This window comes from Onychostoma macrolepis, chromosome 15 (assembly GCF_012432095.1).
Source record: "Onychostoma macrolepis isolate SWU-2019 chromosome 15, ASM1243209v1, whole genome shotgun sequence".
NCBI lineage: Eukaryota > Metazoa > Chordata > Actinopteri > Cypriniformes > Cyprinidae > Onychostoma > Onychostoma macrolepis.
In genome coordinates this window covers 9355867-9611273 of record NC_081169.1, presented here as the reverse complement: position 1 = coordinate 9611273, position 255407 = coordinate 9355867, and the positions used below count along the sequence as shown (strand labels likewise).

Sequence of the window (255407 nt, the reverse complement as noted above, 5' to 3'; positions counted from 1 at the left end):
ATTTTAGATTTATTTAATATATTTTTAAAGTGTGGCTTAGGATAGTTCACCCAAAAATGTAACCAAACAGTTAACTTGCATAGCATTTTTTCCATACTGTGGAATATTCACCAACAACTGTTTGTTACCCACACACGCAAAAAGGACGAGTATAAATAATAATGAGGGTGAGTATAAATGATGACAGAATTTTCATTTTAGGGTCATTGTGAAATATTTCTGCTGGTGCGATTTGAGCTAAAGAAACACAATTTACGAAACACTCTATAGCCATCAATTTGTTAAAATGTAAAATAGTTTGAATTTCCATGTGCTGGTGATTCCCCTATTTGAGTAGCCTACATAGGAGCTGTTCTTGTATGTCTATTGCCTTCAAACGGCTTACCACGATGGCCACCAATTTGACTACCTTGACCTACATGGATACTGGCTGAAAACTGGCATACTGCTTGTACTATTTCGGCAGAGTAGTGTGCTTATCCAGAATCAGCCTTTGCTTCATCCCTGACCTGAAAAAAAAAATACCTGGCTTGCTGGTTTGCCAAGAAATACATTTGCAGAGCATCAAAAATGACAATATCTCATTGTTAGTAGAAATCTGGTCCTCACTTCTGTAATCAAATATGCTGAAGATTGAGGTCTCTGCATGGAGCCAGAGTCAGATTATCTTTAATAAACAAAAGCCCTCATTTTTTTAAACACTTTTTTTTCAGCATGGTGCTTTATGGGAAGAGCTTTCATGTTAATAAGAGCAGTCCACACTCTATAAACAGTGTTAGCGCACTCATCAGGGGTCCCTTTTTGGAAAGCTAAGGGTGTGCTTATATAAGGTTCATCTTTTCTGTACTGGACCGTGTGAACCGTATTTCACAGAAGCACGACATTCCACAGATATTGTGAGCTGGTCTGAGGGAGAGATTTGAGTGCCAGAGATCCATACGGTGAGAGAGGATGATGTGCGGATTGTTCGAAGCAGGGGGCCTCTCTTCTCAAAACAGAGCGTTCGCTCTCTCCTGTGTGTGTCACTCATGCCACGACCTCGATGCCTTTGAATAAACACCACTGCCCTGCCTGGCTCCATATAATGACCTCCAACACAAAACCTGTTCCACCTGGGACTTATTATACTACAGTAGATCAGAGCTCAATTCCTCAATATTTCACTTCCAGCAAACATGGAATGTTCCTTTAAAACATTTTTTTAAACATTTCGAGAACATTCAGAAATAATGCTAAATGTTCTTAGAATATGTTTTTCTTAACTTGACACTACAATACTGAAGGTGGTGAAGGCTTTTTGAGTCATTTTACAACTGCAGTGTCATTTTCATCGAATTTGCTTATTTTTTACATTTCAGAACTAGTGGGAACTATAAATATGAATCTGCATTAGCAGCTGTCATACATCTGCAGTTTATTCAGCAACTTAAATCAATGATTAATTATGTAATTTGTTGCATATTTTTGTAAAATAAGTTTAATGTAATACTTGCAGTCTTTTTTTAAGAGTAAAACTTTTTAATGAGGAAGAAATTAGCACATCTTAAAAATGAAATCTTAAAAAAAGGAATATTAAATAGTATTTTATTAATTTAACTTTTAATTTGATCATTTATTAAATTTATTTGTTTTCTATATGTTAAAAAATATGCTATAATTTAAAACATTTTTGCTGCTTAGTTTTTGTTTTTTTTAACTATAGAAAAACTTATAGCCAAATAATAATGAAGTGATGTTTTCATGTTTCATATATATATATATATATATTATTAAATTAAATTAATTGTAAATATTAATAATAAGACAATTTATCCATTTCAAAAATTCAGTTTTGTCTATTGTTTGACTGCAGTGAAGTTTTTGTCAAAATGACTGATAGAATCTGCTATCACATAACTTATAACCAGTATTAATACATTTCTGTTACTACATTTTCATCTGTTCAAAAGTGCATGGTAAAAACACAAAGTATTATGCATTAATGCATGTCAGTTGGTCGTTCTTTTCCTGCCTCAGTGCTGTTACAGTAAGTGCAGTGCTGGCAAAACAAAGCGAACAAGGTAAAATGACCTGAGAGTCACATGACCTTTAACAACAGGGAAAGGGAGAAAGCTTGATACAATGCCGTAGGTTTTCATGTCATGGGAAAGCAAGCCCAGGCACAGAGATTGTGAGTTAAAGCACCAGAATGGCATCAGCAGAGAAACCAGATACTGCATGTCTATCTCACAAACCTGGCACCCTTCTTTTGGTTCTCTTCAGCCTCTGTATTACGTTCACACAGAGACTGTATTGTTCAGAAAAGCACACGATAGCAAGAAAACAACAGTCCAGGAAGAGGGTTACATGCTGTTATATACGAATATGTGACCCTGGACCACAAAACCAGTTTTAAGTGTCAATTTTTTGAAATTGAGATTTATACATCATCTGAAAGCTGAATAAAAAAAATTTCCATTGATGTATGGTTTGTTAGGATCGGACAATATTTGGCCGAGAGACAACTATTTGAAAATCTGGAATCTGAGGGTGCAAAAAAATCTAAATATTGAGAAAATCGCCTTTAAAGTTGTCCAAATGAAGTTTTTAGGAATGCATATTACTAAACAAAAAAAGTTTTTATACATTTACGGTAAGAAATTTACTAAATATCTTCATGGAACATGATCTTTACTTAATATCCTAATGATTTTTGGCATAAAAGAAAAATTTATAATTTTGACCCATACTATGTATTTTTGGCTATTGCTACAAATATACCCCAGCGACTTAAGACTGGTTTTGTGGTCCAGGGTCACATATGTGTAGTGACATGTTCCCTGGACAGCATGTGGTGAATGTGGTTGCCAGGTCTATGTGTTTGACATTCCCAATTCCCAAACGGCACGTGATTATAAATAGAAAGTTGTTCTGAACTGAAATTTGGCATGGTGGTATTTGGTATTTGGTATTTGAACATACTGTAGCTTTGGATAGAGGCATCTTGGATAATTTTAAATGTAAACTGTAATATAGTTTTAAATGTAAATCCTCTGTGTGGAGCTCCTCTAAGGGCAGTGTAAAATGCTGAGTCACCCTTACTGAGCTCAATCAATGGATATCCGAGCTATTATATTTAATCGTCTGCATTGAAATGATGGAATGCAGCTTATTACAGAATAAAGGTTCCTTCAAAACTCAGTTTAGGTGTTGGAAATGTTCTTGTCAGGTCACGCTACAGATCCATTCAGCTATGCTTTTCTTCCTTGGAGAAAGTCCAGACTGCAGAAACAGACATGTGGTCAGATTTAATGCCACACATATGAATAAAACTGCTGAATCATGATATGTAAGACTTGCTTCTGCCCTCCTTTATGGACTTGGGACTATTAGTCAGGTTGATTTTATCTGTCTAGCACTTTTCACAATGCACATTGTCTCAGAGCTGCTTTACAGAAAATCTCAATGATAATGCTTATCATATCTTCATGCCTTAGTTGCATTTACCACATTACATCTGGCTGATAATATAGTTTACAGTCTGTGACGATATAAACAATTTATTATTATTATTACATATTGGGGCAATTTAATAAAATCTAAACATAATAAATGATTCATGAATAAATAATTTAGATCAGTTTTGAATCAATTTTCCCAAGTCTTTTTGACCAGAATACAACCAGTTAATTTAGATTTGACCATTGTTTTCAGTGTATGTCCAATTCTACAACATCATCATGAAAACATAATACCATAAACCCTAAAACGTGTGTAAAAATTATTATTTAAATCTTTAGAAATACCAATATGGTGCTCTCATGTATAATTGGGAGAAAGTGAAATGAGCAATATAAATATGTCCCGCCTTATATATAAAAGAGCCAATGGCTAATTCACTCTTCGCCAGGAGTTTGATTGACAGGTGAGCTGACCATAATGCCAAATCAGCCATATTGTCCGACAAACAGACAGGAGAGTTAGTAGATTAACATAACACGTCAATGGCTGCATTCCAGGCCATTTTAACTGCCCTCCATCTCGTTTACTCAGATGTGCGTCATTGTATACGTTGCATGAGTGCCCAGTACTGGCAGAACCACTAAAATGGGTTGAATTAGAACGTCCTAAGCTCTTGAACACTTGTTGTTTGTTTATCGTTTACATTGTTCCCCTTACAAATTTGTTTGGTGCAGCATTCTATATATATACAGTATATGCTTGTGCTGTTATACGTGTAAAAAATAATTTATATATTATATAGTTGTTTGGGGGGGGGGGGGTAAACGCAATCTGTGATGACGTCACAATCATGTTGCAGTGTGGTCTATATAACGGCCTGAACATGAAGCAGACTCGCTCCCTCACTCAAAATCGAGCAGTCAAGGGTCTGTCCATAAACTTCCCTTGTCCACTTCACGAAGTGGAACACACTTCAAAATGTCATGCGGGGATTCCCCTGAGGAGAAGTCTTGCATGCCCAAAATAACTGCCTGGAGGCCTTGCAAATATGGCTGCAGGTGAAGGGACGTTTTTGAAAGTGACTTTGATACATTATATTGCAGCAGGTGGGCCACTTTTATGATACTTTTATGATGCCTTTGCATACTTTGCATGAAAAAGAGTGAACCGTACATTATTCAAAACTTCAATGAAAAAAGAGAAAAGGTCAAACAGGTTTCAAAAATATTTTTTTGTTTTGTTGTGAACTAATCATATAATGGTTGTTGGCAGGCTCTTATACACCGTTGTGAAATCTATTAACGTAGTCAAATGCAATGCTGTTTGATTTCTGACACATGTCTGAAGGGCAGCTTCTCTTGGGAAATTACCCACATGCTACAGTCCACTAAATCCGGTTTAATCTCGCCTGAGCCACACTTGCACAGCACGCCTACCTAATGGCCGACAAATTTACACGCTGTAACCTGACTCCCTCCCTTCCCAGTCTGCCTGAGTATGTTCTTTGCTTCTACATTACACCAGCTGAATATGTGTCTAAAATTAAAACTGTATTTTTAATGAAATGGTACTATTGCATAATACAGAGTTAAAGGAACAGTTCAGCAGTTCTTTCTTCAGTGGAGCACAAAAAGAGATGTTTAGCAAAATGTTCATGCTGTTTTTTTGCATACAATGACCGTGAATGGTAACCAAGGACTATCGAGTTACAAAAATAGCTTAAAAAGCATACTAAAAGTGGTCCATAGGACTTGTGCACTGTAGTCATTTCAAGCCATTTTATGAGGAAAAACCCTGCAGGGAGGGAGGGAGGAAAAAAATAGAACCCATGTAAGGTTTGTTTCAGGTTGTTTTCCTTTTCTGTCTTCTCCTGTAGTGCTTTAATGCCTATCGCATGTCTCCGGTCCTTTATAGACCATCTGCTAATGTCACAGTTAGGCGGCCTGCATGTGCCAAAGGTTATAACAAATCTGTTTACGTGTGGGTTTGTTTTTTCTGTTTTCGTCTGGTTCATGCTTCTTAACTTTTGAAAAGCTGACATATACAGATAAGCAACTGCCAAATCTTAATATGGTGACTCTTTTATTAATAAACAGATAAAATTACATCCTTGTTGTTGTTCTGCTAGTTTTTTATTAGGGACCAAAGTATAAAGTCTATTATAAATTCACATGTTTAAGAAACATTGTAACTTTTGACTGTTTGGCAGGCTTATAAGTAATAATGCATTTTAAATATAATATAATAAATAAATAAATAAATAAAATATAATACAGTAAATTAAGTACAATTATACAAATAAAGAAAATATTCATAAAAAATGTATGGCCTATATATTAAAGCATTTTGATATGCTGCATAAGAGCTCAAAAACCTCTGATAAGATATGTTGATTAGTTTAAGGCCCATCGTTATCCCACACAGACGCCACTGTCTCACCCTACTGCTGATAAAAATAGCAGTAGCAGTAACCGTATGTTTTACACCCCTACTTATCTCCTTCTTCTTTCAGCTTTCTAGTTTTACTGCTGGCTGTCAGGATAAATGACCTGATGAAGGACACACATTTCTCACACATTCAGAAATCTTCTGTCAAACCCGAAGCGTTCCGGCACTTGTGGTGGAGAGCAGTGGTTCTCGGGAGAGTCACAATCCAAAAAAAGCCTCACAGGTCTGTTCTGAAGGGGGCGGGAAGGATTATAACAATTTTAAATGAAAATAATAATAGCATGCAACTTATAATTTAATCATGCATATTTGGGATAGTAGAATAAATAGGCTTATTGTACCTTTAAAAGAAAGGAGAAAATGTTTCTGATGTCTTTTTTTAAAGTGTATTTTGGTGCAAATTTACTTGGTAAAATAGTAATAGTGAGACACAAAATGTAAAGTCTGAGTATATACCAAAGCCACTTGAGAACCACCAGTGTAGAGAGTGTGTGTGTGTGTGTGTGTGTGTACATGCAAAAGCAAAACCTCCATCTAAACAGGGTTAATCAATATCAGGCACAGGAAATCATATACAATCCACAACATATATGCTGTTCATATTTTTCTTATTTAGTAAATATTATCCACACTCATATAAGACTTTGATAATGCACAAACACTTAAATATCCATTTCTGTGCACCATTAGAGGTTGCACAGGTCAAATTATGTGGGATTATTTAAAATTCCTTGCATCTGTGCTAAACATGCATGAAGGAATGTTGTTGATATAGTAAAAAGTGGTTACAAAAGTCATTTGCATGAATTTCATTTCAAAATATCAAACCAAGTGTCATATGCAAACAGATTTTTCACAGAACTAATGTCACCACATGGTCATGTTCCAGCGACATTCATCATTATTAAGTGTATTTGAAACATTTAATATACATAATGCACAATTATCTCTTTCTCTCATACAGAGGAAGATCTTGACTCTAAGTGTCTCTCATAACCCCAGAGAGATGCCAGACAAGATGGAAGTCCGCAAATGCCAGAAAGCTCTTTTGAGTACATACAGTTTTGTGAAAAGCATTTGCAGGGAACACAATCTTCCCAGAGGAAGTTACGAAAGAACATACAGTTGTTATTCTGTGTTAATGGGTGACAAAAAGAGCCATATGATGATTGGCTGAGAAAAAAACACCCACCTTTTCATGCCCCAGCATTCCTCTCTCAGTAATATGAGTTCATATTTCAATATACTTGTGTAGAATGGCTTTGAATTTTTGCTCTTTTATTCCTGAAAACGCTCCAGCTGGACTCAACAAATGAATGCGAAGAATCCAAAACCAGAATCTGATGACTTGGAGAAAGATATTGCATTACTTTGACTAAATTACAATTATGTGACTTCCTTTAGGGCACTATAAATAGATGAGTACAGATGATGGTTATAATAAAGCAAGAAATGGGTTCCATCCCTGTTTATGCACTATAATACGTAGAGTTTATTGACAAACACAACAGTGAGATTTATTTAAATGAATAGTTTGTGAATTATTTATTGACCTTAACATTGTCCCCAGCCATATGACTTGTCTTGAATTCCAACGTGAAACACAAAAGAAGCTTTGAATAATATTCATGCAGATCTTTTTCATACAATAAATACAGACAAGTTTTGTTCCAAATAAAACATCATATCATATGAAGTTATATGTTACTGAAATTTAAATTGACTAAAACATATCTGCTGCACTATCAATTCTCAATAACAAATCAACATATTCAAAATTGATTTTTAGACACATAGCAACCATTTATATTATGTTGAGTAGTCATTTTGCATTCTTGGGTCAACTATTCATTTTAAATTGCTAAGCCCACCTTAATAAATTCATAGGATGTGTTTTAAGTTTAATAAAGGACATTTCACATCGCACCAACAGACTAAAACCAACGCAGACAGACGAACGAGCAAAGTACATAACTTCTCTAACATTCCAAGATCCGACAAACACCTATTCAACATGTTCAAATGGCGAAAACGTGCCAACCAATGGGGTAACACACCAATCAGACAAAACCAAACGAATGTGTCTGTTGCCGTTTGTGAATTGTGAATTGGCCTTAAAACACTATTTTATGTAACATTTCAATATGATACACTCCATTATATTAGACAAACTCAATTCAAAGGTTAATTTAACTATGAAGTACAAAAAAAAAAAAAGAGTCTATACAAGTTTTAGGCTGTTTAATTTGAGTAATTTAACATTTCAAACAGAACAAACAAAGAACTCACAATTGTAAGTCTGGTCATGTGCGGACAAGATGGGAAGAAACAAAAAATGTACCCAAAAGTTGATCTGCAACCATCAACACCCTACAATTAAAAGATTTTTGAGTTAAGCCAACACGGATTTGTTATAATACAAAGCACAGTTATCTACACAGGACATACTGAACTTGTACCACACCTTTTGACCTGTTGTCTGAACTTACGTCAAAACAAGTTTGTTTGAATTAGATGGTGTTTTCAAAAATTCATCTATACAAAAAGGTTGTATCATGCTACCAAAACATTTTGAGTTCAGTCATCTTGAACCGTTTTATACTGTATGATGGCAAAATATAACTTATTTTTTTTTTGCTAGTGATATGATCTTATATCTATTGCAAATAATAACAACATTTTCAGTGTAGAAAACTGAAGTATATAACCAGGCCCGTAGCCAGCTATGAGGTCACCGAGGTCCGAACCTCGGTAAATTTTTCATGTTCAAAAATAAAATTTGTTCTCTGAATGACCAATTTGCTATTAAACTCCTCATATGTCTGTATGTATAATTCAGTTTAGACAGTTTGCAAGAATGTTTAGCGTCCGTGGTATGAAAATGATCGCTGCGGGACGCTGGCGGAGTGAACGAGGCTTGAGAGAGTTGCGAGTGAGGACGCGAGCGCAGTCTCCGTGTTGCCAAATCCAGCTAATATGCACGTTTTTGACTTGTCTTTCCCACTTAATTTGACACTTTAGAAAGTTAATAATGTAGGACCTTGCGGTTTAGGGTCAGCGATATCTTTATCTTATCTTATTTGCAAAAGATTTGTAATATATTCAGTTTATTTTTATTTACTGATGGGCTTTTGCTCATCTTAATAGCAATATCTGGCAACACTGCATCGCCGTAATCACCAGTAATCAAAAAAGCCCATTTCTGACATTCGATAAGGGAAACGCAAAAAAAAAAAAAAAAAAAATTCATATTATCTGTCAGAAACGTTATCAACGCTGTCAAAACAGTAGCATTTAACACTAGTGCAGAGATCTGTAGAAAAAGTAGGTTACAGAATAAAATGAAATATGCAAACACTATGAAGAAGTATATGCCAAGTCATTCATAGTAGTTAAATTTTCACAAATCATGCTATAAACATTTATAAGAGCACTAGACAAAGTTATCAGCTACACCGCAATGGTTATAAATAAAAACTATAACAGTATTGTTGCATGTATAATAAACAACTGATAAAATTATCCACCCCATAACTATAGAAATGTATTAACAAATTTTGATGCAATAAATAGGGTATGATTTAAAAATTAAAATCCCTCCAAAACAGAGAAAACTTCTTTCTTTCACAAAAATTTCTGTCTATTTTAAAGTGTTAATAGTGTATAATGAGTTGTATATATATAGGGGTTATTATAGCACAATTCTATAATAAGAGGTTATTATAGCATCCAATCTCCCCCCAACCATCCCCCCATCCGGACCTCACTAATTTTCAAAGCCTGGCTACGGCCATGTATATAACTGCTTTGAACGCCATGTTGACAGCATGAAGTCATGTGTGCAGTTATTACTACCTCAGCTGACTGCAGACCAGCTGCATGACATACACAGAACACATAAAAAGAAACACGCATTGCTCATTTAGTTTCTGTCATGTGCACTTCTAAACACTCGGCCATCAATCACAGTATCCTACATCTGTCTGTCTTTGTCACCTTATGGTAGTTTGTGCAACCTATTGTCACGAGACAGTGAATGAAAATAACCTGTAACTTCTACATGACCATCTCTCATAAGGGGTATGACTGAGTCTGCTGTGATTACTGTATGTATATTGTGACAACTGAACTTTTTAATAATAGTCTCTTAGTAAGAACAGATGTAGTAGGTTGACTGTTTTAAATGTTTCCATGTTTTATGGGGTCTTTATATAGACATAATGTTTTTCATACTGTACAAACATTTCCAGAATACCACAATTTTATGTTCTAATCAAATATCTACCCACCCTGAAACACTGTAAAATTGTGCACTGACTTGTTGTCTTGAAGGTTGTGTTGATGTTTATGCAAGTGCAACAATCGCCAGCACCAGGAGAATATTGTCATCACATGTGACCCTGGACCACAAAACCAGTCGCTGGGGTATATTTGTAACAATAGCCAAAAATACATTGCATGGGTCAAAATTATTGATTTTTATTTATTTATTTATGCCAAAAATCATTAGGATATTAAGTAAAGATCATGTTCCATGAAGATATTTAGTAAATTTCCTACTGTAAATATATCACAACTTTTGATCAGTAATATGCATTGCTAAGAACTTCATTTGGACAACTTTAAAGGCGATTTTCTCAATATTTTGATTTTTTTTGCACCCTCAGATTCCAGATTTTTAAATAGTTGTATCTCGGCCAAATATTGTCTGATATTGTCTAATATTTATTCAGCTTTCAGATGATGTATAAATCTCAGTTTCGAAAAATTGATCCTTATGACTGATTTTGTGGTCCAGGGTCACATATACTGTCTGCTTGCTGACAGGCACATCCACACCAAAGCAACATTCAGACAGTAAATGTAGTGCATGTGGGATAAATCAACATATTATTCTGTCTTGTATTAATTTGCAGAAAGAAAGAGAGAGAAAGAAATCAGTTCCCAGATGGGATGTGCAGCTTACAGCTAAATTTGGTTGACAATTCACATTTTAGTGCACACACAGTTCAGTATGGGAGTGACAACCGAATTGACCACGAAAATCCAGGTAGTGACAACGGCCTTTACAGAAATTACATGCGGTGTGTAAAAAACCGAAGTCAACAACGAATTCAAAGGTGTATCAGAATTGTGGTGCAAGAAATCACAGGGAACATGGTAGGTTTTGACACGGTGTTGCCAGATTTTACTATAAAAACGGCAAATAAGATCCAAACATGTTATCTTGGAAATAAGCCACATACCAAAATATCATGACCTGCACCTGCCTAATTAATCATCTCCATAAAATGGACTGATTTATGACAACAATAAGCCCAACGATGCTTAATAAGTGTTGCTTATAATAAGTGGACATGGCAACCCTTCTAGAGCAAGTTCTGCAAAGTAGCCTTCCAAACCGTAAACACGATCGCTCTGTCGACAGTGGTTTAATTCAAATCGCCAAATACAGTATATCAAGCGTTCGGTTGCTGTAATATTACTTTTGGCAAAATAGCGGAGATCGACCAAATGCACAAGACGGCAAAATGTTGCAATTGTTACAACGGTGTCAGCAGTTGCAATTTCAAGAGCAAATTCTTTTCCTATTCACACAAAACTGTGATTAAGGGGATTCACTCCAGAATTTAAATGCAGTTGTCACTCCTGAAACTTTACAGTGTGTACGTGGCCCCTGTTAGCATTAATCATAAGATCCTCCAAAAGTATTATATACCCAGACTCAACATTCCACTAGACTCAAGATTCCATTCCTTTCCATGTTTATAGATTCCTGAACATTCATTGTTCTTCCCTCCCCCTCTTTTCATCACAGAAGATATGCTTTACTGCTTCCTTCATCTCACTCCGCTTAGACCACTGAACAGAAACAACAGATCAATAACGTGACACTGAATGACCTTTAGCTTCAATTGTTTTGCTGCATCCATATAATGGGTATATATATACATTAAATGTATATAATACATTTAATAATCCATTACAAAACGTCTTACATTATAATTTCTTGTTTCTATTAGAGCATTAGGACTATATTTCCATCAAGGGCAAACTTCTACTGTAATAGTCTCTCATTTTGGTCCAAGACTCGAATCAATTGAATCAATAGAATGGTTAAGTTTATCTATTTTATTTGATATAAAACTCAAAACAGTCCATGCACTGTTAGTTATTCTGCTGTGATCTGCATCAAGTCGAGCTCTCGTGGTTAGGCCTCTTCAATCGCATCCCCCGTGCAGAGTCAGGTTACTATAACTACAGGTTGTCACCATAGTGACCTGTTTCCAAGTTGCCCCTGTAGTTCTGAAGTCACCCTAGTGCAAGTCAGCATAAACTGCCTATCTAGACAGTGTTTGGAATAAAAGTACACTATGCTTATTACTATATGGAAAATAAACAATCCACTGAAACATCTGGGGACATTAATCTAAGATATGTTACAAATTAATATAATTAAGAAAACCAGAAGACTACATATTAACAAACAATTACTGAAGTTCATGTTACTCATTTATTTAATCCAGTCCATCTGTTATTTAGTTATTTACACTGTACCGTGGACATTGGCTAAGTTTAAAATAGCACAATATCATTCTATGCCTACGATTTCTGTGAAAAGTCAATTTACTTCATTAACTTGTATCTTTATATATATGTAAAATGTGTATCAAAGCTTTGGAAGATCAAATCAATCAAAATGTGTTAAGTAGTTAAAAATCTAAATAATTAAAAAAAAAATAAACATATCATTTAAATAATAATAATAACAATAATTAATATTTTGACATGTACACTGCAACATAATGAAATGCATATTTTCCCAAGCATTCTAGTTTCTGAAAAAAGAAAATAATTATATATATATATACACACACACACACACACACACACACACACACACACATGGTATAAAATACCAATAAACACAAAAAAAAAAGTACTGAATAAAACTTATGAAGAACATGTACTTTTGTAACTTAATAAGACACTTAATAAAAGTAAGTAAGAACATTAATTTCTGTAACTGTGTGTTAATATGTAATTTTTGGTTGTTGTTTTTTATTTTAATGTGTAATATATTTGACATGCACACTGCTATCTAAAATGTTACTAATTTCCCAAACATTTCAGTTACTGGAATTAAGAAAATTATTAGTAAAAACAATTATGTAAATTACAAACAATTACATAAATGTGCTCAATAAAAGTAGCGAAGAGCATGAACTTCTGTAGTGTCTGTTAATATTTATAAATGTTCCCACACATTCTAGTTTCTGTCTAGCTTTGTGGCTTGATTTCTGGCTGCACTAAACCTGAGCTTTAAGGCCATGGAAATATATGAAATACCTTTTGTATTAAGGTACAGTAATGTGTATAATGCGACTAATAAAGTCAAAAGCTAATGAAAACATTATCTCAGATAGACGCTCTGGTTTCATTTGTTGTGTATCTTTTGTAGCCCTGCGGACATGCAGAGAAAAGAAGAGCTGGCCTGCTTGCGTTCCCAAGAAATCCACAGGTGGTCTACAGAGACAATCGTCTGGCTTTTGAGTCTTTATTGAGTTTGTAAAGCAAGTGAAATAGCGGCAGGAGCACTGTGAAGGCCATCAACACAACAATTTAGTTTGAGCGAACACCTCCTGCTGCTTTGATTAAATTCCCAAAGAGCAGCTCGATTACTGACCTTTCTGTTGACTGATGTTCACGACTTTGACACCGCTGGACTTTGGGTCCTTTAAACTTTGTGGCATTTGTAAATGATTTGGCACGTTTTAAATGTTTGCTCAGGCCACTAGCTTAACAGGCATTGCCAGCTAACGTCAGGCTGATCTGCCATTGACTGTTATTGTTGTTCTAATCTGACTGTAGATCAAGATCTTTACGTGGCTCATGGAAACCACGGCACTGAGATTTGTAAGAATAACAATCCAAGTGCTAGAAGCTAACTGTGTAAACCCTGATAAGCTTTTGATAGCTTTATTGAAGCCACCCCGGAAAACAACAACGCAGATATAATTTAGGAATGTGTGATAGTATTGTTTTCTCTCTCTCTGGCTTGGTCCTAGAATCACATGGCATCTTAATCGCATTACTCAAGGTGGCGGGTCGAATGTGACTGCTACTGTTCTACACTAGCAAGTGGCCCAGTTTATAGCACTAATCCTGCTCTAATACTAGCACAGCTGATGTACTGTAACCTCTCACACACATAAACTCCATCAACCGTTGTAGTACTGTTGGCCCTTCATTCAGAACTCCATTGAAGGATACCTTTTTATCCCAAAGTTAGTTACAGCATGTCACTTTAAGTGATCAAAATCTGCAAATCTTGTGTCAGGCGATTGAAAACGGTAGGGTTAAATGGCAAATGACAGTGTCCGCATCAAAAAACAAAAACAAAACTCTTCGTAATATCTTCTTATGTGTTCAACAGAAGAAAAGAAGCTCGTACAAGTTTCGAACAACTTGAGGGGGTGTAAATTATCACTGAATTTTCTTTTTTTTGGTGAACTATCCTAACATGTGACTAACATGTAACAAGTTCTTATATTCTCTTTGGATCCATGCTGGTTTTATATGGGTTTTTTTCCCCTTACACAATGAATACATGTGCACATACTTATCATTTTAAAATAAAATAAAATAAAAATATAAAATACTGTAAGGTAAAAAAGTTTTTATTAATTATCAGAAGTATACCGGGGCATCAGTTTACTGTCCGCATTCACTGTAGATAGTATATATAATGGGTTCTATACTGTTGTCTTTTGTCGAGTTGCACCGCGCAGCACTCACGTCTGAGGAAGACACGGAAGCACCGGGGCAGCGCCGCGGGTTTTTCCCGGGGATGAACCCGAGAGAGTGGAAGAGCTCTGGAGAACATCTGCACTGTGTGTCGATGCACCTTACGAGAGAATAAGACCAGGAAGCAAGGTAAAAATATATGTACGTTTGTCTGTGTGTTTGTGTTAGATTTTTGCACACCAGTTTAACCCATAGTAACATTTACTCGTCAACATGGCGGTTACAGAACTTTACTATGGTAAACTGCGCTGTCGTTTCAAACGACTTTTGTCATCTTATTGAATTAAGTTACCGAATTAAAATTGTTTTTTTAATGAGCAACGCTTATCTTATATTAACATTAGGTTGACTAATGTGAAGTTCAGGTGTTAGCAGTTATTGGCCAGTAGCCCATTGAGAAAATAAAAGCGTATGTTAGCTAGGTTAAACTAGTTTTATGGCTAGCTGCCTTTACTAGTTTTAGAATTAGTTTGTTATAGTTTTTAATGGAATTTAAGATTTACTGCATTTTTTGTATTTGTGTTTTAAAGGCAACTGCAATGAAGCATCAAGAAAGACATGAACATGCCAGCCACCCTGAGACTGATAATTTATGGTAAGAGAACATGTTTTTGAGAGGTTTGTGTATTCTATATGAGGTTTGCCTTTTAAAAGTGTGCTATTTCTACTTCTTGTTTTTCAGAGAAGACATTTCTGTCACTAACAAAGTGGATGGTGAGCAAAGATGGTGGCCACGTTTTGGAGCAGCACCTGGGTTTTGCAGATAGCTATGTATTCTTTGGCTGCTTGTCTTTTTCCCCCCATTATGTTTCTGTTGCCTAAGATTCTTTGTGAGGATAAGTCCACAGGATACAACATAATGCACTGCAAAACATCGTAAAACAGGAGAAATGGTGAAGATGCACTGTTTCAGCATTGGAAGTCTGTATTTTTAAGTGTTATACATGCAATGTTTTAAATAAAGAATTTGATATTTTTTGTAGTTATTGTGTTTGTTTTAATTGAATGCCAGTAGTACCTATGTAGAGTAAAAATAAAATGAATTCTATATAAAAATAATAAAATCCAATTAAATCTATCTTAAAATGAACAAATTACAGTAGTATACTGATGAATTGGATTTTATTTACAGTAATTTACTGTAAAACAGTACAATTTTCAACTGTAAATCAAATACAGTTTGCTACTGTAAATCTTAATTACAGTAACTTACTGGCAACAGTTACTGTAAAAACCCTTTGAAATGTCTAACAGTGTAGACACATGGCATCATGGATTCTATCAAATACCAACAGATAAAAAAATCAATAAGTGACTGACTTAGAAATCTTACAATGGGCCATGTTTGGATCTTCCAGCCGTACAATAATCCAAACACAAACCTCAAAAACAACACAAAAATGGGTCACTGAGCACAAAACCAAGCTTCTGCTATGGCCATTCCAGTCCTCTGACCTGAACCCTGTAGAAAATGAGTGGGCGAACTGAAGAGAAGAAGCACCAACATGGAGCTGTGAATCTGAAGGGTCTGGAGTGATTCTGGATGAAGGAATGGTCTCTGATCTCTTGTCAGGTGTTCTCTAACCTCATCAGGCATTATAGGAGAAATTTAGAGAAATTTTGAAACGGAGGTTTCAAAAAGTATTGAATAAAAGGGTGCCGTTAATTGCAGCCAATGTGTATTAGAGAAAAACATTTATTTCATACTGATATTTCCCCCCATTTAAAATTCTTATTATCCAATGAAAGGTTAGATTTTTGTGAATTTTTTAAATAAAATATCAAAAGGATTAACAATGCAGATTTATTTTCTAACATATTTACCAAGGGTACCAACAATTCTGACCACGTGTGTAATTGTGTACTTAAATTTAACAGCTGACAGCTATTCAACCTAATTCCTTACCCTTTATCTGACATTATCTAGATGAATTTGTTCTGACACAGTTTAACTCTGAGTGCTTGTCATATTTTATTACCATTTTCAAAACTATAGTGAATAAACTGTGATAATTTGAGAAATTTTGAAGGTATAAATTTTGGTTTGACTGTATATTAAAAACGTAAACATGTTCATCATATAAAGTCATTGTATGTGAAGGTGAAATGTATCCTGCAAAGTGTGGCTTATTAGTAGGAAAAGCAATGGGTCAAAAGTGCCCTCAGTTATTTAGATTAACATTACTGCATGTGGCAGACACTTTGTGTACAGCATCTGACCAGTATAAAAGAACAATGTCATGTTTTTTTATTATGTGTGAAACTGAGTGGGAAAATGGGTAATGACTAGATGGTTTATTTCTAAGATGTAGGAAGAGAAAGGAGCAGTGGAATGTTAGCATGTAGGAAGCGTAACAGTCAGAGGGTCACAGCGGGGGTCAGTCTGTCTGAGCCTCCAATGTGAGAGTCTCTGGGGGGAAGCTGCTTAACTGCTCCGTCCCATAAGAACATGCACTGAGGGAACCTTCCATAAAAACCCACTAAGCCCTTGTTTTTATGTGGATAGTTCTTTGTAGTTTAAAAGCTCAGACAATAAAGACCCCCAAGTGTTGTCTATAAGAAATAAGTGATGTTAAATTAAAGGGATAGTTCGCCCGAAAATGAAAATTCTGTCATTACTTACTCACCCTCATGTCGTTCATCTTCGGAACACAAATTAAGACATTTTCGATGAAATCCGAGAGCTTTCTTACCTTGCATAGACAGCAACGCAACTGATACGTTCGAGGCCCAGAAAGATAGTAAGGACATCATTAAAATAGTCCAAGTCCTTGAAGGAGAAGAATTGTTGAATAAAGTTGTTATTTTCTCGTAGCTTCATGAAATTTTGGTTAAACCACTGATGTCACATGGGCTATTGTAATGATGACTTTACTACGTTTCTGGGTCTGGGAATATTTCAGTTGCGTTGCTGTCTAAGAAGGGTCAGAAAGCTCTTAGATTTCATCAAAAATATCTTCATTTGTGTTCTGAAGATGAATGAAGGTCTTACGGGTTTGAAACAACATGAGGGTGAGTCATTAATGACAGAATTTTCATTTTTGGGTGAACAAAAAAAAAAAAAAAAAACTAGGTTCACACATAAAGTCAAGGTTTGCCAATAGCCCCTGCTGGCAGTAGCCATGTATTCTGATTAAATAAAAGCAAATAAACACAAATATTTCATTGTTTTGTAGTAAATGTCTTACCAGTGCCAGATTCTTTTTGAAGACCTTTTACAAGTATTAATATTCTTCCATCTGCTGAATTTAACGTTGCATCTCAGGATCATCACAAAGGTCTTGAGACTCTATACTTTCTTGAGGTGCCATCAGACAAACAGTATTGTCTGATTTTCTTCTGGCTCCAGAGTGGAATATACTTCACAACTTTGCACAGATTTTTGCCATGATTCACAGTGCAGATGAGTCGACTGTAGTTTCCAAAAGTCAGAGCCAGTCTGCAGATTTTGGTCAGTTGGAGCTGCCAGATTTCACAGAAAATCGCGTTTTTGATGAGCAGTTTTTTCTATTTTTTTAGCTTTAGATGTTTCTGTCCAGTCAAATTGAGAAAATCAAACATGACTAATATTTTGAGCTGATTTTAGAAGACATAGCGTTTTCATTTGTTACACGTCATGTTTCTGCGTGATTTTGTTTTGTTCTGAACAAAGCTTGGTTATGATTCTCATTCATTTAACGCACATGATTTGCTCTGTAACTATTTACAAAGTCTGCAAGTGTATGCTACCTAGTTTTTTAAAAACTGTTCAGATTTTAAAAGTCATGTAGTGTATTTAACATAGAATTTAACATGGTAACTTAAGTTAGGAAATAGAACTTCTTATGTTCCAATTACCTCAGAAGTCGGATGCCAGAGTTGGGAACGACGTCACACCTGACTTCAATGTGTTCCAGTACACAAGTTATAACAAAAACAAGATGGACACATCCATTGTTAGCAATCCCAGACAATAAAAACATTAAAAAGCAGCACTTTGCATGGATAACACTGAATATCATGTCCACATATAGAGATAGTACTGTGTGCACCATTAAGTTTATTGAGACAAAGACAAACAGAAGTGCCAATAAACAATACATTACAACTTTTTCATGAATGTTGATGTGCTGAGCAGCCATATTGGTTTCTGAAGTCGGGTTGTCGTGGTTCCTCTGCGTTTCCGAGTCAGAAATCCGTCTTTAAGGGGTGTTCCAGTTAAAAGTCCCTTCTGGGAACTGGCCATTGAATTCAATATCTTAAATCAAAATAATTAAGAAGTTTTGTAATACAGCCAGACAGTTGGTTTAAAAAAATCTGTATCCTGGACTAAGTGGTCATGAGCAAAGACGCCAGATTTCAGATAGCATATTTTTGGGGGATACTGCCGAGAAACCATTTTTGACAAGAATGGAAATACTGACAGACAGCTTTCTCCACATTTTATAGATCTCGGTTTCAACCTGTCAAATGGAGCAATAAAACACACCTACGCCTACTCACCATATGTCAAGCCATGTTCATAACAATATGCAGATGTGGGGACTAGTGCACAACAGAGGTGTCCATTAGATTTTAGTTGGACTTAACATGAAAACTGTGTCCATATGGGTCAGTTTAGGCTCATGCCGCGCTGGGTATGTGAACGTGTTGACTACAGGTTAAACAGATGTCCACTGCCCACATTATTGCCAAGATGATCTTCCACTCTTCCACTTCACACAACAGCAGCTTGAGGATATTTGGAAAATGATTGGGCTTGAAATAAACCTTGCAAACTGAGCCTTATTCGCTATTCAAGCCAAGTAGACACGGAGGATGAACTGCTGTGGAGAGCCAGACTTACGGATTAGGACTCATAAATAATTTTACATAATTAATCTTACCAAAATATTTAAATAGATTTAATGGTTTTAGCCAGATTTCCTAGAATCTCACAGAGCCTTAATCCAAATAAAACAAGCTGTGAGTGTCTTTCTCTTTCAGTCAAAAGTGAGTGAATAGTTCACACAAAAATTCTGTCCGTTTACTCACTCTCGTGTTGTTCCAAACCTGCAATACTTACTGATGTATTACTTCTGCAGAGCACAAAAAAAAAAATTAAATAATGTTGTTAACCAAACTTTTTTGGTGGATATTGACTTCCATTGTATGGACAATAAATCATAAGATAAATCTCAAAATATCTTCTTTTATTTTTCACCTATGAAAATATGGTCATATACAGTAGAATTGGAATGGCACATAAAGAGGTATTTAATAATAGATAGATAGATAGATAGATAGATAGATAGATCCAACCATACCACAAAAATTAAATAAATATATTTTTAATAGTATTTGTTATTTTTAATAATAAATATATTTTAACTGACTTTAATGACGATCAGCTAATGAACTGCATGCCTTCCTTAACAATAAAAAAAAAAAAAATAGTTACTAAATAGTTAAATACAATTACAAATATTTTAAAATTACATTGCCTGGAGTTATATAACTTTAATCGAGTTTAATGATTAACGTTGTATTGTAATCTATCTAATTTCCGAATGGCTTTCATGCATCAAATACCCATGAAATTGATTATTTTTAAGGAGCTGACATTTTGCACAGATCAGTATGAATGGAATTTGGAATCTACTTTATAGGACTTTGCTGTAGGGTGTTTAACAAACGCCGTGCATTTCCTCAATAAAATCAGCAATGCAGTCAAGTAAAACCAGAAGCATTCACAGCATTCTGAAAAAATGAACCGAGAGAAGAGGACAGTCGACGCTGTAAGTGGAGCCTGCAGTCAAATGCCTTGCTCAGTGACACAATAGTGATTGCTCAACAGTGATGCCAAACACAGGCATAGTTAAACAGTTTAACAGCTTTTCATATTCACACCCTCTTAGTTTAACCAAAACACAGACAAACTAACTGTTAGTAAAACCTGAGAAAAGAAATCACAATCCATGGATGCTTTTAAAGGGCCTTCAATTGAGCTAACAGAATTATGCTTGCCAGACAAACCTTAACCTGTCAGCTTTTTTTCAGGCTCAAGTACAGGGTAAAATCATACAAATTAAAAATTTTTAATTAAATCAAATTTAAAAACAAATATAAGCTTGACAATCAGAATGCATAATTTTCATACAAAGAAATACACTCTATGTAAGATCTTTCTAAATGTAGATAAAAGTTTCCCTCTTCATCTGTTGGTCAGTGATTGTGAACAGCAGTAATCATTCTCTGCATCACTCTGCCCTCTGCTGCACGATCTGGTCATTGCATTTTGGATTTGACTTTTTTGTGCTACACCAATCCAGTGCACACTGTAATTGGAAAACTGGGTTTGGTCTGGTCTGGTCTGGTCTCTTCTCTAGATAGTTATTGCATGTTTCAGGTACAGTTAAGGTACTGAAATAAACTACATTACTCACAAGTTTTAGTACACCAGATTTATGTCACAGTAGATAATAGAGCTTTCATAAAAACTTGACAATGAAAACATATTACTATGCATTGTGCAAACTATAATGATCACAAACATTAAAAAAAAAGGTCTAGACATTTTTGAGACCCTTGTAATTACCTCCTTTTCCATGGCTGACAATTATTTAATGTTTTCCCAGCTTCCTTTGCTTTAATTTGATGTGCCATTTGTCCCACATGAAATATCTATTATCATATGTATTATTTAATTTATTTCACTTGCTCTTGTAGTGCTTTTAATCATTGTTTAATCCTATGATTGTGTGGTTTTATGAGATATTTGTCTTAATGAGTGAGAGATAAAAGAATGTCTCCATTTCGGGGTTTTTATTGTCACCGGAGGTTTTTGTGAAGCATTAATTTCCATTGCTTTTGCTTTGGTATACATTTGCATTTACATTTAGTCATTTAGCAGAAGCTTTTATCCAAAGTGACCTACAAATGAGGACAATGGAAGCAATCAAAATCAACAAGAGCAATGATATGCAAGTGCTATAACAAGTCTCAATTAGCTTAATGCAGTATACGTAGCAAGGTTTATATATATATATATATATATATATATATAGAAAAAGAATAGAGCAAGCTAGTGTTAGAGGCCTTTTTTTTTTTTGCTTTTGTTAATTGTATAATAAAACAAAAGAAAACAAATAGATTAGAAACGCTAGTGATAGTTTTTTTTTTTTTTTTAAAGAAAAGCTAGAGTTAGAGGGTCAAATAAAGATGGAAGAGATGTGTTTTTAGCTGATTCTTGAAGATGGCTAAGGACTTAGCTGCTGGGATTGAGTTGGGCAGGTCATTTCACCAGGAGGGAACATTTAATTGAAAAGTCTGTGAAAGTGATTTTGTGCCTCTTTGGGATGGCACAATAAAGTGACGTTCATTTGCAGAATGCAAGCTTCTAGAGGGTACATAAGTCTGAAGTAATGAGTTTAGGTAAAGGGGTGCAGAGCCAGTGGTGGTTTTGTAGGCAAAGATTAATGCTTTGAATTTTGTGCGAGCAGCTGGTAGCCAGTGCAAATTGATAAACATAGGTGTGACATGCATTAATTTCGGCTCATTAAAAATTAATCTTGCTGCCACGTTCTGGATTAATTGTAAAGGTTTGATAGAACCGGCTGGAAGACCTGCCAAGAGAGCATCGCAATAGTCCAGCCTCGACAGAACAAGAGCTTGAACAAGGAGTTGTGAAGCATGTTCTGAAAGAAAGGGCCTGATCTTCTTGATGTTGAATAAAGCAAATCTGCAGGACCGGGCAGTTTTGGCAACGTGGTCTGAGAAAGTCAGCTGATCATCAATCATAACTCCAAGATTTTTGGCTGTTTTTTTTTTTTAATCATCAACTTATTATTGTTTTTTTTTTTTACACACAACAAACATCCATTCATGACAAAACAAAATCAACAACAACAGACATCCTCTATATAATCCAGTACTTTAGAAAAAGATCACTGACAAACATCAACAGCACCCGGCTCGGCCACATCAATTTGTGCCGCTGTACATTGGTGAGACATAAACTTGGCTTAACCATATAATCAATTTGTAATAACGAGGATAAAACAAAGTTCACATGTGTCCATAGATTATTAACAGAATAGGACACACTCCCCAAACATATGAAAAGTACCTGCTGACGCAGTATTACAGAAATGGCATTTGTAATTTGGTTATAGTTTCATTTTGAATCTTTTGCAAGGAGTTATTATACGTGCTCTATGAATAACTTTGAAATGTATAAGACAATAAGCCAAGCTTCTAGAGGTTAAACTGAGGTTAGACCAAGTCTCCCAAGTCGACAGATAAATTAAGGTTAGATAATTCCCGATTCCAAACAGATTTGACAGAAAAAGGCATTGTAATGCGATCAACAATTCCATCACACACCAAGGAAACAAATGGTCAACCAAAAGATGGCGCAGTCCAATCCCGCACAGGATGAGATCTCCTTAAAGTAACTCTATATGCCAAACCACCCGAGTGCGCAATGAATTAAAAATCGAATGAAATAAAATATGTCCTGCCATCTCAGCACACAAAAGATAAGAGTACGCGACCACTCTGAATGACTTTTTCTTCCATCATAGACCGGAAGCTCAATCTCAATATCGCGGCCTTTCAGTGCAGGAATCCACTTGGAAAGATTAGCTCCGAGGAAGCCGGCTGCATCGGAGCCCTCTGCCCCCTCCGGCAACCCCACCAGTCGTACGTTATTTCTCCTGCTCCTGTCTTCCACGTTCGTCACTTTATCGGTTGTTTTAGCTGCTTTCTCAGGTTCGTGACTGTCCTCCTCTCCTCAGGTGCAGCTGCTTGAACGGAATCGACCCGTCCCGTGTCTGTTTCGCTGCGATGTCTAGGTTTTTAACTTCTGCTTTTAGCTCTTTTACAGAATTGTTGGTCGCTTGTATGTCCATGTATAGGTCACGCAATGCCGGGGTCAATACAGAGTCTATGGCATCTCTTACTGTCGAGGCCACAACCGAATCCAAAGTACTTTGCTGCTCTTTTAGTGCTAGCTTGATACCATTAGCAATGGCGCTGTCGAGATCCTCTTTGGTGATGGTGGAATCTTTGAATCACTCTTTTCCGACTGTCCTTGACCGTTGAAGTATTCATGATGGAACAGATAGAGAGTGGTTCGAAATTTACTATCAGGATTGTAGAATATTTGACAGAGTGAGCAGAGCAAAGCACTGTGTGTGTGCTGCTGTCGAACGGTCATGTGATCTCCAGATTTTTGGCTGTTTTTGAAGGAGTTATGGTTGATGTGCCTAACTGGATGGTGAAATTGTGAAGAAACGATGGGTTTGATGGAACCACAAGCAGTTCTGTATTGTCAAGGTTGAGTTGAAGGTGATGGCCCTTCATCCAGCAAGAAATGTCTGTTAGACAAGCTGAGATGAAAGCAGCTTTCGTCGGATCATCAGGATGGAATGAGAGGTAGAGTTGAGTGTCATCAGCAGTGATATGAAAAGCCATGTTTCTGAATGACAGAACCTAGTGATGCCATTTAGACAGAGAAGAGAAGTGGTCCAAGAACTGAGCCCTGAGGCACTCCAGTAGTTAGATGCTGCGACTTGGACACCTCACCTCTCCAAGATACCTTGAAGGACCTATCTGAGAGGTAAGACTCAAACCACTGGAGTGCGGTTCCTGAGATGCCCTTTGCCAATAGGGTTGACAGGAGGATCTGGTGGTTAACTATGGTTAACAAAAGCAGCGGACAGATCCAGCAAGATAAGTATTGAAGATTTGGAATCCGCTCTTGCTATTTTTAGGGCTTCAACAACTTGACATTCAACAACTTGATTTCAACAAACTCGGTTGAGTGTCCACTTCTGAAACCAGACTGGTTGCTGTCGAGGAGGTTGTTCTGTGTGAGAAAGGCAGAGACTTGATTGAACACAGTTCGTTCAAGTGTTTTTGCAATGAAAGGAAAAAGAGAAACCGGTCTATAGTTCTCTGAAAGAGATGGGTTAAGAGTGGGTTTCTTAAGTAGTTATACAAGCTTGTCTAAATGCTGAGGGAAAAACACCAGTCTGAAGGGATGTATGAATGATGTGAGTGAGTGCAGGTACAACTGCAGAAGAAATGGCTTGAAGGAGATGAGATGGAATACAGTGGGGGGAAAAAATTATTTGATCCCCTGCTGATTTGCCCACTGACAAAGAAATGATCGGCCTATAATTTTAATGGTAGGTTTATTTTAACAGTGAGAGACAGAATAACAACAAAAAAATCCAGAAAAACACATTTCAAAAAAGTTATAAATTGATATGCATTTTAATGAATCAAATAAGTATTTGACCCCTTCGCAAAACATGACTTAGTACTTGGTGGCAAAACCCTTGTTGGCAATCACAGAGGCCAGACGTTTCTTGTAGTTGGCCACCAGGTTTGCAAACATCTCAGGAGGGATTTTGTCCCACTCCTCTTTGCAGATCCTCTCTAAGTCATTAAGGCTGACGTTTGGCAACTCGAACCTTCAGCTCCCTCCACATATTTTCTATGGGATTAAGGTCTGGAGACTGGCTAGGCCACTCCAGGATCTTAATGTGCTTCTTCTTGAGCCACTCCTTTGTTGCCTTGGCCATGTGTTTTGGGTAATTGTCATGCTGGAATACCCATCCACGACCCATTTTCAATGCCCTGGCTGGCTTCAATACCCTGGCCCTGACAGTACATGGCCCTGTTCATCGTCCCTTTGATGCGGTGCAGTTGTCCTGTCACCTTAGCAGAAAAACACCCCCAAAGCATAATGTTTCCACCTCCATGTTTGATGGTGGGGATAGTGTTCTTGGGGTCATAGGCAGCATTCCTCCTCCTCCAAACACGACGAGTTGAGTTGATGCCAAAGAGCTCAATTTTGGTCTCATCTGACCACAACACTTTCACCCAGTTCTCCTCTAAATCATTGGCAAACTTCAGACGGGCCTGTACATGTGCTTTCTTGAGCAGGGGGACCTTGCGGGCGCTGCAGGATTTCAGTCTTTCATGGTGTAGTGTGTTACCAATTGTTTTCTTGGTGAATATGGTCCCAGCTGCCTTGAGATCATTGACAAGATCCTCCCGTGTAGTTCTGGGCTGATCATTGAAACTCCACAAGGTGAGATCTTGCATGGGATCAAATACTTATTTGACTCATTAAAATGCAAATCAATTTATAACTTTTTTGAAATGCATTTTCCTGTTGCTGGTAAGATGTGCTTGACAGATTGTGGTGTGGAAAATTGTGCACTGATGATTTAAATTTTATTAATGAAGAACTTGGCAAAGTCGTCAGCTGTTAGAGTAGATGAAGGAGGGGAGGAGGAGGATAAAGGAGGGAGGAAGATGTTTTAAAGAGCATGCGAGAGTTAGACAAATTGTTAAATTTTATGATGATAGTATGTCCTTTTAGCAGTGGAGACATTAGCAGAGAAGGAAGAGAGGAGTGACTGATACACATTAAGGTCAGTAGGGTTAATACACATTAATTACAACTGATACACATTAAGGTCAGTAGGGTATAATAACACTTGGAATGTTTTGGTTAGAAGTAATTCCTGCTGTTCAATTTTGTTATCACTTTACTTTCTGCAATTTCCCAGCTTCCTCTGTCAACCTCTCAGGTTTATTGAAAACTATTAGTTAATACAGGTTTATATCAGACAAGGATTGCTCTTCACTGGTCTTTGTGAAGGAAGGGCAGATTTCAGACAGCAGGGGTCCAGTTAAGTGAAGGGGTCCGTCAGCAGCACACACTCATGTCTCTCTGGTCTGGGGTCTGTTGCAGTGGCTCATCTTCCCTGGCCTCACCACGCGCCACCAGAAAACACTAAAGTTTATGTACACAATGAAGTGTATAAACTATGTAAAATCACATCTATACAAGTCAACATTTGAACCACATTATCTATATATTGCACATATTCCATGCAGGGGTGTGAAATACTTGAATAATTTTCCTTGCTTTCTGTACTGTTTTGGGGGATTTGTACTTCATTTAAGTACAATTTAAGGTGACTACCTGTATTTTTACTTGATTACATTTCTAAAGAAAAAAAACAGTACTTTTTACTCCTTACAATCTTATTTCAACTTGAAAAGTATTTGTTACATTTTTGCATTTTTATTTTATCTTACACACATTAAATATGGTACATGGAAGCTCAAACGTGCACTCCAATGAGGTTTGTTTTCATGTATCAAGCATCCAATTCAGCTTCAGTTATAACTTTCATGAGCATATTCTTAAGCACATTAAGGTAGCTAAGTTTATTCACTATTTATTCATTGTTTTTCTCCGTTTTGATGTAGCCATTAGCTGTCTGTGAATTATTTTGGCTGAATGCACAACACTGAGTCCAAATACAATCAGTGATAATTTAAATACAATTCATGTTTTAGTGGCCATGATTACTTTTTAAATTAAATATGTTACAAGATATGTTCAATACGATGAAACAAGAATCTCTTTAATACTTGAGTACAATTTAAAGTCATACTTTTTTACTTTTACTCAAGTAGCCTATGTTTTTATTTTTAAATGAGCAAAAAAATCGATTCTTTCACTTAAAGGGGTCGTATGATACGATTTTAAGTTTTCCTTTCTCTTTGAAGTGTTACAAGCTGTTTGTGCATAGATAAGATCCCTAAAGTTGCAAAGACTAAAGTTTCAAACCCAAAGAGATATTCTTAATAGAAGTTAAGACTCGTCCATGCCCTCCTAAAGCGCCTCATTTAAACACGCCCCCACGTCTACGTCACTGTGTGGGAAGATTCGCATAACACCGCCCAAATGTATACGCAAAGAAAGAGGGTGTATGATTTTTATTCTCCATGTCCTGGAGATGCTGTGTTTCGCATAAAAAGACAGCATAAGTCATTATAATCAGTAATTATGTCCCCACTGGATGCAACAAATGCCTCGTTTATAATGGGTTTTATTGTTTTTTGTGTCATCGCACCGGGACACGGCATCACAATACGATAAGGGGCATAACATTTCCGTCACACGCATGAGGTATTCGGCCAATCACAACGCACTGGATAGCTGGCCAATCAGAGCACACCTCGCTTCTAAGAACAATGAGCTTTGTAAAAATCTACGTGTTTCAGAAAGGTGGGGCATAGAGGAGCAACAATAATGTACAGTATGTGGAATATAATGTGTCTTTTGTACCTTAAACAGCATAAACACGTTGCATTACACCAAATACACAAAATAATGTTCTTTTTAGCAACATCATATGACTCCTTTAAGTATAATTTTTAGTTGGTCAAGATAGTTGGTCAAGATGGCGCCGCTGATGGCTGCCTCAGTGGCATGCTCCACAGTTGTTTTTATGTTTTTGTTAGTTTGTCCTGTCTTTAGTTACAGTCATGGCCAAAAATATCGGCACCCTTGGTAAATATGATCAAAGAAGGCTGTGAAAATTAATCTGCATTGTTAATCCTTTTGATTTTTTATTTAAAAAAAATTCACAAAAATCTAACCTTTCACTGGATAAGAAGAATTTAAAATGGGGGGAAATATCATTATGAAATAAATGTTTTTCTCAAATACACGTTGGACACAATTATTGGCACCCCTAGAAATTCTTATGAGTAAAATGTCTCTGAAGTATATTCACATTCATATTCACAATTTTGAGCACTCCAGGGTGATTATGAACATGAAATGATCCAGCCATGGCTTCCTGTTTCACAGAAATATAAATAGGAGGAAAACAAAGCCCAAATTCCCTTAATCATCCATCACAATGAGAAAAACCAAAGAATATATTTCTGATGTGCAGCAAAAGATAATTGAGCTTCACAAATTAGTGAAGTGGCTTTAAGAAAAGAGCTAGAGCAGTGAAAATTCCCCATTTCCACCATCAGGGCAATTATTAAGAATTTCCAATCAACATAAAATGTTACAAAACTGCCTGGAAGAGGATGCGTGTCTATATCGTCCTAATGCATGGTGAGAGGGAGAGTTTGAGTGGCTAAAGACTCTCCAATGACCACAGCTGGAGAATTACAGAAAATAGTTGAGTCTCGGGGTCAGAAAACCTTTAAAAAATGGTCAAACAGCACCTACATCAGCACATATTGTTTGGGAGGGTTTCAAGAAAAATTATCCTAGCTCATCTAAAAACAAACTCCAGCATATTCAGTTATCAGACATGACTGGAACCTCAAATGGGACTGGCTTCTATGGTCAGATGAAACTAAAAAATGAGCTTTTTAGCAGCAAACACTCAAGATGGGTTTGGTGAACACAGGGATAAAAAGTACCCCATGTGTACAATGAAATATACTGTTGTATTTTTGATGTTGTGGGCCTATATTTCTGCTGGAGGTCCTGGACATCTTGTTAAGACACATGGCATCATGGATTCTATCAAATACCAACAGATTAAAAAAATCAATAAGTGACTGACTCTGTTAGAAATCTTATAATATCTTCCAACCGTACAATAATCCAAACACAAACCTCAAAAACAACACAAAAATGGGTCACTGAGCACAAAACCAAGCTTCTGCTATGGCCATTCCAGTCCTCTGACCTGAACCCTATTGAAAATTTGTGGGGTGAACTGAAGAGAAGAAGCACCAACATGGAGCTGTGAATCTGAAGGGTCTGGAGTGATTATGGATGAAGGAATGGTCTCTGATCTCTTGTCAGGTGTTCTCTAACCTCATCAGGCATTATAGGGTGTTGTTAATTGTGGCCAATGTGTATTAGAGAAAAACATTTATTTCATAATGATATTTCCCCCCCATTTTAAATTCTTATTATCCAATGAAAGGTTAGATTTTTGTGTTTTTTTTCAAAAGGATTAACAATGCAGATTAATTCTCAGTCTTCTTTGATCATATTTACCAAGGGTGCCGATATTTTTGGCCACTGACCGTATATCCCTGCAATCGGTTTCACCAGAACGAATTGCTGGACATTCAGCAGTACACATCACCCGATATTTCACCGGTTTTAGACAATTCTGATGTTTTGCTGGACATTGTAGTTGGCGGAACAGAAATGTCCAAAAATGTATGAGGAAATTTTCAATTATAAAACTTAAGGAATTTACCCATTTGACATAAAAAAAAATTACAAAAATATGTAATTCGCAGATGTTACAGCCTATAACAATTTGAAGGCTCGTTAATTAACACCTGATGTGAATTTCAAGACGCCTCCATTTAATTCATTTACGAAGTTCAACTCAAACATTCAGAAAATAATGCACAACAATTCACAAAGAATATTTATAAACAATCTAATGGATAATAACAAAGAATAATCAACTCACGGGTAGGAAAGCTAAGAAAACAGACTCCCAACTACACCTGTTCTCGGAATAAAGTTCTTACCTGACTCCCGAAATAAAAATAAAAACGGGTGAGTCTTCCGGACACCTGATTCCCTCGCTCAGCTCTTAAATAAACAAAACGTAAACTAATATATAAATACACTACCCGCTACTGATAAGTAAGAAAGAATATCACATATCAAAACACAAATTTATAAGTTAAACCCAAGAGTAAAGAAAAACAAAAATAGCCTCAAAGAGGCGATGAGAGAGACGCTTGCGAGAACAATAGGAAGCGGAGCAATAGAGAGAGAGCCCGCCATTGTCGCCTCAGAGCCTATTTATCCGAAATCCTTGATGACGTCACGCGACTCCCACGGAATAGAAATCCCCCACAACACCACCTATGGACCTTCAGAACATCTTTGATAGTTGTTTTATTATTATTATTATAGATTTTGCTAACAATAATGCCGTTTTAATAGATGGCTAACTTTACCACATTTCCTTAAAAAACAATGTGGAGTTGAGAAGAAAAGTGGGTGTTGGGCAAAAAAACCTAATCTTTTTAGAATTCCATGCCACCCCTATGGAGCACACTGCGGAACAGAAAAGACAAAGCTTGCCATTTTTAGATGAAGATTTTACTGGCCTGGAATGGGGGTGGACATTGATAAATGGGCAAATATAAAATTATTCCTTTCAACTTTGCCATGAGATAAAAATGGATTATGTTTTCGATTGCATTTCTCATGTGCTTCTTTCTGAATATCAGGTTTTGCAGTGTGCCCAGTGCCAGTTTAGCACGCCGTCCATCAAACAGGAGCCCAAGTACATCCCAATATGTGTATGTAAGCTTGTTCACAGGCATTCAATGAGAATGTGTCACAAAATATGGTCACTGATTTTAAATGTATTTGTTGTGCTCTTTTAATTTAACCCTCTGGGGTCGACAAACGCATATGCGTTTTGAGGCAGATTTTCCTGATAAGGCCGAAATGAGCTTGAATTACTCTGCCATTTTTGATCGTACAGCTAAGAGCAATACACCATTCGAATCTGTAAGGGGTATACTTTTATTTGTATACACTCATAATAACAACTAAACTTTGTGCTTTTGAAGAATAAAGAAAACAATCAGGGTGTGCTCTCTGTCTTCTCCGTCTCCGCGAACTGCTTTTTGAAACACGTCACTAAAATGAACTGTAACTCAGCGAATACTCAACACAGAGACATGAGAATATATTGCCGGTAAAGTCTTACCGAAAACAAATATTCTGTGATAAAGTAATCCGTATGAAACCAAGGACATGTCCAGTTTTTCTGTCTGGTCTTCTCTTTCCAGAAGGCCAACGATTCACTAAAAATGTTTTTTTTTTTTATTGGTTATGAAGTATTCTAATTTGTTGAGATAGTGAATTGGTGGGTTTTTGTTAAATGTGAGCCAAAATCATCACAATTAAAAGAACCAAAGACTTAAACTACTTCAGTCTGTGTGCACTGAATTTATTTAATACACGAGTTTCACAATTTGAGTTGAATTACTGAAATAAATGAACTTTTCCACGAAACTTGGGACCAAAAATTATTCAGACACTTTGACCTGACCATGTTTTGCTTAAGTGTTTTTTCTTTAATTGCTAATGTGATTTTACACACAAAGCGTGGTGTTGCTTTTTACACCATAGACTGAACAAAATTAAGCATTGCTTGGTAATTGATTGACCTAAATTGGTATTATCTAATTGTGTACTTAAATTTAACAGCTGAATAGTTTTTGGTTGATTGTAATCCATTACATACCTTTCTATCAAAACGTTATCTGACATTATCAAGATGAACTTGTTCTAACACAGTTTAACTCTGAGTTCTTGTCATATTTTATTACCATTTTCTAAACTATAGCAAATAAACTCTGATAATGTGAGAAATGTTGAAGGTGTCTGAATAAATTAGTTTGACTAACTGCAAGCAGCAATAATGGGCCCAAGCCATCAGCACAAAAGCCACCCTGATTCACCAATAATTATGTTCAAAAGTTTACACAACCTGACTGTTAAAGCCCTTTTTTTTTTTTTTTTGTGAAAGGTGGATCTCAAAAATGTACTGTCATTGTTTGAAAAGGGTCAAATATGCAGAAATACTGTACAAATCTTTCTGAAGAACAAAGTTGCAATTTGGTTTCAGCCCATGTCCTTTCTACATAATCATAAAAATGGCACACTGTTTTATATTAGTATGGTTTAGTTAGTGACAAAACTTAGTTTCAGTATGTATTATTCAAACCAGTGAGATCGTTGACATTTTGCATAGATAATGAGCTTTTTTCGAGTCCTCATGCCAGGCAACCCAGAATCACGCTAAAGCGCGTAACAGACATGCTGGTCCACTCGAGGATGCGTGTAAGTCATATGAAGGTGGAGTACCAGCAGGGGCAATCATTTCCTCAATGACTATGTGGGGATGATAACTGGAGAAGTACTAGAATGTTTTTAGTATTATCGGCTACACCACCCCAAACCTATTCCCAGGGAAACACCCTTACCATTAAAGTTTGTTTACTGCAGAGTCAGATACAAATCATAAATTTATCAAACATAAATTGGGTCATGAGATGAAAAATTTGACCACAGCACACCACACCTGTTAGTGAACATGGCATTCAAGCAAATATCCCACCACCATGTCATGAAGTGATGCCAATCCTCTGCCGCTGGCTGCCCCAGCTCTGAAGCAAGAAAACAAAATGCAAAAGAAACACAGACAAACACACACTTAACAAATTGTTTAAAACACATTAGTCAGGGCACCTCACACAACAGTTTTGCTGTCTCTTTTTTTGGTTCATCATGGCATATTTTTAAAACTCAATCAAATTTTCAATTCAATTCAAGTTTATTTGTATAGCGCTTTTTACGATTCAATCATTGCAAAGCAGCTTTACAGGAAATTAAGTTTCTACTATATATATATATATACATACACATACGCACACATGCACATATATATATATACATACATATACACATACACACAGCAGAAACCCAATATATTTAAGTTATGACAGACTTAACTTGGTAATTCTGTATGTTGTCTGAGGGTTGGCATCCTCCGTGGTCCTCTGAGGTGTTGCCATCATCTCTTCTCAGGTGTTTGGTCATCCCGGATCTTTTTAAGGGTTGGATCCAGACTGACGCTTCAGTAATTCCTAGTTATCACGGGATGTTAATCCCGTGGCAGAATCAGAGAAACAGATAGAGACATAATTAGCGTAGCAGCTGTTCTATTCAAGCAAAAATTATTTGTTCAACCCACGCTAAAGAATTATAATGTACATTTGATCAGATATAAATGCAGTACAAGATTATAAGATGCATTGTGTGAATGCTTGGCTAAAGAGATGTGTCTTTAATCTAGATTTAAACAGAGAGAGTGTGTCTGAACCCCAAATGTTATCAGGAAGGCTATTCCAGAGTTTGGGTGCCAAATGTGAAAAAGCTCTACCTCCTTTAGTGGACTTTGCTATCCTAGGTACTACCAAAAGTCCAGAGTTTTGCGACCTTAGGGAGCGGGTTGGATTGTAGCGTGGTAGAAGACTAGTTAGGTACGCAGGAGATAAACCATTTAGTGCCTTATAGGCAAGTAATAATATTTTGTAATTGATCCGGAACTTAATAGGTAGCCAGTGCAGAGACTGTAAAATTGGAGTAATATGATCATATTTTCTTGACCTGGTAAGGACTCTAGCCGCTGCATTTTGGACTATCTGTAGCTTGTTTATTGAAGATGCAGGACAACCACCAAACAGTGCATTACAATAGTCCAGTCTAGAGGTCATGAATGCATGAACTAGTTTTTTTGAAACAGGTAGCATGTTTCGAAGCTTGGCAATGTTTCTAAGATGGAAGAACGCTGTTTTTGTAACATGGGAAATATGATTTTCAAAGGACAAGTTGCTGTCTAATATAACACCCAGATTTTTGACTTTAGAGGACGTAACAGTACATCCGTCTAGTTGCAAATTGTAATCCAAGAGATTCTGAGTACTGTTTTTTGGTCCAATAAGTAATATCTCTGTCATATCCGAATTTAATAGGAGGAAATTATTGGTCATCCAATCTTTTACATTTTTAACACAATCTATTAGCTTAGATAGTTCAGAAGTTTCATCTGGTCTTGTTGAGATATATAGTTGAGTATCATCAGCATAACAATGGTAACTAATCCCATATTTTCTAATAATATCACCAAGGGGCAACATGTATATTGAAAATAGCAGAGGACCTAGGACAGATCCTTGTGGTACTCCATACTTTACTGGTGATAATTGAGATGACTCCCCGTTTAAATAAACAAAGTGGTAGCGATCGGATAGGTAGGATCTAAACCATCTTAAAGCCTGCCCTTGAATACCTGTATAGTTTTGTAATCGATCTATGAGTATGTCATGGTCTATAGTGTCGAACGCAGCACTAAGATCAAGTAAAACTAGCAATGAGGTGCAGCCTTGGTCTGACGCAAGAAGCAAGTCATTTGTAATTTTAACAAGTGCAGTTTCTGTGCTTTGGTGAGGCCTGAAACCTGACTGAAATTCTTCATAGAGATCTTTTTTTTGCAAGAAGAAGCACAATTGAGCAGACACAACTTTTTCTAAAATTTTAGACATAAACGGCAGATTTGAAATGGGTCTGTAATTTGCCAGTTCAATAGGATCTAGTTGTGGTTTCTTAATAAGAGGCTTAATAACCACCAGCTTGAATGGTTTTGGGACGTGACCTAAAGATAACGATGAGTTAATAATATTGAGAAGCGGTTCTTCTACTACAGGTAACAACTCTTTCAGTAGTTTAGTGGGTACAGGATCTAATAAACATGTTGTTGGTTTAGATGCAGTGATAAGTTTATTTAGTTCTTCCTGTCCTATAGTTGTAAAGCACTGCAGTTTTCTTTGGGAGCGGTGAATGAAACTGAAGTACTAGACGGTGTAGAACCTACATTTGTTATTGTATTTCTAATGTTATCTATTTTATCAGTGAAGAAATTCATAAAGTCATTACTATTAAACTGTGAGGGAATATTTAGATTGGGTGGCATCTGTTTATTTGTTAATCTAGCCACTGTGCTAAATAAAAACCTTGGATTGTTTTGGTTATTATCTATGAGTTTGTGGATATGCTCTGCCCTGGCAGCTTTTAGAGCCTGTCTATAGCTGGACATACTGTTTTTCCACGCAATTCTAAAAACTTCCAAGTTAGTTTTTCTCCATTTGCGCTCAAGATTACGAGTTTCTTTCTTGAGAGAATGGGTATAACTGTTGTACGTTTTTTTCTAACCTTTTTCAAATTGAGGGGGGCAACAACTTCTAATGTATTAGAGAAGATAGTGCCCATGTTGTTAGTCATTTCGTCTAGTTCATATGTATTTATGGGTACACAGAGCAGTTGAGATAAATCAGGCAGGTTATTTGTGAATCTGTCTTTGGTGGCTGGAACAATAGTTCTGCCCAGGCGATAACGCGGAGCCATATAGTTAATATCGGTAATATGCAGCATGCACGATACAAGGAAATGATCAGTAACATCATCACTTTGAGGTACGATATCTATATCAGTAAGATCAATTCCATGCGATATAATTAAATCTAGCGTATGATTAAAACTATGAGTGGGCCCGGTGACGTTTTGCTTGACTCCAAAAGAGTTTATTAGGTCAGTAAACGCAAGTCCTAACGCATCATTTGTATTATCAACGTGAATGTTAAAATCTCCAACAATTAGCGCTTTATCAACATTAACTAATAGATCTGAGAGGAAATCTGCAAATTCTTTTAGGAATTCTGTATATGGCCCTGGCGGTCTATACACAGTAGCCAGAGCAAGAGATAGGATAGATTTCTTTTGCATATCTGACAGTGTAACATTAAGCAGCAGTATTTCGAATGAGTTAAACCTGTATCCTGTTTTCTGAGTAACATTGAGTATATCACTATATATTGTAGCGACACCGCCGCCACGACCAATCTGACGAGACTCATGTTTATAAAAGTAGCTTGGTGGAGTAGACTCATTTAGACCAAAATATTAATTTGGTTTAAGCCAGGTTTCAGTCAAACAAAGTACATCCAAACTATTATCTGAGATCATTTCATTTACAATAACTGATTTGGGTGCCAGTGATCTAATGTTTAGGAGCCCAAACTTTAGAAATTGTTTTTGTTCATTTATTTTGCATTTTTCAGGTTTAATCACGATCAGATTTTTTCTAGATCCTGCATTAAATTTATATGTTGACCTCACTATTCGGGGAACAGACACAGTCTGTATAGATTGCACAACGCAAGTAATTCTATTATTTAAGAGGGAAGAACAAAAGCCATCATAGCAGTTATTTGAGAATTGGCTTACTAGTCAGATAGAGCGTAGCGTCCTGGAGATGTTGTCCGACAGGAGTTCCCCTCCGACTCTGCTGGGGTGCAGGCCATCAGCACGGAAAAGCTCCCAGAAAAGATTCCAATTATTAAAAAAGAGCAGTGGCAATAACCATTCGTTTAAAGCAAAAAGTCTACTGAACCTTTCGTGTCCTTGTCGATATGTGGGAAGCGGTCCTGACACGATGATCGTCGTCGCGGGCGATGTGCTGCGTACCGTCTCGATCAGGCTCGATCAAGGGAATGTCATGGGATTTGAATTTGGCCATCATGTGCATTTACGGAGAAGACCAAATGCTACAAAGGCAAACATTTCCAATGGTACTGTATGTCTGTGTTGGCCTGAGCACCTTAACTGAACATTACTGCAATTACATTTTGCATAGCATTTGATGTTTCTTCAAATTTGGCTTGCATACTCCACAGCCCCATCAGTAAAACCCCCAACAAAGTGTCATGTTGAAGTAGTAATAATTCATACAATTTACCAAGTCAGCAAATTCATATGATATTGTACAAGCGCACTCGTACAAAGTTCTACGACTTTTACTCCTCCTGCTGCCATTGGCCAACTCTCATGCAGATTGTGCCCGTTTTAAACAGTCGGAGTGTTTATATCCTAAAGTTTATATTGAGTCCATTGTATTCTTTATTAACCTTTACAAACTGGCGCCGTCTCTTCCCGTTCTAACAGTACATGACATCTGTCCACATCTCATAGTCGGCCTATCTTTCCATGTTGATTTTCATTGAACACATCTGTCTAAGAAGCAAGAGTCTGCAAAAATGATAGTTGAACTCATCGTGTGTCAAATCACATCTTCAATTAAACTGGCCAAATCAGGTCACTTAAAGCTGCTCACACCAAGCACAATAACTATAAAGATAAATATTTTAGCATCCACACCAACTGACAATAACATTCTGTTTACTGTTATACACATTGCAGTTATGTTGTTGTCTACCATTTGTTGTTGTCAATGTTTTTATTGTTTGTCATATGATAAATTCTCTTTCTTCCTGCCTTGCAGGATTTCTCACAGATTACTCCATCAGCTCTCCGCAATATCAAACCCAATGGCCAGAACCAGCCCTTCCAAAAACATCCACATCTCCCTCTCTCTTGCGTGGCACACCTGCTCTCAGTGCTTTACTGCCAACTTTCACTCTTAGCATGACTACTTTCTCGTCTAATTTGTACTTCTATTAATTTGTACTTCAACGGTCATATGTTGCATTGTGTGTTTGTCAACTATTTCATTGCCTTGTACTCCCACATGTGCAGGTACCCATATGAACCTCAGGACTATACCTATTTTCTGTATTCTAAGCAGAAGTATAATAATCTATTACTAAATGCCTAACTTAATGCACCAAACTGAATTAAATTAAATATACAGTATACTGTAGTAATGCACGTGTTGTTTGACAGACTATTTACTGCACTAATTGCAATGATTGCCCAGCATGATTAATATTTAAAGTGTGTATGATCCTAATTAAAGGGATAGTTCACCCAAAAATGAAAATCATTTAATCCCCCTCATGTTGTCCACATGTGACAAATTTGTTTTGATTACCAGCATTCTTCAAAGTATCTTATTTTGAGCTCTACAGAAAAGCAAAAGTCTTTTCTGTTTTTGGGAAAAAACAAAGTGGAAATTATGTAATAATGTAAATGACAGAATTCTGGGTGAGCCACATTCAGCAGATCCATAGATTCCGATTATGATTCCCCCCAGTTCTTGCATAAAAATTACATGGTATAATGGTCAGTGCAGACATTTACTTGAATTGGCTCTAACTGCTCTTGTTAGTTCAGTCAGAGAACTATAATAAAGATGATGTGTCTGAGGAGTAATGTCTGCCATTTCATCAGCAAAGACACTTCTCTTGGTTACTACAAAACAGAAAAATATTGAAAGCATTTTGTGGCATGTTAAGAAAAATAGTCAGTTACATGCTGAGTGAAGAAGCAATTAAAGTAGCAACAAAAGTCATAAATTGTGATGCTGTGTTTGTGTTGTCATTTACATGTGTTTTGGCAGAGGTGAGCATCTGTACATGTACAGTCTGCTTACATTTACTAACTGTTAGCAGGACAGAGCTATTGCAGATGATCTCAGACTGTAACAGGGCTGACGAGACGTGAGACGTGCGGATCCAAGTGCAAGCTTTTATTTACAGACATGGTCATAACAGGGTCGAGCAATGGCAAACAGGTATGGCAGGGACAAGACAAAGAGTAAAAAAAGACAAGCCTGGGTCGACGATCGGCGATACGATTGGAACAGTATCCAAAGGGGCTAGACAAGAGTGGTAATCCAAAACGTAAGCGATAGTCCAGACACTCCTAGACAATCCAGGAGGGTGGCGGAGCAGACGGAACAGGTGGAGCAGAAGATCACCAGAGCGGAGCAGATAGAGCAGGAGCATACCATGACGGATCAGGAACCCACAGCAGAGACTGGGACCTAAGGGAAACTGAGACACAAGGAGGAGACAGAACATGCACAGACACAAGGACTGAGGTAGGGAACATGGGAAGTCTATTAACGTTTTCCCTGGTGGCAACTGAGCAGGCAGGTAGTTCACAACCATCCACCATGGCTGGTTCAGAACGGGGCAAATGTTCAAAGATGGCCTCCTCGGCCGGTTCAAAGCAGGGCCAATGTTCAAAAGCGGCCTCCGTGTCCGTGACAGGACAGCACGTGAGTTCAGGGGCAGCCCCTCTGGCTGTGACAGGCCATGCAGAGGATTCACAGGCGGCCTCCAGAGCCGTGACAGGGCAGGGCGAGAGTTCATTGACGGCCTCCATAGCCGTGACAGGACAGGGCGAGAGTTCACAGACGGATACCGCTGACACCTCTGGAGGTTCTGCAGCAGTTGCCGCCACCTCTGGAGGTTCTACAGCGGTAAACTCAGGACACAGGGAGAGTTTAGTAACGGTCTCTTCAACCGCAACACAACAGGTTGAGAGTACATTTTTGGGCGCCACCACCATACAAGGGGCTGAGGTGAACCCCGCCGCATCTGGAGGTTCTGCAGCATGTGCCACCACCTCTGGAGAGGCTGCGGCAGCTGCCGCCACTTCAGACAGTTCTGCGGTGGTGTACGCAGCCCAAACACAACATAAAGCGATTCCCATCAGGGGAAGTGCTTCGGACAGGGGAATAGGAACAAGAAATGGGAGGGTTACAGTGAGCTGGTTTAGGGATACCAGCCGTGCGTGCAGACACCAGCGGTACATCCCTCACATTAGACATCAAACTGGGATAATGGGCGACTGACCTTGATGATCTGGGTGTGTCAGCCCGGAAGTGACGTGACTCTGGGAGATCAGCGCAGACGTGCCGTGACTCTGGGAGATCAGCGCAGACGTGCCGTGACTCTGGGAGATCAGCGCAGACGTGCCGTGACTCTGGGAGATCAGCGCAGACGTGCCGTGACTCTGGGAGATCAGTTGAGACGTGACTCGATTGATGACGACCAACTGTGACTTGGCTTGACTCTCTGACATCAACTGTGACTTGACTTGGTTCTTTGACATTAACTGTGACTTGTCAAAGCTGATCTTCATGAGCTAAGTCATGTCTTGACTCGTGAAAATCAGCTTTGACTTGGCTTGATTCGTGACGATCAACGGTGACTTGATTTAGCTCATGAAGATCAGCTGTGACTTGGCTTGACTCGTGAAGATCAGCTGTGACTTGGCTTGACTCACGAAGAGAAGCTGTGACCTGGCTTGATTCGTGAAGATCAGCGGTGACTTGACCTGATTCGTGAAGATCAACGGTGACTTGACTTGGCTCATGAATGGCAGCAATGACATGAAGGAGTGATTTTGTGGCCGCCATTTTGTGAGCGTTCTCTAGCGTAGCTGCCATTACATGAGCGAGTGCAGTGTCGCATTCCTCCGCAACACCCACAGTGAACACTGAACCAACAGTCAATAAGGCATAGTTCATAAAATCACTCAGACACGAACGGGGACCTTCAAGGGTTAATCGTGATTTGAGCGGCTGGTTAATGCCCTCACAAAAAAAAGTCAATGAGTAAACAGTCAGGTAAATCAGAATCATTAGCGATCTCCAAGTATTCTAGAATGTAGCTCTCGAGAGATCTGCGTCCATACCTGGCCAGTGTCCATCTAAAAAACTGCTGGATCCTTTTGTGGCCGAGTATTCTGTAACAGGGCTGATGAGACATGAGACGTGCGGATCCAAGTGCAAGCTTTTATTTAGGGGAAAATACAATCCGACAGAGGCAAGGCTAGACTAGACTAGACTAGACTAGACTAGGGAAACTAACAGGGGCTCTGTAGGGCAGCGATAAATGCATACAATACTCGGCAGTGAGGGAAAGAAAGTTCAGGGTTTAAATAAGGCATGTAATCAGTGCAATGTGTAATCTGTGACAGCTGTGTGTGATCAATGCCATGAGCTGTGTGCAGGTGATCAGGTGAGCGTGTGATTAGTGAGATGGCTGATGGGAAATGCAGTCCATTGTGATGTGTGGTGTGAAAGTCAATATGATGGCAGGGCGACCTCTTGTGGCAGTCGGACAGAAGGGCAGGCCCAGGATTCGTAACACAGACATACTGATGCATATTAATTTGATTACTGTACATTCTCAAACTGAATGAAATTAAATATATACTGTAGTAATGCAAAATGAACCCATGCATCCTCGTCTCTTGGTAAATACTCCATTGTGATGCACAGCAGATAGATTTACATGGCCGCACCACTGTATGAAATCTATGAACTGGCTTAACTTCCTCCACCCACTGAATAGCCAACAAGATTGCTATCAGCTTTGTTGTAAAAATGGATGCATGGTTGTCCTTTTCTGTATGTTGACTTGGAATCTCTGAATATATACAGCTGCAGCTGTATGCCCTGAGGAGGAGTATGTTTGATCCAAATACTGCTGAACAACAACCTCCTTAGGTATAGATTTTTCATTCTTAATCTTATATTGTAGATAAAAATGAATTTGAGGCGTAGAGGAGGAATATTTTGGATTACGACGGAAGGACTAACTGGAATTTTAGTATTACCCAGAATCATAGCATCTTATTTACTATCCAACCAAAATTTTTGATACTATCATTTCCATATTCCCAGCACTCTTTTAGTTTTTTCTTGACTGGATGAGTCTCTGAATGCCCTTTAATATTAATTCAATAATTCATTGTTAATTTCAATTTGCCTATACTCCAAGGCAATTCTCCTACCTCTACTTATAACGCTGATATAGGAGAGGATCTAAAAGCCCCACAACATATTCTTAATGATTGTGCCTGAACGGTTTCAACTTTCTTAATCCAGGATTTCGATGCAGGTCCATAAATAATATATCCATAGTTGATTACTGACCTAATCAATACACAATATATTTGTTGTAAAGAATTTCAAATAGCTTCCCATTCTGAGACATTCTAATGTTTCCTGCCCAGCATTTAAATACTCCTGCACTAATCTTGCCAATTGCTGAACCAACTGAAGAAGGAAAGCCTAACCCACACTGCTACATAAAGGTGATACAATGATTACTGAGCCTGTTGTGTTTTCATTTTGAAACAACAACCAATGCGAATGAAACAAAAAGTCGCTTATAGCCTATTAATTATTAGCTGAAACAGAATTAAATATGATAGCCTAGCAAATTCCCTTTAAAGTGAAACCAGTAAAATAAACCAGATCAAGTTAAATTCCCATAGGTCTAAGTGCTCAAAAATAGTGTTAATTCCAAAACTGTGGAATTAAGAAATGATTAACCTATATTATATGTAGGGTACTATTATTATTATATTGCACAAGATGTCATCAAGACAGCATTGGAACAAAGTTTGTTATTATAAATAAATGTTAAGAGAATAGGCTACGTAAGAACATACAATAAACTAGGCCTACAAGAAAACATTTTTATTGTTCCCACTGTCACGATCAAGTTCAGATAAAAAAGGTTTAAACAGGTTTCCAGAAACAAAAGTTTTTTTTTTTTTTAAATAACAAAATCAGGTATTCCAAATACAAGGCGGCAACATAACAGCACATGTCCACACACAAATAATACCTGACAGCAACTGAATGAAAAGGAGGAACTTAAATACACAGGGTGAAGTGAACTCAAATGATGAACAGGTGATGACTCATTCAGAAACCATAGTAACAAACAAGCAGCGGGAAACTGGAACTGAAGGAAGCTGGAAGGAAAACAGGCCATAGAAACAAATGAAAACAAAACCAAAAGAGGTTAATTTCCTTAATTTCCTTTTCAATTCGTATTTCTCTTTATCTACATATTTAACGTTCTATATAATTATGCCACTAATGTTTTGACTTTATAATTGTATTTATGCCAGTGTTGATAAATGAGCATGTTGTGATTTTTTTTTTAATAAATGCTTAATTCAACCTTTAAAGTGAACTTGCAGTAAAAATTCATATACAAAAGTCATATAGCATAATCAAAGCTGTCCGCCATTTACAGTATCAGAACATTAAGTAAAGAGAAATGAAGGTAAAATAAAGCAAATATAACAATGAATATAAAACTGTAACCAATAATAATAATAATAAGTTCAAATATTATGGAAAAAAAAGGTGGCCAATTAATGGACTTATGTGGGATGGATGAAATGTTTTATTCTAGGCCTATTTTATTTTATGTAACATTTATTCATGATAAACTTAATTTGAATGCTGTTACTGCACACAATACAGTCCGGTAGCCTATAGGTTAATATAATAATTTCTACAATAATTAATATAATAATTTCTTAATTCAAAATAAGATATTAATTGATCCATTTCTGATAATCCCAGGTTGCTAAACTCACGCAGGTTTGTTTAAGCATTAATCTCATGGCCACGAGAAAAATGTGTCATTCCCACAACATAAGTCGTCATGGAACATAAGTCGTCATTGTTCCCTCAACATAGGATTGTGGACTTCACATCTCGTGGCCACGACATAAGGATGTTGTTACCTCGATAAAATGATCTTGTGGCCATGACATTTTATCACATTCCCACAAGTTAATATGACGTTCCCACAAATGAATATCTCGTGGCCACAACATATCTTAAATCTTAAATGCAGTCTATATTGTGATTGACTGAAGTATACTGACTGGTTATACTTAAACATTTGACATAAACAACAGAAACCTTTAATAAGGTAATTATATTAAGTGATATTATTATTAAAATTGCCCTCACAAAAGGTAAAAAAAAAAATGCTCCTGGAAATCTATTCCAGGGGCAAATATTGCCCCACAATGAAAAAGCTAATTTCTGACCCAGGCAGAGAGTGAGAGACAGACAGAGAGACAGAGAGAGAGTGGTTTGAATATGACCTGGGTCATTCTGGCCATTCATTCAGGGCTGTTCTGGGCTTTAAATATTAGGCTATAGAGGTATAGTCTCTTGGAAATGCAGAGAATAGTCCACTGAAAGGCTTTCTTCAGTTTTCCTTGAGGCTTGCGTTGTCCTGTTTGCAACTGGCCAAAAAGGAAGAAAAATATAATCAGTCCACAATTTGATTAGAAGCTATCAAATCCTTATAATCTAGTGATGATAAACCTACTCTTTGTAGACCAGTAGTGAAATAGTGAAGTCTGACATGTCTTGTCAAAGTGCTCACTGCACATATTAACACAATTTAGTTGTTTAGTTTAGTGTTGTTTAGCCCCAATATTACTTCATAAAGTGGTACATTCCTCAACCTGTTGACTGGCTTCAATATAAGCTGTTTTTAAACTAACAAGGAAGTTTTGAGTTCTGAAGCTTACAGGATGTTTTTATAGTACAATGACCTCTTATATGTCAAAAGATGTGAAGTTTGATTTCTTAGTTCATGACCACTGTAATATGTATTAATCTGTACTCTATAAAAAAAACATTGTAAATATTTTGGTGTCCAGCTGTCAGATTTGTTGAGCTGGTCAATCTATTTTGCAAACCTCAAATTATAAATACATTTATTTTATTTTTTTACAATTTCATTACTAAAGATCAAGTAATTCAAGGCCTCAGTCCAAAATGTTAAAAATGTTTAAACTTTTTTCCACAGAGAAAAGGTAACATAATGGACATGTAAATCAGAAATTACTTTTGAGTTCTGTCAGGACCACTATTGTCAAAGATGACTTACAAATTAGCATACAGTTTGGATTGGCGGTATGGTTCTGTTCTGGACAAGAACTCCCTATGCATCCATGCAGCCTAGCATAGATAAGAGCAGGCCCGCCATTAGGGAGCAGTGCCCCCCCCCCCCCTCCCTCGGGTGACTCGACGTGCCCCCCTGTTTACATGATCACGAGTGAACTTAATATTAAGAACAAAAAACGTTTATTTTACTGATCTAGTCTATGAATATTGCAGGGAAAAAATCATGTATTCAGCAGCATTTAGCTCAAAGAACCACTGATCTCTACAACGGTAACTTATTAGGAAGCTAATAACACAGTGGCATAGCGGACGGGCACGCAGTGCGGGGCGTGCAAATAGATTCACACAGATGGATTCACACAGTCACCTCACGCACCTGCAGCGCTTCTGTGTAGGGAGAAAAACATAATAAAACAACATAGGCCTATATAAAAGGAATAAAATAAATAGTCCTGTACTAAATGTATTTCACTTAAATAATTAACATATAAAAAAAATTATTTAAAAAAAAACTGCGACATGTCTACACTGAGTTTCGTTTTATTTTTGGGACCGCGCAAGTTCAAGGAAACCGAGAGGACTGTAAGCTCACCTTATTTGTTTTATTTATTTTACAAAAGTACAATGTTTTGTTTTTATTGTGAGTGTAGGCTTACACAAAAAAAAGTGAATCCAAGCAATCGCGCCGCTCGTGGGAAACATTTGTATTTGTGCCGAATTCAGTTTCTCTTTAAATACATTCGTTTTGGCAAGACTTTTATATGTTCTTTATAATGAATGCCATTAGGCTATAATTTGTGTGTTTTATTTTATGATTTGTATATATAAATTTATACTATAATTTTATAGCTGCTTAGACTCTATTTTCAGATTTTTATGTTCCTTTGTTCTGAATACCATAATATTTAAATGATTTGTTGACAACTTCTGTTTTTTCTCTCTATGTAATTTTGTCTGATATGAGTCTAGGCTATAGCATTTTTATTTATTTTTTTAATCCATGCAGCAAATGTTTTAAAAATGGCTCGAAAAAAAAAAAAGCAAATTAGGCCTACTTTATTACATTACAGGTGCTTTTAAAGAACTTTTCACTATTAACTTGTATAAAAAATGCAAAATGTATAAAACATTGTCATAAATTCGCTGTATTCCCATTTTAAAATACAAATTCACTGTTATAAGCCTACAGATAGCAAAAAAAAAAAAAAATAAAAATAATAATTGTTGTAGCGTAACATATAGTGTAGCATGATGTAGCCTACATAGATGTAGGCTATAGATAAATCATATAAGATAGTGTCTTAACTTTAAAACATAGTCTAAAACCCTTAAATCCCTTAAAAAAAATATCCCTTTACTCAGCGGCATATGCGATTTGTTGAATCAAATTTTATATTGTTATTGTTTTATTATTATTGTGTTGTTGGAAATTTAAAAAAAAAAGCTTTAATTGCGAGTCATGTCCTTAATGCATAGACTATTTTTGACAGTTTTGTCCGATCCATTGATATGGTTATTACATAGGCTATTGCAATTTCGAGAGTAGGCTAAATCTTTCATTTGTGGATGTTACTCCGTATAGGCAACTTTAGAGTGTATGTGGCATTTGGTTCTCTTAGCAGCATGATAAACAAAACTTATATTCAAATTCTGAATGGATAATATATGACAGAAAGCTCCCTTTATAACAATTAAAAAGCTGTCACCCATCTAGTTCATTATGACAATCTAACACAGTTAAGTTATAATCAAAGAATCTCTCTCTACACTGCGCAGTGAATCTCTATTTACATAGTGTTATAAAGAGAAGATTCGCGAGGGTGCAGAACTAAACTCTGGCGATTTGAGCGTGATTCTAACATAGCCTACATAAAAATCATAATATAACATAACACAAAAGTCAACAGATTATCGACAGCTGTCAAATAGAACTTGATCAATTTAAGTAATAATACAGGTTGTTATTGTTTTGTTGAATGTCTGTTTCTGAGATCATAAAAAAGTGTGCCCCCCTATGAAAACGAAATGACCCCCCACTGAAGATTTTCTGGCGACGGCCCTGGATAAGAGCAGCAATAACCCTCCAAAACAAAACCATACATATGTTCGATCGGTGAACAATATCCGGCAAGGCAGGGCAGAGAGATAAGACAGATACACAAGCAATAGTCCAAGTGAGGTGCAAACAGAGGCCGAATGGCAAGGCAAAGGGCTAATCCAAAAAGGGCTGTATCTGTGTTGTGATGCGCTCGGAAACTAATAGATATTAGTGCCACTGAAACTGAAACTAATTCAAATATTAAGAAAAATTATTATGGGTACATTCAGGATTTAGATATTCCACCCTGCAGTTTTTGTACCTTAGTAATAAACAGCAATATGTAATTCCATCAAGTTAGCATTTTTAAACATTCGCTCACTAAAAAATAAATCATTTCTGATCAATGATTTAATAACAATAAACAACCTGGATTTTATGTTTCTAAATGAAACATGGCTAGAAGACAGCTGCAGTGCAACAGTCCTCAATGAAACAGCCCCTCCTAACTTTTAAAACCTAATTGTTTAAGTGTCTGCAGGACTGTTAAGACAGGTGGAGGTGTAGCTGCTCTATTTAAAGATGTTTATCAATGCAAGCAATCGTGGACACACTCTAGATTTACTCATCAGTAGAGGTCTAAACATTTCATCAATTGTTATTAAGGATGTAGCACTATCTGATCACTTCTGTATTTTCTTTGATATAATGATCTCTGTTACCACTGAATCTAGATCCGTCTCTGTCAGAAAGAAATGCATTAACGAGAACACTAGTGCGCTATTTATGGAGGCTATATCTTTAACACCAAGTATTTCTGCAGACTCTGTTGATCTCTTTGATTCCTTTAACTCAAAAGTTAAGAATGTTATTGACGATATTGCTGCTGAAAAAGTCAGCAAGAAGACTGGCAGACAGAAATCACCTTGGAGAAATTCAACAGCAGTTCAGAGTATGAAAAGACAATGCAGAAAAGCTGAGAGGATGTGGCGGAAGATGAAACTTGAAATTCACTATAGCATCTATAAAGACAGCCTCATTCTTTCAATGTGGAACTAGCCACAGCTAGACAGACCTTCTTCTTAACTTAAAAAAAACTCACACTCTTTTTGCTACTGTTGAGAGACTAACAACCCCAAGATTCGACCACAATTTCAAAAAGAAGTGACTACATCTGTTTTTGAAGCAACTGATAGCAAAATTTTTGAAAGAAATAGTACAGCACCTTAAATCGTCAACATGCTATCTTGACACAGTTCCCACATCTTTTTTCAAAAATGTGCTTAACTGTTTAGAAGCAGATCTCTTAGAAGTGAACGCCTCACTTCTTTCTGGGACTTTTCCAAACTCCCTGAAAACTGCAGTTGTTAAACCCCTTCTGAAAAAGCAAAATCTTGATAACACCATATTGAGCAACTATAGACCAATACCAAATCTTCCTTTCATAGGTAAGATTATTGAAAAGGTAGTTTTTAAATCAGCTGAACAACTACTTAAACTCAAATGGATACCTGGACAATTTTCAATCTGGTTTCCGAGCGCATCACAACACAGAGACAGCACTCATTAAGATAATAAATTATATTCGCTTTAATCATGATTCTGGCAAAATATCAGTGCTGGTACTACTAGATCTTAGTGCTGCGTTTGACACTGTCGATCATAACATACTTCTAGAGAGACTGGAAAACTGGGTTGGGCTTTCTGGGATGGTACTCAAATGGTCCAGGTCATACTTAGAAGGGAGAGGTTATTATGTGAGTATAGGAGAGCATAAGTCTAAATGGACGTCCATGACATGTGGAGTCCCACAAGGCTCAATTCTTGCACCACTTTTTTTTAGCCTGTATATGCTCCCACTAATAAAATAATGAGAAAGAACCAAATTGTCAATCACAGCTATGCTGATGATACCCAGATTTACCTAGCCTCATCTCCAAATGACTATAGCCCCATTGACTCCCTCTGCCAATGCACTGATGAAATGAACAGTTGGATGTGCCAGAACTTTCTTCAGTTAAAGAAGGAGAAAACTGAAGTCATTGCATTTGGAAACAAAGATGAAGTTCTCAAGGTGAATGCATACTTTGACTCTAGGGGTCAAACAACTACAAACAACAATCAAGTCAAAAATCTTGGGGTGATTCTGGAGACAGACCTTAGTTTTAGTAGTCATGTCAAAGCAGTAACTAAATCAGCATAATATAATCTCAGAAACATTGCAAGAATTAGATGTTTTGTTTCCAGTCAAGACTTGGAGAAACTTGTTCATGCCTTTATCACAAGCAGGGTGGATTATTATAGTCCTCATCGGCCTTCCAAAGAAGACCATTAGTCAGCTGCAGCACACTGCTGCCAGGATTCTGACTAGAACCAGAAAATCTGAGCATATCACACCAGTCCTTACACTGGCTTCCACTAGGATTGATTTTTAAGTACTTTTACTCATTTATAAATCACTCAATGGCCTAGGACCTAAATACAGTACATTGCAGATTTCACCCGAGTGCAACACAATTACATTTTTAAAAATAATTTTCCAGGACAACTACAAGATTTTCCAGGACATTTGATCTAATTTTACATGTGTTTTCCAGGACTGGAATATTAGTCATCAATTTTCCAGGTTTTCCAGGACGTGTGGGAACCCTGTGACAAGATGATTGACAGGCCAGTTTACAGTGACAGGATGCATATAAGTTGGCCTGACAGAGCAGTCCGTTAAAGACAACATGATAGTATGTCCTAAAGCTTGCCTACTCTTCTACCACACACTCAAAGGTTTGTGCTTTTTCTTCACCAAAAGAATACATACTTTAAGGGAGTAGTATAAGTAGGCAAATTGGGATGCAGCATAACTGTCTATTCTTAGGTTTTCTTCTCTGGTTTAAACGTTTCGCTGTGATGAGTGGAGCCACTTAATCACACTGGTTGCCTAATATGTAATTTCTATGGAAACCCATACAAGCCACGCAAGAAAGAAATTCATGCCTTAAAAAGTCAAAATTATGATACTTAATTCGTAATTACGAGGTAAAACAGTCAAAAATATTACTTAAAGTCGAATGACAACTCTTTCTGTCATGACAACTCTCGGAGGGATTGGCATAGTAATGTACATGACAATGTTAATGTTAGGTCTTGGCGGAATAGATCTGCTACGCTGCTGCTGCAGAGCAAGTACCGAGACGTGCTACTGCCAATACATCCACGACAAGCTGCTGTGAGCATGTAAGAAATACTACTGCTGCAAATATAACATACATGAAATAACCCCCCACAAAGCAGGAGACATAGAAGGGACAATACAAGCCCAAACAAGAACAAAACACCCCCCAACAAGCAGATCTATCACCAAGTAGGGCTGGGCGATATATCGACCACAATTGTCATGCGCATCTCGTCAGTAAAGCCGTTCCGTGATTAGCGGTAAATCTCCATCACCTGCTTTCAAATGGAGCGGCATTTAATACACAGAGCCATAGATCACTGACAAGCTACACACTATCGCGTTCATTATTTGCAGATGAATCGTCTTCGATAATGAACGTGATAGTGTCAGTGAAATGCCGCTCCATTTGAAAGCAGGTGATTTACCGCTAATCATGGAACCGGCTTTACTGATGAGATGCGCATGAGAAAAAATAAATAAATAATCGCCCAGCCCTATCGCCAAGACATATGTACTGCTGCTGCTCCGAAGAGCCATGTGAACCACATGCATTACTATCTATGTGTGCCTGGGCTACCACGCTGACTGGCTTAACGCTAGTGTCCTATGGCTATGTGTGCCTGGGCTACCATGCCGACCGGCTTAACACTATTTAGACGTGGACTATGTGTAATGTTAATTAACAGAATAGATATACATTGCAGTCCGATAGATAAGACCCCAGCACCCACCTGAGCAAGTATCATAATTTAGTCATTTGATAACTGCTGTTACTTTCTCCACTTCATCAGTCCCAGCGGCAGCAAAACAGCTCAATAATTCATGTATGTGCAATGATGAGATGGACAAAGTTAGACGATGCATGCCATTTTACTCTCTCATGCAAATAAAAGTTGTCAGAGTTGCAGTGCACAAAACTCCTGGGTGGACTGACCTGAATGAGCTGAAATAAAAGCTGAATGTTGTTTCTCCGTTTTCTGAACTACTCAGCACAGCGAGAACACACGTTACACGAACAACTTTTCTCCGAACTACACTATCCATAATGAATTTCACTGGGGACTACAACAGCCGTAGATAGTGATCTTCAGTGATAACTCTTATTTCCCTTCTCCGGCAACACTAGGTGCGTTTACATGTACACTTTTTTGTCATTCCGATTAAAATCATTCCGATTGAAAGATTCGATGAACTGTTTACATGAGACGTTATCTAATCCGATATGGTGTTTACATGTGCCTGTGCTTTCGATTTTAGGATATGCTAATAGCCTACAGTGACAACAAAAACAAGTCACCAGAGGAAAAAACGCCCATATTTACGTTAATATTTTTAATATCTGTTTGCACTTGCTTAGAATAAACGGTTAATATTTGAATCCCTTGCGTTCATTCGAGCGCTCAGTCATATGGCCAGAACGCGATCATAGAAATCATACGCCCCTCTGTAATGCAGCTGAGATTAATTGTACTCTGATACTACAAAGTTGTACTGTACTTAAATGGAACAAATACACGATTTCTTACCAAGAGTTGCTGAACAATGAATCAAAGGAGCATTGCTTTATCACAATCGTGTTTGGTACAACATTCATGGCGTGAGCAAGTATAAATTCAAGCAGATCGGAAATTATGAATCTGTCATCTATACAAATACAAAGGCAACTTTTGGTCAAGTTGTTTATTTTCATTGAGCTACTTTCACTATCATCACTGTGTTGTTTCTAAGCTGAAAAGCAGAAAATTGCGCTTCATTTCAGATCTGTTTTTCACTCCGGACATGAGAGCAGATAGTCCGTCACACAGCAAGCGTTCTCCTTTCTAATGTGTTTTTAACTGTATAATGGAAATTTTAACTTCATACCTCCACTATTACCCAGTCTCTACTGTTGTGTCGGTGTCCCCAAATCACAGAATGTACCGTTGCCGACATCATCACGTTCACGTTCTGACGACCCGACCTCTGGACGTGATGACGTAGACGCAAAGTAATCGGTTTAAAGTGTTTACATGGCAGGATTTTAATTTTGTTCGGTTTATAGAAAGGTTTATCCCACCCCTCTCAAACCGATTACAATTTCATTCGGTTTTGGCATTTTTATTCCGATTGAGGTGTTTATATGGAGCATTTTCATTCGGATTGGACTTTTAAACCGATTACAGTGCTCCATGTAAACGCACCTACTGTCATTGATATAACCGCGATAGAGCTTGGCAACCGACGTCACTGCGCAGTGCATTCTGGGACGTAAACAAGAGGGCGCCGCCATATTGTGAGGCCACATCGGGCGAGACTTAAAACGAAAAACAATGTTGAAAAGTCGATTAAAAGAACGAAATGTACTATACAGAGACAAACTTCTACCGGACGCAAGAAAACGGTACCTGGAAAAGATGGCCAACCACCCGCACCTATATTTTTGCCTGATTTAGATATAACGGCACCCGATCGTCACATTCAGGGTTCATATACGGTCATGAAAAACCTGGAAAAGTCATGGAATTTTAAAACCGCAATTTCCAGGCCTGGAAAGTTTTGGAAAAATAAATAAACCCAGAAAGTTTTGGAAAAGTCATGTTTCACAATTCTGTGTACAGTAGAATTATGTTTAATCAGGTCCTGAATTTCGGTCTGGGATTGCGCATATATTCCCGCAGCTTTCGACTTTAAAATGAGGGAAATTCCTGCAAAACATTTATTCAATATAGCGTGTAGGTTAGATGAGTAAATAAATTCACACAACCAGTCATTTGAAAACAGCGTGAGTGATTCAGCTGAACCTCGTCGTCTCTCTTTGACCTTCTCTTCACATCTGCTGCACGCTGCGATACAAGACTTTAGCTCGCCTTTCGGTACAGCTGACAGAATTGTCAATTGCCTAATCGGTCATTGTTGCATTGTCACAGAAATGTATTATTTGCACGTCTTAAGTCTTTCGGTACTCGTGCGCTCCAGAGGCGCTTTTCTGTGCGCTGCAGTCACATCCAAAGCGCTGTGAACAAACAAACACAGCTTGTTGCGCTTATGGCCAAATACACACAAAATAACGTCAAAATGGTCGTAAGCATTGTCGGGTTTGTCTTAAGTTGCGAACGCATATATGTATAAGTATTGGATCCGTGAAAAATTAATGTTAATCAAACAAAAGACAGAAGAAATCCCTCACTGCTCTTGACTAAATAATGTTTTGTGGAATAACTTTAATATGTTGATTTACAGTTTATTCAATTTCTGTATCCTATTTAAAACATTCATATTACAACTTCCTCGGCGCGTCGCGCAACAAGTGGCCTCACAAAATGGCGATTTTTCCCATCAGCCACCGCGGCGCTAGAGCAGTGACGTCACGCCCCCATCCCCTATAAGCGCGTGCTTCGAACACTGCGCACAGCTGAAATCAACCACACTCTCATCACAATGAAAACATCGACCTTAGAAATAACGAACGTGAACATTAAGATAACGCTGGGGTATATGGCGAACCCCCTTTAAAATGCATACACAAGAATGCTTATTTCATTTAACCCATTTCAGGTCCGTTACTATCGGCGTGTCTTCAGCGATTACATATGCTCTAAACTGCGTTTTGCGCATGATTTAGCATTTAGCTGCTAATTACATTTAGATGCTGCTAATATCTTAATATTTTGCTCCTGCATACAATACAAACTACTAACATGACACTTAGTTTAAACTTGATTATGGTTGCTCATTTTTTGATTCAATTCGGCAGACCACACATTGATATGGATTAGAAGAGCATTCACTTATCTTAGACCAGGGTTCCTCAAATCTTTCCCTGCAGGGCCAATCTACTGCAGAGTTTAACTCCAACCCTGATCAAACTCACCTACCTGTGATTTTCGAATGATCTTGCAGACTCTGATTAGCATGCTCAGGTGTGTTTGATTAGGGTTAGAGCTAAACTCTGCAGGAGTGGGCCAGATTTGAGGATGCCTGTATTGATTTCGCTGTTCTGAAGCACACTGCGAACTGGTACAGAAAGCACTAGTCATATATTTGAAAGCTGAGCAGAGAGCTCATTGGCTACTGATACAGGAGAGAACCAATCAGCTGTGCCATGTGATAATGATGTCATTAGGTCAGATGAGTTGAGTTATCTAGAGTTTCATGCCAGAATTCTGTATTTGTATTTGCTTTCTTATTCACTGCTGTTTATTTAAGGCCTTAACAATTTATTATTTTAAGTCTGGGCTTCAATTACTTTCAGTAATAATTAGGAACAGCACAAGGGAATAATATGAACATTAATTAATATTTTAACATACTATAACCCCTGGCAAAAATTATGGAATGACCACACTTAGATGATGTTCACCCAATTTTTTTTACTTCACAACAAATAAACAAATCACAGATTTTTCACGAAACCATTTTTGTTTAATAATTCAATATTGTGGTTATGTGAAACATGTCTCAAACAAATGAGATTAAGTTAAGTTAAGTCGTGACGTATTGTCAAGTATGGTGACCCATACTCGAAATTGGTGCTCTGCATTTAACCCATCCAAGTGCACACACACAGCAGTGAGTAGTGAACAAATGCACACACACACACACACAGAGCAGTGGGCAGCTATTGCTCCAGCGCCCGGGGAGCAATTAGGGGTTCGGTGCCTTGCTCAAGGGCACCTTAGTCATGGTATTGAAGGTGGAGAGAGTGCTGTTCATTCACAATTCCCACCGGCGCGAAAATCGAACCTGCAACCCTCAGGTTACAAGCCCAACTCCCTAACCATTAGGCCATGACTACCCCGACTACTAAACTGCTTTAATTAATGTAAAATTGTTTTCCATATCAAGTAGGGGAACAAATTATGGAATCATTCAATGCTGAGGGGGAAAAAAATATGGAATAATCAACCAAAAAACACAATTAGTACTTTCTTGCTCCTCCTCTGGTTTTTATGACGGCCTGAATTATTTAATTTATTATTATGGACTTCACTAATGAAAAACAATATTTATTCTGTTTAGGTGTTAATGCTGATTTTCATTTGGCTTTTCTATATGTAAATCTCATTTCATTCAGCTGGTTTCTTACTGTTCTCTCACATACATTGACTCCTGTTTCCGCCAATTTGTTTTGTTGAGCATTTTCTATTTTTTTTTAAGGCAAATTGCTTTCAGTTTTCTATCCTGACCCTTTGATGTCTTCCTTGGTCTGCCTGTATGTTTTCATTTTATAACCTTTCCATTGTTTATACTTGCACCTAATTTAAGAAACAGCTGACTGTGAACACCCTACTTCTTTTGCAACATTCCATATTGGATTTCCTTCTTGAAGTGGTTTTATAATCCTTTCCGTCATTTCAACTGACAGCTCTCTTGTTGGAGACATGTTTTTAAATTAGCCAAGACCAACAGCTCATTAAGGTTTGTAAGCACTCTCTTTTAACTGCAAACTAATTAGCAGTTTAGATATGTGCTGGTGTTTGTTTCAGAAATGCAAATTACAAGCTGATTCCATATTTTTTTCCTCAACATTGAATGATTCCATATTTTTTTTCCTCTACTTGATATGGAAAATAATTTTAAATTAATTAAAAGTTTAATTTCATTTGTTTGAAGTATGATTCACATAACCAGAGTGTTGAATTATTAAACAAAAATTGGTTTGTGTTATATCTGTGATTTATTTCTTATAAAGTAAAATATTTTGGGGGACATCATCAAAATTCCATCATTTTTGCTAGAGGTTGTAAAACAGAAATCGTGCATATTTATGTGTGCATATAATGTGCACCATGAACAAACCTCCATTCTCATTTAATCTTCTGTCTTTGGTCTTAAAGTGCTAGGTTTTAATTTTACTATAAAGTGAGATTGGTATTGCATATACAGGTGCTGGTCATATAATTAGAATATCATCAAAAAGTTGATTTATTTCACTAATTCCATTCAAAAAGTGAAACTTGTATATTATATTCATTCATTACACACAGACTGATATATTTCAAATGTTTATTTATTTTAATTTTGATGATTAGAGCTTACAGCTCATGAAAGTCAAAAATCAGTATCTCAAAATATTAGAATATTTACATTTGAGTTTGAATAAATGACCATCCCTACAGTATAAATTCTGGGTATCTCTTGTTCTTTGAAACCACAATAATGGGGAAGACTGCTGACTTGGCAATGATCCAGAAGACGAACATTGACGCCCTCCACAAAGAGGGTAAGTCACAGAAGGTCATTACTGAAAGGTGTGGCTGTTTACAGAGTGCTGTATCAAAGCATATTAAATGCAAAGTTGACTGGGAGGAAGAATTTGGGTAGGAAAAGGTGCACAAGCAACAGGGATGACCGCAAGCTTGAGAATACAGTCAAGCAAAGCCGATTCAAACACTTGGGAGAGCTTCACAAGGAGAGAACTGAAGCTGGAGTCAGTGCATCAAGAGTCACCACGCTCAGACGTCTTCAGGAAAAGGGCTACCAAGCCACTTCTGAACCAGAGACAACGTCAGAAGCATCTTACCTGGGCTGTGGAGAAAAAGAACTGGACTGTTGCTCAGTGGTCCAAAGTCCTCTTTTCAGATGAAAGTAAATTTTACATTTCATTTGGAAATCAAGGTCCCAGAGTCTGAAGGAAGAGTGGAGGCACAGAATCCATGTTGCTTGAAGTCCAGTGTGAAGTTTCCACAGTCAGTGATGATTTGGCCTGCCATGTCATCTGCTGGTGTTGGTTCACTGTGTTTTCTGAAGTCCACAGTCAACGCACCCATCTACCAGGAAATTTTAGAGCACTTCATGCTTCCTTCTGTTGACAAGCTTTATGGAGATGCTGATTTCATTTTCCAGCAGGACTTGGCACCTGCCCACACTGCCAAAGGTACCAAAAGCTGGTTCAATGACCATAGTGTTACTGTGCTTGATTGGCCAGCAAACTCACCTGACCTGAACCCCATAGAGAATCTATGGGGTATTGTCAAGAGGAAGATGAGAGACACCAGACCCAACAATGCAGATGACCTGAAGGCCACTATCAGAGCAACCCGGGCTCTCATAACACCTGAGCAGTCCCACAGACTGATCGACTCCATGCCACGCCGCATTGCTGCAGTAATTCAGGCAAAAGGAGCCCCAACTAAGTATTGAGTGCTGCACATGCTCATACTTTTCATTTTCATACTTTTCGGTTGGCCAAGATTTCTAAAAATCCTTTCTTTGTATTGGTCTTAAGTAATATTCTAATATTTTGAGATACTGATTTTTGACTTTCATGAGCTGTAAGCTCTAATCATCAAAATTAAAAGAAATAAACATTTGAAATATATCAGTCTGTGTGTAATCAATGAATATAATATACAAGTTTCACTTTTTGAATGGAATTAGTGAAATAAATCAACTTTTTGATGATATTCTAATTATATGACCAGCACCTGTATTACAGTGGCGTTGAAATCTGTGTAACTGCTTTACATTTAGGATGATAAACTATATATTCCATAGTAAAGGGGTTAAAGGTATACTACTACATAGAAAGGTTTCTAAGCAATTTGTTAATAAATTGTTAACATTGTCTTAGGCTATACTTTGAACCTGTTTTTTTTTTTTCTCTTTACATTTATCAGTTGGCCCCATTTACTTACATTACAATGTAACCTAGATTTTTTGAACTGGAGTGTTGTCTTTTAATTGCTGTGATAATCTTGAAAAGGGGAAAAATGGAGTGTTTTGCTCTGAGACAACTGTGTTGTCAAGGAGTTGCTCACATTTGGTATTAAAATACAGACAACTGACACTAAATCAGTCCAATTTAAATAGCTGCAGTGTACAACAAAAAGGAAAGAAAAAAGAAAAAAAACATACAAGAAACTTTCTTTATAAACAAGAAAATCAATTGCAACAAAAACAGCAAATATTTACAGTAAATTTACATTTAATACAACATAGAAAATGTACTGTGACGTAATAAAGTGTCAGTGTTTCTAAAAGTTCTGTTAAGGTTTTTTTTTTTTTAATGCAAAATGTCAATAAAATAATGCAGTTTCAAATCATAATGAATTCTTTGGCTTTATGCTTTTATACAAACAGACTAAAATTTGGACAATAAAAGTACAACACACAAAAGTCCAAAAATACTGTACAAAAATATTTAGCCCAACACCAGATGCAAATGTAAAACAGCTAACAGAGAATCAGCATGCACACAAGAGCTGAATGGAAAGGAAGCTGACCAAACAAGAATCCCTCTGAACAGAGATTTTCCCAGATCCAAGACTTTATTTGCAGTTTTTTTCTCCCATCCCAAATGTTTGGCAACTGCTTCAAAGTCTGTGAGGTGGCACTAGTATCAGCCACTAAAAGTCATTGTCAGTGCGAGGAGACATTAGCACTGTCAATCAAAAAGGGTGAGAAAAGGCACTGGACAGTTACAGACCAATCAAAGAAAAAGAAAAAAAAGTCTCTGACTTAACAGCATAACTGTAATTTGCAGCATGAATAACCTTCTCATATTGAGAAAATTGAATTAAAGCACCGTGTGTCAGCTAAATAAATATTTGAAACGTCATAGAGAGTAAAACGAATATTTCTTTTGAAGCGGTTTAATCAGCAGATACCTTTCTGAACGACTGGACATCAGTAAATCGGTGCATCCCTAGAATTCTACACACAAAACGCACACCACAGAGGGAATTATGGGTAAAAATGCAATGTGTATTGCTCAAAATAATTTTTATCAAGCAATGACAGCAACATGCTACAAAAATAAATAGACAAAATAAACCAATTCGACAAAGGAAGAACCGCCTGTTCCAATAATGCAGTGTACATCTTTATGCACACATAATAATCACTAATTCTCTCCTTCACGTTTTACCTGAATAACAGGCAATTCATCTGGTAAATAATAATAGCCACATGTTGTAATGCTGCTTAAAAGGTGCTCCGGACCTACAGTAACACAAAGGACATTGTCTTGAACATCAATAGCAGCTCTCGGTTTGGACGTTTCAGTTGTTGTAAGTCACATACAGCGGTAAAAAGTGAGCACATAATGCCATCCGTAACAGGGTATTTCAAGTGTTTTCTCAAGGGTCACTGCTCTCCTCTGCTCTGAAATTAATACCGTTGCTCAAGAAAGCCTCTTTCTCAGATGTGGCTGGTTCGTTTGCCATTGTCGGTTTGAAGGTGTTGATGTCTTCTGTGTCGTTACTGGCCAAGGCCGCCTCTGTGCTGTGCCAGATCCCATAGCCAAAATAAATAACAAAACCTAGAAAGAAAAAGAAGGGTCAAGGACAGCAGAAGACCTTGTACTTGTTTTCTATCTGTAATCAAAGTTTATTTTGAATATTATCAATGGCCACGTACACACTGCAAGTTTCAGGAGTGACAACCGCATTTAAATGTGGGAGCGAGTCCCGTAAAATTATTGTTCCATGTGTGTACGGAACAGCAGTCACTCCTGCATTTGTAACCATAGCAAAGTTTTGGCTTCTTGCAGGAGTGAAGTAGAATTTAGCTGTTTGTTATGTGCCATTTTTTGGCTAAAGACTCTTTTTCTCCATCGATTTTAACTGAACTACCGCTGATAGACGTGCTGTGTTTTGTTTCTGCTCGGGAGGCTGCTTTAGAAAGCGCTGTCTTGCAGTGTTGCCATGTCCTCATAATTACAAACGCTTTTAGGCATGTTGTTTGGTCTTATCTCACAAAGCTAAGCACTTTATGGAGTTAGTAAAGTGGTCTGTTGCAGATTTTTTTTTTGGTGTTATAAAACAAAGCATTTGGGTGTTTTAGTGTTTTTGTGCTTGACCTTGTTTGTTGTTTTTCTTTCTGTGAAGGTCTGGCAACACTGACACTTTACCGCAGGGCTCGTGAGCGCAACTAGCCCCGGCCGTGTCAAAATGTGCTAAGGTTAAAGGTGCTGTATGTAGGATTTTGACTCTACTAAAGCATAAAAATACCATAATATGTTTGCAGATATTTAAGAAACATGCTAAGTTAACATACTTGTTTATCTGAAAAGCAATTCTACAGTCAGTTATTCTCCTTTGAAAATGTGCATTCCAGCCTGGAATGTCTGTGTTTGTTATGGTTTCTGAAACCCGCCCACTGCCAGTTTACCCAATTGTATTTCGGCACCCCGGGTTCCCAGTTGGCGGAAAACACAACGTATTTAATTGTATTCATTGTCATGTGCGCTCGTTTCGGTTGGTGTCGATAATCTGGCAACCTGCGTGTGTCAAGTCTGAGGAGGAGGGACCGGGTGAAAAAAAACAGTCTCCAATATTTTGAATTTGGACTGCAATACCTAGTTCAACCGCTAGGTGTCAATCCTACATACAGCACCTTTAAGACTTCTTTCACTGTTATTTTCTTGCACCTCACATACAGACGTAGACACATTTCTGATGCACGTTCAAATACGTCATTAACAACTAGTTGTTCGGTTCAGTTCCGTACACACTGCATAGAATTTCTGTAAATGCGGTTGTCACTACCTGTATTTTTCAGGAGTTAATGCAGTTGTGACTCCCGTATTTTAGTGATTTATGTGTGTACAGAACTCGATTAAGGAGTAAAAGGTGAACTGACAACCGAATTTAGCTGTAGTGTGTACGTGGCCAATGACTACCCATTTATTGTCTTTTATCATGTAGGTGTGATTAGCCATTCAAGGCTGTGCATTTCACTGTCGTAACTAGACGTGATGCTATACGCGACACATTTCAACTTAAGTTTTAGCGTAGTGCACTTATCAAATCATAAAAGGCTACAACTGAATTGAGTGTTTAATCTGTTTTGCTGTTTCAACATGAAGTGCAGTACGGTGTTCATTTATATGCGAGAAGCTCATGATCCAGTGTTTTCAGCATCTCGGTTCACAGTAAATACAGTGCTGTGAGTTTAACATGCGTTTGGGAATTTGAGAATTTATTTTGGCAGTTAATTTCTACTACTTTTGTGGAGAGTAGTTTACAGCATTTCACTAGATTTTGTAAACCTGTTGTCACAAAATATTAACTCTTGCAAGTGAAGATTTTAAGATTTTTATATTTTTTAAAAGACTCTTATGCTCAAACAAGGCTGCATTTATTTATTTACAGTAAAACATTTTAAATTGTAATTTTTCACAATATTACTAAGTTTTCCATTTAATTATATATTAAAAGGCAATTTATTTCTGTGATGCAAAGCTGAATTTTCAGCAGTCATAACAGTCTTTAGTGTCATGTGATCCTTCAGAAATCAATTTATTGGTACTCAATTATTAATAATGTTTCTTTATTGTTATTAACAGTTTTTGTTATTTATCATTCAAATATAAAATAAAGTTCAGCATTTCTTTCAAATAAATGAAATATAAAATCACAGTATCATTATAAATCTGCCACTTTTAATCAATTGTATATGTCCTTCTGGAATAAAAGTGTTTATTTTAATAATTTTACTTATCCCCAAACCTTTGTATGGTAGTCTATCACAGTTTCCACAAAACATTGATAAGAAATGTTTCATGCTTCGCCATAAAATGAATAAATTACATTTTAAAAAATATATTATAATTAAAAAGTTATTTAAAATTGTAATAATCTCACCATTTCTGTTACTATACTATATTTTACGGTTTATTATTTTTGATCAAATAAATGACCATAAGATACTTCTTTCAAAAATGCTAAAAACATTAATAATCATAATTAATATAATCATTAAATTATTATTTATATTCATTTTGCAGTGCAGCCATATTACAATAGCAATACATTTATGTCTAGTTATAAATAATGATAATAATACACAGCATGTAAATGTAAAGTTTTTTTTTTTTTTTTACTTCTGGTAACAGAAAATAGGTTTGAGTTCTTAATTTTGCTCTCAAAATGCACTAGATGCATTTTACTTTTCATTTTCTTACAGGGGACCATGGCCATGGACCCCCCTAGAAGATCCTAAGTTCACCCACTAAAGTCCTGTATGAAATACTGGATTCCTGGATTTTGTTGCATGTGGTTTGGAGTCTTGGACACCATGTTACAGTGAATTTCCCATGTTTAAAGACTCTGATGACATATTATTGACTTACCTATGGCCATCCAAATTGCAAAGCGCATCCAGGTGCCTGCGCCCAGCTGCATCATCAGGTACACGTTAATGAACATGCTAAGGACAGGAAGGAACGGCAGCAGAGGAACCTGGGTACACACAAACACATCCGCCCATCTTTACAAACTGCTATAAACACAGATTATAAAACTCCCACTTGTGTGCATGCAGGTATTTGTTTACCTTAAAAGACAGTTTTGTCTTGCTCTCAGGCTGCCGCCATATTAACATGGTGATGAAGAAACAAACCACAGCCAGACCGGCAAGAACCGCAAAGGCCCAGATCTGAAATCCACCCTGAACCGCCACGACACAGAACACACACACCAGAACACCTGCACATGGAGGAAGGGAAGCCGTGTGACTCACACTGTGAAGTCAATTCATTGCTAATCTAATTAGAACTCAAGGCTGATAAATTGAATACATTCATTATTTTAAAATGTGCTTCCGCACGTGTCTAACCTAATACACTGGTGCAGATGTTGACGGTGAAGCCAGAGAGACGAGAGGGCTCCTCGTTTTTGGGGGACAGAATGTTGCCGAGGGTGCAGAGATCTTGAGATCCAGGCAGGAAACCAGCACTGCTCTCGTTGATGGAGTCGGCCTCGGTTTCCTCCTGACAGCTGGCTCTCTGATACTGGACATTCACACTGGGCTGCTCTGGCTGGTACCTGAGAGAGAGAAAAATAATAGTCTAACCATCAATTATGGTTATTATTGTTTACTAAAATTATAACCATTTCTATCATGACAACTCCTGAAAGATTTTGGCATGGTAATGGATATGACAATGTTAATGTATTTGGTCTTGGTGGAATAGATCTGCTACACTGCTGAATTGCTGCTGCTGTTGGTTATTGCTGTAGTTGTAGATTATTGCTGCTGCTGCTGCAAAGCAAGTACAGGAACTTGCTACTGCCAATACATACACTGATACACTGCTGTGAGTATCAAGACATACTGCTGCAGCAAAAATAGCATATATAATAACCCAGTGCAGATCTATACAGGTGGAGCTGGGGAAGGTGGATGGTTTCAGAGGAAGTCTGTTTACCTTAAAATACAGTTTTGTGTGTGTATGTGTGTATTAGAGGTCGACCGATTCATCGGTTTTGCCGATTAATCGGCACCGATTGTTGATTTGCAGAACAATCGGTTATCGGCAAAAATCCATGCCGATAGTTTTCGGTGTTGGTTTTTTATTTTTTATTTATTTAATTTTTTTCTTCGTGTGGCGTCTGTTGCTGGAGTGGTTGAGAATGGTCTGCTATCATTATACAGTATGAGAGCGGCCTCTAGAGGCGGAAATCACTGACAGCACGTGTTGTTTGTTTTGGCATGTGACACTGCGCGCTGTACAGAGAGGGAAACTTCAAACGCGCATTTAAATGCAGCCAACAGAAAATCCTGCCGCGGAACAGAGCGCCATTCACATAGTTTCCCATTAAATAACATTATAGCCTATTTGTCCCAAATCATTGTTAATGTATATAATGACTTCACCCTAGGCTATAAATTATGTATTGTGCATTTTTCAGCAAAACGTTTGTCTTTCCGTGGCTCTAATACAGTCTGTATGCTTCATATAGAGAGCTGTAATACAGATCGCGCTTTCTCTTTCCGTTTGCTCTGTTATTTAAACACCGAACTTCAAACTCATTTATGACACATAATTCATTCTTGAAGCAAACTTATGTCCGTTTGGTGATTAAATAAACAGTTTTAGACCGCTGCTTAAATTGAACGTGACGCGTCTGGTGTGTGTGTGTGATACCCGTGACTTCTCCAAGGCAGCGCTGTACTCTTGCACAGTGTGTCACTCACTTGCATATTTGTTTATATTTTAATTAGATAATCATGCAGTGTTCTAAAATAGCAACAAATAAAGAGTGCACATACAATATCAATAACCTGTGCATGTAATTTTAATATGGCCTTTTGTAGGTATTTCAAGATGACCATCTTTAAGCATGACTGTTGAAATGAAATGGTAATACTTAATAAGAGTCCATTTGTAACATTAACGAAAGCTGTAGAAGTATTGTTCCTTGTTAGAGTGTGTTCATTTCATTTCAACATTTACTAATAGGCTTCATTTTTAAATTTTAAAGTTTCTTCTTTTAACATTTGTAAACTATGAAATAACTTTAATAATCAATATAGTAATAAATATTAATAATACATTTTTATTCATTTATAAAGTATAGTTCATTACTGTTACTGTTTTTTTTTTTTAATAGTAAAGCTCTATTTAGTTTTCATTCAGTATCCATTTTAAAAACTATCGGTTGATTAATCGGTATCGGCCAGGGTGGTCCAACCTAGCTATCGGTAAAACCCACTATCGGTCGACCTCTAGTGTGTATATATATCTCTCTCTATATCTATATATCTATATCTATATCTATATATACATATATACACACACACACACACATACATACGCATACTAAAACACAACAAAATGACTAAAGATGTAACATTAAAAAGAAAAACAATATAAACAATGTACAATTTAAATAATATTAAACATTTTAAATTTAATACTAAAAAAAAAAAAAAAAAAAAAAAATATATATATATATTCAGTATAAGATATATACAAAAACTAATTTGATATGAATACATTGAAAGCAGGGCTGTTACTTTAAAATGAATTCAGTGTAATTAAGAAGAAAATAAGGCAAAATGATTAACAACAAAACAGTACTTGCAACATCAGGCTGCAAAAATATCAAACTCTTGTTTTATGATAAACAGTCTTTGAAAAACTTACTTCCAAAATGTTCATAGCAGAAATCTGAAGCCATACCTCAAGACTAAGACACAGGCCGCAACTAGTGTGTAAGCCAGCAGAGTGCCAATAGACATGAGATCAACCAGATCTTTCAGATCAAACAGGAACGCCATCACCGCTGTGGAGAGAAGAGGAGTGAGTTACTGCAGGACAATGATTCAGCTGTATTAACTAGGGCTGTCGCGATTCGTCGATTTTAGTCGACTAGTCAATTTTTTAAAAATCATCGACTTGCATTGACTAACCGGCAAAATACCGGAAGTGCCGCATTTCACGGACGAGAATCCATAAAACACATTATTAGACTATTTTCAAAGGCTGCATGATATATTAAACCTATTTAAAAATCATAATTATGAATTCACAAACGCTATGATTTAATTAAATGATTATATGCGATGCAGTTCTAGGTTACGTGATGTTGAACGCATGTTGTTATGAGTTTGGGTTTATTAACGTTCATCTGGGAACGCAACGTGCGCCATTTCAGATTTGTAAGGTAAATCATTTATAAATCCACACAAACACAGGAGAATACATCGCGATCTCAAAATAAAAGCTCAAACCCATACTCTCAGTTTACAGGTTTTGATGTCCACATATTCATTTAATTACAGTGGCTATAGCATTTCTGTACTAAAGAAATGGCCAAATATTAAAGATTAAGTGGACATTTGAATTAAATGGTTCTTGGTCAATATTAAACACATAATACATTATGTATTTTAACAGTTTTGTTCAATAAAACCATATGATTTCTTGATTTTGATACTTTATTTGAACTAATTATTATTGCATCATTGCTATTATATATGTATTTTAAGAGCTATTGTTCACTTACATCTATTTTTATTTCCACAAAAAAAAACAATTATAGGGCCCTATGAAATCCGTTTTATTTCCAAATTCATTTTTTTCCATTTTCATTTTTCTATACTCTGTTTTAATGGTTAAATTAAATTTTATTAATCAAAAAGCCTGTCTAATTAATTGAGTTTTACAGTTTTATCTATACCAAATTCTGTTTTGCATTATTTTCTGGATTCCATTTTAATGGTTCCATTAAATTTTAATAATCAAAAGCATCTCAAATTAATTGATTTTATATTAAAAAAAGTATTTTTTTAATTTTTTTTTTGTTTTTTTCCAGAAATACTGCACATTTACATTTTTCCCCTAAATAAATTCTGGTAAATAATATTTCTGGTAAATACTCCTTTAAAAAGTGTTTTTTGATTATAATTTTATTAGTAGTAGACTAGAACACGTGGATATGTTGTCATTCTGACACTACAATACTGAACTTTGATTTCAGTGATTTGGACTGAGATGGACACATGCTTCTTGCACTCTATGTTGCACTTTACTTTTGCTTTAAAAAAGGATTCCATAGACATTTGGATTTCATTTGGTTTAATAAAATATTCTTAAGTAAAATTGATATTAATCGTTTAATCGATAAATTAGTCGATAGATTAATCGAAATAAAAATAGTCGTTAGTGGCAGCCCTAGTATTAACTGTAATATCTATAACAAGTTCATGAATACTAATTCTGTTGTGTTAATATTGTCATCAGAATAAATATTAATACACTACCACTCAAACTTTTGGAGTCCGTAGGTTTAATCAAATAAATACAGTTTTGGTGAGCATAAGATATCCCTTCCCCCCAGCCCAACCATTCCTTAATTTTACACAGCCATTATTACAGTCATCTATTTCACATGATCGTTCAGAAATCATTCTAATATGCTGATTTGTTGCTCAAGTAACATTTCTCATTATCAATGTTGCAATTTTACAGTTGATCTTTTGCAACAATGTAAGTCTTTAAAGTCACTTTTGATCAATATTATGCATCCTTGTTGAAGAAAACTAAATTTCTTAAAAAAATAAAATAAAATAAACCTTACTGACCAACTGACAAACTTTTGATCAGTAGTGTTATTTCAGTGTTAACATTAATAGAGAATATTAAACATTCTTGTGGCATATAAAATTTAACAACCACCAACAAGTCGGCGGTAAAAACAGAAAATTTGTTACACCCTGTCAAAACATTAAGAAATGGTTAATGATGTGTCGTATTTAAAGAGAAAACAAACAACACTTCACTCATTTAGATTCAGTATGGCCCATGTAATGACACCTAACATTGCATATCCTCTCTCAGCATTGCCACATATCCTGTTAACAGTAACAGTCCTCTACTTATAAAAATACATCTATCACTATCTGTAATACAGAAATATAAGTCTTATTAACAATGAGTGTATTTGCATTTAAAGGGGTGGTTTACTGGTTTTTTTCTAGGATTGATTGTGTTTATGGGGTGCAGTCTAACATGTGTTCATGCTTCATTTTTTTTAAAAACGCATTATTTTTCATATAATTTACCTTTATTCCACACCGCTCTGTCCCTTCTCTGACAAACACTTCGATTACTTCCTGTTTTTATGAAGCCCCTCCCTCAGAAATACGTGATGGGCTCTGATTGGTTAGCTGGCTGACCAGCTTTTGTGATTCACTAAATCGCCGAGCGTGCGTCTAAATGTCCCACCCCTCAGCTCAGCGGCATGTGCTCCGGTTGTATATTAAACAATGGCGTTGTCTAAATTGCTTATCAATTTGAACCAGATTGAGACGCAGAGGATATTAGTGAAGAGGATCCGCAGAACCTGTGCAAACATGGCTCTTAATGGTATGTTTGTTTGTTGTCTCGTACGTTTAGATATGCTGTTATTATGCTACTGCTTATGTTAGCTTTTAATATACGGTTTTATTCTGATTAAATCTTTAATACAGTACGACAACCGCACACGCGTCCATGTATAACGCTTCTCATTGCTATGTGAAAATGTATAATTGGAACGGTTTGTTGGAGCTGATCTGACGATCTGAATGAGAGAGAGAGAGAGAGAGAGATGCAGAGCAGGGCGAGGAACAGTATTAAGAACGGCTGTTTTAGAACATTGATTTTGAAACTTGTGAATCCATTAGAATCGTTAGAAGACAGAATCGCGATTCATATATGAATAGATTTTTACGTGCACACCTAGTTTTCTCTTCCTCTTCTCTAAAGCAGCACAGCATGGCCTCGCCCCCTTCCTTACATGTTCCTGAGGGCGGGGTTTATCTGGGTCAGTGACGTATCAGACCCAGGAAGTAGTTCGTTGTAGTCCCTTACCAGCCGTTTTTGTAGGCATTAAACTTCCAGAATTTTAAAAGACGATATCTCTGTTTGCATTGAACTTTCAGCACTGCAACTTTGCAGATGTTGTTTATGCTCAAACAGCAACATTACACACTAACTAACGTTAAAAAAGTGAAATTGCAATCAACCACCCCTTTAATTCTTAACATGCAATTAAAAGGTTTAAAGTGTGATATAAAGTACACACTGAAGTACATTTAAACTATAATTTCTGAATATATTACATTATAAATGACACTGAACTGCTTTTTTCACACGGGTGTGATCATAAATCTATTTAAGGAAAAAGTGATACATTAATCCTGCCAAAAACTAAGGGTTAATCCGTTTCTCCTCTATGCTTACCGGACAGAAGCCCGGCCGCCATGGTGGCGATGATGGGCGTCTTCCTCTCACTGATGCGAGACAGGAAGCTGAAGATGAGACCATCATGTGCCATGGCAAAGATAATGCGTGGCAGTGGGAACATGGAGCCCAGCAGACTAAACAAGCAGGGGAGGGAGGATGAGTGGATGTATGGTCTGAATCTGAACATAAACATGAGCCTAGTTCAGACAATCGCAGATGCCTCTAGCCTCACCACTAAAGCTGAATATAAAGGAGAGCAAAAGCTCAATATACCCCTTATAGTTCAGCTCCTCAAACAGTTTAATGTTACTGCTGCAATTCTCTGAACATAAAGGCTTAAATAAAGCCTATTGTTGGCATAAAAAGCAGTGCTGCAGCGGTTATGGGTCATTTTTTTGGCTTTGCTGGAGTTTAGTGGATAAGTTTAGTCCGTATTTAGTCATGGCGCAGTTTGAGAGGTTGTGGGCCGGATCGCTGTGAGATCTGTAAAGGAGCGAGTCTGTTAGTAGTTTGAATGAGCGTCCTCACCTGCCACTATGCCCGAGGTTACAGTGGCCATTATGGGCGTTTTGGATTTTTCATTGATGTTGGCCAAGAACTTGAAGAGCAGCCCGTCTTCAGCCATGGCCCATATTACACGGGGCATTGGGAACATGGAGCCCAACAGACTAGTTGAGGGGAGAGAAACAGATTCAAGCCATGCAGTGCAGTTAGCTTGTGCATTTAACATCTACTGAAGCTAATTTGCTTTACAAATATGCCTTTAAAATGTCATGAAAAAGAAAAAAAAAAACATTTTTTGGAGATCCTAAAAATATACTACCATTCAAAAATTTGAGGTATATATATATATATATTTTTTTTAGAAAATAATGCTTTTATTTAACAAGAATGCCAGTACAGACATGAAATAGAATTTTTTTGTAACATCATACAAGTAAATGCTGTTCTTTCAAAAAAATTAAATCTTACTAACCCCAAACTTTTGAAAAAAATGGTACGTTTGCACATGATACAAGACATGTTACACCTGAATAATGTTTGAAACCACTGAACAGATCAAAGAGTTTATACAGCTTGTAACCAATCAGAGACTGTCTGGGCTAAGCCCCGCCCACTTCAGGTTCCCATTCCATGAAAATAATAATTCTATTCATTCTATTTCTATACTCATTAATTATAGCTTGTGAGACTTGACTGAAATATTTGTGCAACGTTTGATTGTATAATCATTTGTAAAAGTTTTTCGTGACACTTTAAAACATATGAAACAATATGTAAATCATATTAAAATAAAACATTACAATTACTTCAGAACACTACAGCTGAATTAACTTGGTAGTAATTCATGTATTAAATTCCACACATCTTTATGCCTTGTAGTTCAGGTGTTAAAAAGGTCATATCAGGGAGAGCAAAACAGTGTTGCCAGACGTACGATAATTTTGACCTCTGTACGATGTACGAATGAATAATGAAAAAAAAAAAAAAATCCCATAACGTACGATAATTTCAGAATTTTGTGATATTTCAAATGATGCTCGTTGTAATCATAGGGCTTCTATACTCATTGATTTAGCTGTGGATCTATACGTTTACCATTCCCTGCTTTTAAGATAACGAGCACTATCTTGCGGTCCTTTACGGCATCGAATCTGTACCACAAAAGGAACCCCTCAACATCTGGCAACACGCAGGCTTCTGATGATAGCGACTCAGAGGTGGAGTTTAGACCTTTATACTAAAGTACACCTATTATTTATCTATTTTGGTAATTTGCAGGTCGTGTCAAAAAGTTGCTGGTCTAGAAGATGAATAGCTTTATTCTGTACGTTTGACTCGTGTACGATAATTTTCGTCCAAATACGATAATTTTGAGCTTCTAGTACGATACTTGGACATTTCCAATCTGGCAACACTGAAGCTAAAAAATAAATTTCAAAAATACCATACCCATTTTAAATAATTTCAATAAGCATTTTGTGCATGTGTATTTTTATAGACATTTATTTTTTCTGAAGACGTCTGGTGCCAAAATGGCACAGAACTGACATACTGCAGCTTTAAAAAGAACAATGCTATGCAAATACACAAACACACCCCAAAACGGACATAACTTGTAAACCACATGTGTAGCTCTTACCTGGTGGACAAAGCACAAAGGGAACCAACGGCTACTGCATACGTCGCCCCTTCCCAGCCCACGTATTTGAAGGCCACTGGAAGTGGGCTGTTCTTATCCAGCATGTAGTACGGCATCATCATCGTGAGGGCGGCTGATACGCCGAAGTAAGCGACGAAACAGATGAGAAGAGATGCTACAATGCCAATGGGTATCGCCCTCTGAGGATTCTTCACCTCCTCACCTGAATCACAAACAGAGGAGAAGGCCTTTATTTACACAGGAAGCCAAAAAAAAAGTTTAAAAAAAAACAAAGGTTTTGGAATACATCTCAGTTAGATCACTTAAAATAGACTCAAAAGCTAAATTGTATTGTTATAGAAAATTAAGAACTCACCTGTTGTGGCGATACAGTCAAACCCAACAAAAGCATAGAAACAGGTAGCAGCACCAGACAGAACTCCAGAGAAACCGAACGGCATGAAACCACCAACACCCAAACTCTCTTCAGACGGCAACAGCTCTGACATACTGCAAATACAAACAAGTACTGAGCTATAGTATCTCCCTCAGACAAAGACAACAATATAAACCATTTCTAGGAGCATTAAAATTTTCATTTTTCACATTATGATTTAGATTATCATTAAGACTTTCCTTGTCAAATTTAATTAGATTTTAGTGCTATCAAACGATTAATCGCATCCAAAACAAGTTTGTGTTTACATAATATGTGTGTGTGTACGGTGTATATTTATTATGTCTATATAAACACACGCATTCATGTATATATTTAAGAAAAATGTTATAGTTGTATATTAAATATATTTATATATAATATAAATTATATAAATATATGCATGTAAATATTTTCAAAATATATACTGTATGAGTGTGTATTTACATATACACAATATACACATTACACACACATATATTACAAACAACAACTTTTATTTTGGATGCAATTAATTGCTTGACAGCACTAATTTTTATTACTGGAGTAGTATAATTTTAAAATTTAAATTACTGTATCTTTATGATATGCAAAAATTGAAGGCAGTGCAACAAATGCTACAATTTAAATATATTTATTTTTAAGGGGAATTTTTGGTTACAAAAACAGGCTTCATTTTCTTGTAAGTTCTGTTTTCTAAATGCATGTTATTGATCTTACTATAAATGGTTCATTCACGCAAATATTGAAATTCTTCATTTTGTGACCCTGTAATGTTTAATCCGGTCATATTTCAATCTTCTGGTGAAAATGACAGACGTCTTTCTGGTGGAGCAATTACTACTGTTTTGAATTAGCTTTAATTTGTTATACATATTTTCAGTTTTTTTTTATATTTCTGTTTAACTTTAATTTGTTTTTATTTCAGTTTTAGTAATTTTGGTTAGTTACCTAATATTTTCAGCTTTATTTCAATTAAAACAAATGATTTAAATTTTTTGTTTTAGTATACAATAACAACGCTGTGACCACATCTCAAAATCCAATCAACATCCGATCTTTCACGATAATTTGTTGATGCATACATGCATATACTCAGATGCATGTAAAAATATGGAAGAAAAGATCTGTTGCAACATAATTGTGGAAATTAAAAAAAAAAACAACAAAAAAAGTATTTACTTCTCATAGGATGTTTGGTTGAGGATTTCCTTAGGATCCAGGCTCCAGTTTTTGAGGGTTCCTTTGATCAGGCCCGACACGACCACAAACATCAGGACCAGAACATTAACACAGGTGAACACTTTATTGACCATAGCGGACTCCTTCACCCCAAACGCCAACAAAGCTGCAGAACAAACACGACATATTCATTTGTTGCATTCCTGAACATACACAAACTGAGGTATTTTTTTTTTACTTGACTCTCAGTGGCTTACCTGTCAGTGTGAGGATGATGAGCACAGCAAACATGTCAGGATACTCTGCTAACACTCCAGGGGCCTTTATACTCATGTGTAACCTGCAGAAATTCTCGATATGTTTGCCAATGAGCTCATCAAAGGTTGCACTCCAGGCCCGAGCAACACTGGATGTTCCTGCGAAAGGGAACATAAGTGCGGTTAGCCAATATGGGTTATAACTATTGATATTTGGCATTTTTAGGCCTGACTACTTGAAGCATTCTTCTCACCTATGATATAAGACAGGATGAGGTTCCAGCCGGTGATGAAGGCCCAAAGCTCGCCCACCGTCACGTAGCTGTACAGATACGCAGAGCCCGTCCTGGGTACACGTGCTCCAAACTCAGCGTAACACAGTCCAGCCATCACTGAGGCTAACGCTGCAATCAGAAATGAGAGGACGATAGCCGGACCAGCATTTTGCCGCGCCACGGCCCCGGCCAGCACATAGACGCCAGCACCCAATGTGCTGCCCACTCCCAGTGCCACCAGGTCAAAGGTGTTGAGGCATCGGGAAAGACGAGACTCTTCAGTGCTGCAGTCGACCACCTTCACTCGCAGAAGCTGCTTTCCAAAGCCTTTTAGGTGGGCAAGGACCATGTTGATTTCTTTAAGCAGTCAGACACACACACACACACACACACACACACACACACACACACACACACACACACACACACACACACAAGCTCTTCACTGTAGGGCCAATGACCTGGAAAAACAAAAGAAAGGGCATATAAACATGATACAAAGTCCATTAATGTTTGCTTCAAGTCAAGGTTATTAACAAAGACAGCAATAGACAGCAATGTAATAAACACAATCAACATCCAGAAACGTAGCAAGGAGATCGGTAAAATAATCCACGTGACATCAAGGGATCAACTGTAATTTACGAAGCTACGAGAATACATTTGTATGCAAAGAAAACAAAAATAACGACTTTATTCAACAGTTTGTCAGCGTAGCTCCATTTTGGAGAATAATTGCTGGACGTAAACTGCGTACGCTCTTATGTGTCAGCCGTAGGCATGGGCCGGTATGAGATTCTGACGGTATGATAACCTTAGATAAAAATATCACAGTTTCACGGTATTGCGATTACAGCTCTAAAATATGTTATTTTTAAATGTCTGGGTAAAAAACAACAACGTTTTTTCCACTGAACACAATATATTTTATTTTTAAGAAACATATAGAACATTTTGGAACAGTAAACATGTCAGGCTAAATAATTAAAATAAATAATTTAATTATTGTTAATTAAATGCAGTCACTTAAGTGAGCCTAAACCTGCAGCTCAACAATAATCAGAACATAAATAAATTATTTTCTGTAAAAAAAAAAAAAAAAAATAAAATGCAGTCACCTACTATAATCAAAAACATAAAACAATTTCGTAAAAAAAAAAAAAAAAAATGCAGTCACCTACTATAATCAAAAACATAAAACAATTTCGGTAAAAAAAAAAAAAAAAAATGCAGTCATTAAACCTGCAGCTCAACAAGGTTTCTGGAGACATGCTCACTTTCTACACATTCATCTTTCAGTCCAAGTTATGAGCGGTGAGGTACAATGATGTGTGCACATACACATAAGGAGAGCGCGCGAGTGTGTCTCTCTCACTTTCCGTCTTTGACGACACGTAAAAAAAACTGTGCATACGGTATAACGGAAAATTATAGTGGTTTTGAAACTGTGAATTTTCCAAACCGCGGTATACCTTGAAACCGGTTATCATCCCATGCCTAGTCAGCCGCACAGCACGGATACGTCTTCTACGTATATTTACGCTTTGATTTGAACGAAAACATACGCAGTTTGCGTCCAGCGAATATTCTCCAAAAAATGGAGCTACGCTGACGTAGAGGAGACAAACTGTTGAATAAAATCGTTATTTTTGTTTTCTTTGCATGCAAAAAGTATTCTCGTAGCTTTGTAAAATTGCAGCTGAACCCTTGATGTCACATGGATTATTTTACCGATCTCCTTGCTACGTTTCTGGATGTTGATCGTATTTATTACATTGCTGTCTATGGGAGGGTCAGAGAACTCTCAGAATGCATAAAAAATATCTTAATTTGTGTTCCGAAGACAAACGAAGCTTTTACGGGTTTGGAATGACATGGGGGTAAGTGATTAATGACAAAATTTTCATTTTGGGGTGGAGTAACCCTTTAATCACGATTAATTGTTTGACAGCAGTGCAGCACTAGTTTTTATATAGGCTAGCCTATAGTTTAGTAATCAATTTAGCAAATACTTTACTTTGGTAACAATTACTTAACATTCATTATTTAACAGTTATGACAAATCAGTTGTCAATGTTAAAATGCTCCACTATTTTGTCTAAATAAATTACATATGTAAGGAATAATTGACGATGGGCCGTTGGATTATTAGAAAAATAATGCACACCCGAGGTGGTAATGCGGTCACGACGCGAAGCGGAGTCAATTATTCCACTTATACTACGGTTGCCACACCTCAAGACATCGATCAGATGATATATTTCAAGGCATTCGTCCGGTATTTCTACTTAAATCGCTATTGTGAGTAGGATTATTTCTTCCGCATTTCATCCAGCGCCTCCGTTGCTAATTCCTAAACGTCATTTTAAACCGTAACGGAGGCTTGAGCCGTTAATAACAGACTAATGCAGTTAATAACTAAGTTATGAGAGAGAGAGAGAGAGAGAGAGAGAGAGAGAGAATTACCTCTGTGCGTCTCTCAATAGTGTTCGGCAGCAATGTCTCTAGTTATAGTGAAACTTAGTTCCTTTTGTTCACGAACAGCGCCGTTGTTGTTCCCTCGCTTGTGAGAAGTCATGAAGTTTTTAAGTTGTTTACTGATAAAATCGTCAGAGTAGCGCTAACAACATTAGCGCGGTGTATGCTAGTGTGTGCAAACTGTAACTGTAACGTATGTGCGGTCTGTGAGGGAGAGAGAGCGGGAGAGATAGAGTATGTGATTTCCGCACATAATAAAGTGTAATTTTGTGGCAAAAACATGGACATGATCTGTCGTTTTTATCATATTGTTTACTATATTTATTTATTTGGCCAGTGTCGTTGTGGGTCTTGGTTATTTTGCTGTTGTAAGACCTTTGAAATAACAGAAATCATTTGGCGAAGTGATATGGTCATGTAATGCGGTCAAGAGCTGCCTGGAACTACGTTCGCCGTGCGTTTCCCTGAAAATAATTGCACACCTTAGAACGTTCGGCAGCCAATCAGATTCAAGCATTCAACGGCCCGTAGTATAAATATAAATATAAATATATATATATATATATATATATATATATATATATATATATATATATAAAAGAAAAATAAAAATATTATTATATGCTACAAGTGAATTTAGGCATCACAAAGTACAGTATGAAAAATGGATATTAGTTTTAGATATTAGATAAAGATTACTTTTAACAGTGTTTTTATATTTACTTACATTTATTATTAGTGTTTTCACAGATTAATTTAAGTGAGCATAGATGACAGCAAAGGTAATCTAAATGATAAGGATATAAGCATGTACAACTGAATAACCAATATTATGTTGACAATCAGTGCACTTCTTGTTTATTTTCAGTACAAAGTCACCGACTTGCATTATTGAGTGTTTAAATGTGCAATCTTACAATGTGTACATTAAAGTATGAAAATTACCCACCCACCTAAAAATGTTGTTAAAATGCCCTAAACAGCGTTTGAAAATCTGATTTTTCTTTGCATGTACAAATGAGGAAAATGGAAGCAATCAAAATCAACAAAAGAGCAATGATATGCAAGTACTATAACTTTGGATAAAAGCGTCTGCTGAATGACTAAATGTAAATATAATGTTCTTAAATAGCATAGTGTTAGTTTATGACAAATATATATAAAAAAACATTCAATTAAAGTGTGAAACCAGTCTTTTTAAACATCTAAATTCTTAAGTTACTAAATAATGATTCAAGAAGTGCGATCCTGACATAAGCTGGGAGAGTCACAAGAGTGATGATATTTGAGCCTGGCTCTACCTCCACAACCAGCGTGATTTCTCTTACTCATGGTTACTGTAATAGCTGTAAGCCAAAAGCAGACTGGACGTAAGCCGAGGTATCGCTTGAACTTTACAGTAGGATCTTTTTATAAACACACAAGTGCAAAGCTAACGTCACTGATCATATTTAGAGAGAATAAGACACACATGTAATAAATACACTGTACGCTAATAAACAGAATGACATGTGCGCTAACGGGTGTTATTCCCATTTACAGTTTACAGTAACAGGAACCCTTATTTCATCAGCTCCTATAAGGAAGATGAAAAGCTCCTGATATTTGGGTCATTCTAGGTCTAATTTCAAAGCTAAGTATGTATATATATATATTATATTCAACACAAAGAAACTGAATATGACATTAACGTGTTCTTGACATGTATTACATTCATTCTTATACATCACTTTTAAAACAAAGACTAATTTACAATATTCCATTCATGTTTGATTACACAAAGGAAATATATCAGAAGATAATTTAGTCTGAAATACACATATTAAGTTTGAGTCTCCCAGAAGGCCACTGATAAACCCTAAAGCAAATAAAATAAATGAATTCCATTGCATCATTTTGTGAGCAAAACCAATAACGGGTTTCATGGGAAACTCAAATAACATAAACAGCAAGACATCAAACCCACAGAGGCCGCTAATCAGAGCACTCTGAAGTTTCAGATCTTTTTCTTACCAACTTGAAATATCAAAGCAAGGAAATCCTCAAAATAAAAATAAAGTCCAGTGATTCTTTTCTCTGAGCTCTGGCTTTAGTTCAGCACCTCCTCCAGGTATCAAACACAATGAGGATTTGTAAAATAAAACCTTTGATGATGCCTTTTCTCTCTGAACACGTAATAAATACAAGCAAGGGGAGGCGTTCAAACCGGTGTCTGCCTGTAGCACGAGTCCAATGCCTTTGTGGCAACTAACTCATTCAAAGCCTGGGCCACAAATAGCACACGGTGAGGTCACGTGAAGACTAGCAGCTGTGGTGGTCACTGAAGCCTCTAAGATTCTGGTTTCTGCCTGTCTCTGCCTTCTGTCACGAAACACCTCTGACGCTTAAAGCGAGATAACATAAAAGTTGATCTCGATATTTCAGCCCTTGAATGATATTTCATATGCTTTGAAATAATGTGGTGCTAATTATTTACTCATGTCATTTCAAACTCGCATGACGTTTTTTCTGTGGTATACAAAAAAGATGTTTAGAAGAATGTTCACATTGAAGGGAGTCACATGACGTGCTCATGAACCAAGTCGCACTTGAGTAGACCTCAGTATCGTTTGGCCCCTTTTTGCATTTTTATTTCGTTTTATTTTAAGTTTTATTCATTAATAATACTTTTCCTGATTGCATACAATCTGAAACGGCAGGAGTTGTCTCAGTCAGCTTCTCAGATTAAGAAGAAATCCAAGCAACCGACCGCGAGTGATATGATGGACAAGATGGTGAATACTGTTACACACTTTGAAGACATTCTAAGAACCAAGTTGACGGCGATGCGGAACGAGTTTGCTTCTCACATGTCAGTTGTTCAGTCGCTATGCTCTAAATTTGATCTTCTTACAGGGGAGATGACAGAACAAAAGAAAGTTGTCGCAGATCACGATAGGCGAGTGCTGAGCGAGTGTATCTGAACTGCGAGTGCTGAGCAACAGGTTGTGGACTAACAGGATCGCAATAGGCACAGCAATCTACCGACGTGGCTCCCGTCTCTTGGACGGGCAAAGAGATTGAAGTGGAGCGAGCGCATCGCGTGTACACAAGGCTCTCCTCAGATTGCGCTGAACCACGGGTTTTCATCTTTAAACTGTTACGGTACATGGACAGAGAGCTCATTCTGCAGGCCGCTAGACTTCACGCCCCGGTGTAAACATCCGACGGAGCAATGCTGTCTTTCTTTCCAGATTTTTCTCCGATCACCGCAAAAAGAAGAAGTGCATTTGCGCCAATTAGGAAGGAAATGAGAGAATCTGGCATCCAGAATTTTCTTCTTTATCCTGCAACGCTGAAGGTGATTCTCAATCAAGGTGAACCTAAAATGCTATACTCCCCAGAAGCAGCAAGAGTTTTTCTCAGGTCACATTCATCCACCAACTCTCAGTGAGCTTCAGCTGGACATTTGCTGTCTAATCGGAGAAGAGATGCTCTAAATGGTTGGGTGACTGTGTCTTTCACTGTTCACTTTAATGTTCTTAATTCATAGTTACTAGAAGCTTTCATTGTGCATACAGTATCGCTTACTGATTATGATGTTATTTTATTTATGTTTCTAGTTGTATTCCTTCTCTCTCTCTCCTTTTTTATTTATTTATTTTTTAATAGGGATACTACCTAGTCAATATGTGACTATGGAGCTAATGTTGTTACTTCAGTAATATGCAGGTTTTTGTTGAAGCTACGGATCATATTAAGGGGTGCTGGCAGATCAAGGTTTGTTCTTGGTTTGATATGCCGTAGTTCATGGGAATGCGTTTATGCAGATACGGATTCTGTAATAATCGCATATCCTAGATAGATCTGGACCCAAAGGAATCACACTCTCAAGCTTTTTTTTTTTTCTGAATATGAATCTGTCGTCTTCTCCTACGTGTAATCTCTGTTCGCAAGGATCTTTAGGCACGTTTTCAAATTGTTTTTTTTTTTTTGGGAGTGCCCCTCTCTCTCACAGGACCTGTTATATTTGTTCACAATTTTTTCATGAATGACTTCTATGACTTCACCTTGTCCATCCAACAAAGATGTTTACTATTAGTTGCTCTTACAGCACCAAAAAATTGCCAGTCAACCGTTGGAGTCAACACAATGGACAGACGAACCTGGTCTGTGTATTTGTTGGACATTGTCTCGATGGAACTCTCAACTTCTCGTGTGCATGGATCTAGAGTGGAAACTGTAAGCTTGTGGCATTCAGCTTCTGATGTTGTGTCATCTTTTCTGGAATCCTTGTGAAAATGATTTTATTGTGGGTTGAGGTGGGTTCTGAATTTGCACAGTTGCTTTTTGTTTGTTACTGCTGTTTCAGGAAGAAAATTTAATAAAAAGTTGCTAAAAAAAATAAATAAAAAGAATGTTCACACTGCTCTGATGTGAAGATGGTGCTCATAAAGCACAGGAGTATTGAAGGTTGAGTTATTTTTGCCGCATTTTAGGCTTTGAATACAGAATATACACACAAACGTAAAAAAAAGTATGTTTGTAGAGTAATTTACAACAGCTTCAAACATGGCTCAACCAATCAACCTTTATAAGCACCGTTTTTTTGCACGTGATTATTTTATACAATGTATGCAGCATTTCTTATTTATTTGTTCTACTGAAGTTTTTGTCTTATTGCTTGTAAATACTTTATTTAATCGCTGACTGTTTACTTGTCTTCAGTGAGCTTGTTTTTTTAACTGAGGCTAGTATTAGCTTTGTGATATTGACACTGGTGACAAGAATTATGAAATTTCTATTATGAAAGACCTTATTTAAAGCAAAAATAACTAGATTGTGACATATATCGTTACCGTGAAATAAAATTACTCATATCATGATGATTTTGGTCGTATCATCCATCCCTAGTCAATGCTTTTGTATTTGCTTGAAAAAGTCCTTTTGAACAAATAAAAATTAAATTGTGTTACTCTGGGAAACATTGCATTCACTAACAAAAGCATTGAAATACAGGTTTTTTTTTCTCCCACTTTTGTAACCTGTTACGTTCAGAGTGTGCAGGCCTTGCTCACTTTTTGTTTTAACGGTATGCAAGTTCCTCAAAATATCTCCTTTTGTGTCACATGGAAGAAAGCAAGCCATACAGGTTTGGAACAACATGACAGAGTAAACGATGACAACATTTTCATTTTTGGAAAAAAAAACTATTCCTTTAAAAGTATTTCAATCTAGTTCAAAACCCAACCAAACAGCATAGAACCTATACATTAGTCTAAACCAGTGGTTCTCAACCTTTTTGATTCCAAGACCCAGCATTTTGATGAACTGTCCAGGTCTAGAAATCACACTTTTGAAATAAGGTTTATTCATATCAAGTCTTTTCCAAAGACGGCAGCATTTTTGACTTATTTCAAATCTTTTAAGTCATCTTAAGGCTCCCATGAATGTTTCCTGAGGCCCCTATAGGCCCCTGGTTAAGAATCACTGGTCTAAACTAAGCAAAACAACTACTTATTAGGAATAAAAGCAGGTTCTTCTAAACACATTCTCAGTGGGATGCCTGTCGATGTTAACATTCATGTTCTGGGGGCTGTTTGTTTGGAGGAAGGGCAATGGAACAATGCCTACGTAGTATACAGCCTAATGCTGCGTGGCAACACATGATTGCGCAAGGCATACTGGAACATCTGCCACTCACAGCCTTGAAGAGTAATAAGCACATCCATATCTAATTTAAACGTCCATAGCAACGCACGCATGGAAACTCGTGCTTCCGTCAAGTATAAATCCAGTAAGTGGGCTGGGAGAGGGCCTTGCCCCATTTTCCACCAATCACGGAGCACCGGCAGAAATGGGAGGCATCTGAACGCATCAGCCGGTCACATTGTGTTCACACATACACACACCTCTTCAATCAGGTCACGATGCCCAGGTCAGTTGACTGACTTTTTGTTGAGATGAAGGTCAACATCTGATGTGATCAAAGTTGTACTGAGGAATTTGAGGCATGCACTCGAAGTACATCTAGTACAACTACTATATAATGGTTGCGAGAAGCACATGTACAGCATGTGAAACATGCTATGTCTTCATCACGTAAATGCATAATACCTGGTTGCAATAATTTACAAAACAGCTCGGTCTCCTCATTTAAATAAACTGCAGAGGAAGACAGTTGAGAGAGATGGCAGCTTTTCCGCGAGTGGGCATGGTTTCAGCGCTGCCAGCGTTTGAGAGAAGAGAATACGATTTTTTCAAGATTTTGATAGCTTATTTTATTCACTTGGCGTTTTTTTTTTAGCATTCAAATTTGGCTGGGTGGTTAATAACACATTTTTCTGTGGTGTGATAATCTCAGTACACACATTTAATATTGAATATACACGGACTTTAAAGTTTCTTATGCTTTCCAAGGCTGCATTTATTTGATCAAAAATACAGTAAAAAATACAATAAAATATTCAAATAACAGTAAAAAATGACTATATATATATATATATATATATATATATATACACATTAATTTTTTTAATTATTCCTGTGATGCAATGCTGAATTACCTGCATCATTACTCCAGTCTTCATTGACACATGATCCTTCAGAAATAATTCTAACATATAATTTGCTGCTTAAAAATAATTTCTATTATATTGAAAACAGTTGTGCTGCTTAATTTGTGTTAACTGAAAGTTCAAAAGAAGTGCATTTATTTGAAATATAAACATTTTGTAACATTATGAATGCACTTACTGTCACTGTTGCTTGATTTAATGTATCCTTGCAAAAAATTAAGAATTTCTATATATATAAAATAATAATAATAATCTTCCTGACCCTCAAACATTTTAACAGTAGTGTATAATTTTATAGCTCTCACACTGCAAGTATGAGACATATACCAAATATTAATATGTACCAAAACTATTAATTCAAACTTCAGTAGCAACATTTTTAAAGTTAATAAGTTAGATTTTTTTTTCATGTATTAGTGAAATTATTTAATTCATTTTTTTTTAAAGTTCAAAACTTCAGTGATTTCTAGTAACATCATTCAAAAAATGTCAAATATTCATACATCACATCTTTCAAAGTATAAAAACATTTTTTTTTTAAAAGTAGTAAAAATCTAGGTACATTTTACTTATGTTTGTTACTGTGTATTGGTGTTTTTGAACTAGATTTTACTGTATTTTTTTTACAAATTGGTATACAATATATTATGTAGACAAAATACTTCCAAGGCACTCACGTGGTAAGATAAAAAGCCTTTAATGTGCTGGGCTTAAACCATTACAAATAGTTAAAAGTATTTGTAATGATTTAAGCCCAGCACATTAAAGGCTTTTTATCTTACCACGTGAGTGCCTTGGAAGTATTTCGTCTACATAATTTGATCTTTACCTCCACCATACCCAATGAGCACCCATGTAGCACTCTCTGCTTCCGTTTCCTGGTATACAATATATAACAACTAGGTCTGTGAAACACCTTTATGGACAGTTCAATCAAACAGCAGAGGCCTGCCAACACCCACACTGATTAAACCAGCCTAATACTGTGCACGTTTGTATGTCATCATGCCAATACTAAATTTGTCTCCTGAAATCTGAAGGGTATTAATAATGAAAAACAAAACCACCATGAAAAGGTGATGTGAAACCACAGACATCCTCAAAACAAAACAGTGATGACAGGTGACTTATTGAAGCAACCCAAGGGGATTTCTGGGGTTATATAGGCTTACTCATGCCACTCATGGAATCTGTCCGCTTTACTGTCCAAACAAAAACTCTGTCAGGACAAAGTCATGACATTTTAACTCGACGTGCCCTGAAAAGCAAACACAGTCTGCCGCCCTTCAACTCCACAGCAACACCTTCACTGTCAATGTACTGTCAATCTGTCAATATGAACCTAACCACATATTAAACAAATACAACAGCTTGAATCAAAACCTAATCAGGGATGGTCACATACAACAAATTTGCATTTTTACAGTTGCAACAGCCCATAACATACACACACATACAATTCAAATAAAGCTTTTGTATAACTTACGTTATCACTCAATACATTGAAACCGACAGAAATTTTGGCTCTACATATTTTACCACACAGGCATTTAAAAGCATTACGTGGATTTTTGCAGAATTTATTCACTTCTTGACGATACAAATTCTCCTGAAATCAATATAGCTTGCACCTTCCTCAAACACAATATTCACTATGTGATAAACTAGGTCAAAGTCACCTTGACCTTTATATATGCAGTTTGTTCATGGCTGTGTTTCAAGATACAGAGAAAACTATCAAACAACGTTACATTTGATTATTTTCTCTGAATCAGTACAAATAGCATTTTAAAATCCTTTTAAACTCTGATTCAATGATCTGTTGAATCATCACTCAAAAATGTTTAGATCACATGTTTCATTTTGCCATTTTTTTTTTTTTTACTACGCATTACAATGTGCTGCATGATTCAATGTAATTCTTGTTTAGAAATGTGCATTATTTTTATCTAGAGTTCTACTCTATTTATTTTTTATATCTTGAATCTAATTCATTTCGATTTTGAATCAAACACAGGCATAAAAACCAAAATGTGACCCTGGACCACAAAACCAGTCATAAGGGTTATTTTTTAAATAGAGATCATCTGAAAGCTGAATAAATAAGCCAATATTTGGCTTAAATACAACTATTTGAAAATCTGGAATCTGAGGGTGCAAAAAATAAAAATATTTTGACAAAATCACCTTTAAATTTGTCCAAATGAAGTTCTTTGGAATGCATAGTACTAATCAAAAATTATGTTTTGATATATTTACGGTAGGAAATTTACAAAATATCTCCATGGAACATGATCTTTACTTAATATCCTAATGATTTTTGGCATAAAAGAAAAATCTAGAATTTTGACCCATACAATGTATTTTTGGCTATTGCTACAAATATACCCCAGCGACTTAAGACTGGTTTTGTGGTCCAGGGTCACAAATGGTTAAACGTTTTGACAATTTAAAGTATAACATACAGCACTCACTATGATTCCTTAGTCAAATAAAATTTAAGGAAATTGAAAATGTAAAATAGGCCTAATAGCAGAAGCTGTTTTTTTTCACAAAGAGCATGAATGACAAAAATGTAATTGAAAACAAAAGAACTACCTCTCTTTCTGATATATATATGACGCTTTGTAAACAAACCCAGCATCACTGTATTCAGAATAGAATAACTTTAACCAATAAATCATTACTACATGTTATAAAATGCACACAACAGATGTGTTGAAGATGTTCAATATTTCAACATGAGGCTTAAAATGGAAACAAAGTTAACTTTTTTTTTAGTGTACACTAGCAAACATTATATAATGCTTAACATGCCATGGTTAATGTAATTAAAGGCAGAGCTAATGTCACGCTGCATGCGCAGTGATCAGTAAATAGTTTGTTGCTTTTTATTAGCATAATGTTGTTCTTTGTAAATTATATTCTCTTTTACACTGTCTGTGTGTTAGACATCAATACATGGATATGAGTAAATGTGAATCCTGCCTTTGTTAACCTCCGTGAAGTTGCCCCCAATACTCCAAATGGTCTTGTTTGTTTGTGCTGGTTTGTGTCAGTAAAAGTTTTGTTTGTGCCGCTTTGGTTTTTAAAATATTAGACATTGAATTATAGGCGATAACGTCACTCAGCCCCCCAACATGCTCCAAATTCACCCAAAACAGGCTCAATCGTTTGTGCTGGTTTATGTCGTAAAAATTGCTTCAGTTTTTTAGATATTAAAATAATATTTAATGATCATTCTGAGGTCACTCAGCCCCCCACATGCTCCAAATTTACCCCAATAGTCTCGTTTGTTTGTGCCGGTAGTATTTTTGTTTTTACTACTGTCTTTTTTAACAATACAGTTGAAGTAATAAGGCAAAATTCAAATGGCAAACCAAATCACATGAAATAGTCACAGTCACTTAATTGTTAGTAGCTGTATTCATTCAATTAGGCCAATTAAACAAGAAAAAAAATTAACAAAACCAAAAAATAAATAAATAATTAAAATTAAGACTTGATATACATAGGCCTATTTTCGTTTCTGCACACAAATAAAACATGCAACAGCCTACTGGCCTATACTTTGCTTCATTTGTTTTTCCTTTTTTAAACATGAGGGGAAAAAAAAAAAAAAAAAGAGCGGTTGTTGTATTTTTAAATGCCATCCTGAAAACCAAATTTGAAATTAGAACCTTACACAGAAAATGCTGCCTGAAAAAGTAAAAATGTTGATTTATTCATTTTTTTTAGATTTTTGTTTATGACTTTTTGCACCTTTAGTAAACGTTTGAAAAAAAATGCACGAATTAATCTAGAAAAATTTTGATTTTAACAAGTTTTCTTTGGCCAAATTAGAAGTAGGCTAATGCTTCTCCCACACGTTCAGTTTAGAACTATATCTCTGTGCTAGATCATTGATGGGGAGCTGGGCTATTAATAGTAAATATTCTTATTTTATTTTATTAGTATTATTATTTGGGCTGAGTGACCTCAGAATGACCTATACATATTATTTTAATATCTAAAAAACCAAAGCAGCACAAACGAAACTTTTTACAGCACAAACTATTTTGGCAAAGTTTTGCGTTGGGTGGGGGACCAACTTCACGGAGGTCCTGTTGGGATCATATCACCTCTATATTTTGCTTCCGAGTAAACTATTCCATATTTATGTTCATTGTCTCTATGAAACAAAACGTAAACAACACTTACTGGAAAAAGCTCGTTTTCTTCGCATCTGCACGATTCCAAAATGAATTACGACTTTATTCTTTTTCAGAAAGGCGATTATCGCAAAAAGAGGACGAATTTGCAGATATACAAAACAGTAAACAAATTTCCCGCATTTTTTAAACGTCATAATAAAGCGCAGCCACACGCCCCAAACAGACACAAAGCAGATGGTCGGCGGCGTGGAGTTCGAGTCATTTAGTGAATCGATTAGTTCAGACGGTTCATTTCAATGAAAAAAAAAGAAAAGAAAAAAAAAAAGAAAAACATCCTGCTTACTAAATTTGTATTTACACAGATACCGTCGGATTTTTATTTTTTAACTGTGTTTCTTTACAATTTTACTCCAACACACAGTTGTAAAGTCGAGGATTCGAGAAAGGTTTCAGGCGTTTTGCGAATCGGTTCCTTCACAAAAAGAATCACTTCAATACAATGCTTCGTGCGCGAATCTGAAAGATGGTACAAATACCAGTTTAAATCCACGAGAACAGGCAAAAGTAAGCACTAAATGCCACAAATCGTCTTTGTGGGCTTGCGTTTCTTGGGTTTTGTTTGAGATTTGGTTATTCATTTCCGCTCGCATCCGGCTACAGTGCAATGAATTACAAACACACTACTATACAAACACATGCGAACGCCGCTGGCTGTTCCTACTACCCCCTAATTCTGGAATAAACAGTTAATAATCACAATAAATGTGCTTAAACGACGCGAACTGATTCCCATAACAATAATAAAGCAGGCAGGTAAACTTATAAATTGAATTCATGCGATATCTCGTCATCTTTTAAAAGTGAGGTGTTGCATCAGCCTTTAAATGGAGAGCAGCACCATGTGCATCGCAGACATGAGAGGACGCAGGAAGCAGGTTTTCAAAAAGTACACGTAGAAGAGGATTAATGCACAATATAAATCAATTGTTTAAACGCACGTGCCTCATTCTTACCTGGTAACCAAAGGATCCCAAAATTCACTCTGCGACCTCAGAACTGACAGCTTCGCGCTAGACGAAAAATAAACAAAAAGCCGGCGGACAGCTGGCAGTTGACTTTCTATTCTTACTTCTTTTTTAGGGTTTATTCTATTCTCACTAGAACTACTTTACAATAAAATACTACCCCTTCAACCTTGAGTAAATCCCACCCATGAGGCTATCATTGGCGGATCGTCTGCCTCTAACATCCTTCCGTGTGCCAACACCCAAACGCGCGAGCATCACCGACCCGTGTTTTACTGAGAACCAAGCGCTACTGATTTGCGTAGTCAGGTTTATTGATATTCAAACGAGCTACTTTTCTTGTTCATTTGTTCGCGTCGTTTCTGCTCATGCAAGTTACAGGCTACTGTTAATCCCTCATAAAGCTTACTGGATCTTGTTTGACTATAGCCTACACAAAGGCCTCTAAATTATCAACTAGATCAAAATTTGCTGGAAAACTGGTTTTACAGAATCTATGGCCTGCCCTTCTGTCTTCTGATTTATACTTTACACTTTTAGCAAGTAAATGACCTCTTAGTAACCTATACTTGTAAAAATGTCCCCCTTGAGGTTGTGGTTCATGTGCTTTTGCTGTTAAATCATTACTGATTTTAATAAATTAAACATCCAGCATTCAAGATTGAACATTTAGGCCTACTAGACTGAATTAACTAAATTTACCCGATTATCCATATCATTTTTTAAAGAAGAAAAAAAAAAAAGTTAAAATGCATCAAGTTTTTGAGAATGTTTATTTGTTCATCTCTGAATCACCTTTTATTGCATTGCTTGCATTATATGTTTTGGCCGCATAGGCTAATAAAGACTAAATAATTTGATCATAAAACAAAGCATTAATATCCACCTATTAAGACATATTATTAGATATAGAGACAACTGATATTTATATGCATTTTATGTAGTAGTCTGTTATATCCTACTGTTATAAAGATCTTATTAATTTATATTACAAGCTGCCAGAATTCTCTCTATGGCCATATAAATATCAGAAATTGCATCAAATATCATGTTTTTGCTAAGTTTGGGCCTCTGAATGAAATTTAGGAGCTTCATATTTTTCTATATCATACTATATGACCGCAAAAAAAAGACAAAAAAAAAAAGAAAAGAAAGAAGCAATGCAAACTTAAACTTTCTCATCCACGGTACCTCTCACTTGTAGCAACTACATACATAATTAGCATTTTGGCTGTACATAATACTGTATAGTGTATTATATTTATTTATGTTGGTGAAAAGATTTTCCCATGCAGATTTCGCAAAGTTAATTCGATGTGTTGTCCAACAGAAATTTGCTTGATTTGAAAGTGAAGAGCGAAGGCATGAAATACACTTGCAACAAAATATATTCACATAGAATATGTGTATAAAGTAAGTCAGCTAGAGCTGTATACATTTTTCACTGCAGCAATCATCTTGCTGCTCGCTTTTTCTCGCCAGTTTGTTCAAAGAAACCTTTGATAGTTTGATTTACAGTTGAGTCTGATGATGGAAAAAGGCTCCCCAAAACATGCACCTTATCCAAACTCAAAAACATCTGTAGGCTGACTCACTAATAACACAGGGTTCCTTTGTTGAAAGCAACTGTGGACTTTCCCAGAAGTCTGTTCTGAGAGAGATTCTAGTGAGTGTACAGAGAAATAAACAACTTTGAAAAAAAACAGAACATCTTAAAACAGAACTGAGCTACAGAGCTGAAATAGCATGCATTACTGGTGGGGATTTTTCAGTAACTCTTTCTTCAAGCTACATCGTTAACACTGGGCCTGTCCCAACACTCACACCTGCAGTCTTGGCTGTTTGAGAGTGAATTAATTATCTAATTAATTCACTCTCAAACAGCCAATAAAATGTACAAAACATTATATTTTACTACCAAACGATACATCGTTTGGTAGTAAAACATAATGTTTTATACATTTTATTGGTGCAGAGATAAGTATTTTTTTTAAATGTTTGCAAATGCTTTTTAACACTTAAGTATCGCAATTACTAAATTGTGGCATTATAGGGACGATTGAAAGGAATAGTTCAGCCGAAAAAGAAAATCTGCTTAAAATGTACTCACCCTTAGGCCATCCTAGATGTAGATGACTTTATTTTTTCATCAGAACAGATTTGGAGAAATTGAGCATTACACTTGCTCACCAACGGATCCTCTGCAGTGAATGGGTGCCGTCAGAATGAGAGTCCAAACAGCTGATAAAAACAACAAACATTGGTGTGCAAGTGATGTAATGCTAAATTTCTCTAATTCTGCTCCGATTACGAAAAAAAAAAAAAAAAACCTCAACTACATCTTGGATGGCCTGAGGGTGAGTAAATTTTAATTTTGGGATGAACAATTCCTTTAATTCATAGGGACTGAACAGACATTTAGTTTATCTGTAAATAAAGCTCTGTTAAAATGTTACTTGCATTTTTACAACACTATGTTTTAATTGTGTCCCATCAGGTTTATCAAAAGTTAAACACACTTGCAGTCTTCATGTCCACTTGAACACTTAGTCCAAATACAGATAAGTGAAAGTGACGTTGCATGTAAGCCAAGTATGGTAACTCCTCAGAATTTCTGCTCTGCCTTTAACCCATCCAAATGCAGTGCATTTAACACACACCCGGAGACGTGGCCAGCCAACTAGAGGTTCTATGCCTTGCTCAAGGGCACCTCAGTTATGGGTATTGAAGGTGGAAGAGAGTGCTGTAAGTAAACAAATGGTCAAGTGCAAAGGATGCAAATGTGGTCATGGGACAGGTCCGTTGACGCATTCAAGAACACAAGTTGTGCAATAGCAAACCAGTTTCAAGTCACAAACCTTTTTGTCATGAAGTGTCAATTTAAATTATAACTGTGCAACAGCAATTTCTTGCCCTCTGATGCTACTTCATACTGTGCTTGCCAAACTTATTGTATATCAGTTTGGTTATCTAATAGCCTACACTTTTGTTAACATTTAACAAAAATTTAAGACTAATAACCACACTTGTACTTGACTAGTTATGAGCTTGTATACAATTTTAAGGCTTTGATAAGGCCCCTTTATTTGCGTTTTGTTTACGTTATTTAATAGATTAAAAATTGAATTTTGTTATGCAATTAAAATGGGTAAACCTAAATATAGGCAAAATATTTTAATGAATTTTGAAGTAATCATTCAAGGTCTCATCTTTGTTGTTTGTTCTCATCATTTAATGTCAAAAACAATAAACTGAATTCTTTCAACTGTAATATTTAATGTCGTAATTTCTCATTAAATAAAAGGTATCAGTATTTTACTTTAAACTCAGAGGTATTTGTGGCTTATAATGCAATGACAAATATTTTTGTTACACATAAACAAATTCCTTCTTTAGAATAGGGAATATGTTGAATAATATGTTGCTTTTGTGTAGCAGCAAGCTTTTCAGATCACGTGAAGGCCTGCTTCGAAATTCATATTTTTTATTTATTTTACATTTATAAGTTGCACAATCAAACAGTGCAAAGAGAACCTATACAGGATGTTTTTAAAACCGGAGCAAAGCAATTAAAAATCATAAACACAGAATTGACGAAAAATCACAACAAGAGGTCAGAATAATCATGTATTATCCATATATATATATATATATATATATATATATATATATATATATGTATTACATACACGGCATTGTCATTCAATGAGTGTTATTATTTAACAAGTGCATTCTTGAATATAGCACAAACATGTGAAAAAAATGAAACTTAACAATATAACTGTCACAGTTACGGACTTTTGTGTTTTCATTCCCCCTGTGCTCTGTGTGACCTAGTTTCTGCCATTGTCTAATTATTAATCACCTTCATTGTGTTCACCTGTCTGCCCCTCGTTATCTGCCCTATATTAGTTGCCGTCCTTTGAGTTCTTGTTTGTCGGTTATTGTTGATGTTACCGTGTGTGTGAACCTCCTCATCTCAAGTCACATTTTCATCTTCACCTTTGTCTTCGCGTGACTTGTGTGTGCACTGCACAGAACCGTGACAGAATAACCGACCAAACGAAAGTAAAGTATAGCAGCGAGTTTCCCCTCATTTTGTTTTCCGTTTTTATTTTCTGTTTTGTCATGAATGACCCTGCCTGCCTCCTCCTCATGCTGGAGCAGAGGAGCCTTTCCCTCGAGGACCCTACAAGACTATTCGTGGAAATCTCCAACTATACCCACTACCCGGACTACTGCCTCTGCACATTCTACCAAACGAGCCTGAACGACGAGTGCAGAGCGTGGTTGTCCGGAGATGGTCCTCGGGGAGATTTTGCCACCTTTGTGGAGTGGGTGCTGGTGTCCTGTGGATCCCCACTGACCGTGGACTTCGAGGACGATGACACCAGCCCCACTCCTGACCCAGAGCCCAGCCCACCATCACCCCGAGCCGCAGAGCGTCAGCCCGAGCCCACTGCGGACGGAGAGCCAGAGCCCATGGCAACCCACGAGCCATCGCAAGAAGGAGCGACTGAGCTGGAGATTGCCCCGGAGCCAGAGCCTCATGGACCGTCCGATCAGGTGCGAGAGCCGGCTACATCGCACGCGACAGTGGAAGTTACAGTGGAGCATGAGGGTGCTGAAGAAAGCCCCGCCCACTGCACCGCCGCTGAGGGTGAGCAGTCGCAGGACTCTGGGGACTTGATAGATTGGGAAACTTATGCAGACATGCCTTCTCTGCTTCTGCCTTCATCTGAAGTCTCTAACTACCCTGAATGGCCTACCTACCTGGATTTCCCACCCACCCTCCCTCTCCTGCCTCCTATCATCCCTGCCACTTCAACCCTGCCACCGCTGCATCCTGGCAGCCCCTCTGCTCACCCTCAGCCTACCATCTGTGTGGTGGGATCGCCGCGGGTCTGCCTGTCTCCATCGGCGTCGTGGCTGGGGGATCCCTTGTCTCCGCCTCCAGCCTCTTAGTCCTGGACTCCACCTCGGCCCTCCGACCCAGCGGCTCCACCTCGGCTCCTAGCTCCCTCATCTCCACCGTCGCCCATCGGCCCACCAGCTCCACCGGGCTCCTTCGTCCCTCTGGCTCCGCCTTGGTCGGTCGTCATCCCGCCATCGCCTCAGGACTCCACTCCTCCGGCTGTGCCTCGTTGCTCCGCCCCACCGGCTCCGTTGGGCTCCTCCCTCCCTCCAGCTCCACCTGGGTCCTCAGTTGCTCCGGCTCCACCTTGGCCCTCCGGATCCTCGGCTTCGCCCGGGCTCATCTGCGCTCCAGCTCCGGCTCGGGCTCCTCCACCTGCTCTGCCGCCGTCGGTCGGCCCCTTGGAGTCGGCGGCCATTCCTCCTCCATGGCTCCTCCCTCTGTCGGCTCCACCCTGGGCCGTCATCATGGCTGTGGCCTGGGTCCTGCCGGGCTCCTCCTGCTCCAAGTCCCTCCGGCCTCCATCCTGGCTCCTCCCTCCGTCTGATCCGCCCTGGGTCCTTCTCTTCTCTCCTTGGCTCCTTCCTCCGTCACCACCCTGGACACTGCGGATCGTCCTCCTCCCGGTCATCCGGCCACCTCCTGAACCTCCTCCTGCCTGTTTGTACCAACCCTTCGACATCCCTCCGTCTCCTTCCCTTTCTACGGCGCGGGGTCGCGCCTTCCGGGAGGGGGGCGAACTGTCACAGTTATGGACTTTTGTGTTTTCATTCCCCATGTGCTCACTATAGTAAATGTAATATACATTTACTATAGTAATACCATTGTTAATTTTCGTAAGGGATCGTGTATATAATAATACGAAATAAATGTTTTAATATGACATTTACATCACAAAATATCAGGGAGTGACATTTATTTGATGTGAAGGAGGGTTGCTGTAAAGCCCCAGCAGAACTGGGTTGCGGTGCAGGGGGACGGGACTAATGACAGCTCATTGCAGGGTAAGTAGTCTAGTCTAGTGCATATAAATATGAATATTAAGCTTGCTATGTTTCATACGTTGTATATCCATAATAACTGCTGTCGGAGTTCTACCTCCGTCTGTTTATTCAGTATATAAATATTCAGATCGGGTTTTTATTTTTATTTTTTACTTATTAGAGGTACAGAACGCCACACAGCAACTTTTCAGCATTGCACCAAGCAAAAATCAATCGAAATCATAACAAAAAGTAAAGATCAAGCGTCTAACAAGGTCTCCGTACATTAATTTGAACGGTTTATTTTCCCCCAAGGCTTAAACGGATATGACCTTTTTGTGGGCGTTCCCAGCAATGCCGACCAAGTCAATGGAGATGGTCCAACATGAAAGCGAAGACGAGAACATCCCATATAGGGGATGGGGGCGTGACGTCACTGCTCTAGCGCCACGGTGGCTGATGGAAAAAAAAAAAATCGCCATTTTGTGAGGCCACTTGTTGCGACGCGCCGAGGAAGTTGTAATATGAACCTGTTTAAAATAGGATACAGAAATTGAATAAAGTGTAAATCAACATATTAAAGTTATTCAACAAAACATTTAGTCAAGAGCAGTGAGGGATTTCTTCTGTCTTTTGTTGTTTGATTAACATTAATGACAGACGGCACACTTTATTAGGCTTCTGTCACAAGACCTGTTTCACGGATCCAATACTTATACATATGCGTTTTCTTTCGCAACTTAAGACAAAACTGACAATGCTTATGAGGATACTCGCCAGGACGACCATTTTGACATTATTTTGTGTGTATTTGGCCACTTAAGCGTAACAAGCTGTGTTTGTTTGTTCGCAGCGCGCGCTTTGGATGCGACTGCAGAGCACAGAAAAGCGCCCCTGGAGCGCACGAGTACCGAAAGACTTAAAAAGACGTGCAAATAATACATTTCTGTGACGATGCAACAATGACCGATTAGGTAATTGACAATTCTGTCAACTGTACCGAAACGCGAGCTAAAGTCTTGTATCGCAGCGTGCAGCAGCACTAGATGCGCCGATGTGAAGAGAAGACGCCGGTGCAGCTGAATCACTCACGCTGTTTTCAAATGACTGGTTGTGTGAATTTATTTACGCATCTAACCTACACGCTATATTGAATAAATGTTTTGCAGGAATTTCCCTCATTTTAAAGTCGAAAGCTGCGGGAATATATGCGCAATATCCCACACCGAAATTCAGGACCTGATTAAGCATAATTCTACTGTACATAGAATTGTGAAACATGACTTTTCCAAAACTTTCTGGCTTTATTTATTTTTCCAAAAGTTTACAGGCCTGGAAATTGCTGTTTTAAAATTCCATGACTTTTCCAGGTTTTTCATGACCGTATATGAACCCTGAATGTGACGATCGGGTGCGGTTATCTAAATCAAAATCAGGCAAAAATATAGGTGCGGGTGGTTGGCCATCTTTTCCAGGTACCGTTTTCTTGCGTCCGTTAGAAGTTTGTCTCTGTATAGTACATTTTGTTCTTTTAATCGACTTTTCAACATTGTTTTTCGTGTGGTTGTTTTAAGTCTTGCCCGATGTGGCCTCACAATATGGCGGCGTCCTCTTGTTTACGTCCCAGAATGCACTGCGCAGTGACGTCGGTTGCCAAGCCCTATTCAAACTTTTCCTTCCTCACATTTGTTGCCATGACATCCAGTGAGTTTATGACATTTCACGCTAATATGAGTAATTATTATTTTTTTTGTCACTTATATGGCCATTTGACTTATAGCAGTGTCCAAATGTTTCCCATGAATTGAGTTATTTGTGGCTGAGCCCGTCACTATATCAAAACTGACCGGCACAAATAGCTAGATTTTCCAAAAGGCTTATACTTCGTTGACACGTGAGCATTGCACGTTTCAAAATAAAAACGCGGCGCAGGGGTTTTTATATGAATGTATCTTTGAAAAGAACCGACCATTTTCAGAAAAGCTCGATGTCGTTTTCATTTCGTCTTTCCTGTAATATAGCGTTTGTGAGCGCAGTGCTTATTTGATTACAGCTGTTACCAGGGAAACCATTATATCTGCGCTCCAACAGCGCCTCCTGCTGGCAGAGAATCAATGTGTATGTGCAAGTCTGTGGGAAACACTGCTGTCTGACAGCAAACATAAACAAAAAGCTTCAGAACTGTTTTTAGAAGGTACTGAGCTATGCATTATTACGATGAATTAGGCTACTACTACTACTACTACTACCATCTTGTGCCCTGCAATACACAATTACTCTACTCTCTTTTATGAGATGAAGGAGGGAAAAAAGAAAATAGGCCAAATATATCAGCCAAAAAAAAAAAACGGCACTATATATTGGCCATCTATCGCTAGAAAAACCCATATCAGTTGACCTCTGATACTTAAATTAATTGTTTTGCCACTTTTGCACTTGTTATTAATGTATTTTGAATACAAAGGACACTTTATTTATTTTTAAATTAGTGTTGATTTGTTATGCGTATTATGTATATCTTCACTAAAAACGAGTTTTGTAATAACCAGTTGTTCAGGTCCAGACCTTTGAATGTAGACTTTGAGAACCCCTGGTCTAAAAGAATATTGCTTGTTCCAATGCCAGACGCATTTTAAGCATGTTAATACTTTTTAACTGAATAAATGTAATTGTATTCTCATTTAACAGATTTGTGCTGTTTTTTAAAGCAATTTAGATACATGCATTTTGGAAAAAATAATAATCAAATCAAATAAATGCAAATAGTTAATAATATGCTATATGCCATTTTTATTAAGCATAGAAATCTTATGTTATACTAATCCAAATGGGTGGAAATTTCACATACAATTCAAAATGTATAAATCCTAAATGTAGGCCTAGTCTGTATTAAATCTTTCTTCGTTTATTGAGTGTATACAAAATCGGTATGTCTTAAAATATGTTCTTACAGCAAGTTACCTGAATAAAATCACAAAATTGTTAAATAGGCACAGCATAAAATTATAGACTAGTAATTCCACCTAAATAGCATACATCCAAATTTCTATTTTGGACCTACTTTATATTACATGTCTTTGATAAATAGTTAAAGACACCTAAAAGAGGGATCATGATTTCAAAGAAGACCATCTAAAATACCTTCTAGACCCAGGGCGCTGATATATTCCTTCCACTAGATGGAAGCATTACTCCACAAACTCTTGAGTATAACGCCAGTTAGCAGTGGCAGAACTGTGTATTATTCACTGTTACCTTCATGAATATGAGGACAAACCACAGCCAGTGTCTCTCATGGAACCTTTAAGATTGGCCTGTAACATCTGAACAACACTTAATCCCTTTGCAACCAAGAGCTCTGCCAAAACCCAAGTGAAATTTCATTAGTACTGCCGCTGGCTCATCAGTGAGATAACGCAAGTTTATCCGACCCATGAGGGAAACGCAAGATAGATTGCAAGGTGAACATTCTCCAGTACTACATTAAAGGCCAAACATACATCATGAAAGTGTCAATGCAAGAGGATGATTTACATGGTGCATCAGTAAGTGGAGACGGAGGAGCAGATGAAGCAGAGCAAAAAAGAGGGAAGAATAATAAGCATAAAAAGAAGCCATTGTCCACATATCCATGACCTTGAGGGGGAGTCTGAGGTCACAGCTTTCTTCAGTCGCTCTTGATTTCCACGCAGTCACAGAGGTGATTAATGACGAACAGCAGACTTGATTAGCTAAAAAGACGGGGCGAAACAAAGCGGTCCCAGCGCTCCTGTTGACTCCCCCCGTTTAGATTAACACATTCAATTCAAGAACTCTAATGAAAATGCCATTGGTCAGGATGAAAGGTACGATTAAGCACAACGTCCTCCTTCAAATTCACAATGGTCCTTGTGGAAGAGGCAGATATTTATGCAAAGTGGCCCTCTCAAAGCTTTTAGCATTACAGCAAGTGATTTTAAGCCCTTTTGGTGTTACATAAAGGTAAATGAGGTGTTCAGAACTTGCATTGAACTGATGGGTGTGGAATATGAATGTTTTCTAGTGCTCCGCCAACAAAATATAAAACTGACCATATGGTTGAGCAGTTAACATAAGGCCCTTTGCAAACGGAAAGTGATCAAACGGCTTTACTGCTAGTATTGGAAACCCATTCCTGCCTCTAAGTAAAAAAAGGTTATTGCAACTGTATATTACACAATTGAGAGTTTGTTTCTTGTAGTTTGTCAGTATGACTTTGATTTGCAATGTGACTTTGTCATATTTGCATTTTGTTTTGTATTTCGCTTCTCGTAATTAAGACTTAACTCTGAGTGTGACCTTATATCTCACAATGCGACTATATTTTGCAAATTGCTACTTTGTTTCTCATATTTGCATTTTTATATCTCATTTTGTGATTTTTTCTCGTAATTGAGTCTTGATCTCTCAGCGTGGCTCTAAATGTGACTATTTTGCTATTGCGCCTTTGTTTCTCATATTTGTGATTTTATCTCATAATTGACACTGTTTCTCATTATTTGCTTTTTATCTCACATTGCAATTTTGATTCTTGTAATTGAAAATTCATATCTCTCAATGATTTTAGTGGATCTCACCATGTGATTATATTTCGTAATTGCGTCTTTGTTTCTCAGATTTGTGCTTTTTGAGACTTTTATCGTTCAGTGTGACTTTATTTCTTGCAATTTGACTCTGATTCTCATTTTTATCTCACAGTTGAACCTTTCGCTCCGTGTGTATACCTCACAATGAAACTTTATATTTCACAATTGTGACGCTTTTAATTTTTAAGTTTGTATATCACGATTGAGACTTTATCTCATTGTGTGGCTCTATGTCTCTGAACGTGACTTTATATTTTGCAAATGTTTTTTGCAAAATGATCTACTTTGTTTCTCATATTTGTTTCTTGTGAGAATTATCTCTCAGTTTGACTTTATATTCCACAATTGTGACTTTGTTTCTCATAATTGCATTTTTATATCTCACAATTGAGACATTTTATCTCAAAATGTGACTTTATATTTTGCAGTCTCTTTTTTTTCTCTCGTATTTGCATTTTTATATCTAATTTTGTGACTGTTTCTTGTAATTGAGTCTTGATCTCAGTGTGACTTGATCTCGCAGTGTGGCTTTATATCTCAAATTATTTTGCTATTGCGCATTTGTTTCTCAGATTTGTGATTTTTATCTCATAATTGATACTTTGTTTCTCATTATTTGCTTTTTATCTCACATTGCAATTTTGTTTCTTGTAATTGAGAATTTGTATCTCTCACTGATTTTACAGTGAATCTCACCATGTGACTATATTTCACAATTGCATTTGTGATTTTATCTCATAATTGACACTGTTTCTCATTATTTGCTTTTTATCTCATTGCAATTTTGTTTCTTGTAATTGAGAATTTATATCTCTCACTGTATCTCAACGTGTGTCTATTTCTCAGATTTGTTTTGTATCTCACAATCGAGACATTTTATCACTCAATGAAACTTTGTTTCTCATTTTTATCTCACAGTTGAATCTTTCGGTCAGTGTGACTTTATATCTCACAGTGCAACTTTATCTTTCATTTTTTTGCATTTTTATATCACGATTGATACTTTATTTCTCGTAATTGAGAATTTTATCTCATTGTGTGGCTCTCTCTGAATGTGACTTCATATTTTACAAATATTATTGAAAAATTGTTATCTACTTTGTTTCTCATATTTGTTTCTTCTCTGTTTGACTTTATATTCCATAATCATGACTTTGTTTCTCATAGCTGCATTTCTTTTACATTGAGACTTTTTATCTCGCAGTGTGGCCTTATATCTATTATGTGACTATACTGTATATTTCATAATTTAGACTTAAGTGTGACTTTATATCTCACAGTTATGAATTTGTCACAATGTGATTTTTTTTATTTTGCTTGCAATGTCGCTATATCTCACATTTGCCATTGGGGCCTAATATCAATCATTGTGACAGTATTTTGCAACACTGCAACTTTATACTTCACAACTGCAACATTTTTATTTCTCATAATTAGGACTTTAAATCTCACAATGTGTCATTTTATATATTGTAATTTGTGACCATTTCTTCCAACTGCAACTTTTTTTCTAACCTTTTCTCACAACTCCTTTTTTATTTTTCACTCAGAGGTAGAAACAGGTTTCTAGTTACATAACACTTTAATGGAGTAAGCTATCAAGGACCTTGAATAAGTATATCAGTGTGTGAGGATGTGGTTTGTTGTTTGTTTTCGAGCACTTTAGAGACTTGATCTGTTAATCTCAGTGATAAAGATGTCACTGTCACTGACAAAGCCTTTTTAAACATCTCTATATACAATCACTGCATTAAACCCGACAAGCTCTCAGTGCAAATTTGCCTGTGATCAATGGTCGTGAAAGCACATACATCCTGACTAACAGGAAAATATCTACCTTAGAAGCACTGCGAGTTGCATACATCTTAAGAGAGTACGAAAATGCAAGATTTTTAGTATGAAAATACACATGAAGGTCCATCCCTAAACATAATTGTCACTGGAGTGCAAGCAGATAAATAAAATCAATGAGATATATGCATGTATCTTAATCTTCAGTTAAGAATTTTAAACCAAACCAACCAGCTTCAAGAGACAAATCCCAGTTGATTCAAAGCAAGAACAAAATTGCTGTAACTAAATCAACAATAATGGTACAATATAAATCTATACTTGACTAGTGTATCGTAAAGGGAGACTGACTCGATTAAGTCATATGGGTGGTTCATTTTTCAGCTTGTTTTCATGGTAAAAGCAAGCTAAAATGCTAAAAAAATGAAACATGAATGCAATTTTACTTTGAAAACTGTTTGGTTCCAGAAGAGCAAAGAACAAGCGCAGTCTTTCTTTCAGCAGTGCTTTATTTCAGTTTAGTATGGCTTTCACCCACAAATAGCACAGTGTTTAACATTGCACACAAATATTTGTTGACCATCACAAGGACCCTCCAAACTTTTGAATTGGATTTTTTTGTAATGCAGTTTTATTTGTTTTCATAAACAAAACCTCATTAGCTGCTATATTTTCATAATAACAAAAATAAGCAGTGATGATGAACCTTCATTCAAGATGCTTTCTGGAAATCGGTTTCTCAGTATGACAGATTATACTACCAATTATTGTACATCTATGTGAGCATCAAATTCATTGAGGGCAAATTTAGATTTCTTCGAACCAGACCACAAAACAAGATGTCATCCAATGACACCTTGAGCAGAGCAGCTTTAGCATTATAATAATAATTTGCATATATTTTCACACACAGACTTACTTCTGGATCTCAATCAGGGCTACAAAAAGCTGTTGTCATTGAAGAGAAAAAAAATTAAATATATTATAAAAGATGTTTACATGCATGTTGGGCAGTGAATTAGCACATTCTCTGAGCTACACGACTGTCTAAAACTTAATTTTAGTATTTATTATTAGCACAAGCTATATTATCTCAGATGTTATATTATAAATGAATGCAAAAAAAAAAAAAAATCAAATATTCATCAAAACCTGGTTATGACTGAAAAGTTTTAAAGGCACTGAAGAAACAGCCTGTCAGAAAAAATAGAACTTTGATTTTATGACTTTACAAAGAGCTCAGCACTGAACTGACATGTAATTAATACGTCATTCTCAAATGATTTTTATTAAATTTTTTGAACTTGGATGAATTAATACTTTGTGCACATAAATATTTATAGAGAAATTAATATCACTGACACAGAATGTCAAAAAGTGCTTGTGTCAAATTAAATAGCAGACAAATCAAACTCATGTAAATGAATTAAATTTACTTTTCACAATTACAGTATTATAAATACAGTGCTGACTAATATTGCTTATAATACTGACCACAGTCAAAGTGATTATTTACTACAACATTATTCACTGTTGAATAGCAATTTCAGTAGTAATTCAGACCTGGCAATTCGACTTTAGCTCAGTTGGGCAGTGGGATATTGAGAAACTAATTCTTGATAATCAATAATCTGTGAACAATGACTTGAACAGAAATGGGATAGAAGGTATTCATAACATCTTGTACTCAATTTACGGGAAAATGTGGGCTTTCTAAAGGATGATGGCAAACACGCTGTGAATGGAGGTAGGTTGAGTCAGAGAAGTGTGCTGGGTTTCCATCTCGCGGTGAATCGCTGATTGTGTTTCAGTAGCAGTAATCGATTTCCTCGTTGGCCAGAACAATAGCGGTTCTGCAGGGAATGTAAACCTGAGAGAGTGGAATAGCCAAAGACAGAAAGAGATCAAAGGGACTCGGCATTTGTTTGAGGCAGTGTAGCACATTTTGAAACAATGCATAACATGAAAAAGTGTAAATGTCTAAAGTACTGTGGAATGTGAAAAAAGTTTCAAGTGAAAGTTAGACCACAGTTATTATTTTCATATTCATGAATTCAAAGAAATGTGAAGAATGTCAGTAAATAAACTGGTTTAAAAAAAAAAAAAAAAGTATATGGAGACACAATGTGCAATTTCTGTGTATATGAATAAAAATAAACAATACATTTATTATTAATTAAAAAATTAAAGCAGGAAGAACAAACTGAGAAAGCGAAAAAACTATTTTAAATATCACCAAAGACAAAAATAAGCCCTCACTACAATTGAGCTGTACATTAAAAATGAAAATGTTTTAAATTTATTTTAAGAATAAGAGTTTTCTACTTTCGTAAAATGCTGCTCTTGTGTCAGCATGCAGCAGATATATGTGAAAAGTTTAAATGCATTAAATGATTTTAACACTAAATGGGGTAATGATAGTCTAAAAAAAGAAAAACTAAATGAAAAATCCCTTAAAAATCTAGTTAAAAACATGGTGTAACCTAGTAAAATATATATATATATATATATTATTATTTCTTTTTAATTTGTGTTCATTTTTTTTTTTTTTTTATTATTTGCTTTTTTTTTTTGTACAAATATTACAAATTAATAATACCATGATATAAATTTTTGGGGAGTCACATCACATGACATTTTAAGTAATCTTGCCTTTTCATAAAAATAATCAAATTATTTGATATATTTCAAAGATTTAAACACCTTGACACAGTCATAATGGTTTCCAGTGGTCCTCTCTATGATATCATTTCCTTTTTTATTTTGCCTGCATGTTTTTGTTTGCTGGTTTCACATAACTTCAATTTGGAGGACAAACGTTTGAGAAAATATTAATAATGTTTGAATAATAACAAAATAGACTCTCTTACCTTTCCAAAAAAATAGCAAATGTTTATTCTTTTCTAAAATATCAGTCCACTTTTATAAAATCAGATTGTATCACATTGACATTTTTGACTTTATGCCTTCCAAACTATTCAATTAAACACACATTCATAACAGAATGGCCACTATTAGCATGAACTGCGTTGTTAATGTATTTTTGAATAAATAAATAGATCCTGATTAAAAAAATACTTAATTTTACTCAAATATTTTACTAAAATACTAAAGTGATATTTCATGAAATGCACTGTAAATTAATGTTGCAATGTAAATGTTGCACTGATTTGCATAAATTGCATTGTAAGTATTTTTGAATCCTGATAAAAATAATACTAAATTTGTTAGAAAACATTGTCAGAAAAAATAAAATAAAATAAATATACATGAAATTTTTAAGTAGGCTATAAAAAATGACTGTGAATTTAACGGTAAAATACAGTAAAAACCTGTTAAATGGTTAACGGCAAGTTCCCCTACTATATATGGTGAAAAACTGTATTGGACATTACATGTAATTTTACAGCAGTATACCATTTTTGGAAGTGAAAAAGAATGTATAATTTACAGTGAATAACTGTAAAGTGACATTACCAGAATTCCCTGCGTTACATTTCAAATGTTTTTTTTGTTGTTGTTGTTGAAATAAGCAAATAACTGTTTCTTCCTAGTTTTTTCTTATCGGTTTTGTACATTAGGATTATATATTACATCTAATGTTGTTAAAGGTGCAGTATGTGAGATTGGCAGCTAGCGGTTGAAATGGGTACTGCAAAAACAAAGGCATTCCGCCCCAGAACGCACATTTCAGAGTAGAATTACAGAGAAACAGCTATGTAAACATAACATGATTCCATGACAGCAATATGCTGTGTTTTCCGACAACTTAAAGTGGGCAGGATCATACAGATTAAAGGTGCAGCATGTAATATTGCCAGCTAGCGGTTGAAATGGGTACTGCAATTCTGGCCCGGAACCTGCCCGAAACACACATTTCAGAGTAGAATTACTGGCTATAGCATTATTTTTCAGAGAAACAGCTATGTAAACATAACATTTTTCCTAAATATCTACAAACATATTGGGCCCTATTTTAACGATCTAAGAACATGGTCTAAAGCGCACGGCGCAAGTGCACTCAGGGTGTTTCTGAATCCACTTTTGCTAGTTTAATGACAGGAAAACGGTCGGCGCTCCCAGCGCATGGTCTAAATGGGTTGTCTCTATTCTCTTAATAAGCAATGGGTGTTTTTTGGGCGTAACATGCAATAAACCAATCAGAGTCTCATCTCCCATTCCCTTTAAGAGCGAGTTGTGCTCGCGCCATGGCAGATTCGCTATTTAAATGGCGGAATTTTAAGGCGCACAGACTGAACGCGTCTCCAGAGAGCAAACGGATCTGCTCATGCGCGAGCAAATAAGTAGCCTAATTCTGATAAACGCAATGACCATCCATTATGACATGTATGACATTTTTATATTTATGTAGCCTACACAATAATATTCTTTTACACTGTAATCCTTTAACTTTTAATATTTGGCATGTTTGTGTGCTGCTGCGCGTCCCTGTGTGTAATAAGCAAAGTGATTGCGCATTGTGAACCTGCCCAGAGGCGCATTTTCTACTAATGCGCACTTTAAATAACAAAAAAAAAATTAAATATTGCGCCACTGACTTTAGACCAGGTTTGAGTTGGTCTATGGCGCAGTCTATTTTCAGTTCCTCAAAATAGCAACGCGCCAACATTGCACTTGAACACACTTCTTTTTTAGACCAGCAAGCCCATGGGCGCACAAATGAGCGCAAATGCATTTGCTATTTAAAAAACGCGGCGCAGGAAAGGAAAATGAGAACTGCGTCGGGCTGAAACTAGCAAAAAACACTTGTGGCGCGCCTTGCGCCGGGTGTATCATAGGGCCCATTATGTTATTTTTTGGCTTTAGAAGAGTCAAAAACTTACATCACCATTAAAGTAATGTTTATTGCATTATCATGTGTTACCATGATGGTGTTTAGTGTTTGTTTGAATGACACTGTGCACCTTCTATATATGTTAATATTTAAAAGCTGCTTGAGATAGTCACATGATGAACCAAAGCCTCTCTCATCACCACAACAGGTGGGTCCAACATGATCTAACCTTTCCAACCCCATCCATTCTATTTCACAGAAACATGTTTCCCCAGCACTAAACCTCTACAGGAATGCAGGATATGCGTGTTCACACACTGCAGTTGTGGATCCCTGACCCATGTCTGCTGCTCATCGAGTGTCGTTCCTCTGGAAGGAAGCCTCCCTCAGGACTCGCATCTCAATATTTCCTCCCTCACCCAATGAGAACACCTCAGAACATGTTTGCTCGCGCTGTGAATTCCTCCACCGGCACAGCGCCACGGGAGTCAACGACTCGCCGCCGCAACACTGACAACCGACATCGGTGACTAATTAAACACACTCGGCAGGGAGAGACAGAACCGCAGCGCACCGCTGCCGAGAGACAGAGCGAGAGTGAATCACCGCACCTGCCGAGACAAAAACTACCGCCGTGTGTCAACAACATTTACTTTCCCGAGCCGCTTAAAACAATGGTGACAAATAGCGGATTAATCGGCTAACAAAGAACAGCAGAGGTCTCTAATGTCATTATTACAGCACGCCACACACATGCTGATTATTGCAACCAATGCAATATGATGCTCATTAATAAAATGTGATCATTTCAAATTAGATTCTGGCTTTTGAATATAGATGTGTTTGATTAAACGTGCAGTCAAGAATGTGCAATGAGGATCAAAGGTTTGGACTCAAACTTAATCGAGATACAATTGGTATTAATTGCACTTGGATTAAAACTAGGATGCATACTGTTGGGTCAGTGACATGATGCTTAACTATTCATTTATTCAGAAATTAAAAATTCAACTCATACATGCAAGCACTTCAAGCATATTCTGTTTTATGATTTATTTTGATATTTGTTGAAGGCATAGAGACACAAATGTTAAGGCAATTCAACTGCCCTGATATTATAAAGAAGGAAAACAACTCATTAAGTCAATGATAAATTAAAGTATTTTAAATTATATGTATTTATATATGTGTATAGTTATATAGTCCTTGGAGAGTCTTTAGCCACTCAAACTCTCCTTCTCACTGTGCATTAGGAGGATATAGACACATGTCCTCTTCCAGGCAGTTTCGTAACATTGTATGTTGATTGGAACTTCTTAATTATTGCCCTGATGGTGGAAATGGAAATTTTCACTGCTCTAGCTCTTTTCTTAAAGCCACTTCACTAATTTGTGAAGCTCAATTATCTTTTGCTGCACATCAGAAATATATTATTTGGTTTTTCTCATTGTGATGGATGATTAAGGGAATTTGGGCTTTGTTTTTGTTTTATTTATATTTCTGTGAAACAGGAATAATTTCATGTTCATAATCACCCTGGAGTGCTCAAAATTGTGAATATGATCCAACGTGTATTTGAGAAAAAAACATGATATTTCCCCCCATTTTCAATTCTTATTATCCAATGAAAGGTTAGATTTTTGTGAATTTTTTAAAATAAAACATCAAAAGGATTAACAATGCAGATTAATTTTCACAGCCGCCTTTGATCATATTTACCAAGGGTGCCGATATTTTTGGCCATGACTGTACATCTGCGGTTACTCTCTGATGCCCTTAAATTTATATTTTGTTACATAAGGTGAAGACATTTAAGTGTCAAATCACAATTTGGTGCCACTTTATTCCAAACCGACTGTAAAATATTCAAAAAACACTTTTTGAAAATTACAGCATTTCAAGGCTTATTGTAAGAGCTGTGGAAAGGCTGGCAAGAGCCATATAGCAGGTGTCTGAAGGCCTTGACGGAACATGTGGTTTATTGTTCTTATTGTGCCGAGCCGCTTTCTGCTTCAAGGACAGCAAATCATTAGAACTTCTCTTTGTGATCAGCATGAAAGAGAATTTGGAAAGTGAACGAAAGGTACGGGGCCGTCGTTTGATGCATAAACAAATTGAAGATGTACGAGAAAGTGGAGTTCTGCCTTGAACAGTATCTTGTGCAATCGCAAATCACTTTCCCGCAGTGGGTTTGTGAGGTCCAGACTTTCAAGGAAGAATCAGAAGAGCCTTTGGGCACGACGCTCCAGCGGGCTGACGTTCTGGCGAGTCGGATCAGTGAACATCATGCGCAAAACAAGCTCGGTTCACGTGCCTCTGGGAGATGTCGGGAGTCTTATGATGACCTTCTGAAGACGGGCATGTTGTGTAACCTTAAAACAAGAACACTCCAAAACAATCCACTGCCTCTTTCTCCTCCTCAAATCCATGTTCACGGGTCTCTGGCGAATACGCTCGCCGACTAAACTCTCACACACACCTGTCTCTTATCTCGTCCCTGCTTTTCAAGTGCTTCTCGACTGAAGCAGAGCAAGAAACTTCAGCTGGATACTGATTTATGGTGCGTGGACACCGAGATTGAGGGCAAAAAATAACATGGTTTAGATGATACACTTTACACATCCAGCAGTATGTAATTAAATCCATCAGTTTGAAATAAAAAGGCAACTAGTAGGGGAATGTTTGGAAGGCAGTGAACGGTGTCTTTTAAAATGAAAAGAATTTAGTATGAGATGTTGGTAAATGATTGACATGCAGGTGATGCTGAACTCTTAATGACTGTTCATCAAAGCATAAGAGGAAACGAACAATGTATGTGAAATCAATAATTGATCGAGTCACTCAATCTGCAAAACTGCAAAATATCTGCATTGTATCAAAGCATGTAAATAAACATTAGATTATATTCCTGTATATATATCTGCTTTGTATATTAATTTTTAATATCTATCATTTCATCCATCATTTTAGCTTTTAATATTACTATCATTTTGAGCTATTGCAAAGCACTAAAATTGTACATTTATATATTTTTAAATAAAATATATAAAATAATATGTAAATATAAAATATAAATATATATAATATAAATAATGAATTATTAAAGCTGTATTTAAAATATTTTATTTAAAAAGTAAAATGTATATATATATATATATATATATATATATATATATATATACACACACATCAAAATATATTATATAAATATATTATTACTTAAGTATATTATATATTATTACTTTAAATAAAATATTTTACATACATTTTTAATAATGAATAATATTTTATATAATAATGTATAAATATTCCATATTAACTATATAATAAATACTTAATAAATAATATACTTTTAAAATACTTTTTACAAAAATCTGATTAGAAAAATGTCAATGCTGGCCAGTTTTCTTCAGCGTGTAATGGAAAAGAGATTACATCATCTCTATATAAATTCTGTTGTTTGTATGTAAATACAAATGTTTGTCAATCTGAACAGAACATGAACAACCATTTATTCAAATCAAAATGTTTATGCTGAATTTTTTGCGTCAAATAAATGTCTCAGTGTGAACAGTCCTTTACTTAAAATATGCCAACAAAGACTGTCCTTAAAGTAATAGTTCAACCAAAAATCAATATTCTGTCATTTAGCAACCTCGCTTGACTTTCTTCACTCGTTTGACTTTCTTTCTTTGAACACAAAAAGAGACATTCACAGTTGAATGTCCAAACTGCTCAATTCCACACAATGAAAGTGAATGGCCTCGGCATTTGCAAGGCAAGATTTTCAAGGGATACCAACCTAAATTCAGTCTGTTCCTCTTACAAAGCTTTCAAAATCTGGAATATTAGCACACAAGTCATATATTTATGATGGTTTATGTTGCTTTTTAATCCTTTTTCGAATTTGACAGGACATTTCCCATCCAGCTTCATTGTATGGAAAATAACAGCTGGGATATTCTACTTAACTTTTTTTTTTTTTTTTGTTCTCTATGAAAGAAACAACATAATTAAATCATAATATTAAATGATGAAATAATTTTCATAAAATCTCATAGGCATACTGTACCTTCAAATAGGACTGCAAGAGGTATTTAAAGATTTGGCGTGGACCATCACTCACATTTCCTTTAGAAAATGTAACATAGTTCACTACTGAAATCTCATTTCAAATAAAACACTTTACAATAAGGTTGTATTAGTTAACGTTAGTTAATGCATTAGTTAATATGAACTAACAATGAACAACTCGAATGTTCAGGATTACTTAATGTTTTGCTAATTTTTACTTACACATTTACGAATGCATCTCTTTACATTAACAGATTAACTAGTTAACGTTGTGATTAATGCATTAGATGAAATGAACTACAAATTAACAACACATCTGCTCAACATTTCTTAATCTTTGCTAATGTTGACATTCATATACTAGTGCTTCTCTTCACATTAACAACTTAATTAGTTAATGCTGATTAATATATTAGTTAACATGAACTAAAAATTAACGTATCTGTTCAGAATTACTTAATCTTTGATCATGTTAATTTATTCATATACTAATGCATTAGTTAACATGAACTAACAATGAACTATGCCTGTAAATAGCTTTATTTAATAAGCTTTATTTAATTATACTACATACAGTCAGTGTTGGGCACATTACTTTAAAAAAGTAATTAGTTATAGTTACTAGTTACTTCTCACAAATAGTAACTGAGTTACATCATTATAAAAGTAACTAATTACCAGGGAAAGTAACTATTGCGTTACTTTAAAAAAAAAAATGTTCAAATGTCAAATAGCTTTGGATGCCCCCAATATTAAATACCGGTATGTTAAATTAATGAAATGGACACTAAAAAGAATAAATTATTATTATAAAACGTACATTAATCTACACTATTTATCTACTGACACTTAGTATCAGTCAGTCAAGCATTATAATATAATATTATGATAATTTAATAGTATATGATGATAGAACTTTAGTAATTAGAATAACCAAGTATGAATGCATATTTGTCATCAATATAAAACGCACTAAGGATTAATGAGCTGCTGGGTTCATGAATATTAATCATGCTGTCTGCGTTCGCTCGAATTGATTTGCTGAAATCAAAACAGTGATGATAATAGGTGAGCGCCAGCCAATGAGATTGTCGTTTGCGCATTAGCTCCGCCCACTACCAGAGAACCCGGCAGTTCTTAAAAGCTGAAGAATTCCAAAGGAACTCCGTTATTTTGACAGGAAAATACAACAAAGAATATCGTTTACATGTAGCGCGTCACTTCTGCATGATATGAAAGACTCTCGTGCTCTGTATCTTTCTTTGCGTGCGTGTATGTGAGAGAAAGCGACGGCGAGTCGTGCGCTTCACACTAGAGTTTACGGTACGTCAAATACAGCTACACTGCGCATCCATTCAGATTAACTGAAAAATTTAATTCTAATAATATAATATAGTAACGCCACATTTTATTGTCAGTAACGGTAACGGCGTTGTAATGGGGGAAACAGTAATTCGTTTGATTACTCGTTACTGGAAAAAAAATAACGCCGTTAGTAACGCCGTTTATTTATAACGCCGTTATTCCCATCACTGCATACAGTACATACACTAAGTTATTTGTACACTTTACAATAAGGTTCAAATTCCCTTAATAAATGCTTTGTTAGTGGTAGTCATGTTAATAAACAGCCTACAAACATGAGCAAACACCCTAAAAAATACGTCTTGCAGATGTAAATGCAGACATCAAATAGACGTCTCCGAGATGTACGTGTGCTATCAGGGACACGTACATCTCGGAGACGTCTATTTGACGTTGGCATTTACATCTGCAAGACGTATTTTTTAGGATGTTTGCTCATCTGAATACGTCTATACCCAGATAGCACACGTACGTCTGCAAGATGTCTGTTTAAGATCTCTTGATCTGGAAAGCATCTGCTGTCTATAAACGTCTGACAGACGTCTGTAAGATGTCAGTTTTACATACATTCTAAATCATAAACATCTTAAAGACATCTAATAGACGTCTATTTGACATCTAAAAGGAGACGTCCTATAGACGTATTGCAGATGAGCAAACACCCTAAAAAATACGTCTTGCCGATGTAAATGCAGACGTCAAATAGACATCTCCTAGATGTACGTGTGCTATCAGGGTAGGACGTCTCCTTTTAGATGTCAAATAGACGTCTATTAGATGTCTTTAAGATGTTTATGATTTAGAATGTATGTAAAACTGACATCTTACAGACGTCTGTCAGATGTTTATTGACAGCAGATGCTTTCCAGATCAAGAGATCTTTAACAGACATCTTGCAGACGTACGTGTGCTATCTGGGTTAGTATATGAATAAGTTAACATGAACAAAGATTAAGTAATGCTGAACAGTTGCGTTGTTCACTGTTAGTTCATGTTAACTAATGCATTAACTGACGTTAACTAATACAGCCTTATTGTAAAGTGTTACCAAAAAAATTAAATCTGTCTGGAGATCGTAGGAGTTTTCTTCAAAGACAAACTCTAAGAGTGAAAAACTTTTTAGGGTTCATTTAAAATATACCAAATAATACAAAACTGCAAATTATACAATCTCTATTAGACGCTCAGAGATGTGCTGAACAACCAGCAAGTTCACTGCCGGACATTATTCATATTCTAATTTACTGAATTTCATGTTTCTGACGGAGGAGAGCTAAGCAGTCTTGTTAGCTCCGGAAAACCTCAAAAGGGGGCGAGTCGCAGGCATTTCGTAATTAGCGCCTCATGAATATCATTGGAATTCAAACAATCCATTTCATATGCAAAACCTTAGGAAACAGACGTAAAAGTGCAGATGACGTTCGCACCAAATTGATGCCGGGGGCAAGAAATTCATATTTGTTCATCATTGCAAAGTGAAAGGGTAGAATTTTTCACTCGCTCGGCGCCTCCGCAGTCTGACTCCGCATACCTGATTCTGCCGAATGCGTCGCTTTAAGAGCGTGCCGCGTGTCAGCCTGCGCAACGCCTTCAGACGGCAAATGAGAGTTTATTGTCACTCATTGAAATGGAGGCGGTGAGCTGATGGACCAGTTAAAGAGAAGAAACAGGGAAGAGGGAGGAAAAGTTTATGCACACTCGCGCCGACTTTGAAGCTGCGGCCCTTAAATAAATCATGGAGAAAAATTGCACAGAAAGGGACCTTACCGTGGCACCTGCCAACGATCACGATGATTAATTTCTATCTCATGCAGGTGTGTCAGCTCTGAGCTGCGGAAAAGACAAATATCAGAGAGAAATCGTCGCCAAATACCGCTCTGTTGTCTGTGCAAGTCTTGCTTTATTCCCTGCTGGGAATGCTACTGGTCGCACACTTGTTAAAATAAACTTTGCGTTTGGCAGAAAGTGGGTGGGAAGCGATATAGTGCTTTCTGAATTAATAAAGTGCTGCAAAGAAAGAAAAAAGAGAATGTGTAATTTTGGGGGTTTAATTGATGAAGGCTGTCTTAATGCAGCTGGGGCTTCCAGAGGAGATAAAAGAGGAGGTTTTGCACAGGGAGCAGAGAGTCTTGCGCAGAACCCGATGTACTTTACATGAGGGTGAAAGTACAGTTAAAAATATAAGCTATAGGGATGTGCTGCAAACTATGTACTATAAAAATTGAACAACTACTAATCAGAAGCCCTGTATCATTAGGATCCACAAGACCCAAGACGCAGTGTTGTGTTTAGAAATAGCTACTGCGTGCTACCGAATGAAACTGAATGCATTTAAAAAAAAAAATGTTATTGAAGGCAGTGAAATTGTCCAAATGCTGCTTTGATAACTGGATGAATTTAAATATGAATTTAAGAAGTTTAAACATGAAAACTCTCTCTATAAATTATTTCAGCCACTTTAAAAGCACTACATCTAATGCATTAGCGATATTTTATTATTTATATACTATTATAGTATTTAGTTGTATTTTGAATATTTTCTTTTTTTTATTTCATTTTCAATTTAATTTTAGTTTAAGTTGTAGTAATTTAGTAATGGGCTTTTGCCATTTTTATAATTTTTTTTTTAAATATTTCTATTTAGATTTTATTTTTATTTATTTATTTTGAGTTTTAGTACTTTAAGTTAAACTAAATTTCAGTTTGTTGCCAGGACAACATTTTCATTTAAGTTTCTTAAAGTTCATGTATGTTCATGCAACATTTTTAATTTTATTGCATTTTATTTTTTAATCGTTTTTTTTTACAACACTGTAAAGTATTTATTTATTTTTTTAATGTGGAAAATAAATGAATAAATAACAACAACATTTAAAAAACAAACTCTAGTCGACTTCACAAAATGATTTGGTTGTTAGATGTCCTAAATGGATTTAACCAAAGAAAGCATATACAATATATCTAATATATAAACAACAAAATATGACAATTGAAATGCTTTTATCTTTGACATCATAAAATGATGGCTATTCTGTATTCTGTTATTGCTGTATCTTGCCGTTTAAGACCATAAAATGCTGATTCTTTGGAGAGATTTGGATGTGCATTAAATGGATCAATATAACTTCAGACTTATATATCACTATCAATTTCACAGAGTGAGAGTCATGTCAATTCAACTTCAGAACCACAACATAAACCTGTCTACTAGTTAGCAATCATATTCATATGCAGTGAGAAGACTAAATCTCAATACAATACTTTACCACAACTATATTTTCTGCATGACGTAAGCAGCAGATTTAATAAGTAAATCTCCAGCACTTACTGTATCCTTGACACTATGAATATCAATTCATAAAAAAATTAAACCATCACAAAGTCAATTTTTCTGAATTATGCATTTAGCTCAGGGTTTCTCTGCTATTTTCTGTCAAAGGCCTTGAGATCTCTTCAACCCCTGAGGTCTTCCAGAGTAAGTTCTGCAAGTTTAATAGTATGAAAATAATACAGTTTGTAAATAATGCAGCTTTAATAGATGCCTGTTACAGAATCGGAGCACCTGCTACTGTATCAGATAGAACATGACGACTGAGAGCATAAGTAATTCAAGACTCGCATGTGGCTTGTGCAGGAGCATTTCATTGTTTGGACCTATTGAACAAACCCACCCTTTCACTCAACGAGTCAGTGTTTAGAAATTGAATAAGACTTGGACCAGCACAAGACCTACATAGAGAATTCAGTAGACTCAGTCAATAAAACAGTAGAGTAAATGATTCAATGACTCACTCATTACCAGTGTTTTATATATATATATATATATATATATATATATATATATATATATATATATATATATATATATATATATATATATATATATATAAAGTAAAGATCATGTTCCATGAAGATATTTTGTAAATTTCTTACCGTAAATATGTCAAAACTTCATTTTTGATTAGTAATATGCATTGCTAAGAACTTAATTTGAACAACTTTAAAGGTGATTTTCTCAATATTTAGATTTTTTTGCACCCTCAGATTCCAGATTTTCAAATAGTTGTCTCTCGGCCAAATATTGTCTGATCCTAACAAACCATACATCAATGGAAAGCTTAATTATTCAGCTTTCAGGTGATGTATAAATCTCAATTTCAAAAAATTGACACTTAAGACTGGTTTTGTGGTCCAGGGTCACATATCATGAATTATAAGTTTTGGTATATTTATTTTTTTTTTTTTATTTTTAATGTTTAGATAATTTTACACATTTTATTTCAGTTTTAATTTTATTACCTACTGACTGATGTAACCTGCAGTAAGAGTCACTCAACAAATCAGGACAATTCTGAATAAAATAAAACAAACAACGGACATTAAATAAATAAATAAATACAATAATTATTTATTTTTGTGAACTAGTATAAAGATTTGAGTCTCCGAAATCAATCAAAATAACCATTCCTAGTGTGTAAGCACCTATATAATTTTGGGTGTCTATATGATCTTTGTATTCATTGTAGGGAAAAGAGCAGCATGAACATTCTTCAAAATATCTTCTTTTGTTCTCAACAACAAATATCTTCTTTTGTGCTCAAGTCAACAACATGAGGGTGGATATATTGTATTCATGAATTCAGTCCATTAATTTGGTCCCAAGCAGTCATGCAACTAAGCAAACCTAAGAAAACAAACATCAGTTATGCAAATTTTTATTTTGCCACCTTTTACCTACAAGCTCAAGATTGGTCCACACGCTCTGCTTAACAATTACTAAATTATGTTGACAACAGGACAAGTCAGCAAAACGGAAAGTTTGCTTTTGAATTTTTATGGATCTTATTAAATCGTCAGCAGGCCCTTAGGTAAGGAGATGAGGGGGATGACAAAGAAAATATGAGAAAAATAGGGGAGTGTTCAGAAGCGAAGGAGGAATGAAGACTTGCATCACGAGCTACGGCCTGAAATGGGGGTTTTAAATTTCACGCTATGCATTTAATTTCAATAAGGCCTCTGGAAAGAAAATACACAATATGACAGCTGGAACCCAAGAGATAGAAGAACTTATCTGATGGAGACACGTGACTCGCAAGATTAATTGAACTATGACTACTACAGATAGTGTTGCACTTGACTCCCATTTATAACTGCTCTGATAAAGAGCCTAATGCATAAAAGGAGCCCAAAAGGAACATTATATGGCGACTGCATGGTTTGAAATGTGTACATGCATTACTTGAGTAATGCATGCTTTAAAATGTTGTACATTGCTCCAGTTCAATCACAAAGTCTTGCCTTGAGCTTCAGTAAAAGCTCTTTCAGTTTTCTTTCGTTTTGTATGCTAATGCAGGAAACTAAAACAACACAAAGGAGAAAAACTCTCTCAGGATGCACTGTGGCACAAAGCTTTCCAGGTTTAGAAATCACACTTAAAGGAATAATTCACCCCAAAAATGAAAATTTTATAAAAATGTATTCCCCCTCAGACTATCTAAGATGTAGATGAGTTTGTTTCTTCATCGGAACAGATTGGGAGACATTTAGCATTACTTCAATGGATCTTCAGCAGTGAATGGGTGCCGTCAGAATGAAAGTCCGAACAGCTAATAAAAACACCACAATAATGCACAAGTAATCCACACATCTCCAGTCCATCAATTAACGCTTTGTGAAGCGAAAAGCTGCATGTTTGTAAGAAACAAATCCATCATTAAAACGTTTTAAACTGTTGCTTTCAGCTAAAATACTAGCCCTCTATCCATAATATTGCTTTCTCCAGTGAAAAAGTCATCTCGTCTGAAAGAGAGCAATATGCACCGAAACAGTCCAAAACAGTTTTGGCCAGAAGGGATCATTTAAAGTTAAAATGTCTTAATAATGAATTTGCTCTAACAAACATGCAGCTTTTTGTTTGACAAGATGTTAACTGATGGACTGGAGCCATTTGGATGATATTTTTATCAGCTGTTAGGGACTCTCATTCTGACGGCACCCATTCACTGCAGAGGATCCATTCGTGAGCAAGATATATAATGTTACATTTCTCCAAATCTGTTCCGATGAAAAAAAACACTTTACATCTAGGCCTGAGGATAAGTAAGTTTTGAGCAAATTTTAATTTTTGGGTGATCTATCGCTTTAAAAATCTCATATACACAGTTTTTTTTCAAGACAGATGTGGGTTGATTTATAATAATAACTATCTTGATTTTTAGTTGTTTTGGCTAAAATTTTTAAGTCATCTTAAGGCTCCCTTAGAACTTTGCTGAGGCCCCCTAGTGGGCCCCTGGCTTCTAGTTAAGAACCACTGGTGTAAATGTCTATTATGTCATTAATATTAATCAAACAACTGTATTGAGAATAAGAAAAAAGAAACTGTACATATTTAAATTATAGACTTGCTTTTTAGTCAAACTCCAACAGCATCGATATTAATTTATTTGATCTAATAATCATGTAGTGGAGAATACGTCACTTATTTAAGTAGGGTTGTTTTACATTGAATTTCTGATACAGTACTGCTGTTATATACCTGAACACCACTGTTTACTTCATTTGCATCTTTGTTCTGTTGTTTAATTTGATCCAGTTCTTGTGATGTGATTCTTGAATCTTTATTTGATTACTGAATGTCTACTTGAGTAATTAAATGAGAATTTGTTTACTTGTTTTTAATTACTTGGGCAATGTTTACTTAATTAGAAATGCTTAAAGGCTACGTTCCATTACTTTAATTTAATTTGCATGTATTTATATTAATATAATTAAAGTGTGAGTTTAATATCATAATAGTTTTTGCTGTGGTATTAAAATTGCTACTGAGAAATTTAAGTGGTAATGTTTTCAATGTGCTCTAATAGCACTCTGAGCTCCATTAAACAAATATTTTCACATATTTTCCACCACAATCAGCACAGACAAAGAAAAACAGACTCAGTTGGCGTATGAATGTTGTATATGTTGCTATACGTTTATGGTGACAAATAGTCTAGTTTGCTTACCAACATAGAGTTGGGCAGATTGTTGAATTCCATTGGTTCAGAGAAGAACTCTGTGTTGTGGTCCAGTCTGCCATGACCTCCATACTGGATTTCATCCGAGTCCAGTTTGATCTTATATCTGGAGCAGAGTGTGGTTAAGGAACCCAAAGAGATACTGGAGACAAAACTTATGAGAAGGAGAAGATAAATCAGTCACAGTAAACTATACTCTTTTCTTTCTTTACATGCATGTGATGGACAAAGTATCAACTGAGGGATCAAATAAACACACAGATCCATCTATTCATCAAAACGCTTGGATATGATGCTCTTAAAGTTACTTTCTGTTATTAATTACTCAAAACAAGCCACCATCTTCATGGTGTCCACTGGATGTGAACTGACGTTCTTCAGCTCGTCAGAATGCAGAGCTGCACTGCAAGTCAACAGCACTGATTGCTTTGAGCTCCTCCGAGACAATGACACACATTTGTCCCATATAAACACACGAGCCAAAACCGATGAGCCACCACATCAACAATTCCAGGCAGAATTATTTATCCATTTCAAAATATTAATAATGTATTCCATCAAAAAATGTTTCAAACAACACCAAACGTGCACTCACACAATTTCACTCTGTCTGTGCTACGCTGACTAAATTAAATATTAAAAAAAGTAATTGCCTAGACTCATGACCGGAATAAGAAATATCTTTGACAGAGAGCATAAAAGAATAATGAAGACACATTTAGTGAAAACTGGAAATCTATTTCATGCTTTTGTGTTTTAAGTTAAGTTATACACCCCACCCCCACCCCAAAAATGGACAGATGCCTTGAAGATTTAAGGTGCTGAGATTGCTGAACATCTGGACTGCCTCACAGATTTCCATTATAAGTGCATTAATGCTGAAATTATTATCTGTGCTAACTGACAGAATGTCACAGATGCTGTTGAGAGAGCTAAAGTTAAATCGAACAATTATTTAAAGACAACATAAAAAAATTTAACTTCCATAAAGTGTCGTTTTTTCCAAGTGAAACAATATTAAGTGGAAAATAATAGGATTATACCGGTTCATTTTACTTTCCTTTGCCAATGTGTAAAAGAAAGGCCATCACAAAAGAAAGGCTGTAAAAGACAGAGAAAGTTACTGCATTTAATTAAAACCGATGAGTTGTGCACAGTAAGATCAGGGATATTTATTAAGATGAATAATAAAAATAAAAAAAAATAGATCAGGGACATTCATTAAGATTTTTTTAACATTGCCTGCTGCACAACAATTTTGTGTTATTAAAAAGTATTTTCTTCTCCCTTTTTTACTTTTGCTACTGTTGGATCGCCATAATGTTGTATCATATGTGTCTACAAATCTACAGAAAACAAAATACTAAACGTTTTAGTTATGTGACTTTTGCCATTTAATTGCCATGTAAATATACAGTTTTCACATTCGAAGTGTAAGTAAACAAGTGTATTCCTGTGGCACAAGGAAGGAAAAGACAGAGAATCTCTCCACTCCTGCTCTCTCTCTCTATCTCTGTTTACCTTGGCCTCTCGGGGGTTTAAACAGTTGTGAGTTGTAACAAACATGCAGACAGGCGTCTAATTGGCTGCTTGAATAATCACCTCCTATCCCCATGGGCTAGCGGTGGGTCTTCGTGTTATCCTCAAACGCTCTCTTACTCTGCCCCGGAGCTGGAGCACACTTGGCTTTTACTGCCAGCTTGCCGGCTTTGATAGCGATGATTAAAAAGAAGTGTTGCTTGGCGTATTGTTCCTGCTGAGGATGACGACAGATGCCCCCTCCTGACCCTACTCCCCCATACTCCTATTTGCATTGAATTCTCTCTCTGATAGAACAAACTTCCTTTGTTATGGATATTTCGGAGATGTTATCGGGAAGAGAATGAGAAAAACAAAATGATCTGATGCCTTCTTTTTTCTCAGAGAGAATTAATGGGGGATTCATATAAGTTGCTTACTGTCAGGATTTATATAAAAAGTAGTGCATGCAAGTTCTCCTTAAAGTGCAGGAAACACCTTACATTTATGAATTAAACAGCCAATTTTGTTCATTTGCAATTCAAACATGCTAATAATAAATATCTTACACTTTAGAACTGTGCCTCTAGCTACATTTATGCAAAAATGTACCTATACATACAATTCACTGCAGTTTCCAGGTAAAATTACCACAAGTGGTAGTAAAACAGCAAAAACATTTGTTCCTTTTCACACATTATGATTACAGTGGCAGATTATTAATAAAGACTTATTCCATGTACAGTACGAAACACTTTTTACCATAGTGCATGATTTGTACACTAAAACATTTTAACGTTTGCATCACATAACCAGCTCCATATATGTGGGTTATCTGAAGTAAACTTGCTCGGTAGCTCACCCGGTACAGCACTGGGTTACACTTTACGCAGTGTAATTATACATTTAAGTACTGAGTAATATTAACTACATGCACTTACTATATGGTTTGGGTTAGGGTTACTTGCATGTAATTATGCATAATTAAGTGCTATTATTAGTACATGTAACGTGTAAAAAGGACACCTTAAAATACAGTGTTATCCAGCACCGTACTCACGATAACAAGCACTCAAGTACGAGTCCTGTGAAAAGGTGTATTTTTATGTTATGTTTGTTTTTGCTCACACTATCAGTTTAGAGTTTAACACCACTCATGGGACATTTATGAATTGTCGTGATATGTACAGCTAACGTAATAAAATGTTAGAGTCACATCTGTTTTGGATAGAACTGAATGCTTTTAGTGCCACTCACTGGACATTTCACTTTGAAAGTGACACAAAATGTACAAGAAAAATCATAATACAATTTTGTAGAAGTGTCGCCACAGGCACATTTTTCTAATGAGACTTGGTTGGACTTTTAGCACGTAGGCTGGATCACTGAATTAAATAAAACATGACTGAACATCTTTTAACTTGTAACTACGACTGAAATATAGATATCAGTAGCTGCATTTTGTAAAGAGATAAGCAGTAGATTTGAAGGCTAACATTATTTAACATTTAGCTTCATCTATGTTATAAAATAAAGACAAATATGGTATAATATGAAGGCAAATAATTACACAAATCTATTAATGATTTAATAAATATTTTGTGTGTAGAGCAGAAAAAAATAGGACTCAGCAAAACACAGGGGTTAAAGGGAAACCAAAAATGCATATATGCATATATATATATATATATATATATATATATATATATATATATATATATATATATATATATATATATATATATATATATATATATATATATATATATATATATATTTTGGACGAACATTTTTCCTCGGCCAAACCCCATTCCACAGCCATACCTGTCACACACACAGTTTAAGAGCACTTTTTTTCTTTTTGTAATTAGGAGCGCTTGTCCTCCCAATTTAAAAAAAATAAATAAATAAATTAGGAGCACCTTCTAATCAATAATAAAAAACTCTGATAAAAAATTTGCCTTCCTAATACGAGGTGACATTTGACTCCTTAAAGTGACTTACAGGGGTATTTTCTTTTTACATTTTTAATGGCATCATTTTCATCTGTAAAATTAAAAAATGTATGTTTAAGCTTTTCAAAATTTCTATTTAATACAATATAAGAAGAAGAAGAAGTAGAATAAGACAAATAAGTTACCGATCATATGAAATTAGTATTAATAAAAAAATTATTTATACTACAGAGGTGGCACAGAAGAACACAAAAGTGGCTTGTAGGTACATTTTCAGACATTTAATGGGGTTCAGAGGTGGCATGAGTGCAATTAAATTCATAAATTAATGTGGAGATTAAAATTTTGAATCATAAATATTAAATTATTTAAATAACTGAAATTATAAGCTAAAAATGAAACTAAATCCGCCAGCTGGTGGCGGCAAGTCACTGATTTTATCACTGAATCATTCATTCAAATGATTCGTTCGAACAGCTGATTCATTCAGGAATGAAGCAAGTGACTGTCTTTGTGAATGGGTAATCGTGAATCACTGACTCACTAGATTTGTTCAAACACGCACATTCATTCATGAATGAAACACCGCTGGTTTTGCTTTTAGAGTTGCACAGCGGCTCACCTGTTACTTTATTTGGAACTATTTTCCTTGATGAAATAGAGCAACATCTGAGTACAGTTTCACTAAATTAAATGTATTTTTGTGGACTAGTCTTCACTTCTACAGCTCAATTACAGTGTCATCATTAGCATCTAGCAGGCTAATTTCATCCAAAGGTCCTTTCATATGACTTACGCTAGTATTCCACATTGCACTGAACTCTACAAAGTGCAGTGTCATGTTGCACACAGATCAAGGGCTATAACACAATGTTCAGAGTTCAAACAGCTTCAAATCTGACCCTGTTTGCCTGCTGTCCTTTCAAAGAACAGCCATTGACTAGTGGACAATTTGCATGATGTATCATTATCATTAGCAGAAAAGCTGACAGATGGAAGGCATGAAAGGCATATTGTGACAATCTCCCTGCTGAAATAAACCACTTAAAGAGGTCATATGATGTTGCTAAAAATAACATTATTTTGTGTTTTTGGTGTAATGCAATGTGTTTACGCGGTTCGAGGTTCAAAAAACACATTATTTTCCACATACTGTACATTATTGTTGCTCCTCTATGCTCCGCCTTTCTGAAACGCGTCGATTTTTACAAAGTTCATCGTTCTGCTTTCTGACCCTGCATAGACTGCAAGAGAACTACCATGGTTAAGGCACATAAAGGTAGTGAGGACATTGTTAAAATAGTCCACGCGACTATTATAGTGTAGGTGTGGTTTACTGGTTTTTGAGGGGTTTGGGCACTTTAAGACATCTTGGTCAGCCAGGGAGTCCATCTTAAACCTGGGTTAGGCTGGTCTTTTGCAAAATAATAAGGTGCATATGCATGCCTACCATTGGAAATGTATTTCCAAGCTGTTCCAAAACCAGTAACGCCATTATCAATGCCAACATTTGATGTTGCCGCTCTAGAGGAAGAGCACCAGAAGCAAGATGCAAGCAAGAAGTGCTGCGTTGCAGAATATCAGTTCCTGCCACATGTGAATTCACACAGACGGCACGTCTGAGATCCATAAAAAGACGTCTTCGGGGAGATGGAGAGAGAAAGAGCATAAATAAGGCTCAGGGATCCTTTATAAAGAGGAAGTCTACCTTAAGCATTCATGCATTGATTAATACCACCCATTCCCATTAGACAAGCATGAATGTCACCCAGGACCAAAGTCTACGTGACAGTACAGCGAGTGTGTACGTGCAGGAAGAATACTAAAAGTATGTGTATGTGTGTAGATGAGTGCGACTACACAAGACCCAGAATGGCTAATTCAATGTTCCCTGGCAAGCGTGCCAGTGTAACAGCAGTGGCTCTCCAGCTGAAATTGGCAGTTGGAGGCTTTTAGCAATTATGTTTTTGTTAGCGCTTACAGATGCTTGTCTCGGAGGCCAGGCAGTGCTGGCGGTGAAGCACTGTAATCAACCAAGCCTTGCTGAACAAAGGGGAGGGCCTGAGATCAAAGTCAATTTGCTCACAGGAGGAAAAAGAGCGGACGAGAGGGTGACAGGGCTAAGGACCGCTGGACTCTGATGACCTGAAGAAAACGTGTGCATGATCGTGATTGGGAAGAGGGTCGTGATATCGTGCTTCTCTCGTGTTAGCGAAGGCAGTAATGGCGGTCTGTCCTTTGAGGTGCAAACGGGTCTTGGCACTGGAAAGCATTCTGGAACTAAATTTCAAAATGAAGCCGTAGTGAAGTGCATCATCTCAGCTGTATTTTGTAACTTTTTCTTGTAGCAAACATTAGGCAAATTCTACTGGCGTGTTCAGTGAATAGGCTGAAGTAGGGCCTGAAACTTTTCAGAGGTGTTTTCATAACTTCATAAAATTTTGATCGTCAAAGGTTTTGAGAGCTCTTTTGCAACCTGGTTGCCAAAGCGTGGGACCTTTAAATATGGTTTAAAATACGTGATTTGTGTGATTTTGTACATTTCTAGTAACACATATCAGCACTACAATTTGTGTAAAATCTAAGGAAAAAAAATTAAAAATAAAAACCCTACTGAAAACCATACCTTTTTTTAAATCAAGTTACATTATTTAAAAAAAATATATATATAATTTAAGAATTATGTGATACAACAATGGCATCTATCTCAACAGCAAAATGTTTTATTTATTTAATTATTTTTTTTTATAATTTTACATATGTTAACAATGAACAATAATTTGTTACTGCATTTATTATGCTGGTTAATGCCAGTTTGTATATTAAATATCAACAACTATTACTATATATTAACTTAACTGATGTTCATGTCAAAATATATTGACACACTACCATTTCAAAAGTTTGGGTTAAGTAAGATTTTTTAAAATAATAATAATAATAATAATACATTTAAAGGGATAGTTCATTAAAAATGAAAATTACGTTATCATATACTCACTCTCCACTTATTCCAAACCTGTATGAGTTTCTTTCTTAAACCTTAACCCTAACTTTTCTTTCCAACCCTAACACGAAAGAAGATATTTTGAAGAATGTTGGTAACCAGTTGACAGTAGCCATTGAGATATACAGTATATATATATATATATATATATATATATATATATATATATATATATATATATATATATATATGTGGAGTCAATGATGACAGAATTTTCATTTTTGGGTGAACTGTCCCTTTAAATTAATATTTTTATTAAGCAAAAACACATTAATTTTAGTGACAGGGAAGACAATGTTTCCATTTCAAATAAATGCTGTTCAGTTATACTTTCTATTAATCAAAGAACCCTGAATAAATGTATCACAGTTTCCACAAAATAAAATATTAATCAACACAGCTGTTTTCAACATTGATAATGATAAGAAATGAGCAGCAAATCAGCATATCAGAATGATTTCTGAAGGATCATGTGCCACTGAAGACTGGAGTAATGATGCAGAAAATTCAGCTTTGCCATTGCAAAGATAAAATACATTAAAATAATTGAATTATTTAATGCAAAAATTAAAATACAAACCTCTGAACGGTAGTGTGTAAGTATACAAGTACTAAATAAATAAACAGAGTAAATCCTACAATTTTAATGGTTCACAATGATTCTACAATGATTTTAAGTGTGATCTGCTCAATGCAAATATAGTAGGAACTTATAGTATAGAAGTAGAAATATAGTAGGCCAAATTATAACCAATACATGCCTGTATGACACACTGACCCTCCTTACAACACTTTCATATTCATCAGCAGAAATCATCCCCACGAGATCCCCTGTGCTCTGCCTCACACATAATATGCATTTCCCTCCTTTATTACAATCATTACGCAATTTTTTTTTTTTTTGTATAAAGTCATCAAGCATCTTTGAGCTATAAAGCGTGCTGCTGTTTTGCCCGAGGACAAGCCTGTTACAGATTCAAGGAGGAATGCTGATATGCTTGAATTATTTAGAATGGCGTTCAGGTAAATGCCCCTGACAGATAATAGGAGAATGATGACCTGACACAATCACAGACGCCTGTTGGCACGCAGCGTATCAAAGACACATCAGGCCTGACAGGATGTGCTTTCATGATGATACCCAACAGGGATTTACAATACTCCATCCTTCTGAATGGAGAGAAGCACCTGAAGAACGCGCCCATTGAGAGTAGAGAACCAAAGATTGAGAGGAAAAAAAACCAAAGCAAAGCATCGAAGGTTTGAGCTCCTGTCAAAAGCTGATGTCGACAGAATTTTAATGGCTGATGTTTGTGGTGGAGTGCTTAACTCAGGGGAAACTTTGTCTTCTTTTTTTGCAAAGAGAGAAACAGTCTGAGGAACAAAACTGCTGCTCTTCTTGCTGAAAGGACACGGGAGAGACTTTTTAAGGCGTTCAAGTGCTTTGTCTCTCTCTCCAGAATCCAAATTCATGACCATGTCCGCCTCCGTGAAGCTTTTTTTTGTTTTGGGTTTTACCTGTAGTAAAGTTTCAGTTTGCAACTCCACTTGTTTACAGAAATATGGCTTCTGCAGCTGTCATTTGATTAGGCGGGAACTCACGCCAAAGTGTATTTTAATGTGTAAACAGTCAAAAAACCTAGTTTTGGCCCATTTTACACGTGGTATTGAATATAAGCGTAAACAGGCTGCAAAGTGTTTTGTGCTCCAGTGTTTCAGGGACACATTTGGCCTCATCGGCGCTGTAAACACAAATGCATCCTAATGTGCTCTAGAAAAAAACAAACAAAAAAAAAAACACCTACTCATCTGTCATGTGAACTATTCAGCTTTAAAAGGAAAAAAGTAGAAGAAAAAAAAAAAAAACATCCAAGCTGAACATCTGTTAAAGTACAGTACCTTCTCAAATTCACCTAATATCGCAAAGCAATGACAAAGATTAAGTGCCACAAATGCAATGGGAGTTGACTGAAATTATGAAATATTATGGTTGTGGTAAGATTACAATTGGCAAATCAAATTATGATGATCAACAAGTGAAATGATTCATGGTCACATGAGCAGACATTAAAACAAGAGAAAGTAAACTATTTATAATAATATAATAAATCATGATTGTCTTTTTATTTAATAAATATTTGAATGAATGCATGAATGAATGAATGAATGAATACTGGGACTTAATATTTGGAGATAAATAAAATATTAAAAAGGACATTAAAAAGGCGAAAAATAAAAAATAATATCATCATCATAACAACAACAATTAATTATTGTTATTATATATTATCACTAATAATAATAATAATAATACATTATTATTAGTAGTCGTAGTAGCAGCAGCAGTAGTAGTAGTAATAATAATAATAATAATAATGTTATTGCAGCAAATAAACGGAATACTACTACTACTAATAATAATGAATTATTATTACTATTATTATTATTATTAGTAGTAGTAGTAGTAGTAGTATTCCGTTTATTTGCTGCAATAATGAGGCATATTTGTGAACTAAAATAGATTATTTTTGCAACAGTAAAATGTCCAGTGAAATATTTTGGTTTGCAATGAGATCTTGTGGTCACAAAGATCATGTGACACACCATCCAATAGCAATTCAACTAAAATGTTAAAATGTTATATTTGCAGTGAGATTAAAATTTTCAAATATAATATTAAGGAGCAATATAGTGGTCTATTGGTGGCACAATTCAAAACTGTATAATAAATGAACTGAACTATATATAAAAACCAGAGACACAATCACAAGGACACATTTGAGATGTAAAACAGTCCACTGAGGCTTCCTGAACACACCAAAAACACACAAGCCCATTTCACTCTCACACATCTAAAGATATAATGCTATGACTTTACCCGACCGATCTGATACCGCCTAACAGACGACTGTGAGATAACAGAGAGAAATATGGATGCATACGTACAGATATATGCGTGTAAGATGGTTGGGGTTTAATGAAAAAGCACTCTGGACTCGTTGGGTCATACTTGTTTACCTCTTCTGACACAGAGTGGCACTTTCATCTGTCTTCTGCTCTAATTGGACGGTCTGCTTTGACTCTCATCTTTCGAGCATGGTTACCTTACAGACAAACGCACGCACATGCACACACACACATACACACAGTAACGCGTGTTTACCTCCCGTGCTCATAATGAGAACCATTTCTGCGGCTTCTCAGCTGTCTGCATCTGAAAGCTGGGTTCTCCGTCAGTTCCCTGCTGAAAACACTTCCTGCAGCTTCACAGCGACACGGACGCAACTAAACCTGTTGTACACAATCACACTCTTTAATGAATATTCTGTCATCATTTGCTCACCCGCATGCTGTTGCAAACAAAACTTCAGTTGCTTGTTACACAAAAGCTATTGTACGTCTTCAGAAGACTTGCCATAAGTCATACGGACCAATTTTATGGCGTTTTTGCAACCAGTATAATATTCAAAAATATTAAATAAAAATCGAGTTCCACTGAACATCATATGGGTTTGGAATGAGGGATGAGGGTTGTGATATATAGATAGATAGAAAGAACGATAGAATGAAAAAAATGAATAAATATTGATGATGATAACAGCATTATTATTATTATTATATTTAAATTCTTATTATTATTTAAGGTCTTAGCTGCAATATAGTGGTGTAATAATAATAATAATAAAAATAGGAAATGATTACATTAAAAACAACAACAACAACAACAACAACAATAATAATAATACACATTGCAAATAATTGCATTAATATTATTATTATTATTATTATTACATGTTGATTATTATTACATGATGATTATTATTACAGTTATTTATTATTATTATTATTATTATTATTATTATTATTATTCTGGGTATTTGCTGCAATACAGTGGTGTAATTAAAAATGAAAATATAATAATAATAATAATAAATATTGGGAATGAATACATTATTATTATTATTACAACATGATTATTATTACAGTTATTTATTATTATCATAATTATTATTTAGGGTATTAGCTGCAACATTGCAGTGTATTTCTGGCCCAAATCTGCTTATTTTTGTAACAGTAAAATATCCATTGAAATAATATTTTTTGGTTTGCCTTCTTAGCATGCAATAACAAAGATCATGTGAATCACTTTTTGAATAATTTGAATCAAAGTGAATAATACAATCAGAAATGTGGAAGAATGTTACCATACAGTTTTTTTACAACTCATGTTTTGTTATTGTTTATGTTTTGTTATAGTATGCATTCATATTTTGGTTTTATTTTTATATTTCAGTATTTTTTTAAAAGTTTTTAAGTTTTAGTAATTTAGGCATGTACTTTGTCATTTTTATTATTTTTTACATTTCTATTTATTTTTATTTACGTTTTAGCAATTTTAGTACTTCAATTTAAACTTAAAAAATAGACAAAAATAGAAATGTTGCCTTGGTAACCAACTGAAATAACTTTTTCATCTAATATTTCTTATTTTATTTTTATTTGATTTATTTCAGCTTTATTTCAATTAAAGCAAACAATTTTAATAGTTTTAGAATTTGTTATAGTTAATAACAACACTGCTTTTCTCAATCTTTGAGAGCAGTATTATGAAGTTGCCATCAGACGGAGCATCTAAAGAGGTGAAGGATACTTCCCCGGCGGCCCTACTGCCACTCTGTAGTTGCTGTAGCTGTTGGTTGGGTGGAAGTTGAAGATGAAGATGACGTTGGCCCTCTCGAAGATGATCACCTTGTCTCCCTCGTGTTTGGCGCTGATGTAAGCCTACAGAGAGAGACGGAGATCAAAGATTGAGCACAGTGGGACTGCATGAGATTTGTGTGCTTTTAATCACACATGTTCTGTATCTCAGCCTTTGCATGTTTGATCTTTAGCAGTAACGCTGTGGTTCCCATCTGTACAGATATTGTTGAAAATCCCACAACTTTTTGTGCCCTATGCATGAACTCATTGCTAATCATCCCGACATTATTAAATCTCTGTTCTGTAAGATGGATTTTGAGAAACATCTAACAAGAAGTTTCTCACTGCACTGAAGTTTCATAGTATGCAAGAAGTTTCATTTGGAAAAAAAAAAAAAGATTAAATGTAAAAAATAATAAAAATAAAATGAGAGACAATAAAGAAAGAAAAAAAGAAACTAATCAAATGTATTCCACAATAAAATATTTTAATCAATATTAAATATAATAAACAAAATAAATGATGATTATTAGTTAAACAGTGCAAAATAAATGTAGTAATAAATTACTACATTCTTAAAAGCAAAAAAGAACACATAAATAATTTTATGTAACACACATAAATAAATAAATACATATTTTTATTTGAAATAATCTAGATTCATAATTAAATAAAAGTCTTAAAGGAAGTCTCTCACTGCGATAAAGGTTCATATTATGCAAGACGTTTCATTTGGCTCAAATATGAATAAAAATATAAATATATTTTAAAAATAAAAATATAAATAAAAGCTAAAAGACAATTAAGGAAGAGACAATAAAAATTGGAGAAATAATAAATACAATTATTATTATTACACAAACACTTTATTCATCATGTATGTATTTCTTGTACATAGTTAAAAATAAATAAGCTTAATAAATTTTAATAAATAATTAAAATTAGTGCCAAATAAACTAAACGACTGTCGAAAAAGAGTTATGATTTACATATATATATATATTACACAATCTAAATAAATAAATATACAAATACATTAATAAAATTAGTGCAAATTTAATTAAAAAATAAAATAAAAATAAAACATCGGGATCGACTATACTCTTAAAAATAAATTATAAGAAAAAGTAAAAATAACCATTAAAGTATTTCACTATTGTGATTAATTATATATATATTTTTTTAATATTATTATTATTATTTTTTTTCCCATCTATGGTTTAGATGCAGTGTATTTGAGAATTGGTGGCCAGCTTATTTTTTGAAACTGTAAAATTTCAAATGAAATAAATATCAAGAAGCAAGAAGAATATTTTCAAAGGATCCATCCACTGAAGATCTTTCTCCCTACAAAACACAGACCCTTCAAACTACTCAAACTCCAACTTTTGAAATGTGGGATTTTTTTTTTTTTTATCTAACTGAAATCCAGAGATGACACTCTTGGGGCAAAACTGCAGCTCGCTGTCAGCAGCAGATGACTGCCAATGATGTAGCTGGTTTCCAGCAGAAAGACGAGTCTGTAACATGCCATTACCAGAGATTATCAATGTCACTCTGCCCCACTATTTTTAGTGGTCCAGACCCTCAACCAATTTGGGAACTGAATACGAAAGAGAGATAAGAAGCGCTCTCACTGAACAGATAAGACATCCAGATGAAGGAGACAGAATTCAGGATTCATCTGAAGAGTTCTTTTCTGTAGCTCTTATACTTAGCAGGGTTAGAAATTAACTTTTCTATTAAGGGCAATAATTGCTCCCTTGAATTAATTTTGAGGGGGCATATTACCATTGTAAGAGCAAAAATATTCTTAATTGTAAAGTTCAGTTCTTATTCTGCTGGATCTATCAGCTGCTTTTGACACTGTCAATCATCAGATCCTCCTGTCCACCCTCTCATCACAGGGATTCCACTTCGCTGGTTTGAATCCTATCTCACTGGTAGATCATTCAGGGTGGCCTGGGGGGGAGGGGGATGTATTAAAAGCACATATACTGGTCACTGGGGTTCCTCAGGGATCGGTTCTTGGACCCCTCCTCTTCACCACATACACTACATCACTGGGTCCCATCATACAGGCACATGGCTTCTCCTACCATTGCTATGCTGATGACACACAGCTCTATCTCTCATTTCAACCAGATGATCCAACTGTAGCTGCACGGATCTCAGGCTGTCTGGCGGACATCTAAGCATAGATGAAAGAACGTCACCTACAGCTCAACCTGGCAAATACTGAGCTTCTTGTCTTCCTTGCCACTCCAACTCTACAGCATGATTTCACCGTCTAGGTTCTTCTACAATTACCCCATCAACTTCGGTCAGAAATATTGGTGTAATCTTTGATGACCAGCTGACTACATGCTCGATCTTGCAGGTTTGCACTGCACAACATCAGAAATATCAGGCCCTTTCTAACGGAGCATGCTGCACAACTTCTTGTCCAGGCTCTTGTCATTTCTAGGCTGGACTACTGCAATGCTCTTCTGGCTGGACTTCCATCAAGCACAATCAAACCTCTACAAATGATTCAGAATGCAGCAGCAGCACGACTGGTCTTCAATGAGGCCAAAAGGGCCCATGTTACACCTCTCTTTGTTTCCCTGCACTGACTCCCGGGTTGCGGCTCGCATAAAGTTCAAGACATTGATGCTTGCATATACAACAGCCACAGGCTCAGCACCCGCCTACTTACACTCACTATTATGAATCTACATCCCCTCCAGAAGTCTGAGATCCACTAGTGAGAGACGCCTCATGGTACCATCACAGAGAGGCTCAAAATCACTTTCCAGAACATTCTTGTTCACCATCCTGGCTGGTGGAATGATCTTCCCACCCCTATCCGGAATGCTAAATCCCTGACAATTTTCAAGCGACAGCTGAAAACTAATCTCTTTCGACGCTTCTTGACTTCATCCTAAATTAAAGAAAAAAAAAAAACAACAACTTTGTCTTTCTCTTTATTTATTCCTTCCCTTTCTAGCTTGTACTTGTTTGAGCAATGCATGAAACTTGGTATTACAAGCACTTCCTGTGTCTGTTTGCCTCTTTAAGAAGAATCACTTATTCCCCAATTGCAAGTCGCTTTGGATAAAAGCGTCTGCAAAATGGCTAAATGTAAATATATTGCAATATTATGACAACAATTATTACACTACTGTCGATTGTGGCTCTTGATATTGTAATAATGACTATTAATGTTGATTAATATACTACATAAAATGTTTTTGTGTTTGAGGAAACAGCTCCTCATATTCTAGCTACACAGACAAAAAAAAAAAAACTAATAAAAAAAAAAAACTAAGGCATTTATGAATTAGTTTTATGCTTTTTATGCTTTAGAAAATCAAGACTTTACATTGGTTATTTTAAAATTGCTAATTCGCAGCATGAAAAAAAAGGGTAATTCAAATATAAATTATATACAGAAAGCAAGAAAAGATTATTAAAGCATCAATGACCTCACCTCAGTATAGCGCGAATAGCACTACCAAAAAATCCTGTTAGTGGCTGCTCACACAGAACGCATTTGTCTACTTCACTGCGCTACTTTTCCATTGCTATTCTATGTAAACAAATAAACGCCACGGACGGACGTGTTTGACCGTTGCAATCGCGTCTTATGCAGCGTCTTGTGCGAGTTCAGGTTAAAAGAAGTTCAAGCCTTAAGACCTTTTTCCCCGTTCCACTGCCCACATCTCGCATTTTTCAAAGCAAAAACACGGTTAGCGTGAACTGGTCCCCATACTCACAGAAGCTTTCTACACTGAAAAATTTGTCTCTTACTACTATCTGGACTTGTTGTTCATGATGAGAGAACTCACGAGAGTGCAGTACAGTCAGAGTTACTAGTTTTTCACAACAAATCCCACCCAATTGCCATTCAAAACTAGCCAAAAGCTAGTCCAATCTCATTTCGAGGGGGGTCCCCCAGTAAAAATTTGCATACCAGGGGTTAAATATCACGTTACTGGGGTCGCTTCCAGTAACGTGATGAAACCACAGTCAACATATAGAGTATGAAGACTAGACATGTTTCAAAGGTCATAGATGCTTTTCAAAGAACTTGTTCATGTCTATTAGACACATGAAAAAAAACCCACATAAGATAAAGACAATATCTGTGCTGTGATTTCAGCTATACTTGCATGTAAAATTAGAGAAGCAACATAATATCTGTGTTTAACTGAAAGCGCTGCTCCTCTCCGCCGCTCGCTGATATATGTATATATATGTGTGTATATATATGTGTGTATGTATGTATGTATGTGCAGGGGCATTTTTTGCCCTTTTACCTTAAATTTGAGGGGCATTTTTGTCGCTTTGGTAGCATTTTTGCCCCCAAGCCCAGTTACTTCCCACTATAGTAAAACCGTAGCAACCATGTATTGATTACCATTTGTGTAACCACAGTTTTACTACAAATACCATGGTTTAACTATGGTCAGTGTAGCAAAACCATGGTTTACTTACCAATGGTTTAACTATAGCAGAGATAGGCAACGTTAGGCCTGGAGTGTCGATATCCTGCAGAGTTTACCTCCAAACCTAATTAAACACACCTGAACAAGCTAATCAAGGTCTTCAGGATCACTAGGGCTAAGGCAGGTGAGGGTTTTTTTTTCAGAGTTGGAACTAACTCTGCAGGACATCGACACTCCAGGACCGTTGCCTATCCCTGAACTATAGTAACCATTTTGTTTTTTAATTTTAATTAAACCATGAGTGATTTTCTTAAAGGTTTCAACCCAAATTAAGATCCATTTGAGCAGGCTGTAAAGAATGTTTGTTACTAGCTAGGAAACTGCAACCTTTAAAAGGTGCCATAGAATGGAAAACTGTATTTACCTTGGCATAGTTGAATAATAAGAGTTCTGTACATGGAAACAACATACCGTGAGCCTCAAACACCATTGTTTCCTCCTCCTTTTGTAAATCTCGTGCATGAAAAAGACCACTGAAAAAGAGGCTAATCCCAACATAACACTGACTGTGATGTTACAGTCGGGATTGTTAATGTTTACACCCCCAACATTTGCATAATGTATACCAGCCCATGTTCTAGGCCAGAAGGACCTGCACAGCCGAATCATCGATACAGTGTTGCCAGATATTGCTATTAAAATAAACAAAAAACGATAACCAATAAATAAATAAAATTGCTGACCCTAAAAGACAAGTCCAAAAATGCTTATAACAGCTGGATCTGGCAACACAGAGGCTGCGTCCGTGGCCACACCCTCACTCACAACTCTCTCTCAAGCCTCGTTCACTCCGCAGCGTCTCACTAAACATTGTTGCAAAATCTCTCAAAATCCGTATCTTCGTTTCATACAGGCTCAAACATATAAGGTTGGATGCCTAATCTCGTCATCGTTCACGCCGGACAGTAGAGATCTGTTTGCTGTGTGAGCTACTGAAATGAGCCGCGCTGTGAAACAGCCAATCAGAGCATAGCTCAACATTATTATTCATGACCCTTCCAAATAAGGTAATAACAGACCATTTAATTCTAGGGACAAATCCTAGGGTTGTAAAAGGACATGTAAAACCGTTTCTGGAGATTTTTTGCCCTTACCTAAGCCACATACCTTCTATGTACCGTATTGACCTGAATACAAGACAATGTTTTTTTCTTGGAAATACATCTGAAAAAACGCGGTCGTCTTATATTCAGGGTCTAGACTTTGACATGTCAATAATACACCCACAACAATAGGTGGCGCCAAATACATGTAAAACGAGTGTGCCATGAAATATGTAATGTACTGTGTTGTAAAGATCGCGAGTGAAAACAAAAGAAAAAGAAAAGCTTACAGCGGCATGAATCGTGACTGTCATGTTAGCCTGATGGGAACAAACTTCCTCTGTAAGTGATTTTAAAATTTAAGACAGTACCCAGATTTGAAGACTACAATACGATTTCACTTCAACTGTTAATAACATTTTGGTAGGCTATGATGAGATGGAAAAACAATGTTATATAATTCAGATGGGCTACCTGTTGTTTTTATGGTATATCAAAAAGTGTATATTTTTTCAAATGTGATTGTTGGTACCTTTTACCAGTATTTATCATGCTTTCAAAACAAAAATTAAAATTGGAAAAATATGCAATATGAAAATAATTTAAGAAATAATGTTTTTTGTTTTTTTTTTCTCAGGAAAACACAAGATTTGTTTTTTCAAAAAGCCTTTTTCCAAAAGGTACATCTGGAAAAAGGGGGGGTCGTCTTATATTCAGGCCAATACGGTAGATATCAGAGAACAATTTAAAATATTGTATCAATGCATTCTATGGCACCTTTAAATGTCTGTCTTTATCTGTGCCAATGTCTTCATTTGCTTTTAAAATGTGCTGCAAGCAACAGCCACAACTATGCGTTAGTCCAGTCTCATATTTTTATTCCCTCATTCATCATAACAGTCATAAGTACTGGTCAGTCCTAAAAACCAGTTGGTTTTCAGTCCTAAAACCAGTCAGTTGATTCAAGCACATAAATCTAGCCCAAAATATTCTTCTAGCACTTTCCTTCACTTTAAATGCTAATATTTGGTATATTTAATATATTTAAGAACACAAATCCCCTGTTAGTCATTTGTAAAGTACAAGGATCGAAGGAAGGAATACATTCCATTCCAGCAGCCGTTCGTCCTTTTTTTTAACAGTAACATGAGTCTTGCATTTTGGAGGAATTTACTGTAAATAGTCTAGATCTGAGGGGTTACATTTTCATCGACATGGCTGGTGCAAAAGCAGATCCATTGAAGTAGACACATAAGTGAGGAGGTGAGGCAATGCTCTTCATTGTCATGATATACTGGCGCCAAACTGCCGTACAGGAGATAATGTGTGTTATGGAGTGCTGGAACTATATCCCTTAGTGCACACACAAACAGTTTAGTGTTTTAATAGAGATTACCATCATGCCTGGTTTCAATTCATAGCTAAAAGTAGGGATCTATTTGAGGGCCATGAGTGTCCTAAAAAGATTATGAATCACGGGGCAGGAAGTTTGCATATTCTATGAAAATGGTTAGGAAAGGTTTATACATGTTTATGAAACAGTAATGCTTTAGTTGTTTTAAGCAATATAATTTTAAGATATTTACGTAAGAAAATATTGACCAAACAGCATCCAGGACTAGAACTATCTGTCTTATAATTAATTATAATAAATAATCTATCACAACTATTCCTTGATAAGGATCTGTATAAAAAAACAAACAAATAGTAAGGCCATCCATCTAAAGAAAGAAACTTTGTTGCTATATATTAACTATATTTAATTAATTAATACTGTATTTTATGTGCCATTGTGGAAATTTTTTTATCACTTAGAATTCTTTTATTTACCCTAAATTCTTAAAAATGAAGCCACACATCAATACATAATCAATAACAGTTTTCTTAAAAACGCTGTGCACATTTAGTGGATGTGCAGCATAATTAAAATTTGCAGAGCACTGTGTTTATTGTTTTCCATTTTAGTACTGAATTTAAATTAGGGGGATATGTACACTACCATTTAAATGTCGTTTTTTAATATTCTTTTATATCATCATTCATAATAATAATAATAATACATGTTTTTTGGCCAGCAAATCAGCATATTAGAAAGATTTCTGAAGGATCATGCGACGCTGAAGACTGGAGTAATGAAGATGAAAATTCAGCTCTGCATCACAAAAATATATTACATTTTAAAATACCGTATTGAGCCGAATATAAGACGATGTTTTTTTTCTTGGAAATACATCTGAAAAAACGTGGTCGTCTTATATTCAGGGTCTAGACTTTGACATGTCAATAATACACCCACAACAATAGGTGGCACCAAAAACGCATAAAACAAGTGTGTCATGAAATATGTAATGTACTGTGTTGTAAAGATCGCGAGTGAAAACAAAAGAAAAAGAAAAGCTTACAGCGGAAAACTTATGAGTCGTGACTGTCATGTTAGCCTGATGGGACCAAACTTCCTCTGTGAGTGATTTTAAAACATAAGACTGTACCCAGATTTGAAGACTACAATAAGATTTCACTTCTACCGATAATACAATTTTGGTAGGCTACTTTGAGATGGATAGACTAAATGTTATATAATTCAGATGGGCTACCTGTTATTTTTATGGTATATCAAAAAGTGTATTTTTTCCCCCCAATGTCATTGTTGGTACATTTTACCAGTACTTACCATACTTTCAAAACAAAAATACATTTTTTTAAAAGTTTTACAGAGAGAAAAAAAAAAAACAAGATTTGGTTTTCAAAAAGCCTTTTTCCAAAAGGTACATCTGGAAAAAGGGGGGTCGTCTTATAATCAGGGTCGTCTTATATTCGGGTCAATACGGTATATTAAAACAGAAAACTTGTAAGTCACAATATCATAATACTGACTAGGACAGTGTTTATGCAAATATTTAGTTATTTAAACTGCCTTGAGTTAAAACACAATATAGCAAATTATTAGTCATACACAACTCCTGATTTTAGGGGATTTCACAGGATGCAGAAGCAACTTGTTGCCACAAGGGCACAGACCCCGCTGGCCCTCTCCAACTGCCCTCAACATTTCAATGACCTTCAGGATGTCTGCGGGGTTTTATTGCATTCTGTGTTCTATTAAATTAGCCAGTGTTTTGACTTCCACAGTTACTCATTTATGACTAAGCACTGATTTGCTCAGGGCTCAAATGTAGAAACTTATCTGACAGACCTTTGGAAACCCATGACGCCATACTGAGGATCTGGATGAATTACTTTACACAAAAAGAAACATATTTTCTTAAGACAGAAAGAGTTATGATAATTATGAAGAGCTATGATAAACACGAGTACTGTAAGCCTTTCATCCTGAAAGGAGAAGTTCACCCAAAATGTAAATTTGCTGAAAATGTGCTCACTCCCAGGCCATCCAAGATGCACATGAGTTTGTTTCTTCTTTGGAAATGATTTGGAGAAATTTATCATTACATCACTTGCTCACCAATGGATCCTCAGCAGTGAATGGGTGCCGTCAGAATGAGAGTCCAAAAACATCACAATAGTCCTTAAGTAATCCACATGACTCCAGTCCATCAATTAATGTATTATAATGACAGTCCATAATCCACAATAACGCTTCCTCCAGTGAAAAGAAATCATCAAAATCCACCGATATTGTTTAGATCTGTTTTGGACTGTTTGCACTTGCTTGATCTGTGCATATTTCTCCCCTGAATCAGACAAGATTACTTTTTCACTGGAATAAGTGATATTATGGACTTGCATTTCCCCTGCAAAGTTTTTAAGTTCAAAATGTCTTAATGATTGATTTGTTTCTTATAAACAAGGAGCTTTTCACATCACAAGACATGAACTGATGGACTGGAGAGGTGTGGATTACTTGTGGATTATTGTGATGTTTTTAATCATCTGTTTGGACTCTCATTCTGACGGCACCCATTCACTGCAGAGGATCCACTGGTGAGCAAGTGATGTAATGCAAAATTTCTCCAAATCTGTTTTGATGAAGAAACAAACTCGTCTACATCACGGATGATCTAAGGAGTTATTAAACTTTCAGCAAATTTTCATTTTGGGGTGAACCACTCCTTGAGATGAATACTTTATGGGAAGCATCCTTATTTTCAAGTCAAGTAAATTGGGTCAATGCTGATTTCACATCGACTCTAAAGCACAAAAACTGATGTAAACAAACTATTTCTGAAAATCTGTGAAACTAGAGCACTTGAGCTGCACGTGTCTAGACATATCGTATGTGTCCTGCTGTGTGCAGTAGTGGACAGACTGTAAATAATATATGACTGGCCCTCAGCACAGAAAGACAGGAATAGAGAAACAGAGAAATAGACAGAAGCAGGGATGAGTTACTGAACAGCAGTCCTGTTTGCAGCACAGCAGGCGTTCTGTATGATTGTTGCTGCACGTAAACAGCGCTCGGCTAAAATCACAGCTTTAGTCTTTAGAAGCCTGCTGAGCAACTGTTTCAAATTAGCGGGCGGCCCATGCAACCGGCTTTTCAACTGAAGTCCCCTGCAGGGCTGGAGGATATATTGAAAACTGATGATATAGTACTTGTGATTTCTGCTGGAGATATCAAATGTGATGGAGCTTATAAAGCCACGCAGCAATGGTTTTAATTGAGCTTTCCAAAGATTATCTTATTAGACTAGCTTTGTGATGGTTCCTTGTCTCGCATGCAACTTCAGGGTCTGAGAGCCTTAAACGTCAAGATTTTCTTTGGGAATAGCACATAAAATGTGCCTATACCTGTATTGTGAGAAAACACATTCCAGCAAAGAAGAACTTGAAGGTTGGCTTACACTTTTGTTTTTTAGCCAATCTCTTCCTGTCAATAAATTCATCATTAGTAGTTTGCTGACATTTCTTGAAACAGCTTGACATCTGTTACAGCACATTGTCTCATTTAGATTCAAGCTGATTCATGATATTTTTATGAATCAAAGTGAGTCATTTCATTGAATTGATCAAGTTGAAGTACATGCAAATAAGAAATGTTTCTGAAATAAAATATATTCTTATTATTATCAAGGTTGAAAACAATTGTGCTGCTTAATAATTTTGCCAAAGCACTTTATTTCAAATAGAATTCTTTTGAAACACTACAAACAAGGGCATTCTAGTTTATCGTCCATCCTATTCCACCCTCTGTCCCACCCCAGTCTCCATCTAAGTACTGCAAAACCGCGAAGGGAATTAAGAATTCAGTTCACGCACACACATGCTCTTCTCGCTGGAGCGATACTTTGTTAGCACTCTGTCAGCGCTGTGGAGAGAGAGTTGGGTGTCTGAGTGGGTGCCAAGGTTTTTACTGTCGATTATCTACCCTGGGAAAAGACAAGGATGATACACAGCAATTACAAACGCTCAGACACCCAAGACGTGCTCAAAGCTCAACTCATCTTTTCTAAAAGCCTCTCATTAGAGTCGTCGGAGCTCGTTTGCTCTCCCAAACTACAGGAAATACAGGTTACAGGTGAATATTTTTAAAAAGAACTGATTGTGGTATCAATATGATGAATTGCATTATAATCAGAACAGATTTCAGTAAATGTTTCCTATTCCAGTACCAATTATTTTATTGGTAAACTCAGTTTATAAACAGTTTTTATTTTATAACTGCCAACATTTCTAATTTTCATTTATTTTAACTATATATATATATATATATATATATATATATATATATATATATATATATATATATATATATATACATACATATACATATACACATATATACACACACACACACACACATATACATACACATATATATACACACACACACACATATACATATACATATACACATATATATACACATATACATATACATATATATATATATATATATATATATATATATATATATATATATATATATATATATATATATAGATATAGATATAGATATAGATATATATATATAGATAGACACACTGATTATAAAGTTTGATCTGAATGGACTTTATTTTATAAATACTACTACTACTACTACTAATAATAATAATAAATGAATAAATGACAAAAACTAAACAAAACATTAAAATAATAAAAAGAAATCAGAACAAATAAAAATAATCTATTCAAAATGTTAACAGAAACTATAATAGTATCTGAATGATACTAAAATAGCACTGGCAACATATATCAAATATAAAATAATACTTAAATAATATTTAGATAGATTACTATTATGATTTTGCTTTTTTTTTTTTGTACAAACAATGTATTTCACTATTGTTCCATTATATACAGCACAGATAAAAGTTGTACTGACTGTATTTGTCATTTTATAATTTAAGATCTACAGTACATACAGTATAACCAAGCGTGTAGAGGTATTATAACAGGTTCAGTTCCTTAAATTTCATTTACATCCTCTCATTCAGATCTGCCACATACACGTAAGAATCAACGAGGTTTGTGCGCAATTTCTTCTCTTTCTTTTCCTTCTCGTGTGGTGTTGAGGCCCAAGACGTTCTCGCGTATCATTAAAGCACCAGATTTGGGTGGAATGAGGATTTTTTTATTGAACTACAGACTTAAACTACAGTCTCTTTCCTCACACAAAGCTATCGTATGACTTCAGAAGATTTGAAAAACAGTGCACAAGTTTTATATGGATTACTGCTATGATACTTTTATGTGACTTGACAGTTATACACATCCTCTCATCCCTCATTCTTGTGTTCCACGGATGAAACAAAACTTATATGGCTTTCAAAAAGGGTGAGAACATAATGACAGTTTTCTATTAATTTAGCATTGCTTTTTATACATTCATTTATTTTTTGGATATTTTAAAAGCTGTTTTCTATCTTTTAAATGCTTTAGGCATTTGTACACCACAGAAAGTGAAATTTGATTTGAGCTTTGAAAAAAAAAAGTCATTTTCTTTCAAACTATTCTTTCAAACATGATCACAGTCCTCATTTAAAACAATGTGGCAAGGTCAAAATGAGACAAGGTGATGCAGGTGTAAAATGGGCTGCAGATCACAGAAGGAAGTGAATCATATTCAGTGAATCATTTACACAGTCTGCCATCTAATCCCTGCCAATTCCCTTCATTTGCACAATCACCTTGCTGCAGGTCAGACTGACACAAGCACACCTGAGAAGAACAGACGATGGAACTCTATAGGGAAGGACACCAGTGTTGTCTTTAACTATAACTAAGACTGTTAGGAATCATTTTTGTTAATTAAATAATAGCACGTAAATATACTACATAGTAAATAATTAAATATACATAGATTACTAGACGAACATTATAAAAAAAATGAACAAAATTTAGAAATGAAGCCAGTCTGCAAATATGAGTTCACAGATTTAATAGAAAATCACGTAGTGTACGATGGGAACAAACCCAGATTTTATAGCTTCAGACTATGATTCTAAACAGTCAGAGGAGATCAAACATGATTGATATTTTTCGGCCGATTTCAGAACATGTAATGTTTGTTTATATATTAGTGCTGTCAAAAATAAACAAATTTTGTTTACATAATACGTGTGTGTGTGTACTGTGTATATTTATTATGTAATATAAATACACACACATGCATGTATATATTTCAGAAAATTGTTGTGTTTATATATTAAATATATTTATATAGAATATAAATATATACATGCAAATACATACATATTTAAGTAAATATTTTCAAAATATATACTGTATGTGTATGTATTTAAACATTAATAAATATACACAGTACACACATATGTAAACAAAAACATATATATAATTTGTAGTTTTTATTAATGTTTTATATATTTTATATATTATAGTTTTATATATACAGTGAGGAAAATAAGTATTTGAACACCCTGCTATTTTGCAAGTTCTCCCACTTAGAAATCATGGAGGGTCTGAAATTGTCATCGAGGTGCATGTCCACTGTGAGAGACATAATCTAAAAAAAAAATCCAGAAATCACAATGTATGATTTTTAACTATTTATTTGTATGATAGAGCTGCAAATAAGTATTTGAACACCTGAGAAAATCAATGTTAATATTTGGTACAGTAGCCTTTGTTTGCAATTACAGAGGTCAAACGTTTCCTGTAGTTTTCACCAGGTTTGCACACACTGCAGGAGGGATTTTGGCCCACCTCCACACAGATCTTCTCTAGATCAGTCAGGTTTCTGGCCTGTCGCTGAGAAACACGGAGTTTGAGCTCCTCCAAAGATTCTCTATTGGGTTTAGGTCTGGAGACTGGCTAGGCCACGCCAGAACCTTGATATGCTTCTTACAGAGCCACTCCTTGGTTATCCTGGCTGTGTGCTTCGGGTCATTGTCATGTTGGAAGACCCAGCCTCGACCCATCTTCAATGCTCTAACTGAGGGAAGGAGGTTGTTCCCCAAAATCTCGCAATACATGGCCCCGGTCATCCTCTCCTTAATACAGTGCAGTCGCCCTGTCCCATGTGCAGAAAAACACCCCAAAGCATGATGCTACCACCCCATGCTTCACAGTAGGGATGGTGTTCTTGGGATGGTACTCATCATTCTTCTTCCTCCAAACACGTTTAGTGGAATTATGACCAAAAGTTCTATTTTGGTCTCATCTGACCACATGACTTTCTCCCATGACTCCTCTGGATCATCCAAATGGTCATTGGCAAACTTAAGTCGGGCCTGGACATGTGCTGGTTTAAGCAGGGGAACCTTCCGTGCCATGCATGATTTCAAACCATGACGCCTTAGTGTATTACCAACAGTAACCTTGGAAACGGTGGTCCCAGCTCTTTTCAGGTCATTGACCAGCTCCTCCCGTGTAGTTCTGGGCTGATTTCTCACCTTTCTTAGGATCATTGAGACCCCACGAGGTGAGATCTTGCATGGAGCCCCAGTCCGAGGGAGATTGACAGTCATGTTTAGCTTCTTCCATTTTCTAATGATTGCTCCAACAGTGGACCTTTTTCACCAAGCTGCTTGGCAATTTCCCGTAGCCCTTTCCAGCCTTGTGGAGGTGTACAATTTTGTCTCTAGTGTCTTTGGACAGCTCTTTGGTCTTGGCCATGTTAGTAGTTGGATTCTTACTGATTGTATGGGGTGGACAGGTGTCTTTATGCAGCTAACGACCTCAAACAGGTGCATCTAATTTAGGATAATAAATGGAGTGGAGGTGGACATTTTAAAGGCAGACTAACAGGTCTTTGAGGGTCAGAATTCTAGCTGATAGACAGGTGTTCAAATACTTATTTGCAGCTGTATCATACAAATAAATAGTTAAAAATCATACATTGTGATTTATGGATTTTTTTTAGATTATGTCTCTCACAGTGGACATGCACCTCGATGACAATTTCAGACCCCTCCATGATTTCTAAGTGGGAGAACTTGCAAAATAGCAGGGTGTTCAAATACTTATTTTCCTCACTGTATATATAAAATAATAGTTCTACTAATAAGTATACTAAAATACTAATAATTACTATTTACACCGTTAAAGATTGTAAAAATATGGCACAATGTACTGTGTTAATATGAAGGAATTTTCCAGATTTATTTTCCATATTTTATTTTTAACTATCCGATTGGTCCCAGTTGATCATACTGTATAAAATAAAATAGAAATGACTAACTAACTAACTAACTAAATAAATAAACAAACAAAAATTAAAATGAAAACTGAAAATATAAAAATAAAAGCTAATTCAAAATATGAATACATACTACAATAGTATGTAAATAATACTTAAAAAATAAATAAATAAAACAACTGCAAGATACTGAAACGGGATACAAATCAAAATGCGCACTGTTTCGCAAGTACAGCCATGTCATGTCCACGTAAACGCAGTAAACAGTTGTAAACGTTTTATGTACAAGGCCTCCAGAAAGAAATGAGATTGAATCATTCAGAGAAACTCCATCCACTTGAAATCACATTGCATTCATCCATCAAGTAAAGCAGATCTACTTCAAAAGGATTATTTAGACTTCAATCTCTAATAACAAACATTTTGTACAGAATAATACAAGCTTCGCTTTTCTGCGAAATCCCCTGAATGCCTTGTCCAACTGTAAGTGCATTACCGTAAAACTTTCGGTTCGTTTTTTTCTGAACTGAGAAATTATTTTCTGTCCTTCGTGACTCAGATCCTGTCAATACAGTCTGTTGTATTTATCTGGAACATTCTTTAAAGACAAGCTGCCACAGCCTTCCATCTTTCACTCCTTTACGGCCGACAGCAGTAAATCAGTCCGTTCATAACTTTGAATCACATCGACGAGTTCGGATTGTTTTCCTCAGCTAATAATTCATATACGGATCTTCCATATGGCAGAGTGAAAATTTGTTTAAAAAGTGCCTGAGTAATGAGATTGCAGTTAGGGACTGATAGCCGTTTTAGTGAAACAGCAGATGTTCTGGTTAAGGAAAAAAAAGCTTTTATGCTGCACATAAAGACAGTTAGATACAATGAGAGAGAGACGGTGGATTGAGAACATGGAAGATGATAAAAAGCAAGCCAAACTCTGGTGATGTACTGATAAAGGAAGAACAGAAAGTAACATTTACTGGAACCGGGAAGAAAGACAAGGTATTTTTCTCACCGGGGGAGCAGCCAACCAGCCGTACTTGTCCTCCGTGCGGTTCATGTCTCGGTCGAAAGTGTACAGCTGCCGGTAACGCAGGTGATCCACATCCAAGAGGTTGAACTGCCGGCGGGCGTAATGATAACTCTCATTGTTGCCGGCTCGGGGAAAATCCAGCCATTCCGGATGGCCAAACTCATTGCCTGCAATTAAACACAATAGAGAAGTTTCTTACAGACTTCAAAAGCTAGTTATTGTTGACCAAGTTGATTTGAGTGTCTGACAGCAATACAGTATTTGCCACAGCCACTTTGAACATTTTGTTGTGCCGGTAAATCGAAAGTTCAACTTTTTAGGGGTCACTGGATGCTAAATTCACTTTTACATGTCGTTTGAACATAAATGTTTGTTGGCAGTGTGTGCACACATCTACCCTATAATGATAAAAATCCACCCAGTGGTTTTTATTTAATCCCTAAAAATAATATCCCCTTTTTCAAATCAGGCCGTTCTCAGCTTCTTATCTGTGGGACGTCACATGGACGAAGGCCGCTCCCACGATAGCTGATTAACACTGGCATTTTACCTTAGACCCGCCCTGAGTGAGCTGCAACAGTCCGACCGCCATTGTTTTGTCACCAGAGCAGATGTAGACAAGACTCCTAAGCGATTGAGGTGTTTTGTTGTTGGATGTAATAATGAACATAGTAGTCGTCATTTACTCCCAACTACTGAGCCGCCTCCAGCTTCACCTACACAAGAAGTGAGTATTAGGGTTTTTTTTTTAATGAATCTTTGCAATCACCTTTCCTAATAACGTGCTAGTTAGCAAGTTTTGTGGCCAAATGCAGCTAAAGTAAACAGTCTCTCAGAGCATGGCTCCTCACCTCACAGAAGAGAGGGGCGGGGTCAGCAGAGCTCATTAGCATTTAAAGCAACATGCAACAAAACGGGTTGATGTCTGCAGAGCTGATTTTAACAAGGTAAAAAAGGGTGTTGTTTTACATGACCATTGAGAAATTTTAACTAAGGTATGTTATAGACTTTTCACTAAGACCCTAAAGAATCATATCAACTTGTGGAAAATGAGCATACGATGACCCCTTTAAATAATTTTTGACATTCAGTCTTGTTGGGTTGGGGTACTGTGATTAAGTATTGATAACTGGTAAATTAGTAAGTTCAGTAAAAGTATGTTTTTTATGTATTAAAAGTTTTTTATAGCAAAATCAAATAACTCCACAGTGTTTTTTTGGCAAAAGCAGATAACTCCACATTTCATGTTTCATGAGTTAAACAAAAAACACTTGTTTAATCTTTGTAATCTCCTCAGCTGACAATGTAAATGCCTGACAAATGTTGTTGTTGTGATTACAAGGAATACAGGAAGCTTTTCCTTAACCATTGTAACGTGCTACTTTTGCAAGGTTCCGTGAAAAGTTTCAGCTTTTATTTTCCTATTAAGCCCCAAAGAAGATGCCAAAATGCGGGTTCATCAAGTTCATCAAAATGATCCATCCTTGATCACTTTTAATCAGCTTTGACTAAACTCCTCTCAGCTAGCGCGTCTTTTCGAAATGACTAGCATGCAGCCTTGTCACCTGACTTGAATACAGCGTGCTGATTCATGACTACACAGGCTTTTTTGACCAAATGTGTTTAGGGTTCAGATAATGCACAGCAGTCAGTTCATTTCTTTAAAGATGGAGTTTTTCAGGTTTTGCAAATGAACTCTTCATATGACTTTCTTCTTTTAGACAAATATGATCGGATTTATATAAAAAAAAAAAAAATGTCCTGGCTCTTCTAAGCTTTATAATGACAGTGAATGGCGGTTGAGACTTTAAAGCAAAATAAAGTTCAGAAATCCATCATAAAAATACTCCACATGGCTCCAGGGGTTAATAAAGGCCTTCTGAATCAAATCAATACATTTGTGTAAGAAAAATATCCATATTTAATACTTTACAAACCGTAATAGTTTCCGCTAACTGTCATATGTGCGTTCACGAGAGAGTGGTGTTCCAGCGGATGACGTAGGATGTAAGCGTAGCATAAACTCCGGTAAGATCATACCAGTCTCACTAGAACCAAGTTTTCTTTACAGCAAAGGCAAAGTCTCCTCTTGGCTTATATCGAAATCCTCTGACATTTTTTTTGACAAATTCTCGTTTTGTACAAATCAGTGTTTTGTTTTGCCCTCTCATCTTTGCTTCCGTGTTCATCACTTCCTCTGGAGCTTAAGCTATGCCTGCGTCCTATGTCATCCGCTGAAATGCCACTCTCTGGTGAATGTGCATACAACAGTTACCGAAAGCTAGAGATTATGGTTAATAGAGATTGAAATATGGATATTATGCTTCCACAAATGCATAAATTCACTTCAGAAGTCCTTTATTAACCCCCGGAGCCACGTGGAGCACTTTTTATGATGGATGGATGGACTTTATTGAACTTCAAAATCTCAACACCCATTCACTGCCATTATAAAGCTTGGAACATTTTAGAACATTTTTTAATATAATAACTCTGATTGGAGTCGTCTGAAAGAAGAAAGTCATATATACCTATGATGGCTTGAGGCTGAGTAAATCATGGGATAATTTTAATGTTTGGGTGAACTATCTCTTTAAAAATGTAAAAAAAAAAAAAAAAAAAAATCAGGATTCCTCTGATTCGCAGGATTTCTGAAGGATCATGTGACACTGAAGAGTGGAGTAATGATGCTGAAAATTCAGCTTTGCATCACAATAATGTGTTACATTTTTGATTAAAATGGCTTTGGTGAGCAAGAGAGACAAATAAAAACTGTATAGAATGGTGACATTCCACAGGCATAATGGTTTTTATATTATACAAACTGTATTTTCTATCCTCTAGATTTTCATAGACATTTAGACTTCATTCTGTATGATTTATAATTTTGTTCCTATAACGTAGTGTATACTAGTGGTCGATCGATATGGGTTTTTTGACAGCCAATGCCGATATCTTGGAAAGCAGAGTGGCCGATATGAAGCCGATATAATTGTATTTATTTTAATTAATATTTAAGAAATTGTAAATAATTTGAAAATTGATTAAAAAATAAGCACTCAGTATTCTGGGACGTTTGTGTTAATTGGGAATCATATTTTTTCAAATAAAGCCAAGGTAACACTCATTTTACATACAGCACAGTGAAAGTGACATGAATATGACAGTGAGCAAATGCATAAAGCGCAGCACATTTTGAAATCACAAATTTAATGTTCAATTCGCACTGAAAGTCACGCAGAGAACACGTGATCATGCAGGATACACATGCACACTTCACAAGATCTCACAACTAGATTCGACTAAGTTTGCAAGGTTTGTGAAATTAAATGTGCATTAGCCATTCAAAGATTTGTTTAAATTATATAAATGCATATTTGCATATGACGGCAAACGAGAAAGGCAAACATTATAATACTTTCTATTACTAATAATATAAAAGCAATCTTTATAATACTTCTTGTATAGGGTACAATGGGGCTAAAGGCCCCCCTTAAGAAAAAATGTGCCATTCACTGTGCCTAAAATGTATAATTGCAGAAAAAATATATACGTTGTATTGAACATTAATGGAGCAACAGATTTTGTGTGAAAATAAATCATTCAAGTTGTTGATTTTGTTTAAAAATCTTATAAATGTATGAGGTGGCAAGGGGGGAATTTTACCCCACACACAGGGTAAAAGGCCCACAGTATTAATACAAATACTTCAGCTAAAATAATAATGTTTTTTTTTAAATAATGTCCAAGTTAATAATTGTTCAAAACAATCACTTTAGCAAAGTTTGTACTGTTTTCTGCTTATTTTGAAAAATAAAAATGTTTGTTCAATAAATATACTGTCATATAAATGTGTTAATATAAAAAATATATATATTTTAAAATACAGAAACAAAATCTTTAGTAAAGAAACAAAATAAGTAAAGATTCTGAAAGCATTGAAGGAGATCCAATAATAATTGAATATATTTTTTTATGGTAGTAACAACAAATGTTTTTAAATATGATGGTTTCATTCTAAACATGGTGATTATCTCTAATATGGTCACCCAACATAATATATGATATTTACCATCTGAATCCAACCATGTCAACAAATGGAAAAGTCAGCCGTCTATTAATTATCATGTTAATTACTGTGCGCCTTTAACCCCAACAGCAGGGGTGCTTTTTACCCCAAAAGCCATACTTTTACATATTCTTTCGTTATTTAAAAACTGTTGCTTTAATTATCTTAAAACTGAAAATCATAAAGACCTTTGTCTCAAAATAAATGCATTAATTTTAGTGATTCTCATTTGCTACTTAAATCTATAATATTTAAAAAACATAAAATATTAGATCAAGTAAGCACAGAATCAACTTTGCGCTGCTGCACGCGATCGTGTCAAAGATCAGACAGATATGCACGTGCATCTTGAAAAGCGAATGTTTTGGAAAGTGCTAAGGCATGTTTTTGTGCCATCTAGTGGTTTAGATGAAAATAATATCAATGGCGCCTTTTACCCCAGGGCGACTTTAGCCCCATTGTACCCTACATTTTAATCCCTTTGTTTAACAGTTCTATCTGATTATTAGACAGATGACTTCTAGCCGTCTTAGACAGAACTGTTCACGACGGCGGCGTCGGCGAACAAGAGGGAGAATGTGAGTACTGTGTGCTCAGGCGCTGCGGTTATTAGCATCGTCAAAATAAAAGTCCCGCCTCGAATGCAAAAATGCCAAATATCGGCTTAGCGATATATCGGTCGATCACTAGTCTATACCTGAACCACACACACATACACACAGCAGTATTATGCACTTTCTACTCCAAAAATAACTTTTCCTCCAAAAACTCTTGTTAGTTTGACAGTGTTAAGATGGCCTTTTCTTCCTAATATCCGCGTTCAACGTTTAATTGAAAATTCTGATGTTTCAAAAGGTCACCTCTGAAAAAGTACCAAATTTGAGTTTAAAATCCTCTCTGAACGATGACTGTGAGCAAAGAGTCGTCCAAGTAACCTGCCTTCACCCTGAACGAACCTTTCCCTCTCAGAGCACCTCCTGCAGCGAATGTACACTTCAAACCAGCTGCCATTATCAAACCAAGACAAGATAAGTGTACAGCTTCAAGATCTATTCCCAGAGCGTGTTTTTTTTTTTAGTTCATTTTCTAACAAACGAATGAATGCTAAATTAATCCGCATACCCTTTATTCAGAACATTTCTGAAAGAACAGAGAGAAACACCACAAACACACAAGCATAATGAACTGGGAGACGAAAAGATAGGACTGAATAATGCATTATGAAACGAAAAATGACCTTGTCTGAGGGTTAAGTAACAGGAATAGAAAGGATTGCCTTTTGATGTACCACTTTTTATGTCTCTCAAAGCACTATAAACTATGATAAATTGCCAAGATTTTAGTAAAGGTCTATATTATACCTTATATAACCATCTCTAAGGTCAAAAATAAACTTTTATTTAGCTGTCAACGACAAGCAATAAAATTGTTATATAACATATATTTAAAATATACTATATAATAAATATTATTATATTTTTTAACATTTTCTTTTAAATATATTTTAACCCATATTCTTTAATTTAATGTGATTTAATTAATGCGTTTAATGCGAGTAATATTCCATTTATTTAATTTATTTGGAAGCCTGGTAAATTTTTAAAAATCCTATAAATAATTTATATATATATGTTTTTTTAGCCATTTTATAAATATAAACATTAGATGAAAAACTCAAATTGTAGCAAAAACTAGAAGTGGTAAAAAATAAACATATATAAAACTTTATAAAACGTATAAAGATTACGATCTTAAAAAAAAAAAAGTAATATTGCTAAACACAAAAAACAAGCAAACAAACAAAAACACACACACACTCTCTCTCTCTCTCTCTCTCTCTATATATATATAGAGAGAGTATAATATTTATTTCATTTATTTGGAAGCCTGGTTGGAATTTTATTTGGAATTTTTAAAAATGTTATCAATAATTTAAATACATATTTTTAACCATTTTATAAATATAAACATTAGATGAAAAACTCAAATTGTATCAAATAATAGAAATGTTAAAAACCTTATACTATATTATATAAATAACAAAAGCTAATTAAAAATATCATATTAACAACACATACAATATATATATATATATATATATATATATATATATATATATATATATATATATTTTGTATATATACACACACACACATATATATATTTGGTGTGATTCTTTTTTTATATATACCGTTTGTCTGTCCCTTTTTCCTGCCATTTTTCAGAACCTGGGAGAGGTTGACAGTCCCAACATTAGTGACTAACAGCAAAAAATATCCTAAACCAAAGTGCATGTGATCAGAGCTGCATTTAACAACACAAACACAACAGACTACCGTATTCTGCCGCTGTGTGCATAAATATTTAGTCATATCAGACGCTAACTGGCCTTTGCTGCAAAACACAATGGAGTCTTTGACAGGATCACAACGGCGGGGTTTCAGTGTTTTCCAGCAGTCTGAGGGCACGATGAGCTCAGCCACGGAGCAGATGGCAGTGGAGATCACAGGCAGGACTGGAGACGAGAGCGAGCGAACACATTTGCAGGCCGAGCGTGAGCAGTGGAATAAAAGGCAAAGAGAGCGTTGTGACAGTCTTGTCAAGCGGAGTGATGAGATAATGAATCCGTCATCAGCTGACAAGACAACATCATAAAACAACAGTTGGGTAATTGAATTCCGAGGAGGCGCTTTGACAAGCAAGGGAACAGAGGCACAACAGTGAAGATGAGGTAAGTTGTTTATTCAAAGCGAAAAGGAAGGAGACAAGAAGATGGAAATAAAAATGGATGCCTGGATGAGGTGGAACGGACGAGGAATGACATAGCTTTCTAATGAAATAAATTACGCATCAGTAAAAGAAGTGTCAAAGCATAAGCAAACAGGGAGGAAGAACATGTGCTGTGACGATGAGGATGGCCTGAGGTCAGGATCAGAGATGTTCACCGATCCAATGATGTATATGCTCACAAAACTTTCAACCAAGCTTTTAATAGTAAAAAAAAAAAAAGAAAAAAGACTATACATGTAGCTATTTGTTGTTATTTACTGAATATTTAATGTATTTTAATATTTTACAAGTGGAATATTACTAAATATACCACTGATAATATTATTCTAATTTAAATAATATGATATAATACAATACAATAATTATAGAATATAATAAATATAGAATAGAATAGAATAGAATAGAATAGAATAGAATAGAATAGAATAGAATAGAATAGAATAGATGTTGTTTTTTGGGGGATGTAAAAATGTAGCCAAGACCAGCAGCATTTTTTTTTTTTTTTTTTCAGGGTTCCTGCGGGTCCTTAAAAAGTCTTAAATTGTACAAGAAAGTCTTAAAGGGATAGTTCACCCAAAAATGAAAATTCTGTCATCATTTACTCCCCCTCAAGTACAGGTGCTGGTCATATAATTAGAATATCATCAAAAAGTTGATTTATTTCACTAATTCCATTCAAAAAGTGAAACTTGCATATTATATTCATTCATTACACACAGACTGATATATTTCAAATGTTTATTTCTTTTAATTTTGATGATTAGAGCTTACAGCTCATGGAAGTCAAAAATCAGTATCTCAAAATATTAGAATATTTACATTTGAGTTTAAATAAATTACCATCCCTACAGTATAAATGCTGGGTATCTCTTGTTCTTTGAAACCACAATAATGGAGAAGACTGCTGACTTGGCAATGATCCAGAAGACGAACATTGACGCCCTCCACAAAGAGGGTAAGTCACAGAAGGTCATTACTGAAAGGTGTGGCTGTTTACAGAGTGCTGTATCAAAGCATATTAAATGCAAAGTTGATTGGAAGGAAGAATTTGGGTAGGAAAAGGTGCACAAGCAACAGGGATGACCGCAAGCTTGAGAATACAGTCAAGCAAAGCCGATTCAAACACTTCGGAGAGCTTCACAAGGAGAGAACTGAAGCTGGAGTCAGTGCATCAAGAGTCACCACGCTCAGACGTCTTCAGGAAAAGGGCTACCAAGCCACTTCTGAACCAGAGACAACGCCAGAAGCATCTTACCTGGGCTGTGGAGAAAAGAACTGGACTGTTGCTCAGTGGTCCAAAGTCCTCTTTTCAGATGAAAGTAAATTTTACATTTCATTTGGAAATCAAGGTCCCAGAGTCTGAAGGAAGAGTGGAGAGGCACAGAATCCATGTTGCTTGAAGTCCAGTGTGAAGTTACCACAGTCAGTGATGATTTGGGCTGCCATGTCATCTGCTGGTGTTGGTCCACTGTGTTTTCTGAAGTCCACAGTCAACGCAGCCATCTACCAGGAAATTTTAGAGCACTTCATGCTTCCTTCTGTTGACAAGCTTTATGGAGATGCTGATTTCATTTTCCAGCAGGACTTGGCACCTGCCCACACTGCCAAAGGTACCAAAAGTTGGTTCAATGACCATAGTTACTTAATATGTTTAAGTACCAGAATTACTACAACTGAAATAAAAATAAAGATGAATATAAATATTTTTAAAACCTAAAAAAGAGACAAAATCACATATAAAAATTACTAAAACTGAAAGTAAAATGGCAACATTTTACACCCCTAAAATTGAAAAATCTAATATTATGTTTTATATTATATTATATGTTTATAATATTAATATTCTACCACTTTAAATATATTAAATATTCAGTATTATACATTACATTAACACGTAGTCATTTAGCTGATGCTTTTAATAAATAAATAATAAATTAATTAAAAGAGAGAAAATAGGTATAATAGAGAACGCTAGTGTTTGAGGGTCTTTTTTTAATAAATAAAAAATAAAACTAATATATAAAATAGAAACAGAATGGAGCGTGCTAGTATCAGAGGGTCAAGTGTAGATGGAAGAGATATATAATATAATATAATAAAAAAACAGGGTTGCTGCAGGATTTTAAGCTCAAATGTAAGACTTTTTAAGACCTGCACACATAAAATGAATACCATATGAGCAGGGTAGGGCAATGTCTATGGTAAACTATTAGCCTGTAAAATGACTGTAAAAAGCATGATTTACAGTTCAAATAGAAGTTTTCACAGAAACAAAAAGTTTTATAAAATGATACACTTTTATTTAATGGAGTATGATGTGATATTGTATGTGTTGTATGTATTGTATTGTATTGTATTGTATTGTTTTGATTGAACTTGGTAATTTTGTAACAACATCCTGCCCAGGGACTGCAGATGCAAATTAGCTTTATAGCTAACTCTGGCACAACAGTTTTGTTGTGCATTGTCCCTGTATAAAAATAAAAGAAATAATAAATAATAAATACACTTCATATTTCAGCCTTTAAATCATTTTTTAAGAAAATGGATGAGTCAGAAGTATTAATTATTATACTATTTTAAACAATTATTATCAATAAATTATTATATTAATTAAATAACATACAAACACATTTTACTGTTTAGATTTTTATAATGAATTATCTTCCTATAAATCCACCAGTTCACATGTACAGCTCTGCGTGTTTAGTGATTTTGTGCCTCTTTGGGATGGCACAATAAAGCGACATTCACTTGCAGAACGTAAGCTTCTAGAGGCACATAAGTCTGAAGTAATGAATTTAGGTAAAGGGGTGCAGAGCCAGTGGTGGTTTTGTAGGCAAACATTAATGCCTTGAATTTTATGCGAGCAGCTATTGGTAGTCAGTGCAAATTGATAAACAGAGGTGTGACGTTCTTCGTTCTTTCTTGCATTCTTTTTGGCTCATTAAAAATTTATCTAGCTGCCGCGTTCTGGATTAATTGTAAAGGTTTGATAGAACTGGCTGGAAGACCTTACATAATACATACATACAAAAAATATATATGAATAAAATAAAATAATAAACAAACTAACAAACAAAAACAAAACAAAAAAAAAGCCTATAGGGTCCTAGAAATCCAGTTCTGAAACTACAGGAATACTATTGCAGGAATACCCTGCTCACAACAACAGTCTTACACTGAAACAAATTATTCATTGAATTTACTCAAATTTAAGGTAAGGGGTTGCAATCAATTTATGTTAGCTACATTTTAAATAAACAAATTTAGTTGACAAAATTTCAACAAAATTTGTTTATATAAATGTAGCTAAAATAAATGGATTGCAACCACTTACCTTAAAAAATAAATACAAATTTGTATAATTTTTTTTTCAGTGTATTGAAAATGCACATACATTTTCTGCCAGCAGGAGGCGCTTTCGGAACTGTTTACGCAGTAACGGCAGAACACAAAGCAGCACAGCACCAGACTTTGAAACGTGCAGCGCTCATATTTATTTATAGCCTTTTGAAGTTTAATCGTCACATTAAGCTATATCCATTCTGATCTGTACCCAAATTTAAGACCTCTTGAAATCATAATTAAAGGGATAGTTCACCCAAAAATGAAAATTCCGTCATCATTTACTCACCCTCAAGTAGTTCCAAACCTGTATGAATGTCTTTGTTCTGCTGAACACAAAGGAAGATATTCTGAAGAATGTGGGAAACATAGCAGTTCTGGGGCACCATTGACTTCCATAGTATTTTTTTTCCTACTATGGAAGTCAGTGGTGCCCCAAAACAGCTTGGTTACAAACATTCTTCAAAATATCTTCCTTTGTGTTTGGCAGAACGAAGAAATTCATACAGGTTTGGAACTACAGGTGCTGGTCATATAATTACAATATCATCAAAAAGTTGATTTATTTCACTAATTCCATTCAAAAAGTGAAACTTGTATATTATATTCATTCATCACACACAGACTGATATATTTCAAATGTTTATTTCTTTTAATTTTGATGATTAGAGCTTACAGCTCATGAAAGTCAAAAATCAGTATCTCAAAATATTAGAATATTACTTAAGACCAATACAAAGAAAGGATTTTTAGAAATCTTGGCCAACTGAAAAGTATGAAAATGAAAAGCATGAGCATGTACAGCACTCGATACTTAGTTGAGGCTCCTTTTGCCTGAATTACTGAAGCAATGCGGCGTGGCATGGAGTCGATCAGTCTGTGGCACTGCTCAGGTGTTATGAGAGCCCAGGTTGCTCTGATAGTGGCCTTCAGCTCATCTGCATTGTTGGGGCTGGTGTCTCTCATCTTCCTCTTGACAATACCCCACAGATTCTCTATGGGGTTCAGGTCAGGCGAGCTTGCTGGCCAATCAAGCACAGTAACACTATGGTCATTGAACCAGCTTTTGGTACCTTTGGCAGTGTGGGCAGGTGCCAAGTCCTGCTGGAAAATGAAATCAGCATCTCCATAAAGCTTGTCAACAGAAGGAAGCATGAAGTGCTCTAAAATTTCCTGGTAGATGGCTGCGTTGACTGTGGACATCAGAAAACACAGTGGACCAACACCAGCAGATGACATGGCAGCCCAAATCATCACTGACTGTGGAAACTTCACACTGGACTTAAAGCAACATGGATTCTGTGCCTCTCCACTCTTCCTTCAGACTCTGGGACCTTGATTTCCAAATGAAATGTAAAATTTACTTTCATCTGAAAAGAGGACTTTGGACCACTGAGCAACAGTCCAGTTCTTTTTCTCCACAGCCCAGTTAAGATGCTTCTGACGTTGTCTCTGGTTCAGAAGTGGCTTGGTAGCCCTTTTCCTGAAGACGTCTGAGCATGGTAACTCTTGATGCACTGACTCCAGCTTCAGTTCTCTCCTTGTGAAGCTCTCCCAAGTGTTTGAATCGGCATTTCTTGACTGTATTCTCAAGCTTGCGGTCATCCCTGTTGCTTGTGCACCTTTTCCTACCCAAATTCTTCCTTCCAGTCAACTTTGCATTTAATATGCTTTGATACAGCACTCTGTAAACAGCCACACCTTTCAGTAATTACCTTCTGACTTACCCTCTTTGTGGAGGGTATCAATGTTTGTCTTCTGGATCATTGCCAAGTCAGCAGTCTTCCCCATTATTGTGGTTTCAAAGCTGTACATGTGAACTGGTGGATTTATAGGAAGATAATTCATTATAAAAATCTAAACAGTAAAATGTGTTTGTATGTTATTTAATTAATATAATAATTTATTGATAATAATTGTTTAAAATAGTATAATAATTAATACTTCTGACTCATCCATTTTCTTAAAAAAATGATTTAAAGGCTGAAATATGAAGTGTATTTATTATTTATTATTTATTTTATTTTTATACAGGGACAATGCACAACACAACTGTTGTGCCAGAGTTAGCTATAAAGCTAATTTGCATCTGCAGTCCCTGGGCAGGATGTTGTTACAAAATTACCAAGTTCAATCAAAACAATACAATACAATACAATACAATACATACAACACATACAATATCACATCATACTCCATTAAATAAAAGTGTATCATTTTATAAAACTTTTTGTTTCTGTGAAAACTTCTATTTGAACTGTAAATCATGCTTTTTACAGTCATTTTACAGGCTAATAGTTTACCATAGACATTGCCCTACCCTGCTCATATGGTATTCATTTTATGTGTGCAGGTCTTAAAAAGTCTTACATTTGAGCTTAAAATCCTGCAGCAACCCTGTTTTTTTTTTATATTATATTATATTATATTATATTATATTATATTATATATCTCTTCCATCTACACTTGACCCTCTGATACTAGCACTCTCCATTCTATTTCTATTTTATATATTAGTTTTATTTTTTATTTATTAAAAAAAGACCCTCTAACACTAGCGTTCTCTATTATACCTATTTTCTTTCTATTAATTAATTAATTATTTATTTATTAAAAGCATCAACTAAATGACTACGTGTTAATGTAATGTATAATTCTGAATATTTAATATATTTAAAGTGGTAGAATATTAATATTATAAACATATAATATAATATAATATAATATAAAACATAATATTAGATTTTTCAATTTTAGGGGTGTAAAAATGTTGCCATTTTACTTTCAGTTTTAGTAATTTTTATATGTAATTTTCTTTTTTTTTAGGTTTTAAAAATATTTATATTCATCTTTATTTTTAGTTCAGTTGTAGTAATTCTGGTACTTAAACATATTAAGTTGTACTAAACTAATTAAGTTCATTGCCAAGGCAGCATTTTGTTTAAATTGAAGTTTTAAAAGCTCAAGTTTTCATTTAATATACACATTTTATTCGAACTTTGTTTCAATTACCAAAATTTATCAACAATATCAATCCTGACCGGAAAAATAAATAAATAAATCCTCATTGTCTAACCGTGCATAGTAAGAGTGCTGATGATCACAAATGTTGTCTAATCCCAGGATACAGCCATGACTCAAAATCTGAAAATATGGAAATGGGGAAAATAACCAGGGAATTAGAACAATAACAATCACAGCAGGTGAAATATTCTCCCAGTTTCCCCAAAGAAACATACACATGATGACGGCAGTCTGCAAACTTCACAAAGCAGAAAGTCAACTTCATCTGAAGAATCCGGTCTGTTTGCTGCATGGCTTTACCGGAGGATTTGGACTAGTTTCTCTCATGGATGTAAATCTGGAGTTTATTCAGTACAACAGGAATCATACAGCAGATGTGTAGAGAGGTGTACTTCACATTCTTCATTATGAAGCCAGATGTTCCTTCTCTTAATGATGCTAAATCTCACTAAAACTGTCACGAACATGTCCACATCATATTTCATCAACAATTCTAAATAATTTATTATTTTAAATGCCATTACGCTTTTTGGTGTTGACATATATGACAGTTAAGCACATTTAAACCCCCTTCCCAACTGTCAGTAGCCTGATAAAATGCAAATAAGAGACAGACTATAACATTTCATTGGTGTAATAAAAGAAAAAAGAAAAAAATTGTAAACATGATTTTAAGAAAACAAATTAAAAAAAAAAAAAAAAATCTACAAAATTAAATATATATATTTTCTTTCTTTTTCATTCTGTTGTTGGACAGAATTATTTTCTTTACTGTATTAAATTAATAAGTAAAAATCAATAAGTAAACCTTTTTTCTTGTATAACAGTAATGAGAGTCAAATGTGCTTGGAAAAAATAAATATATATATATATATACACACACACACACACACACACACACACACACACACACACACTGTGTATATATATATATATAATATTTTAAAAGAAAGTAGGAGAATATTAATACTATATTATATTATACTTATCTAATCTAATATTTTAAAATCTTGTTAATTACTTATAAAGCCCTGAATGGTTTAGCTCCTCAGTACTTGAGCGAGCTCTTATCGCATTATAGTCCTCTATGTCCACTACGCTCTCAAAACTCTGGCCATTTGACAATAGAATATCAAAATCAACTGCGGGCGGCAGATCCTTTTCCTATTTAGCACCAAAACACTGGAACAATCTACCTAACACTGTTCGGGAGGCAGACACACTCTGTCAGTTTAAATCTAGATTAAAGACCCATCTCTTTAACCTGGCTTACACATAATACACTAATACGCTTCTAATATTCAAATCCATTAAAGGATTGTTAGGCTGCATTAATTAGGTCAACTAGAACCGGGAACACTTCCCATAACACCCGATGTACTTGTTACATCGTAAGAAGAATGGCATCTACGCTAATATTAGTCTGTTTCTTTCTTATTCCGAGATCACCGTAGCCATCCGTTCCAGTCCGTATCCAGATCAGATGGTTGATCAGCACCTAGAGACTATCTCTACAGCCCTGAACGTCAACGGAGATCAGGACACCTAGATGAAGCCCAGAGACAGATCCCCAGTGAGGACCTCGTCACCTAGAAAGCCATCGGGACAAGACCACGGGAAGCAAATGAGTCCTCTGCACAATCTGACTTTGCTGCAGTTGGAACAAACTGCTGTTTCGTCTGGCCAGAGGAGAACTGGCCCCCCGACTGAGCCTGGTTTCTCCCAAGGTTTTTTCTCCATTCTGTCACCAATGGAGTTTTGGTTCCTTCCTTAAAAGTTTAATCTTGTCATTTTACATTATTGACACTATTTTCCTATTTTGATATTGGAAAGTTGCTTTGACACAATCTGTATTGTTAAAAGCGCTATATAAATAAAGGTGACTTGACTTGACTAATCTAATCGAAAAGTTCTATATATAAATTTTAAAATTAAGTATTTTTAAATTTATTTTCTTACTTTGTTCCGAGATTCTTTTCCATGTCAGAGAATAAAAAAACAAACAAAAAAAGAGCATGTATTAAATTGTTAATCGGGACTTAAAATCTCACAATGTAGATTAACTTTGGGGCAAGGTTTAATTTTTAATATTAAATATTATTATCATTAAAAAAAAAACAACAACAAAAAAAAAAAAAAACTTTTTATTTGAATATTTTAAAACTTAATTTATTGCTGTGATGGCAGTGTAATTTTCAGCCTTACATATTTTCTTATTATTTATATCAATGCTGAAAACAGTTGTGCTGCTTAATGTTTTTGGAATTTTTTTTTTTTTTTTACAGAACTTAAAAAAAAAAAAAAAACACTCATGACTTGCTCATTTCCTGTTAGCTATCTAGTATAGACTTTTGCAGCCTTACAGTAAGAAAAACAAATCTTGAGCCATATAGACAAGACGGTGGAATATGAAACCACCATTAGCTCATTTAAAGGTGGTCAGACGTGAACAGCGGCCCTTCAAAGCGTCTGATACCTTGAAGCCACAAAGCCGTGGGAGCCGGGGAGCTGTATTGTGGCGCAGGCCTCATGCTGGCAGCTGAGATTCCCAATTGACACACACAGAGAAATTCAATGCCAGGGAAAAGAGTGTGTAATACAGTTAGAAGTGAAGCAGAAGGTGTAGTCAAAGCTTAGTGTTTGCTTCGTCATGGTGAAGTGCTTCAAAGTCAGCGTTTGATTAAAAGTTGGATATAGAGCTGAAAAAACACTCCATGGTGCAAAGTTATACAGCCGCTCAATTCAGAGCTGATTTAATAGAAACAGACAGGGAAGTACATAACTATACTAAATTCAGCCACAGCAAATCAAATTATGAACATAAGTCTATGGAGGTTAGATTACATGCATTGAGCCTTGCTGCTTTTTAAAAAAATGCTTTTTCAGCATTTTTGTGTATTTGAACCCTTTCCAACAATGACTGTATGATTTTGAGATCCATTTTTCACACTAAGGACAACTGAGGGACTCATATGCAACCATTACTGAAGGTTCAAATGCTCACTGATGCTCCAGAAGGAAAAAAAATGCATTAAGAGCCGGGGGTGAAAACTTTTGAATTTGAAGGTCGGGGTAAATTTAACTTATTTTGACTTCTGTGAAGCATGTAACTATCTTCTGTAGCTTCTGAAGGGTACTAAATGTACTAAATGAAAAGAACAAAAAAAAAAAAAAAGTGATATTTAGGCAAAATAAGAAAAATGTACACATCTCCATTCTGTTCAAACGTTTTCACCCCCCCGGCTCTTAATGCATCGTTTTTCCTTCTGAAACATCAGTGAGTGTTTGAACCTTCTGTAATAGTTTCATATGAGTCAGTACAAAATAAAAAAAAAAAAAAAAAAAATAACATGCATTTTGTATGATCCATTATTTTGGTAAAATAATTAACATTTTACAGATTCTGCAAGGTGTATGTAAACTTTTGAACTGTATCTGTAGATATGATATTTCTCATCATCTGTGCAAAATACTGCTTTTCATGTGTTTTTATTGACAGGTATTGGCAACAATGGACACATCCATCTTGGTTTTCCAACGTCCGGTGTGATGTCCATCTAACTTTCAATGTAAATGGAATCCAATATATTGTTTCATCAAAATAAATATCAATTAAAACTGAGAAAATAATATTGAAAACCCAGTCCTAGCTGACATCCCTGCTGAAAAAAAACAATAGAACCCTGCCCAAAACACAATATAAAATGTAATGGTTTTAATGGTTATAATGGGAATTGTATTGGTTTTAATGGAAACTATAATTGTGTCTACTGATATGTGTCTATTGTCTATTGGTGGGATGTTAAATCCTATTGGAAAAATGCCCAAAACACACTACAAAAAGGAATTTTGTAATGGTTTTACTGGAAAAAGCTAATGGTTTATAATGGTATTTTAAATGGAAACCATTAGAATTTCTGTGATGGTTTCTATTGGGCTTCTATTGTTTTTTTTTAGCAGCGATGTTTACTTGAAGCTTATCCACACTGTGTGTATGAAACAGACAATGACAAAGTCAAAATGCACCACTGGAGAAGCGCTAATTATGCGTCACCAATTTGGTCAATGATTTTGGTCATCCAAAATTACTTTATGCATTTTCAGTTGCCAAAATTTCATCATGACTAATTACTAAAAACTTCGTATTCAGGTTTAGTTGTGTTTGGATTTAAGCACAGAATAGAGTCTCATAACTTTAGCATATTTTAGTGAAGCAGACAACTTCTTATGAAGTGGAGACAACTTCTTCCTTTTCAAATGAAAACAGTCTTTCAGGTCTTTCAATGTAAAGCACTAGCCATAGTCGAGAGCTGCCCTTGAAACAAGGTTGTCTGGAAAACACGGGCAGCCATTAGCATACGCAAACACTGAGCTAGATGAGATGATCCTTTTAAAATGTGATTTTGGATTAATCCCGATGACCTATAGTTAAATCACATACAACCCCGTTTTTAGAGACCAATCAGTTTAGTTTATCCTCCCCTTCATCTTACACAAACACAACACACATTTAGAGCTGAAAGCAAGTCCACTCTTTACGTTAAATAAACCTATAATGAAAATGCAGTTGCTTGGGCCTTTATCATGACAAATATCAAAACAGGCCAACAGCCATTTGTTTAGGAAATGACTTTGGACTTCATGACTACAGCAAGCTCCCAGTCAATTACGCTCATTTCCTCGATCTCACACTCAATTTTTCAGGTTTGAACACTCTTTGCCTGTCTCTTTTATTTATTCTCCTCTCTTTATTCAGCTCTGTCAAGGAGAAACAGAGGTAATATATTAATTATCTGAAAACCTAGATCTATATTTTTTTCATTTTTCTGGGTTGTGTGTTAAGGTGTGTTCACATTAGCAATCTTTAAGTTAAATTTCCTGTGAATTGTCTATTGTCAATAGGGGTGTGCGATAATGGAGAAAAAAAAAAAAAAGATCTCTCAATATTTTCTGGAATTTTGTCGATAATGATAATTAAACAATATTTTGCTGAGTGTGTTATTGTGCTGGTATCTTGGCAGGATATGCTGGTAACAAGGCTAATTATTTTTTTTAATTTATGCATTATCCTCTGTATCTTGGCAGGACTACTGTGGGCTGCTGAACCCCAAAGCTTTTGATATTCTTCATATTCTGAGCCATGGTTAGTTTGCAGCAGTAACAGAATTGACCTTTTCCAAGTTTAAATTGATTTTTTACCAATTTTTTTAAACTAACCTTTATAAGGCCATTTTTCTAACCTAATTAAATTTATGCATTATCTTTTGTGTCAAATTCTTACATTTAATCAATTTCAATCAAATGCTTTGCAATGCAGTGGTGGCACAGAAGTGTCATTTAGACACATTTACACAGACTGTTTAATGCAGGACATGAATGCATTTAATTGAACATATAAATAAACAATGTTCATGACAACTCTCAGAGAGTTTAGCATGGTAACATACATGGCAATGTTAATGTGTTCGGTTTTGGCGGAATAGATCTGCTGCTGCAGCAGCAGAGCAAGTACCGAGATTTGCTACTGCCAATACATCCACAACATGCTGCTGTGAGCATATAGGAAATACTGCTGCTGCACATATAACATATGTGAAATAACCCCTGTGTATAACATACATGAAATCACCGTTTAACAGATCGATACAGGTGGAGCTGGGGGAGGTGGAGGGCTTCTGAAGTGCGCTGCAACTGCTACAGCAAACACTAGCCAAGTATTTGAATGATAAGCAGCAAGCTCATTGGCTGCTGAAACCAATCAGCTATGTGAATAATCATGTGATTATATCAGATAGAGTTAGAACCTATCAGCCTGTGCCATCTAGAGTTTCTAGTAATTTCATTATAGTATATTAAGCTGAACTTTCTAGTGCTTTTTGACCCACTTAAGTGAAACTTCTTTATATGCAACCTCATAGTTTCATTTTGTGACCCTGGACCACAAAACCAGTCTTAAGTCGCTGGGGTATATTTGTAGCAATAGCCAAAAATACATTGTATGGGTCAAAATTATAGATTTTTCTTTTATGCCAAAAATCATTAGGATATTAAATAAAGATCATGTTCCATGAAGATATTTTGTAAATTTCTTACTGTAAATGTATCAAAACTTAATTTTTTATTAGTAATATGCATTTCTAAGAATTTCATTTGGACAACTTTAAAGGCGATTTTCTCAATATTTTGATTTTTTTGCACCCTCAGATTCCAGATTTTCCAATAGTTGTCTCTCAGCCAAATATTGTCAGATCATAACACACCATACATCAATGGAAAGCTTATTTATTCAGCTTTCAGATGATGTATAAATCGATTTAAAAAAAATGACACTTAAGACTGGTTTTTGTCGTCCAGTTTTTTTATGGTTTAAGAGTACTGCTGAATGTAATGACAAGCATTTATGTTAAAATAAAATATACTCTAATGTCATTTATATTGAAACCTGTTTCATGTATTAAACATTTTCATTGCACATTTGTAATGAAGAAGTTGCAATTTAGTACACTTTAAATATATTAAAAGGTTTAAGTGGCCTTTCCTACTTTAATTGTATATTATCTGTAAGTACAGGTTTTTAAAGAGATTTGAAAAAAGATCTGAAGTGCACTACAAGTGCACATTAAATACAATTAATCACACTTCTTTTTCACAAGGGTTCATTCAATGCTTTTTTCAAATAGTACATTTGGGCAGGTCGTTTTATCTTATTAATTTAGCTGAATTCTGCAGCAGTTGTGACTAATCAAAAGAGTAGTCTAAATACATTCAGTCGCTGCTCTGTGCTACTGAAGGTGATCCAGAAGTTTTTCTCCATCTCTGAAAGTCAAGCGTACATTCATCTCACTCTCCACCTGCTGATTTAATGATGGAACCACTGAGCCGTTTCATTGCCGCCTCACGAGTGTGTTATAATGTCGAGTCTCTGCCTCACAGCGCTCATCTTCTTTCTGGCATTGCAAACATGGCCGTCATCTCTTTGTGGCGTTTTAGTTTGCAAGCATCTTCTGCCACTAGAGAATAAATAGATGGGCTTCGTCGAGTTGAGGGTGGCTCAAATTGATTTGCTTGCTCAAACAATTTGTTCTTGCTTTACACTGGCTAAATGACTTCACAGCCATTGATCCACTGACATGACACGTCGTCCTGTATTTACCACTTTTTTTTTTTAATCTTCTCGCTTTGGCTTTATTTATTTATTTAACTTAAAAAAATGAACAGACAATAAGTGAAACAGAAAACTAAAACCCCCATTTGATGATTAATTTGAACCTTTTTATTAATTATTTTGTAAGATGTTTCATGTCATTTATTTCAGGAATAAGCATGTCAGAAATTTGGATAATGCATAGTACTTAATCCCTGTTGCAATAAAAGTTTAATTGGGAGGAATATTTCAAGTCCAGATAAATTTTAATGATCCTGGGTCCCCACAATTCATTGTGTCCTCTATAGAGGGCATTCGCTTTTACATGTCACTGTTTTACATCCTGTACTAAATTAAATTAAATTAAATTAAATTAAATTAAATTAAATTAAATTAAATTAAATTAAATTAAATTAAATTAAATTAAAAATTTTAATTTGACATCTCTTTGGCATAAAACAGTGCAAAAAATAAATAACAAACTAGTAAAGAGATGACAAAACATACAATAATTAAACAAATAAATGAAATAAAGTCATATTTTGTCATGTTTTTGATATCTGTTTTGACATAAACATCATAAAAATATAATAAACAAACATCTCTCAGTATGACAGCTGCATGTCACATCTGAAGATCTGTTAGAGAGCTGAACCAAGTATGTTTTCTTGCGAGCAAACTTACCTGCTGTCTCTTTACATTCCTTCTAGCCTTTGGCTTTCAGAGGCTTAACCGACTGAAAAATATATATATTCAGCGGGGGCACAGCACTATTAGGAGAGTAATTTCAGTCAGCAGACAAAAGCTTTTTACAGATATACTACAAGTGAAGAGTAGAAAGTGTCTACATCAGGCAGTCCACATCTGTAGCTGTCATTACTGTTAGTGGTATTGGCAGAAGAAGAACAGCAGTAAACAATAACAGCACTCCTGTGTGCATCATGGATGAGTATGCCCATATGCTCACAAACACAAGCTAATCTGTGGGGTTTAGGTCGTGTGTGTGATATGAATATAGCCTTGGCTGGGGAAAAGACTGTCTTTTTTAAACAGAACCTGTGAGTTAATTTATGTAATGTGGCAGTACAGTGTCAAAACCTGGTCAGCAGGTGGGGCTAGTACACTGTTTGGGCTGATTATTGACCAAGCTGACGGTCAACCACTTACAGTTGCACTTCACACTTTACACTTCATAAATATTACAAATAGCTGTAAGAATCAACTGATGATGTGTCAAGCCAAAATGGAGCTATTAATGATAGACAATAGTGATTGGATTGTGAGAAGGCGGAATTAAATACCAGAATGGAGCAAGATCTGAATGTGAGCTTGCTAAAACAATTCCTAAAAAAGGCTAATCCAGCTGGTTAACATTTCCCGATAGCCCATTCAGCCTAAGCAACATCAATGCACAATGTAATGTGTATATATTACAATGTACTATGTAAACATGATGTAGGTTTCAGAATTGAAGGCATGTGTGACAAAAAAACAACACACAAAAAACAAAATAAAACAAAAAATACAACAAATTTAAAACAAAGCAAAGCAAAAACACACATAAAACAAAACGAAAAAGTAACAACAAAAAAAAACAAAGCAAAGCAAAACAAAATCAAGAAGTAAAACAAAACAAAAACATGAAATAAAATCAAAAAGCAAAAGCAATCAGCAAAAAAAGTAAATAATAATAATAAAAACAAGCTGCAAAAATGGCAGTAACAGGTTTGTATATTTGGACAAAACTAGGGCTAGCAAGGTTGGGAAAAAATAGTTTATAGTTATTCATGACTATTAAAAATAATAACTATTTGAGTTATTATTATATCAAATGATATTGTAATATTTTAATTACTGAGTAAAATCAAGAAGGTCAATACCTCTGATGTGGGACAGGTCAAAATGATCATTTTAAGGGGGAATACAGATATTTTCTCTGTTCATAACTAGTTTAATGATACTTTTATGGTAGACAACAGTTAATCTAACATATCTAATACTTATAACAACAACAACAACAAAAACATGATATGTAACTAGGCACACTGAATTCAAGCAACAAAACGAAACAAAAAAAACTAACTAAAATAAAATAAAACAAAACAAACAACAAAAACAAAGCAAAGCAAAAACAAACAAAACAGAACAAAAACAAAAAACTAAAACAAAACAAAAGACAAACAACAATAAAGACAAAAGGTCAAAGTATTTTTTTTTTATGCAAGGAACCTTGACTAATGTTATCAAAGCATCTTTGGTTCTTTTGTTATGACTAAGTTTTTTTTTTTTTTTTTTTTTGATACATTGTGCAAAGATAATCCACCAATGTCCAAATGTGGACCAGTTTTTTAAAAAATGAATGCAAAGACTCACCCATGAAGTTTAGGTAGCCCTCTCCCCCCAGGCTGTGGGTAAGCAGTCGTATCATCTTGTGGAGCTGGATGCCCCGATCAATAACGGAGTTCATGGGAATCAAATCGCTCATGTTGGTGTACATATCCTTGTCCATCAGCCAGAAGGCCAGAGTTTTGTCTCCCACCAGGGCCTGACAGAACGGCAGATCAACAACATGAGCACATGATTCACATTAGGTGAAATGTTTGCTGGTTGATGAATAGCTTTTGATTGGTTGCACTTGTTAATGGGGAAAAACGGGGGAACAACTACCATTTGTCCGGTTCTACACAAAGACATCACGGGACACTAAAAAACAAGACTGAATACTGGCCTAATTTTAATGATGCAAAACTGCATGTTACATCTGAAGGTGTGATTGTAGAGTAAATTGATTGGCTTCGAAAAACCCATAATCCAAAGTATGAGCAATAGTAAAGGTCTTTGCACACTGAGTCAGAAATTTTTGCATGAAAACCTCACGTTGCGTCAATCACGTTTACACACTGCCTCCGAAACTTTCATCTGTCGTAAAAAAAATAAATAATAATAAATAAAAATCGGACCAGGTTTGATTTTCTGCTTTTTTTGCATCCGTACCAAGCATTCTGATTGGAAAGGATGACGAATACGAAACTCCCCCCCCTTAAAAAAAACACATTTTGCATCTCGTGTGCAAGGACCATAATAGTGATGTTTGACTTAACAAACAGCATCCAATAATAATTTGACCTTTTTGTCACACTTTTATGGATTGATAGTATGATAAACAGGACAGAAATGAAGTAATAAAGTTAGACAAAGTAAATAGGTAAATGTTGCAGACAGTATTTGAATAAAAAAATAAAAAAAAAAGTTCAATTTGCAATAAATAAATAAATAAAAAGAAAAATAAATAAATAAACAAACAAACAAAGACATATTTCCTGAATATATACTTAAAAAAAAAAAAAAAAAAAAAACCTCCTATATAAACACCACAGCTTAGTATGTTGCAACCACTAAACCAAGGTCCTGACGTCCATTAATATTGTAACACATCCTACGCAGTTTCCCATAGGATCTGCCATTCTGATGGAAACTTTATTGCAATGATAAACAGTTGGTCTATTGATGAAGTAAAGTTTTACTAGTTTTAACACGTTTCAACTCAGACTCACTCAAGTGTCTCATATTGAGTAGCACAAATCATTATCCCCAGACCTTGGAAACACTACACAGAGGAAAAAACAAAGAGAAGAAAAGAAGACAGGAAAAAACAACAACAATCGGCTCTAGCCATGGTGTTACAATGTGTACAAAGAGGATGGATGTGTTAATTTCTCATTTCACCCTCGTCCCTAGAGGACTACAACCTGTTGTGACACCAATTTCCATTCCCAATGACACATTGATTACTTTTCCTTTACTCTACACCGGAGGAATGGAGGTTTCCGGGCGGCAGTACCTGGTCGTGGCTTTCGGCGTAAGCAATGCATTTCTCGCCATGTCGCCTGTTGGTCATCGTGAACACGATGTTTCCCATGTTCCAGTCTTCGTCCTTGAACTCCTTAAGGATCTGAGAATGGAAGAGAAGGACTAAATAAATAAATGGGAAACGAGTGAACGCGCAGAAACAATTGTCTCAGTACTTTATGAACAAGTCTTTCATTCTTTCTTGTTTATTCTTATTCTCTCGTCATTTGTTCACTATTTTGACATAAACATCCACTGGTGTCTGCCTGGTTTGTCTGTCTAGCCGAAAGCCAGATTTAATTTTCTTTCTACAAGCTCGGGCGTCATTTCTACAGTATATGAGTCCATCATACTGCAGTAATGCACTCTCTACAGTGAGATTATGAAAGAGATTAGGGCAGTAATGTTAGCTCGTTTGTTTTATTTTAGTACTATTGATTTTTCCCATCTCAGTTTTTGCGAATGCACTGCCACTTCCTTGCCAATACCTTCCCATTTCAGAGAAAATGTCCCTAAGTAACTAAAAGTAGCAACGCTGCTCATTTAACTCAACTTTTAGTTGCCTGACAGCAGCGCAGTTGTTTTCAAAACACTAGCTTTTCCAGTTACTACTTTTTTCTAATGCGTAGCGGTGTAGCACAAACAAAACGCTAGTCTGAGACAGAGGATAGAACTGAAATTCAAGTCATTGAAAATCGTTTCCTCAGCTCATAGCTCTCAAATGTCATTTTTAAAGTTCAATTATATTAAAATGATGTCCTACTAAATATTTGAATGCTTAACCATTAAACTTAACATTATGTGAGTTGTTAGCGGTTCCTCAGGACAAAACTGATGTTTAATTTAAAAACAGCTCCTGAATATTATACTAAGTTAGCAAAATAAATAAATTAATTAAATATTATAGTATTTCCTTGAACACAATTCCTAAATGTGTATTTCAAATACCCTAATTATTAATACATTATTAAATATGAATAATTTTAATGAATACATTTCCTGAATATTATTTATACTGTTCAATATACTAATTCTTAATAAAGTATTAACTGACATAATCCATTTTCAAAACATAAATTACACATTTTCCTAACATGCATTTCTTGAATATTATTTACATATTCCAATATATACATTTAATAATATTCTAAATAATTAAAATAAGTACCAATACCAATTTTTTTATAGAGCATTAATCATTCAAACAAATAATAACTTTGCAAAATATGTAAATATTACATTTTCCTAAATGTATTTCTTGAATATTACTTGCATAATCCAATATATACATTTAATAACATTCTAACCAATTAAAATAAGTGATAAATACATTTGCAAAAAAGTCTATATATATATATATTCCCCCCCCCCTACATATTTCAATATACTAATTCTTAAAGTATTCATTAATTATAACATTTATAAATACATGTGTGAAAATGTAAATATTATACATTTACGAGTATTATATTATTATATGCATTAAAAGCAACAATTGTTTTTCCATTTACATATATTTCAATGGAAGTTTAATTTATTACCAAATAAATTGTATGTATATTATGTATAAAATTTTGAAGGCTGCTAATTGGACCAATGCATGTAAATGTCATATTACATGACTATAAAATCTTGCTTTAAGAACAAATGGTACAGCCAAATTAGGTGTAGCATTGGTTACAAAACTAACTAGGACTTATTAACTACCTAGTATGACCTTACAAACAGTTGGTGCAACCCTACCCAGAAGAATCGTATCAACTTTATGTATGGAATGTCATGAGTGTGAATAAAATAATGACGGTCCATCTCAATAAACATATCAGCATGTGATAATAATAACATTTAATCAACACTCCGCCGCTGCTGCTGCACACATACCATCACATGGCGAGGTAACAGGAAAGCTGTATGCTAATGTTTAAATCGATGTGAGGAAGTCATTATTCTGACATCCGTGTCAACCGTCCTTAGTTAAGAGTCAACATCCTCTGCTCCTAAACCTGAGACTTTTCTCACCACAATTCATCATCCAACTCTCACTCAAACGTCTTCCAACGCTACTTTTCACCCTTAGCCCTGTGATGGTACGCACATCTCAGCCTCTTTCAGTGAGAAGATTTCACTGCAACAGAACAGAGATGTTCAGCTTGTGGGAAGACAGAAAAACTCGGGACTATGTGTCCAACACAAATCTGAAAACCTGTCATGAATGCAGCTCAGTTTATTCCCAAAAACAGGACGTGATTCAAACATCTACCTTCTGGAGCGCAAAAAAAAAAAATGTCTACCCTTATAAGAAAAAAAAGAAGTGTACTTAATTGTAATGAATGTGCATTTGTAGTGTACTTCATATCTTAAAAGAATATTTTTAATAAACTGTACTTGGTGATATAATGAATACAAAAGGAATAATTCACCCAATAACGAAACTTTGCTGAACATTTACTCACCCTCAGGCTATTCAAAATGTAGATGAGTTTGTTTTTTCATCAGGACGGATTTGGAGAAATGTAGCATTGCATCACTTGCTCACCAGGGGATACTCTGCAGTGAATGGGTGCCGTCAGAATGAGAGTCCAAACACTCAAGTAGTCCTCACCACTCCAGTCCATCAGTTAATGTCTTGTGAAGTCAAAAACGGCTATACATTTGTTAAAAACATATTTTTTATTTATTTTTTATTTAATTTGTTGCTTTCTCCAGTGAAAAAGGGTCTCGTTTGAATCAGGAAAGAAATATGCACAAACCAAGCATCATTTGCAAGGCAAAATGTTCTAAACAAATACTGTATGTCAGTGGATTTTGATGTAAGAAGACAACAGGCGGTGGACTTTCTCACTGGAGGAAACATTATTATGGATTATAGACTGATATTTTTGGTCAGAAGTAATGATTTAAAGTTAAAATGCTTTAATGATGGATTTGTTTCATACAAACATGCAGTTTTTTTTTACTTCACAAGACATTAATTGATGGACTGGAGTTGTGTGGATTATTGTGTTGTTTTTATCAGCTGTTTGGACTCTCATTCTGACGGCACCCATTCACTGCAGAGGATCCACTGGTGAGCAAGTGATGTGATACCAAATTTCTCCACATCTGAAGAAACAAACTCATCTATATCTTGGATGGGTCAATAAAGCACAGCTTTCAGCTACTTGTATTTAATATAAATTCGAATTCTAATACTTTTTTTTTTTTTCCAATAGTGTCAACACTTAAACATTACGTTCAGTTGACACTTAAATAATGTACACTTGTTCAAATGTTTGTTATCAGTAAGGCTTTTAATTAAAAAAAAAAAAAAAAGTTTGAATGATTATTTTTAAAAGTATTTTATGCTCATCAAAGCTACATTAATTTGATCAAAAATACAGGAAAAACTGAAATCTTTATTACCACTTTTATCAATTTAACATCCTTGCAGAATAAAAGTATTTATTACCTTTAATAAAAGTATTAATTACCTTTAATAAATAAAGCGAAAATTGTACTTACCCCAAACTACTGAACATAAGTGTATATTGTTAGAAAATATTTCTATTTTGAATAAATCCTGTTCTTTTTAACCTTTTATTCATCAAAGAATCCTAAAAAAAAGAAAAAAAAAAAAAAAAAAAAAAAGTATCACAGATTCCAAAACAATATTAAGCAGCACAACTGTTTGCAAACATTGATAATAAATGAGCATATCACAATGATTTCTGAAGGATCATGTGACACTGAAGACTGGAGCAATGACGCTGAAAATTCAGCTTTGCATTAAAATAATAAATTACATTTTAAAGTATATTAAAGTAGAAAACTTTTTTTCTGTATTTTTGATCAAATAAATACAGCCTTGATGAGTAGAAGAGACTTCACTTTTTCATCATTTGTCAGTATTGTGTTATTATTTTTTAACAAATATGTTGAAGTGCACTTCTTTTTTTCACAAGAGAAACAATGCCAAACAATACAATTTCAAGATAAAAAGCAGCGCCTGACAGAGAAAACTCCTTTACAGTAAAAAAAAAAACACACTGTTGTCTGTAGTTTTACTGACAAAAACATCTCAAGTTCTACACATCAGCAACTTTCCAGCGGCAAACAAGGAGGGAGGAAAGACTTTTTTGTATTCCTTACATCACTCATGGCGATCTGTTCTCATTGTGTCTTCACCACACACACACACACACACAACCCTCGGGCCCCCTGTGCAGCAGACTGACTGACAGCAGCGAGGGAAGCCCATGAGAGTGACAGGCAGCCATGTGCTGTGTGAGATTGCGCCTGACAGGTGACTGACATGCAGGAAAACCTTTATATTAGCCCACAGCCAAACAATCAATGGAGAGACAAAAAAAAAGGCTGGGGTGTTGTAAGCGTCACTACCGCTGCAATGAAGAGTCTGCTGAAATGAGAACTGAAAGCCATCGCTATTCATCTTCAGCCATCTCTTCATTTATTGCTCTGGGTTTGTTCTGAGGGGAAATGTCTGTTAGGGAAACCTTTGAATCACACGATGTGACACCTTCAAAATAACTTATATTTAAACAAACCTGTTGCAGGCTGGTGTATAACTGTGTTTGTATCGATTACAGGTTACAGAACAAGAAAAATGGCCAAACAGAACCGCACAATAAGACAAACAAACAACAATATAAGAATTTTACTTAAACATAGTAAGGCTGACAACAGATCAAAATGATTCATTAGGATTAATCACATTATTTATGTTTTGTTTGTATGTTTGTTTACAAATTTGCATATACTTTAATTCCACAAACACCACAATGTTCTCATTTTGTGGTGTTCATTTATTGCATGTATATTAAATGTCAATACCATCTGGGAAAATGAAGGTAATTGCTAATAAAGCTGTTACATGATGGCAGACTAGTAAAGCACTGAATAGACAGAAAATAGGTTTAGAAGTCAATATATTGTTTGCTGTATTCCCATCTCTGAACATAAGCATGTGATGATAACAGGAAACACAACATTATTATTATTATTATTATTATTATTATTTTATTTTATTTTTTCTCTCATTTTAACCTTTAGTTTATAATATTCTAATCTACTGTCCCCTTTTTTACATGATATATTTCATGATTTATGATCTCTATTTCTTACTGACCTTTAACATTAATTGACTGAAAGAGGAAAAAGTTGTATTTAATAATAATATTAATAAATAAAATAAAATAAATAAAATAAAATAAAATAAAATAAAATAAAATAAATTAAATAATAATAATAATATTATTATTATTATTATTATTAATAATAATAATAATAATAATAATAATAAGTGAATCTTTCCTCTTTCAGTCAGTTAAAGTTTAAGTTTAAATAAATAAACTTAAATTTTAAATGACCAAAAGTGTAAAAATATTATATTTCTATAGTAGTATAGAATTATTATTATTATTATTCAACTTTTATTAAGACATTACCATGTTCCAATGGTAAACTTTGCTACTTTCTCCATTTTATATATTTTTTATGAATGTTTCTCACAATCTTTGAATTCTTGAATTCTTTAAGCTAAGTTTAGGCTAAGTCTTTATTATCTGCTTCAAAGCTGCTATCATAAATACTCTACATGCATATATTGTTCTGTTTTATTCAGAGATTATGATTGAAGTGCACTTCAAACTTGCGAATAAGATTAAAACAAAAGTGTGTCTGTCTGTTCACTTCATCCCACTATATTGGGTCACACATATAAAATGTGAATGTAGTGAGACTTATTCCTGTATAATTACACCCACAACTCCCTTTCACACAACTATTAGATTTTCTGTACTTTTACTACCAGCGTCAGAAATAAACTCGTTTGAATCTTTCAGGATGTGAAATTCCTGTGATGCTTTTTAATATACAGACTGAAATCTTTGGCCATTTATCACATCCTACATTTTTTAGTGCCATGACAGTTGTATTTTAAGACAAATCTAAGTGTGTTTTGGGTTACACTTTATTTCGATAGTCCACTTTAGACATTCTACTAACTAGAAGTATCTTTGTAACTACATGCCAACTACATGTCAACTAATTCTCATTCATTTGCAACTACATGTCTACTAACTCTCAGTAGGGTAGGTTTAGGGTTAGTAGAATAAGTTGACATATACTTGCTAAGTTTCTCATAGTCAGTATGTTGTATGTTGTGGACCCATCAAAATAAAGTGTTAGAAGATATTAAGCAGACAGTCTACTAATACTCTAATGACTGCTAGTTGACGTGTAGTTGCAAAGTTACTTACTGTTAGTAGAATGTCTAAAGTGGACTATCGAAATAAAGTGTTAACGTGTTTTGAGGTATAAGGGGCAAATTGTGATTATCATTCACATTTAAGGCTTTACATAACCCCAAAATAAAAATTTGTAATCAACCAATATGGGTTTTTCAAAAGTTGATTCATGTAACAATGTTACATATTGTCCCTCCAATAGTGAATATGTGATTACATTACCAAATGAGGACACAAAGGCAGTTTTTTAAGCTTTAATGAATCATCTGAGTCAGGAGGCATTATGTTATTTTTTTGATATTTCAATACTTTGAATGCAATTAATAGACAGTCTCTTAAGTCAGACTCTTAAGTCAATGGAGCACCATTAACCAAATGAGAGAGGACGAGTCCCAAAATGCAGCATGCTGGGAACTGCAACCCCTAATGACTGTGGGGTGCAGAGGGCCAGATGGGAAACGCTTCTTCTCTGTTTATCTCCTGGCATTACATACCACACAGCTTCCCCTCAATTATCATCTGACAGTTTAATTTCTGTCTGATTGTAGATTCTATCAGTCTCTCCTTTGAGTGAGAACTCTCTCGTGACCCTATCTTATTGACACAGAGCACCAAAGAAATGATTTGATGAAATGCACAATTGCAGAGCAACATAAAAACCCAGTGACTGGTGTGAACATATGAGTCATGGCAATTGTGAGGGATGCAAATCTGGGTTGCATCTGCATAAAGGCATCGCAATGACTTCTGACATCTACAAAGAATGCCATTAAAGGGATAGTTCACCCAAAAATAAACATGATGACATTATTTATTCACCCTCATGTCATTCCAAACTTGTTTGACTTAATCTTCTGTGGAAAAAAAAAAAAAAAATGCAACAGTTCTTACTGGTACTTGAATCTGATTGGCTGAGAGCCTTCTTCAGGAGTGTGATATTCCAGTGATAACAGCACTCTAATCGTTTCACTGGTTGTATCACTCCGCTTGCAGCATTTCTCACAGCGAATGTCACGGCAGATGCCCAAATTTTATATCATTTTATATTATTTATATAATATAATTTTAACAGGTTTTTAAGGCCAGAATGTAGTTGTTTAGACTTCAAATATGCGGTTTGTTAATAAAGATAATGTCCATATCATTAGAAAAATAAACACCGGTATACCGCCCAGCACTAAGTTATACACAATTTTGCAACTGTTTCCATGACAACAATGTATTAAACCCAAAAACTGCACAAATGATGGTTTAAAGCACTTTACAGCTCAAATAATACAGTACAGTTAATGCAAGTCTTTTTTTTTACATTTAGAAGCTTGACATTTTTGCTTAGAAATCCTCCAAGAATCAGCTCCATTCATTTCCAAGTTCCTCACCGCAACCTTGATTTCGGCTTTTTTTGTGTGTGTTTCATGGAATGACCTGAGGGTGAGTAAATATTGATGAATAATGTAGAATTTTAATTTTTAGGTGAACTCTCTCTTTAATGGACTATTATATCAGAGCAAACAGCTTGAAATGGAGAGCTCCGCAGACAGAGGTGACTTTAGACCAGTCGTAAGTTAATTTGTATGTTTAGCTGGGAAACAGGGCCGAAGTTCGGTCTCTTGCTGTTCTCGGCAGCATGTGAGGCATTCTTCACTAGCTCTAATTGTTTCCATTACATTTCAATTTGTTGGACTCGGACAGAAGGGCACTGGCTAAATTAGAGGGCTTTTGTTATGCTATCCATTGGAAGCGACAGCGTTTTGGAGTGGTAATCAGATACAATCAGGCAAACTTGTGCTGCAAGCCTTATCTGCTTCTCTTATTAGGACATCTTAATTTCTCAGAGGCTCTCGGATGTAGTTGCCAGTGTGGGCTCAGAGGTCAGATTAATCAGACAGGTTGGGTGACGTTAAAAGCAGGGCTGGGATGCGTGTTTCTGCAGGCAGTGCCGCCCCACTGGAATAACAACTATCAGCTTGTACTCTTTTAAGGGGATCTCACAAAACCTGGCAAGAAGAAGTCCAGGTCATATTTCACTCCTAACGAATATATACTATGCTTAAAAAACAGAAGTGTATTTTTACGACCATTAAGACTTTCACTGTTGCATTATTTTTTATTACAATTAAATACACAACTAACTATGTGTGTGTGTTAATATATATATATATACATATTTTACAAACAAACAAACGAACAAAATTATAATATGCTTTAAAAAGTGTATTTTTACAACCATAAAGACTTGCATTGTTGGACTATACATGAAAATAAAGTACATAAATCTCATACACATAAGTATATACATTTCTGGTAACACTTTATTTTAGGGTCTCTTAACTAGTTGCTTATTAGCATGCATATTACTAGAATTATAGCCATTTATTAGTACTAATTAAGCACATATTAATGCCTTATTCTACATGACCTTGTTCTACATCCCTAATCCTACCCAATACCTAAACTTAACAACTATCTTACTAACTATTAATAAGCGGCAAATTAGGGAAATTTATTGAGGGAAAAGTCGTAGTTAATAGTGAATAAGTGTTCCCTATTCTAAATTGTTACCAAATTTCCCATTAAATGAACAACAACCAACAACCACCACGATACTACTACTACTACTACTACTACTAATAATAGTTATAATTATTATTATTATTAATAGCATTAGCAATAATACTAATAATAGTTATTATTATTATTACTATTACTATTATTATTATTATTGTTGTTGTTGTTGTTGTTGTATTATTATTAATAGCATTAGCAATAATAATAATAATTTATTATCATCATCATCATCATCATCATCATTATTATTATTGTTATTCATCATTATTTTTATTATTTTTATTAATTATTATTATTATTATTATTATTAATAGCATTAGCAATCATACTAATAATAGTTATTATTATTATTATTATTATTATTATTATTATTGTTGTATTATTATTAATAGCATTAGCAATAATAATAATAATAATTTATTATCATCATCATCAACAACATTATTATTATTATGTTTATTATTGTTTATCATTATTGTTATTCATAATAATTATTAACATTATCTATTAATATAAATTCTTACAATATTTATTATTATTATTTTAAATTGAGATACAGTATGAAACAAGTTGTTTCTGTCTTTGTGAGATTCAGAATCTAGAGTATTTGTTGTTTTTTGACAGACCTCGGTGCAGGGGACCATCTCAAACTTCCCTGTCAAAAATATATTGGCACATATACATAGAAATGAGTCACACGCTCTTCTACGCACATCTCTGTGCGCTCCTTTCTTTTCTTCACACAAACTCCAAGTCATCCGAGAGTCCTCAAAATGCAGTCTCATCGGTACCCTAACGCAGAATGAAATCGATAGCGGTGTCGGATGAAAAGCCCCAAATAAATACTGCATGCTGGGCAACGTTGTATGAAAAAAGCAAATGTTAAAAAACCAGCAAGCAGCAGCCTTTATGCCATTCTAAACACTGATCCAGAGTCAGTGAAGTGGACACCTTTGTGTGCGGAGAGTGCAGCACTGAATCAGTCTGCTGGAGCGGAGCCGCAGAGGGTCATCCGGGGCGAAGAGAAGCACGCGGCCGATGCTGCTGGTCTGGTAAAAAGCCCTGTATTCTGGGTAGCCTTGTTTAGCAATGCAAGGCGATTCTCCATGGAGGCTGTGCGCTCAGCACCAACAGTCACCCCTGCAGTGTACAGGGCACACACACTTCTTTTTTTTTGCTTTTACAGTATAAGACTGTCAAGGTAGACATGAATGCAGAGAGGAAAGTTACCAAATACAAGAGAAAATAACCTTATAAGAACTGGATGTTCTTCAATTTAAATTAAAACAATCGTTATATAACTTTATGATCTTACATGGAGCAGTGGACAACAACGTGAATAATGTCCTAATGTCAATAAATTAAATCTTTTTTTTTTTTTTTTCCCAGAGTAAATTGTAATTCATAACTCAATGTGATCTTAGATGTATCTAATAAAAAACTACACATTTTATGAAAGATGCATAACACTGTTTTGATTTCATATACAGTAACTATGTCACTGTTTTACAAAAATATACAGTTATTCAAAATGTTGGTGTCAGGAAGATTTTTTTTTTTACATTTTTTAAATTAAATTAATACTTTTAGTATTCAGCAAGGACACATTAAATTAATCAAAAGTGACAGGAAATACATTTACAATATTACAAAAAGGTTATATTTAAAACAAATGCTGTTCTTTTTAACTTTCTATTCATCAAAGAATCTTGGAAAAAATATATCATGGTTTTTACAAAAAATATTATACAGTAAATATATTATAAAATATTATACAAAATAAGGAATTTTTCTTGAGCAGCAAATCAGCATGTGGCACTAAATAATGGAGTATTTATGCTGAAAATTCAGCTTTAAAATCACAGGAATAAATTCCATTTTAAAATCTATTAAAATAGTAAACTGTTATTTTAAACTGTAATAATATTTCACAATATTACTGTTTTTACTGTATTTTTATCAAATAAATTCAGCTTAGCAAGCATGAGAGACTGTCAATTTATTTTCTTTTTTTTTCTTTTTTAAATCTTATCGACTCATTTAATGACAGTGTAACTACTCAAAATATTTAATCATCTAATTGTCACTATTATTTAAAGTAAAGCTATTTAAGTCCTTGTGGAAATTTCACTTGTAAATTGTACATTTCTACTGCTACAAGACCAAGATATTAAGATTGTAAGATGTAAATAAATATTTGAATCATTTAAAGGACGAAGCAATTCATATTCTGTAGTTATCATTTCAAACAATTATGAATTATGAATGAAAGTGAAATGGTTTCAAAGTAAAACACCAAAAATACGACATATGCATATATGCGTCTTCAAGACCACTGTGACCACTTGAGGTTTCCAGAGAAAAGTGGAATGAACCAAATTTGTTTCTAATTACTTCAGATGACACAGAATTGTCAATGAATTTCTGAAAAACTGGCAGAAAACCTCTAATTATTACAACTGACTAAAACCCACCGCGAGGTCAAAGTAGTTAACTGACAAAAGAAACCACTAAAATAAAGATTTCAAACTGATAGTTTGCAACTGTGGCTCTCTGATCAGTCAGATCGATGTGCTTTGCCTTGTGCTGCTGCCAAGGAAAGAAAAGAATCCCAAAATCTCCATATATATATTTATCCATAATGAGAAGACCTTCATTAATATGCATACCCACAGAAACAGCACAGAACAAAGGAATGCTTTAGATCAACTCACAGAAGAAACCCTAATTAAGAAAAATGATTGAAGAATTGCCCATAATTATACTTTTAATTATGCACACTCACAAAAAAGACAGAAAAAAACATTACAGAGAGTATTGAACGCATCCTAGTTTCCAAGAGCATGACACTATTAATATATATCTGGCTGGAAAAATTGAAATACGCCCTATTTATCTGATCCGCCGGTTGTCAGTCTAGATTTGGAGCAGGTTCTGGATACTGTATATTCAAATCTAATTCCCCCGAGAAAAAGATAGAAACACGTTTCGCTTCGGAATTACAAGCAGGACAAGTGTGTGATGAATGAGACACTTAGCATGATATGGCTCAAACAAACTGGCACCATCCGGAGGGAATATATTGGAATGTGAGTAAAGTGTAGTAGGTTGTCAGTACAGTAGGACTGTACAGTAGTTGCATGTATGTTGAACATAAGCAAATAGTAAATTCTCTTTTATGTTATTGATCACCTCATATTAGAAGAACACTCACTTGAATCCATTTGTCTGGAATGGCCATGGCCAGGCGATAGTCGAAACCCAGACCTCCTTCTTGGATTGGACGGCAAATGGTGGGCATACCGGACACATCCTTAAAAAAGAACGAATTTCTTAACAACACAACAATATGTAGAGGTTAGATTTAAAGGAGTAGTTCACCCAAAAATTTAAGTAGATGAGTTGGTTTCTTCATCTGAACAGATTTGGAGAAATTTAGCATTGCATCACTTGCTTTTTAGGACTCTCATTCCGACGGCACCCATTCACTGCAGATGATCCTTTGGTGAGCAAGTGATGTAATGCTACATTTCTCCAAATCTGTTGAAGAAACAAACTCAACTACATCTAGGATGGCCTGAGGGCGAGTAAATTTAGAGCCAAACACTTTATTCAAGCCGTTTCCGCCCTGTGTGTGTTGCTTCTCTCCCCCGCTAACAACGGGAAGTGCTACAAGAGCTGCAGATGTCGTGGTTAATTTAACAGTAACAGAAATATAGTGAGCAGAAAAATGGATTGACATTTTCCCTTATATCATGGTCTGTCTCAATACTGGATTCTGATTGGCTGGAAGGTATACATTAAAACCATTTTATGCACAAGACAGTTTAATCACCATTCTATATTAATGTGCTGCTTTAATTGATGCACACAGATACACACAGAGAGAGAGAGAGAGAGAGAGAGGTCAGAGATCACAGAGCGCACACACAGAAACATTCAGGAGCACAGGAACTTGTTGTCAATGCTGGCCTGCGACTATTAATAAAAAAGCCTAGATACTGGATCACTGCACTGAACGCTTGTGGATTTTAAATATATTGCTATTTTAGACTCCCATTTAGCATTTGAAAAGCACATTCGAAAAATAGTTTGTGCAGTGACACCTCAACTTAAAAATTTTAAATTTATAGAGTCAACTTTCAATAGAAGCTGCAAGAGCCTTTTTGCATCCTTAGATCTTTTTTTGTATTACTTCATGGTTACAATCAGGAAAATCTACTCTTAAGACCCGCTCACTCCAAGAACGATAACCACACCAGTGGATGATATCGTCTTTTTATTCTATGCGCACGATCATCTGCCGCTTGAAATTCTCATGCTCGTTATCGCAGGATGGATTTTGATTGGGTGTCAATGTTTGTATCATTCGTCAGCTGAAAAAAAAAAAAATCGTTCTGAAAGTGATTCTAACAATATCGTTTCTCTGTGCCTTTAGCATTTTAGCTGTGGTGTGGACTGAACAATTTTTAGAACTATATCTTTATCATTATCTTTATAGCTGTCATATATGAATGGGCCTTTAGACATTTATATACTTTATAAGACCTTTATAAACATGCTTTAAAAGTATTTGACAAGAAACCTAACACAAATAATCAAAAATGTACTTTTTTTTTTTTTTACCTTTGACAATTTTATGTTTAACAATTGTTGTTTAATGTATAAAATTGTTCATAACCTTGCACCCTCACCCTTGTGTATTCACATACTGAAAATATAAGACAAACTAGAACTTTGACAAGAGTTATTTATTATTATTATTTTTTTTTTTAGATTTTTTAAAAAGTATTTATAGGGGGATATCTTGTAGTAACTTGGATTGGTTTATTGCACATGCTATTAATTGATGTTTTTGTTACATAATGTGTTTCGGTACTCTCCTGCCTAGGGACAGCAGATGAAATTTAGCTCTGTAGCTAATTCCAGGGCAGTCTTTGACTGTCCATTGTCCCTGTTAAATAAAGAATTAAATAAATAAAAAATAAAAATTCCTTAGCAACTAAAAACAGCTTCATTATTCGTAGAAAGAGACAAGCAGACGCAGAAAACGCACACACAACTGTCATCCCTCGCTTGATCGATCGATCATTAATTCAAAAGAAATGCTATAACACATTCAAATAAATGTGCTCTTACCACACTATTTCATCTCTGTGTCTGATTTGAAGAGAGCAGAATGCTAGAGCTAACGAGCCGTAACCGACAAAAATAACCATTTTTACCCTTCCGGTCAAACATTACGCTGCAAACATCATTAACAGCTTTAAATGTGCACTCTGCTTCGCGTCGGGTGGTTCTTGGCCTCCGCTTCATGCATCAAAATTGTTTGATGCACAGCTAGCCGTGCATTATCTCTTACTAAAACACTGCAGAAAATGAGAACACAGAAAACACATAAATTACTGTGAACATAAATTTTATATTATGTGTGTATTTTAGGTTTATGACTACATTGCTTATGATGCACCACATTTTGATTATGTTATGAGATTATTTTGATTGTTATTATGATCATGTATTACACTGTTTGCTTGTTTTAGTTGATACGTACTTAAAGAAAAATATAAAAATGACTTTAGACTTCAAGAGGAAAACCTTGAAACCACATATACAGTACTTTTCTCATTCATGTGGCCTTCTGCCAAACGTAGTTATTTAAATGTAAAAATAATAATAACCTGATAAAACATATGATCTACTTTTTAATATTCACATACAATTGGACTCAACTGATAAAATGTTTTAATTTGTTTGTACAAAAATTCTCAGACTCCACTACTTTGGCTTTCAAGGCCCAATATCCTCATCTTTTTATGACTTTTTTTTTTTTTTTTCTTTTACAAAGTACTACTGCTGCCCAGATTGAAATTCATAACTACTCCAAAAAAGTATTGTATGGACCTCCGCTGGGAAGGAAATATCAAGACTGGACCTTTTGGAATTTTAATTGAATACCCTGCTTTGAAGAATATTCGAGTCTGTCAAGCTCAAAATGGCAAAAAGTAACATTTTCTTCTGAAGCCAAATGAAACTTACATGCACATGGAAATTTCGATCATTTATTTTATACAAGGAGTGGAACTTGTAATGTCTAATGTAATGAGAAATTAAAACGTAATGATGACTACAGCCATATCTGGCCTAATAAAAGTTAATTTATTTATATTCACAGAGTGGGACGCCTCATGGGGGGCTGACATGTTTGGATCACATGACCAGCCAATTGTATTATTGCTGACAAAATCAAAAAAACTCATCAATTTTTGCCACTAATTTTGTTGACTAGATTAGCAGTGGTCTCCAGTCATGCTAGTCTTTTCTGCAGGGTATCACATAATGTGCAGCGCTGTGCAAAATTGAATTAACCGCTGAATACAAAAAGTAGCTGTGGTCCTAGTTTTTGTTATATTTGTAGTCTGTTTTTATGCTATTTAATTGTTTCCTGCAATGTAAGCAAACCTAAGTATTCGCAGTCCAGCTCTATCAATGGAGCTCATAAAAGAGAATTAGATGATATCTCTGGTGGGCGCTGTCCACTAATTACAAAACACTGAACAAAGTAAGTAAAAAGTAAGTGGTCTCATTAATCATGGCTTTAGACAGAGCCACTGAGTGCTAATTTAATGCACTGTGTCCCGTTGACTCGGAAGGTTAATTCTGTCTTTGTGGAGTCGGGATACAGTGTCGCTGTTGACAAGATTAAGGTTATTGAGCCATGACTGAAGGTATTATGGTCATTTCGGATGATCCTGCTGCATATTCTGAAGAGAGTAGCCAGTACAGAAAGGGAGACATCTTTTTACTTAAAGGAACAGTTCACCTAAAACTGTACACGCCACGATTCAAACTGTTGTTATTCACTGATAATCTTCAGATCTCATTTGTGCTTTTGCATATTTAAACTGACACACTGCACTAGTGTTGTTAACACTTGATATTCCAGAAATGATTATGCACATAAATTATTTCTGGTAGTTAATGGTCACTTTTTAATATCCAATCAATTTCCAATTTTCTTTTTTTTTTTAATCAAACATTTAAATTTTAATTGAAGTAAAACAAGTTGCAAACAAAAAATTCACAATGACTTTAAATTTTAATTTAATTATACTTCATGAATGTATATGTTGTTACCTCTAATGTAATATTGAATATTATTTTAATAGTAATATATTAATATTAAAATATTGTATTAAAAATACAAATACATAATTTACTGTATACAGGGACTTCAAAACCCTTCAAAAGTTTGAGATCAGTAAGTTTTTTTTTTCCCTTTCATTTTTGGAAGATAATACTTTTATTCAGAAAGGATGCAACTGATCAAAAGTGAAAGCAAAGAATTTATAAAAAAAAAACTTCATACAGTATATTTCAAATAAATGCTGATCTTTTGTACTTTCAAAGATGTAAAATGTAAATGTATCAGTTTCCACAAAAAAATATTACGCAACATGACTGTTTTCAACATTGATATTAATAAGAAATGCTTCTTGAGTAATAAATCAGCATATTTGAATGATTTCCGAAGGATCATGTGAGACTGAAGACTGGAGTAATGATGCTGAAAATTCAGTTTTGCATTACAGGAATAAATTGCATTATAAAAATATATAAAAAATGGAAAATAATTATTTTAAATTGTAATAATGTTTAATTTGTAATAATGCAAATAATGCAAATAAATACAGCCTTGGTTTGTATAAGATAATTTCTTTCATTTTTTTAAATAAATAAATACATACATACATACATACATAATTAAATTTACCAACCTAAGACTTTTGAATGGCAGAGCATGTGTATATGACTAATAAAATAAAACTAGCCCTTCAGACTAGCCCTTGTGCGGTCTTTGGTCACTTTTGACCGAAAAATGTTACATTTTAAATTTTTAAAAATCGTAGCTTCATCAGAATGGTACGAAACTTGGTTACTTTTATGGCACTTGGTATGTGAACACACAAATAAATTGAGGGCATGATTCGAAAAAGCTAAGTGCTCATTAAAAAAAAAAAAAAAAAAAGTCACACTTATGGTCTTCGGTCTTCGACCGACCATAGGAAATGAATGGGAAATGGCAAAAAAATTTAAAATACAGATTTTTTTTGTGAGTACAGTCTACAATTCCCCAATGATGCAGAAAAAAAATTGCACAGCAATGAAGGGGTGAAACTCTAAAACATCTAGAGTGCAAAATCAACACACCCTCTAACACACGCACACACACACACACACCTATGAAATGGTGTGCCTGTAACACAGCAACTATGTAAAAAGTGGACAGCAAGGAAGGGGTTATACTCTAAAACATCAAGAGTGCAAAACAGACACATCCACTTACACACACTCACTTACACACACACACTCGCTTACACACACACACACAATTATACACACTCAAATTAATTGGTATGGCTATAACCATATAGCCAAACGAGTCAGAAAACTGAAATAAGAGGTTGAAATCAGATCCAGAAGGATTAAGCTCTGATAAAACATTCCTGTTTATTTTTGTTACATTTTTATAGAATTGTAATGCTTTGTATAACAAAATGCTTACTGTGTTCAAGTTTGACTGTAGTAATAATAATTCAAAAACTGACGCTTCAAATCAACATTTAAAACAGCAACAAAAAAATAAAAAAATAAACCTTGACAAAACATAGTCTTTCAGAATGCCTTGATATACATTTAAATCCACAACCTAATAAAAGTAAACAATTATGTATAAAAACAACTAGGGAATTCAAAAGCCTCTCTATAGATTCCTATACAGGCATCTAGTGGTTACACCAAGAAATTGCATGTTTTTTTTTCTTTCTTTGCTCTCACCAGGAGATGCTAATCTGCCTTCAAAAAATGGATTTTAAAGGCCTAGTCTCTATTTTAATCTGAGATACTGCATTCATTGAAAAAATGTTTTTTAAATTTGAGAAAAAAAAATGTTGTACTATTTTCAGTGGGAAAATTAGATAATTACATAAATATGAATTATTAACATGAAATTATGAATTATTAACATAAAATAAAATTAGAAAATCAAGAAAATTAAAATACAAAATAAAAAATATTATTGAACAAAAATATATTAGATTGATTTTACTGAAGAAAAAAATAAAAGTTTTATTTTCACTTTTGACCGCAAAGACCATGAGTGTGATTCACAAATAAAGACCACACAAGGGCTAGACTAGACAAGAATATTGTCTTTTTCTCACACAAAGCTATTGCATGCTTCAGAAAATTTGAAACAGAGCTGAAGTCTTATGCGGAGTATCTAGGAAACCTGTTTGTATACAGTCATATTGTTGCAGTATAAGCCATGGCTGATGGGAACTACAACATTAATGTTATATTACTGTCATCTCAAAACAGCAGAATAAGAAAAGCAGCAGCAATTCAGTTCAAGAACTGCTGAGCTAACATTTCAGAATACTCTTCATGCTGTTGGGAGCTTCTACGTTCAATGCATTTCAGAAAACAACATACAGCTTACCTCTGCAATAGTGATGCAGTCCTGATAGAGGGTGTGCAAAATATGGTTTGCCAACATGAGGTAGACAAGAGAATCCTCATCTACTTGAAGTCCAAAGTATTCTGCATAATCCCCAGAAAATCCTGATCCTGACAATCAGAGAACATATAGATGAAATCAGATTCCACAGCTGATGGTTACATTTTAATAATAATTAATTTGCAATTACACACAACTCATTTTAAAAAGAGCTACGAAGAAACCCTTTTTTGTGAATCTAATGTCATGTTTCATTAAAACAAAGTAGGTTTTATTCAAAGCCATCTTTGAAAACCTACCGAAAATCATTAGTAGCATCACTGGTACATTACTGGTACAAAATTAAAAAGAAAAGAGAAAAATGCCAGGATAACCTTTGCCACACTACTTGTGTAATTAATTTCCTGCTTGAAAGAACTTGTATCACATGCTTTTCCTGCTTAATTATGTTTATTTATGAGAGCTTCCAAAATGCTTTTCTACCCGTTTTACAATAAGAGCCTGTGACATTTACAGTGGTAGAAGGTTGTTATTGTACAGTAATTCTAAGCAAAGAACATTACGTGCTCAACTTTCTATGGACATACCGATCCCGTGATGATGGTATAGCATAGACGTCACACCATCAAACCTGAATCCATCAAATCTGTACTCCTCCATCCACCAGCGCAGGTTTGACAGGAGAAATCGCAACACCTCCCAGCTACACACACACACACAAACACAAACAGTTATTATGCTATTATGACAGGAATATATATATATATATATATGCGAGTCATTGCTGAAACTTTTTGCACTATAGAAATGAAATGAATGATACTTCAAATTGTGCGGCTATCTCATCAAATTTTAATCATTTGGAATCATTTTTGTTTTTCATATGTTTGGGGTTTGGGGATAATTATTAACATTTTTGAAATAAGTCTCTCCTTTTCACCATGGCTGTATTTATTTGAGCAAACATACAGTGAAAACAGTAATATTATTACCTTTTAAAATGCTGTTTTTTTTTTTTTTTTTACATATTTAAAAATATAATTTATTCCTGTGACGCAAAGCTGAATTTTCAGCATCATTACTCCAGTCTTCATTGTCACGATCCTTCAGAAATCATTCTAATATGCTGATTTGTTGCTCAAGAAATATTTCTTATTATTACACAGTGAAACATGTTTCTTTATGAAGTTTGAAATGCTGAATGCTAAAATCACATTACGTTTTGTGCACCATTGACAGTGCTAATGAAAACTAAAAAAAAAGATGTTGACAACTTATACAAACTAATCTTTCATTACTCATTGCACATGAATAAAACGGAGCTAACAAAAAACAGTTTAACATAAACAGTTACCAAAAGTGAGTCGTCCAAAACTTCAGTAAGGTATTGGATGATTTTAGTCTTTCATGACTAGTCGGCAAAATGTTCTGGAATGTTCCAGAAAGCACTAGAATATTACAAAATGTTACAGAAACTTCTAGAATGTCCCCATCCTTGCAAAAGCAAAATATCTTAAAAAAGAAAACGTGCAAAATTATTACTAAAACATTGCTCTACTAAACCAGTGTTTCAAAACGTATCTGACCTAAATATTGACCAAAATATTGATGCTATGTGAAAATGATAGTACAATAATAATTAACACCACAGAATTACAGAAGAACCATAAAAATTTAAGTGAAGCAAATTACATTGTGTTATCCGTTGAAAACCACAGTGCTGCTTAATGTTTTTTGTGAAAAATTAGATTCCCTCCCCCCCCAGATTTGTTAATAAACGTAAAGTTCAAAAGAACGACATTTATTTCAAAGACAATTTTTGTTACATTATAAATGTATCTTACCGACTGCCAATTTTTAAACATCAGTGTATATAATTCAAAATAATAAGTTTGATTAGTAACCCAATAGCAAACACCAAAACGCCCAAGATGCTGCATGAAATATTCTTTAGCAATGTGGTGATGATTTTTACAAAGGCAAACACCATTCACATTTTTTTTTTCATAATCATGAAAGTTGAAAAATCTACTAACAGTATATAATTTATAGCAGATCATTAGTTATTTACATATTTAATTCATATATTTTAATATGAACTTCTGATCTGGTAAGTATGTTTGCTTATAACTCCTGAATGAACATTATTTTAAAGCAGGTTTCTACAGCAGGGGTCCGCAAGCATACCACAGGGGCCCGCCAATTATTACTGTTTGATGAAACGTAAATATGCGTTAAACTAAAATAAAAAGTTCAGCTAAATGTTTCATTGTACCTCCTGCAATGCATTTGGTATCATGTAGTTTAATTACTCTAAACATCAATAAGGATTATTTTAATGGCTTTGCAATGCAGCACCATAAAGTACTGTATATAAATACATTAATATGGAAATTAATGCACGTTATTATAAGCCAGGCTTAAAATGCAATACTCAGATTTATGCAATATGTTCTGCTCTGTCTCTCTGCTCACCAAGGGGTCTCCCAGTTTTAAATTGTAACTCTTGAAATATCATAAACGTTTATAATAAGACCAGAATTCAGTTTATAATAATCAAAGGAGCAGTTCCAGTTACACAGTTATGCTGTGCACCAAACTTTCAGGAAGACCTGAGTTGTGGCTCCAGGTTCTCAGGCACCAGGCAATATAATTAATCCAGCTGACATCATCACATTCTGGGATGTGTTGCTTCCCAGATGGCGAGAACTCAGCACTGCCTGGAAGTGCAGTAGTATTGCATTCACAGAGTTAGGATTTCACATGATACGGAGCGAAAGAAACCTCCTGATAGTGCAGCGAGCATCGATCACAGCTACGCTCATGATACAGCAGCACACACACACTGTTTCAGCTGTAGAATGTGACTTTTTTTCTCTTAATATGTTTCTCCTAGGAAGGAGGTTCTCAAATTTGGAGGCGTCACCAGAATATTAAACTATTATGTCACACAAAGAGAAATTTGAGTATCATTCCTGGAACCATTTGTTTGCATCCTTGTTTCCATTAAGACTAGAGACGGGAAGATCAAGTTAATTTTCAGAAAACCTTGTTCAAGCACAAAAAAAAAAAAAAAAAAAATCACATCTCTCAGCTGTTTTTTTTCATTATTATAGAAAAATCCATTCCATTTCAAATATATGTTCACGAATCAGATAGAGCGTATTAATGATGTACATATTTTGATTTTTTTTTTTTTTTTTAGTAAAAATTTTAGTAATTTTTGGTGAATAATTTATCAACTTTTTTATTTCAGTTTTAGTTTTAGTACTTAAAGTAAAAAAAAATAAATAAATAAGAAATGTCACCTTGTCAACTAGCTAAAAGTGTTTTATTTATTTATTTAATTAACATTTTTTATTTTCCAAGTATGGTTTCAGTTTTAGTCTACAATACTAACTCTGATCAGACACCGCAAATCAATATCAAATACCAATCCGAATTTTACATAACAGCAGAGTTGGTACATGTTTTACAGTATGACTAAACATCCAAATGCAGTCATTTCAACAGGAATCTGCAGATGAAAGTATTCACTGGGTTTTTACACAACACCATTTTTTTTTTTTTTTTTTTTTTTAATGAAACCTTTTTATGTTTTTTTGGCCATTCATTTACACGACAATTGCATTTTGGGAGTCTGAAGCGCAAACTTTTAAAAATGGGTTTCAAAGGGCAAGTTTTTGAAGATGTTAACGCTATAACTCTGTTAAAACTACAAAAACGTAAATTTTGTGAAAAATGTATGACATCATGCGCATACATTTTAGATGTTCAGTCAATAAGTGTTCTTTACAAAGTGTCATCGCCAACTACTGGCCTGGCATGCATAATACAGTACTTTTAGTCGTACTCACGGATCCATGTAAAAGGAATTGTTTTGACGACTGTCGCAGAACTTTTCAAAGAACCAAAGGAAAAACTTTTCTGGTTTTAGTACAGCACAGAGGAGAGATCGAAACAAAACACAGATCATAAATTAGAAGTACAAAACGAGGATTTATAAAGACAAGTGTCTGAGGATTTCGATATAAGCCAAGAGGAGACTGGTTTTCCTTAGCTTGAAACAAAACTTGGTTCTTGCAAGACTAGCATATTCTCACTGGAGCTTATGCTCTGCCTTCATCCTACGTCATCCGCTGGAACGCCACTCTCTCGTGAGTCGTGAACGCGTGTACGACAACGTGTGTTAGCGGAAGCTAGCGATTACGATTTATACAGATTTAAATACGGATATTACTCTTACACAAATACATCAATTCACTTCATAAGGCCTTTATTAACCCCTCGGAGCCATGTGGAGCACTTTTTATGATGGATTTATGCACTTTATTGGGCTTCAAAATCTTAACCACTATTCACTTCCATGATAAAGCTTGGAAGAGCCAGGACATTTTTTAATATAACTCCGATTGTATTCGTCTGAAAGAAGAAAGTCATATAGGATGGTTTGAGGGTGAGAAAAATAATGGAGTAATTGAACCATCCCTTTAAGAACAGACAGTGTATGTCAGTGATGGAATGTAGGGTCCCAAGAATTTAGGTACTTTAAAAATCCATCACAACCCAAAAGGCTGCGAACTCCCGCCTCCAATGGCATTTTAATATATGCAAATGTTTTCCCCACATATATTTTTGAAAAGCTGTATCTGCAAGTGTGACTCCTTCCGTCCATGTTTGAAACCTAGAAATGAATACCAATGTGCTCTATCTCCTCATCGAGTACCCCAATCAGATTCCTGCGGCATGCGGCTATGAGCAAAAATTAACCGTCAGGATGAGAAATTGGAATCAACTCATCCCTAAAGTATGTCTGTATCCTGGTGTTTGGATGATATGTGTAGGCACTTGTGAGCAGCCCCCTCCAGCTGAGCATCCTCAACAACTTGGAGTAATGGCCACGTTGCCATAGAAACTTTGTTAAAATGCCAGCGCGGGGGTCCTCAGGCACCGTGCGAAGCGGACGCGGAACAAGGTAAAGCACCTCAACCGTGTGAAGCCGAATTAAAGAGCGCGAAAGAACACCATCATCTCGCCTGAGAGTTTTATAAATGCCAAGCACTCCGATTCACGCTACGGCATCCTTAATGTTATTGTCAGAAGAAGGACAATATGACACTTACGATGCAGCCGGTTCTGGCTGGAATGATTTGAGCAGCCCCAACGGAGATGGGCTAGCACTAATCCTACATCTTAAACTGTATTTGACAGCAGGAATGTGCGAATGAACTCTCTTCAACCTCGATTCTTCTCTTCTAAACTTCTACAACAATGACAAGAGGCCCAGGTAGCAGAAAATGAGAAAATATGGAAATGAACCATCTTTTGACACTCACGCTGGAACTTGAAGCTATTCCGAATATCTTATGAACCTCCTCACACAAGCAAGTCTGCAGAACTGTGGAGATGTCTGATAACATTAGCGAGGTATAAGGAGCTACAGCCTTCATTTGGAGTCATCCCGTGCTTCGGCTTGATGCATTCAGCGCTGTGCTGATCTAGGCAGCAACATTCATGTATGCTAAATCAAATATATGGATACAAGTCCCCGTCGGCCAGGCGCAAATCCCCCAAAGCTTCTTCCAGGACTGAGCAGTTCGCAATTGGTTCTGCATGAGGAGTGAATCAGCGCCGGGGTAGATTGTAGTTTTCCAAGCCACGGGGGAAAATGCTGATGTAGATATCCGTGGCGCCGTTTCATAAAGTTGCAAATGGCGAGTTTGCAACTCCGGGTTGGCTCTCCCAATACTAGGGGGCTGTGGTAATCTGATAAGCGTGCGGCATGGGTGGTCACGCAGGGCTGTGGGTGATAAATAGATTATACTGTGATCAACACATGACGCAGAGGCCAAACACACAATGTGTTTTTGTGGGACTGAGGTAAAGCCATGACAAAGCCACACCTGCACAATAAAGCCAAAAGAATGGCTGTTATTCCTTATGGGCAAGTCCTGTCGGGAGTGCGGTGAGTACAAAGCTTTTGTCAGGGTGTGATGGTCTGTGATGGTAAAGCAGGGCTACTTGGCTTTGGAAAGCTCACGGGCCACAGGGTCCTTTTAGCCCAAACCTTTTAGTAGCTATTTTGGTCACACTTTATTGTAAGGTCCAACTCTCACTGTTAACTGAATCTTAACTACGACTTAGCCTCAATAAACTCCTAATATGTTGCTTAATAATGGTTAGTAAGGTAGTTTTTAAGTGTAGGTATGGGAAAGGGGTAACACTTTATTTTAGGGTCTCTTAACTAGTTGTTTATTAGCATGCATATTACTAGAATATTAGCCATTTATTAGTAGTAATTAAGCACATATTGATGCCTTATTCTACATGACCTTATTCTACATCCCTAATCCTACCTAATACCTAAACTTAACAACTACCTTGCTAACTATTAATAAGCAGCAAATTAGGAGTTTATTGAGGGAAAAGGTTAATAGCTTCTACATATAATAGTAAATTTAAACATTTTAAATTTCATAATTTATGATTACTTGCCGTTTCATGAATGAACATGAATTAACAATGAATATATATTATTTATTAAATATTATAATATTTATTATACAGAAATACATATTAGCCTAGATAAACACTGTAAAGTCTGACATAAAAGTCAGAGTTCTCAAAAAACTAAGTGATTTGTCTATTGAACATTTATACAAAATGAGTGAAATAAATAATAACATTTTTATAGAATATATAAAAATCAGAAAACAAATTATATAACAATTATGAAATAAGTGAAAAGTGAGTAATTAAATTAATGAGCAAATAAATGAATATATGTTATAAATGCATTATATTTAGATAGGGAGTTATTTTGGTATGATATATACAATCCTCTACAATGCGATTAAATCACTCGCATATGCGACTAATCTTCACTCTGGGCGACTAAATGATGTCTAATATTAGCCAATGGCTAATAAATTCTCAGATTTTACTCACCAGTATATACAGTATATATATATATATATATATATATATATATATATATATATATATATATATATATATACATACAGTATATATATATATATACAGTATATATATATATATATATATATACATACAGTATATATATATATATATACAGTATATATATATATATATATATATATATATATATATATATATATATATATAGACCTAGTATTATCAGTCTGGCGAGTAAACTAAAAAATTTACTAGCCAATGGCGAAGGTGTCTGGAGAGCAGGGTTCCTCAAATCTTACCCTGGAGGGCCAATCTGCTGCAGAGTTTTGCTCCAACCCTGATCAAACTCACCTACCTGTGATTTTCGAATGATCTTGAAGACTCTGATTGGCATGCTCAGGTATGTTTAATTAGGGTAAGAACTAAACTCTGCAGGAGTGGGCCAGATTTGAGGATGCCTGCTGTAGAGGGTTGGGTATATACCTGTTATTCAGGTATATACCATAATAAAATGGCATAATTTGATTAAATTATTTGGTGATAAACATGTATTATGGTGACCAAACCACAGCAAATTACAATGATTGTTAAAAATGAATACATAAAATGCTTGTTTCATATTTAATACATTTTAAAAATGACCTTTTTACTACATATAATGAATGAAATATGATCAAGAATAAGCTGCTTAAATTTAGTATATTTTCATTTTGGAAAAAATAAATAAATAAATAAATATAAAAAAAAAACAATAAAATAAGTTGTTTCAATTAACAAAGATTTCTGTCCTTAAAAAAAAAAAAAAAAGCAAATATTTCAGAAATTATAATATTTCTGAAGAGCATGGATAATCCACTGGGGGGGCAGAAGACATGGAATAGATCACATACTATATACACTTTCTTGGGAAAGTATTTATCTCATTTATGATATTGAAGCCATACAAACTCATGTATTAAATATGATACATATGACTTAAATGGCTAACATGGTGAGAACACCTTACTGTAAACTGCAGCTGCCACAGTATTGACATCCCACAGACCACAAAAATCTACTTGAGACCAGCAGTAACGCTGAGGTTAAGGAGTGACTTACCGACAACACTATGGCTACAAATTGACAAACGGGCCAGTTTTCGCCTTAACCAGATTACATACGACATCAAGGGTGTCTGGAAGGACAGTAAAATGCTGTTTTATTTGATTATGAGTTCCCTTCACAATTTCCCCACATCGCTACCATTTACCATGAGCGCTCAATGACAACATATACATTGAATATCAATGAAATGGCTTGCATTGGTAGTCAAGCCCTTCAACTCAAGAAAAAAAAAAGCCATGCGACATTTCCTCAAGAGTCAAATAGCTGATAATCTGTCTCAACTCCACATTCATCCTTGGGGAAAGAATGACAGGAAAAAGACAAGTGTGATGATAAACATAAAATGACCTTGCTACACAGTATGCCAAATCTGTCATAAGCACTGGTTCCCAGACAGTTATGAATTAACACTACAAGAATACTCTAAAACCGAGGATAATCTCTCAACGGGGGCACTCTGACCTTATTTGCATTTCTTCTACCTGATATTGCAACCCAAGTCTCAGGTGCAAGGAAGATCACAGGAAGAGGAAACGTATAAATCCCTGTATCCTCAACATTACAGTCAACCTGCATGAGAACAAATAAATTTACAACCTTGACAGGTCATTTCACACAAGGCGCAGCGGTGAAACGATGGCATCTGACAGTCTGAGAGATGGCGAACAGCCGGGCCTTGTGGGAAACGACGGTTGAGGCACCTCATTTCACGCATCTCACACGCTGTGCCTGTCCTATTGGCAAAACGGCTTCTTCACTCATTCAATAAAAGACAAGCAGCGCAGATTAATGTTTATTGGGGAAGAGATGGATAACACCAGGATAAAGTGATGTGACAAGTGCCACCGTCGTGTCATTTTTTTTTTGTCGCTCTGGAATTCGTCCAGAACTGTCAGAATTAGCATTCTCCATCAACATCCAGCTGTGCCTCTGGTGAAATCCACCATTTGTCTCAATAGAAAGTTTATTAAGTCTCATTGAGAGGTGTTGGGAGAACATGCAACGTGTCCTGATGAGGAATGAATATTTAAGGAGGGGGAACCGCTTCATGAGCACGGGACCTTATCCACCATTGTCATTGGAAATCTTTCACAAAGGCAGAGTATAATTCGCCGCTATTTGCACAGAATACCAAATGTGTCCCACAAAGTCATTAAACCTGTGCATTCCTCTTAGTCCAGATTAAAAAAAAGAGCAATAAGCCTCGGTGAATGTAAGGCGCGATCGAAATGTGAGCCCACAAAAGCGGCTAGCCTCGGGTATGGCTCCGTTTGATGTGCAGAGGGATTCCGGTGATGACTGATGAAAAATGGATGCAAATGATCCAATACAGCAGGAGACTGGAGGAAGGGATGGTTAAGCGTGGAAAGAGCCTTCTGAAGTCACACATCTGAGACCTCTCGAGCGCCAGAGAGAGGGCAGACGGCGGTGATGGCCGAGAGGAAGTGTGCCTGCCCTTCAGGAGACGGGTGGAGAGGAGCGTCGTGGCGGCGCAGAGGATTAATTTACTCGCCTTCACAAGGTGTCCTTGCTGCTCTTTGAAACAGCCTATTAGAGGAGCCACAGGAAGCCATGAAGTGCGGCCCAGCGGATGTCTCTGGGCTAGTTAGATCTCCACTACAAGGGCTAAGACCTCAAACACTGGCTGTTCACATTTCCCTGTAGATGCCACAGAAACACAGTGCATAACAGAGCTAAACAGAGTATGAACCAGATGTTTCCATGAAATCATCTTGTTTTCATGACTTTTGCATGTCAAAACAAACACCGACAAACAAACAGGGAAACTGGATACATCTTATTCCATCAATCGTCATGAATTTTAATAGACTGTGCTGATAGACCAAGAAAAACAAAATCACAATGAAAAGGACAGCGTTCAGCAGTAGGGCCTTGCTTTCTTGAACATGTGAAACTGGAAGCAACTTTGGGGTTGATTGTGAAGGACTATTCCCCACCTGACACACCACCCCATTTTTCAATGGGGCATTCTGCATGGGATATAGAGGCTCAAGGTCAAGTTTGTGGTCAAGAAAGTCTTAAAGTGCCCCATTATGTCATTTCCAATATTGCCTTTCATGCAGCGCATAATGTAGCTGTATGTGAATGCAAACGACCTGCAAAGTTGTAAAGCCTAAAGTGCACAATAAATAAAGTTATTGTCTCTCAAAAGAAAGAATTGACTCCGAACAGTGTAAACGAGATGTTAGTAATTCGAATCCCACTAACTAAGGTGGCCATATGTGCCATTTTTACGGGACACGTCCTGGCCAGGATTTTTGTATTTGGCTCTGTTTTCGGGGGTTTCAAAGACATGCAAATACGCGCACATGTTATGTGTGTTCGTTCGTTCTTTCGACTTGGAGCGCCACAACGCAGACTGATCGTTGTATAACATCAACGTACAGTGAGCGCGATTCAAAAGCATAAGGAGCTGTCTAGTCTCTATAACTCTCGTGGATGTCATGCAACGATCAACGCAGAGAAGAGTTCAACGCAGAATTCACAAAACACTTGAAAGATGGCTCAGTACCCAGTTTATTTGGACCAGCTGGCTCCGCTGAATCTCAAACTGTAAGTATGTTAAATAAAATATGCGTTCACAATACAGAACTATGGCAACGGCGTACTGTTTCTGACATGCATTGTAAGTAATAGACCAACCACAACAGACTGAGCCATCTGACCAATCAGAGCAGAGTAGGCTCAAGGAAAGGAGGGGTTTAGAGAGAATGAATCTTAAAACTGCTTCAACCAAATCGTTTGAGAATCATTGGAAAATGAGGTAATATTAAATGCATAATTTGAGAAAATGAAAGCATTTTTGACCTTGCATGCATGTAAAGGTATTGTAGGATACGGACAAAACAATATTAGGAACCTAAAAAATGGCATAATAGGGACACTTTAAAGTTATGCGAAATGTTATGTGAAGTCACGTGAAATGTAAAGTTATGTGAAAGTTCTAATAGACCAAGAAGTACAAATCACAAAGATGGGATTTTGGCTAAGCAACCAACAGTGATCAGCAGTAGTGGCTTGCTTGCTTGTATATGTGAAGAAGATGGAAGCAAATTAGTTTGCGGTTGATTGTGAAGACCTATTCCCCCACTTGACACCCCGTTCCACTTTTCAAGAGGGCATTTTGACTCGGACATGGAGGCTCAAGGTAAAGTTCGCAGTCAAGGACATCTTGAAATTATGCGAAACATAACTAATGTGACGTCACATTAAAGTTAGGTACTGAGAGAAACCGAAATACAAATCACAAGCAAACAAAAAAGTTCTGCTTGCTTGTACATGTGAAACAGACAGAAGCAACTTGGTTTGTGGTTGATTGTGAAGGACAATTCCTCACCTGACACACCGCCCCCACTTCTCAAGGGGGCTTTTTGTCTGAAACTTGGAGTCTCAAGGTCAAGTTCACTGTCAAACATCTCAAAGTTATTCAACTTGTTTTCTTCCAGCCAGCCATTTGTTTCGAAAGATCCTTCACCAAGAAAGTCCTTTATTCCCATGTCATGTTGAATCAAGGGACAACAATGATTGTTTGATTCTACTAAAAAGAGTCACACATTTCAAGAAACACCACATGCAATTTTCCCCGATGTCAATGGTGCATCTGTTGCGACGTTCGCCAATGCCTGTTTCAAAGTTGCTTGATTAAACAATGCTGTGCCATCGCAGTCGCCACCAGGAACGGCCCTTCCGCGATTCATCTTCTCAAAAGCGGGAATTAATAGAGAGCCTGACACCGAGATGCATCCAAACCAACGGCAACAAGAAAAACAGACAAATGAACCGGCGATGACACCGGGGCGTTCCTTCGGGCTTTTACAAATGACTCTTCAGATGGCTGCTGGTTGTGGCATATGTCTGCGGCCCATCTAATGAGTCCCTCTGAAAACGGCACAAGCTCAATAAGTAATGAAACTGCAGCTTGGCTCTTATTACCGAATCTCTGCGCCGTCTGACACTAACGCTGGATAATGTATTGGCGGCAGCAGCTTTTGGCATGCGCTTATTAAATGTGGGTTCAAAAAGGCATTGATAGACTCCACGGAGGCGGCCGGTCTGTCTCTTAATGTGTGATGAGATGAGCTTACAGCCGTGGAAGAAGAAGAGGAGAAACTTAATTATCACGCGCCGCGAGAGCACCAATCAATAGGTTCGGGTTTACCGTGAGGGCCATTAGGGTCAGAGCCAGCTAGCGGCTAAAGTGCCGTACGCTTTTGTAGAGCTTACCGATGCGATGACAGTAATGATTTGGAGAACAGAGCGTCGGGCGGCATCCGTGAAGCCGCATACATTGTGTGTGTGAATGGAAGCCCGAACTGTTCAGAGCAAAGGATTGTTAACACGTCTGATACTGTGACACACAAGGGCACTTTGAGCTACTGCAAATTTAAGACCCATTTTCGTCAATTGTTGTTCTTCGGTTCATTTACACACATGATGTTTTGCGGTTAGCGATTCTCATTTTGATACGCTTAGTCTTTCATTATGGTAGCTCTCATGGGGCATGTCTGAAACGTGTTCGGCTAACATTAGAACACACACTGTTAGATGTAGACTCTCGTACATGGGCTTTGTTCATTTTGTTTCAAATGTATGTGCACTTGATCAGGGATTTGCGTGTTTTTGAGCTGTAAAATAAAATGATAATGTCATTACTTTCTAGGGAATTAACTTTATGTGCTTAACAGCCCCTCATAGATTTGCTGTGCTGATGCCAAAACAAGCTCACAGCTGTTACTGATTGATCATCAGAGCAGATTGTGATAAAAGACGAAACAATTACCATGGGCATTAAATAAAGACTTATAGGCTGCATAAACATTTATTCATTTTTAGTGTTGTTATTAGACTTCAACACTACTCAAGCGGGATTATTACTATTATATATTGTGTGTATATATATATATATATATATATATATATATATATATATATATATATATATATATATATATATTTTTTTTTTTTTTTTTAATAAGCTTGATTTATCTTTTAGATTTTTTGTTTCGATGATATTTTACCTAGAACACTGGCAAAAATGTCTCCACAATAAAATCCAGGAAGTGCAATGAGAAATCTATTTGATGAAGGTCTAAATAAATGAAGCTTTGGATTAAATGGACCATTTTATTGCACATGAACCCCTTTTTCCTGTCCAATATGTTTTTTTTTGTTTGTTTTTTGTTTTTAACTGCCCAGCTCCTACAATATTCGCCTCTTTGCATAACTTCTGATAGAATCACAATACTAAAATTCACAAAACTGAAACAATTTCAGAAACTCAGTTGAAACTTTCTTTTAGTTATTAATGAGCAAACACATTCTGCTTTTTAACTGTCAGCTTTAAAAGACAAGTTTTTTTATTGTTTTTAATTTATTTATTTTTTTTAAATCATCTCCTTAAATGGAGGCTTTGTCTTCCAATTAAACACTTTGTCAACTGTAAACAGTATTCACACATAATACACACACGCTTGATGTCAAAATTGTGAGATTTGTTTAAAAAAGCCTAGTTAAGTGTCAACTGTTGTGACAGCAAACCAACATTCTTTTTTTTTGGAAACACTCCTACAGTTTGCTCTAATTTGTAAAGTTGGTTTTTCGAGAACAAAAACCACTGAAGTTCTTTTCCATCAGGAAGAAAACATGCTCTTAATGAAACCTGTCAGAAACAAATCCAAAATGCACTTTCCACTCAGCCAGATGTCAAGTGCATCTCTTGAGATCCATTTCACCTTCATAAGATCTTTTGCTTTGACAAATAAGTGAAAATTTCATGGTTAAGTGATCTAGATGATGATTCCATATAGACATGGAAATAAATAAGAGTGCACCATAAAAACAATGTGATATGTGTGTATCAAAAAGAAAATCACTCATAACTAACGAATCAAACGTTCGGCATATAAAGACCTGCAAAATTCAGAGTGGAGTGAAAATTCCCAAAAGATATTTCCAACTCTGCGATCTAATTACATATAGTCAAAAATAACTATGCCTGTTCATATCATCATTTAAAGTTATGTGTATTAACTATAGAATCATTTTAGAAGAGTTTCTTAATAATTAATAACTGCAATAATCACAAGCGGTAAACAGTGTTGGGAGGGTTACTTTGTAAATGTAATAGGATCCAGATTACAAGTTACCCTATTTAAAATGTAACAAGTACTGTAACTATTTCAATTACTTTATTAAATGTAACTGATTACATTTGATTACTTATTGATTACATTTAAAGCAGGCAGGGTTATCCTTACAGTAAAACTCAACACTGATTACCGTCAGACTTTCAAAATCCTCCATCACTTGAATTAAGATTATAATAATTTAGTTTTAAAGTACAGCCACCACAAAATCAAAAGACTTTAGCACCTCTTTTTACTTCGAGATCATTTTGAGGTTAAATACAGATTTAAAATCATAAGAAATAGTTTAAAAGCTATGATACTATTTTTGAAATCAAATCTTTGCATAGATATGACAGGAAACACTGGAATCTAACAGTGCCTTGAAAAAAAAAAAAAAAAAAAAATGCATATACATAAACCCAAATAGGAAACAGTTACTGAAAAAACATGGGTCCTATTCCGTGTCCTAAATTCCTTAAATTATATGCAACCCCTTTTGTAATCGTTAACATTTTCATAAGTACCTCATTTAATTACACATTTTTTCTTAGTAACTGATTACAGTTACATTTGTTTTGTAATTAAATTACGCGACGTAAACAAACAGTTGCTTCCTTTCTACTCTGTACTTGCTCTACACTACTTACTGTCCAATATTCTCCAAAAGATCAATCTTAAAACAGCAGATATGTGAACACTCGGGTTTACTTGTATATTAATGCAAGACCTTTCCGTTGCTTGGAAACAAAAAAAACTTCAGTTAGGTTATTGAACTCCTTTACAAGGCAGAATAATTATTTATTGTGATTATTAATAAGTCAAGATGATTCAAAATATTTCACCAACAAGAATACTGTGAGAAAAGTATCTGATCAGTTTTGAAATGGCCAATATTTCTTATTCCGAGCACATCATTTCGAATAAACCAGTGTGGCAATTATTGCATTTTGAAAGTGATTAGTTGAATTTTAGATAGCACATTTAACATGCAAGACTTCAGAGACAAAGGGAGTGAACAATGAGGAAGGACATATTGATGGAGAATTCACACTGCGCTTTGGCAGAAAGGTTTCATATACAACATTGAAGTAATTGCTGTCAGCCCAAGACAGTGCTATGGGAATACTGCCAGAGGCAAATAGAGTACAGTAGGTGTTCCAATTTAAAGACTCGCTCAGTATGGGTTCGAGAGTGGGGGAAAAGGAAAATTAACATATTAGCTGGCATATGGTTGTGATGAAAACCTAATGGCTACAGAAATGCAGTGCATTTTTAGCTATAATCATGGAAAACTGACCAGGTCAAATATAAGTTCCAGCTACTTGCCTTACTGTGACAATGGCACGTTCTTGGAATTTAAAGGGACAGTTCACCCTAAAATGTAAAGTCATCAATATTAACTCTTATGTCATTCCAAACCATTTTAAGCAGCGGGAAGTTCTGCTTTTGTGTTCGATGGAAGAAAGTCTAGCGAGTTTGGAGCGACATGAGGGTGAGTAAATAATGACAGAACTGTTCCTCCAACTTGGTCTACTGTGGGTTCTGCTTTTCTAAGCCTCTTAGCGCTTTTGCATTGTCCCTTTGTTTTCAGAGATGAATGAGTCTAAATAGGCAAATACTGCAATGATTATTCATAAACAGAAAGCATCTTTAAAAGCTTTAAGTATTTTACATGAATATTCCGTTGCGTGAGATAAGGACATGCTAATGCTTGATTATGGGCAAACAAAAGTGCTGATGAGGTGAACTAATTATGGAAGCATAATTCCATGCCACATTATTAATTATGGAGATATGACCTGTGAGCACAACTCAAAAACACACACACACACTTATAAACTCGCATAGTTCCAGAACAGTAAACTTGAGTGGTTAAAATTAGACATTAGAGCAAAGAAACATTAAGGATATGCAAAATATTCAAAATAACTGGTGTTGTCAATTTAATGTAATTCTATCATATAAGTGCTTTGAAACATGCAACGGGAATGAACAGGGATCTCGGAAGCTTTTTAAAAGTGGCATTTAAGGCATAAGATGCTAAAGCAAACAGTGAGATGCATACAATGACAAAATGAGATTGAGTGGCTCAATGTGTACAAAGACTGACAATTAACAACTTATTCAGTGATTCACACAATAATAATCACTTAAATGGATATTTCACCACAGGAAAAAGGGGCTTTCAAAAAAACTTGGCTGCCTATGCCGTTGAGAGGAGAAAAAATAAATAAATAAGATAAAAGAATCACAAACATGGAGAGAGCAACTTAATTTCTGAATAATATATACAAATAATTATAAGCAATTTCTCCAGTAGGGTACAACGGGGCTAAAGGCGCCTTTGATATTATTTTCATCTAAACCACTAGATGGCACAAAAAAGTGGCGTAGCACTTTCCAAAACATCCGCTTTTCAAGATGCACGAGCATATTTGTCTGATCTTTGCGCAGCAGCGCAAAGTTGATTCTTTGCTTACTTGATCTAATTATTTTATGTTTTTTAAAATGTTGTAGATTTAAGTAGCAAATGAGAATCGCTAAGATTAATGCATATATTTTGAGACAAAGGTCTTCTTATGATTTTCAGTTTTAAGAAAATTAAAGCAACAGTTTTTAAATAACAAAAGAATATGTAAAAGTATGGTTTTTGGGGTAAAAAGCGCAAACTTTGCTAAATTGATTGTTTTGAACAAGTATTAACGTAGACATTATTTTAAAAAACATTATTTTAGCTGAAGTATTTGTATCAATACCGTGGGCCTTTTACCCCTTCTTGCCACCTCATACATTTATAAGATTTTTAAACAAAATAAACAACTTGAATGATTTATTTTCACACAAAATCTGTTGCTTCATTAATGCTCAATGCAACGTATATATTTTTTTCTGCAATTATACATTTTAGGCGAATATTTATAACATTTCTCCTGCATGGATCTTTTTCACATTTTTAGGTTTCTCAGCAGCTGAAGTCGTCATAGTTGGGTAAACATCTACAGCGGTGAATGGGAAACTACATCAAATATATGTTTTGCGTTCCCATTTGCTCAAATAACAAAAAGAGAAACTCCACAGTACTGTTTTCACAAGGAAAAAAAAAAATAAAGAAATCGATTACGGCAGTTTACCTTTACTCCTATAAACACTGAAATGTTTTTATAATTTGATGCAAAGGTACTACAAAATAAAGTATTATAAACGTACATACAATACTTAAAAAACTGAAAATATACAAAAAAATTTAAATAAAATCTTTGCAGGATTTGCAATGCTGATGACCGTTAAAATGTGTTACCACGGTTTGTTAAAAAATTGTCCACCAATTTCCAACCAATTTTTTCACTAAGCTTGTCATTTCGCAATTGCCTTTTCTGTGCAGCAATGCATGCTTTAGAAATTATTGAGTTATTTGTTTGCTTGTATAGAGACAATTTACCATAAATGCTTTTATAGTTCTTGTAAAGTATCAGTTAAAACTAAATTTCAATTGTAGTTTCTAAGGGAGATCTTCAGCCCTGGAGAACAATTTGGCAAAAAATAAGGTATCTTCGAAGGCAGCATAATTACCGGAACAGTCTTCCAGTCGAAAGCGTGTCTATGGTGCTTCCGTAGGCAGCTCGCTAGGTTTTGGAACGCAGCCTAGATTTTAGAAGAGCGCCTGTGTTACAAAAGGTGTTGTATGATGAGAGAGCCGTGTAACTTACGTGAAGCGTGAAGCGCAGGGTGTTTGAAATGTGAAAAACAAACTTGAGTCTCACCCAGAGTAGTTGAAGAGTCTGCTGTCCCAGAGGCTGTGTTCTCCACGGGGCCCGCTGTGGAAGAAACAGGAGTCAGAGCCGTCAAAGCGGCTCAGCCCGTCCTCTGTGTTCTTGGATGCGTGGCTGTGCACCATATCGAGCAGGACGATGATACCCAGAGAATGAGCTACGTCAATCAGCTCCTTGAGTTCCTCTGGGGTGCCGAAACGACTGGAGAGAAGAACAGTTGAAGGCAGATATCAGAGCAGTCTGGGCAGAGGTTGTCTGTCAAGCTGCATGTGCTTTGTCTTGGGTTAAGCTTGAAACTAGCAGCAGCCTGACTGTTAAGACCAATTCCTTCAAAAGTATAGAGATATCTCTCAGAGTTTATCACAAAACACAAGATGCAATGATTTCAGAATACAGAACATCTGCTTGCTGCAAGATGTGCTAAAGAAAATGTGAACGTGAAACATTGCTAGAGTCGGCTTTACAGTTACATGATGGCTGACGATTGCAAACTGTGATTACCAATGTTTTGGTGATTTACCAAGACAAATACGTAAAGAACTTAAGAAGCCATTTGTTCTGAACTTAGAATAAACTTAAGAATAAACAAAACAGATAATAAAATAGGCCTCTATAGAGGCTTTGCTTTTTGTTCTATCTGAATAAAGGCAGAAAGACTAAATAATTAAGGCCTATATGATTTATTTTATAACTTTGAAAACTTTTAAAAGACATACAAAATAGTTTAAAAGACACAAATAATAATATATATATATTTTTTTAAATAATTTCAAATATTTATAAACTTTGGTCTTTAGCTTGCTTAATATAATACAATATATTCACATAACATAGCATAACAATTGTCTAATTGAATAACCATAATCATGTCTAATTGAAAAGTTTATTAAGAAATAAAAATAAAAACGTGTTTAATAGGAAAATGGTAGCTAAATTAGGAAGGAAGGAAGGATTTTAGTTTTTCCAAACAGAATAATATATTTGTGATGATTTTAGATTTGTAATTTCAACATGAAAATTGACAAAAAACAAAAATAAACTACAAGATACTGTATTAAAAAAAAAAAGTTATAAAACGATAAAATCAAAGTAAAAACTAATGAAAACTAATATAAAGTAAGGACTACACATATATACACTGAACAAAATTATAAATGCAACACTTTTGTTTTTGCCCCCATTTTTCATGAGCTGAACTCAAAGATCTAAGACTTTTTTCTATGTACATAAAAGGCCTATGTCTCTCAAATATTGTTCGCAAATCTTTCTAAATCTGCGTTAGTGAGCACTTCTCCTTTGCCGAGATACTCCATCCACCTCACAGGTGTGGCATATCAAGATGCTGATTAGACAGCATGATTATTGCACAGGTGTGCCTTAGGCTGGCCACAATAAAAGGCCACTCTTAAAATGTGCAGTTTTACTGTATTGGGGGGGTCCAGGGGGGTCCGAAAACCAGTCAGTATCTGGTGTGACCACCATTTGCCTCACGCAGTGCAACACATCTCCTTCGCATAGAGTTGATCAGGTTGTTGATTGTGGCCTGTGGAATGTTGGTCCACTCCTCTTCAATGGCTGTGGGATGTTGCTGGATATTGACAGGAACTGGAACACGCTGTCGTATACGCCGATCCAGAGCATCCAAACATGATCAATGGGTGACATGTCCGGTGAGTATGCTGGCCATGCAAGAACTGAGATGTTTTCAGCTTCCAGGAATCGTGTACAGATCCTTGCAACATGAGGTGATGGTCCTGGATGAATGGCACAACAATGGGCCTCAGGATCTCGTCACAGTATCTCTGTGCATTCAAAATGCCATCAATAAAATGCACCTGTGTTCGTTGTCCATAACATACGCCTGCCCATACCATAACCCCACCGCCACCATGGGCCACTCGATCCACAACTTTGACATCAGCAAACCGCTCACCCACATGACGCCATACACGCTGTCTGCCATCTGCCCTGTACAGTGAAAACCGGGATTCATCCGTGAAGAGAACACCTCTCCAAAGTGCCAGACGCCATCGAATGTGAGCAAGTCGGTTACGACGACGAACTGCAGTCAGGTCGAGACCCCGATGAGGACGACGAACATGCAGATGAGCTTCCCTGAGATGGTTTGCAGCAGCTGGTCTCAGACAATCTTGGAGGTGAAGATGCTGGATGTGGAGGTCCTGGGCTGGTGTGGTTACACGTGGTCTGCGGTTGTGAGGCCGGTTGGATGTACTGCCAAATTCTCTGAAATGCCTTTGGAGACGGCTTATGGTAGAGAAATGAACATTCAATTCATGGGCAACAGCTCTGGTGGACATTCCTGCAGTCGGCATGCCAATTGCATGCTCCCTCAAAACTTGCGACATCTGTGGCATTGTGCTGTGTGATAAAACTGCACATTTCAGAAAGGGCTTTTATTGTGGTCAGCCTAAGGCACACCTGTGCAATAATCATGCTGTCTAATCAGCATCTTGATATGCCACACCTGTGAGGTGGATGGAGTATCTCGGCAAAGGAGAAGTGCTCACTAACACAGATTTAGACAGATTTGTGAACAATATTTGAGAGAAATAGGCCTTTTGTGTACATAGAAAAAGTCTTAGATCTTTGAGTTCAGCTCATGAAAAATGGGAGAAAAAACAAAAGTGTTGCGTTAATAATTTTGTTCAGTGTGTATATACGAAGAGTTCAGATGCAAAAGCCTCTAAGTATGTCTAATAATATATATATATATATATATATATATATATATATATATATATATATATAAAAAATATTATTATTATCTATATATTTTTTCTGTCCAATCTTCCATTACTCTAAACAGTTACACCTAATCACTAATCAAAAAGTTGACATGCTCATCCACTTAAAACAAACAAAGCAATTATAGTCCCCCTTAAGGGGTGCAGTGGCGATACTTCGCGGATCGGACTTGTGGGATTCAAACCTAAAACCTTCTGGATACCATCCCAGATCTGCCATATTACGTATGTGTGCATGTGTTTATCTCAGAAAAATCCCTTCTACACAACAGCTGTGTTTAGCAGCGCCAGCAGAACGACACGTGCAAATACATCAACCGTGCCGCCCAATTGCCGTGTAAAAACAAACAAATATGGCAGTAAATAAAAATCAATCTCAGATCGTTTACACCGTCATGGTGGCTGAGCAGAGGTCAAAGCCTCCATTCGGGGTGACGTACTGCTCCTTGCAGAACAAAGGGCGAGAGCGGTGCGTTTTCATCAGCACTTCCTCACGTATCTCCTCCGTGTAATTGCTCCAAGAAGCTTCATCTGTCCTCCAGCTATCATCATATCGCTTTCCCCCGGCAAACGTGATGCAGGGTGACAACAATACCCCTCCCCTCGGCCTCCGCCCCCTTCCTAGCATCCAGGCCTTGCACTTTTTAAACGGCTCAGGGAGATCAATCATGGGTGAAATTACTCTGTATACATTATACTCGCGCTATAGGCTGTCTTCAGCGCTAGCCGGTAAGGGCGAGCGACAGAATAAAGCACATAAATAAAGAATTCCTGCCTGTCTTCCTTTATCTGAGGTCTCTACCTCTCCACAGGATTAACTGCAAATGTGTTTACAGGGAGATTATCGGCCCCGTCAGAGGAGCCTCTCTGTGATTTGGGGCCACAGATGTGGGACAGAGTCTCATGGTGTGTGTGCGCCTATCATTTTCACTGAGTGGTGTTACATTTACCTCATTTTGAACATTAAGAAGATAAAAATTAGTGAATTGTACCATGTTATGGGTCTCAGGAAAGCATTTTTTCATTGAGGGTCAACAAGTGCACCCTAGAGTTGATTTTCAGGGTCATTTTTTTTAACTTTGGCTCACAGAGTTAGTGTTCCAGATCATCCACTTATTAAAGGGATAGTTCACCCAAAATGAAAATTCTGTCATTAATTTGCAATTCTTCTCCCTCAGTTACCATCTTCCGCCATGTTGGAAAGTACCACAGAACATAATCAACGTAATGAGCGTTGTTTATATTCAGCATGCGCATACCATCTACTTAACGTAAACAACGCTGATTACGTTCTGGGGTACTCTCCAACATGGTGGAAGACGGTAAATTGGGGAGAAATTATGTTATTATTGTTTTCTTTGCGCACAATATGTGGCTTCGTAAAATTACAGTTGAACCCCTGATGTCACATGGACTGTTTTACTGATGTCCTTGCTACCTTTCTGTGCGTTGATAGTGGTAATATCCTTGCTGTCTATGGTGGGTCAGAGAGCTTTCAGATTCCATCAAAAATTTTAATTTCTGTTCCGAAGATGAATGAAGGTCTTACGGGTTTGGAACGACATGAGGTTTAGCAATTAATGACAGAATTTAAATTTTTGGGTGAACTAACCCTGTAAGTTACTTGATGGTTAGTAAAGCTGTCTTCAGGGTGATTCACAAAGCCACGCCTCCTCCAAAACACATTAACGCACTCCGGCAGATCAGAGGCTAACCAGCGACACGATGAGAGACAGCATTGGTGGAGGGTTGATTGCAACACTGTCAGATTACCTCATGTGAGAAAAAATTTACAGTACAAAACACATATTACAATAATAACAGCCTCCATTCTCGCTTGGTCTGTAGAGTAATGGAACGTGCTGATGATGGGGTGTGCAGAGGTATGCAAATACATACAGGCAGGTAGGACAGCCTATCGTAGCCCTCGGACCAAAGATGTGATTGCACAAACATTTTATAGTCCTACGCCTTCCAGAGACGATATAAATACATTTAGAACACTTAGTGATTGCTATCGGGATGTGAAGAGACTTTCAACCAGCATAAAAAAAAATGTTTTTCAACCAAATCACTTATTTCATGAATAATGAAATATGACGTAAAAAAAAAGAAATTATACTCCAAATATGACACTAAAACCACCAGTAGGTGGCAGCAAGTCATTGAATGAGCGAGTCATTCATTCAACTGTTTCGTTCAAATGGCTGATTCATTCAGAAATTAAGACGGCTTATAAATGGCTCACTTGATTTGTTCAAAGTGTAAAGTGTGTTGCTCAGAAAGTCATAAGAGTTATGCTGTAGGTTCGTTTTGTATTTGCAAACTGACAATATTGTGTGTAAAGATTAACTTGTTTCTTGAACTGTTGTATAAAATCACTACTACATTGGCAAGCATGCAGATATTCTGGAAAAAACTGCACTCCTGCTTGTGTGATATTGCTAAACTATAACATATGATATAAGTACACAACAAAAACCCATGCAGGGCATTTTTTGCCCTCATATCCTGAATTTTAGGGGCATTTAACTGTATTCTAATTGACTCCATCACACAGTCAGTCGTCGCCTTGCATCATGTTCATGTTCATCAGCAACAGCATTAGATGACTTCACAATTGTGTGTTACTTTTTTTTTTTTTCACAGTTAAAATCGCAAAAAAATTTAAGCATTGAACCAGCAGGCCTAACAAAATTAAAGGTATCACAGCACAGAGACAGCACTCATTAAGATAATAAATTATATTAGCTTTAATTCTTATTCTGGCAAAATATCAGTGCTGGTACTACTAGATCTTAGTGCTGCATTTGAAACTGTCGATCATAACATACTTCTAGAGAGACTGGAAAACTGGGTCGGGCTTTCTGGGATGGTACTCAAATAGTTCAGGTTATACTTAGAAGTGAGAGGTTATTATGTGAGTATAGGAGAGCATAAGTCTAAGTGGACATTCATGACATGTGGAGTCCCACAAGGCTCAATTCTTGCACCGCTCTTGTTTAGCCTGTATATGCTTCCACTAAGTCAAATAATGAGAAAGAACCAAATTGCCTATCACAGCTATGCTGATGATACCCAAGATTTACCAAGCTGTGTACCCTCTGAGTTCTATTTGTTTGGTTTATGATGGTCAAAGTAAGTAGGGGGTGAAGTAGTGGAATAGTTAGGTGTTTTGCAAGGTTTTTTCACTTAGAGCAGAACAGTTTGAACAAAGCTTAAGAATGTTTGTTTTTAAATTCCTTGTTTTAATTGTTGTGATTATTATTATATACATTTTTTTTAAATTCCTATTTTTTATTGTTGTGATTATTATTATTATGTTTTTAATTCCTTGTTTTTATTGTTGTGATTATTATTTTTTAATGACTATTACACTTCCTTTTATGTAAATACACTTGCCTTGCCTTGCATATATTAGTATATACTTCTACTTGTGATGAGTTTTTATTCTTCTCTTTTACCACCTGCATCATTATGGTGGTTGTCAGTATGTTAAAGATACAAAACAGATTCTAATAGCAGTGCGTGTTGTTGAATTAACTGGTTTACATTCAAATTTCTTTGTAAAATTTACATTATAAAACTGTAATTTACAAACAGTTTTTCTGTATTTTTTATAAAATTATTCTGGCAACCACAGCTGCCAAAATTTGTTTGTAAAAACTACAGATTTGTTTTTACAGTGTACGATAATATATTAAAATAAAATATCAAAAGTTTATAATATCAAGCAGCATAACAGAGTTTTTGTACAGATAACTGGCAGAGGACACACCAGGATACAACTTTTTTTTTTTTTTTAAGTTGAACTTTTTTCAACTTGATCACTGAGTTTTGGGAAATGTCGTGTCATGCATGAGATGTTGCAAAAGAAGCGAGACGCGACTGCGATGGTCAAACATGGTCAAACACAGCAAAATGCAAAAACACGTTCTTTGTGAATGGCCTCTCGACAGTAGACAAGATTCAAGATTTCATTTTTCACATACAAAGTTGTATACAGCCTGCAGTCAAATGTAAATTGTGTCCGCTCCATAGACAGTGCATATATTGTATTAAGGAAATGCATGATCATAAAAATAATAATGAAAGACAAAAGTAAACCTGAAGCAGTGCAATGAGTGTATACAACAGAACTGAGACACAATAAATATTCAGTTGTACAAGGAATGTGCCAATATGAAGCAAGTATTACTGCAAGGCATTTCACTAGTTTACCTGGTTAGTCAGAAAACAAAGAAAATATGTTAAAATAATGAAACATTGTCCAGTTTCAGAGAGATTTACCTTGATGCTGCGAAGAAACTGGTGACCTGGTAACCAAAGCTAGCGTAGTATGCATGCTCCATGATCGCCATCAGTTGAATACAGTTATAACCTGTGTGTATGACAATAAAAACAGCAGTGCTTATTAGCAGATCTTTGCCAAATATCAGTATTCTGTCATTTACTCGCCATATGACTTTCTTTCATTGGTGGAACATTAGCTATTTTGAAGAATGTTCATGTAGGTTTTTTTCCATAAAAACTAAAAAGATAGACTCAATGACCTAGATACAGTTATTTTTTTTTTTGTTCAGCTGTCATATTGCTTCAAAAAACATGTACTGTAATACAGTATATACTGTAACAACTTATGGTTTTGTTTATTAGTGTTATTTTGTATTATTATTAGTAGTAGTAGTAGTAGTAGTAGTAGTACTACTACTACTATTATTATTAAAATATTAAAAATAAATAATATTGTAATATATAACAGTAATTAAAATAGTAAAATAATAATAATAACAATAACTCTTTTAAAGAAGCTTCAAATCTAATCTTTTAAGATGCCAAATGTATTTGTTAAAAACTGTTTTTTAGCAACAGCAAACTTTTAGCTGTGACTTTTAGCTATACTGTTTTCCTGCAAAACAAACATGTGGTAGCAAAAAAGTACAAATTCTGCTGTTCTGCTGATTTGTGTCGTCCCCACGGCAGTGTGTACCAAATGCCCACGCAGAGAACCACGTCTTCACATAATTTCAAAACATCTGTTTTCATTAACGAGAGGATATTATACAACAGTCAAAGCAAAAATAATAAATTGTCAAGGCCACAGAAAACCGTATTATGAAAACACTACTCAGGTTAATCCCAAGCAACCACAGTACAATGAATACGGCCGTCAAACCCAACAAAACATCTTCCTTCTTCCCCCTTCAGCTCTGACCAGTAAGTGTCCACTACAGAAGCTGGTCTTTTATGTGAACACAAAGTGTCCACCGGGATGCCCCGTCTGAATGACTCATCAGGTCATACTCAAGTCTTATCTGTCCGGATCAGCCACAAAACCAGCGTTTCGGTTCCCCACGCAGGCTGCAGCTGCACTGACACGGCTTTGAATCTGTATGGGAAGAACTCAAGAGGGAGATCCAGGCTTGTCTCACATTGTTTTTTTCTGAGCAGATTGGTTTATTTATTTATCTATCTATCTAGCTATCTTCCTCGCCCTGCTTCAGAGAAAGTTTGGGGATTTTTGATGAGGTGTGACAGCGCCAGGGGCTCGTCTCACCAACGATGCGTGAGCGAACGCGCACGCGCGCACACACACACACGCACGCACACACACACACACACATACAGAGCACTTTTCAACGCTTTTTAGATGCCAGAACCTCAATTGTCTAAGGAAATGCAACCGGTTACCACAAAACAATGAGAACTCAAGGGAGCGACAGATACAATGCAACAACATACTGGTTTAGTGCATGGACATATGCATGAATTATTCTATCATAATATTTGTTACTGTGAATGGCATCGTAGGACTTTATGTGGGAAGACGGTCATTTTCAATCTAAACATGCAGGCACACATACTTCTGTTTTGCCTATGAGCAATAAAAAAGTATTTTTGCATATTTTTCGAGGAAAACTTCAGTGGTGCCTGGGCCTGTGCAACTTACAGGCACAATGTTGGAGTGGGTCTGAATGTTTTCAAATATTCCCATGTTTCTAAGATGCTAAAAGATCCCACCGCCATGATATTTCTATAGAATCACTGTGCCTACATATAGATGGGGCCCCTCAGGGGCCTCTGTGGCCCCATACGAGGTATGTGTACATTTTCCAAAAAGAGCACATCCCATATTTCCATGATTGTCTACTTCTAAAAGTTATGTTCTAAAGTTAAAATGTTGATTTAATAAGGCCATCACCAACTCATCCTGAAATAAAAATGTCAGTTAAATGAAAATAAACAGATAGATATAAACAAACAAACAAATACATTTCAAACTAAATAAATGTTGGAAACATATACATATAAAATGAGAAAATAAAAAAAATCTTAGTCAAAGACCTTAACAAAAAAAAAAAAAAAAAATCAAACAGAACCTAAATAAACAAACAAACAAATAAAAAAATAGAAACCAACCCCCCCGCCCCCCAAAAAAACACATTACAAAAGAAAAAAACTAAGCAACAAATAAACCAACAACAAAATACAAAATAAAAAAGACCAATGCAAACAAAGTAGATTCTTAGCAAGATATTTTCCAGTTCTTTAGTGTTAGACAGACAGACAGACAGACAGACAAATGTTGGAAACATGCATATAAAATTAGAAAATAAACAAATGTTAGTCAATGACCCTAACCTAAATAAATAAATAAAATGAAAGACCAATGCAAACAAAACAAAACAAAAATGAAACAAACAAAAAGGTACCGTTCAATTAACCAGATACTTAGCAAGATTTTTTTTCCAGTTCTAACAGTAATATTCTAGTTAAAGTGAAATTTTGATTTAATAAGGCCACCACCTACTCAATACTCATACTGAAATGAAGAAAATTACCAATTAATTCAAACACCAAAAAAGCACACTCCTTTTATAAGCACTTCAACGGATTCAGACTCGATAAATGTTTGGAACTTCTGCTGTAAAAAATATATCAGCCCTATGCCTACACCACAAGGCAGCTCTTGACAAATATTCCTGTCAACAATAAATGTTTCAAAACAGAGTCCAGGATCCAAGAAGCAAAAGATAATGGTTGTTATTAAAGGGATCATTCACCCAAAAATGAAAATGATGTTATCATTTACTATCATTTCACTCCAAACCTGTACATCTTTGTTTTTGAGTGATACACTAAAGGAGAAATGTTAAACAATGTGCTGGTCACTCTTATCCATGCAATTGACCTATCGGTAAGCCCCTCCCCTCAAACGCAGACTAGCCAATGGCAGTCGAGTATCAGTTGCACGGGGAGTGGAACTCGGACATCTGTAGGTTTCAGCGCCATAAAGAAAACATTGGAAGATCCGAAGCTCGCCTCGGTTTTATGGGGTTTATGCTTCAAAAAACGGAAAAACGATGTGCCTGGAGTACTTGTAACACTGATTCCAGGTATCCTGAGAGGATGGGAAATATAATTTATTTTATTACATTTCCTGAATCCAAACAAAACAGAGCAAAATGTCCCTAAGTATTCACCCCAATACAAATGAAGACAAAAACGTTCATTTTCTGGTTGTCATACACAAGTTACAGTTTTCATCTGCTCAAGCAGAACGTTAATGTTATCTTGTGCTTTAGCAAGGCATCTCTGGCTAAAACTAGCTAACGTTAAAGTTCGTGAGTCCATGCTAACGTACAAACTTAAATAGCGGACTGTTCTCGTGTCTTATACAGTGTAGATCAAAAACACACAAACCAAGGTCGACATTTCAGTGCCTCTCCATATTAAACTGGTTAAATGTAACATACATAAATTTAATCGTACCCCGCGATACATGAACAATGTTGATCCTGCATGTTGTCATCCGCGATTGTGATTACCAACCGTAATACGAGACTTCTCCCGTTTGCATTGTGATCTGTAAACCCTTGCTTCGAGTTACCCACTAGATTTATGTTTTAAATATTTTATAATTCCCATTTATAATTTGGTGGCCTTTTGTGTCCAAAATTGGGACAAGGTTTTCACACTGTAGCTGTCATTGAAAGACAGTGAGCAACTCTGTTTGTTTGTCCGAGGGAGCAACAGTAACTAAGGGGGGCGGGGCTTACCGATAGGTCAATTAGCAGTCATAATAGAAGAACATCCTCAATTGAAGTCATTATTCACTAATGAAACTCAAAAACCAGATCAGTCTGGTTTAGAGTGGTTTTGTGAACTATCTAAATTTGGTCATAAACAGACCAATAAATCATATTATTAGGCTCTCCAGAAGATTCTCAGTAGTTCCCACTTGTTTATCACATAAAGCTATTATATGGCTTTGAATATAATCACATTATGATGCATTTATCATGTTTTGTCATTTTGGTATCTGAGAGAGAGTGTCCCCATTCACATTCTTAAAATAGAAAAACTGACCAGGACATTTTCAAAAATTCATCTTTTATGTTCCACGGACAAAATTTTCAAATTTGGCAAACTATCTCTCTAACGGTCACATCACCTCAATCTCAAATCCACAGGCTTCTAAACCTCATCTTCTGTGCCTGGTAAATACTTGAAAATACCCCCTGCATCTCCAAAACACATTGAAGCACTCAAACACCAGCCCTCATCCACGACAGCACTAATGAGCACTCCACATGGCGGCTAAAGCCTGTAAACAGGGTGTTGACTTGCAGAAAGGGGCTTGGTTGAGAGAGCAGCCTCCCCAGAACATTGGCACCAAGGCCAGTGGCTCATCATCAATGCGGCAGGTCTGTGAGGTTAAGCACCACTGCAGCTCAGATACTTTGTGATGAAGAAGGAATGTTGGCAGGTAGAACATAACCTCTCTCCAGGCTAAAAATAATGCTTGTATCCTTACAAAAATGTACTGGGATGGTACCATCATACATTGATGTACTGGAAGATAGTACTTTGATATATACCATTGTACAAAATGATCAAAATATTAATTTAGCACCTTAATAGTACTGCAAGGTAGATCATGGTATATCTCCAAAAAACATGGTAATACTCTATCTTCAGTATTTCTCTGTAATGCATCAAAAAGAATAAAGTGCTTTACAGACCTGCTACTGATGAAGCCCATTGTGTTTTTTGTAAGCAGAGAAAAATGAAAGTGTCTCTCTAAGAGCATAACATTATGTAGTAATTATCTTTGCCATCTGAAATGTCTTTTCTTTTGAAAAGTTTAGCTAAAACAATGATTTGAAGAAAGAAAGAGTATTAAAACTTGTGCCAAATTCTAAACTGAAAGCAATAAAGAGAGACAACTGTGTAAACATTTTGTTTCAAAAGGCCACAGAGAAACATATCAATGTTAAATCGGTCAAGGGACACATTCATGTGTGGTTAAAGCAATTTGTTTTAAGAAATGTTTAAAGCGTTTGTAAAACTGTCAAAGAAGAAAAAAAAAAAAGAAAAAGGAACCAACATAAAACCAAGGCAAACAAAACTGGGGAAAACTCAAACTAAATAAAGCAGTAAAATAAAGACTGTTCAAAAAAAAAAAATAATGTACGGATAAAATACTTTGTTTGAAAAAAAAAACGTTGCTGACAAAGACAATAATTACTGTAAGGCAATGCAAAAAAATAAAATAAATAAAACCAACATAAAAGCAATGCAATCAAAACAAGAACAAAAAAATCCATCACAACACAAAGTAATAAAATAAAAGCTGTGTTTAATAACACCGTTTAATATGTTAACGATGCAGTCTCTTACCAAGATCTTTGATCCTAGGCAGCACGTTGTGTGTAAAGTTGCTGTAGGATGCCACTTTGCCCTCCGGAGAAGCAATGCCAACGTGGGACTCGTATATCCGTAAGCTCCTGGGCTTCTGCGGACGAGGGTGCTTGTGCTGGCACAGAAACAGCAGGGAAGTATCTCTGGAATAATTCTTCTTCCAGATTTAACATCACAGTACATGCCAATACAACTGAAGATAAGATGGAGCCGCTGAACAGAGCTGACAGTAGCTAATTTGGGGAATCTCACCAAATCATGACTCATGACTGGAGGACATTAACGGGCATATATAATTCATAGTCTGAGGAGATGATGTTCACAGGCTTGACTTGACATTAAAGCAAAATTACTCTCCAAGTAGAAAGCAATGAAATGGCTCATGTTGTATTCATAAAGACGTTTTCTTCATCCTCCTGGTTTCAGAAACAGTTTGCTTTGCTTGGAAACTTTAATTAATAGGGAATATACAGTACACACACATGCCCTAACTAGAGTACTGTTTTATGAAAGCAAATTTCTGCCATGGAATAAAAAATATATATAAAAAAAAATAAAAAAAGGATATTGCATATTTTTATCTCACAATTACATCAATTTTTGGGATATGGGATTGTAAGTTAAAAAATTGTGGGAATCAGAATTGCAAGATGTAAACTCAGAATACCAAGAAAGAAAAAGTCAGAATTCCAAGATGTACAGTAAACTCAAAATTCTGAGAAAAATGCCAGAATTGCGAGATCTAAAAATCTTAGAATTCGGCTTAAAAAAAAAGTTAGAATTGTGGTATACAAACTCAGAATTCCGAAAAAAAAAAAAAGAACAAAAAATGGCAGAATTGCAAGTAGTAAATTTAGAATTACAAGAAAAAAGTCAGAATTGTGAGATGTAAACTCAGAATTACAAGAAAAAGAAAAAAAAAAAAAAACTGAATTGCGAGAGGTAAATCAAAATTCAGAGAAAAACGCCAAAATTAAAAAAAAAAAAAAATTGACAAAAATGCCAGATTTGCAAGATGTAAACTTAGAATTTTGTTCAAAATTAGAAATGCGGGATGTAAACGCAGAATTCCAATTTAAGTAAAGTTAGAATTGCAAGACATAAACTCAGAATTCTGATTAAAGAAAAAGTTAGAACTTTAGGACATAAATTTGCAATTCCTTTTAAAAAGTCAGAATTGAGAGATAAAAAGACAATAACCTTTTTTATTTATTTTTTTTTACATTTTTATTAAGTGGCAGAAATAAACTTCCATACTATTTATTCTCACTTACATGGTCATCCAAATTAAGGATCTGTTATATGTACATAGTTATACTTAAATAGAAGGGTTAAAAGTTGAGGACCCATTATAGTTCACTACAAAATAAAAGGTTGGGTGCTGGGGGGAAATAATCACTTACAATGTAAGGTTGAGGAGGGTCCCAATGTACCCAATCATAGATGATGGACTTCTCGTGCTTGGTCACATACTTTGCCCAAGGTGAGATTCGGTACAGCCGCTCACCTGCTTTGGTGTGAACAACCACCTGGGAAGAGAGACAAATGAGGGATGTAACGGCAAGGGCACAGAGAGAGGGTCGGGACGTGGGCACAAGCAAAGGGCGCTGGGTAATGCAGGTAAGAGAAAATGTGTTTACAGCTGCCAGAGAGCAGGGATAAAGGGCCAATCTCATGCAGAAAGGTCACACGGTACAAGCAAAGAGGACGTTTGAGTTCAGTCTGACTGCTCGAGGTGAAAGAGGTTTTATACTGAAAAAAAATATGACTTTTGGTTTCTTGCAAAAAATATTTGTGGCAACAAGCAGCTTCTGAATGGTATATGAGTATTTTTAAAGAGAGAACTGCATGGTTATTAATGTTATAACCAATTTACAATCACAGAGTGTGGCAATAAATGTGCAATGATTCTGGGAAACATTTGTGTTTACTTATATTTTTGAGCTTGGTACTTGCTTTACAGTCATATACATACAAACTTGAAAGAGTAACATGAATAATAGATCAAACACTTTCTGTTTTTACCAATATGCCCTAGATTACAACTATAGACAGAGAGGCCAGGAAAGATTACATGGGAACTTATGTTTGTGCCAGGTTTTAAAGCAACAACTCACTCAAAAATTTTAATTATGTCACCATTTTCTCACTCTCAAGTCCCCCAAACCTCTATGACTTTCCAGAGAACACAAAAAAATGAGACATCTAGCAGAATGTCTAGGCTGCTCTTTTCCATATAATGGAAGTGAATGGGGACAAGGGCTGTCGAGCTCCCAAAATGACAAAATGTTTTTTTTCTTTTCTTTTTTTTTTAACAATGCTTTTTGGAGCTGTGGTCAACGTATGTTTTAAAGAATGGAAATAATCAGGCTAGACATTCTGATAAACAAACTTTTTTTTTTTAATACATATAAATAAACTTATTTTGGTTTATATGTATAAATAATGACAGAATTTGTGTTATTTACTGAAGAGATTTGTAACCATGTCCAGAAAAAAAATTATTATGCTACACAATGTGAGATATAAATTTACAATTGTGAGGGGAAAAAAAGTCAGAATTGAGAATTTGCAAACTCAGGATTCTGATTTGTAAGCAGTCAGAATTTTGAGATATAAACTTAGAATTATGAGGGAAAATAAAAATTACAACTGTGAGATGTGAGAATATAAATTGTAGAATTGCGAGAGAACTTGCGATTCTAAAAAAAAAAAAAAAACATTGAGAGATGTAAACTTTTTTGTGATGTAAAAATGTATGTTTTAATGTATGGAAATAAGTATTCTGCTAAATTACTTTATTTCTGTTCCACGAAAGAAAAAAAAAAAATCTGATGTGAGTTTGGAATGACATGCGAGTGAGTAAATAATGACAGAATTTTGATTTGTAACCATGTCAGGAAAAGTTTATTATGCCACACTGTGTTTTCCTCATGGAGAAGAAGATCTCTAGAGCTGTCTAAAATAAAGCTATTACCCAGCACAAAAGCATTGATCAGAAACGGAAAGGGTCATTTAATCCTTTGTGTACTATCGGCATTGTTATTTATAGCTAGAGCAAAACTATTCACTCGCAGATATTAAAAACTCATCATGTGTCTCAGATTAGACTATACAGAAGCTATCCTTTCTAAAGGGCATTCGAAGGCATTGTGTGAATTTAATGTCAGAGTGTGTTTTTTCATTGATCTGTAGAAGTGTAGATGTGCAACAGAGGGGCAGCACAGGATCTACAGACACCAGAACTGAAAAGGGGTTGTAAATTCCAATAATACAATACAATACAATACAATATAACTCTAAAAATTGCAGTAATACTAGAATACTAGCCCTAGGGAATTTTAATTCCATTATATAAAGGTGCATCGCAATAAGTTAGAATATCGTGAAAAAGTTTTTCTTTACATTTTTTTCTTGTAACATTTCAAAAAGTGAAACTTTCATATATTTTAGATTTATTACATGTAAAGTAAAACATTTCAAAAGTTTTTTTTGTTTTAATTTTGATGATTAGAGCTTACAGCTCATGAAAGTCAAAAATCAGTATCTCAAAATATTAGAATATTTACATTTGAGTTTGAATAAATGACCATCCACACAGTATAAATTCTGGGTATCTCTTGTTCTTTGTATCACAATAATGGAGAAGACTGCTGACTTGGCAATGATCCAGAAGACAAACATTGACGCCCTCCACAAAGAGGGTAAGTCACAGAGGGTCATTACTGAAAGGTGTGGCTGTTTACAGAGTGCTGTATCAAAGCATATTAAATGCAAAGTTGACTGGAAGGAAGAATTTGGGTAGGAAAAGGTGCACAAGCAACAGGGATGACCGCAAGCTTGAGAATACGGTCAAGCAAAGCTGATTCAAACACTTGGGAGAGCTTCACAAGGAGTGGACTGAAGCTGGAGTCAGTGCATCAAGAGTCACCACGCTCAGACGTCTTCAGGAAAAGGGCTACCAAGCCACTTCTGAACCAGAAACATCGTCAGAAGCGTCTTACCTGGGCTGTGGAGAAAAAGAACTGGACTGTTGCTCAGTGGTCCAAAGTCCTCTTTTCAGATGAAAGTAAAGTTTGCATTTAATTTGGAAATCAAGGTCCCAGAGTCTGGAGGAAGAGTGGAGAGGCACAGAATCCATGTTGCTTGAAGTCCAGTGTGAAGTTTCCACAGTCAGTGATGATTTGGGCTGCCATGTCATCTGCTGGTGTTGGTCCACTGTGTTTTCTGAGGTCCACAGTCAACGCAGCCATCTACCAGGAAATTTTAGAGCACTTCATGCTTCCTTCTGTTGACAAGCTTTATGGAGATGCTGATTTCATTTTCCAGCAGGACTTGGCACCTGCCCACACTGCCAAAGGTACCAAAAGCTGGTTCATTGACCATGGTGTTGGTGTGCTTGACTGGCCGGCAAACTCACCAGACCTGAACCCCATAGAGAATCTATGGGGTATTGTCAAGAGGAAGATGAGAGACACCAGACCCAACAATGCAGATGACCTGAAGGCCACTATCAAAAAAACCTGGGCTTCCATACCACCTCAGCAGTGCCACAAACTGATCACCTCCATGCCACGCCGAATTGAGGCAGTAATTAAAGCAAAAGGAGCCCCTACCAAGTATTGAGTACATGTACAGTAAATGAACATATTTTCCAGAAGGCCAACAATTCACTAAAAATTTGTTGAGATAGTCAATTGGTGGTTTTTTGTTAAATGTGAGCCTAAATCATCACAATTAAAAGAACCAAAGACTTAAACTACTTCAGTCTGTGTGCATTGAATTTATTTGATACACAAGTTTCACAGTTTGTGTTGAATTACTGAAATAAACGAACTTTTCCACAACATTCTAATTTATTGAGATGCACCTGTATACCCTGTAGAGAGAATCACTGTATAATAAATAAATAAAAAAAAAAAATTGAGCCAACTTAAAATTTTAAGGCAACCAGCTTCAGCAGATTTTTGAGTTCTCAACTTGTCGTTTTAAGTTTCTACAACAAAAATTTGAGAATCTCCCACAAAAATAAGTTGAGCAAACTCAAAAATCTGCTGGGTATCTCTTGTTCTTTGAAACCACAATAATGGAGATATTATATTAATGCTATTGAACGATTCATTAAAAATATTTTTAAAGTATCGTAATACTGAAGACTGAAGTAATGGCTGCTGATAATTCAGCAAAGGAATAATTAATTAATATTATGTATGAATATATATTACGACAGACAATATTTACTTTAAATTGTAATAATATTTCACAGTACTTTTAAAAACATTATACATTGTATAAAAAAATTATAATAAATAACATATACACACATATATATATATAAATAAATATATAGTGACTGGGATGATACCTATTCAAAAGGTATCTTTGTATCTAAAGGGTCCATACTGGTACCTTAAGGGTACGCATCAGTACCTAAAGTGTACATGATAATATCAACAATGTACAAAAAAAAAAAAAAAGACTTTTGGAGTCTGCCCCAGTGACAGCTGTTGTACCTTTTTTTTCTGAGAGCGTTTGTGAACATGGTTTATGAGGGCACGTCTTCCTGTGTCCTTGTAAACCAAATGTCTTTAAAAACATACTAAATGGTATGATTATTCACATAACCTAAATTTTGCTCTAACCTGACAACCACACTCGAAGTAAACTAGCTTAAGGCACTCGGTTTCCAGCACGCTTTCCAAACAAGAGTGAGAAGAGAGCGGTGTGTGCTCAACTGCAGTCTAACTCACTCAGAGTCGCTCCGCTCTTCTCTTCCTCCCGCTGCCGCGCACAGTCACGCAACTGTCAGTACAGGAGAGCAGATCGATAACAGAGCGTCTCTCACCGTGTGAATGCACCCGCGGGAGCACTCCATCCTGAGTCTCCCTATCTCCCTCTTTCCCGGGCCAAAAAAGCAAATGGATCATTTGATGGTCCCCTCCATAAGCTGCCAGCGAGAGGTAATGACAGAGCCATTGGCACCTGCCGGTGACCTATAGAGCAGCGTCCCAGTGGGGCTCAATCATTAGCGGCTTCTCACCCGAGGACATGCGGGAGCGCCAAACCGCCACACCACGGGTTTGCCAGTTTATATAATTACCCAGAAAAGAGTGCGAGAATGGACAGATGCTGAGCCAGACCGACTGATGGAGAGAAAATAGCAGAAAATAGCAGACACATGGTGTCAATGAAAGCAGGGTGAGGTGGAGGATAAATGGATGATGACAAAACTCTTACTGAGTTCATTTAATGTGTGTCACTTTGCTGTATTGTCATATTAGGGTCCAGTCACAGGTTTATTGGAAACATTTACTGGCAATGAATATTTCTGACCTCACCAGGAAATGTTTTGCATTATTTTGATTAAAGAATATATTTCTGTTGCTATCATGATGACATTTTGTAACGGATTTCTTCTTACTACTATTCAAAAGTTTGGGGTCAGTAAGGTTTTATTCATTTATTTATTAGGAATTAATTACTTTATTGAGCAAGGATGCACATAATTTATCAAAAGTGACATTAATGGCATTTATATTGTTATAAAAGATTTTTAGTTCTTTTGAACTTTCTTTTCATTACATAATCTTGAATAAAAAAGGTATCATGGTTTTTACAAAAACATTAAGCAGCAAAACTGTAATTGACAAACAATAGTAAGAAATGTTTCTTAAAAACCAAATCAGCGTATTGGAATGATTTCTGGAGGAACAAATTGAAAAAAATAAAATAAAACTAAATATAAAATAAAATAAAATAAAATAAATACATAAAATAAAATAAATATTAATTATTTTTTAAATGTAATTTTGCAATCCTATACATTGGGTGCCACCTCTTGCTTTAATTGTCCTAGGCCTGTAATTTTCATCATAGGTATACCTCAACTATGAGAGACAAAATGAGAAGAAAAAAAATCCAGAAAATCACATTGTAGGATTTTTAAAGAATTTATTTGCAAATTATGGTGGAAAATAAGTATTTGGTCAATAAAAAAATGTCATCTCAATACTTTGTTATATACCCTTTGTTGGCAATGGCAGAGGTCAAACGTTTTCTGTAAGTCTTCACAAGGTTTTCACACACTGTTGCTGGTATTTTGGCCCATTCCTCCATGCAGATCTCCTCTAGAGCAGTAATGTTTTGGGGCTGTCGCTGGGCAACACGGACTTTCAACTTTTCGATGGGGTTGAGATCTGGAGACTGGCTAGGCCACTCCAGGACCTTGAAATGCTTCTTACGAAGCCACTCCTTCGTTGCCCGGGTGGTGTGTTTGGGATCATTGTCATGCTGAAAGACCCAGCCACGTTTCATCTTCAATGCCCTTGCTGATGGAAGGAGGTTTTCACTCAAAATCTCACGATACATGGCCCCATTCATTTTTTCGTTTACACGGATCAGTTGTCCTGGTCCCTTTGCAGAAAAACAGCCCCAAAGCATGATGTTTCCACCCCCATGCTTCACAGTAGGTATGGTGTTCTTTGGATGCAACTCAGCATTCTTTCTCCTCCAAACACGACAAGTTGAGTTTTTACCAAAAAGTTCTATTTTAGTTTCATCTGACCATATGATCATCCAAATGCTCTCTAGCAAACTTCAGACGGGCCCGGACATGTACTGGCTTAAGCAGGGGGACACGTCTGGCACTGCAGGATTTGAGGCCTTTGTTACTTTGGTCCCAGCTCTCTGCAGGTCATTCACTAGGTCCCCGTGTGGTTCTGGGATTTTGCTCACAGTTCTTGTGATCATTTTGACCCAGCGGGTGAGATCTTCGTGGAGCCCCAGATCGAGGGAGATTATCAGTGGTCTTGTATGTCTTCCATTTTCTAATAATTGCTCCCACAGTTGATTTCTTCAAACCAAGCTGCTTACCTATTGCAGATTCAGTCTTCCCAGCCTGGTGCAGGTCTACAATTTTGTTTCTGGTGTCCTTTGACAGCTCTTTGGTCTTGGCCATGGTGGAGTTTGGAGTTGGACTGTTTGAGGTTGTGGACAGGTGTCTTTTATACTGATAACGAGTTCAAACAGATGCCATCAATACAGGTAACGAGTGGAGGACAGAGGAGCCTCTTAAAGAAGAAGTTACAGGTCTGTGAGAGCCAGAAATCTTGCTTGTTTGTAGGTGACCAAATACTTATTTTACAGAGGAATTTACCAATTAATTCTTTAAAAATCCTACAATGTGATTTTCTGGATTTTTTTTTCTCATTTTGTCTCGAGGTATACCTATGATGAATTACAGGCCTCTCTCATCTTTTTAAGTGGGAGAACTTGCACAATCGGTGGCTGACTAAATACTTTTTTGCCCCACTGTATATAGTATGGGTATTATCTCTGACTTATATTACCACAAATGCCTTGAATTTATTCAACAGGTGCATAAAACACCCTTTGTAACAACAACCCTTTGTCTCTCCATCATGATATGAGCCTGTGGTGTGAAGCAAAAAAGAATAGGGCAGTCCACTTCCTGCATAATTAAAGTCTGGCCGGAACACTTTTCACCGGGAACATAATCCAGTTGACACTCAACTCATCCGAGTCCAGTCTGAGGGCCTGAACTGGGACAGGGCCAGGGTCTGCATCTGGTTCTTATCGTCCAGAGCCTGACCTGAAGAAGACAACAGGAACAAAGCAACCAGAAAAGCAGCCTGTGCCCAGTGAGTGGCATCTACCTGCCATCAATCAAGCCTCTGCCAGCGTGTCACACAACATAATGACAGCAGGAGAGCAAGAGTCTGGACTAAACACAGAGATACAGAACCGGCTTTGTAAGCAGATTAGAAATGAATCTCAGCTTATAGCCAGCAAATGGGTCATTGACATGATTTATCAGGGCCGTCTAGTATTACCACATTTTTTAGAGGTATGAAATATATTGAAATGTCAATATAACTCTAAAAGTTGTTGTAATACTAAATTTGATGTATGTGTAGAACAAAAAAATTAAAATGAATAGTATGTGTGCCATGTAGTATTACGAAAATGTATATTATATTATGTAAATTTCGTTATAATATAATATCAGATTTGATAACTCCTAAAATTGTGGTAATACTGTAAAAAAAAAAAAAAAAGTTGAGCCAGCTTAAAATTTTAAGGCAACCAGCTTCAGCAGATTTTTGAGTTTGCTCAACTTATTTTTGTGGGAGATTCTCACATTTTTGTTGTATAAACTTAAAACGACAAGTTGAGAAAACTCAAAAAACTGCTGAAGCTGGTTGCCTTAAAATTTTAAGTTGTCTCAACTTTTTTTTTTTTTTACAGTGTGTAATTTCAATATTTACCAATACATTATTACAATCAAAAGACCCAAAATGACCCAATTAAGTTGCCAGTGTGGCCTATAGATGATAGAAAGCAGCAGAGCAAGTTGTTACATATTGATGCGAGAATATCACGCATGGATGAATCGTTCACAATAATATCAAGAATATGTGTGTTAAAGTAAATAAAGTCCATTCAGCTTGTTGACTTTAATTGAATGCACAATCTCGAACTGAGTGAAGAGTCCAACCGATCCCACAGGACCACGCTTCAATTTGTTTAAAATTAAAGCTCTGTGTTTTAAACCTCATGGGTGTGAAGCTCCAAACTGGAGCGGCGTTATTAAAAACATATGCTGTTGAAGAGCATCAAATGGTTTGAAAGTCACATCTGTTGCTATATCTTTAACTTTGACACGCCATCCATAAAACGCCTGAATATTAAAGCCATCTTGACAGCGAATAAAGCCTTCATAATACCTCAGCGCCTCATTCAGGCTAATGAAGTAAACAAACCAGCTAATGCGTCTGCTCACCTTCATCTTGGAGTTATGAGCGACAGCAGGTGTCTTGTCCTCTTTTGGGGGTATGTGCAGCTCCCATTTCCCAAAGTCCTTTTTAGTGTAGGGATGTGAAAAATTATCCCAGCCATCTATTAAAAAAAAAAAAAAGGAATCGCAGTTAAAAACTTTCCCTGCTCGATACATAATATTACATACGCATTTTTTGAAGAAAACGTGAGTGGTTTTGTCTGTGTAAAACTTGCAAGGACGATGTGATGTGTTTGGTAAGATGCTATGAGTGCTTTTAAGTGTGATGTTGCATCGTTGCTAGGGTGTTCTGAGTGGTTGCTAGGGAAACGGAAATAGGGATGTGCAAAACTACATGTTTTCAAAAAGGACTTGCTGATTGGTTAGCTGTTCAGAACCATAAAATTTCATTCTAGCATCTCCTGAAAACCTCCATAAAATTGAATTCTACCACCTTATCTGAAAATAACCACTGAAACTATGATCCTATGAAATCAGATATCAGACTTGGGGTCGACTGATTCCAATTCATTCTGACTTCAGTGAATAGCATCATTTGACAACATTTCCAAAATGGTGGCTACTAAGAAAGGGTCGAGAGGTTTTATGGTGAAAACATGTCTAATAACTAAAATACAGCATACTAATTAAGCTACAAATTAAATGAATAATATAGATGGTGCTCTCGGGTCATTTCGAGATATCAACCTCAAAGTTAGAACACAGCTTGTTTAGATTTATGGCTTTGATTCATTTCAGGTTTATTTTTCCACAGTTTTAGAGTAAAACATATTTTAGAAAATACATTTTTATATATAAAAAAAATAGTATTTTTGCACATTTTTCATAAACAGAGGTTTGGTCTCTTTTAAAGAAGACACTTGGCAGATTAATAATAAAGGAAAAAAATAATTAAGCAATAATAAAGAACAATAATATGCTCAAAAAGTGGTTATTAATGATTGCATAAAAAAAATGTAATACCATAAAATCCCCTAAAAATTCTAAATATTAAATAAAAAACACTATCAAACTAAAACATAGTAAATTTATTTATTTGAAAATAAAATGTAATTTTTGACCACCACACAAGGTGCACCAGAGGGATAAAAAAAGTGCATTGTAACAGAGAGAGAAAAATTCTAAAAATGCTACAGTAAAAAAAAACAAACAAAAAAAACCTAACTACAAGTTCTCTTGGCATATAAGGTGAAAAATTGTAAATTGGTTTAACAGAGCATTATAATTATTTTCATAGTGAAACACTGTTAGCTTCTGTGAATGAATAACATTAATTACCATTACGATTGAAAACAGTAAAAGGACACATTATTTATTTCATTATATTTAATATTTATGTTATCCGTAATGTATTGGGTGCTTTGTGATACATTTTTTGTGCATTATTGAAGTATCGTATTACTCTGATCGTGTTTTGTCTTTGTTTTCTATTTTAGAACCTGTGCATTATTATGCTGGTTATCACATTGTATATCAATGTGGTAATTAATGTTAATTAGCATATATTAATTAATTAATTAAATTATATTATATATTAACATTACATCATTTTCTAAGTTGTAAAATATACCAGTATGCCTGTGAATGTTTGACCACAGCTGCCAGTTTTTTTGAACAATCTACATGATTTGAGTTAGAATTCATGTCTTTTGCACACTGTATGCCGAATTTTAATAATTGGTGTTAGGAGTTTGTTAAAATCCTGAGAAACAGTCATAGTGATGCTTATCTATCTGTTGCCTAATTTGCATTCTCTCTGATAAAATTACTAACAACCATTTGTTTATTCAAAAGCAATGTAAGTTCTGCCATGTGATCAAAGAGTACAGAATTTGGCCTGCAGTCTGTAAAGTCTGGCTCATTACTTCTTTAAGAAAAAACCTTGCACTTCCTAATGACTAGAAAAGACAAGCAAATGCCTTCAAATCCTGCATTCATGCACTTTCTTGGTGAGAAATCATTACGCCAGACTTTTGACAAACAAAAGATTTCAAAAGAAAGGCCCTTAGTGACTGACTGACTGACTGACTGACTACATTTGGTCTTCTAGGCAATTCAGATAACCTTGAAGGGATTCTTCTTTTTGTCTTAACCTGAACACAGTATTCTTTCATCTGGTTTAAGATGAAAAAAAGATCTGTCAAAGAGAACAAACAGTCAACTACAAATTGACATAAGATACAGATGAATAGGCAGACTAACTCTTGTATGATTTATGAATTCTGCAAAGGAACAAAATATCATTACAATAACAAAACTTTCTGAATTATAAATTGTGACAAAGCTGAAAAGTTTTTGACAACACCTTTTATATAACGCTCCACTATTTGCACAACACAAAATATTAAAAATAAATCAAATGCGTTACCTTATTATTTACATAAAACTGTCTTGCATGTTATATATTGTACAGTATGGCTTACTATTTAAATTAATTAAATGAATTGTTATTGATGCACAGTCTTATACATTTTAATTTTACTCAACATACAGCATTTGAAAATAAGTCCAATATTGTACCTTGGTGTTTATGTAAAACTGTTGCATTTTAAGTGTAGCACATATAGCTTAATATTTTAATCCATTAAAATAATCAATATTGATGTACAGTGTATTGTAGATTATATTTAATTTTACTGAATATACAACATCTGAAAATAGGCAAAATATTTGACCTTATTATTTACATAAAACTGTTGCATTGTAAGTGTAGTACAGTATATCTTAATATTTTAAGCCATCATCATTATTAAATGTACAAAGTATTACACTTATACATTGCATTTTAATATCACTACAAAATCTGAAATATTTTGCTTTATTATTTACATAAAACTGTTGCATTTTTGTTACAAGTACTGTATAGCTTAATATTTTAAGCCATTAAAATAATAATTATTAATGTCTTGTATATACCATTTTATTTTTAAACATTTGAAAATAAATCAAATAATCATTATTCATGTGCACAGACTTTTACTTGTGTAATAAATTAAATATTAGTACTAAATCAATTATTTTACTTTACTATACATATTATATAACAATGAGTGTTACATTTTAAACATATAGCACCATATTAATATTATTATAATTTTTTTTTAACATTAAAATAATCATTATTGATTAAACTTGTATTTTACATCCTAATTTTACTAAATGTGAAATGAGCCATTTAGCTGAAATTTAGCTTCTTAACTTAGCTTTGGCTGAAGTTAACTTAATATTGTATTTTTGCTTAACGCCTAATTTTAATGGGATTCAAGATCTAACAAAAATCACTGCAGTACTACCCGACGGGAAGATGGCAAGCGCCTAGGGCTTTAGGGAAAAGGCCTTAGAATGAGAAAAGACGTACTGAAGTCTCCAGTGAGGAACAGAGCCTCGGCGGCCGGGGCCCACTCCTTAAAGACGAAGCTGTTGTCTGGCATCCGCTGTATTCCGTAACTCCTATAGCTGCGTGTGAACAGATCAAAGCCTCCTTCGGCCTCCTCAAGGAGTGTGAGCTGCTTCTCAAACAGCCCATACCTTCAAAAACAAAGAGGAAAACTTCTTAGCAACCATAGACAGAATAGATGCTGTATCGCACACATTAAAGCAAGTTCTACAGCTGAAAATCCTACAAAAACATGAGTGTGTGTAATGTCTCTGAGCATCAGCCATAGTAAATATATCATAACATAAAGACGCTATGGGCAAAATACAAAACAAGTATATCCCAATAGACGAGAAAACAAACCAAGAGAAATCTGAATGACTGTTAACCAATTTATTTGGCATTCAAAAGCATCATCAGAATTATTTATTAAGTTAATATTTTATTATTATTATATACGCCTCCTATTGAACAACCCTTGGCAGAAGAACCACATTTACCCTCAGGATAGTCTTTGAAATCTCAAAGTTGAGTTCGCATTTGAAAACAGCCGCCCACTCATGTATATTGATGGAGGTTGCCATTGACCCAGCATTTTCGACACACCACACATTACATCACCCGGAAACACTAAACACCAAAGCATGCATCCTGTTCTTTGACTTCACTTCTGTTTTCAATATCATCCACCTTCTTAAACAGAAATATGGGCATTGAGCCAGCTGCTGTCAGCTGCTCGAATTTCTACAAGGGAGATGAAGTTCACCTCCCACCTTCTGGCCATCAACAAAGGTGTGCCACAAGGCTCTGTACTCCCCCAACTTCACATTTTCTTGTTCACAAATACGCTAGCTTCACTTCAAAGCAGAGCACACTGGCTGAATGATGGTATAACAATATATACCTGGTAGTCAAAATGTGTCAGTCGGTTTTACTATTTATGACCAAACTATTTATACCACGGTACATATTTAAGATGGTTTTTGTTTTTTAGCTCAGATGTTTTATAACACGAAGAAGATGGTTTTTTGCACTGATGCTAAACATAATAGCTTATAATGAATAAATCTTTTAAACATATATACACACTACCGTTCAAATGTTTGGAGTTAGTAGTTTGTTTTGTTTTTTTTGTAAGAAATGTTTACTTTTATTAAATTAAATTGCATTAAATTGTTCAAAAGTGCCAATAAAGACATTTATAAATGTTACAAAACTTCCATGGAAATATTACGCAGCACAACTGTTTTCAACATTGATAATAATAAGAAAAGTTTTTTGTGCACCAAATCAGCATATCAGAATGATTTCCCGAAGGATCATCTTACACTGGACTGGAGTAATGGCTGTTGAAAATAAAAGTTGAGAGTTTTTTTGTTTTTTTTACATTTTAAAATATATATTTTTAAGTTATTTCAAATTGCAATAATCTTACACAATATTACAGTTTTTATTGTATGTTTGATCAAATGTTAGGCTTGATGATACTTTTCAAAAGTGTTGACTGCAAACCTTTGAACCACATTGCATACATGGATACTGTGATATAAAATTACTCATACTGTGATAAGATTTCCAACTCTACAACACAATATCAGCTAGAAGTAGATAAAGCAATCAACTGATGTGCTAACAATAAGCTACGAATGACCTTTTTGAGGTTATTTTATTCTTCAGGCACTTACAGACCTCAAACTCCCTGTCTCCATCAACAGCCAATAAACTGCCATTAACAGACTACTTATGATTCTTAGGCACCTATACCTGTTGTTCTCTAAAATGGCATATCAAGACAGACCATCTCATCAGGAAAGCATATCAGACATGATCTTCCTCCGACAAATCAAGGAAGTGTGGAGTCAGTCAACACCTCCTTGTTCGATTCTGCAGAGCCATTCTGTTCTGATAGCTAATGTCTGTGTGTGTGGTATAGAAGCACACACAAGCTAACAAGAAACACATTGTTAGGGGAAAAACACTCGCACAAATTATTGACTTCAAAAACACACTTGAACAACAACATCTTACCAACTGCTGTCAGGCCACAACAAAGCTTGCAATCAATACAACATCTTAGTATTATGTGTATGTTAATACAGTATCCGAACATCAAAAAAACCTGCCAATACCTATATCAAATAGGATTTATTTATTTGTTTGTTAATTATTTTTACCTTATACTTTGTGGTGAAATGTTAAATATTTAATAATGACTAAAAATGTAAAAAATAAACATTTTAAATATTTAATAATAATTTTATCATTTTTAAGAGCGATTCACCTGTCTATACATTGCATATTGAACTTAACGCTTATGTTTGTCCACATTTTTTATTTTTATTTTTTTGTTATTTATTTTTTTTATACATAGTTTGTGTGGTTTTGTCCCGTCTCATAGAGCAGAGGTCTTCAACCCCGCTCCTGGGGACCCACTCTCCTGAAAAGTTTATTTCCAACCGGCTTCAGCACACCTGCCTGCAATTTTCAGGCAGTCTTGAGGAGCTTGATTGGCCGCTTCAGGTGTGTTTGATTAGGGTTGTAGCTAAACTCTTCAGGATAGTGGGTCCCCAGGATCCCCGGACAAATTTATAATTTGTACTCTATATTGTGTACTTATATTGCTGTAATTACAATTTATGTCACTATCATGTGTTATACAGAAAAGCTATACTAAAAAAGCCATTTAAACCCTATTCATGTGCTATAAAAGATGCTAATCTATTCTATAGAAGATCTATTCTTTATTTTATTTTTTTGGCAATAAGGTCACATGACTTGATGTGAAAACATGAGCTGAAAATGTCCATGACATTTAACATCACAAAGGCAAAAGTACTTAATAAAATGTAATTTAAGGTACTTCAAAGCTAAAAAAGAAACAAGCTCTTGAGTTCTACTTGTTTATTTCTGAACAAACAATACTTCTGTTGCAGAGCTCTACATTAACAGTGACTTAACATCTGCTTTTGAAACGTAAGTGCTCACAACACACTAGAGAACACCTTGTGGCTAATTCTCATTCTTCAAAACAATCAATAGCATTTAAGATCCCCTTTGCCACCTGCTGCTTATCATATTCCCTGGTTGGATGCCGTCGCTACAAGAATTAAATGCCGAATCTAAACAGCTAAGCTCTCAGCGGTCTGTCAAACGCCTACAGCATTCACACAAAGGGCGATTTTCTGCGATAAAACAACTGGAACTCATTCGTTTTCAATAAGAGTTGGTGGTTTCCGGCAGCATGGGCAATAATGGTGCGATGAAGCTGAGCTCAACTTCTGCAAATGAGCAGCAATTACAAACAAAGCTAAAAATGGCTAGTAGAATCCAACAGTATAGAGACTTATGAACCAGAACGCCCCTTCAGGCCCACTGCTGGAGACGTTGATGGGATGAAGAAGAGGCCAAAGCTCTTGGATGGTGCCCGAGCATGAAGAGGGCAAGCTGTTCCAGTCCAAACAGCCAAAATATGTCTGCATCCTCAATGTGAACTTTAAGCCTGAAGAGCTGACACGCCTGGCATGGTCAAGCAGAACCCTTGGGGCTTGTCCATTTAGGTCCCAGACACCTTCAAAACAAATGTCCCATGACATGTTTTGATTTTCTGAACTCTTTTGAATAAATTTTGATGCTGCTTAAACATGCCCTGGGCAGCTGAATGGACCCCAGGCTCACTCACGGTTGATTTTACCCTTAGGGATGCGGTAAACTACACATTTAGTGGTGTTTACTGGAGGCAGTTTGTTAGGGAGAGGTGTGCTAAAACATAACTATGTGAGTGGACAGACAGTTTTCAGTAACACTTTATTTTAGGGTCTCTTAATTAGTTGTTTATTAGCATGCATATTACTAGAATATTAGCCATTTATTAGTAGTAATCAAGCACATATTAATGCCTTATTCTACATGACCTTATTCTACATCCCTAATCCTACCCAATACTTAAACTTAACAACTATCTTACTAACTATTAATAAGCAGCAAATAAGGAATTTATTGAGGAAAAAGTCTTAGTTAATAGTGAATAAGTGTTCCCTATTCTAAAGTGTTAACCAGTTTTCTTGTCATTGATACCAAAATGAGAGAAAAAAGTCATCAAGCCATATCATAGAGATGTGGTCGGCGCTTTTTTGACTTGGGCCTGTAAACGGACACTGTATAACTACCTGTAACCTGTTACATAATCTTAATTACTCACTAATAATCACTCACTATTCGATTTTAAGGAAGCTCTGTAAATTAGTCAGGTTTTACACCTGAAACTCTTAATTCCTAGTTTCTTAGGGATACAGTACCATTCGAAAATTATGGTTTTTAATTTTTTTTTTAGGGGGGGGAGGATAATAATTTGATCAAAATACAGTAAAAACTGTTACATTGTGACATATCACACTTTAAAACACCTTTTTTTGCATTTCAAAATTCATTTTTTTCATGTGGTCACAATACAGTGAAACTCTCATGTTGCAAAATATTACAATTTGAAATAACTTTTTGGTAACACTTTAGAATAGGGAACACTTATTAACTACTAATTACGACTTTCCCCTCAATAAATTCCTAATTTGCTGCTTATTAATAGTTAGTAAGGTAGTTGTTCAGTTTAGGTATTGGGTAGGATTAGGGATGTAGAATAAGGCATTAATATGTGCTTAATTACGACTAACAAATGGCTAATATTCTATTAATATGCATGCTAATTAGCAACTAGTTAAGAGACCTTAAAATAAAGTGTTACCAACTTTTTTTCTTTTTAATATATTTTAAAATGTAATTTATTGTGTGATAAAATGCAGTACAATTGTCATATTGTGAAATATTGTTACAATTTAAAACAACTGTTTTCTATTTTAATACATTATCAAATGTAATTTATTCATGATCAAAGCTGTATTTTCAGCGTCATTAGTCCAGTCTTCAGTGTCACATGATCATGATTCCACGAAACATTGTTATTATTGTTGAAAACAGTTGTACTGCCTAATATTTTAATTAATTACTGTGATACATTTTTTTCAGGATTATTTGATGAATAAAAAGTTCAACAGAACCACATTTATAACATTAATGTATTCACAGTGACTTTTGAATAATTTATTGCATCTTTGCTAAATAAAAGTACTAATTTATTTAAAAAAAAAACTAAAACAAAACCCTACTGACCCCAAACTTCTGAACAGTAGTGCATATATGGACACTATAAGCACAGCCCATCAATAGGGTAACTGAGGGTATATTTAAGCGAATAAACAGACTAAATGAATAAAACCTAAAATTACACAAAACTGTCATAAGTCTTTTCAAAAACACTGACCTACAGATTATACATAATAACAGATACATTGCTCACAGCAGGCAAGAATTTTGAAGTCTAACAGTAAGTGTCTCTAAATTTTCTGTGTAAATGTGTGGATTAATTACATAAGGCAAAGCTTTGATAACTGTAATGCTGAAAGGGAGGAATTCACAGATACAATAGACCACGAGAGGGTTTCACTGTGCTGTCAGTCTAGTGCTTACTGTTAGTACACTAAAGGCCTCTCTCAAAACTCTGTTTATCCCCTGTAGATCACAACCACTGAAAATCACAATGAACAAAAGTAGACCAAAATGAATCACAAACTATATATATACTAAATGCTGTAGTAGAACAAAATAATTGCAGAACAGTCAAATCTTCACAAAAACTCAAAAGCAACATCCTACATGCTTCAAAGAAATGAATGATGTGCTTTAACCACAGCCAATCAGCAGCAGAGTAGAATTAAATCTGATTGATTCATCAATTAAGTGCACTTGACAAGAAATGATGCATGATGATTCATCATTTGATGAACTTTTAACACTTTACAAAAAGGGTTCATTTGTTAGCATTAGTTAATGCATTAGGTAAAAATTTTTACTGCATTTATTAACCCAGATTAAAGGGCACCTATTATGCCACATTTTACAAGATGTAATGTAAGTCTCAGGTGTCCCCAAAATGTGTCTGTGAAGTTTCAGCCCACAGATCATTTATTATATCATTTTGAAAATGCCTATTTTGAGTGGAAGCAGAAACGCACTGTTTTTGTGCATGTCTCTTTAAATGCAAATGAGCTTCTGCCCCCTTTTCCAGAATAGGGCTGTGCCTTTACAGCTCCTATCTCAGATCTCTGCCAAAAAACATCTGTTTGATTTTGATTATAATGTATATTGTGCTGAAGTCATGCGTTTTAAAGCCATATCAGTTTAAACTTCTGGAATCCGGTTTTCTGAGCGCACACATCTGAAACATGCACACAGAAAGCAGCCGTCACATGGCATGTGAGCACTAAACTAAGTTCTCTTTCATGTCTAATTGCGCTTAAACTGTCATATACACAGGTTCATGTTAAAAACGCACAAGCGAGTTACAAAACCACATGTCTTTGAAGGCAAACATCTGGGAAAAAAAATCGCACTTTTATATTAGATCTGTGTATTAAGTGACAGCATCGTACGCTGTTAGTATGACTCAAACAATAAAATAAAAGCAGAAAATCACTCGCTGCTCTGGACTGAATAACGTCTATAGCTTCAATAAGAAGACGTTTCTTACTTGATTGCTGTTTTTAAATGCTCTAGCATGAAGATAAACATGGCGGATTGTGTGCGGCTCACTGCTAATACGGCAGTGTCCTTCAACAGTCGTGGGCGGGGCTTGTAAAATGTGACGACACATTTTACGGATTCTGTGATTGGCTTGCTCTAAGACAGTGCTTATAATATATGGGGATTTTTAAAAAAGGAGCATGTGGATTTTTACAATAGGGTGGTTGTGTACACACACTGCCAACACACATTTATGTTCAAACAACATGTAAAAGTGAATTTTGCATAATAGGTGCCCTTTAATGCTAATTTATAAATCTATTGTTCATTGTCAAAAATGTGCTGTCCTACTTTTACAGCAAGGATGCAATAAATTGATCAAGACATTTATAATCATACAAAATTCTATAAAAAAAAATAAATAAATTTAAAAAAAAAATTATATATAAAAATAAATCTGGTCAGGATATCAAAGAATCCTGAAAAAAATAAATAAATAAATAAAATAAAAGTACAAAAATAAGCAGCACAACTGTCTCCATCAATAATATCATTGCACCAGCACCTTTTCATTATATTATAATGATTTCTGAAGGATGATGTGACACTAGAGCAGAGTTAATTTAATCCCAGTTAATTAAACCTGTTTAGAATATTACAGTTTTACTGTATTTGTGATTAGATACTGCATGTATTTGCAGTATTTAATCACAAATACAGTAAAGCAGTAATAGCCTTTGCCTTGGTGAGCATAAATGACACCTTTCAGAAACATAAAAAAAAAAAAAAAATCTCACCGACAAAATTTTCGAACAGCAACGTACGTATAATTTAACATGAACCAATATTAATAAATGCTGTAAGCGTTCATCATAAGTTCACGAAAAGTTAACAAAAATAACCTTCACGTAAAGTGGTACCATCAAACTTGGCTGTTCGTGAATAAATTCATTGTCATGTGAAATCACAATGAGGCAGTTTAACCTCTGGCATTTGGTTTTAAAGTTGTAAGCCTTTTTAAAGTTTCTCTCACGAACCATATTAACAAGCACAGAAATATTACGATATGAATACAAATGTGCTCGTATTCGGTCAGCGTCAAGCACATATTTTTTTTGAGAGAGAAGACCCATTTTTCTTTTCAAACATTAAAAGAAATTAACATAAATCAATGGACAAACGAACAGCACCGTAACAGTGTCATATTTAAAAAGGTTACTGGCTTACTAATCCATCCTTCATCCTTGACTGCCATCGGTATGAATGAAAATGAATTATTTTACACTTAAATGCAGCATAATATGTGTTAAGAGCGAGCATAGTGGGAAAATTGCATATTGTCATGCAAAAATTTGCTTAAATAAAATATTACAAAAAGTTCATAAATTGCATTACATTGTTTAACATCACACTGCACGTAACATTTTGGACTTCAAAGCAATTTCTATTGGCTGATAGAACGTTTATTTTAAATCAATTTGATGTCTGATTACCAATCTTATGATTTATGTCATCAGAACTATATGACAATGTCTTCTAAATGATACACATGTTAAATGACTGAATATATTGTATAGAATGGTGAAATTAAACTTGGATTAGCCTACTATATTTACTAGCCAAATACTTCAGCTTACACAGAAAAAAAGCTTCTTCTGGCACTGCACACTTTCAATAGGTAAACCTTTGTACCATTTACCCAAAAGGGTGCATAATAGGGATGGCTCGATACCATAATTTTGGCTTCGGTACGATACCAGAATGTAATACTAAATCGATACCATAGGTGACAAATATCCAGCCTCAAAAGATAAGTGAATTGAAAACAATTTTATTAAAATAATAATAATAAAAACAGATTCATATCTTAATACCTTTGTATCAAACCGTAACAAAAAAACTACAGGGAACATAGGCTACATGTTGATGTTGGAGAAAAAAAATATATAACTGAAGTAATAAAATGAAAATATATTCAAATCTTCTTATCTTTTCAGTTCAAACGCATAGTGCAAACAAAATGTCACAAAATGTAACAAACCTACCGGGAATATAGGTTACATTTTGACTGAGTTTGAAGGAAAAAAAACAAAACTGAAGTAACGCAATTAATGCAACAAATGTTGTGTTATTCTAACAGTCAAAGTAATATTCAAAATCACGTTGTTATTTCTCTCTCTCACACATTGTTTTCAGATTTCAGCCTCAGATAGCCAAAGAAAAAGCATTAAATATTAGTGCTGGGCAACGATTAATCGCGATTAATCGCATCCAAAATAAAAGTTTTTGTGTACATAATATATGTGTGTGTACTGTGTGTATTTATTATGTATATATGAATACACACCCATGTATGTATATATTTAAGAAAAATGTGTTATGATTATATATTAAATATATTTATATATCATATAAATTATATTAATAAATATATACATGTAAATCTTTTCAAAATATATACTGTATGTGTGTGTCTTTATATACACATAATAAATATACACAGTACACACAGATATATTATATAAACAAAAACTTTTATTTTGGATGCGATTAATCGCGATTAATCGTTGCCCAGCACTATTAAATATAAATCTCACTCGCTCTCTCAGCTGCTTCATATTAGCGGTCGGCAGCGCGGCAGAAACATTCCCTTCATATTATTGATACTAAAATTAATATAGCAAAACTCTTGCTTAATTCAAATTCAAGTAATATTCGATTGTATGAAATGCAAGTGCATATATTATGTGACCAAAACTTCACTGGTTCTAGCGTGTCACATGCACATTTGCACTTACTGTATCACATCTGTATGTGCATTGATCAGTTGTAAATAAAAGTTAAAATTAAATCTGAATTTATGAATGATGCACTCACCTGTCGATCTCTTAATTCTCTGAAAAGATCAGGATGAGCAAGCGACAAATGCTTAAAAAATCTGATATGTTGCCTCCTGTGGCAACACATGATTTATAGCAACACTTGCATACAGGTGCAGTAAGGTCAGTTCGTCCACGTTTGTCATCTGTTTTGAATGCAAAGTAATGCCATATTTCAATTCTACTGTTCTTTTTATTTATTAATTTTGGGTGCGTTTATAGAGTTTCATCTGTTTGATCGCGTTGTTCTGTTGTCACGTTTACCGGTTGCGGAGCAATTTGGGAAGCACTGCCACCTACAGGTGCACTTCGCAACAGCAGCGTATGAAACACAGAATTGAGCAAAATTATGATATCGTACCGTTTGAAACATAATATATACCGGTAATTTTCCAGTACTGGTATACCGCGCATCCCTAGTGCATAATATTACCTAAAGGTACATATTAGTAACTTTTAAAAACTACTGCCCTGCTTTTGTACCTTAAATTAAAAAAATGTGATGACACCAAAGAGAACTCAATTCAGTCCAAAGTGCGCACACTGAAAGCACATCTTAGACAGCGAACGAGACAATTGTCAAAATGTCTGATTTGTCCAAGTATTCATGTAAATACAGTTGTTTATGTCTTGAGTGAATGTAAACTGTTTGAAGAATCAGATGTGTATCACTATTGGATCTGTGCATTAGGTCTTAAAGTGACAGCAGCCTAATATACCTTCTACTGCCTGTGTCCTTAATGTTAATTAATGTGTAAATTTATGTGTAGATTTGTTCATGAAAGGCCACCCAGATGTGATTTCTACGTAGGTTTCAGTTGTTCCTACATTTTTTCATGAATTTAGAATAAATTTTAGTATGAATCATGATTTGTTTGTGAAAACCCTTACGCAGATTTCACGAAAAAAATAAATAAATAAATTTTACGCAAAGTTAAGTCTAAGTAGGATTGGCTTCTGAAGGTCAATCGAATCTTGTACGACACCGATCTGAGCTGTGCAATGAGAACAAATACCTTACATGGCGCCTCAAAAGTGTCAGTTTTCACCCCTAAAAAGTGTGTTACACTGAATCAGTTTCCCTTTTAAATACATCTACAGCATGACAGTTTCCAGGACTCCCAAAAGGCAAACACAAAAGCAAACACCTGATAGCTATTTGCAAGGAAATTAATCTGACCCCCTCCCAGTCCATGCCGACTGTCAAACTTCAGCTGCTCTGTGATTATGAGAGTCATTGCCATTATAAGAAATCAGTGTTTGAGGAGCGGAGGGAGGGTTGGCCTACTGCCGCACCATAAGTCAGTGATATTCTCCGCATGTCCGCAGGCTCGTGTCCCAGATGATTAGAGTCTAGAGGAGAGATCAGAAACTGCATCTCAATCAGAGAGTCAAGGTGACTTCATAGGAAGCTGATTTCCAACACGGTCATTACCGAAACCTGAACGCACTGAAATCAGAACTTCAGCAAACCTGCTTATTAGTAATAATGAGTGCAAATTACTAGACTATAGATGTCCTTTCTAAAGCTGAGCATCTGCTGTTTGATTTTTTTTCTTCTTTTTCTGCTCTGTAAGTTTGTTGTTTGACGCATTGTACAACACAAATCTGGTGAGATCTTGAGTTAAAGCCGAGGCAGACTAACAGTGTTGACTAGACGATCAGTTGTGTCACGTTCTAATATCGCCAACATTGAAATGGTACCACACAAACCCAAACGAGCTCTTGAAGTAATGTTGCCAATGTTTTTCCTGGCACTAAAACAAAAGATAGGAGACAGCTGGCTGGGCAAAACAGGGAATTTGTAGAGATGGCCATCGCAGGGCAGACACATTTTAGGACTGCGACCCAAAATTTCTGACACTGTCTGAAGTTCATCAGAGGCTACAACTCATCTCAATGGCAATTATTTGGCAGTCATTGATCATGTCATGCTAAGAAATCAAAGTGTGCCCTACAACGAAAGAAATCTGTTATGATTCCCAAAATTTTTCTTAGACAACAAAATCATGTCCAAAATTGTAGTGTGCCAGACTTTAGAAAATTCACATCGGACATAATCCATACTAAATAAATAAATAAATAAATATGCAGACCAGGAGTGAACACAAAGACTTATTCAGCTTTAAGCCTTCTACACACTGCACGATTTTAGAAATCCTATAAGAATTTCATGGAGTATCTAATTTGCTAAAATGTTCATATGATTGTCAGACTTGTAATTACAAGCTTGACATAAGTATCACAAGGTCATATAAAATAGAAACAAAAAAGCAGCAAACTTAACAATTAAAAGGTAGTAAAACACATAAATCTGCCTTTTTATTAGTTATGGATACCTGGGGCCAGATATACGAAACATTCTTCTTAAGCGCTATTTTCTTATTTTTTCTAACTTGAGTAAAAAGCTAAATAATCTGTGTAGGCAGAATAAGAAGACTGACTATGAGGTGTTTTTTTTTTGTTTTCTTTCCCTCGATTAAATTCTGTAAGTTTTCATTTTAAACCTGTTATTTTAAGAAAACATCACTTCATAAAAGTGTTCTTAAAGGGGTAGTTTACTGCGATTTCACTTTTTTCATTTTAAATAGTGTGTAATGTTGCTGTTGTTGCATGAACAGTATCTGCAAAGTTGCTGCGCTGAAAGTTCAACGTAAGCGGAGATATCGTCTTTTAAAAGTCAGGAAGTTTAATGCCTACAAAAACAACTCATATGGGACTACAACGAGATACTTTCCCGGGTTGCATACGTAACAAACCCATAAATTTGCATCAACCCCTCCCTCCGGAACAGGCAAAAAAAGGGGGCAAGGCCATGTTCTGCGACTTTTTCGAAGAGGAAGAGTTATAGTGGAGAGTTGTAGCCATGCCGTTGAAACAGTGTTATTTTCACCCAGCTGTCAGGTTTTCTGTGTTCAGGCTTCCTACGGACGCTGTAGTTCATCAACAATGGTTAAAATTTATATTTGATTATGTTCCTGACAATTACAATCCTAATTCAGCTCTCTGTGCTGCGCATTTTACGGAAGACAGCTTCCAGAATCTACAGGAGTTCAATGCCGGATTCACACAGAAACTATACTAAAACATGGAGCAGTTACAACTTTAAAAACAGAGGCAGCAGTTGTTGGGCCACAACCTGTAAGTAAGATTTCATAATTTTAAATGTATTTGCATGTATAATTTCAGACGTAATGTTTTAGTTTGATCAAGGACGTAAACAAATGCCAACGCTGGCTTTAGTAGCCAGTTAGTTAAATGCTATTTCGTGTGTCTATGACAAACGCGTACAAACATTTTGGACCCGAATTTGTAATTATGTACTAATTTTGTAAATGTATTTTCCATGTATACTTTATGACGTAATTTTCCGATTTGATTAAGAACACAAGCCAACGCTGTTTGGTTATAGTAGCCAGTTAGTTCGATGCTATTTTGTGCGTATAAGACAAAATCACAACAGCAAACTTCCATTCAGAAACGTTTTGTAAGAGCTGTGGGTCTGATTCTGGCTCAAACTGATACGGCAATATTGACACCATTATTTACATTTGACCGGAGCACATGCAGCGGTCGCCCGTGAAGGTAATGGGCGTGAACGTTTCCGGACAATGTGCAGTACGCAGTTTAGCCAATCACAACACACCGGCCCAACTAACCAATCTGAGCCCATTGTCTGTTTCTGAGGGAGTGGTTTCATAGAATCAGGAAGTCAACCGGTCGTTTTTTAACAAACGAAACACGAAGACATGTTATATCACACCCCATAAACACAATCAAGCAAAGAAAAAAAGCAGTAAACCACCCCTTTAAGAAAATATGCTTAAGAATCAGTCAAGAATTACATTTTTATTGAACTTTCAATGGGGGGTTATTAACAATGTAAGCTTTTAACATTGTTTACATGTCTGTCTAATGTTTTTAATATGCTTAAAGACAAACTATGCGAAAAGGCATCACTGAACAACACCATCTGAAGGCATCACTGAACACCATGGAATCAGTTTCTGGTTCAATCATATATGTCTGAATTAAATTTACATTTATGCATTTTATCCAAAGCGACTTACATTGCATTCAAGTTACAGTTTCTACATTTTATCAGCTCTTGCTTTCCCTGGGAATCGAACCCATGATCTTGACGTTGCTAGCGCCATGCTCTACTATTTGAGCTACAGGAAAGCTCAAATAGTAGAATTAATCAAATAGTAGATTTACAAATAGTATCAAATAGTAGAAAGAATTAATCCAATATTGTATATTTCAACAACAGTTAAAGATGACAAACATTATTGTTCAACTTAAATGAATTTATTAGACAGCCAGATACCAACATTCAATGTACAGTATGAGAGCTTTTTAGGTTGTTTACTTGTAATCAAATAAAGTGTTATATTATATGGATAAGATTATCTTAAATTAGCATGTTTCTGGTTTCTTTAAAGAGGCTTTTTTCTGGAAAGTGAAACAAGTATTGACGAGCCCCATGATGCAGCAATCAGTTCTGGATTAAGTGCCTTGTTCAAGGGCATAACCCACTACGAGGCCAATATCCCAGAGTCCCTACTAGATTTGGATTCGAACCAAGATCATTCTGGTTAACTACCTTGGAGCTGTGACACATTGTGCCAATATCATGCAGAATGGAGGATGTGTGACCCATTGACCTTCACACTTTCCCCACCGTTTGTTCATTTAGTTTCAAGAGCTTGTTCTCACAAATGTACAGTTGGCTGAGTAACTGTCAAAGGAAAACTGCTGGGAAATATCAGTCCCAGATGGAGACAAAATCAGACTGCATTTCATGCTCTTTCAGAATCAGCTGAGAGAATGCAATGAGACACAGTCTAGAGAACAGAATGCTGGGTTTTCCCAGCAGTCTTTGTGAAACTGTGTCAAAAGAAAGTTTGAGGTTACATGAAAGTACTTTTAGAGAAATTATGAAACGGCTTACAAAATATACAAGAGAAGAACACAGAAATAGTTTAACTCCAAGTCTAGCCACATTTGCCACCATTTTAAGACCTCTTCCATGGTTCAATGTCATATTTCACCATAAGACAAACAAAAAATAATAATTAGAAATTATATTTTGTATAAAGAAAATGAATATTATTTTAATAAATAAAAGAATAAATTACTGTTTAAAAGTTTCGGGTCAGTAAGATTTTAATAATTTTGAGTCTCTTATGCTCACCACAGCTGCATTTATTTGTTTAAAATTTTTAAATGTTTATCAGAGCTGCATTAATTTGTTAAAAAAAAAATAATAATAATACTATTTTGTTTTATTTATTTATTTTAATCTTTTAATATTATAAGATATTTACACCATCACAGTCGTCAATGTCACTTGATCTTTCAAAAATCATTCTGATGATCTGGTGATAAAGAATGTTATGTTAAAACATAATTTTAGTTTTTTCCCCTCAGCATTTAACCAATTTAAAGCATCCTTGTTGAATAAAATGAATTTATTTTACTTACACTGCCATTCAAAAGTTTGGGATAAGTATTTTTATTTATTTTTTTAAGAATTGAAAGAAATTAATACTTTTATTCAGCAAGGATTAAACTGACAGTAAAGAGATATTGTTACAAAATATATATTTTTTTTTTTGAATATGCTATTCTTTTGAACTTTTTATTCATCAAAGAATCCTGAAAAAAAAGTATCACATATTATTGTTTTTTTTTTGTCTCTCTTTTTTTTTTTTTTTGATCAAATAAATGCAGCCTCGATGAGCCAAATATATGTCTTTAAAATAACATTGAAAATCTTACTGACCCCAAACTTTTAAAATTCTAAGTATAAATTATTTGTATTTTCAAAATTTCAAAAGTCTTTAAAACTGTTTTAAAATATTTACAAATTTGAAAGCCTAAATTAGATGTCCTACAACATGAAATTACAATTTAAAATAATTGTAAATTTGTGTTCAATCCATTTACTATAATAATTTATATACACAAACACATTATAATTACACATTTTATTATATATATATATATATATATATATATATATATATATATATATATATATATATACACAATGTTCTATTAATACTTATTTATATATTCGTTGTTTTTAATTTATAATATAATATAATATAACTCTATATTACCTTGCAAATTTTGGGGTGAAATTGTCATTTAATTTTCATGAAAGCTCTTAATGGTAAAAAATAACATCACTCAACTCCTGAAAAAAAACTAAAAATAAAATAAAAAAATGAAAATGTAATGCAAGGCATGTTCTTTCATTAGAGTAGGACGTCCAGACCTCCAGGTGCACCTGTGGTCTAACATCACCATTCTCTACACTCCCAGCTGGACAAACTCACTGATATTATTATTACTTTGGGCATAACGGGGGAACAAGGTTGCTATTTATACTTAGGGACATTCAAGACCTTGGTATTACTGCGGGCCTGTCCCAAATGCCACACTAAGTCTTTGTGGTCAACCTTTGAGTTCACACTTTGGTGATACTGCATAGACTGATGGGTAACTACACACAAACAGCTTTTTCTCTCAGAAACATAAAAGTTAAACATCAGGGAGCCACACAAGTGAGCCCAAGACAAAAATCTGGTCTACACAAGACAAAAATGAAATATTGCGAAACCAAAAATCTCTCACTTCAAGGCATAAAAGGAGGCTGTTGTTCTGCTTTGTGCACCAACACATCATAATCTAAAATGTTTAAGAAGTTACTCACCACAACTCTTTCTAAAGCTGCGAGAACAAGTGATCAGAGCAACACATATCAATCCCAGTTTGAAGTTTAGCAAGTCTCTTTAGTCATCTGAATTCCTGACACTTCATTCCCTCTGTTGAGGCACAGCGTGATTCAGAGCTGCCCGCAAGACCTTGTTGATTTTGACGCTTGCACTCATAAGAAACACTCCTGTTGCTCAGGGGCCTCTGATGCTGGGTTTGATCAAGAGGCGAGCAGCTATTGCACTGGCACCTGCCTATGTACAATTATTTATGGGGAGGAGAGGGGCTTTCAGGGGCCAGACAGGTGTGTGAGGCTTGCCCGGGGCTCCCTGGAGTCCGCGCTGCTGCTGGAATGGACCGTGACACGTAGATGTGTGTTCAGCGTGACCCAGTCACGTCATAAACACCCACCAAAAAAGCACTTATTCAACAAAAACACCAGACTGCAGAGTGAGGCAAAACAGGTTCTTAGGCCAAGAACCGTGTATGCAAGCATCAAAGTCTCTGAGAAGGGAATATTTCTAAGAAATATTACTAAGGAAAATATGATGCATGATCATAAATGATTATCAGTGCACTAAATCAAATCACACAGACTACAAATTTCTGAGCATATTATTAATGCATTATATTACCCTATATAATATTATTTAAAGTACATATTATACAAAGTACAGTATATGTACTATTGTAATCACAGTAAAATTAATATTCTGTTTCAGCTTTGTTATTGTTAACTAAAAGTATTTAAAATAATAAAAAACTTTTGAAGATGTAAAAAATAAAAGCCAACTGAAAATATTAATACTATAATAATATAAATAGTACTAAAATAACTGTTGTTTTGCTGACACTTAATTTAAAATAAAATGTGATATATACCAAAAATGTGTATATCTGAAATTATAAACATTCAGCAATAATGTGTCATGTCACTAGACACATTTTTCTCTCATAATTTCAACTTTTTATGATAATTTTGATTTATTTATCCTATAACATAATGAGACTTTATCTCATAATGACTTTTTCTAAAAAATTGCTTTGGCAATTTTATCTCATAATTCCGACTTTTTATCTCATAACCTTTTGCCAGAATTTTATGTCAATTTCAACATTTATGTCAAAATTATTAGTCCCAAAATTTGATTTTATATCTCGTAATCATGATTTTTTTTCCCCCTGTCAATTTCAATGTTTTATCTCATCATTTCAACTTTAATTTCAACTTTTTGTCAATTTTGAATTTTATGGTCACAATTGTTGAATTATGACTCTTTATCTCATAATCATGACTTTTTTTGTCAGAATTGCTTATCTCTATTTCAGTCTTTTTTTTTATCTCATAAGTTATATCCTAATTATATATATATTTATACAACAGTTCTTTCTGGTTCTCGAATCTGATTGGCTGATAGGTATGTGATATTGGAGTTCAACAGAGCTCCTCGTCCTCTTCACCGTTTGTATCACTCCGCTTGCCGAAGCTGCCGTATTTCTCACAGCGTGTGTCATGGCGGACGGCCTAATCCACTATAATTTAAAAAATAATACTGTTTTGTGTCACATAATGCAGTTTTAAGAGTTTTTTTTAGGCGGGAATGCGCTTGCTTGGACTTCACATATACGGTTTGTTAATAAAGATAAGGTCTATTTAAAAATTTGCTTCAACATTTTCGGAGACGGAAGATCCATCGGTTCAGCGGCCGTTCAGAGCTCATTACACCCGCAGAGAGTGCCTGACCGCAGCCAGATCTTCTGGAATTTACCGCTGGCTCTGATGTCTCTAGGGTTAAATACAAGATATAATTTGTGTTGGGTAAATCTAATGGCCAGTCTTTGGTCTCACTAAACTATTATTTGTTCCAGAGCAAATAGTTTTGGCAAAATATTATCATGTTTATTCAATGTCACGCTGTCTTTGTACGGTTGGCTGAATTGCCTAGCAACTTTTATGATGGCTGTTGTTGTTGTTTATTACAGTATTATGATTATTCAATAAATAATATTTTATATAAATAATAATAGTATTTAATAATAGTGTTTAGGCATGGTGCGTGTTCGTGATTGTGATTTTAGTTACATTGTTCCGCCATTAGATGGCGACAAGCAGCATATAAAAGGTTGATTAAAAACAGCTCAAGAGAAAAAAAAAAGTTATTTTCACTTTCAACAATGAAGCAGCTAACAAATGAGCAGTGCTGTCATCACAAATCACGCTTAACGGATGAAAAGATATTGACGATAAGACAAAGATAACGCTTTCCTCAGTGGACATTTAGACTTATATTTTATTGTCTGTAGGAGATACTGTGTCAGAAGCAGGTAATCACAGTCGCTCAGTCCATCTCTCTCTCATAATACTCTACATAATACAAGCTTTTACTACAGTAATACAATAAGTTTTCAATGAGGCAACTCAACTTTTCTTCATTACTATTTCTAAAGTGACGTTTTGGAATTAGTAACAGAGGCTTGGGCTCAACTGTTAAACGGTCAACTTTAGATTTAAATCTGTGGCAGAAGGAAGTAGTTCTGCACAAAAGAAGGCTTTTAAAGACACTTTGTTGTCGTTTCTAATTTATTTACACACTCGTGCCGTCAAACTGTTGTATAAACGCAATATTACACTCGTAGACGTGCGATATGGCTGTATATCGCACTACGGCCGACTCACAGCCGTGCAATATACAGCCATATCGCACTTCTACTCGTGCGATATATATATATATATATATATACACACACACACACACACACATATATATACACACACACACACATATATATATTTGTTAATTTCAACTTTTATGTCATAAACACGAAAGTTAAGGGAAAAAAGTCCCGCCCATTTGTGATGCTCTCTGCCCTATTAGCATAAACACAGCCCTGAGTGAGAAGCTGCAGTCCACCATTACTAGAGATATATAATGTCAGCGCCAAAGAGGCTTTACAAGCATATTTATATAACAAACATAGCAGTCTCCATAAACTCTCATAAGCTTCTTGGCACTCTGTAAGGCTAATTGCTAAAGCTATCTCATTGTCTCTGCCTGTTTTCACTGCTGCTGCCTTCAAATGCTACCAGAATGATCGTGAATAGGAATATGGTAGTTAAAAGTTGCATATGCATGAGTCAATCGCTTGAAGTCGTCGAGCTCATAATCAGAAGTGGGACTTATAAAGTTTGTGATAGCACGAGACCAGCTATGTCGTTATTCTTATCCCGCCGTGCTCCCCGTCTGTAATTGCACCGTATAATTGTTTTAATCAGTTTTATGTTTTCAGTAAAGATAACAGGTTCGTACTAATAGTGGAATGTTTATTTGCAAAGGCTAGCACTGCTAATGCCAGAGCTTGAGCTCTGGAAGCTCCGCCCTCTTCTCCAGGAGCAACAGCTCATTTGCATTTAAAGCAACATACTTAAAAACAGCACGTTTTGGCTCATACCCTAAAAGTGGCAATTTTAACAAGCTATAAAAATTTATCTGTGGGGTATTTTAAAGGTGGGGCACGTATTTTTTCAAAAACGCTTTAGAAAACTGAGTCGGGCAGAGTACCAAAACAAACTTGTGGTTATAAGGGGCGTGGTTATTCATGATGCAGAGGAGAAAGCGCTCAGTGCACATGACGGACATTAGCCGAGCCAAGCAACGACAGAAAGACAGAGATGACGGATAAAAACAAAAGAGGAAAACATCTGCGGAACAAAAGAAGGCTTTTTACTGAAGTAAAATCAATCACAACTTGAGGTTCTTGCTGACGTTAGATATAACAAATTAAACCCTTAAGTGTGTAACTTTTGTGTTGTTTCTGGACAAAATATCCATGTTGTTTAGTTGTTTTACACTTTCACCACTCACAAGTTTGCATCATCTCACTTATGCTAGCAGGGGAAACCGGCTAAATATTTATGAGAAAGCATATGAAAAACAACTTCTGCCGGTTATGTTTGCCCATGCTGATTACTGATATTCAGGGCAACGTGTAAATGATTAGCCTCTGTTAAAACAGCACACGCACCGCTCTTCTGTTCACCCTATTAGAGTGTTTGTTTATCAGAGCACGACCCTTTGCAACCCGTCTGAGCTCAATAAGAGCATTTCGCCACCAAAAACCAATAAAACAAAGTTCATCTTACTTCCAAAAGACTTCACTTCCACCTAATGTTCATTCAACTCCCACAAGAAAATGTGCTGCTAACATACATTAGGTCAGGAGTCCTAGTGAACTTTCATCACTCAGTAACTCACAGATGTTAGAGCTGTAGCATAACAGTTAGCTGAGTTGTGGTGCTGTGGTGCTCATGAGGGTAATGCAAGATCGAGTCTGGCTTGCAACATTTTAAAATACTATTTAAAATACAGTTTCAGATGCTTCTCTAAGATAACAAAAAACAACAGAAACAGTCACATTTAAAATTCACGTAGATACAGTTAATTCATTTTTATGTGAATCAAAATAAATTAATTTATACTTTTCATTAGTGCTGTCAAATGATTAATCGCGATTAATCGCATCCAAAATAAAAGTTGTTCACATAATGTGTGTGTAGTGTATATTTATTATGCATTTATAAATACACACACATACAGCATATATTCTGAAAATACTGACATGTATATTTTTACATTCATATAATTTATATCATATATAAATATATGTAATATATAAACATTACATGTTTTTCTTAAATATATACATGCATGTATGTTAGTTCATTACTGACTTTATCCCATTATGTCATTTTAAAATCCTATTATTAACTTTTTCTTATACTTTCGAGTGCTTGTCTAATAATGTATAATTATCACTATTATTACACTTCCACATCCTTATTTTGACACTGTATATCATAATTGTGACTTTTTATGTCTTAATTTTGACATATCTCAATTTTTATTTATGTCATTATCACTTTTTATATCACAATTATAACTCTTTGCATCATAATTATGATTTACCAAAGCATGATTTTTTTGTCTTATGTGGCGGAAACTGACAGATAAGTAGTTTAAACAAAATTCTCAATTTGTTCTCTATAATTATCACTGCAATCTAGGAGAAACAAATGAGATAATAAAGAGATCTCATTTGCAATTTCCCGTTCCTATGGGTTCTCTCATCCAGAGCAAATGAAAGTAGCCCAGAAATCTGAAATGTTATTAACCTTCATTTCAAAAGAGTTTTACGGAACATGCTAAGAAGAGTAGAGGCTTTCTTAATAATCTGAGTTTCTTACATCCCATGTGGTTGTACTCAGTCAATCCGTGACACACATTTGACACAACATTATTCCACTTTCAAAACCAGTTCCGCAGAGAGGGGTAAAATTAGAAACCATGTACCATGTTTTCAGATACCTCGATGGCTACCCCTCAAGACTTTGGTGTTAATTAAAACGATAATGAAGAACTCCATTTCACTTGTCAGTGGTCTCTGTGGCACTAATGAATGGAGAATGTCGAGTCATAAATATGCAGACTGTGCCACGCACACTTAATGCGTGCAACAATGCAATTAGGCATTGTTATCATTATAATCAAATGTAAAGACGGTGCCATAAGACCCTGTATATCGTGTATTAAAGTGACGAGTGGTGAGCGTACGGTTGCTGACAGTGCCACTCACTGGATTGCAATTAAGTGCCATCTAATTGGTACAGAGCACTCAAAGTCTCCAGGCATAAGCAATCAGAAGCTGAAGTACCAATTGTGCGTCACTGTTTATATACTCAAATATAACTCTGTTAAACTGTAACTATAATTATGAGTGACATTATAATTAGATATTCAAGGTGGTCACCCCAAGTCATCCATCACTTTCCTGTAGGTCTTTATGTATTAATAAGTGCAGCCTAATAACATTTCTCTTTCCATTCATTTTAAGCATGCTCATACGGGTATCAACAGAATAGTAGTGTACCGCATACTAAGCAGTACTGCTGACGTAAAAAAATTAAAATAAAAAGTTGTGTGAGACTCATGCAATTATAAACAGTGTAGTATGTTACATTTTTGTGTTGTCACATGATCTCATTACAGTGCCAATGTCAAGAAGGTCTATAGGGAACACCGACCCAGGCTACACAGTGCAAGCATTTCACTAGCATTTGAGACTAAAAATAGGTGTCCGAACTATAAATGTATTTAGCTGTTCATGAATTATTATGACAATGTCAAAGCCAGCACTATATAAAGATTATAAAAATAGATTATATATTAAAAATAAATTGTTGGGCGGGGCCACAGTGCACTGAAGCAACAAGCATGTGTAAAGTAAAGACGCCTAAATAGTTAATACATAGTATAGGGTAAAATGGGACACTTTTCCATTTATCTAAAGGACAGCATCTAACAGCTTATACAGTATTCAACCTAACCATGAACACAATTACAACATTAACACTGTTATTTTCCTGTTTATTAATGTGAAGCTGCTTTGAAACAAACTGTATTGCATAATTCACTATATAAATAAATGTAGCTTGACATTGATGAATGAATCTTAAAGGGATAGTTCATGCAATAATTAAAATTCTGTCATAATTTGCTCACCCTCAAGTTGTATGAGTTTCTATCTTCTGTTGAACACAAAAGATGATATTTTGAAGATGTTGGTGACCAAACATTTTACAGTAACCATTGACTTCCATAGTATGGAAAAAAAATCTATGGAAGTCAATGGGGACCAGAAACTGACAGAAACTGTGTTCAGCAGAAGAAGGGGGATCTTTACCAACATTCTTCAAAATATCTTTTTTGTAAACCTTTTAACATTTTTCTACTGTATTTTGCTTAAAAATATATGACTACAGTACAGATTATTAATTATATTAACCAGGGGGCTGGAGCCCACTAGGGGGCCTTAATAAACTTATTAGGGATGCAAAACAATATATATATATATATTTTAAAAAGTTATATTTAAATAAAAAAGTGCAGCATGTAGTGAGCTCTTACTCAATTAAAAACTATTTCTATTTTTAAATATGTTGTTTACATTCCTTAGAAACATAGCAACAAGTTCATGACAAAACATTGATATTTATTCGAGATATATATATATATATATGTGTGTGTGTGTGTATATATGTATGTGTGCATGTATATATATATATATATATATATAAAAAATATATATATAAGCAAAAATATTATTTTTAATACATAAGCTGCCCTGGTTTCTATAATTAAAATATATTAAAACAAGCACTTGTTAAGGAAGCAAAAGCATAAGATGGTGAGGGGGTCAAAAGGAAGGGTTTTAAATATTGACTTGCAGGTTTATAAAGTTTGAAAACATGTAAGGTGCATGCAAATGCGAAATCTGCAATAATAATAATAAAATATTCTTTTTGTAGTACATTTATTAGTAGTAGTAGTAGTAGCATTGTTGTTGTTAAGCACAAAATCGACCAAAAAAAAAAAAAAAAGTTGTCCTCTACTGCAGCGTTTTCTCTTTTTGTGCTGCAGTTGAACGTGTTCGTTGCAGAGAAGTGTGTCATCGCCATCAAGCTTCCATATGAACCATCAGATGTCCATATTTACATATTCAGTAGGGCACGCAGCTCTTATACACAGAGGCGGAGAGCATCCAGCAGCTGTCTCTTAATGGACACTACACTGAATTAATATAACAACTCCTGAGTGCCGGGTGAAGGGCTGACAGACAGACATGCGTGTCATTGTGCGTTTGGGACGGGCACAGGACCATTACCCAGCGACAAGATGCAAATAACGCTTAAAAGCACGTTTTACCTCCTCTGGAAGTCCTTTTCAAAGGGTTTGAGGTAAGGATCCATTTGTAGAAGAGCGTTCAAGTGAGGAACTGAAACATTATTCTCCGATTCTGCCATCTTCACGCCAGACCAGAGCAATCGACAGCGACACCCTCGATTAAAACGCCGCTTTCACTGGGCAGCAATGAGCAGCGGTTCGTGTCGCGCTGTCATTTGAGACTCGGGGTTACGTTTTTTGCCCTGCCCATACGAAAACAAGAGGATGTGGCTTTCTGAGCTCACTTTCCATGTTTGTTCTTAAATGGCAGCGCGGTGCTTTAAGGGGACCGCGCAATTATTCAGATTTGGGGTGGAGGTTTTTAGGGGAGGCGGATAGTCGAATCATAGAACTTTTTGCCCTTGACAAGTTCAACCCTCTTCTTTTTTGATAAGGACAGGCCCCCCTACTCTCTGACAGTGCTACAAGGTAAACATATAAAGGCAATCGAATATAAATAGTTTTACATTATAGATATATAAGAATAAAAAGAAAATTATGAATAGTGTAGCCTACATGAATCCAAACAGTGTCATATGCAGTAGGCTATGACCTATAATATGCTCCATTTAATATTTATTTGAAATATAGTTTTTATAACAGCAACATTCAAATATAAAATTTATAATTAATTAAAAATTATACACACCCATATACAGTGCATTCAGAAATTATTCAGACCCCCTTCACTTTTTTCAATTTTGTTATGTTGCAGCCCGATAGTACAATTGTTTAAATTAAATTTTTCTCATTAATCTACACTCCGTACCGCATAATGACAAAGTGAAAACAGAATTTTAGAAATAACTGTAAATGTATTAAAAAGAAGGGGAAAAAACTGAAATATCACATTTACATAAGTATTCAGACCCTTTGCAACAAAACTTGAAATTTCGCTCAGGTGCCTCCCATTTCTCTTGATCATTGCTGAAATGTTTGTACACCTTGATTGGAGTCCACCTGTGGTAAATTCAATTGATTGGACATGAGTTGGAAATGCACAAACCTCTATATAAGGCCTCACCGCTGGCAATCAGAGCGAAAATCAAGCCATGAGGTCAAAAGAACTGCCTGCAGAGCGCAGAGACAGGATTGTATCGAGGCACACATCTGGGGAAGACTACAAAGGATTTCTGCTGCACTGAAGGTTCCCAAGAGCACAGTGGCTTCCATAATTCTCAAATGGAAGAAGTTTGGCACAACCAGGACTCTTCCAAGAGCTGGTCGCCCAGCCAAACTGAGTAATTGATGGAGAAGGGCCTTGACTAGACTGCTGACCAAGAACCTGATGGTCACTCTTGAGCTCCATGATCATATATGCAGATGGGAGAAACCTACAGAAGGACAAACATCACTGCAGCACTCCACCGATCTGGGCTTTATGCTGGTGTGACCAAACTCAATCCTCTCCTCATTGAAGACACATGAAAACGCACTTGGAATTTGGAAAACAGCACCTAAAGGACCCTCAGACTCTGAGAAACAAGATTATCTGGTCTGATGAACCTCAATTCTAAGCATCATTTTTGAAGGAAACCAGTTCTGCTCATCACCTACAGAGTACCATCCCAAAAGTAAAGTGTGCTGGTAGCAGCCTCATGCTGTGGGGGTGTGTTTCAGTGGTAGGGACTGGGAGACTGGTCAGGGTTGAGGGAAAGCTTGAATGGAGCAATGTACAGAAATATCATCAATGAAAACCAGTTCCACTGCACTCAGGACCTCAG

The 255407-nt window shown here is 35.6% G+C and overlaps 2 protein-coding genes and 1 long non-coding RNA gene across 4 annotated transcripts; 1 reads left to right on the top strand and 2 right to left on the bottom strand.

Moving 5' to 3' along the window:
- The first annotated feature begins 5867 nt into the window (after window positions 1-5867).
- LOC131554167 (uncharacterized) lies at window positions 5868-15613 on the top strand. Its single transcript, XR_009274352.1, has 4 exons — window positions 5868-6112; window positions 6854-14826; window positions 15228-15292; window positions 15380-15613. It is a non-coding gene; the product is annotated as an uncharacterized LOC131554167 (long non-coding RNA).
- Window positions 15614-57636: 42023 nt separating this feature from the next.
- slc7a1b (solute carrier family 7 member 1b) lies at window positions 57637-87047 on the bottom strand. 2 transcript variants are annotated; one of them, XM_058744816.1, is made up of 12 exons: window positions 86688-87047; window positions 72465-72946; window positions 72211-72369; window positions 71954-72119; window positions 70712-70845; window positions 70336-70558; window positions 68721-68860; window positions 64644-64746; window positions 62294-62502; window positions 62012-62163; window positions 61809-61917; window positions 57637-58994 (listed from the first exon to the last, which is right to left on the bottom strand). In XM_058744816.1, the coding sequence occupies exons 2-12, from the start codon at window positions 72832-72834 to the stop codon at window positions 58813-58815; spliced, it is 1947 nt and encodes a 648-aa protein (XP_058600799.1). In that variant the 5' UTR covers window positions 72835-72946; window positions 86688-87047; the 3' UTR covers window positions 57637-58812. The 2 variants fall into 2 exon arrangements, with proteins under 2 accessions (XP_058600799.1, XP_058600800.1); XM_058744817.1 differs by lacking the exon at window positions 86688-87047 and adding an exon at window positions 85721-85864.
- Window positions 87048-99466: 12419 nt separating this feature from the next.
- Window positions 99467-253896, bottom strand: gbe1b (glucan (1,4-alpha-), branching enzyme 1b). The gene is made up of 16 exons (XM_058745129.1): window positions 253666-253896; window positions 229710-229879; window positions 226337-226452; window positions 217938-218063; window positions 216514-216649; window positions 211120-211210; window positions 204056-204265; window positions 186693-186808; window positions 186088-186215; window positions 179800-179898; window positions 167765-167875; window positions 166297-166468; window positions 143531-143715; window positions 127374-127504; window positions 116231-116348; window positions 99467-100862 (listed from the first exon to the last, which is right to left on the bottom strand). The coding sequence occupies exons 1-16, from the start codon at window positions 253761-253763 to the stop codon at window positions 100800-100802; spliced, it is 2070 nt and encodes a 689-aa protein (XP_058601112.1). The 5' UTR covers window positions 253764-253896; the 3' UTR covers window positions 99467-100799.
- Window positions 253897-255407: the final 1511 nt, after the last annotated feature.

What these genes read in the sequence shown, in the direction of transcription:
- gbe1b (XM_058745129.1), bottom strand. Translation starts at nt 253,763, where the DNA reads ATGGCAGAATCGGAGAATAATGTTTCAGTTCCTCACTTGAACGCTCTT. An exon ending in ATACCATCATCACGGGATCG is followed by an intron (nt 186,216 to 186,692) that starts GTATGTCCATAG and finishes TCTGATTGTCAG; the next exon opens with GATCAGGATTTTCTGGGGAT. An exon ending in TTCCAGACAAATGGATTCAA is followed by an intron (nt 167,876 to 179,799) that starts GTGAGTGTTCTT and finishes TTCCATTCTCAG; the next exon opens with ATCCTTAAGGAGTTCAAGGA.
- slc7a1b (XM_058744816.1), bottom strand. Translation starts at nt 72,834, where the DNA reads ATGGTCCTTGCCCACCTAAAAGGCTTTGGAAAGCAGCTTCTGCGAGTG. An exon ending in AACCTCGGGCATAGTGGCAG is followed by an intron (nt 64,747 to 68,720) that starts GTGAGGACGCTC and finishes TTCTCTCCACAG; the next exon opens with CGGTGATGGCGTTCCTGTTT. An exon ending in GCCTGTGTCTTAGTCTTGAG is followed by an intron (nt 62,503 to 64,643) that starts GTATGGCTTCAG and finishes TCTCTCTCTCAG; the next exon opens with GTACCAGCCAGAGCAGCCCA.